Below are 209,479 nucleotides of genomic sequence, written 5' to 3'. Positions count from 1 at the left end.
TTAGAACAGTTAACATCACAGTCCATTGAAAAAGACGCTAGTCCTATGAACTTTCCAAAGTTAACGATTATTAAGCGAAGATTATAATGTAGGTTACATTACAGACGACTAATGTTGACGATGGTCATTTTTTATTTTCAAAATACCCGATTATATTTTAAAATCCCTAAGGACACATCACAAACGTAAAGTATAGACGAGAGGCTTTATGCATTTTCAAAATTCTCGAATCGCATCAGGAGGGTTAGAACAGTTAACATCACAGTCCATAGCAGAAGACGCTAGTCCTATAAACTTTCCAAAGTTAACGATTATGAAGCGAAGAATAATAATGTAGGATACATTACAGACGACATATGTTGACGTTAGTCATTTTTATTTTCAAAATACCCGATTATATTTTAAAATCCCTAAGGACACATCACAAACGTTAAGTATAGACGAGAGGCTTTATGCATTTTCAAAATTCTTGAATCGCATCAGGAGGTATAGAACAGTTAACATCACAGTCCATTTCAAAAGACGCTAGTCCTATGAACTTTCCAAAGTTACGATTATGAAGCGAAGAATATTAATGTAGGTTACATTAAAGACTACATATGTTGACGTTAGTCATATTTGATTTTTATAATCCCTAAGGACATATCACAATCGTAAAGTATAGACGAGAGGCTTAATGCATTTTCAAAATTCTCGAATCGCATCAGGAGGTATAGAACAGTTAACATCACAGTCCATAGCAGAAGACGCTAGTCCTATAAACTTTCCAAAGTTAACGAATATGAAGCGAAGAATATTAATGTAGGTTACATTACAGGCCACATATGTTGACGTTAGTCATATTTGATTTTTAAAAACCCTAAGGAAACATCACAATCGTAAAGTATAGACGAGAGGCTTAATGCATTTTCAAAATTCTCGAATCGCATCAGGAGGTATAGAACAGGTAACATCACAGTCCATAGCAGAAGACGCTAGTCCTATAAACTTTCCAAATTTAACTATTATGAAGCGAAGAATATTAATGTAGGTTACATTACAGACGACATATGTTGACGTTAGTCATTTTTTATTTTCAAAACACCCGATTATTATATAAAAACCCTAAGGACACATCACAAACGTAAAGTATAGACGAGAGGCTGTATGCATTTTCAAAATTCTTGAATCGCATCAGGAGGTATAGAACAGTTAACATCACAGTCCATAGCAAAAGACGCTAGTCCTATAAACTTACCAAAGTTAACGATTATGAAGCGAAGAATATTAATGTAGGTTACATTACAGACGACATATGTTGACGTTAGTCATTTTTTATTTCAAAACACCCGATTATAATTTAAAAATCCTAAGGAAACATCACAAACGTAAAGTATAGACGAGAGGCTTTATGCATTTTCAAAATTCTCGAATCGCATCAGGAGGTATAGAACAGTTAACATCACAGTCCATAGCAGAAGACGCTAGTCCTATAAACTTTCCAAAGTTAACGATTATGAAGTGAAGAATATTAATGTAGGTTACATTACAGACGACATATGTTGACGTTAGTCATTTTTTATTTCAAAACACCCGATTATAATTTAAAAATCCTAAGGAAACATCACAAACGTAAAGTATAGACGAGAGGCTTTATGCATTTTCAAAATTCTCGAATCGCATCAGGAGGGTTAGAACAGTTAACATCACAGTCCATAGCAGAAGACGCTAGTCATATAAACTTTCCAAAATTAACGATTATGAAGCGAAGAATATTAATGTAGGTTACATTACAGACGACATATGTTGACGTTAGTCATTTTGATTTTCAAAATAGCCGATTATATTTTAAAATCCCTAAGGACACATCACAAACGTTAAGTATAGACCAGTGGCTTAATGCATTTTCAAAATTCTTGAATCGCATCTGGAGGGTTAGAACAGTTAACATCACAGTCCATAGCAAAAGACGCTAGTCCTATAAACTTTCCAAAGTTAACGATTATGAAGCGAAGAATATTAATGTAGGTTACATTACAGACGACATATGTTGACGTTAGTCATTTTTGATTTTCATAATACCCGATTATATTTTAAAATCCCTAAGGACACATCACAAACGTAAAGTATAGACGAGAGGCTTTATGCATTTTCAAAATTCTTGAATCGCATCAGGAGGAATAGAACAGTTAACATCACAGTCCATTGCAAAAGACGCTAGTCCTATGAACTTTCCAAAGTTACGATTATGAAGCGAAGAATATTAATGTAGGTTACATTACAGACTACATATGTTGACGTTAGTCATATTTGATTTTTATTATCCCTAAGGACACATCACAATCGTAAAGTATAGACGAGAGGCTTAATGCATTTTCCAAATTCTCGAATCGCATCAGGAGGTATAGAACAGTTAACATCACAGTCCATAGCAGAAGACGCTAGTCCTATAAACTTTCCAAAGTTAACGAATATGAAGCGAAGAATATTAATGTAGGTTACATTACAGACTACATATGTTGACGTTAGTCATATTTGATTTTTAAAATCCCTAAGGACACATCACAATCGTAAAGTATAGACGAGAGGCTCAATGCATTTTCAAAATTCTCGAATCGCATCAGGAGGTATAGAACAGTTAACATCACAGTCCATAGCAGAAGACGCTAGTCCTATAAACTTTCCAAATTTAACGATTATGAAGCGAAGAATATTAATGTAGGTTACATTACAGACGACATATGTTGACGTTAGTCATTTTTTATTTTCAAAACACCCGATTATAATATAAAAACCCTAAGGACACATCACAAACGTAAAGTATAGACGAGAGGCTGTATGCATTTTCAAAATTCTCGAATCGCATCAGGAGGGTTAGAACAGTTTACATCACAGTCCATAGCAGAAGACGCTAGTCCTATAAACTTTCCAAAGTTAACGATTAGGAAGTGAAGAATATTAATGTAGGTTACATTACAGACGACATATGTTGACGTTAGTCATTTTTTATTTCAAAACACCCGATTATAATTTAAAAATCCTAAGGAAACATCACAAACGTAAAGTATAGACGAGAGGCTTTATGCATTTTCAAAATTCTCGAATCGCATCAGGAGGGTTAGAACAGTTAACATCACAGTCCATAGCAGAAGACGCTAGTCCTATAAACTTTCCAAAGTTAACGATTATGAAGCGAAGAATATTAATGTAGGTTACATTACAGACGACATATGTTGACGTTAGTCATTTTGATTTTCAAAATAGCCGATTATATTTTAAAATCCCTTAGGACACATCACAAACGTTAAGTATAGACGAGTGGCTTAAAGCATTTTCAAAATTCTTGAATCGCATCTGGAGGGTTAGAACAGTTAACATCACAGTCCATAGCAGAAGACGCTAGTCCTATAAACTTTCCAAAGTTATCGAATATGAAGCGAAGAATATTAATGTAGGTTACATTACAGACTACATATGTTGACGTTAGTCATATTTGATTTTTAAAATCCCTAAGGACACATCACAATCGTAAAGTATAGACGAGAGGCTCAATGCATTTTCAAAATTCTCGAATCGCATCAGGAGGTATAGAACAGTTAACATCACAGTCCATAGCAGAAGACGCTAGTCCTATAAACTTCCAAATTTAACGATTATGAAGCGAAGAATATTAATGTAGGTTACATTACAGACGACATATGTTGACGTTAGTCATTTTTTATTTTCAAAACACCCGATTATAATATAAAAACCCTAAGGACACATCACAAACGTAAAGTATAGACGAGAGGCTGTATGCATTTTCAAAATTCTCGAATCGCATCAGGAGGGTTAGAACAGTTAACATCACAGTCCATAGCAGAAGACGCTAGTCCTATAAACTTTCCAAAGTTAACGATTATGAAGCGAAGAATATTAATGTAGGTTACATTACAGACGACATATGTTGACGTTAGTCATTTTGATTTTCAAAATAGCCGATTATATTTTAAAATCCCTAAGGACACATCACAAACGTAAAGTATAGACGAGAGGCTTTATGCATTTTCAAAATTCTCGAATCGCATCAGGAGGTATAGAACAGTTAACATCACAGTCCATAGCAGAAGACGCTAGTCCTATAAACTTTCCAAAGTTAACGAATATGAAGCGAAGAAAATTAATGTAGGTTACATTACAGACTACATATGTTGACGTTAGTCATATTTGATTTTTAAAATCCCTAAGGACACATCACAATCGTAAAGTATAGACGAGAGGCTCAATGCATTTTCAAAATTCTCGAATCGCATCAGGAGGTATAGAACAGTTAACATCACAGTCCATAGCAGAAGACGCTAGTCCTATAAACTTTCCAAATTTAACGATTATGAAGCGAAGAATATTAATGTAGGTTACATTACAGACGACATATGTTGACGTTAGTCATTTTTATTTTCAAAACACCCGATTATAATATAAAAACCCTAAGGACACATCACAAACGTAAAGTATAGACGAGAGGCTGTATGCATTTTCAAAATTCTCGAATCGCATCAGGAGGGTTAGAACAGTTAACATCACAGTCCATAGCAGAAGACGCTAGTCCTATAAACTTTCCAAAGTTAACGATTATGAAGCGAAGAATATTAATGTAGGTTACATTACAGACGACATATGTTGACGTTAGTCATTTTGATTTTCAAAATAGCCGATTATATTTTAAAATCCCTAAGGACACATCACAAACGTAAAGTATAGACGAGAGGCTTTATGCATTTTCAAAATTCTCGAATCGCATCAGGAGGTATAGAACAGTTAACATCACAGTCCATAGCAGAAGACGCTAGTCCTATAAACTTTCCAAAGTTAACGAATATGAAGCGAAGAATATTAATGTAGGTTACATTACAGACTACATATGTTGACGTTAGTCATATTTGATTTTTAAAATCCCTAAGGACACATCACAATCGTAAAGTATAGACGAGAGGCTCAATGCATTTTCAAAATTCTCGAATCGCATCAGGAGGTATAGAACAGTTAACATCACAGTCCATAGCAGAAGACGCTAGTCCTATAAACTTTCCAAAGTTAACGAATATGAAGCGAAGAATATTAATGTAGGTTACATTACAGACTACATATGTTGACGTTAGTCATATTTGATTTTTAAAATCCCTAAGGACACATCACAATCGTAAAGTATAGACGAGAGGCTCAATGCATTTTCAAAATTCTCGAATCGCATCAGGAGGTATAGAACAGTTAACATCACAGTCCATAGCAGAAGACGCTAGTCCTATAAACTTTCCAAAGTTAACGAATATGAAGCGAAGAATATTAATGTAGGTTACATTACAGACTACATATGTTGACGTTAGTCATATTTGATTTTTAAAATCCCTAAGGACACATCACAATCGTAAAGTATAGACGAGAGGCTCAATGCATTTTCAAAATTCTCGAATCGCATCAGGAGGTATAGAACAGTTAACATCACAGTCCATAGCAGAAGACGCTACTCCTATAAACTTTCCAAAGTTAACGAATATGAAGCGAAGAATATTAATGTAGGTTACATTACAGACTACATATGTTGACGTTAGTCATATTTGATTTTTAAAATCCCTAAGGACACATCACAATCGTAAAGTATAGACGAGAGGCTCAATGCATTTTCAAAATTCTCGAATCGCATCAGGAGGTATAGAACAGTTAACATCACAGTCCATAGCAGAAGACGCTACTCCTATAAACTTTCCAAAGTTAACGATTATGAAGCGAAGAATATTAATGTAGGTTACATTACAGACGACATATGTTGACGTTAGTCATTTTGATTTTCAAAATACCCGATTATATTTTAAAATCCCTTAGGACACATCACAAACGTAAAGTATAGACGAGAGGCTTAATGTATTTTCAAAATTCTAGAATCGCATCAGGAGGGTTAGAACAGTTAACATCACAGTCCATTGAAAAAGACGCTAGTCCTATGAACTTTCCAAAGTTAACGATTATTAAGCGAAGATTATAATGTAGGTTACATTACAGACGACTAATGTTGACGATGGTCATTTTTTATTTTCAAAATACCCGATTATATTTTAAAATCCCTAAGGACACATCACAAACGTAAAGTATAGACGAGAGGCTTTATGCATTTTCAAAATTCTCGAATCGCATCAGGAGGGTTAGAACAGTTAACATTACAGTCCATAGCAGAAGACGCTAGTCCTATAAACTTTCCAAAGTTAACGATTATGAAGCGAAGAATAATAATGTAGGTTACATTACAGACGACATATGTTGACGTTAGTCATTTTTATTTTCAAAATACCCGATTATATTTTAAAATCCCTAAGGACACATCACAAACGTTAAGTATAGACGAGAGGCTTAATGCATTTTCAAAATTCTTGAATCGCATTAGGAGGGTTAGAACAGTTAACATCACAGTCCATAGCAGAAGACGCTAGTCCCATAAACTTTCCAAAGTTAACGATTATGAAGTGAAGAATATTAATGTAGGTTACATTACAGACGACATATGTTGACGTTAGTCATTTTTTATTTCAAAACACCCGATTATAATTTAAAAATCCTAAGGAAACATCACAAACGTAAAGTATAGACGAGAGGCTTTATGCATTTTCAAAATTCTCGAATCGCATCAGGAGGGTTAGAACAGTTAACATCACAGTCCATAGCAGAAGACGCTAGTCCTATAAACTTTCCAAAGTTAACGATTATGAAGCGAAGAATATTAATGTAGGTTACATTACAGACGACATATGTTGACGTTAGTCATTTTGATTTTCAAAATAGCCGATTATATTTTAAAATCCCTAAGGACACATCACAAACGTTAAGTATAGACGAGTGGCTTAAAGCATTTTCAAAATTCTTGAATCGCATCTGGAGGGTTAGAATAGTTAACATCACAGTCCATAGCAAAAGACGCTAGTCCTATAAACTTTCCAAAGTTAACGATCATGAAGTGAAGAATATTAATGTAGGTTACATTACAGACGACATATGTTGACGTTAGTCATTTTTAATTTCAAAACACCCGATTATAATTTAAAAATCCTAAGGAAACATCACAAACGTAAAGTATAGACGAGAGGCTTTATGCATTTTCAAAATTCTCGAATCGCATCAGGAGGGTTAGAACAGTTAACATCACAGTCCATAGCAGAAGACGCTAGTCCTATAAACTTTCCAAAGTTAACGATTATGAAGCGAAGAATATTAATGTAGGTTACATTACAGACGACATATGTTGACGTTAGTCATTTTGATTTTCAAAATAGCCGATTATATTTTAAAATCCCTAAGGACACATCACAAACGTTAAGTATAGACGAGTGGCTTAAAGCATTTTCAAAATTCTTGAATCGCATCTGGAGGGTTAGAATAGTTAACATCACAGTCCATAGCAAAAGACGCTAGTCCTATAAACTTTCCAAAGTTAACGATCATGAAGTGAAGAATATTAATGTAGGTTACATTACAGACGACATATGTTGACGTTAGTCATTTTTAATTTCAAAACACCCGATTATAATTTAAAAATCCTAAGGAAACATCACAAACGTAAAGTATAGACGAGAGGCTTTATGCATTTACAAAATTCTCGAATCGCATCAGGAGGTATAGAACAGTTAACATCACAGTCCATAGCAAAAGAAGCTAGTCCTATAAACTTACCAAAGTTAACGATTATGAAGCGAAGAATATTAATGTAGGTTACATTACAGACGACATATGTTGACGTTAGTCATTTTTGATTTTCATAATACCCGATTATATTTTAAAATCCCTAAGGACACATCACAAACGTAAAGTATAGACGAGAGGCTTTATGCATTTTCAAAATTCTCGAATCGCATCAGGAGGTATAGAACAGTTAACATCACAGTCCATAGCAAAAGACGCTAGTCCTATAAACTTACCAAAGTTAACGATTATGAAGCGAAGAATATTAATGTAGGTTACATTACAGACGACATATGTTGACGTTAGTCATTTTTTATTTCAAAACACCCGATTATAATTTAAAAATCCTAAGGAAACATCACAAACGTAAAGTATAGACGAGAGGCTTTATGCATTTTCAAAATTCTCGAATCGCATCAGGAGGTATAGAACAGTTAACATCACAGTCCATAGCAGAAGACGCTAGTCCTATAAACTTTCAAAAGTTAACGATCATGAAGCGAAGAATATAATGTGGGTTACATTACAGACGACTCATGTTGACGTTAGTCATATCGATAGAACTTTTTAAAGTAAAAACAAATTGGAAATGAATAAATTATGAATTATTGTGTAATATGACTGCTAATTTATGAATTTTTTTAATTTTAGTTTCCTGTTTTTAACTCAAGTTTCTCTGCTGCAAATTTTCAGATTCGACTTAAAAAAAGCATGAAATGTTTTAGGCAGAATAAATAAATAAATAAATACTTGTTTACAAATTGAACTGAACACTAAATATGATTTTGTGGAAAATTGAAACCTAACTTTCAATTCCAGGAAAATTAAAATGCATGAATTGCCTCAAAAGTCGACCTGCCGTGTGCTGGTTCTTAAGTGCCAAATATCTTATGGGAGAATTTTTGCCCTCTTCACCGCCTGTTCACCGCTTTCATTCAGGTGAATGGTTATGCAACCGGCACGACGTGCGTGCCCGACTAGTTGCATAACTACGATTTTTGTGCTTGGCATTTTTGAGACAGCCTTCATTATTAATTTAAATAGATAGGGAATCTTTTTCATTCATTTATCGTATCATTTAAAAAAAATAGAATTGGAGGAATTTTTTAACCACTACTTTTATACATTTAAAAAAAAAACGAGGTGCTTTCCCAAAAACCTGCTATTAACGTATATCCTCATTTTTGAAAATAATTGGAATCGGAGGAATTTTCCACCACCCTTGAAAAAAATGAATTGGAAGGAGTTTTCTCACGATGTAGATGAAGTGCAGAACGACCTGCAAACTGCACAATTACTCCCGCCGGAAAGACAATCTGTTCAGGGTGCATATTATGAAACTTTAATATCTAGCCTTAGGGTGAAATTATCAAATTTTTCATCCAACGTGCACTGCATGTGCCGTGAGAGATAAGGACCATAAAAGAGAAAATATTAGTCATGGTGTAATTTTTATTTGCTCCCTATATCAGAGGAGATAAAATGAACAGCAATATTGAAAACTTAAGAATAAAAAATAATTGATTATTATTATTATATTAAAAAATTATAAAATAATGTTTTTATTTTTGGCAAATTCAAGATTAAGGAGAATAAAAAAAACACATTTTAATAAGTCAATAATACTGCATACTTTTGAAAGCGGATTTTGTAAATTATAGGCTCATTTTTTAGTTGCTTTTAATAAGAAATCACTGAAAATTAATATTTATTCATCTGATTTAAAAGTGTTTTTAATCGATAGTTTGTTGTATTTATTAATAACTTACCCGTCTTTATTATTGATAAGTGTAAGCTTTAAAATCTTTATTGTGTATTGTATATGAAGGAAATGCAACCTATAAAATAAATTTAATTGTTTTTTTAAAAGGCTTGTTCACTATCAACGATTGTTTATTGAAACATGTTAATTGAATTGAAATAAGCAACTCCACAATGGGTTATAATTTTTATAACTCGATCAAATACAAAAATATAAAAAGGAGATAAGTTGTGTATCACAACTTGATGATGTCGGAAACGCCCGACATAATTCGGCAAAAAAAAATACAGTTTTGCTAAACATAAACGACACTTAAACCCACTGAAGAACTGTCGTTTATCAGTTTAAACAAAGATGAATTTATATCACTTGAACTACTTCAAAAATCCAGTCTTGTGCAAAGTTTCCCTGACGGCATCAATCAACTCATTTTTGTACCTCCACATTGACGTGTCTAACGTCAAATTTCCCTCCCTTGTCGTCATGCACTCTTCTTTATTTCTACCGGAACAGTAGTGCTGCAAATGTGCATCTTTCAGATCAAAATCGTAATAGTCGCACCAAAATGTGTCAGACGCAATGCATGCCCTGGCGAAGTGGTTGTGCAGGGACAAAATCAAGTCCGTGTTGTGGAACGCCTTGATTCCTTCGCCAGGTGGAACGTGTTTGGTGTTTCGGAGGACGTGCTGCAGCATGTGCATGTACTGAGGGATGTCCGGGAACCAGTCATTGTACTCTTTCCGGTCGTCCATGAAGTGGACGTTGCGCGCGATGAAAGATGCATAAGTAATGTTTTTCGCTGCAACAGCTTTGGGAAGCGAAACGTTGAAAATTAGCTCGTGCCACGTTTTAACACTCAAAGGTAGGATTACCTAAAAAAATTTGTAATTATTTTACAAATATTTGTAAATATGGTAAATATATAGATATTTTTTATTTTGATGAAATTGAGAATTAAGAGTTAAATTTTAAGTTTGTTGAATGAAATGGATTAAACTCTACGCTAATATATATGTTTTTTTTTATACAATCTTAATAAAAATAACAAACCTCGTCCAGGTCCAACAAGGTGATATACTTGAACTTGTGAAAATTTTGATAAAAGCAGTCGTTGTACTGGATCATTTCTTGAAATATTTGAACTTGGAGGCGTTTCTGCAAGAACGTTCCCATAAACTCTGGGATGTTGGCGTAAGGTCCAGGTAGGGTAGTTTTAATCACCTCCACATTCCTCGTTCTTGAATAATAATCCAAAACTTTGGAAATATTTGCATGAGTCTACGGAGATCAAATTATAGTAGAAATTATGGAAAACTGCGGACAAAATTTTCAAACCGCAAGTTCGTAGAAAATAATTTTGCTTGCACCGAGCATTTTTAAAAGCTCGATCCATTCGATCAGACGGACTGACGTGTGGGCACTGTGCATAAAATTCAACCCTTTCACGCACACTGCAAAGTTTTCCTTCTCTCCAGATTCGGGCAAATTGTACACGACCCGGAGGTTGTTGCTCGGATTTTGGCACGGATGCCCAACAAGAGAAACTGACTCTGGCACTCGGGATTGAAACTCGTCCGGTATTCGACAGCTCCAAAGGTATGGTTGCAGGGCTGCATTTTGATAGCCCCAGTATGTATACCACATGTATTGCGCGTGGTGGACCTATTTTATTTTTAATTAGTATAATTTTCTAATATATTCACAGGGAAAAAATAATACCTTGGATATAATTGGTTGCGGCTCATTTGTGTACCAAATTTGGCAGTAGAGCTCGCCTGGATCGAGTTTGTCGACCATGCCGACGATCCTTATCACATTGCCGTCAACTAAAACTCGGTTGTCGTAATACGCGCCGTAGAAATAATAAGTCTCGTTGATGGTTTTCTGCTTTTGCCAGTAAATGTTATTGTATTCTATGTCAAGAGCATTGATGTAATGTGCGCAGGTTGCATTTATCTGAGGTCCACCTTCGTCCAGGTGCGCTACAAATATATTCGGGTGGGATTTTTCCAACTTAAAAATGATGGCGACGGTAATCAATTACAAATTAATTAAGTTGAGATTTTCCCCATACCATAATTTTTTTGAGATCCTCCGTGAATATTGTATCATCAATGTCAAGGACTTCTTCCCGTGCAGACAAGGCAGGTTTGTCATGCTCATTTTGGATTTTGATTACTGATCCTGAGTCGTTGCTTATAATGTAATAAACTATTGCAATCACACCGAGAGACAAGCCGAGAAATATGAATTTCAAAATCAGCAGATGACTTTTGTTCCTCATTGAATGATCTGCAAGTTATTTAACTGCGCGGTTATAAGATATAAAATTAATTTCAATGTAAATTGCTTACCCTGAAAATTGATTCGTTTGTTGTGCAGGTGCGCGGTCTTGAACAGAGTACGTTCACTATACTAATTGTTCAGATTAAGCAAATCTTGAAGTGCAATTTTATATCCGCTGCACGCTTCAGAAGCAAGTGGAGGAATGTTGAATAATAGGACTGTGGCACTCTTCACTTTGACAACTGCGCCAATAGACTAAACATTAAATCAGCACGTTCCGCGTATCTTTGTTTCGTCAGCAAAAATAGATTATTTAAGCTCTGAACATATTTGACATTTCACTGAGGAAAAATGTATGAAGTTCAACTAAACCAAGTGTTTCGCAAAGTCAATTAGGCCCGGCAGGGCTGCGGGCCGCTACCGGTCTGACAGGAAATACACACAAATGATTTTACAGATATAAGAATAAGAACTTAATCCAAAATCCAAATATTCCACTTTTCAGTCGTAAATCTAATATCCACCAGTCCTTTTATTAATTAGACGTAAATTTTGAAAATAACGGATTTTGGAGATTTTTTCCTAGCAGTCCTTTTATGAATTAGACGTATTTTGGAGATTTTTTCCTAGCAGTCCTTTTATGAATTAGACGTAAATTTTGAAAATAATTGATTTTGGAGATTTTTTCCTGGCAGTCCTTTTATGAATTAGACGTAAATTTTGAAAATAATTGATTTTGGAGATTTTTTCCTGGCAGCCCTTTTATGAATTAGACGTAAATTTTGAAAATAATTGATTTTGGAGATTTTTTCCTGGCAGTCCTTTTATGAATTAGACGTAAATTTTGAAAATAATTGATTTTGGAGATTTTTTCCTGGCAGTCCTTTTATGAATTAGACGTAAATTTTGAAAATAATTGATTTTGGAGATTTTTTCCTGGCAGTCCTTTTATGAATTAGACGTAAATTTTGAAAATAATTGATTTTGGAGATTTTTTCCTGGCAGTCCTTTTGTGAATTAGACGTAAATTTTGAAAATAATTGATTTTGGAGATTTTTTCCTGGCAGTCCTTTTATGAATTAGACGTAAATTTTGAAAATAATTGATTTTGGAGATTTTTTCCTGGCAGTCCTTTTATGAATTAGACGTAAATTTTGAAAATAATTGATTTTGGAGATTTTATCCTGGCAGTCCTTTTATGAATTAGACGTAAATTTTGAAAATAATTGATTTTGGAGATTTTTTCCTGGCAGTCCTTTTATGAATTAGACGTAAATTTTGAAAATAATTGATTTTGGAGATTTTTTCCTGGCAGTCCTTTTATGAATTAGACGTAAATTTTGAAAATAATTGATTTTGGAGATTTTTTCCTGGCAGTCCTTTTATGAATTAGACGTAAATTTTGAAAATAATAGAATTCGGAGACCTCTGCGAAAAACTGGAATGTCTAGCTTGCCTGGAGAACGGACACTCTAGGTGTTGAGGTGGTCTGCACATTCTTCTAGCTGGCATGTTGCACAAGGTACTGCTTCCATCCCTCACCTTCAAACAACATAGGCTGGAATAATTAGTAGAGCTTATCAAAATCTACAATCAGTTCTGCATTATAAGAACTAAAATTTAATATTTGAAAAATTAATTGAATTTAGTGGAATTGTTGATTAGGTGTATTAAAAACACAGTAATTGATTTTCTCATTTACTATATAATAACTAACCTCTATTGTGAGCTTGATGGCTTTTCAAACTGCGTGATTCTGCGAGCGAAGATGGAGCTGGGCCTGCTCCTCGCAACCGCCTGAGGACCATTTTGTCAGGTGGCTTGAAAAACCAGGACCTGCCTGGAAAATGGCTTCCTGAGGGCAGTGAGGGCGCTTAGAACGTGGTCACCCATATGGCTTTCAGAGGGGGATGTTCCGGGGGCTCTGTGCCCATCTTTCATTCCCTCGGGGGGAGCCCTCCTGTCAGACATCATGCTCCAGATGAGCTGAAATAAAATTAAATACAGAATTAAATGTTTTTTTTTGTTTTCCGTAAAAAAGAATTAATAACAAACGTGGAAAAAACAGAGCCAAGGCGAAGAAGCAAAGGCGGGCGAGCGGCAAGCGAGAGAGTGCCGGGGTCGATGTGTTTCGAGCGAAAACAAAAACCACAAATTATAAATTTTCCTCCACCCTGGCCGGCTTTAAGACCGGTTATTCGTGCCGCTGGTCAACATCAAAACTTTCAAAAATTTTATTCATCTAGAAATCGCAGTGATAACCGGAGAGAGTGGTGAGGATTGTGAGGAAATCAAGAGGCGAAGTCGGGCGAAATGACAAGGTGTTTTTGAAGGGTGACCAGCGTTAAAATCCACCAATTGACTCACTTTTCGATCTACTTGTTGCGAAATTCGGTTCTCAACACCTTCATCACACACACATACTGCCAGATCTTCGGTAATTCGGCCGAAAACAATCCATTTCATCGACAAACGTCGTATTCACCGCGTCCTTCTCTCACTTAGCGACTAGCAACCGCACCGTCGCGATTTGCCGTCTTTCTGAGCTCTGAGCTTCCTTCGACTGAACTCTGCTATTTTTTCCGCCTGCAGCTTCGTTGATGATACCATGTGAGAACGTGTAGCACTGTCCATCGAGCGATGACAATGCCCCGCACGGCCACAAAACACGTGAAAAGACGTAAATATGTGAATCGCATCTCAAAATACATATCAATAACCAATATGGCGGCTGTTCCTCCGTGACGTCACGTAGCGCCAGCAGGCAAATCAAAAATCAAAAGACCGGAGGGAAAGACCAAGAAGTGGAAAGACCGACGCCCGGATCTGACAATGCCAATAAGAAATCGTTGATTTAAAAAAAAACGACCTTATTGAACCACGCCCACAACTGCCTTTGTTTTGTTCGCCCTTGTTGTTTTTAAACTTAATTTATTTCGATTTTTGATTTGATCTGCAGAACTGCTTGTGCAAGACTGTCATTCTGCTCCAAGGCTCTGACGAGGCTGTTGAATTCAAAGCTGAGGAGGCAAAATGGAGAACGTTGAAGAAGAAGCTCAGCAGGGCGGTGGAGGCGGAATCTGCCTCTATTTACCTGAAGGCTTTGTCCCGGAGAGCATGATCGAAAACTTCAACCCACGTCCGCTCTTCCTGGACATGCTTCGTACGCTGGATAAGAAAATCCTGACGCTCATCGTGTTGCAGGATGAAATTGAGAAGGAGAGGCTCTCATTCGAAGAGAGTGAGTACCATAATTTTGTTTTTGTATTATTTTCGAAAGATTCTTAAGGGAAAATTTAAAAGCATTTTCTTTACATGACGATTCTTTTTAAATTTTCAAAAAAGTTCTTCGCAAATTCGTGAGAATTTTTCCAATTTTCATTGCAAATATTTTGAAGTTTTTATTTAAAAATCCTCTTGAAAGATTTTTTGATTGAAATTCACAAATTAATATTGTGTTTTTTTCGAAGTAACTCCACAAAGATTTTTTTTTTCAAAATTGTTAAGATTTTTTTTTTTAAACCTTATGAAAAATTATTTTGAATGAATAAAAATCAACAATTAAGTAAATTTTTCATAAATAGTCTTATTTTTCAAATTTTTAGCGATTTTTTTAACTTTTTGTTCCTTTTTGACAACGCAACTTAACAATATTATGAAAAGTAAAACAATTTTGTTTATTTCTTCTAAAATATTATCATCAATTCTCATTTAACTGTAATTATTTATGTTAAATGATATTTTTAAATTGTTTTAATTTGTGATTTTTTTTACATTTTTATTGTTGGGTTTTTTTTCATAAGCTTTGTGCAAAGCTACATTAAATTTTGAATTTTTGTTCAAATCTTTTTCAGCTCATGAGCGCCTGCTCCAGAAGGCATCCTACTTAGCTCAAGTAGCATCAAGAGTGATGATGACTTCCTTTCGGATCAGTGCTGAGACACCTGTTGTCTCCGGAATGCCGGAGAAATTCCAGTCATTTTGCGACAGCGCCGACTTCCACCGCATACCAGGACCAGGGCTGTTTGTGTATCTCCACATTCATGGATGCCCAATCCCTACTCACTGGAGTAAATATCCAGCCTTTATATAATTAAGCGGAAATTAAAATATTTTTTTCACAGCTAAAGCCCAGATGCTTGTGCTGGCAGGGATAAATTACGCAGAGAACAAGGAAGTTCACATGGCTGGCATCACCCAAGCTCTGAAAGCCGAGCGGCTTGCCTTTGAAGACGAAAAGAAGCAGATACTGCTTGAGGTGGAGAGCTTCAAAGTCACTCTTGAAGCCGAGCGGCTTGCTTTTGAAGACGAAAAGAAGCAGAATTTGCTCGAGGTGGAGAGCTGGAAAGTCGCTCTGGAAGCCGACCGACTGGCTTTTGAAGACGAAAAGAAGCAGAAATTGCTCGAGGTGGAGAGCTTCAAAGTCGCTCTGGAAGCCGACCGACTGGCTTTTGAAGACGAAAAGAAGCAGAAATTGCTCGAGGTGGAGAGCTGGAAAGTCGCTCTGGAAGCCGACCGACTGGCTTTTGAAGACGAAAAGAAGCAGAAATTGCTCGAGGTGGAGAGCCGCAAAGTCGCTCTGGAAGCGGTCCAGGGAGCCGAACAGGAGATTTCTCCACGAGTCGATGGCCTCAATACTGATTTCCAAGTTGCCCTTGCGGAAGCCAAGGCTGAGGATAAAACTGTTAAGCAAGGGAAGAAGAGAGTGCAGAAGGGTGTAGAAGATTCAAATGAGAAGCCAGTTAAGAAACCTTACCTTATCATTTCACCTTCGCATCCAGCCACCGAGTCTGATGAAGAAGATTGATGTTTTTTCCAGCTTGTTACATAAATAAATTAAACAGATATTTCCTTTCTCATGTTATTCGCAGTGTTTCAAATTTATTCACCTTTGCCGCCTATAAATTATTGATATTCTAATTTAATTTTTATTGAAAAATGTTATTTAATGATATAAGATTTAACAAGTTCCCCCTTAATAATTACAAATTATAATTATCATAATCTAATAATTTAAAAAATTTTGATCTGTTGAAGTTCAGTGCTGTGAGAGACGTTGGTTGGAGTCTTTTTGCAGGTCCAAAAGTATTAAAAGTTGATTAGTTTTAAACAAGAAATTATGAGAAGTCAATTTAATAGAGATAGAAAATTTGATCAAAGTAAAGTATTTTATGCAGTATAAAAAGACATGAAGCGAGCTGCTGGTGCACCCCTCGGACAAGCGGGTGCTGTTCACCTCGGTGCACCGCCTGCTCCTGATCAACCTTGACCCGCTGCAAGAGTTTCTCACCACCGGCAGTTAGACTTTATTAACTCGTTAACTTTTATCTGACTCATGCACGAAACGCTAATTTGTTCTTGTTGATTTTGTTTTGACATGAATTTGATTTACACTTTTATAGAGGCTATGAATGATTATTCTCGTCACAAGACTGTTTGGCCGACATCGTGGCCGCCTTCTCGGCCTCCAACTGCCGCCTCCGCCTGTTGACTCAACACGTCGGCGTTTGACTCGATGCCCTCTAAGATCTGTCGATTAATGATTAGCGGAGCAGGCGCGTGTGCAGAGCCTTTGGAGGCAGCATTTTCACTGTTTTCGTGTAAAATGACAGCCAGATGTAAACTTATGTAATGGACTAAAAACGCTACTGAAATGATCGTAAACAATTTATGCACCGCAAAGTCATCATGTGGAAACTATATTGAGTAAAACTAACTTAAGCATGTTTCATTGTTTATGAAGAGCATCTTGTAGATAGAATATAATGAAGAGCCAAGTTTATGTAATAAGAGTTGAAAATAGCAGTTTATTTTTACCGTTACATGTGGGATAATGAAAAGCAAACAAGTGGCAATCACAGCAGAAGGTGCTCGGACTCGGTAACAAATCAATTTCTCTCTTTTGCCATTGAATTTATCATTCTTGAATGTAAAAACCAGCAGCGAGTTGGCTTTGGGAAATTTTCAACAATTGTTTTGGTCCCTAGGCATGATTCTAGTCGACAAAATTAATCAATAGTAACAAAATCTATCTCAGAGCACTTGCAGCAGCATGTTGATATAAATGTGTGTGTTTCTCGTACGCAATGTTACACCATCGTTTGTAGTAACATAATAAGTGTATGCATCATTGATCAAATAATGTAAAACTGTCCAGTGCTTTCTCAGGAGAGTGCGCGGAATGAAGAAAGGCACGAATCACAGTCTCAAACGCTCGACTCAGCCACCACCTCCGCCTCGTCCTCTGAGTGGTGGTCCTTCTCAGCTGCAGCAACAGGAGCTGGACTCTGACTGGAAGGGAGCGTTGCGTAGCCTCGCGAGTTCCGCTGGAACTGAGGCGCTTCCTCGACTGGAGTTTCAGCTGAAATTGAAAAAAAAATCATGAAATTAGGTACAAAACAAATGCCACACAAAAAGAAATTTTCTATAAATTAATCAACAATATTTCAAGCAATTGAAATTCAACTTTTTTGTTTTGCTTCATCAAAAATAGTTTTACAAATTAAATGTAGCTACTGATGAGATTTGAAAACCTAGAAAGGAATATTACGATTTACCTGGTGACTTGGCAGGTGCATCAAATGCGGGGATGCGGCAGACCCAATGATCAGAAGATGACGAGGTGGAAGCGGAGGACGAGCAAGGACTACCAGACAGACTACGGTGTTGGTAGAAGAGGATGTAGGCCGATGAGGTGACAACGTTTTCCTCCTCCAAACCCTCAACCTTGGCGTCGTCAAATGCATACCACTGGCCATCATACGGGTTTCGGCAGTAGGCTGCAAGAATTTTTTTCAATCAACAACTGGTAAACAAATTGGTGTGAATTAAAAATACCAGTGTAATGGCCTCCCTGCACGTCTTGCCCGTGATGGTTGCAGACGGCATACAAGTCGTAGACGTTGTCCTCGCGAGCACTCGACTGCCGCCTCGGCCGCTTCCAAGGGGACCAGCCAACACCATTGGGCACAGCACCCTCTGGCTTACTGGCCACGTGAGGGGACATGTCGAAACCGAAGAGAGGGAACTCCACCATCGTGCTCAGCTTTGACGGGGAGCGGCTTTTGGGTGACTGAAAACAAACGATTCAACAAAATAATTAGTCACGGAATCAAAGATATTTATAATAAATTCAAAATTAAGTTGTTCTATTTAAAATTTGGTCCAGTAAAAAAAAACTGGTAGAGCGTCTACCAGGACAAATTAGCAATGTTTTTAGTAGAATTACAATTAAAAAAATAAAAATAAACAAACAAAAAACATGGAAATTTGTTCTCGACTTCAGATTTTTTCTCGCTATTACAGGAAGTTTTCCCAGAATTCTCCAAAAATTCATGTCGATAAAGAAATAATTACCTGGCGAAATCGTTTCAAATGAATTATAAGAATGTCGGGTAATGACCAGAGGCCAAGTTTTTTAACAACTTCTTGCTTTCGGTTGCAGTAGGGGCAATGCCAGGCATCTTCGGGCCCCAGTACCTCATCTTGTGTGTAAAGCTGAAAAGCGCATTAAAATTTTTATCCAACATGTCTTAACATTTATTTCCTAATCCCACCTTAAAGCATTCTTCAAGAGTTGCCGTCCTTGACTCTTCCGTAAAGTTTTTCAACTCCCGCACACTTGCCAGCTCTTCTTCTTGCTCACTATCGTCCGCAATCACACTAGTGGCAAAAAATGGTAAAAAAACGTTGATCTCAGAGAAAATATTCCAACGCTTACCTTTCCTTTGCCTTCGCCTCCCACTCGAGGACCAGCTTGAGGTGGGCAGGGCCTCCGTCCTCTGGGCAGAGCGCCAGGGCCTGATCGACGGCCTCCATGTACAGAGGGTGGTCCAGAGAGAAGTCCAGGTAAGTGCCCGGCTGGAGTCCCGCCTCGGCGACTCGCATTCTAAAAAGCGGCACCTCCTGCGCGTTGGTGAGGATGTCGTCGTGCAGAGCGGGATGCATTTCCTTCAGGATAAGTTTCTGCAGGTCCTCGTACGACGTCTCTCGCGTCACCTGCATCGTGTACGGACTCCCGAAGCGCTTGAACTTGTTCTCCTCCTCCTGCAGCACGTTGATCCACACGAGCATAACGTAGGCGCCACTCTCCTCACTCGCATCTTTCAGCTGCGGCAACTCGATGCAATACAACGGGTCTGACTCGGAAGCTTCGGCGGTCCCTTGAACGTCTGGAAAAATTTGATTGATTGAAATTATTAATTCATTTACTAAAATCAACTCGATATACCTGACAGCGTCCGGACGAAACCCTGATTGTCAATTTCCGTGAGGAGCATGAAGGCTTCGGAAATGCCGGTGTCCGAGGCCAGCTGCTCCCTGAGCTCCTTGGTCTCGGCGTCGATGGGCAGAGAGAGGCCGATCCGCACTTGGCGCGGCTGCTGCGACAGGTAGACGACGGACACAAAGAGCGGTTTGCTCTGGTCCTGCGGCACCGGGATCGAGACACAGAGAAACGGGTCGAAGGTGTTGCTCTGCCGCTGGCACTTGGGACAGGTCAGTGACGAGCGGAACTGCGCTTGGAACAGCGAGTGCACAAAACTGTTGTTGCACCGCTTGTGGTTCGCCAACGTCTCCTCGGCCACGATTGCGTCTGGCCTTCCAAACGAATTCTGCGAATCAAAACAAGATTTTTATTTGATCAATTTCATAAAATTTAAATTTAATTAATTTAAAATTATTTAAATTCTCAATAATGAGAGCAAATTTCATTACTATCTCTATTGAAATTTTTAAAAGTTGAAGGTTGTAGGAGGTCAAGTCACTTTGCCTCCATTAAGTTCATTCGAAAGGGTCAAAAGCGCCGCTGAACTGCGCAATTCTGCATTAATCCTGGGCAAATTTCAGCAACAATTTCGCAGTGTGCGTTTCGCACTCAAACATTTGCATCTGGCTTTGAAACAAGGGCCCGTGTTTGCGTTGCGACCGAGACCAACGTAAACAATCGTCGCACAGACAAGTTCACCGACTTGAAAGAAAGGCGCCTCAGCGCGTTTTATTATTATTATTTTTCTTCTTCAAAATTTCAAACCTTCTCTCTGCCGACGAATGAAAACCAACTCGCGATCTCGGGAAGAAATTCGTCCACGTTTAAACAAAGAAACGCACTGTGAGAATTGAGCCGCCGGGTTTTCACACCGCTCAGGTTACCTCACATTGCATAAGGTCAGAAAAAAATACCACTTGAGTCGCTGCGCTAAATAAAAGAACAAGAATTCCTCTGATTTAAAATTATCACGGTGGAGGTCGACCGATTAAAATAGACCACCGATGTCTGGAGAGAGAAAGAGAAACACGATGAATACAAAAATAGCATCATCTGTTATGCGTGCAGAAGAGAACTTAATTGAGTCATAACAGAAGTAGTAAAATGCTGATTCCTTCACTCGGCACGCAGTTTCCTCGGTCGATGGAAAATTGTGTGCAACGCAGAAGGCTCAAATGCAAAAGAGACAAACACGGACGTGAGGCCTGCATTTGTTGTGAGGAAATCAAAAATAATAAAAATTTAAATAAAGCAGTCCGACAAAAATTTGTTCTTATTTATTTATTTATTAACTTTTTTTAGATTACTTTCACAAAGAAAAATGGCACGTTGAAAAATTTAACTTTCTGAAAATAACAAATTTGGTAGTCTCAAGCGACACGGTCACACCTAACAGGCTGAAAAATTCGTTTTTTTTTTCAATTAAAAAAAAAATTTAAAAAGAAACTCAAAAATCGGGTTTTTAAATTTCCAGTTTGAGACAAAATTTTGAAAATAACTTTTGCAGCTCAATTTTGCGACGTCCGAAAACTTCTCAATGGTGACCAAACGTGTAGAAACACGTTCAAGGCCACTTTTTATGAAAACTTGATTTCAAGCTAAATTTTCAAAATGAACTCCATTTTTAGTTTTTTTTAAGAATAGAAAAAAAATGAAGCCCTTCAATTTAAATTTGACATGGTGAATTTCAGAGGCACATTTTTATTTTTTTATTAATTTGAAGCAGTGTTTCAAAAACAACATGTAAAATGCAGCGCCAGCAAGCGCAACTCAATTGTTTTTTTTTTTTTTTTTTTTAAATAAAGCTTAAAAAAAGTAAAATAATGCGCCTCTGAAAATCACCATGTCGATTCTCAATTAGACGGGCTACATTTTCCCCAATTTTTTCCAACATTCAAAGATATTAAAAATAGCTTTCATTTTGAAAATTGAGCTCAAAATTTCACTGAAAGTGACCTTGTACATGTTCCTTCACGTTTGTTCACCATTGACAAGACAAGTGTTCGGACGTCGCAAAATTTGGTTGGAGAAGTGGTTTTCAAATTTTTATCTCAAACTGGAAAATTAAAAACTCGATTTTTGAATAAATTTTCAAAAAAAAATCGAAAATATTTTGGGAATTTTTAACTTCATAAACATGTCACTTTGGCCTCTCAAATATGTAATTTTCAAAAAGTTGAAATTTCCAACGTGCCATTTTTCCACATTCTTATCTTTAATTAATTTCTGGACACTTACAAGGAAAATAAAATTACAATGAAAAGTTGAGCATTTAAAGTGCTGAGCAGGTGGAAAACTTTCGAATGTGAAGCACCAAATTCGCGTGGCCTTGCGTAATGATGCAAGAGACTTTCGCGCCTCGGAATCGGTCTCGCCGCGGATGCGAAAGCAAAATGATATATATTCAAATTTGACTTTGTCGCACGCATGTGTGAATGAATTTATCTCGACGTGTTTGTTTCGTAAGCCGTCGTTGTTTATGATTTAATTAGAGGAGGAGGAGGAGGCACCGTACAAGTGCCGTTATCTGCTCCTCGCGTCACGACTCTCGCCGCGGTGGAGGGGCAAAGTGGGCCACGCCAGGGAACAACCCTTCGGCGGCGCACGTGGGGGTTGGAAATTAAGAGACACGGTCAAGTGCTCGTCGCTGGTCATTGATTCTTGTTCGCCCCGAGCGGCAGAGAGAAAAGCAAAAGCGAGGGTCGTCGGCACGAGGAAATGGAAGCGCTCATTAAAAAAAAATGTACGATGCAAATTGTCGGCGTCCGCGCCGCGAGAGCTGGAGCGACAAAGATGTCGCAAATAGACGAACAGCGTTGAATTTGTGCCGCCGCCGCCGCCGAGCGTGCTGTTGCGTGCGATTTAATTGGGTCAATGCCACCGATTTGGTGCACTTTGGTGCCAGCCCACTAGAAACACACACGCCACGGCCTTTTCTATACCTGGTGGCCTGGGTCCTAATTTTCCAACAACAGTGGGGTTTTTGTTTTCTAGGAAACGATTAAAGTGGATGGAAATATTTTTCAAATTCTTCAATTATGAATGGAAAGCAAATAAAGCCTGCTCAATTTTTGACTGAAATGATATTTTTAACTAGTCCGAAGAGATCATTTTCAGTCTTTCAAACGCTATTTAAAAATCATTAATATTTTCAAAACTGCTTGTTCAAAAATTCTGAAAATTTGAAAACTGACATGGCGCATCTCGGATTTCTAGTCAGGTTGCCTATTTGCAAGGGGTAAACAACTTTCTATTTTGACCTTTTGCCAGGGTCAATGCCCTTTGACCTACAAATTTGGTGCCCATTGAGAAAACATGCCTTGATTTATTAACTTCAACCTCCCACCAAGAAAATTAAAAAATATTCACCCAAATTAATTTGGCAGCAATTTTAGCAAACCCTTATTTATCTCCGTCGGCCGTATTGGAATTTGATAAATACAAAGATGTTTCAATAGAACCAAAATATGAATTAATTTGAAATTTGTTTGAAGAAATAAATTGATTCCAAGGGCTAAAAAATTAACTTAATTTTCTCCGCTAAAAGTAAAATGAAAAAAAAAACGTTTTCAAACCTTCAATTTAAATTTTCTCAAAAATTTATGCAGTGACCCCCACTTTTCTGGTTATCAAATGATTCTTATATCCCAAAATATCAGTTTTTGTAGATCCCTGAGGTGGTTCAATCCTCTTTAAAGTTAACAAGAGTAGCAGATGTTAAAATAAACCAATATTTTGGCCAATTTATAAAACTTTTGTTTTACAGTAAATTAATTACTAAAGGACCATTATTAATTTTTGATGGAAATCTGTGCGACTTTATATGCAAAGAGGATCGGAGTAAATAAGTATATTTTATTAAATAATCCATCAACTTAAACTGTTATAAAACCAAAGCTCTAATGTTGTAATAATTCTGCACCAAACAATGATGGAAATAACCTTTACTTCGATGAAAGCCGACGAGTGCATTCTTTTTTGCATAAGTCGATGACGAATGCATAAGTGAAATCACAAATATTGCACGCGGCGAAATTCTTCAATCGCAAGTGGTGCTGCAAATGCATAACCCAGTTAACCCTTTCCTACCCGAGAGCAAAACTACCGACAGCAGCATCTCTGCAGCGACTAATTATTTGATCTTCTTATTGCCAGCCGTGCAAATTGAAAGCAGCTGACGAGCGACCGAGAGGAATGCTAATTATTGACCCTGTCCGCCTATTTGCTCGGGGGCAGGACAGCCTTGAAAGATGAGATAAACGCTTGAGATGAAAGAAACCCTCAATCTCGGCTCGTACTTTATATGTGTCACTGCATCAAAAAAAAAAAAAAAAAAAATAAAGTCTTTAATTTAAATATAAATAAAATAATTTAAACTACATGGATATTTTTTTAGCAAACTTAAAAAAACTTCTTGTTGTCACTTTTTTATGAATAATTTTTGTCTCCGTCTGGGACTGACCTTGATGGCCTTGTACTTCTTCTTGGTGGCCGTGTTGAGGTCCTCGTGCACCTTGTCCAGCAGCCAGAGCAGGAATTCCTGGGCGTCGTGCTGGTTGGCGCCGCGGTACTGGCTGCCGTACTTGTCCACCGCAGTCTTGAAGCTGCTCGACAGCTCGGGCGCGTACTGTCCCGACCAGACGGCCCTGAGCAGGGCGGCCAGCTGCTCTGTCAGTTCGCCCTTGGACTTGCGGAGGTCCGCCTTGTAGTTGCCGAGCACGAGGTACTCGGCCAGCAGGTCGGTGTGGCTGAGGCACTGCAGCACGGCGTTGATGAAGCACGTGTTGCCCTGGTTGCGGAGGCCGGTGACCCCCGGGACGCGGTCCTTGGGCGGCGGCGCGTACACGATGCGCTCCTTGTTGAGCGGCGCCTTGAAGCCGTTGACGTGCTGCACCACCCTGGTGAAGAGGCGGCGGATCGAGGGGCGGCGGAACAGCTTGCGGGCGCCCCTCGGCAGGGTGAACGCCCGGCGCAGCCCCTCGGCCCGCGCCGAGTTGCTCATCTCCTCGGCCGAACCCAGTTTAGCAGCTCATCGAGCACTGCAATCAGACACTGACGATTATAACACATACACGAATCGCGGTTCGGACACGGAGGCCGAAAACAAGGTCGACCCCGCGCCGCCTTCCAGAAGGCACTGCTACCTGCGTGTCGGACGGCGAATCTCGCTCGACGCGACGCAACCGGGCGTCCGATCACTCTGCAACCGACCGTTCGCTCTCTTGCGCGAGAAATCGCAGCCGAATTCGGCCAAAATACGGAGAACGGCTGCGAAAGAAAGGCGTTTCCTCTTGTTATGATGGTCGTCGTTGGCTACCCCGGGTGCGAATTTCTGCCGGCAGGGGCGTCCTCGGCGCTTAAGTCACCTTCTCTCAACGGTGCTGCCATCTAAATTGGCGGAAGAACCACCGCGGGGTGCAGCAGCAAGCAGGAGTGAAGTGGGCAAAAGCAAGAAACTCGGTGATATCGGATTTTGGAAAACACCTACCGGTATTTCATTAAAATTTGTAAACAACCGGTTGTTTTCATTTTTCACCTCCCATTCAACCAACGTAAAATTTCCTTCGGTAGTTTTTCACCAAACTAAAAACCGGTTTTGGGCGGCGTTTCAATCGATACGCCAAACCGATCGTTCTTGCCCACTTTTTTTACGGGCTTTCAACTCGAGCAAGCGAGAAAGAAAGGAGCTAGAAGCAAGGAGCTGTCACAGGACCAGAAGCACGTCTTTCGAGGACAAGGGCCCCTTTCCTCAAAGGGCCGTCAACTCGGATTAACCATCAAGGTGAGCGGAAGACCCAACCGGGCCCAGTTGCCCCATTTTTTCAGTGAACCTTCACCCGAAAACCGAGACGTGAAGAGATCGAACTCGGCACTCGTCTTTCACGACGTTTCCGTCCGATCTCGCGCCCCCGCGGGCCCTTTGATCGCACGGGGGGCCCTTCGGAGGTGCGGGCCGGGGGGCCCCACCCACGGGAGCCCAAACGAGGTGGGCGCCTCGCGAGGCGCCAAGAAGTGGGAAAAGCCGCCCGCCGCGCTGGCCGGGGTGAGGAGGGTCTTGGATTATTGATCCACCCGCAACAGCGCCTCCGCACCTCCATGGGGTGGCTCTGCAAAACAAGGGGTGGGTTTGTGTGCTACAGAGAGAGAGAGAGTCGGAAAGAGCGGATTCGGCCGTCGTCGTCGGGTGTGTAAGTGTATTTTTACGTTTCAAGGGCGGCTCCATCAAATATTTAATCTCGAGCGCAGCACAAAACCGGAACATTTTTTCTTCGCCGAAACTCCGCTGGGAGCGAAATACACGAAATAATAACGCGCCTTCTGTTTTTTTCTCCATCCTCAAAGGGCCGAATCGATTTGTTAAAAAAAAAAAATGGATTTTCCCTTCGCAGCGACAAACATAATTCCGTGTTTTGTTTACTTGTTTGCATGCGCAGGTTAGTTAGTTTTTTAACTCCTTCTCTCCAGCCGGAAGGTAAATATTTATATCGGGCACCCTCGGTTGGAATTTTTTAACAGCTCTGGTGGAAATTTTTAAATGAAACGGTGCAGATGGGAAAAACCCCGAGGAGATTTTAATTTATTCGGAAAACGGCGGAGTTTAATTTCGTCTCTCGTTGCTCCGATTCGCCAATTTGCGGTTTGGTGCGATTTGGTGGTCTCGAACGCCGGTAGAATTTTTCGGATTGAGCAGTCGTGGTTTTGCAGACAGAAGGCAAAAGCTTTGTGCGGTCACCGCGATTTTCATATTTTCAGCCAAATCACTGCGTAAACGAACCAAAATGAACAAGAAAAAGATAGGTCCGTCCATTTAAAAAAATCATGTCAAAAAAGTATTGATTTTCATAATATTAAAATTATAGTTGCAATATTAAAAAAATTAAATAAAAAAAGTTAGGTTCTTTTTAATAGTTCTAAAGAAATTTTGTTGGCCCACCTGGATTTTACAATTTTTTAGGAAACTTAAAGTTTGATATCTTTTTAACACAAAATCTTCCTTAAATATATAAACCGGTTTATTTTTTTTATAATTTTTTTTTTTAAATTTAATTAAGCAACAACAAAACGTTCTCCAAAGTTTCCTAACATTTTTTCTGCATTTTCTGAGCTATTGTTTTTTCTGAAGCATTTGAGATTTCTGGCTGCACCTATTGATCACCAAAGTCGGTGCGATTATAATATTTGCGAATTCGGCAAATGTGCAGTTGACGTCACGCCACAACGGCATGGCCGATCAGGGCTTTGCTCTCGCAGCCCGATGGATTCGCCCACAATTGCGGCCGGGACGCGTTCGTATCGACCGGAAAAATATATAACATGGGAAAGGCGCGTGCAGGTGAAAATTTTCATCTGCAGCCCCGCGGAATCGAATCAGGCAAAATCTCACTCGCGGGGCAACTCGAGAGTGAGTCATCTTGGCGGAAGTTGGCGCTCCACTTACGTCAGATAACAGACTTTGCGAATTTCACGACAAATTTCTTTGTTGGGTGGAGTTTTTGTCCAGCATTGAATGAGTAAAATTGAGTTTTATTTGTAAATTTTGCATTTTTTTTTTAAAATTACTATAAAATTCTGTAACTTTTTAATAAATTTCATTCTAATAGGAGTTGAATTAAAAAGTTTTTATTTGCTTAATTCGGATTAAATATAAAAATATAACTAAATTCCACGAATTTCTCAACAAACACTGAATTAATTTAAATGAAATTATCAACAAACACGGAAGTAAAGTTCATGAAGTTGTCAACAAAAACACACTTCTGTTATTTTTTCAACCATGAGCATTTCTTATTTTTCACGTCGGTTTTGTTATCGAATAATTTATTTCGTTTATTCAAATCGGGAACTGACAAGTCACATAGAAACTTGCTCGAGATAATTAATTATTTCAAGAATAAATCACGCACCAAGGGCAAAACAAGCAATTTTTGCCGAATGCGTAATTGCTTAATGGAGCGCGCGGCGTTGGCTTTGTCCGCTTCCAAAAGCAAAAACAATCGAGGCGAGCGTCGCATGATTTACAAACGGGCAACTTTATTAGCTGTAATTTGGGGCCCCCGCTTTAAATTCGTCCGACGCTCGCTCGCATCGGCGTCTGCTCTGTGTAATAATTTCATTCTCGATGACATGCTGCACAGTCACCCCTCCCGCACATTCAATCGGTCACTCTATGGATGCGAACACCTGGGTTTATTCAGTGCAGCTTTGCAGCATCCAAACAAACCGACTCCTCTCACAATGAGCAACGTTTTGAAACGAAAACTTTGCTTGTTTCGAAAATGGAACTAAATTTTTACTCACAATTTGTCCAGTTTTGATGAAAATTTAAATTTCTGTGAAGATCAAATTAATTTTTCTTTTTTAATTTATCATTCAGCCTTGCGCAGTACTTGAGGTTTTTTTTACTCTCGTCGGCTGATTTCTTGACCCGTACTTGAAATCGATTGGCGAGCGAGGCCCATGGCCGAGTTATTATTATTTTTACGTCGTGAACTTTGGCGGGTTATGCAGCCCGCGCGGCTATCGTGCGCTCTTTTACGATCCGCGAGAATTTTGCGCGTCCATTTATGACGGCAATATTATTTAGCTGTTTTTCCCTCTTCTCTCTCTCTAATTTTGCGTTGAGAACTGACGGCGCCGAAGGTGATTTTCGAAGGAAGCAAACTTAAGAGTGTCAATTGGGTCATGGAATCGCTGAATTCTCCGCCGCTCCTTTTGCGTCGACCCTTGAATCGCGCTGCTCGATCTAGATTTGAATAATGTATGCTAATTGCGCGCCTCGGAAGAGAATAAATGATTCCAAGTCTGATTGATGCGCTCAATTAAACGGCCATTTGTGACGGACGATTATTTGCAGAGTAATTTACAGACTTTGTCAACTTTGAATGCTCTCATAATTGATTGGAAATGGTAAAAGTTAAAATTTAAATAAGAAAAAGTTGAGAATTTTGGTCTGCATCGCTTCTATTTTAAATAATTATTTTATTTATTAAATTACTATATTATTTGAATAATTCGGTAATATAAAATAATACTATAATATTATTTTAAATATATTTTTATTTTAAAAATGAATCAAATTGTAAATTAATGAACAATAAATTGTAATTTGTATATTTATTAAATAATTTTATTTTTATTTTTATCGTTCCAAATGCAAGTAAAATCATATCAAAGTAGGAACAGATGTAATTCCTACAAAATTTTCCTCCGTTACATTAAAAAAAGCAATGCAATTGAACATAAACATCATTTATAACTTTTGAATTCCAAATTAAACTGTTATTAAAATTCCTCAACTATTCTTCAAAATCATTATTGAATATTTTTTTCCACAAATTTTTATACCAATTCTTCTGTTTGTCTTTCAAGTCTGACCAACTATCAAAGCAAAACATTTTCATTTCCAATCGCCAGACCAGACATGTCGCAATTGAATCCAAGACACCACTTTTGAGACTCGATATATCTCTACGAGCGGCTAATGGTCCTCTTCAGAGCTGCTCTCTGCTCGCGAGGCTGCCTGCATGTTTCTGTTTCACGGGCCAGGCATAATCATGTTGTTGTTCATTCCCTACTCAAATACAAGCAGCTAGGCGAGTAATCACTTGGGCAAACAACAACCTAACGAGTTTCGCTCACAACTTATTCGCGCCGCGCGACACTATCAAAGTAAGTAAAGATGCGGGTGGCATCTTCTTTTCTATTTGGAAATTATGTCATGCGCGGAATATAATAATGAATAAACAAGCGCGTGTGCAGCAAAAAGGAAGCCTCCTTATCACCCGAGAGTGTTACAAGTGCCGCTAAAAGTCGCATCAAGCAACTCGCGCGCTCTATTATTCATGCACGGGCCGTTGTTTGGCTTTGCTGATGCAGCCAATTAATGCGCCCGCCCGGTTTGATGAAAGCGCCTCTTTCGCGAGCTCTCCTGGGGTTTTTCGTTCGACCGCCTTGCTTGTTTGCGAATTGAAAGCAGGTGTGGCTCATTCTGCTCGCACGGGGGTTGCTTTTTTTAAATTGTTTATTCGATCCGCGCGGGCTAATGAACTCGGGCATTAATTTGCTTTCTCTCGTCTCGAGATAGAGAGACGCACGACCGCAACTTCAAAGCGACTTTCTTGATTGCTTGGCGCAAACGTTGTCCGATTCTCAAAGCGAGGAAATGAACAAACCTTCCTTCTCAAGTTGCCTGCGGAGACTTTGCAAATATAGTGCTCCCTTCAGCAGCGCGTTATGGCACCCGCCAGTGATGACGATGCCCTTTCCGAGTGAAACGTTTTGAGATTTGACTAACAAACTCCAGCGAACAGTGTCACATATTTTTCTTAAGTGAAATGGAAACCGTGTAAGGAAAATGCAAATTTATTCCAAGACACCTTTCGAGCCAAGGTCGGTTGGAAAGAGGTCGTGGACTTCTTAACATAAAAAATCGGGTGAAAAGTTCACATAATTTGATGGATTTTCACGCAGAGAAAACTTGGAAAAGTCAAAAACCTTTCCTATTTCTATTTGAGATACAGAAATGCGGGTAGAACCAAAAAAAATATTTTTACCTCCTCTTCAACCCTCAGAGGTAAAATAATTCGGAGGTTAAAGGTCAAGATCATTTTCTAGAGGTCACTGGTACAAAAAAAAAAATACAGTAAAATTAAGCCACCTTTGATTGGGCTGAAGTTTTTTTCTAACAACATGTCAATTCTGGATGGCGAGACTTCTTTAGATTTCTTTTATGAATATAAATTCACAAAGGTAAAAAAAAACGTGAATTTTGCACATTTTGTTTTGAGAAAATTTGTCAAAAAATCTATAATTAAAATTTACTTTTTACTCTTCCTATGTTTTAAAGAAATCCAAACCTGTGCTTTGGCTTGAAAGATGTTTAAAGATGTAATGCGGATAAATCTTTTCTTTTTCTTTTGCAAATTAAGTTTTTGATTGCTTCATCAAACAAAGGATGATCCTTAATAAAATTTGAATATATTAGATGATGAATAAAGAGAGTATTTTAATCTTGGTCAGAAAATTACAAATAAAAATGATGGAAGTTTTCAATTCCCTTTCCACACAAAACCCCTTTTGGCAAATCTCGTTGCAAATTAACTCGTGCACTATAAAACCCACTCTCGTTTGCAAAAGATCGCCCTTTTCTCTTCGCACACATACGTGAACATTTGTGCATCGCCGAGCAGCTCCAAGTGGAATACGTGCCGCTTTAGTTTTTACGAGAAAGAGCCAGTCTATATGTATGAGAACTGCTTTTACCGCTCTTTTATCCGTCTCATACGATATTAAACGGAAGACTTCTTTATTTCGCCTTTCATTCTGATCAAATCGGTCGAAATTATTTCTCCAGCTCCTCTCCGACTCTACTTTTAGTCTTCCGTGTGTGCCAAAGAAAAGTTCGAGGCGCCCGGGGATCGCATCAGCGCAAATCCTTTGAGTCACTATTTATTTTCCCTCCGCATCGGATATTGAAAATTTATCTGCTGCAGAGACGACTCTGCAAATGCGGAGCAAATCCGACCCGATTCCTCTATAATTATTCGGCACGGAATGAACATCAATGAAAGGAAATCAATCCAATTTAATTTGGGCGCTGCGTGGGTATATCTCGCTCCGACAGCGACGCATTCCTCGAGAAAAGCGGTCCTCCGTGTATTGTGCGCCGAGAGACGGATTATTTGGCAGATCCTTTGTTGACACTCGAAATCCGGCCGATCGATTGCCGGCCCATTTTTATGGCGTTGGATAATGCACTGACAGACAGACATAGACACTTGCTCTTGGTATTGAACAACACGCGGGGTCGTAATCGAATGAGTTCATCGCACAAATAAAAGCAGGGCTCTCCAGCCCCGTCATTCTATGTCTGCCGGTTCTTTTTGGCCCTCGACGTGAGTTGTGCGAGCACATTATGGATTAAACCTTTCTAGCATGTGAATAAATTGTTGCTGCACTTGTGTCGATGACGCGACACCCTGCTTTTGTGTCGTTTCCAATACATATAAGGAAAGAGTGTCTGGTTTGTTTGGTGACTCACTCGGTTGATGAGCAATTCCGTTTTCTCATTTACGTGGAATTGCCTAATCCTTGGACTGAGCGAAATTGCTCGTAAATTCATTCCTCGTAAGGAAGAATTAAAACATTTGAAATTTTTATTAATTGATGTCCAAATTATTCCATGAAAAGAAAGGAGTTGTTAAACGGCACCAAAACTAGCAAGAAATTTGCCAAAACCCGAGATCGAAAAGACTCCATCCGCCGCAATGTGCCTTTTTTATTTATTGATTTGATATTTATTTATATTATTCCTTTTATTTCATTTAATTTTATTTATTATTGATTGAATTACAAACATTTTATTTTATTCAGCTTATAATTTAGTTATTTATTTCATTCATTTTATTTATTAAAACGGTCTGAATTCAAAGAATTTATATTTTGTTCATTTAAATAATCACAATTTGGTGCGAGATTGAGAGCAAACATTTTTATTTTTTCAATTTTCACTCCACGGAACCGGAAAACATGTCCGTCGTCATTCGAATCACTCTCTCGCCGTTTTGCATTTTTCATCGCGGAAAATTTTGCGCCGCCAACCAACTTTTCCGGCCAACAAAGATTTCCTTCGCCGCTTTTCTCAAGTGTTCGTCGGTTGACAGCAGTCAGACGTCGCGCATAAAAAAGCCGTCTGGAATAAATGCGGCGCGAACCCATCAAAGTTCGCAGCCGTTGTTGCATGTACAAGTTTACACGTTCATTGTTCTCGCCGGGCAAACTTTTTGATTTTCATAAACTTACTTGTTCATGCACGGCAAGAAGAAAGTTGAGGCAGATTTATATTCAAATTCTGCACAAGTGAATCGCGCGAAACTTGAAACAATTCTGCTCTAAAAAGTTTTGCACTCAAACTCTGGCTAAATTGGTGCTCGAGATGAAATATTAATTGTTCTGTTTTTTTTTTAATTTTAAAAGATGATGCCAAACAAACCTGAAAACTGAAATGAAAGAAAAAAAAATTAAATAAGAACTGAAAATGGATTTGAGGTAGTTCAGATTTTTGTTTTTGAAGTTGAAAGATTTGACTACAATTTTATATGCAAATTTGGTATATTTTTTTCCCTTTTTTTATTTCATCTTCTCCAAGTGAGAATTTTTTGTTCACAATAACATATAATTTTAATATCTGTGCTGAAATTGGCGCAGCGTTGGAACGATCAGCGTCAAATTGAGTGGAAATAAATTGGGCCCTCTTTCTTGGCCGCCATTCTTGTCCCATTCATTACATTTCGGTGGCGATTGTTGGGAGCGTGTATAATGTGGTGTGCGCTGATTGATGCTTCCTCCGTGGGTCCCGGCCGGCATTTTCTCGGATCCACCGCGAGTCCCCACAGATTCACCGCCATGTGCTCGACGAGCCCCGGCGGATGGATCGATAGAGAAGCAGCAGCGGCAGCAGCCAGTGCCGCAGCCACGCCTTGCATTTGAGTCGCTCTCTCGGGTGCAGGCTCCGTCCGTGTTGCCCGATGGATAACAACATCATATCATGACACCCTCGTAATGGAATAATTATTGGTCCGCCGCCGACGACACCCGAAAGCGGTTTTTGTCCGCTCGGGTGCGTTTGGGCCTTTTTGCGTCGCCTTCGGCGTGAGTTATGGCTTCGGTTTGACTTTTTAAAGAGCGCGACGTTGATCCTTGGAAGCTGGAATAACAACGACTTGGTGATTTATGAGCACAGAAATATTTCGCTTTTTAGAACGCAGGCTCGCAATTTTCTTATAAACACATCCGAATGATTTATTTATTTTAACGCGGCGCATCTATTTTGGTGGAATTTTTATATGGAAATGATTCAAATTGGCTCAAAACATCTTTGCTGAATGCCGAAGAGTTGAATTTTCTTTTTCATTGGCAATTATTATCATTTGCAAAGAGAGTTTTGATCCTTTTGCCATAAAAGTTGCAAAATTTGCCTGATGGGCGTACCACTTTGGCTGGAAAACAAAACCTTATTTGGAAGAGTATCCGCGCCCTCTGCTTTTTTATCCTCTCTTTTATTTCTCTCTGCCTCCACATTTGCTTGATATGTACAACTAAAAGCAAGAGCCAGTTAGGCAGAACTGCTTTAGAGAAAGAACGCGTCCATCATTCTCTCTCTCTTTTTCTCTTTCCCTGACCTGCTTTTTTATCCTCTCTTTTATTTCTCTCTGCCTCCACATTTGCTTGATATGTACAACTAAAAGCAAGAGCCAGTTAGGCAGAACTGCTTTAGAGAAAGAACGCGTCCATCATTCTCTCTCTCTTTTTCTCTTTCCCTGACGTTATAATAGTATGCTTTTGTGTTTCTAGACTCGGTTGCCAGAGGAGCGTGGAAAATCGGGTCTTTTTATTTTTTTCTAAGCACTCTCCTCGGCTTGCTTTCATGTACTGCGAGCGAGAGGAAGCGAACGGAAATATTTTATTCCCTCTGCTTTTTGTGGAGAACTCGCAGCTCGCACCATATTTGTAGGGCGGAGGAGTATCGTGGTGACAAATTCGCACCCAACTCTCACCATAAAACTAAATTCACTGGCAAAACGAAGTACATTTATTTCCAGTTAATTTTTGTACTGATAATAAATGGTGGAAAAAAATTGAATGAACCAACTTCTTTGGAAATGAAGAGATTGGGATTTTCCTCGGTGCAAAAAATGTTAAATGGCTCTACCAGTTTTGGTCACGATCTGCGAGCCTATTTCATGAGCAAGAGAAAAAAATATGCAAATTGAAAAAAAAAAACATTTTAACATAAAAGTTTTAAGATTTTTTGTTTGGTCTTTTTCAATCATGCTGATTTTTTTTAATTTTTCTTGCTCATGAAATAGGGTATAGGGTCCCAGACTGAGCTCTTTTTCTTTTAGTAATAACAATTTTTGCAACGAGGAAAAGCCTGATCTCTTCATTTCCATGATCATCCCCTTGAGTTTCAATGTCTTCAAACAAACAGTTTCTACGATTTATAATTAAGAATGAAAAAATAAACTAAGAAAGAAAGATTGACATTTATCATAATCTAAGGAAGTAGAAGCCGGAATTGAAGTCAATCTGGTTTATTTCTTTATTTATTATCAAGCCGCGAATAATCTGTTCATAGATAGACTCAACAGAATTTTATAATCTAGCATGGGAAGCAATTAAACAAAAAACAGGAAGGAAAATGTAGCTTGAAATTATTTTTGTTACAGTTATTCCAATATTTTTGACAAAAGAAGTATAAAATTAGTAAATTGTAAATTTATTTCATTATTTTTGTGTTTAAAAAATTTAAATTTAAAGACGTTAAATTATATTTTAATTTTTTATAATATGTACAAAAAAAATATTAAAAAAATGAATTTAATAACTAAACTTTAACGCTATTATTTATATGAAACAAAAATTAATAAATAATTAATCAATTATTTAGTTAAATTCAATTAAATCTGCATGCAAAAAAACAATTACGAATCGTGCCAAAATAAATCAGATTTAACCTGCGAATTTCGGTGGCAATAACTCGTGCCTCGGGCAGCTGGAATGAGTAGCACATAAAAAGGCGCTCTTTTGAAATGTAAAATCCAGGCCGCAATTCCAAATTCCCTTTGACGACCGCTATGACCATTTGCTCGGGTCAGACATTCAACCACTGCAGAGAGAGGATTTCGTTTTCAAAAATGAAAAGAGTGGCAACAAAAATAAACTGCAGAGCGACATGCTCGAACGAACTTTTTCCAGTGGCACAGTGAATTACTTTTTAATGAGGCGCGCCTTTGTCTCGAGCCGGTGTGACTGGTGCAGACGTGCACTTGCCCTCCAACGAACAAAACACACATTTATTTTGAAATGCTTCGCCATCCCTGCCCTGCACATTCCATTGTTTCGCCCTCAGCCATACAACACAAATGCAAAAGAGCGAACATTGTTATTTTCCACACATATATAAATTTGTGTTTTTTTTTTCTCAGGCGAGTCATTTATGACGGGGCGCTGATTAAGACAGCATGGAGGAGCCTCCGGCCCGCTACAGCCCCACCGCCGTGGCCGAGTTCCTGCACCGACTGCCGCACATCAACATCCTCCTGCGCAAGGTCAACTCCACCTTCAACCCTTACAACGAGGCCTACCTCGAGGTGAGTGCTTCCTTTTTATTTGCCTCGCGCGCACGTCACGCTTCGCCCACTAATAGGGTTGTAAAATTAGACGTGCCTTTCGAGAGCTTGCAAATTAGCAGCGGCAAATTGGGGCTGCTATTCGTGCGCGTAACTTTCGTGGGCCTCATTATTTTCAGTGCAGGAATATTTCACGCAAAATGTGGCGACCAAATGGTGCAGCGACCAAAGTTTAACTATAATTATCGTGGAGTCCGGTTCGTTGCTATTAAAAGTAGATTTTAAAGTAAGGTTTTTATTTATTTATTTATTCTCCATTCAGATACATGAAATACACAAAATAGAAATTAAAAATTAAAAAATTAAAATAGAAATATTTCACCTTCTAAATTTGCTGTTCAGAAAATTGACTTTGAAATTTGAGTTTTTCAAATGAAATTTCTCATATAAGCTTAATAATTTGGCCACTTTCAAAGATACTTAAGAAATGAATTTTTGGAATTGAAGAAAACGGGCTCGTTGAAAAATTGTTTTAAAAAAAGCTCCACCAGTTTTGTTGACGGTCTTTGACCATATTTCATTAGCAAGAGTAAATAAAAAATAATAATAACAGAAAAACTGCAAACTTCCATTTTATCTAAATCTATTTCAACGAGGAAAAAGCTCGTTTTCTTCCATGATCGTCTCCTGGAGTGTCAAATTTCATGAGTCAAAAATAAAATTTATTTCCAATGAAGGAATCAATTTTTGAGCAAAACTCATGATTTTGGAGGTTTTATGGAAACTAATTTCCCAAATAAAATTGTAAGACAGTTCCTTTTTTTTGTATAATCTTTGTTTTCAGCCTCTTTAAGTTGTTTCATTTTAGTCTTGTTGAAAATCCCGGGTAGAAATTTAAAAAAAAAGTTTAAAAAATTATTTCTTATACAAACCTCATTACGGAAAAATCTTAAAAATTGCTACAAGATTATTTAGAAACGGAATTTGTTACAATTATCTACTGCTTCAGGCAAGTTTTCATATTAGATTTTCATGTTGCAAATTTTTTTACAACAATATTTGAGTTTTACCTGCAATTTTGTACCCTTTTTGTAAGCAATAAAGTTAGTTCCGATGTAGCAATTTCACTGCGCCTTTTCTGCATGCAAGTCAAATTGTGTGTCGGAGCTTTTGTGGCGAGAAGAAGCGAATCGAGTGACCCCGGCGAGAGTCTTCTTCTTGCTCACAACACAAAAGCCGCCGGTTGCTTTTTGTCATTTTCAATCATCGCTGGGATGCGCGAGATCATGAGACAAAAAGCCGGTGCAGCTGACAAAGAGCCAACTCGAGATTGCACAAAAACGACCGCATCAAGTTGGATTTGTAAAAAAATAAAAAAAATAGCACAGATAGTGCAGCTCGTGCTCCCCCACGTGGCTGTCAGATGCTAATTCCACTCGTGGCTCTTGTCGCGGATCTGTTTACACTTCATGGTGTGTTTTTGCATACACAGTGTCGTGAATCGTAACACGTGTTCAGCATTTCTGCTCCTGGGGAGCAAATGATTTATTTTGAAAGCCGATTCGCACTCAAGCAATTTGCAATGCAAATTCTCTGCGCTTTTTGCTCGAATGGCCGGTCTAATCAAGTCTCCTGCCACCGAGGGGTCCCAAAAACCAATTAAATTTTATCAGTACCGCACTCGTGGACAAAAATCGTTGTTTGCAGATCTCAATATTCATAAGTTTGGTGAATCGCTCCATAATTTTAGCACCAGTTTTTTATTTACAAAAATTTTCTTGCATCACAATGACGTTGAATGTCAATATTACAAAAATAATAATAAATTCAATCTCTCTCAATGTTCTTGGAACTGACAAAAAAAATTCAATGTTTTTTTAAACCTGATATAAAAATTTTAATTTTAAAATAAATAATTTACATGTTTGTTACAAATAAATTTTTAAACCATTTTCCTCAAAATTGTTTTTTTCCTTGTACAAAACGTAAATGACAATTTCACCATTGGCGGTCATAATTATGGTCAAGTCTCTTCCTTTTTCCTTTGCCGTTACTCATGAGCAGCGGATCGACATTTTTTATGTTTACAGGAAAAAGCATCTCTCTGATGTAATTTTTTTTGGCGCTGCACAAGTCTGCGGTCCGCGCCTAAATCTATGAAATTGTTGTTGGCCCTTTTCAGGTATAACTTTTGCACCCGCGGCCGAAATCTCGTGTGATTCAGAGCAGGCATTAAATTTCCGAGATTTGGCACAAAACCCGCGCGCTATCCGTTGGTGAAATAGTGGCGGAAAACACCGTCCATAGCTCGCCGGCCGCCATAAATCGCGCCGGCTCAGCGAAGGGTTGCTTAGCCCAAGAGGGGCTGACGGAGCGCCTCGTTTTAAAAATAGAAAGTAGTGCAGCGGCTCGAATTTGATATTTGTTTCTCCAACACACTTCCTGTCCTTTTTCCCCAACTTTTAACTGCCTTTTGCGCCTTCGATTTTTATCTTCTAGGTTTTTGGTGTAAATGGAGCGCTTCTCTTTTATACTGTTTTTTCCTCTTTCATAAATAATTCACGCAACTCGAGAAGCTCTTGTACTTTTTTTCCACCAGCTCAAGATGCGCCCACTTGAAAAACTCGCACTCTCTCGCACCGGAAAGTTGCGAAAATGAAACTTTTGGCAAAGTAGTCACGCTTTTGAAAGAGTGCACAGCTGGGAATATACAGAGCGAAAAGTTTTTTTATGAATCGTGATGAGATTGTTTTCTATTATTTGAGCTTGAACAAAGTTGACAAGTTATAAATGCTTGTGTTTCTAGTCGACAAAAATCTGGTTTCCTCTTTCAGATTTTAATCAAGAGTTAGAAGAAACTGACACTCAAGGAGATGATCATGGAAATGAAGAGATCAGGCTTTTCCTTGTTGGCAAGAAAAATACAAAAAATCAGCAAAAATTGATAGAAAAAACACACCACGTTTTAACATAAAAATTAAAACTAACTATTTCAAGTACCAAAAATTTTTGCAATGAGGAAAAGCCGGATCTCTTCATTTCTACCATTAAATTAATTAATTAAAAAAAATGGAACATGACTTTCAAAGTGATATTGAGAGATGGTGATTTGAATTTAAAAAAAAATACCGTATCTTATTTTAACACAAATGTCAAAGTCCTCCGTATCAATTTTGATACATCAAAAATGGGGCGTTACCTATTTGTAGCGTGAAAAATGACCCGAGATTTTATTTTTATTTTGCACAACTTTGGAACGGTTTGGGTTAGAAAAATGATCTAAACAGTTCCTTGCGTAACTTTTTACGCTGATCAACTTTGCTGTTGACATAAAAGTCGTAGGCTTAAGGGAAATGTCACTTATTGGTTCTTTTTTTTATATAAGTCAAAATTTGACAATGATAGCCGCTTCCGATTTTTTTAGTGGTATAAAAATAATTCAAGCGGTGAAATTTTCCGTCGGCTATTATGACATTTTTAAATTGGCCATATTTGTCGTTTTTTTTTTATTTATTTTTTTTTTATTTAGAGAAAATAAAGATTAAACAATGAAAAACGTGCTTTTCCAAGGCATATTTTATGGATCAAAAATTGTAATAATCAGAATAATCAATAAATTATGGTTCTTGGAGTCAAAATAACTTGAATTGTATAGGATATATCGTAGTTTTGAATGGTAGTCAGTAACAATCCAATCTCAATTATTAATAATTTGTTGAAGTAATTGTCATTTTATCATGGGATCAAATTAAATAAAAAAATGTTGGAGAAATACTAATTGCAAGTTAACTAAATATTACTGTACAATTGTATTGTTGAAGACTGGTTTATTATCGAAATGCAAAAAAGCAGCTGCGTGCATTCTTTTGCGAAATTCCAATGCACGCGCCGACAAAGGTCAAAGGGCGAGCATTCCAATCAACAGCCGGCTATTCAGGTTATTCACCGGTCAGCCAGTGTATTTATTCCTCAAAGCGAATTCCTGTCCCACAAAACGCATTGATCGAATGAAAGAATTTTTTTTTCATTAAATTTTGTGTAAACAAGATTGGAAACGAAACAGACCACATGGCGAGTGAAAAATGGACAACGTTTTTCTGCTTGATGAAAATCAATTTGGTCGCAGGCGCCAGAAATGCTGCACTCGGCGCTTTATCTGAATAGTGCGTGGTGGTTTGACCAGTAGCCATGGTGATCTCCAAACACGCCGTAAATCACGACCGCTCTCACTGTAAACGTCTTCATCCGAAAAGGTCCTCCTCGGCTTCTATAGAGACTTAATTTTTGTGTCGCTGGCACCACATGCATGTTTAATAATCAATCCCCCGACGACACCATCTCCATTATGCTTTATTTGCTCGGCGGTCGGTGGGTCTGTCTCTCGTGGGAGCTCCTCGAGGAGGGTCCGTTTGGTGCTCACTCTTGCGTCCCATTAGCCGATCCGATTATGCCGCGCGTACAACATGCACGATATTGTCTCCGGCGTGAGAAACACCGCTCCGTAGATATGAAAAAAAAAATAAAAATGTGTCCCGGCAACGCCGCCGCCTCTCTTTCTCTCTCTTTTTACGCTCGGGCTCACCCCTCGGGTGTGCATGCATGTGTGTCGTGTTTCGTCGCCATTATCAGAAGCCACATGCCTGATCCTCACCCCTGCGCTGATGAGTTGTAAAAAGTCAAACACACGGTCCGCGCGGGTGCAAAAGGAACTTGAACTCGCCCGCATAATTAGTGCTCGAGAGTGCCCTAGCAAGGATGAGGTTCTTAATGCAAGAGAGGCTGCGTGCGGACCAAATTGCTCTCGCAGCCTTGATTGCCGTTTCATTGCTAATTTCCTCTGCAAAGGCGAGGCGAGATTCGCACCCCCTTGCGACGGACGGCCAAGGTCGCGTCAGTGTCGCGCAATCTTGGCACTGCAATCTGCGGTGACCGACCGACCGACCCGCGAGTCACGAGTTGCGGCTCGTGAGAGAGGTGATTTGTCAGCAGGCCAAAAAACGATAGGAGACGTGGCAAGTGACCAATTAGTCACAATAAAACAATTTGCGGCGTATCTTTTAGAATTTGTAAAGAATACTGATAATAAAGTAAACGTCGATATTAAAATACATGATAAAAGTTTTGTTTTTATTAAAATTAAATAATCCCAGCATTTAAAAGCTTTGAAACTATTTTTGAAAATGATTCGATAATACTATAAATGCGGAGTTGATTAATGAATTGGTAAAAAAATAAGAAAAAGAACAGAAAAATGTGACTTTGAAACGTTTTTTTTTTTATGAAAAATTAAAACCGGGTCACTTGTTGCTACAGAAAAATGAAATAATAAAAGGACAACTGACCTCAAAAGGCAACCTGCATTCTGCTGGTACTTTAAAATTTAGGGCTTTGTTAAGTCCCCTCTAAATTTAAGTGGGAGGGATTAAAAAAAAATAAAATTTGGAGAATTTAATAAAATAAATTATTAAAAAATTAAGATAATTTTATTTTTTTATTGAATAAAAAGAAATGCAGAAATTAATGAAGCAACTGAGTCAGTGCCTTTCCCAGAAATTTGCAACGACAAACCTGGTTTCAATTTTTCATAATATCCAATCCACCACTTTCTCTTTGTACTTTTGTGTTTTTCATCAGTTTTTATTTATAAAAGTGACAGGAGTTATTCGTTTTAATCAAATTCGTTTACTAATCCCATCAAATTACAAAGAATTTTTTATTTATTTAGACTAGTCAATGGTGACTATAGGAGGCATCGAAATAAATCAAATGAAATGAATACCAAAACACCCAACATCTAAAGTATCAATCGGAACTCGGGCATTTTCGTGTAAACGCCCATTAGACTTAACCCGTTCAAAATCAACTACACAATCGCCCACCGAAACCCATTACGAAAATTGTGGACCTCGCGCCGGCCCCGTGGAAACAATCGGCGTGAAACAAATGCCCATTCTCGGCACCGAACGCGCCCACGAGATATCCTTCCAAACGTTAATTATAATAAATGTGTTTGTTTGTTGCAGGCGTTGGGGCTGTACGCTGCCGTGCCCGCGCTATGGCTCATCCTGACGCTGTTCATCCTGCTCGTCTACTTGCTCACGCGGTGCTGCGATCGCAACCCCCGTCGAAAGCGCAGCATCACCCCCTGGAAATGGATATTGGGCCTGCTCGCGGTCGTCTGCTGGTGAGTTCATCGGCCATGGGAACGCGAGCAAATTGCGACAGTCATTAATCGGAATTTTTTCAACGAGAGAGTGGCCCCGCAGGCGGAGCGGAATTGGATTTGCACGCAGAATTCGCCCCCGAGGGAGAGACAAAGCATGCGGGGTGCGCGACTCGAGGGTTGTTGTGCGCCCCGCGCGGTTTCGGGCCAATTTTTATCATGCGCGGCGCACACGATTAAAATTTTAGAGGGTCGTTCTGCTCATTAGCCGCGTCCTTTGTTACGTGCGGCGCAAGAGTTTTTAATGTGTGTAATTTGCATACTTGAAAAGCTGTTGGAATTCGGTACCAAAAGAGTGAAAGCCTTTTTGTTTTGTTGAAAAAGGTGCTAATTAAGAAAAACCACAATTTAAGTAGCCGAGTTAAAATTTTTCGTTTTAATCTCATTAACAAAAATTTTATTCCACTTCATTATTATAAATTACTGAAAAAATGTGTTAAATTCGATTTCGTGATTTGAATAATGTTCATGGTTTCATTTTTATGTTCAATTCATCTTTTTTTTTTTAAATATTGGATTTTTCTTTCAGCGGTTCCGTGGCTGTGGGCCTTTATGGAAACGACGATGTCCACAATGGACTGGTGCAGGTGATGGCCTCAGTTGCCAGCATCAATGAAGTGTTCCTGTCAGCCCGCAATGAGGTGAGTTTGCAGCTTAATTCAATTCAGTTTTGTTGTAAACAAGAATTTTAACAGTTTAGTCTTTAGAACATTTAAGTTCAGGCCACTAAGACAAAGTTTTTTCGGCCTGTGCCATTCATTAGTTACCCAATTTTATTTATTTATTATTTTTAATTTTCTTTAATAATTAATTTTATTAAAAAATAATCATTTTTCTTGGCATATTTTTAATTCATGGTCCACGCAATGGTGAAAAACCAAGCAAATAACTTAAAAAGGAAAGAAAAAACGATTATGAACTATTGGTTGAGGTTGCAGAAATTGAGATTTGTTTAAAGGAGTTTAATTGCATTTTCTATGCATCTCTAAACTAGAAAATAACATTTTATTAGCATTTAAAATCCAAACAAACCACTCGAAATGGGAAATGATTGATTAAGTAACTTGAAGTCGAAAGTTACTGATTTAAATATTTTATTATTTTTTCTAAATTGAGCTGTAAGTGGATTTTTTTAAATTTATGATGAAACAATTCTAAGTTAACAAATCAATTTGGTTTTTGATTCGCAGACGGTCGTGGCGGAACAAACTCTCAACCGGCAGGTGCAGTCGATCCTGAAGAACCTGCAGAGCCGCATCGAGAGCAGCCCCGGTGGCGACGACGTCAAGAACCAACTGGTGACGGTGATCAGCGGCATGATCAGCAACACCTCGTTGGCCGTTCGCAGCACAAAGAGCCTGGTGGGCCCGCTGAAGGGCGCCATCCTCACCTCCTTCATCGACGTGCTTCACATGGCCGAAATCATCAGGTACGGTCAATCAATCTTGCGTATGGCAAGAAAGAATCGCCACTTCCTCTCCTCCGCGCCAATTAATCGGCTTCCCAGTCACGTAACCAGGCACTTTGCCGAGTAATTGATTTTGCTGCCCTTTGACTCTGCGCGCAGACAGGCGCGATTTTCTGTCCAAACACTTGGCACTTATCTCAAATATTTATGACAAGGAAAGTCGTCGCTTTAAATTTGATCAAGTGCATGGCACCAAATTAATTTTTTACTCACAAACTTGAACTTTAAGATTAAAATATAGATTGTCCATGGAAATGAAGAGACTTTCCTTTTTGTAGAAATAAAAAATAATTGAACTATTTTGTTTTTGAATAAAAACAATTTTTGCAACAAGGAAAAGCCCGATCTCTTCATCTCCTCGAGTGTCAATTTCTTCAAACAAAATAGATTGTCCAGTTTAATTAATACAATTTTCCTTATTAATTGAGCTGCCAATTAATTTTTTAAGCATTGATTTTGTTTTATAGGTGGCCTGTGACAATGGCAGTATTGAGCCTGCTGCTAGTTTTCTGCTTCATCCTCCTCTTCGGAGTTGTGCGCCACGCCAGAGGAGCTCTCATTGCGTGAGTACTTTCGTCATCGCGCATTCGTTATTAATAAATCGTTCGCGGACCTCGCGTGACCGAAAAAATAAATCAACTACGCACTAAATGCCAATTGCCCGCGTCAAATGTAATGGAGGAAGCGAGAAGTGCAAAAACTATATATCGGCCTCGTTGGGCGCATTCTCGCTGTTTGTCTTGCGCGTGACTCAGACGCGGACGGATTGTTGTACCAGTGCTTGCAAATTTTCTTATCGCACACCCACAGCTTGCTTTGCTTCCTCTCTCTCTCTCTCTCTCGAGCCATAAAACACGGAGAGAAAGAGAACATGATGCAATCGCTCTCGAGTTGCAAAAAAGAAGAGAGAGAGACAAGGAGAGGAGAGTCTCTCTTCCATCGTGCCAATCGTTGTTATATGAGGATTGATTGACGCGGGCAGACTGACTCATCAATTTCGCGGATGCTTTGCCACTCTAATTAACTTCCATCTTAATTAAAATATTAATGCTGAGCTGGAGATGCTAGCCTAATTGGCTCTCTTTATTTGCTCTAAATTTAGAATCGCACATTCTGCTAAAATTTAATTTAAAAATTAGTATTTTGGTAGAGTTTGGTGATTTGAATTTAAAATCGGCTTTTCCTCGATGGGTATTTTGTGTAAAATTGTAACTTTAAATAATTTTCCACAAAAATTGTTGAATTGAAAGATTTTTTTTTTTTTTGTAAGAATGATTTTTGTACTAATTCGTGTCAAAACTATTTCAAAGCTCATGAATTATGCCTGCAGCCAAAAAAATGTAGATCAGGATATTGTTTTCTTCTTCTTAAACAATAAACAACTCTCAAAACCCATCAAGGAAATGCCAATTTTAAATTCATATCAACTAAAACAAATAATTCTCTGAATTTCAGTCGCAATCTCAAAGTAGTTCATATCTTTCTTGCCTTGCAAATAGTTTGTGCGAAATTCCGTGCCCTCGTTGACAAAAAAATCGCGGATTTACGTGGGTCAGCGTGCTGAATGGAGACTGGGGCCCGCCTGCCGCCGAGGATCGTGTTCTCGACTGATAGGCGTGCATTAGCCCGGCTGGGTTACACAAATAATTCACTTTAATCCTCCTATAAGACCTTCTCCTCCTCCTCTTTTGAGAATTACGTCATGCTTTTGACTTTGTTTGGTTACGATCGGTGACGGTCTCTCTCAGAGTCTCCTGTTGTGTATGTATTTTTTTTGTACATGGACAGAGTCGATGCAAAGGTGGGTGATTATTATTCACTCCCGAAACTTCCTCGCTGCTTCCGGCGCTCCTTTTCCGTCGCCGCCTTTTAATAAAGATCGCGCCGCTGCTCTAGGATCGGAATTATTTTCTGTTTACAATCTGTCATCGCGTCAGTCCAATCAAGCGACCGAGAATATTAAATTGCGCCTGGTCGGCAAGCGCCGTTTCGACGCCGATAAAACGAGCCACATCGCTGCGTGCGGTTTTTGCTCCGACCGCATTGACAATTATAATCTCGTGTCCGCAATTAGCCTGGCGGCATTTTATACGATTTGCTCGTTTTGTTTCATTAAACGAGCATAGAAATTTTCAACGTTCAATAAATTTTATTTATTCGCTCTATTTTATAAAATTTGAAAAAAAAAGAAACAGCAAAAAAATTCATTTAAAATATTCTATAGAATTTTTCATAATTTATTTTTCGCTTTATTTATACACTTTGAAAATACAATAATAAAAAAATTCAATAGTATTTTATATTTTATTTTGTGCTCCATTATAAAGAATTTGAAAATTTTCAAATTTTATAAAATAGCGAATAATTAAAATATTAAGTGCTAAATTGAATTTTTATAAAAACTAACAATTCAAAAACTATTCTGTTCAAATTTTTACATTTCTAAGAAATTCACCTCGAACCCATAAATTTGCAGGTTCTCCGTATTTGGTCTCTTCGCGGTCATCACCACCTACGCCCTGTCTGCGGTGTACCTGGCCGGTTCCATTGTAAGTCGCTTGGCCCCTAATTTTCAAACCCGGCTTATCTTGTATTAAAATTTCAGGCTCTCGGCGACTTTTGTGTGGCGCCGGATCCATTTGTCGAAAAGGTGCTCTCGGGCCAAGGCCCGTCCATTCAGCGCGAAATGGCCCATTACTACATCCAGTGCGACCGCACGGCCACCAACCCTCTGTACCCTCGTCTGCAGAGCGGCCTGCGCGCCTCCGAGGCGCTCGTCTCCGGCCTGACGCAAATCAATAATCTGGTCTTGAATCTGCCATACAACGTGCGCACCGACGAACTAGTCTGGACCGTCAACCTGACCAAGCACATCTTCAACAAGTTGGAGCAGCAATTGTCGTGCCAGGGCATCAATCGGAACTACCAAGGAGCAATTCACGGGATCTGCGATTTAGGATTGTACGTTTTGATCAAAATTGGATTGAAAATTAAATGAAAATTAATTTTTTTCTCTTACAGAATGGGTTTGCTATTCATGCTGGCCTCAGCGGCCTGCGCCGGGATTCTGTTCACCCTTCTGGTGTGGATCGACTCGCACGCCTGGATATACATCCGCAAGAGGTTTGATTCCCCTGCAATTACCCCTCCGTCAGGTTGGTATTTACTCGGCCGGGTTTTGTTGCAGGCCCGACTACCTGCAAGTGGACGAGCAGGACCCCTTCTTGGCTGGTGGCCCGGGTGGCCCGCTCCACCAGCCACACCACCCGGCCGCCATGTCTTCGCTTGGGCGCCGCAGTCAAGGGTCGTATAGCAGCACTGGCTACTTCAGACCTCGCCACTCCCGCACGCACACTCCCCCACCCACGCCGCCTTACCCTGGAACGCTGTACGTTGTAATGCATGACCTCTGCCCCCGGGTTGCCTGCTTCAGCTCTGGCGCCCGGGGCCTTTAGCTTTAATTTCGATTTAGTTAAATTAATTTTCGTACGCAGACTCGGTGGGACTTTTTGAATTTTGATGATTTCGTCCACCACTTTCTGGCACTTTCATATTTTTAAATTCTGTTGTTTTTATAAATGTGAAATGAAATTTTTCTTTAATTCGTCCCACTGATTTGCGATTGGATCCTGCCTGAGCCTAGTGAAATAGACTGAAATCAAAATGCCTGACAATTAGTGAATGCTTTTGCTGATTGAAATGGAGAAATGCTGCTTCCGGCTGAATGGCAATGAATAATCTTGATTTTAGTCTGTTCCGCTTAAAGCAGGCAGAATTTTTACTTTTAATTAAAATTGAACTTTTATTTCCAACAAACGGGCCTAGCGCCTCTTTAAATTGAACATTTCAGCATGGTGAGCATGACGAGATGCCGCTTGGTAAGTGCCGAGAATGAACAGTGTGTCTCGTGATATATTGAACGTGTCAGTGTCGCATGCCTGAACATAGGTTTAGTGACATCATCGGCATGTCCCTTCCCCTGGCGAGGCCTTTTTTGTCCCGAAAAAGTCCCTTGTTGTGTCGAAACGACCGAAATAATGAGATTTCGAGAGAAACGAGCAATTATTTCCCCCGCGTGTCCCTGTCGGTTAATTTGGCCCAATTTGAATGTTGTTGCGAGGTGGTTGTTCCGATGTTAATGTTCTCTTTTCTCTACAGAAATGGGCGGCACGCACGCGAGGAAAAGTCCGGTGACTCCTCTCACCACTCTGACCGATTTACCACAATGCTTGGACCCAACAATGGGCAGTACGCGACTCTGAGCAAGCAGTGCAAGACGTTGGAGTCGGCGGACTTCTACTGAGAGCCTGAACGGCCTCAGTATATGATCAGTGAGCTGTAAAACTGGAAGAACCAATAAAACCACTTCACACGAAGAATAAGAAGAAGACGACAACACACACACAACAATGCGGCGTGCTCACAGTTTATAATTTGTATAATGTCTTTATTATATATATTCTGAGGCCGTGTTTTTATAAATTATGACAAAATGAAAAAACGGACTTGTTAGTGTGGTGTACAGACAGACTGAATCCTAATATTATGAATGAGAGATGAAACAATGTAGGTGTAAGTATGTAGATACACTGCCGCTCTTTTCTAACGTCTCGGTGTTTATATTTAGGGCCCTCTCAAAAGGGGCCGACGTAGGTTTAGGATAGCATTCCACGCTTGTATTTACCAATCATAATAAACAAACACGTTTGTTCTCTTAACCCTCTCCGCACTTTTATTCTGCTCCCCGCCTTCTTTCTCACCTCCTGCTCGCTCGTTTCCCTGGTACTTTGTTTTTGCCCTGTCGTCAACCCTCGTAAGGCTTCACCCCTTTCCTCTGTTCAGTCCATTGTGTTGCACAAGACTATCGAGCATTTAGTTGTGCCTGTGCCAGACCTCATGTTGCATTTTTTCCGTCTACATTATTTGTTATTTACAGTGTTTATTTTTTACGAATCCAAAGAAAATTATTATAATAATAATTGTTCTATACATGAGTTCATGTCTCCTTTTCTTTATTTTTCGATGTTTCGACGTGATGTTGTTAGAATTTATCGACATAAATGCGAATTTTAGCCGTTTTCAAGATAATTTAATTGTTGAAATAAACAGCAAAAAAATGTCACTCTTGTTATTCTTTGTAGAAAAAAAACCAGTTTCGGAAGTTTTGAAATTTGGTTTTGCTCTTTTATTGCAACCAAGAGTACACAATCGAGGCATCTTTGGTAAATAGGTGCTTGTGCTCGTACAGTCTTAGGTCCATGAATTCAATTTTGACATCACTACAAGTAAAATCACAACAAAATCAAGACGTTTCACAATAAATATATACGTATTGTAAAGACAAAAGGATAATTATTAAACAACTCGCGAAATCCACAATATTATTGTTCTGCTGCCTGGGGCTCCTTGTTAGAACTGTGGGACGAAGACCTAGAGTGCTGAGAAGAGGGTGGTGCGATCGGGGTTTGCACCAAGGGCGTGGGTGGGCCCTTGGTTCCTGGAGGGGAAACCCCTTGCAGCTGCATGTGGTAGCGATAAATATTTTCTGTGCTCTCGACAACACCTGAGGCAAAGAAGGTTTTAATAAGGGAAACGGAAAAAACCTCGATCCTGCTACCTGCAGTTAAGTTGAGGCTGCGGCCTTTGATTCCGGTCTCCTTGCCAAGCGGAGACCACCAGTTGACAAGAGATCCAACTACTGGCATTTGGCGCAAAATGCCTTCCTGCCAGACGCGCTCGGCGTTTTCCTTCTGGAGGTCCTGAGTTGCGGTTTCAATACCTAAATCATTTTTTTAAGCTTTAGTCAAAAGCAAGTTTGGTCAAATTTAAATTTTTACCTTTCTTGACAATCTCAGTGAGAGATTCGAGGAAGCGAGATGACTCTTCGACTTCCTTTCCCGTGGTCACAACTAAATTGAGCAGCTCTTCGACGTCAGTGTCGGCAGTGACCATGCCAAAACGAACGCAAATTAAACCATTTTCACCTTCGCCTGCAAATGAAAAAAAAAATACAAATTTTAGTTCAAATTGATCTCTTAAAAAATATTAAAACTCATTTAAATTTGAAATTTTTGTTTTTATCTGTAAAATACCTTGGTGAATGATTAAGTGACCTGCAATTCAATCAGTATGGGGTACAAATTCCCAAAAATAAAAACAGGCTTACCCATGGAAAACGCAGCATCTGTGCTACGCAGCGTGTCAACAAGTCGTTGGTTAAGATGATTGAGCTCGTTTTTGCGTTGATCGGTCATATCATCTGGCTCCTCTTCGTCGGGGACGAACCTCACTCCACCCAAACCAGCCCATTGAGGCATATTGACAAGACGGAGATGGGGACACTTCGTGGCCAACTTGACAAAGATTTCTTTATGGTGCACCGTTGCCTCCAGAATTTCCTAAAAAGCCATGTCAGAAATTTTAAAAGGTATTTATTCTGTTAAAATACCAGTTGCTGCTCCATCGAGGTTGCAAACTTATCAATTTGGGCGTGGGAAGGCAGACGTTCAGGAGACAATTCCAAAGGACAGAAACGCAAAATGATGCCACTCAGTTCTAGCTCACAGATTTCTAGAGGGACTTCTGGGACGTCCCGTTGCAAAATTTGTCCCAGCTTTTAAAATAAAAATTAGTCAACTAATGATATTGTAAAGATCGACGTACCCAAGAGTTCAATTTGTCGTAATAGTCAGGAACTCGTTCATCATTGTTATGGTTCTCAGGAACAAATTGGAAAACAACTGTAGAGGAAGTGACTTCAAAAAGCACCTAAAATTTATTTAAAAAAAATTAGCATAAATAATCAAATTCTGTAAATATTGAAACCTACAGTTGTGCTGATTGGCTTCTTGACCAGTTCCGTAATGGAAATGCTACCAGCTTCACCACCTGGTCTTTGATTCTGCAGTTGAAAAAAATTAGTTATTTCATTTCTTTACTTTGTTAATTCTATTTTTACCAAAAGACGGAGCCTGGGATATTTTGCGAGTTTGCTGTGGAGAATTTCGCTTGCCTCGAACGCACTGCGAAGTCTGTGCAGGATTCCCTCACGGCCGAGAGCCTGAAGTGAGGTCCACAAACAAAGACTCGGTAGTTTCAGCATGTTGTGCTCCGCTGAGAGGCCGGCAAGAAAGGCAAGGGTGCTCTCACGGGTTCTGACTCCCGGAGGAGCAGGTTCTTGTGCTTCAATGGTGCGGAACAAAGTCTGGTTTAATTGTCAAGGAAAAAATTTCAAGAAATTATTCAACAATTTTCATAGTAAAATGTAACAAAAATTAAAAAAAAAAGTTATTTTTGCAAATTAATTCTATCAACATTAATTCTTAAAAAAAAAAAATGCACATTAATCATAATTTGGCAAAGGATACAACAATGGGCAAAGCTGGCACTCCGAACCACACCCCGAGGGGCAGGGTCATGCTGTCAGCGATGCGAGAAGGGACCGTCGGCGAAGAGGCCATGGCCAGGGCGGCCAAACCGTGGCCTCTGAGGTGCAGCCAGACGTCGTGTTTGCGACACACCTCCTGCATTCTGGTCACGTTGTCCACGTGTCCAGCGATGGTGGTGCCCGCGTCGGCCAGCACCAGCAGAGGCACCTTGTCCACCAGTTTGTCGTCCTCGATGGCCCGTTCGAGGGCGGCCACGTCCATCTTTTGGTGCGATCCGAAGACCGTGTTGCACGGCACCGGCCGCACGCACATGAGCGGCAGACCCACCTGACGGCACAGGTGCTGCACCAGGCCCAAGGGCGAGGCCATGCTTGTGTAAATGACGGGCGGGTTCGTCTGCAGGGCGTCGTAACCCTGCTCCAGGTATTCAGGGTACTTGTAGTGCAGCAGCATGCGGGTGATGCGCACCAGACCCTCCAGCAGGTCGTCATTGTAAAATGCGTTGCACTCCAAGAACCTGCGAATGATTGTTTTTGATAAATTCCGATGTGTCAATCAGGTGTAAATTAATCTTCAGAATTTAAATTAAAATAGATTAAATCAAGATTATTCAAAATAAGGTTTATAAGGAAATTATGAAGTTAAAATAAAAAATAATGATAATAATGAACATTTTCTCAAATATAGGTGAATAAAACAAATTTTAGGGTACTATTTATATTTCCCCGTATTTTAGGTGATGATGACAAAAGAAAATTAATAAAAAATTTATTTAAATTTATATTTATATAAAGTAAATAAGTAGCGAGTTCCGTTTTTAGTTTCACCTCATTGATATTAAATATTTTTAAAAAGAAATTAATAATAATTAAATGAATTAAATATAAAACTAGCAAAAAATTGAACATACAAATTAGATTGTGGAATTTTACACTGGCATTTTCATTGCACTATCAGTTTAAAAACACAGATAACAGTTATTTTTATTTACTGTTGCCGGCACGAACTGTTTTTTAAGTTTTAAACAATCTAAGAGCAGGAATAATAAAATGGGCAAATCCCCCAGCGAAAAAGAGATTAATTATTGATTATTCCCCTTCCACTTCCTGCACTGCAGATTTAGCAGGAAAATTCGGCAAACTACCTAAACATGTGACTAAGCCATCGGGTGGAGTCGGACGCGATCCTGGTCGCGAGTCGCTGCAAGTGCGGCCTGTCCAGGCTGCTGGCGTACGCGGCGACGCTGTGCGAGGTGATGGCCACCTCCCCTGGCGCGTCCAACTGCGGCAGCCGAGCTCGCACCCCTTCACCCTCCTCATGCAGCAAGAGATCCTTTAGAAAAAAAGTGACGAGTTAGAATAGAAACATCGAGGCTTAAATAAAATAAAGTGCCAACTCGCCTCGAGCTGCGTCATGACTTCGTCTTTGGAGCGACTTGGCAAGGGCAGCAGTCCGTGGGACACTTTCCAAGAGTGGCCGCCCTCCTCCATCTGCACGGCCTCCTCGAGCCGCGAGATGACCCGCGCCGCGTTGAACTCGACCTCGGCCAGGGGCATCTTCTGCAAAGAGAGAAATGAGAAAAGGGCGCTCTCGTGGGCCTCGCAAGGGCGGACCTGCTTCGTGTTTACACCGGCCTCGGCCATCGTGGCACGCCTACGTCAGACACACACACACGTCACCTGCCTGCTGCGCACTCGGCTCGAGCGCACGGCCGCGCTCGCGTCCTTATCAGCGGGCGGCGCTTATCGCCGAGGAGAAAAGGGCCCGCCTGACCGGAAGGCGTCCGCGCGAACAAGAGCAACCAAGACACCTTTCGATTTCGTTCGATTCGAAACGGAGAACCTTCCACTCCGGGGTGTCAAGTACAGCTGGCGCCAAGGGGTGCCAACCTGACCGACACTCCCCTAGGGGTGGTTTGGCCAAATTCGTTTAAAACTTGCAACTAGATTAAAATTTGATTGAAAATATTAATTCGTAATTGAGTTTTAATTTCTGCTGCGAAATTCCAAAACTCAGGGAATTATTTTCTCAGAAAGTGTGCAAAAAAAGTTGTCTCGCAGTTTTGGTTAAAAATGTAATTTATTAATAATATGTAACGCTTTTATTATCTTGCAGTGTTTATTAATTTTTGATATTAATTATTTCTTTTAGCCAACTTGCGGAAACTGGATGAATTTTGCATTAGTTGCAGAAAATTCGCGAGGGAGGAGGGGTAAGACCAACCGAACAAGACACTGCTTGCTGAGCTGCGCACTGGACACGCCCCTAAATGGTGTTCTCCGCTGCATTCGGTGTGCTCGGCGGCGATGACTAGTCGGAAAATTGCGCTGGACCCAGAGTAAAATCGCCGCAAATCATGGCAGGGTGGGTCGAAAGCGTGAAGCGGTCGCCGCTGGTCGCCCTGCTGATGGCCATCACGTACTTCGTGTCCGGTCTGCTCATCAATTTCTGTCAACTCGTCCTCTGGATCGGGGTTCGCACCTTCGACAAAAAGCTGTACCGCCGGCTCAATTATTACTTGGCCTATTCGCTCTACAGTCGTAAGTGCTCATCCGATTTCAGATTCAAATAAATTTCGTCTTAGACTCTAAATAAAAAAAAACCTGTGGCGTTTTTCTTGTTTTTTCGCAGAGTTGGTGTTTTTGGCCGAGTGGTGGGCCGGGTGCGACCTGCTCATCTACATCGACCGCGACGATTTTGACAAATACTACGGCAAGGAGCACGGCTACCTCATCATGAACCATGCCTACGACATTGACTGGCTGATGGGCTGGGTTTTCTGCGACCGAATCCGACTTTTAGGGGTGCGTGCGCGCTTTCTTCGCGAAGCTTCCATCACGTTCTCACATCCTGCATGTGTGTCCAAAGTTCAAATTCACTCAAAGGCAGTCAATTTGATAGCCTCCTTGAGCATAAAATTATGCTTAAAAAAAAATGAAATTGCTAAATCCAATTCAAAGAATCGCTTGGCCTTAATTGAGTGCGATCTTTTTTCTCTAAAGGAGGCTTTTTTTTAAATTTTATTTAAAAAATAAAATTATATAAATTTTGTTTTAAATCTACACTGCCAATCAATGCAAATTAGTTAATTTGACAAACCTAAAGTTCACCTAATTTTAATTTGGAAGTTTTTGTAGATTTTAAATATAAAACAATTTTTAACTTTATTTTCAGAATTGCAAAACTTACGCCAAAAAAGTGCTGCAGTTCATCCCGACAATGGGCTGGGCCTGGAAGTTCGGGGAGAGCGTTTTCCTGGAGCGCAACTGGGAGAAGGACAAGCAAATCATCAGCACGCAACTGAAAGAATTAGTCGAATATCCGAGTCCGATCTGGGTAAGATGACAGTCCGTTTTGAATTGACTGCCCGATCAAAACGAATGTCTTCAACTTTTGCCTTGTTTTTTTATTAACTCGAACCCGGTCAGTGGATGTACGTGTTGCATATAAGTTACACACATGGCGCTCAAAAAAACTTTAAACAAACAACACGTGAGTCTCTAATAATTCCCTCTAATCTCTCAGTTTGCATGCTTGAACCGACTGCGGCCAATCGATATTTTGTCCATTCCCTTGCAAAGATACAAACAAGCCAGCTCTGACAGGGAGACAAGCTGATTTAGAATTGTTTTTGTACTTCATCAAGAACATAACGACACTGATCGCTTTTTGATTAATTTCGTAGACTGCCGCCAGACACAAACACGCAGTACTTCAGTTTTTATCGCAATCACCGCTCACCACCAAAATAATTTTCCTAATCTAGAATAAAAATGTAGATTAAACACGCACGCACCTTTAGTTACGCAAATCAACTTGACAATTGAAATTAAATTACAAAATAAATAGAAATTTTAGAGGAAAAAATTTATTTATCTTCATTCAGTATTGGTCAAATTTTTTTCAGATTTAATAAAAAAGCTATAAAGAAGTGGGGTTTTCTTTATCAGTGTCAGTTTCACATCTGGACGTAGAAAAATGGCACATCATAGAATTTAACTTTCTAAAAAAATTATTTGGTTGTCCCAAGTGGGGCTAAAAATTATTTTGCGAATTTTTACAAAATATTTTCATAGAAGTAAAAAATCGTGTTTTTAAATTTCCAGTTTGAGAGGAAAATGTGAAAAAAGTTTCTTATCCCCATTTTGCGACACCTCACAACTTCTTAATGATGACCAAACGTGTTGGAACACATTCAAGTCCAATTTCAGTGAAATTTTGACTTGTCGATTCTAAGTTATATGGGGTAAATTTTTGTCAAAAAAATTGATAATGGCGTTAATTTTGAAAATTGAGAGGCTCAAAGTCAAAATTTCACTGAAAGTGACCATGAACGTGTTCCTACATGTTTGGTCACCATTGTAAAGTTGTCAGGCGTCGCAAAATTGGGCTAGGAAAATTGTTTTCAAATTTTATCTTAAACTGGAAAATAAAAAAATTCGATTTTTGAGTTTTTTTGAAAATACTTTGTTGAACTTGGGAATTTTATAACCCCAAAGGCGTGACCATGTCAATTTGGACTACCAAATGCTATTTTTAGAAAGTTGAATTTTTGACATGCCATTTTTCTGCGTCCACACGTGAAACTCATCTTTAAATAGGACTAAAATGCAAGCAGATATTTTAAACCTTTTTTTATAAACAAGTTGAAACAAGTTTTCTACTTATTTTGATAATTATTATCACTTTAATTTGCATTGAACATAACCAGTCTGCCTAAGAAAGCCTAAGAGCTTTGTGGATGCTAAATAAAATTAGAAAATTAAATTGGAGACAATAAAATTTGTGAGAATCGCGCCGACCGACTTGACGTACTTAGCACACAGATTACTTGCCAGCATTTTGATTTTCCCCTGCCGTACTTGCTTCCTTCTCATTGTTTCTGCTTATTGGACATCTTTTCTGCAGCTGCTCCTGTACGCCGAAGGCACACGCTTCAGCGAACACAAACATGCAGCCAGCATGAAATTCGCCAAGGAAAGAGGCTTGCCGTTGCTCAAGCACCACTTGGTGCCGCGAACAAGAGGATTCACCAGCAGCATCCCCCATCTCAAAGAGAAGATGGGAGCCATTTACGACGTTCAGCTCGCTTTCAAAAAGTACGCGACTGCTCATTTCAATGAAATATAATACGAAATATTTAGAATTTTGAAAACAAATTTAAAATTTTCGAATTTTGTATTTTTGTTCATCATAAGTATTCAAATTATTTGTTTATAATTTTAGGGATGACAAAGTAAAGCCTAATCTGCATAATCTGCTGGTCGGCAAGGGCGTCACTGGTCACATTTGCATTCAACGTATTCCTATGGAAGAAGTCCCGGACGACGAACAAGCAGCTTCGAAATGGCTCCATGAGCTCTATCAAAGAAAGGTTCGAAGGCCGAAACTTTGAATTGCAAACGTGATGCAAATGATTCTGTCTTTTTTTAGGATAAAATGCAAGACAGTTTCTACAAGACGGGCGACTTTTTCAAAGAGAGCGGATTGAAAAGGATCGAACCGTTCAAACTGCCCCGTCGGAAAGCATCTCTAATCAATTGGTGCGTTTGGTTTGTGGTCACTTTGGTGCCAATGAGCTATTGGTTGACCTACCTCCTTACCTCTGGCTCCACTATCAAATTCAGCATCGGAGCAGCAATCATTGCCAGTTGTGAGTGCAAAATGTTAAAAAAAAAAAAAATGATCAAACAAGGGCAAGGTGGTTGAATTTCTAGGAATCTTTGATCTTTTGTGTTCTGAAATGATTATAAATCTAAAATGGACCTATATTTTTTCAGTCTTCTTCCTGTTGTACAAAATTATCGGCATGACCAAGATTAGCAAGGCCTCTTCCTACGGGAGTGATGCGAAACGCGACTGAATGCCACATAGAGAGAGAAAACTATGCGAAAACTAGTGCACTAAATACAGAGAAAAAAATAATATTATTTAACGAACTGAATGGAACGAATCGACTTGAACGAATGCACACAAACATTAAACTCACACACACAAAAAAGCAAAAAAAAAAACAATGAATGTACTTAAATTGACTGTGTTCCCGACAAAGCTACTTTTGATATGAATGTTTATTCTCATATACGTGGTGCAGGGCTAGCAGTGTTCTGTAGTTATTATACTTGTTGGTGTTGTAACATTAATACATGTTGACATATTATTTGGAGTCGAATGTGTTTTCCTTGCTTATTAAAGAAACCTTGAAAGTAAAGAAAATTGCTAGCTTAATTAGAAAATTACACGAATTCTTCGCTCTCGAGGAAGTTCCAATTTTTTGTTCTCATTCCATTATGAGAGGCTTAATTTGCTAATGATCGATTGAGAGATCTGTGAGTGGGGGACCAATTTTGCTGATTGTGCCGTCGCACCCGGCGTTTCCTGTGCTAAACGCAGCAGCCTCCCTAGTTAGCGGTGCGTTCGTCAGCAAATAAGAGGCGCTTGCCTGCTTGCTGTGCACACAGACACGGCCGAGTCGCATCCACGCAGCCGCTCGGGTCAGATTATAAAAATGATCCTTATTGCCTGGCATGCGCTCATGGAGCGAGGCCGAGTCTGAAAATTTGCGAAGAGTCAACCTTGGGCGCGAGCTTTTGGCCTTGTGTGCTGCCGGGCAAGGCCAAAGACTCATCTCCAGCGCCGGCCGTTCACCCTCGCTCGCTCTTTCGCACAAACGCACTCACTATATGGATCCGCTCTCGGCACTGCCCGGCGCTCTCTATTTTTAACTTTTAACCGATATTATCAATATATTATTTTTCCGCCTGTTTGTAAAAATATTTTAATTCATTAAGTTTCTTAATTTAAGAAAATACATTTGTTAAAAAAACTAAAATATTTTTTTAATTTAATATCCACGACTAGAAATAGGAGCAGCTAATTAAGAAAAAATTATTGAATAATAAGTTGAATCCACGTGTTTTCTCCATAAAGATTCTTTCATTTTAAATTTTCCACCTTCTTACTCTAAATATATTTAATTAACTGAACAAGAAAAATTATCTGTAATTGCTAGTAATTGTAGTGCAAATTATATAATTTAATTTTAAAATTGAATTATATTGTTTTATAATTAACCCAGAAGCTTTTCATCCAGAACTATAAAAATAGCGGAAGTTAAATAGAAATGGCGCTTTTTCTTACAAATTAATTAAATTTATCATTTTAATAAAATAATTTTGTACATTAAAAATGTTATTGTTTCACTGATTTCATTATGTTATTAATATTAATTATAATTAGATAGATCAGAAATGAGTAAAATAAAATAAAAACATCACCACTCATTCAGCCTTCCGCACTTATCGCGCTTTACTTTTTTTTTTTACTCCACGTGCTCGCTGCTCGCCTGTATTGAGAACGCATCTTCCCTTGATTCACTTTTTCCTCTCCTAGATGTGGGGCGACCTTAAACTCAAGGTGAGTGTACTGCGAGTGGCCCCGGAGTGGCCTTGGCCGCGAAACAACTAGGCCGCGGCCAAGGGCACATCGCGCCGCTGCTCAAGGCAACCCTTTTATATCTTCTCCCCGCGTATAAGCCGCCGCGGCCGCACATCCTATACTTCTTGCTACTTGCTGCACAGTAATGCGAAGAAAAGATATCGCGGTGCACTTTTTTATGAATTGACATTTTGTTGTATAATTTATTAAAAATAATTTTCATTTTCTTACAGCATTAATTTTTCTTTTTTTTAAGATTAAAAATTTTTATTGATTCATAATCGTCTTTTTTTTGTCTGCGTGTTTTCAACTCGCTGTAAAAAACGGAAATACTAGGATGATTTTTTTTCTATATATGAAAAAAAGTGATTATATGAATACAAATTAATTAATTATATGACTCGCCATTGTTTTCAATAATTTTTCTTATAAATTTTTAGCAGCTAAAAACTAGACCCAGGCCGGAGTTCGAACTCCCCTGGCGCTGCAATTTGGGCTCAACCATTGAGCCGCGCGGCCTGTTTCACTTCCGCGCGTAGGGGTGTTCGCAGCACTTTCCATTTCTATGAACGCGCTAGAGAATCTCATGTATATTAATAAATCGGGATTTTTATCCGTCAAACACTTTTCTACAAGATTCATGCTAGTTTCGTAGGGCAGAAATAGGCTCGGGTTCAAAGAAGGGCGGCGACGGGGAGGTCACTGAATTGCCCATGTTAGAGCGGCACGCGCAATGCGTACGTCCTTGGCACCGATTTGGAGGTCGGTGAGAGCAACGCAAGGCCAGGGGTGTCGCCTAGTGAAAGGGGTGCGTCTTGAAAGAGGTCACACGCAAGGCCGAAGATCGTCTAGCACGGAGATAGTGCGAAGGGGTGGCGCCGCGAAGGGCGCGCAAGTGAAAGTGAGAAAAAAGGCAAATAGGAAAATATAGCGAAAGTCTGCGGAGAGGGATAAATTTCAAGTAAAATAGGAAATAAGTTAAAATTCTTTGAATAAAAATTGATCAATAATAAGTTAAAGGTGAAAAATTGAAATCAGGCATTAATATTGATTAAAAAGTAACTTTTCCATTTGTTACTTTTTACTCGCAAATAAATCACCTTAGAGTATTTTGACTGTTTCCAATTACAGTTATCAGGAGACGTATTAAATGAAATGCAAATTTTCAATATTTTATCATTTTTATTAGTTTTTCTGTATTTTATTTTGAACATTTCAATCTGCTAACTTCATTTGAGTATATTTTTGGGGGAAACCTTCTTCGGGACGAAAACCCCCAGGGGACTGGTTGCCGACAGCCAAGCATAGTTTGCAACCAGATGAAGTAGGAATGGGAAACGTGCCGCTGGTGTGGCGCTTGTTAAATTCAAAACAAAAGCCTGTACTGGATAGGTAATAGGGGGGAAAACTGCATGCTGATTACTTTTGATTGAAAAACCGTTTAAAATCCTCCTCAACAAATGCAAAATGTCCCAATCGGTTACACGCAAGAAGTTTTAGTTGTGGTTGTAAGGTCTGTAGGGTAGATTATTGTTGCTCTGCAGCTGGCTGGCGCTGCGGGTGCCCAACTCCCTCAGCACTGCGAAAGGGTCGTCCAGAAGCGACTTGTTCAGCCCCATCGTTGGAGTTGTCGGCTGCGGTTTCTGCCTCAGCACACTGGCGTAGCTCAGCGTGGGTGGCGGCGCCTGTTCCATCATTTCAGAGTTTCCGGTCGGTTGCTCGTGGTCAGGATGAGGCGGACTTTGAGATCGGTACATCCTTTCGGCAATTCTTTCAGGTGTCGGGCTGTATGTCGTTTCCAGTCTAGAGAGGCGCGGTCCGTTCTGTTGCATCATTGCCGAGGAATTCATCCAGCTGCTGTTGGAAATTTTTTTTAATAAATTTTGTTTAAATAAATGCTTAAAGTTTAATTTGAAGACTCTTACTTTGCTCTGTTTCCTGGCATCTCCTCTTTATGTTGCAGATTAAAAAGCCTGCTTTGTGTTAAGGGATTTTCGTGCGCTTGCGGATAACCTTGCATCCTCTCATTTTCTCGTCTAATGAAATCGGCAGGCAGTGGTATCAGGTCATCGGAGAAAATGTTGATCGGCTCAAACTGGAACAAAGAAGTTGTAAGGAAAGAGATTGCTAGGTTTGATAAAATGTTACATGGTTTGATGAATGTCCGTTCATGATGTCTGGTTGCATTTTGTGTGGTGCCATTGACGGGCGGTTGACCATGTTTTGTTCGAACTGAGGCGGGAGTGGGATACGGTCAGGCATACCGAGGTACTTTGCCTTTTCCGCAATCGACGATGAAGCGAGTAACTTGTCCAAGGAGCGCACAACGTCTTCGACCACTTCGTTTTGCATCAGCTGCGTTCCTGGTGAGAGCTGTTGCTGCTGCTGCATGCTTTGATGAGGAGGAAGCAGGTTGTGGTGGTGATTCAGCGAGTGATGCATTGCAGACTGGGGAGAAACCATTTGCGGCGAGGTGGCTTGCTGCTGAGAGTAATGGGGAGGTTGTTGCATGACCGGTGGACCCATCATTTGCGACTGGACCATCTTTGGCTCCGGTTTCACTGGAGCAGTGGTTTTCTGCTTGTAGTTATTCGCAGCCACAATCATTTCCACAAATCTTTAAAATAATATATGAGTATGGAAAGCAAAAATGGAAAGTCAAATTCAATTATCGAATAATTTGCCAACAAATTTGTCAACTGCTTACTTTGCACCAGCGTCAGGTCCACAATTTTCAACCAAAGTCTTGTGCCAATCATATTGCATAGCAGTATTTTTCAACATCGTTTCCAGGGTTATATTTGGAGGCAAAAGGTTCTGAAAGGGTGAGATTCTTGAGTGTCCAGCTGAGTTTTGTGGAGGTGGTCCTACAAAAATGAAATTGTTAACAAAGTTGAATTATCTTCCAACAATTTTTCAAAAATTCTTACGAGTGCCATGTAAAGCCAAGTTCGAGGAAAAAATTAGAACTGGCACTGTCATGCCTAACAATTGAGCCTTGAAAGTTAGTGGAAAATTTTCTCATACCTTGATGGGATTGCGGTCTCATGGGAGGTTGCTGAGGTGAAGGTGGATATCCCCTCCTTGGATCCATGTTTGGTGGAATGTTTTTCTCAGCCATCTATGAAAAAAAAAAAACGAAATTTATAATCTAAAACTTCAAGGTGAAAATAATACCATCTGGTTCGTCACGTTGGAGTCCCAGTTATTTGTATTTGTGGCAGGTGATGGGTGTCTCTCCGGGAAATGCACATTGTGCAGAAACTGGATCTGCTTGGGTTGCTCACTCTCGTGGTTGAGGCTGTTCGGTCGTTCCGGGAACATTCTAGGCTGGGCCGAGGGCACAACGGGTGGAGGTGGAGGTTGCAGAGGCGGCATTGCCTGGGGCGGCATTGCTGGTGGCAGAATCTGAGGAGGTCGCATGCCCGGAACCATGGGTATTCGTGGTTGTTGGCCGGCATACGGAGGGTAGTACGGTGTGGGTTGCGGTCGAATCAGGGGCGCTTTGGGTGGAGGAGATGGAACTGCTCTTGCCTTCCAGTTTGGTGGGTACATCATTGGGTGTTGCATGACGACTGGCGGAGGCATGAAGAACATTTGGGGGTAGATGTTTTGAGGGTGCACCGGAACTTGCTGGTTGTAGTTGAGGTTGGCACCGGCAAAGGCGGCGGGAGCTTGAGAAGCTGGTGCGGAGCTTTCGGTCTGCAAGCGCCGAGGTACAAATTCAGGCGCCAAAGGATTTAGGGTGTAGGTGCTTCTCATCTCCACTCCGTCCAGTTGAGCTCTCAGAGCAGCCCATGTGATGCCAAACAGGCTCCGATTCTGGTGGCAAACATTGATGAACTTTTCCCAAACTTTCCTGCAAACAAAAAATTGTTTGTTACAAAAAAAAAAAAAAATACTTTTACAAAATTTGAGCACGGATGCTAACCTGCATCGCCCTATCGAACAAAGTGCCACTGGATCTCCCACCACTGCTACCAAACTCTGTGCTCGGGTGATGGCAGTGTTCAGCAGTTTTGAGTTTGATAGAAATCCGTAATCCATGTCTTCAGCAGAGGCTTCTTTTGCTCCAGGCTTGCAGGTACTTCTTGTTCTGACGGTGCTTAGAAAAACTGCTCTGAATTGCTTGCCTGTTGAAAATTATTTGATTAATTTCCCTGTAAATAATCAAGATTTAAATGCAAACCTTGAATGTTCAAAACTCTCTCCACAGACACTCCTCCCATTCGCCGTTTTCTGAGTTCAGCCCTAATCCGAAACACCTGATCTGCGTACGGCGTCATGACACCAATGCTATGCTCGTCCAGTCGTCCCCATTCTTTCGGCCACTTTTTCCTCAAATCAGCAACACGTTCAACCAACTCATAAACCTGCGAAAAAAGATTTAATTTCCATCGACAAAATTTTAAACAAAATTTACCTCTGCATTATTGTAAAAAGCCGTACTGTTTGTCTCTTGAATGTCCTCTCCTCTAGTTGTGTAAAATGTTAGCGGGTATAATTTTTCGTGCCTGGGCTGGTTTCCACTACTGATCAACTTTTGGTCATAAAAGAGCTCCGATGTAAATTGAATGATTGCTTCGTGGGCACGGTAGTTTTCGCATAGAAGAATTTTGCAGGGGAAGGTTGAGGGGTAATGGTCGTACAAGCGTTCCAAAAGGGAGAAATGCAGCCCCTTCTCTCTAGCAAAAGGCGAATGAACCTCCGGGCTAAGCTGTAAAGATAATATGGCGTTAATAAACTCTTTCAGCGTAAACCCGAGTCAACACTTTACCTGCATGTGGTCTCCAGCAAGCACAATTCGCGTGTTTTCATCTGCAATTGCCAAAGGCATGATGGCCTCACACTCCATTGCTTGAGCCGCTTCGTCCAACAAGATGTGGGTGAAGTGGCCTTTTTTCAGTCCCATGCTGGAGAGGTACGTCGATATGCTCAACGTAACAACAATAACCCGATGCCTCATAATATCTTCTTCTGTGGGACTCCTAAATGTTCGTTCTGTTTCGGAAACATTGATCAAACAGTACTGTAAGATGAGAATTGCGTATGTCAATAACAATAAAAGAGAAAGTTTTGGGGACTACTTTTTGCACAGTTTGGTGAACGGTCGTCACCCATCTCTGAGTGAAGTAGATTCTCAAAGGCCTTGCTTCCTCGTGACCATCCAGCACATAGGGGTGAAGGTAGTCTTTGATGTACAGATCTGCTGCACTGTTGGAGTGCGTGCAAACTAATACTCTCGTGTTGGGCTGCAGCAGAATTTGCTTGATTCCTTGTGCTAGGGTGTAAGTCTTGCCAGTGCCAAAAGGGCCTATCAGCAGGATGGGAGGCAAAGGAGTTTCCACTGGGGTTGTTATTGCAATTACGGCTTCCCTCTGCTTCGGATTCAATCTCGAGTCTAAACTGTCATTCCATTGCCTACAATTTGTAAAAAGTTAAAGACGAGAAATATGGTTGCTTAAAATCATTGCCTTTGAGGATTCCATGGGATACTCGGATGCTTTGTGGTTTCAGGAAAAACAAGACTGACGTTGGGTTTCATCTGGTCTACGGAATAGTGCCACTCGCAAAATGGAACCCTATTAAGCTGGAACTGAACATCTGCTGGGAAATCCATGTCGGCTTTCAGGTTGTAGTATTTCACTAAGTCTGACGAAAGCCGAAGATATACAACATTCTTTCCCTTGTCCTCGATGACCGCTTCATAAACGGTTCGTTTTGTATCTTTATCCTAGAGCAGGAAAAATTAATTTGTATCAATACTTTTTTTTCAAATAGACACTACCATTTTCTCTTTTTCAGATGCTGAGGAGATGAAAATTGAAGTGCAGTTGTTTAAAATGAGTCTACCAGAGCAAGTATCCTCCGAAATATCCTTGCTCAAGGCTAAGTGTGCATACAACTCTCCTGGAGGCGCATACTTTGCCGTGCCACCTCCACCACCTCCACTTCCTGGAGCTGATGTGGTGGCCAACAAATAACTCGATGCCAAGTGCAACTTGACTTCTACGTTGAAATGTGACACTAAGTCGTACCTTCATAAAATAATAGTTTTCAGTCAAGTACCTAATAAAAAGTTAATAACAAAACCCACCTAGCAAGTTCTTCAATAAAAAGAAGTTGATGTAATCTTTCGATGTAGTTTGTCATGGTGATTGCTCGTTCCATGACAGCATCAGTGAAGGGAAACTCGTTTGCTTGGGGTACAGGGTAGGTGGCCAGCAGTTTTTTATCCGAATCCGAGGGCATGTACCTCGGCTGCTGGGTCAAGGGCAAGCATTTGTAAGCGTCCGAGAAGAACGGGATAACCGAAGCGTTGATCCCGTCAACCCAGCGCCCAGCCGAACTGACCACCAAACTTCTGACCTCTGCCAGGCGTTCTTGTTCCTCCTCAGGGTCACCCTCGACCGCATCGCCCTCTTCAGATTTGTTTGGTCCAGGAACGACCTCTACACTGACGTGCTTCACCGTCACAGGAAAGGTACCGAAGTCAAAAACAATTGACTGGCGGAATGTGCCATAGATTTCCGTAGAAAATTGAACTTTTATCTTGTAGTGAACTTTGGCATCAGCCTTCAGACCTTTGTAAGCACTGTCAGGAACTTTCCAGTCTTGATTGGTGTTCGGACGCCATGTGTGCGCTGTTCCATTTCCAGAGCGAATCTGAAGAACAAAATTGGTATAGAAATATATCATAACAGAACATGGCTCATTTTAATACCATAGCCAAACAAGGGCAAACTTGCTCATATTTTATTTTAGACTTGATTTGTGAAGAATTAACAACAACAAAAATAATAAAATAGCCGACATCCCAGTAAAAACTCACAAAGAAAAAATGAAATCCATAATAAATTTTTCTGAGTCTTTAGTTATTTAATTTTTAACCTAACAATACAATTTGAATAAATAACTTAATCAAATTTTAAAATCTCTTAATTTAATTCAAGTTAAATAGTTGAAATTTAATATCATTTGCTTTAACGTTATTGAAGAAAATGTTTTAGATTATTAAAGCTCATTAACAAAGCAACTTGAAGTGTTCAAATTGTTCAAGACAATCTGCTACATCAATGTCAAATAGAAAATATTATTGAAAGTAGTCAGCCTCGATATTGTGAAAACAATAACAAAGTTAGAGGAATAATATTAAATTTTCTTGCTGCAGTATTGTCTTTAAAAACTGGAAACGCGCTGCTCTTAACTAGTTCAATACCATTTGCTTTCCCAATTCAGATAAATTTACATTTTTATTGATTTCTTTTGTATTAAAAAAAAAACATCATAACAAAGAGTCATTAATCATTCTGCTAAATAATAAAAATTCCATTTCAAGGGCCTTAAAAAATGAAAAGAAAATTTGCAGCTGACCAATTTGTTTATCTTGAATACTAAAAAATATATTTAATTTTTAAGACCTGGATCTCGGTGAGTCGAAATTGCTCTCGACAATTATCCTGCAGCAGGGCGACCACCTTGAGCCTTGTTTTGCCCAGAGACTGTGCAGAGATGGTCCACTGCGTCTTGCTGTGTTTGTTGGCAGCGACAACATTTGCTAGGTCTTCGCAGGTCAGGGACGCAACGCCCGCGGGCAGCTGCTCCGAGATGACTTCCGACTTCTCGTCGGACGAATTCCACTTTTCCAGGAGGCCTTCGGTGTACGTGCTCGTGGCGAGACGGGCCTTCCGTTCTTCGAAGCGGCACCGCCACTCGTCCAATTCGTCCTGGCCGTGCGCCTCGACGCACTGCACGCCATAGCGACACGTCCCGCCGTTTTTCCACGCGTCGCACAACGTGTACGCGTCGGCACCGACGCCGCGCGGCGGTGGCCGCCACCGCCACTTGCTCTCATCGTCACCCTGCGAATTTGATCAAATCAATGTTTGGAGAAAACAAATGGATTGGCCTTGAATTTACTGCGCCTCGGACGCTTACGTTTTCGCTCTTTTTGCTCATCGCGCGCGGCCGCGCCCGCCAGCGATCACGGTGGCGTGTTTATCGGTCGTGAACGTCGATTTTCGACGCCAACTTTGCTCGCTCGAACTCTTCGGCTGTTGGTCGATCGAGACGCGGGCGCTTTTCGACCACTACATAACGCTCTCGAGTGTGTCTTTAAATCGAAGCGCCGGCCACCTCAGCTTGGCAGCCATGACATCATCATTCTGGCAGCACCGCGAGACAGCGCCTCCCCTACTTTCCCTGCAGCATTAAAAGCTCACTTGACCTTGTAATGCTGCTTTAATGGTCAATGTCAAAGTCAAATGTTGCTATAAAATGAAGTCCATGAATATAATATCCCAATTATCCCGAGCCTCAAAGGATCTTTTCCAGATCTTTTCAGATCCCTTGTCCCTTGAATTGAAGAAAAATAAATCACGGCCTCGCCCCCTTTTTGAGCTACTCCCCTCCTCCAACCGCTCCAACGAGTCAAAGTCAAAGTAAACAATTCTCGGCTGATACAGCAGCAACACAATACATTTTTTTATTATTATTTTGTTTTGTTGCCTTTCTCATTGTTTCCTTAACGGTTTCAAATATCAAAGAAAAATTCATTCTTTCAAAATTCTCTCGTTTTACTCGGACTGAAATTTTATTAATCTCCACTTTTAAATCACCATCATGCCTGCCGCTCAGCTCTTCCATCACCATCTCCGTTATCTCCAAGTTCCCCCGGGTCCTGCAAAAAGGCAGAGACGATGATTTCCTGGACATTTTTTCCAATGGCAAGGCTTCGTGAACACCTTTTCACTGAGAGAAATGATGCTCTTGGCACTATCCATTCGCGGCCACTACAAAAATCTTTTCAGTGAGGGTAAGTCAAGTTACATATGTGCGTGAATAGTCTCGTAAGAGAATATTTTACATATTTAAATTTTTGATTTATTGACTCAAATGAGAATTTCGCTTGCTCTCAGCTTGAGAATATTTTAATTCACACTTGATTCTTGGCTGTTCATATATTTTGTTAATATGTGTGTATTTCTCTGACAGCTGGGTACACCTTGAGGAAAATAATCTTGGACTACTACTATATGAACGCAGACGAATGCCATATAGTCGACTTCCCAACATCAGTCATCCCAGTATTCCCAGTCGACCAAGATTTCTCGTCAGAAACCCGGGCCATCATCGCCGAGGGAAAGTTCGAAGAACTGAATGGAAACATTTTGGCCATACTGCTTGCAGTTTCTGGGCATGATGTTGATTTGAAGGCTGACACGCGTAATTCAAATCTTTTAATGTATGAATGTTTTTGGAAAAAAAATTTTTTTTCAGCCAAAATCACTCTCGTGAGAATTTGCTCCTCCCGCTTCGTCACCTGCTCGTCCGAAGCCCATCTCGACACTCCGGCTGAAATTGCGGTGGCCAAGCAACTACCAAAAAAAACTTCCAGCATATTGTGTCGGACCTGACACAACACTTTGATTCGACTATCAATAAACTCGAACACGACCTTATCAGAGAAGCTCGAGAAAGACGCGTCCGTGCTGAAAAGAGGGTGGCTCTCGCAAGGGAAGAGTTAGAGGAAGAAAGAGAGAACGAGGAACTGTTAGCCGAGATCTTCGAGACGAACAAAGATCAATCAAAGCGAAGTGCTGATCAAGTACAACCGTCACCTCTCTGATATCCATCTATATTTTCATCTATATATAAAAACAACTAACAACCCATGCATTTAAGTTTCTATTGCCAACTTCCCAGTTTGTATGCAGCTGCAAACATAGCAAAACCGATTTTCTTTTGTGTCACTGTTCTTTTACTTTAAAAAAACTATTCAGAAAAATAATAATAATAATCATTATTCACCTAAATCGTTCAAACTACGTGAAATGAAACAACATTTACGTTGCAAATTTAATTGGAAGATTTAAATTTTATTTGATTGAAATAAAGCTATCAAGCAGTTTTCACAAATCGCTAAAGCTTGTAAACTGTAGGTTTAAGATCATATGCAAAAATGAATACTGATAGAGGAATACAAAGAAAGCTTTATCCTCAAATAAAAAAACCCATTGCAACTTTTGATAGCCTGGCCAGCAATCAAACATGGCCGGTTTTTGCCTCCAGAACTGCACTTCGCAGGAAGGTGAGCGATGACTCGAAGGTCATCTGCTGCAATGGAGAAGAAATGAGTTCTGATTCCCTCTGATGAGCGCTGTTGCACTTTCACCAAAATCCGACTGGCCGCCGCTTCTATGCCGTAAACTTGTGCGAAGGCGTTAATGTTGTTGACATATATCCTACTGATGTCGAGGATCTTGTGATATATTTGAATATTTTCTAGATAAATTCAAAATTTTAGTACTTTTCAACCAAAATATTATCGGTAAAAGTTACGGTTATGTTCATTCCGTCAACTTCCAGCATCATCTCATCCTTGGAACTCGTGTAAATAAACGCCTTGTAGATTGACAGCACTTTGCCAAATGAATGCTTTGTGTGCAACCTCTTGCAAAAGAGTGGACATGTCTACCTTTTTGTATTTCAGTGGAACCTATAATCAGATAATTAATATAAAGCTTCTATTTTTTTGGATTTACAAACAAACCCCCAACACAGCTTCACACCACAACTCCTCCTGAGCGTCATATCTATATTGCAGGAGAAAAACGGATTTCTGCTTGACAGCCAAGGCTCGATCACTACTGCGAGTGTCGTCATTATCATGCACTGCATCAAAGAAACGCCTCTTGATCTGCAGTAGTGATCGACATATTCAGTTCGGGAACAGCCTCCCGGATCTCATCATCAACCTCGTCGTCATTTTCATTGGTTCTGGCAAATTGTACGATTAAAATTGAAAATATCAATTCAGTACTCGCGGGTGCAAACCTATTTCTTCCTCCTCTTCCTCTGGATCTTCATAATCCCTATCTTCATTGTGCATTGTGCTTTGATTTCATGCGGGAAGTGGTAGCGTCGTCGTCCTCGCCTTCCGCCTCTTCGTCAGAACTCAGATGGTTATCTGTATTTCCAACATTAAGCGGCTTAGCAACACCTTGTTTTTCATCGTCATCATCATAGTCATTTCCAACTCCCATTCTTGCTTCTCGCTCCGCTTTGGTGAGCACACTGCGATGATGAATAGGAATTTGCAATCAATGCAGAATTTTGCAAATTAGGCTTGTTTGACGTTTGAAATTGGTTTTTTACGATCAGGACTAACCAGATTTAACACTTTTCGCAATTTTAAAATTCACGATAAAGATAAATTAGGATTGTTTGACGGTACGTTTGAAATTTGATTTTTACGATCAGGACTAACTAGGACTAACACTTTTCGTAATTTCAAAATCTACGATTCAGGCAAATTAGAATTGTTTGACGTTTGAAATTGGATTTTTACGATCTGGACTAACTAGGACTAACCCTTTTCGTAATTTCAAAATCTACGATTAAGGCAAATTAGGCTTGTTTGACGTTTGAAATTGGATTTTTACGATCAGGACTAACTAGGACTAACACTTTTCGTAATTTCAAAAACTACGATTAAGGCAAATTAGGCTTGTTTTACGTTTAAAAATGGATTTTTACGATCAGGACTAACCAGGACTAACACTTTTCGCAATTTTAAAATTCACGATTAAGATAAATTAGGATTGTTTAACGTTTGAAATTGAATTTTTACGATCAGGACTAACCATGTCTAACACTTTTCGCAATTTTAAAAGTCACGATAATGATAAATTAGGATTGTTTGACGTTTGAAATTGGATTTTTACGATCAGGACTAATCAGGACTAACACTTTTCGCAATTTTAAAATTCACCATAAAGATTAATTAGGATTGTTTGACGTTTGAAATTGGATTTTTACGATCAGGACTAACTAGGACTAACTTTTTTCGTAATTTCAAAATCTACGATTAAGGCAAATTAGGATTGTTTGACGTTTGAAATTTGATTTTTACGATCAGGACTAACTAGGACTAACACTTTTCGTAATTTCAAAATCTACGATTAAGGCAAATTAGGATTGTTTGACGTTTGAAATTGGATTTTTACGATCAGGACTAACTAGGACTAGCACTTTTGGTAATTTCAAAATCTACGATTCAGGCAAATTAGGATTGTTTGACGTTTGAAATTGGATTTTTACGATCAGGACTAACTAGGACTAACTCTTTTCGTAATTTCAAAATCTACGATTAAGGCAAATTAGGATTGTTTGACGTTTGAAATTGGATTTTTACGATCAGGACTAACTATGACTAACACTTTTCGTAATTTCAAAATCTACGATTAAGGCAAATTAGGATTGTTTGACGTTTGAAATTGGATTTTTACGATCAGGACTAACCAGGACTAACACTTTTCGCAATTTTAAAATTCACGATAATGATAAATTAGGATTGTTTGACGTTTGAAATTGGATTTTCACGATCAGGACTAACTATGACTTACAATTTTCATAATTTTAAAATCTACGATTAAGGCAAATTAGGATTGTTTGACGTTTGAAATTGGATTTTTACGATCAGGACTAACTAGGACTAACACTTTTCATAATTTCAAAATCTACGATTAAGGCAAATTAGGCTTGTTTGACGTTTGAAATTGGATTTTTACGATCTGGACTAACTAGGACTAACACTTTTCGTAATTTCAAAATCTACGATTAAGGCAAATTAGGATTGTTTGACGTTTGAAATTGGATTTTTACGATCAGGACTAACCAGGACTTACACTTTTCGTAATTTCAAAATCTACGATTAAGGCAAATTAGGATTGTTTGACGTTTGAAATTGGATTTTTACGATCAGGACTAATCAGGACTAACACTTTTCGCAATTTTAAAATTCACGATAAAGATTAATTAGGATTGTTTGACGTTTGAAATTGGATTTTTACGATCAGGACTAACTAGGACTAACTTTTTTCGTAATTTCAAAATCTACGATTAAGGCAAATTAGGATTGTTTGACGTTTGAAATTGGATTTTTACGATCAGGACTAACCAGGACTTACACTTTTCGTAATTTCAAAATCTACGATTCAGGCAAATTAGAATTGTTTGACGTTTGAAATTGGATTTTTACGATCAGGACTAACACTTTTCGTAATTTCTAAATCTACGATTAAGACAAATTAGGATTGTTTGACGTTTAAATTGGATTTTTACGATCAGGACTAACTAGGACTAACACTTTTCGTAATTACAAAATCTACGATTAAGGCAAATTAGGATTGTTTGACGTTTGAAATTGGATTTTTACGATCAGGACTAACTAGGACTAACACTTTTCATAATTTCAAAATCTACGATTAAGGCAAATTAGGCTTGTTTGACGTTTGAAATTGGATTTTTACGATCTGGACTAACTAGGACTAACCCTTTTCGTAATTTCAAAATCTACGATTAAGGCAAATTAGGCTTGTTTGACGTTTGAAATTGGATTTTTACGATCAGGACTAACTAGGACTAACACTTTTCGTAATTTCAAAAACTACGATTAAGGCAAATTAGGCTTGTTTTACGTTTAAAAATGGATTTTTACGATCAGGACTAACCAGGACTAACACTTTTCGCAATTTTAAAATTCACGATTAAGATAAATTAGGATTGTTTAACGTTTGAAATTGGATTTTTACGATCAGGACTAACCAGGTCTAACACTTTTCGCAATTTTAAAAGTCACGATAATGATAAATTAGGATTGTTTGACGTTTGAAATTGGATTTTTACGATCAGGACTAATCAGGACTAACACTTTTCGCAATTTTAAAATTCACCATAAAGATTAATTAGGATTGTTTGACGTTTGAAATTGGATTTTTACGATCAGGACTAACTAGGACTAACTTTTTTCGTAATTTCAAAATCTACGATTAAGGCAAATTAGGATTGTTTGACGTTTGAAATTTGATTTTTACGATCAGGACTAACTAGGACTAACACTTTTCGTAATTTCAAAATCTACGATTAAGGCAAATTAGGATTGTTTGACGTTTGAAATTGGATTTTTACGATCAGGACTAACTAGGACTAGCACTTTTCGTAATTTCAAAATCTACGATTCAGGCAAATTAGGATTGTTTGACGTTTGAAATTGGATTTTTACGATCAGGACTAACTAGGACTAACTCTTTTCGTAATTTCAAAATCTACGATTAAGGCAAATTAGGATTGTTTGACGTTTGAAATTTGATTTTTACGATCAGGACTAACTAGGACTAACACTTTTCGTAATTTCAAAATCTACGATTAAGGCAAATTAGGATTGTTTGACGTTTGAAATTGGATTTTTACGATCAGGACTAACCAGGACTAACACTTTTCGCAATTTTAAAATTCACGATAATGATAAATTAGGATTGTTTGACGTTTGAAATTGGATTTTCACGATCAGGACTAACTATGACTTACAATTTTCATAATTTAAAAATCTACGATTAAGGCAAATTAGGATTGTTTGACGTTTGAAATTGGATTTTTACGATCAGGACTAACTAGGACTAACACTTTTCATAATTTCAAAATCTACGATTAAGGCAAATTAGGCTTGTTTGACGTTTGAAATTGGATTTTTACGATCTGGACTAACTAGGACTAACCCTTTTCGTAATTTCAAAATCTACGATTAAGGCAAATTAGGCTTGTTTGACGTTTGAAATTGGATTTTTACGATCAGGACTAACTAGGACTAACACTTTTCGTAATTTCAAAAACTACGATTAAGGCAAATTAGGCTTGTTTTACGTTTAAAAATGGATTTTTACGATCAGGACTAACCAGGACTAACACTTTTCGCAATTTTAAAATTCACGATTAAGATAAATTAGGATTGTTTAACGTTTGAAATTGGATTTTTACGATCAGGACTAACCAGGTCTAACACTTTTCGCAATTTTAAAAGTCACGATAATGATAAATTAGGATTGTTTGACGTTTGAAATTGGATTTTTACGATCAGGACTAATCAGGACTAACACTTTTCGCAATTTTAAAATTCACCATAAAGATTAATTAGGATTGTTTGACGTTTGAAATTGGATTTTTACGATCAGGACTAACTAGGACTAACTTTTTTCGTAATTTCAAAATCTACGATTAAGGCAAATTAGGATTGTTTGACGTTTGAAATTTGATTTTTACGATCAGGACTAACTAGGACTAACACTTTTCGTAATTTCAAAATCTACGATTAAGGCAAATTAGGATTGTTTGACGTTTGAAATTGGATTTTTACGATCAGGACTAACTAGGACTAGCACTTTTCGTAATTTCAAAATCTACGATTCAGGCAAATTAGGATTGTTTGACGTTTGAAATTGGATTTTTACGATCAGGACTAACTAGGACTAACTCTTTTCGTAATTTCAAAATCTACGATTAAGGCAAATTAGGATTGTTTGACGTTTGAAATTTGATTTTTACGATCAGGACTAACTAGGACTAACACTTTTCGTAATTTCAAAATCTACGATTAAGGCAAATTAGGATTGTTTGACGTTTGAAATTGGATTTTTACGATCAGGACTAACCAGGACTAACACTTTTCGCAATTTTAAAATTCACGATAATGATAAATTAGGATTGTTTGACGTTTGAAATTGGATTTTCACGATCAGGACTAACTATGACTTACAATTTTCATAATTTAAAAATCTACGATTAAGGCAAATTAGGATTGTTTGACGTTTGAAATTGGATTTTTACGATCAGGACTAACTAGGACTAACACTTTTCATAATTTCAAAATCTACGATTAAGGCAAATTAGGCTTGTTTGACGTTTGAAATTGGATATTTACGATCAGGACTAACTAGGACTAACCCTTTTCGTAATTTCAAAATCTACGATTAAGGCAAATTAGGCTTGTTTGACGTTTGAAATTGGATTTTTACGATCTGGACTAATTAGGACTAACCTTTTTCGTAATTTCAAAATCTACGATTAAGGCAAATTAGGCTTGTTTGACGTTTGAAATTGGATTTTTACGATCAGGACTAACTAGGACTAACACTTTTCGTAATTTCAAAAACTACGATTAAGGCAAATTAGGCTTGTTTTACGTTTAAAAATGGATTTTTACGATCAGGACTAACCAGGACTAACACTTTTCGCAATTTTAAAATTCACGATTAAGATAAATTAGGATTGTTTAACGTTTGAAATTGGATTTTTACGATCAGGACTAACCAGGTCTAACACTTTTCGCAATTTAAAAATTCACGATAAAGGTTAATTAGGATTGGTTGACGTTTGAAATTGGATTTTTACGATCAGGACTAACCAGGACTCACACTTTTCGCAATTTTAAAATTCACGATAATGATAAATTAGGATTGTTTGACGTTTGAAATTGGATTTTCACGATCAGGACTAACTAGGACTTACAATTTTCATAATGTAAAAATCTACGATTAAGGCAAATTAGGATTGTTTGACGTTTGAAATTGGATTTTTACGATCAGGACTAACTAGGACTAACACTTTTCATAATTTCAAAATCTACGATTAAGGCAAATTAGGCTTGTTTGACGTTTGAAATTGGATTTTTACGATCTGGACTAACTAGGACTAACCCTTTTCGTAATTTCAAAATCTACGATTAAGGCAAATTAGGCTTGTTTGACGTTTGAATTTGGATTTTTACGATCAGGACTAACTAGGACTAACACTTTTCGTAATTTCAAAAACTATGATTAAGGCAAATTAGGCTTGTTTTACGTTTAAAAATGGATTTTTACGATCAGGACTAACCAGGTCTAACACTATTCGCAATTTTAAAATTCACGATTAAGATAAGTTAGGATTGTTTAACGTTTGAAATTGGATTTTTACGATCAGGACTAACCAGGTCTAACACTTTTCGCAATTTTAAAATTCACGATAATGATAAATTAGGATTGTTTGACGTTTGAAATTGGATTTTTACGATCAGGACTAATCAGGACTAACACTTTTCGCAATTTTAAAATTCACGATAAAGATTAATTAGGATTGTTTGACGTTTGAAATTGGATTTTTACGATCAGGACTAACTAGGACTAACTCTTTTCGTAATTTCAAAATCTACGATTAAGGCAAATTAGGATTGTTTGACGTTTGAAATTGGATTTTTACGATCAGGACTAACTAGGACTAACACTTTTCGTAATTTCAAAATCTACGATTAAGGCAAATTAGGATTGTTTGACGTTTGAAATTGGATTTTTACGATCAGGACTAACTAGGACTAACACTTTTCGTAATTTCAAAAACTATGATTAAGGCAAATTAGGCTTGTTTTACGTTTAAAAATGGATTTTTACGATCAGGACTAACCAGGTCTAACACTATTCGCAATTTTAAAATTCACGATTAAGATAAGTTAGGATTGTTTAACGTTTGAAATTGGATTTTTACGATCAGGACTAACCAGGTCTAACACTTTTCGCAATTTTAAAATTCACGATAATGATAAATTAGGATTGTTTGACGTTTGAAATTGGATTTTTACGATCAGGACTAATCAGGACTAACACTTTTCGCAATTTTAAAATTCACGATAAAGATTAATTAGGATTGTTTGACGTTTGAAATTGGATTTTTACGATCAGGACTAACTAGGACTAACTCTTTTCGTAATTTCAAAATCTACGATTAAGGCAAATTAGGATTGTTTGACGTTTGAAATTTGATTTTTACGATCAGGACTAACTAGGACTAACACTTTTCGTAATTTCAAAATCTACGATTAAGGCAAATTAGGCTTGTTTTACGTTTAAAAATGGATTTTTACGATCAGGACTAACCAGGTCTAACACTATTCGCAATTTTAAAATTCACGATTAAGATAAGTTAGGATTGTTTAACGTTTGAAATTGGATTTTTACGATCAGGACTAACCAGGTCTAACACTTTTCGCAATTTTAAAATTCACGATAATGATAAATTAGGATTGTTTGACGTTTGAAATTGGATTTTTACGATCAGGACTAATCAGGACTAACACTTTTCGCAATTTTAAAATTCACGATAAAGATTAATTAGGATTGTTTGACGTTTGAAATTGGATTTTTACGATCAGGACTAACTAGGACTAACTCTTTTCGTAATTTCAAAATCTACGATTAAGGCAAATTAGGATTGTTTGACGTTTGAAATTTGATTTTTACGATCAGGACTAACTAGGACTAACACTTTTCGTAATTTCAAAATCTACGATTAAGGCAAATTAGGATTGTTTGACGTTTGAAATTGGATTTTTACGATCAGGACTAACTAGGACTAACACTTTTCGTAATTTCAAAAACTATGATTAAGGCAAATTAGGCTTGTTTTACGTTTAAAAATGGATTTTTACGATCAGGACTAACCAGGTCTAACACTATTCGCAATTTTAAAATTCACGATTAAGATAAGTTAGGATTGTTTAACGTTTGAAATTGGATTTTTACGATCAGGACTAACCAGGTCTAACACTTTTCGCAATTTTAAAATTCACGATAATGATAAATTAGGATTGTTTGACGTTTGAAATTGGATTTTTACGATCAGGACTAATCAGGACTAACACTTTTCGCAATTTTAAAATTCACGATAAAGATTAATTAGGATTGTTTGACGTTTGAAATTGGATTTTTACGATCAGGACTAACTAGGACTAACTCTTTTCGTAATTTCAAAATCTACGATTAAGGCAAATTAGGATTGTTTGACGTTTGAAATTTGATTTTTACGATCAGGACTAACTAGGACTAACACTTTTCGTAATTTCAAAATCTACGATTAAGGCAAATTAGGATTGTTTGACGTTTGAAATTGGATTTTTACGATCAGGACTAACCAGGACTAACACTTTTCGCAATTTTAAAATTCACGATAAAAATAAATTAGGATTGTTTGACGTTTGAAATTGGATTTTTACGATCAGGACTAACCAGGACTAACACTTTTCGCAATTTTAAAATTCACGATAATGATAAATTAGGATTGTTTGACGTTTGAAATTGGATTTTTACGATCAGGACTAATCAGGACTAACACTTTTCGCAATTTTAAAATTCACCATAAAGATTAATTAGGATTGTTTGACGTTTGAAATTGGATTTTTACGATCAGGACTAACTAGGACTAACTTTTTTCGTAATTTCAAAATCTACGATTAAGGCAAATTAGGATTGTTTGACGTTTGAAATTTGATTTTTACGATCAGGACTAACTAGGACTAACACTTTTCGTAATTTCAAAATCTACGATTAAGGCAAATTAGGATTGTTTGACGTTTGAAATTGGATTTTTACGATCAGGACTAACTAGGACTAGCACTTTTCGTAATTTCAAAATCTACGATTCAGGCAAATTAGGATTGTTTGACGTTTAAAATTGGATTTTTACGATCAGGACTAACTAGGACTAACTCTTTTCGTAATTTCAAAATCTACGATTAAGGCAAATTAGGATTGTTTGACGTTTGAAATTTGATTTTTACGATCAGGACTAACTAGGACTAACACTTTTCGTAATTTCAAAATCTACGATTAAGGCAAATTAGGATTGTTTGACGTTTGAAATTGGATTTTTACGATCAGGACTAACCAGGACTAACACTTTTCGCAATTTTAAAATTCACGATAATGATAAATTAGGATTGTTTGACGTTTGAAATTGGATTTTCACGATCAGGACTAACTATGACTTACAATTTTCATAATTTAAAAATCTACGATTAAGGCAAATTAGGATTGTTTGACGTTTGAAATTGGATTTTTACGATCAGGACTAACTAGGACTAACACTTTTCATAATTTCAAAATCTACGATTAAGGCAAATTAGGCTTGTTTGACGTTTGAAATTGGATATTTACGATCAGGACTAACTAGGACTAACCCTTTTCGTAATTTCAAAATCTACGATTAAGGCAAATTAGGCTTGTTTGACGTTTGAAATTGGATTTTTACGATCTGGACTAATTAGGACTAAACTTTTTCGTAATTTCAAAATCTACGATTAAGGCAAATTAGGCTTGTTTGACGTTTGAAATTGGATTTTTACGATCAGGACTAACTAGGACTAACACTTTTCGTAATTTCAAAAACTACGATTAAGGCAAATTAGGCTTGTTTTACGTTTAAAAATGGATTTTTACGATCAGGACTAACCAGGACTAACACTTTTCGCAATTTTAAAATTCACGATTAAGATAAATTAGGATTGTTTAACGTTTGAAATTGGATTTTTACGATCAGGACTAACCAGGTCTAACACTTTTCGCAATTTAAAAATTCACGATAAAGGTTAATTAGGATTGGTTGACGTTTGAAATTGGATTTTTACGATCAGGACTAACCAGGACTCACACTTTTCGCAATTTTAAAATTCACGATAATGATAAATTAGGATTGTTTGACGTTTGAAATTGGATTTTCACGATCAGGACTAACTAGGACTTACAATTTTCATAATTTAAAAATCTACGATTAAGGCAAATTAGGATTGTTTGACGTTTGAAATTGGATTTTTACGATCAGGACTAACTAGGACTAACACTTTTCATAATTTCAAAATCTACGATTAAGGCAAATTAGGCTTGTTTGACGTTTGAAATTGGATTTTTACGATCTGGACTAACTAGGACTAACCCTTTTCGTAATTTCAAAATCTACGATTAAGGCAAATTAGGCTTGTTTGACGTTTGAATTTGGATTTTTACGATCAGGACTAACTAGGACTAACACTTTTCGTAATTTCAAAAACTATGATTAAGGCAAATTAGGCTTGTTTTACGTTTAAAAATGGATTTTTACGATCAGGACTAACCAGGTCTAACACTATTCGCAATTTTAAAATTCACGATTAAGATAAGTTAGGATTGTTTAACGTTTGAAATTGGATTTTTACGATCAGGACTAACCAGGTCTAACACTTTTCGCAATTTTAAAATTCACGATAATGATAAATTAGGATTGTTTGACGTTTGAAATTGGATTTTTACGATCAGGACTAATCAGGACTAACACTTTTCGCAATTTTAAAATTCACGATAAAGATTAATTAGGATTGTTTGACGTTTGAAATTGGATTTTTACGATCAGGACTAACTAGGACTAACTCTTTTCGTAATTTCAAAATCTACGATTAAGGCAAATTAGGATTGTTTGACGTTTGAAATTTGATTTTTACGATCAGGACTAACTAGGACTAACACTTTTCGTAATTTCAAAATCTACGATTAAGGCAAATTAGGATTGTTTGACGTTTGAAATTGGATTTTTACGATCAGGACTAACCAGGACTAACACTTTTCGCAATTTTAAAATTCACGATAAAAATAAATTAGGATTGTTTGACGTTTGAAATTGGATTTTTACGATCAGGACTAACCAGGACTAACACTTTTCGCAATTTTAAAATTCACGATAAAGATAAATTAGGATTGTTTGACGTTTGAAATTGGATTTTTACGATCTGGACTAACCAGACTAACACTTTTCGTAATTTAAAAATCTACGATTATAAGGCAAATTAGGATTGTTTGACGTTTGAAATTGGATTTTTAAGATCAGGACTAACTAGGACTAACACTTTTCGTAATTTCAAAATCTACGATTAAGGCAAATTAGGATTGTTTGACGTTTGAAATTGGATTTTCACGATCAGGACTAACTAGGACTAACACTTTTCGTAATTTCAAAATCTACGATTCAGGCAAATTAGAATTGTTTGACGTTTGAAATTGGATTTTTACGATCAGGACTAACCCTTTTCGTAATTTTAAAATCTACGATTAAGGCAAATTAGGCTTGTTTGACGTTTGAAATTGGATTTTTACGATCAGGACTAACTAGGACTAACACTTTTCGTAATTTCAAAAACTACGATTAAGGCAAATTAGGCTTGTTTTACGTTTAAAAATGGATTTTTACGATCAGGACTAACACTTTTCGCAATTTTAAAATTCACGATTAAGATAAATTAGGATTGTTTAACGTTTGAAATTGGATTTTTACGATCAGGACTAACCAGGTCTAACACTTTTCGCAATTTTAAAATTCACGATAATGATAAATTAGGATTGTTTGACGTTTGAAATTGGATTTTTACGATCAGGACTAATCAGGACTAACACTTTTCGCAATTTTAAAATTCACGATAAAGATTAATTAGGATTGTTTGACGTTTGAAATTGGATTTTTACGATCAGGACTAACTAGGACTAACTCTTTTCGTAATTTCAAAATCTACGATTAAGGCAAATTAGGATTGTTTGACGTTTGAAATTTGATTTTTACGATCAGGACTAACTAGGACTAACACTTTTCGTAATTTCAAAATCTACGATTAAGGCAAATTAGGATTGTTTGACGTTTGAAATTGGATTTTTACGATCAGGACTAACCAGGACTAACACTTTTCGCAATTTTAAAATTCACGATAAAAATAAATTAGGATTGTTTGACGTTTGAAATTGGATTTTTACGATCAGGACTAACCAGGACTAACACTTTTCGCAATTTTAAAATTCACGATAATGATAAATTAGGATTGTTTGACGTTTGAAATTGGATTTTTACGATCAGGACTAATCAGGACTAACACTTTTCGCAATTTTAAAATTCACCATAAAGATTAATTAGGATTGTTTGACGTTTGAAATTGGATTTTTACGATCAGGACTAACTAGGACTAACTTTTTTCGTAATTTCAAAATCTACGATTAAGGCAAATTAGGATTGTTTGACGTTTGAAATTTGATTTTTACGATCAGGACTAACTAGGACTAACACTTTTCGTAATTTCAAAATCTACGATTAAGGCAAATTAGGATTGTTTGACGTTTGAAATTGGATTTTTACGATCAGGACTAACTAGGACTAGCACTTTTCGTAATTTCAAAATCTACGATTCAGGCAAATTAGGATTGTTTGACGTTTGAAATTGGATTTTTACGATCAGGACTAACTAGGACTAACTCTTTTCGTAATTTCAAAATCTACGATTAAGGCAAATTAGGATTGTTTGACGTTTGAAATTTGATTTTTACGATCAGGACTAACTAGGACTAACACTTTTCGTAATTTCAAAATCTACGATTAAGGCAAATTAGGATTGTTTGACGTTTGAAATTGGATTTTTACGATCAGGACTAACCAGGACTAACACTTTTCGCAATTTTAAAATTCACGATAATGATAAATTAGGATTGTTTGACGTTTGAAATTGGATTTTCACGATCAGGACTAACTATGACTTACAATTTTCATAATTTAAAAATCTACGATTAAGGCAAATTAGGATTGTTTGACGTTTGAAATTGGATTTTTACGATCAGGACTAACTAGGACTAACACTTTTCATAATTTCAAAATCTACGATTAAGGCAAATTAGGCTTGTTTGACGTTTGAAATTGGATATTTACGATCAGGACTAACTAGGACTAACCCTTTTCGTAATTTCAAAATCTACGATTAAGGCAAATTAGGCTTGTTTGACGTTTGAAATTGGATTTTTACGATCTGGACTAATTAGGACTAACCTTTTTCGTAATTTCAAAATCTACGATTAAGGCAAATTAGGCTTGTTTGACGTTTGAAATTGGATTTTTACGATCAGGACTAACTAGGACTAACACTTTTCGTAATTTCAAAAACTACGATTAAGGCAAATTAGGCTTGTTTTACGTTTAAAAATGGATTTTTACGATCAGGACTAACCAGGACTAACACTTTTCGCAATTTTAAAATTCACGATTAAGATAAATTAGGATTGTTTAACGTTTGAAATTGGATTTTTACGATCAGGACTAACCAGGTCTAACACTTTTCGCAATTTAAAAATTCACGATAAAGGTTAATTAGGATTGGTTGACGTTTGAAATTGGATTTTTACGATCAGGACTAACCAGGACTCACACTTTTCGCAATTTTAAAATTCACGATAATGATAAATTAGGATTGTTTGACGTTTGAAATTGGATTTTCACGATCAGGACTAACTAGGACTTACAATTTTCATAATTTAAAAATCTACGATTAAGGCAAATTAGGATTGTTTGACGTTTGAAATTGGATTTTTACGATCAGGACTAACTAGGACTAACACTTTTCATAATTTCAAAATCTACGATTAAGGCAAATTAGGCTTGTTTGACGTTTGAAATTGGATTTTTACGATCTGGACTAACTAGGACTAACCCTTTTCGTAATTTCAAAATCTACGATTAAGGCAAATTAGGCTTGTTTGACGTTTGAATTTGGATTTTTACGATCAGGACTAACTAGGACTAACACTTTTCGTAATTTCAAAAACTATGATTAAGGCAAATTAGGCTTGTTTTACGTTTAAAAATGGATTTTTACGATCAGGACTAACCAGGTCTAACACTATTCGCAATTTTAAAATTCACGATTAAGAAAAGTTAGGATTGTTTAACGTTTGAAATTGGATTTTTACGATCAGGACTAACCAGGTCTAACACTTTTCGCAATTTTAAAATTCACGATAATGATAAATTAGGATTGTTTGACGTTTGAAATTGGATTTTTACGATCAGGACTAATCAGGACTAACACTTTTCGCAATTTTAAAATTCACGATAAAGATTAATTAGGATTGTTTGACGTTTGAAATTGGATTTTTACGATCAGGACTAACTAGGACTAACTCTTTTCGTAATTTCAAAATCTACGATTAAGGCAAATTAGGATTGTTTGACGTTTGAAATTTGATTTTTACGATCAGGACTAACTAGGACTAACACTTTTCGTAATTTCAAAATCTACGATTAAGGCAAATTAGGATTGTTTGACGTTTGAAATTGGATTTTTACGATCAGGACTAACCAGGACTAACACTTTTCGCAATTTTAAAATTCACGATAAAAATAAATTAGGATTGTTTGACGTTTGAAATTGGATTTTTACGATCAGGACTAACCAGGACTAACACTTTTCGCAATTTTAAAATTCACGATAAAGATAAATTAGGATTGTTTGACGTTTGAAATTGGATTTTTACGATCTGGACTAACCAGACTAACACTTTTCGTAATTTAAAAATCTACGATTATAAGGCAAATTAGGATTGTTTGACGTTTGAAATTGGATTTTTAAGATCAGGACTAACTAGGACTAACACTTTTCGTAATTTCAAAATCTACGATTAAGGCAAATTAGGATTGTTTGACGTTTGAAATTGGATTTTCACGATCAGGACTAACTAGGACTAACACTTTTCGTAATTTCAAAATCTACGATTCAGGCAAATTAGAATTGTTTGACGTTTGAAATTGGATTTTTACGATCAGGACTAACCCTTTTCGTAATTTTAAAATCTACGATTAAGGCAAATTAGGCTTGTTTGACGTTTGAAATTGGATTTTTACGATCAGGACTAACTAGGACTAACACTTTTCGTAATTTCAAAAACTACGATTAAGGCAAATTAGGCTTGTTTTACGTTTAAAAATGGATTTTTACGATCAGGACTAACCAGGACTAACACTTTTCGCAATTTTAAAATTCACGATTAAGATAAATTAGGATTGTTTAACGTTTGAAATTGGATTTTTACGATCAGGACTAACCAGGTCTAACACTTTTCGCAATTTTAAAATTCACGATAAAGGTTAATTAGGATTGGTTGACGTTTGAAATTGGATTTTTACGATCAGGACTAACCAGGACTCACACTTTTCGCAATTTTAAAATTCACGATAATGATAAATTAGGATTGTTTGACGTTTGAAATTGGATTTTCACGATCAGGACTAACTATGACTTACAATTTTCATAATTTACAAATCTACGATTAAGGCAAATTAGGATTGTTTGACGTTTGAAATTGGATTTTTACGATCAGGACTAACTAGGACTAACACTTTTCATAATTTCAAAATCTACGATTAAGGCAAATTAGGCTTGTTTGACGTTTGAAATTGGATTTTAACGATCAGGACTAACCAGGTCTAACACTTTTCGTAATTTCAAAATCTACGATTAAGGCAAATTAGGATTGTTTGACGTTTGAAATTGGATTTTTACGGTCAGGACTAACCAGGACTAACACTTTTCGCAATTTTAAAATTCACGATATAGATAAATTAGGATTGTTTGACGTTTGAAATTGGATTTTTACGATCAGGACTAACTAGGACTCGAAGGTCATCTGCTGCAATGGAGAAGAAATGAGCTCTGATGAGCGCTTTTGCACTTCTTTCATGGCTTCTGGCACTCTGGCAGCACGGCGCCTCCCGCCTCGCCTCCCCCGCTTTCCCTGCAGGCTGCTGGGGCAGGGCCCACTCGGCGATCGCAGCGCTACCACACGTGTGAACGCCAGGAGGGGAAGAGACTTCTGAATCAACCGATCGGAATAAGAAAACGCGTTTTCAGAAATCAGAAAGTTGATTCGAGTTGTTTAGGAGAATAAATAAACATTCCCCTTGGTCGCGACTCACGTGTGAAAATAATTTCAAAAACATTTCTAGCAAAGATTAAATTACTTATTAGAATATATGGTTGTAGCCAATCTATTGATGTGTTCCGAAAAGGAATAAATGTTCTTTCAAAATTCATTGAATCTCTAGACATTTTCCAATGATTTGAGCTTTGAGCTGAAAAAAACAAAGGTAAGGAACTCTCCGGTGTTTTGTAAATTTTAATCGTATTTATTTCCTCGTTATCTTTGCAGACATTAATCTTAAAAAAAATGAAAGGCCAGGATAATCAAATAGTTCGTAAAAAAATCCAAAAGATCACTTTCGGACTCATGTCAAGCGATGAAATCCGCAAAGCCAGTGTTGTGCAGGTTACGACGCCGCTGTCTTTTGATAAATTTGGAGCTCCACTTCCAGGGGGTCTCTACGACGTCTTGATGGGTTCGTTTTGTTGTAATGTGGGTTTTCAAGTCATTAAACTTTATTCTTGTCAGGCCCTTCCTATGAGAGAGATTCTCACTGTGGAACATGCGGGTTGAATTCGTTTCGCTGCAATGGCCACATGGGGCACATTGAACTCCCTGTTCCTATGGTGAACCCTTTCCTCAGGAGGCAACTCAGCAATGTCCTGAACATATCATGCGTCAAGTGCCACCACGCTAGGATTCCAGGCAAGAAAATTAAAGAAAGATTTCGGAAAACATTTTTATTTCACAATATTTTTCTGCAGACTTTGCAAAATATCTCTTCATGGCACGGATCCAGCTGTTGGACATGGGCCTCAGCACGTCAGCCATGAGTGTAGAAATGGAGCTGAACAACAGGCCCGCTGACATGACAGACAACTATTTTGGCGAGTGGGCAAAGGAGCAGTTCGACAACTTCATTAAAAAGATGGCCAAAGGTAATACAATATTCAATGGCTGAAAAGTAAAATATTAATGAAAAAAATTCACAGAGGGTGAGCCAGAAAAGCCACCTCTGACCCAAACCTATGAGGCTTTGCGCCGCATGTTCACTGATGCGTGCTTCCGCTCTCTTCCCTCTGGCAAGAAGTGTGCCAAGTGCAAGCAGCCGATCAAGAGATACACTTTGTACCAGTGCAAATTTTTAGTACCGCAAAGCAAAGTCGAAGTAGCTGATAAATTCGCAGAGTATGTCTGGCTGAGTTGTGCTTTTGTGGTTTAACTAATTGTTACCAATTTTAAGCAGAGGTCAAACGTCTCAGCAGTCCACACCAAAGCCAGCTGTTCACACTAAGAGAGGAAGAGGAGCAGCGAAGGGAGCTACTGTCACCATCAGGGCTGATGAGCTTCGGTAGGAAAATTTGGACACTGATTTTGGTTGGCTTATTTACTTTAATTTTGTAGAGACAACATGCGATCGATCTGGCTCAACGAGCAGGAATTCCTCGAAACACTGTTTCCAGTCCTCAAAAGAAACGACATGCAGTTTCCAACAGACTTGTTCTTCTTGGAAGTGCTCCCTGTCATCCCACCTAATTGCAGGCCTGTACGATTTCAAATTTTTAATTAAACATGATTTTAATATGAAATCAATTCAGGTCAACAAATCAGCCAGAGGAGTTATTGAACACCCTCAATCGTTCACTCTCAAAGTTGTGATGCAAAATGTGATTGTGGTTCAGAACCTCCTGAAAAGCATGAAGGAGGGTGATTCGCAGTTGACGGAAGAAGCAAAGGTAGATCGATTTCAAACTCTAAATTGTTCAAATTTTACCTTGTTTCACAATTTTACCTACCACAGCTCCTCATCACAAAACTTAAAGGATCAACTCCTGAAGAAAAATTGGGTCTTATCTGTGACGAGATGCAGTCAGATGTCGACCACATCCTTGACAAAGACACAAACAAGCTGACCAGTGGAGACCGATGCTTTGGTGTGAAGCAGGTACTCTTAGATTATTCATTTTCTTTCTGTGCTTGAAGTAAAACTTTGATTCTTTTTAAAAGGTGGTCGAAAAGAAGGCTGGACTTTTCCGAATGCACATGATGGGAAAACGAGTCAATTTTGCCGCTCGAACTGTCATCACTCCTGATCCGAATTTGAATGTCGACGAAATCGGAATTCCAGAGGCTTTTGCCTTGAAGCTTACGTTTCCAACTCCCGTTACTCCTTGGAACGTTGATGAAATGAGGAAGCTAGTTCTCAATGGCCCATACAAGCATCCTGGGTACGCAGAGTGTTTCTTATTAGTTTGTGGAGACCCATTTTATTTTTTTTTATTTTTCAGAGCTGTTTTGATTGAAAATGAGAATGGGACGATCAGTAACTTACGTGAGGAATCACAGAGGGCTGCTTGGGCCAAGAGACTGCTGGCACCTTCAGAATTCAATTTCAAAGGGCCAAAAATTGTTCACCGGCACCTTCAAAACGGAGATGTTCTGCTTTTGAATCGTCAACCCACTCTTCACAGACCCTCCATCATGGCCCACAAAGCCAGGATTCTGAAACGAGAGAAGACTATGCGACTTCACTATGCAAACTGCAGTTCCTATAACGCTGATTTTGACGGTGACGAAATGAATGCCCACTTTCCCCAAAACCACGTTGCTAGAAGTGAAGCTGTAAACCTTGGTATTATAGTAACTGTTGCTCTTAAATTTTTTAATAATAATTTAAAATCTAGTGAATGTATGCCAGAATTACTTGGTGCCCAAGAATGGCACACCTCTCAGTGGCCTGATTCAAGATCACGTCATCTCTGGTGTTCGACTTTCGATCCGAGGGAAATTTTTGAACAGAGAAAATTACCAGCACTATGTTTACCAAGGACTCTCTGGCATACCCGGGAAAATCAAGCTGTTGCCACCTGCCATCCTGAAGCCGAAAGTTCTTTGGACGGGCAAACAGGTTATTTCAACAGTCTTGCTGAATGTCTTGCCAAAAAACAAACCTCCTTTGAGCCTCGAGTCTTCCGCTAAAATTGGTGCAAAGGTAGTAAATAGTTTGTGATGTTATGTTAGTTGTCATAATTTTTGTATTTTTAAGGCTTGGGAGAAGCTTCCTCCGAGAGAATGGATTTGTGGAGGGACCCCCTTCAAGAATCCCAATGAAATGACAGAGGCTGAGGTGATCATCAGACATGGAGAGCTTCTTTGTGGGGTTCTCGACAAAAAGCATTACGGAGCAACTCCTTTTGGTCTAGTTCATTGCGTTTTTGAAGTAATTTTTCTTCGGTAAAATTATATTTTTACTCACGCAAATATTTCAGCTTTATGGTGGCAAATACTCTGCTCTGCTTTTAAGTGCACTGGCCAAGCTCTTCACTAATTATCTACAAAACGATGGCTTCACTTTGGGTGTTGCTGACATTCTGGTTTTGAGAAAGGCTGACAAAAAGAGATCCAAAGCAATCAATGAATCAAGAATGGTATATTTTTTTCTGCTCGAATCATCATCATCAAAAATTTATTAATAAATTGCAGATTGGAGATCAGGTCGTAGCAGAGGCATTGGAGTGCCCGCTGGACACTCCGACTGAGAAGTTGCAGCAAGAAATGAAAAAGTTGTTCAGTGAAGATGTCAACAAGTACAGGACCATCATGGACAGAAAATACAAGCAGTTGCTTGACAAATACACCAACGAAATCAACAAGTATTTATTTAATTAGATCAGACTCTTCATAATGATTTGATTTTCTTTTCATTCAGAGTTTGTCTTCCAACTGGATTGATCAACAAGTTTCCTCAAAACAACCTCCAGCTAATGGTCCAGTCAGGTGCCAAAGGTTCCACTGTGAATACTATGCAGATTTCCTGCCTGTTGGGTCAAATTGAATTGGAAGGCAAGAGACCGCCACTGATGGTCTCGGGCAAGTCTCTACCGTCGTTCCTACCTTTTGACACTTCCCCGAGAGCAGGAGGATTCATCGACGGACGTTTCATGACTGGAATTCAGCCTCAAGAATTTTTCTTCCATTGCATGGCTGGTCGAGAAGTAAAAATTTAATTTTTTTCAAATGCTCCAATTTACAATTTCAAACTTGCTTCAGGGTTTGATTGATACAGCTGTGAAGACAAGTCGTAGTGGTTATCTACAAAGATGCTTGATCAAGCATTTAGAAGGCCTCTCTGTAGCCTATGATCAGACTGTCAGAGATTGTGATGGAAGTGTGATTCAGGTAAAAGTTTTGCCTACAGAAATTACGGAAAAGTTTTATGAATTTGTGTTTTAGTTTTACTATGGTGAGGATGGAATGGATGTTTGCAAAGCTCAATTCCTGGACGCCAGTCAAATTCATGTCCTTCTTAACAATTCCGACATTGTTTTGGACAGTAATATTGTGGACGTTTTGAAACATACTGAGAATTGTGAACTTGTTGCCAGTGCAAAGAAAGAGGTAGAACTTAATAGCTTATTATTTATTAATATAAATATTTTTTTGTGCAATGCAGCTGAGGAAGTGGAAAAACAAGCATCCCGAACACAAAAAAACAACTCCTTTCCTAGAGTTTTCAAAGCAGTTGTCTCTTGATGACGTTGACGTTAGAATTGTGCAGAGCCATGGGCGAACCAACACGTCTTTAGGTGCTGTTGAAGCTTGGAGAATGCTAGATGATAAAACGAAAAGAAAGTAATAATTTCCTATTAAATTTTATGCAACAGGCTTTGAATTTATTTTGTTTTTCGTAGATTTTCAAAGAGCAGCAGAAATTGTCCTGATCCGATATCTTCTAGATTCAATCTCAATCGTGACTTTGGTTCCATCACCGAAAAATTGGAGAAAAACGTGGAAAATCACATTTCAAAGCAACACCTTGATGAAGATGAAAGTGCAAAGCTCGCCACCTTAATTGCACAGAGAAGTATGACTTCGCAGGCTCCCCCAGGTGAACCGGTTGGAATTTTGGCAGCCCAGGTAATTTTGTAAATAAGTTGAAATTTTGTAATAAGTACAAAAACAATTTCTTAGTCTATTGGAGAACCATCCACTCAGATGACACTGAACACATTCCACTTTGCTGGAAGAGGTGACATGAACGTCACCCTAGGTATTCCTCGACTTCGAGAACTACTCATGATGGCGTCCAAGAATCAGAAAACACCAGCCATGGACATACCCTTCTTGCCGCACATATCAGAGAGAAAGGCGGAAAAGTTCAAGCTGCGTTTTACCAAAGTTACGGTCGCGGATGTTTTGGAAAAGATCGAAGTCCACGAAAAAATGGACCTCCGCAGTGGAGACCGAATGAACCTGTACAAGATGCACTTCAAATTCCTCCCAGAAGCGGCCTACAAAAATAGATTCCCTCTAACTCCTGAAAAGGTTTTGCAATACATGGAGGGAACCTTCTTCAAATTCCTGGAGTTCACCATGAGAAAGGCAATGAAGTGCAAGCTTGATGCGTAAGTATGCAAAATTCTGCATTGATTACAAATTCTTATTCAGCATTGCAGTGTGCTCACCAAAGCTGAGCGAGAAGCAAGAATGGGAGCTGGAAACGACGAGGATGACGATGATGAAAAGCAAGGTGTTGCAAAGCCTCTTAATGTTGGAAACACAGATGACCATTTGAGTTCGGACGAAGAGGCAGAAGGCGACGACGACGACGCCACCACGTCCCGCATGAAATCCAAGCACACTGAAGATAGGGATTATGAAGATCCAGAGGAAGAGGAGGAAGAGAAAGGTTTGCACTGAGTACTGAATTGATATTTTCAATTTTAACCATACAATTTGCCAGAGAGTGACCATGAAAATGATGACGAGGTTGATGATGAGATCCGGGAGGCTATTCCCGAACTGAATAAGTCAACCACTGCTGCAGACCAAGAGGCCAGTTTCTTTGACGCAATGCATGATGATGACGACACTCATAGTAGTGATCGAGCCTTGGCTGTCAAGCAGAAATCCGTTTTTCTCCTGCAATATAGATATGACGCTCAGGAGGAGTTGTGGTGTGAAGCTGTGCTGGGGGTTTGTTTCTAAATCCAAAAAAGTAGAGCTTTATATTAATAATCTAATCATAGGTACCACTGAAATACAAAAAGGTAGACATGTCCACTCTTTTGAAGGAGGTTGCACACAAAGCAGTCATTTGGCAAGTGCCGTCAATAAACAAGGCGTTTATTTACAAGAATTCCAAGGATGAGATGATGCTGAAAGTTGACGGAATGAACATAAAAGTAATTTTTCCCAATAATATTTTGATTCAAAGGTACTAATATCTTGAATTTATTTAGGAAATGTTCAAATATCACAAGATCCTCGACATCAGTAGGATGTACGTCAACGACATTCACGCCTTCGCACAAGTTTACGGCATCGAAGCGGCCAGTCGGATTTTAGTGAAAGAAGTGCAGAATGTGTTTGGAGTTTACGGGATCACTGTCGATCCACGCCATTTGCTTCTAATCGCAGACTACATGACCTTCGACGGCACCTACAGAGCGCTCAACAGAGGTGGAATTGGAGCTCATTCTTCTCCATTTCAGCAGATGACCTTCGAGTCATCGCTCACCTTCCTGCGAAGTGCAGTTCTGGAGGCAAAAACTGACAATGTGAGGACACCTTCTGCATGTTTGATTGCCGGCCAGGCTATCAAAGTTGGCACCGGCTGTTTTGATTTGAAGATGAAGCTTTCTTTGTAATGCTCTGAGAGTTTTTATAAATGATTTTGAATCCACAGTTAAAAAGAGCTTTCTATATTAATGCCTCACATAACCTGCTCGCTAGCTTGATAATCATATAAATTTTATCTTTTATTGAATTAACTAAATAATTATGTGCGGATTGTAAATATTTAAAAAAAAAAAATTGGGGAAAAAACATTAAAAAGATTTTCAATTTAAGGAATAATGTTGTATTTTGGATATTTAAAAATCGTCTTCTTGCTGCCAGCCATCTTCATCGGACAAAAATCTTCTTTTGGCTGAGGTGTTCATGTAGGGCCTCAAAGCCCATTCTGTGTCTGCCGCAGCCTCGTGCTCCAGAGTTCCGAGCTTGATTTCGTACAACCGTAACTGAAATCTTGGTCCGATTTCCTTCAGATCTACATTCTGCTTATCCCTAGAATACGTGTGATGTCGGAATGCAATGTAGTCATCATGGTTGGCAAAGGTGATCACCCTTTTGCTGTCCTCTTTGGGCACCTATTGTGAAATTAAAATTAGACCAATCAATCAAAAGAAAAATTTGCACATTACAGGAAACAAGTATTTGAGAATGTTGGTCACTCGATTTCCGAGTTTGCTTTTGAAATTGTGAAACACTAAGTGAGGATACTGCTCGGTCATGGTGCCAATGTCCGGGACGTCGTGCCTCATGATGACGTCGCTGAGAGTGAAAAAAGCGGTCGGCCCGTAAGGCAGGTGGCACACAACCAGGGCATCGGGGACACCCCTGTGTTCGTGTACGACGATGAAGTCCGTCACGTTGTTGGCTCGACAGGCGTGCATCAGCTGCTTGATTTCGTAATTACCTCGGTTCATCCTCTGCGAATTCGGAAACACCAAACGCAACTCTTTGACGAACATTTTCAGCCTGGACGAAGGGTCTCGAGAAGTGGTGATCATCACCTAGAAATGAAACAATAATCAAGGTTTAGGAAAACTTGGGCAAAATTTCAGTGACTCAAACCTTCGGGTCTTCAACTCCTGCCCAGCGGTATTCGTCGTCCTCGTGGGTGCCGGCTGCTCCGCCGGTTTCATCGCCCACGACTGCGGCCACCTGCGGCCCCTGGTCCTCCCAGTCCAACTTTTTCTGCAGTTGAAGTGCATCTCTTTTAAGGTCGGTGTGAATCGGCAGGTTCTGCTCCAAGCTCTTCTTCAAGCGATCCTTTTTGTCTTGAATGCTCTTCCTTTTGTCCTCAAGGGACTTCCTGTACAAATACTCTCGCCTCAAACGAGCCTGCCGGCGCAACATTATTTTTCCTGTAAAATGATCAATTCTGTTCAAGCATTTTCGGAGATATATTTACTCAAGATTTAAAAAGATTGGAGACTTAAATGTTATTTACATCTTACCTTCAAATTACAGGGTTGCAAATAGTAAAATAATTGGCGAATTGTTGATTTACCTCGTCTCGCTCGTTCCCAGCAAATTTATTTTCTTGGCAAAACGCAAAACACACGTGGGAAAATTATGTTTTAATGTTTTGGTGAGAGTGTAGCTATTTGCCACCAGAGGCGCTGCTGGAATAAAAAGCGCAGAAGCGGGAACTTGCAGAGAAAGGAACTTTTTTGCATGTGTTTGTATGGAATTGATAAATGTCATTTAAATTTAAATGATTGGAAAAATAAACAATTATTATTATTAAAAGATGCCAACCTTATGCGATCGTAGTTCGTAGTACAGTATCTGATTTCCTATCTCTATAATACAATACACGTAATATATAATTGGGAATAATATATTTTATTATAATTATATACAATTAAAAGTACTTTTGGCCACTTAAATGAAAATTTCGAAAATTTCAAGCTCTTGTTTAAGAAAATGAAAACGCGTTGAAAGAAATACAGACGGGCCTATCTTCCAATTTTCAGCCAAAATATTTGGCATTTTGGTCCTTCTGTCCTAGAAAATATATCGAGACTAACTATTTTTTGTGTCTTTAAATAATCCTAGAAGAAATTTAAAAATAATCTCGTTTAGAGATATGAATAAATGTGTTAAGACAAATGGCGAAAATTTTATAAATGAATATCAGGCAACTTGCCCTTCGTATAAAAACTGCGGGTTGCGTATTGGGTATCTATATACCTTTAAATTAATTTGAAAATAGATACAGATGTACAATTCAATTTCAATTTGTTTTATTCTCTACATAACAAGTCAAAATAACAAGAAAAAAAAGAAATATGCAAGTCATAAAATTACATTTACATTATCGGCAGCCAATCCTGGTGAACAGGTCACTAAAGCTCATGGATAATTTATGCATTCATTTTCATTCAGTTAGAGAATAAAAATTAAATTTCTTAGGTTCCATACCTGAATAATTAGAGCTCTCATTCCTTTCATAATTTGGTTATAATATTGATAAAACCGGATAAAACCTTTTATATTACAATATAAGAGATTTCCACTGGATGAGAACTTCTTGATTTTATTCTGCCGTTGAGGCTTCTATCATTTGCTCAAATTTTCTTCTAACAAAATGCGTTGCATATTTAGAATCCAATGCAATCGACGCGTGCACATCATGGGGCAATCGCACATTGAACAAGCAGACACAATAAAACAATGCAGCTTATTGAGCCACAATCAGCTTGAAGGAGGCATCAGGCGGGCGAACAGGCCACGCGCCTGATGCGGAAACCTATCAGAATTTTAAACAGGCTGATGTCACGCAAGAAGCCTTCAGTCTGTGAATAATGTGAATTTTATTTGCCATGGCCATAACTAAGTAAGTTCCGCTGGAAAGGAAAATCATTTTAATTAAAAATCGAGATTTTATCATGAGATAAAATTAACGTGGAAAGAACAAAAAACCAAATTGGCTTTTAAAAAGCAAATTGTGTGGAGCGCCTGAGGTGCGTCGAACTAAATAATTGAACGCAATCGCTTTTGCAGGTTTAGAGTGTTCTACATGATTTGGTTTTCGGCGGCTCGCTTTTGCAATAAATACACAAAGAAAACTCATTATCATACATTGCTTCGGTCACTTCTTTTTTGCACAGCACGCTCCACAATGTAAAAAGTACCTGAACCATATAAGGAGCTACTCTCGGGAGCAAACGATTTCGCGGCCGTGTGCTGGCGCTTGTAATTGTATTCGGCGCAATTGTCCTCTCGGCGGTGCAACTTTTTCCTCGTCTCTCTCGGCGCGGCACCAATTCGAGACCGGTGGATTTTTTTTTTGTCAAATTTTTCCCCACACGTTGCCATGAGCGCGCATATTGATGAGCTTTCCAACCCTTTTTGTCATACGCGCTGCGTTTTATTTGCTCAAGTGACGAACCACATTTTTATTTCAAGCACGACGCTGAAGAGATTTCCATCGAGATTAGTGATTTATCTATGTGCCTTATTTCGGTGACTGGTGAAACATACCGCGCTCGTGCTCCCAACACGCGATATACAATTTTTGTATTACTTTGAATGAAAAAAATCTTTTTCGTTGGTTCGCGGTTTGATTGTCACTATTCGATAACGTGCCGAGCTGCTTTTTTGCTTGAGCAAATCGTTTCTTTTTCTGCAGATTTGCGAGAAATTGGTTGGAAACAATAGAGAGGACCTTCAAAAACTATTCTCCTTTTCATAGATCAAACTGACTGATTGGATTGTTTAGTTTGCACGGAGAAAATTTTCTTCCGACTGCTCGGAAGGTTTTTCTGAGTTGTTCTTTTAAAACGGAACATAGTACAAATTTGGGAAGAGGCTTCTGAGTGCAATCTCGGCGTGTATTTCTGAGCTAGCTCGGAAAACCTTTCCAAACTGGCCAAGAAGGGTTTTACGATCTAGCTAGTATGCTCAGGTACTTGAAACCTTCCGAGTTGATCAGAAAGGCTTTCCTATCTCCTCTCCTCTGCTGCTGGAGAGCTATTTCGTACATTGCTTTCCACTTTAGTTTGCTACATTTTCTTTGCATATATATATCTTGTAGGTATATTAGGGGTGATATTATACATTGAAAAACAGAAAAAATATATAAGTGTAAAATAACAATTTTTATTTTTAAAACTTCGTATAATATATTACAACGAGAGCACAAAATTATTTAACACAGGCAAAATTTCACATAAAATAGACAACAAAGTCCAACTAAAACATGATTATTATAAATATTTCCATAATGTGGTGTTGTGATAGATTTGGAAACAATTCTTAGCGTGCATTAGAATACAAGAAAAATAGAAATAATAAAAAATGTAATAAATCAAAATGTACTCAACACATATCTTCAGCGCCTTTGTTTGCTCACTATATATGCTGCTTCCTCTTGATGTGTAACATTTTTCACGCGTCTTCACCGTTGACTTCTGAATAGCTCTTGATCTGCTGAATTCCCGCAGTTCCGTTTGGTTTTATATGTTTCCGCAAATAATCTAAAACAATACGAAATAATCATCAAACTTTTAGTTTCAATTTTAACACAAAATGTTGCACTAAGAAGATAAAAAAAAATAGGAAATGAATACACACCTTTTAAAAAGAATTCAGCGGCCGAAAGTCCAGCAAAAACTCAAGCGCGATTCCGATTCTCAGCTTCTTTGTTAACTGCTGTACCCCTGATGCTGCGTTTGGAAAATGTGTGTTAAAATCAATTTTAGATCCAATTTAAAATTAAAATTACCTTTTTAAATTTGAGCAAACCACGACGAGAGCGTCCTTTCTAACTCACAGTCGGAGAACAACTGCCACTGTTGGACTGTTGCTGCCCAAAAGTTCGTTGAGAGATGCTTCTTTTCAAATTTTGACGGTTTCAAGTAATATATTTCCTACTATATTGGTAATATTATCAAACCACACTCAGAAGAACTTTACAATGTGTTGGTAAGATGCACTTTCTGAGCTAAGTCAGAAAGAATACCACTTTTCTTATTTGCTATCAGAAAATATTTCCGAGCTAGATCAGAAAAAACGTTTCTCTCCGAGTTGCTTGGAAGCATCTTCCAATAGCTTTTTTCCCACTTCGGGTCGGAAACATTATTTTAGCAAATCAGAAAATGTAACAGAGACTCGTAAAAAACAAGACCTTTCCGAGTTCAGTAGGTAAAAATTTTTGTCCGTGTGGTGTTTGGTTGAATAGCTTTGAATTCTATGGTAGCTGTTTTTACTTCAAACACTCCAATAATTTTATTGCTATGAAAATGTTATTTCGCTAAAATTAAAAATTAGATGATATATAACATAAAATACAACAATAATATTTCTATTAATAGGAACAAAGTCAATTTTAAAAATAAAATGATAATTAATTAATGACAAAATTGAGGCAAATAATTATTTAAATTTATTATTTTTATCAGATGTATTTGAAATTCCTTTTGATATGCAAAGTCGCCTGATTTCAGAACAACAAAAGCAACAATAAGCACAACCATCTGTTATAGAGATCTCGGCACCAAGCAAGGCACAAGTCATGTTACACATATTTTATTTTATAATGCACAGCGAGGGGCAAATAAAAGAGAATACAAAATAATGTGCGGCGTCGTGTCCGCAGCGCTCTGAATAATAAAACGCATTCCAATACTTATTGGTCCTCGTGGCGTGATTATTATAATTTCTTTCATCCGAGAGTCGATAGACGTATAAATATATTGTTATTATCATCATCATCATCGTCTTTCGAATGGCATGGCATGAACATGTGAAAATAAAAGAAGTGTCGATGCTCTTATCGAGGTCATAACAATTTGACACCCATTTATTTTTTCCATCTTGATTTTATGCAGAGCGCACGTGTGAATTATTCTTGTCTGATGATGGAGCTGTCATTGCTCGCGCCTAACTTCGTAATTATTTGTTGCGCGACGACTTGCACATCATTTTATTTTTATTATTGACCGGCGAAGAGACTCATTTGCATATACATCCTGAAAGCACTGCCCTTCAAATGTGTAATAATAATGTTTAGTTAAAAAAATCAATTCTTTTATAGAGAGTAAAATGTAAAGTATTAAATTAAAAAATTCAATTATTTCAATTTATTTTTATATTTTTAATCACATTTTATTTTGATAAAAAAGGTTAAATTCTTTGAACATGTTTACAAGCACATTTCCAGATAAAAACTAAAATCCAGTTTCCCATGCATCGAAGACAACAAAATAAATTTGAAATCGAATATTATGGGAACGGCGCTGGACCATTCCTATAAACAGTGGCACCATCAGTAGCGCATTCCTGGCTGTCTCATTTTTTTTCCGCCGCTCCAGCAACCGAGAGACTTTGCTGCTGGAAATAATAGTTTTCGGAAACAATAAGCGTCAGTTCACGAAAATAAAAGCGCCAGTCAGATTTATGTGCCTGCGTTTTGGGGAAGATTTTGTTGGTGCCCATCAAGTTTTTTCTGTCAAATTACAAAACGTATTGAATAACCAGTTTTTGTTGCGGGGCGCCGGAGCCGCGGTGCTGCTGGGAAGAAAAGGAGCTGCAGACGCTTGTTTTTGCATCGCCGGATTTGGAGATAAAATCAGTATGTGCGTGGCGACGGCTATTTTACGTACGAATTTTAATCGTCAGTACCAAAAAGGAGCCGTCAAATTTTCGCACGGAACAAAATCCGCTTCTTATCGTTGCCTTTAAGACATGTTGTGTTTTGATTTGGGTGTTTCTTCTCCAAAATTAATATATTTTTAAGCTTTTTATTTGAAATGTCACAGCTTTAAATCAATGTAAATTAAACAAACGAAGTGAAAAAAATGAACTTTTTCCTTGTTTCATTTCTGTTTATTTTGCATTACATAAAAACGCGCAGTTCATTTATTTATTTATTTTTTTCCATTCTTTGTTGTTGTTATTTTTGATTAAAATTTCGACAACTGAAATAAGCCAAAAAATATATGTAATAAATATTAAAATATCTATGACAATTTTTCATAGATTATCATAGATATTATAAATTTTTATAATAAAGAAAATGAAGAAATAAAAAATATCTGAAAAAATAGGTTTGTAAATAGCAAAATATTTAACATTTTCTAATATCAGCGTTGGGTTTTTTCGAATGGACGATTTGGTGTGAATAATTATTTTAATGCTTAAATAGAAAATTGCAAAAATGAAGAAATAAAAATAAAAATTATCTCAACAAAATATTTTTGGTCAACAGTTTTCGTAGGGAGTAACACAATATTATTTTTATATTTCAGTTAAAAAAAGCTTAATTATTCTATAGTGTTCAATAAAACATTAAAAATCAAATCAAAACGCGGAAATTAACTAACAAACTAAATGTTAAAAATATAGTTATAAAAGTGAAGGCTTAATTATTAATTATGATTAATTTTTGCAGAATAGCAGCAATTGTGTAGTTAGTCAAAATCTGTCCTTTTTAAGTATTTTATGAATCGAATCAATCATGAAGAACAATTTTGCTTTCCCGGTGGTGATTCGTGCTCGCCTGCAGTAAAGTCCCGGTGCGCAAATCATCGAGGAAAATAACAACGCGTGCATTTATTTATACACATCTCGTTGGGCGCAAAACTCAATTTGAGCAAACGACATGACTGTACGCCCGCGGCCTCTACACGGAAAATGATGTGTGCTCCAATTTATGCGCGCGGACTCGCGTTTTCGTTCCGTTTATTTATTTGCGAGGAGCAGTTCTGATTGTTATTTCACCGCAGTTTGGCCGTAAAACAAAATGAGTCGTGCTCGCCCACGGGGAAAAGAGCCGGAAAATTCGAGTCGTGACTTCTGCATGCGGGTCCACTCTGGCTTATTGAGCCTTTGCCATGCTCGTCGAGAAGAAGAAGTTGTACTTTTAGTGCCACTCTCACGGCCGAGGTCAAACACCCAAGCAACCTTTATTCTCCAGCGGGTCACCACTTGATATTGTGCTTCATGCTCTTATACTTACTTCTCTCGCGCCGCTTTTGTGTCTTATGCCCGCATGAAAAAAAAAATGTGCCCGCGCGCTCTGTCCGCCAAAAGCTGCCGAACGGTACAATATTTTATGTTGTGCGCCATTACCTCTTGGCCATTGTCAGCCAGACTGCAATAAAAACAGTCAAGAATATGCTCAAGTTACTTGTTTAAACAATAAATATAAGAATGTTAAAATAATTATCAAATATTATTATTTTTACCAATGTTTCGACTCCGACAAAATCAAATAAAATTTGAAAAACAAAACAGTTCAATTAAATTTCTATCATATTTAAATGATAAATAAAGAAAACAAAGTTCTATGTGCAAATTTGAGTGCCTCAATATCTTCAAACATTAGTATTGTTAATTTGTTAGTGTTTTTTTGTATTTTTCTAATTTTCAAAATGAATTTTTACGTGGATTCAGACACTGAAACCAATGCTCTGAAAACGAATTAAAATATCCCATTTTCAACTTTTATTAGAAATTTTAATTCCTTTCAAAACCAATTTGAAAACCACCAAAAAAACATTAATTTTTGCCATTTTAATTGAAAAATCAAGACAAATGACGTGGGATCTTGGAGGTTTCTGAATGCAAAATTTGGTTAGCGTATAATTCATGTTACTTCGCAAAAAACTTTAATTTTCCCAGCCATTTTGCAAATACTTTAACATGCAATGTAAAAATTGAGAAATCTTGTTCATCTCTCATTCGCTGTATGTATGTTTCAAATCTGGCAAAAACCCAATAATCCAGAGTAATAAATATGTTGGGCCGAATGCGGAGCGAGATTGTGAAAAAAATTCGAGCCGTTTCGAAAAGCCAAATAGGCCCTCGCGCTCAGTTGGATTTGCTCTAGATACGATCAGCAAAGAAAAGGCATTTAGCGCTGTACTTTTAGCCACTCCATCGGCCTCTCTGGCCGAGGGAGAAAATTGATGCCAATCTCTACAAGACAGCGTATTTGCATTTTAAAAATTTATTAAGGCAGAGAAAAATAAGCAGTCCATCGTCGTAAGTTTTTGTCCAACGCAAAAGACGATTTTGTTAAGATAGGCCGAGGAGAGAAATCCGCCTCTGGTGAGATGTTATTTATGCATATTTTTATTTTGGCACGCTAAGTAGAAAAACGCTTGAACGTAGATTTAAAAAAAAAAATCCTCGGACGTTTTCGCCTAGAGACGATTCGCTTCCTATGCAAATTCTCTGGCAATTACGATATCTATTCTAAACCTCAACCTATAATTTGATCAAAGTTGGTGGCCGTAAGCAGAGGTTAAACAAAAAATTATTAATGCAAAACGGCTTCATTGCGCCGCTCTATAATAAACTTAAGAGGAGGTTAAACGTTTCTTTTATTTCTCTGCTGCTCTATAGAATCACACATGTAAATTTGTAGATTCTTAAATGCTAATGACATCAAAATATACCTTTTATTTCAGTCGATCGTTTAAACAAAATTATAATACACCAGCTATAAAATACACCTTTTGCTTCTTCTTGAAATATTAAACCTGATTTTTTTGTTTTGTTTGAAGTAAAGAAATTTTTGGAAATAAACCTACTTAATTCAATTAACCAAATTATCCATTTTTTAGCAGAATCCTTTGATTTGCTTGTCCAATTCATTCAGAGCCGAGTTATAAAATATTGAAAATTGAAGCGATTTGTGCATAATCCATAATATTTGACAGCATTTTTATTTTTATCTGGTAACATATTTTTATGAAATTGATCTTCATTTTTTTATACTGTATCCCAAATGGGCGCGACGTCTGACAAGTGAATAAATACAACAATAATAATTTAATTAAAAAAAAATGATAATAAAATAATGAAATAAAGTAAATAATACAAATAAAAATTAAGCTTAAATTAAATTGTATTAGTCAGCGAGCAGCGCGTTTGCTCATGAAATAGGGTCGCAGACCGTGACCGAAACTGGTAGAGCCATTTGTTTTTGAATAAAAACAATTTTTCTGCAACGAGGAAAAGCCCGATCGCTTCATTTCCTTAAATAAAAAAAGTCCGCCTTAGAATTAGTTTTTATATCTGCAGTTCTGCAAAAGAGAAAGTTTGCGTTTAACTGTACAACCCCTAAAAATTTCAAATTTAATTTTCCTCCTATTATCACGGGCTTGACAGCTACTCCAAAAAGAATCCTTTCGATAAAGAAAAACGTCTTGTTTACTCTTTTTCCAACTCGCTGGAGAATTTTTCTTGACCACTGCTCGTAGCAAAATTCTCCTGCTGAAAAAATAAAATAAATCCTTTTCCTTGCACCCTAAAATTCGTGGGGGTGAGGGTGTCCAGCAGCGAGTGATTAGCTGGCCATTATCATCGCATCCATCACGCGTTTTTGTCCCTGCAAAACATGCCAAAGCGACACACGCTGAGCGGATTTTCTTTATTTTTCAGCCCGTCCGCCTGATCTGCTGCAACATTCTGGCCTGGCCTTTCGTTTGACACGAAAAGGAAAATGACAGGTGAGCTGGACTGTTTTATTTTCCGAGCGGGGACAGGTTGTGCCGGTTGTGGCCGAGTGTTTGTTATTCTGAGCTATTTCGCCCCCACAAAATTCCCTTTATGAAAATTTCGAATATGTGCGGTCATGTGCAAAAGCTTCCATCGCTTCCAATCCTATCAGATTTTGAGATGTTGGCGATATCGGCAATTCTAGCGGTGCTCTTTTCAAGTCCAGTCCAGTTAAATTGGCAAAAAAATAAATAAAAACGCTGGTTTGTCAAGAAAATTTTAAATGATTTTTTCATTATTTACTGAAAGTTGATTAGATATTAATGGATTTTTTTGCTAAAGTTATGAGATCAACAATATATATTATTCTGATGTCAGTTCATTTGATAATTATAATTTCCTAATCCTTTCTTAAATAACTTTAATTTAATTGCATTTATTGTAAATTAGCAGAAAACCAATCAAAAATTTCATTTCAATATCAATACATAAGAGAAAAGTTCAAATTCATAGTTTTTAATTGAAAACAAAAATTATTAGTCAACTTCACTTTATTCTAATTTGGTTTACGACTCTGCCAGACGTGTATCTGGATGAAGACATTAACCTTAGGCGCTAACTCATTAATCAAAACAGCACCCAAGTTGTGTGTCGCGCATGCAACTGATTAAAACTGGCCCGCATCTTGTGCCAGCCGCCCAAAGCGCATTAAAATATTAAATATCCCAACTGCCGCCGCCCATAATCTTCTGGCTCTCGAGTGCAGCTTGAATTAAATACCCACGACACAATAATTATTTTAACTCGCTGGTGCTGAACTAATTTTAAGTAGAAGTAAAAGTTTCCATAAAATTTCTCTACCAGAAATAATATTAAATTTTATACTATTTCATCTATATTACAAATTTAAATTTCATCTTCATGCAATAAGTAATTTAATTAATAAAATTCTTATTTATTGATATATTCTTTTGCATCAAAATTTGTTTGATGAATTTTTGTAATTTTTGTAGGTCTGAAAACGTATGACGTGTCATGCAGGGCGATGCAGGGGTGGTTTTGAAAAGAGAAAAAGAAAATTGACGCCTTTTATGAGCGCCGCAAGTCTGTCATCTTATCACTTTTGTCAACTTCCAGGAACGTTTGGTTGGCGCGTAGGATGTGCCGCGCCATACAGATCTTTTCGGCTCCTTTGTCTAATTAGGACATTTTTCTTGGTAATCAGTGTGGTCTGCCTATCTCCATGGCAGTATTGGTTTTCCTTTTGAAACTTTTTAGGAACAAGCAGCGAGGGTCGGTTAGCAAAAAGTTAACAAGAGATGCCGCCTAGGCGTTGCAGGAAATAATTAGGGGAGGAATTATGGCGCGAAATCTTTGTTAATTTTGGTATGAAACAAGATATTTAGGCAGTTTTAAATTCTGTAAAAAACTCACTTTGATTAATTTAATTTCTTTTTATAAATTAATACAAATAACTCAACTATAAGTTTCTGAAATGGTTTATCATGTCAATTTGTTGTTATAAATTTGTTAATAATAATAATGAGTATTAATTCAATTCATATAAATTTAAACAAAAATCAATTTATGCGAGCATCTTTTTTACGTCATGAAAATAAAAATATAAAAATTAATTTAGTTTATTTTATTAAATTTTAGTATACATATATGTTGAAATTATAAATTTCTTTAAAAAGTAGCTGCAAGAACTCAAAAAATAAAACATTTTGTAAGTCATGTGTTGTCCGCATGTTGTGATGTGCATCTGAGAGGTTCCCTTATTATCTTCGATGGGCGCGGACAAGTGAAGGAGATTGTGCAAAGCCAATTACCAACAACATGTTGCCCTGGGTCAAATATTTTCTGCCGATGTTCATCCTTACAAAAAGTCAGTTAGAGACGCGCACAAAGTGTCATGTTGCGACTGCGTTGCTTATTAACGAGGGCCGCGGCGATAATTAACCTCAGCCGTTCGTCTTGTTTTCCAAGTGCGCGCCGCGCCGGCAGTCGCCCGTGGCTTCGAAAACAAAATTAAAATGCGTTCCTAAAGCGAGAAATGTTTGGATTTATATGTCATGCGTGCTCTGAGTGGCCTGATGACAACACACGTGTGCGACTGCAAACTTAAAAAAAGCTGTGGATGGAGCAGAGAATATCTGGTTTCAAAAATAATTTTTGGTGCTATTTAGTATTTTTTCATCCAAACGTATAAAAGGGCCGAATTCTATCAAAATCGGTACATCTGATATTTATCTCACAAATAAAAAAAAATCGATAATTTGAATTTTGAAAAAAAAATATGATTGGGGAGGCTTGGAAGGGAACAATGTAGATTTGTCTTATGGAGAGCTTTGACAATGAAGAAGAAAATTATTTTATTTAATTTTATGATTTTTGCTTAATTTTATTTAAAAAAATTTAATACAAAATTGGGTTTAAGTTTTTAAAATATTAATTATTTTTATGTTAAAATTTAAATAAAAAAAAATTATAAAAAAAATTAATTTTTTTTTTAATATATATTTTTAAATGGTATTTAATTTGCATTTTATTTGCATGTTTTTTAATAAATATTTCATTTAACATTCTGCTTAAGAAAATATTAAAATTGTACTTTAAATAAAGTAGATTTTGTGATTTTGAAATTATTAATTTCTTCAGTTCGCAGAAAACTTCAATAACATAATAATTCAATTTTAAATTTTTGTAAAATTCTTGCTAATTTTGAGTTTTGCTTCCAATTTTTGTATCCACAGCATTTATGATTTTGTCGGTAGGACAGGAGCTTCAGACACTATTGTCTTTATGAGTGCGTCTGCGTCTGCATTGTCAGTCATGATGTTTAAAGCGGCGGCGCGCAACTTTGTGTCGCCGACGACGCTTTTGATATTCACGATCAGACTTTCAAGCTCGAAAGGAAGTGGCAATTTTATCTCGCGGCGGCAGCGGCTGCGTTTTCATATTACTGCTTGTGACGCGCATAAATATGATAACCCTTTGCTCGGCGGCTCGGCCGACCAGTTGCTTCTCATGAGACCCCGATACCACCATGAATTGTTAATTAACATTTTTACGTTTCCATGTAATTAATCACAGCCGATGCGGCCGCGCGCCGCCTTGATTAATCCGACCCACTTGGATAAAAAAAGCGGTTCACTGTTTCGGAAAGGTCTGTACCTCCTAGGGTCGCGTGCGAACCTGCCAGGCACACATCGCTGCTCGCAAATGGGTGACGAGAAAGAGAGAGCCAGGGAAGCCAGCCAGGTGCCGCCGCCGCACTCAGGTTCCCCTACCTGCTGGCTCCATACCTGTGGCATGAGATTCTTTTCAGGTGCATAATTTGAAAACATTAATTATCAAAATAAATATGTGATTTTTTAAGCACCAAAATATTTTTTAAAGAAATTCTTCAGCTTTTAGTAAGTTTTATTCCTTTTTTGTGGGTTTTATTGTATAAGCAAGTTCCTTTTATTTATATTTTTAAGAGGATTTTACGCGTTTTTTTCTGAGACTTTGTGAGAACAACTTGGCAACTTGGCTTTAATGAATGGAATAGATACCAAAATTTTAACTTTCAGCTAAGAATTTGTTTTAAAATGACTCTCAGAAAATCAAAAACTATATTAAAACCCAGAAAATTAAGGAAAAAGAGTGAGTAGCTTTATAATTTGTGTGAATAATTTTAATCATATAAATTAAATCCACACTAGCGTGTAATTTATTAATATTCGCTATTTTATTCGCTTTCGGCAAATTGTTACAGACATGCATAGATTCAGTTATGTTATATTTAAAACTATTTGTTTCTTAAAAATGAAATTAACAAAACGACACTCCTTTTGCTGCAATTTAGCTTGATATATTTACACAATACCAATTATTTAAAAATTAATTAATATTATTAAAGATAATATTAAACATATTTTATTAAATAATTATATTATTTATAATAAAATTTATATTTTTACACTTATTTTATACTATATTGTAGAATTTTAATAACTATTTATAAAGACTGTAAAAAAAAGAGCTTAGATTTTCTTGAGATGTAAATAAATAAATTACCCTCTCTTATTTAATCATATTATATAAATTGATGAAAACAAATTGCTCTCTTTTCTGCTCTGATTCATGTAATTATTATATTCAAATCCTTATCAGGTTACTTAATTAGACTTGCTAGATGCAGATGAAAAATTATGACTAAGCCAAAGCCATTGAACCTTTTTAATTTTCCGATAAAACTTCAGAGATCCAAAAGACACAATATCCGCCTCAGTGAGTCACGATTTACTTGTTTTATTCTATGGAGGAGCTTTTTAAAATTTCCCTTTTCAACTAATGGTTTATTAATAATAACAACAAACGAAGAATAGCATAATTTCTTATTTCAATAAAAATTTAATTGCCTGAAACGAAATAGAAATTATTTTACAATTCGGTGCAACAAGAGTGGCGTGTGTGTGTTATGAACTATGCGCGGCTATGCTTTGCCTCTCCTCTCGTCGCACCTGTGGCTCGATTCACCTGACTAGGAGTGCGTGGGCCGAAAGAGGCAGCGAAACGCGACCTGAGCGTACCTGAGCGTGCCAGGCTTTCATGCGCGCGGTGCGGGTCTTTTGTAGTTCAGGTGGACCTGAACGGCGGCGAGTGACGCACCTGACTCGCGGCGGCGGCGAGGGGGCCGCTGCAGGTGAATGGGGGAAGCACTAATTCCACATACCGACGGGGGCGCACAAAACAACACAATGGCCACGAAAAAAATATTTACTGGGGGGAGTTTATAGGGTCTGCTGATAAATGGGATGCACAAATAAAAATATAAAAAGCAGTGCGCTGTTGTTATCACGCACAACGCAAACAAGATTGTGCTCCGCAGGTCCTCTCCACTTTATTCGTGAATTTTGCTACACGTCGAGCAGAAATGCCTTCTATATTTAAATTTGCAAATGTGGAATGGTAAAAGGTTTTTTATATAAATTATAAGTTTTAAATATACAAAAGAAGAACAATTTGCACACTTCATTATTTTCTTTTGAAATTAATTCCATTTTTATCAAAACTTGTGTTCTAAATTTAAAGAATTTGATGCTTCTATGATTATTGCTATTAATTTACAGTCAATACATTGGAATGCATGGCAATTTGAATTAAAAATAAATTTTTAAGATGTTTTTACGAGGATTTACTGAAACTGTGCGAGAAACATTTGGCTTTAAAGAATGGAAAATACAAACCAAAATTTTGACTTTTAATTGAGGAATTAATTTTTTAAAATGTCTCAAAAATTAATATTTTTTCTCGCACAGTTTCAGTAAATCCACGTAAAACCTCTTAAAAATTAACCCCTGAAACTGCTTTACACTTTACAACACAAACAAAACACTACTCTACACTAAAATTTGAACAGAAAAACACACGCACACTAAAAATTATCTAAAAATAAATTAGTATATTAACAAAAACCGATTTACATTTCACTAATAGTATTTAATTAAGTGCCATATCAAACCTGCAGACCAATTAAGAGTTATTAATAATATTATTAATCGCTTGGCGCTTCGACCAAAACATTTTAAAAGCATTTTAATAAGCACATTCCTCGGTAATTATTCACTTGGTCGCAAATATTATGACATCAGACGCCGTCTCGCTTGCTCGCTCGCTTGCATTAAATAATATGCACATAATTGAAAAGTCGGCGCGCAGCTGCATTTTTGCGCCGATGAATAAATAGTAGTGCCGCGGCCGCCGAGAGAGCTGAACGCCCGCAGCTTCAAGACTTGATGAGCCACGTGCAATTAGACGCCGCCGAGTATTTCAAGCGGCACGCAAGTATTTGCATCGAGGCAAAATGAGAGTAACTATTAAAATAATGAGCAGCAACGTCAGACTTGCGCTTGAATTTTAATTAAATTGGATGGTTGGAATTACTTGCAAATTCCATTACTGAATTCAATTATTTTGTGGATGATAAAATGGAATAAAAATTAACAAAATATTATGAGTTTAATGAGAAAAATTACAGTTTTACTATGTATCAAAACTTTGCTATATTTAAAATTCAATCAATAATTCCTCAATAATTTGTATTATATTTTTTAAATAATTCACCACATTAATTGTTGATATTGTACCAGTCTCTTTGAGCCAATAATTTATAGGTTTTGATCGTTTTTTTTTATATTTCTGGTTTAAAAAAAAATTAATTTCTAAGTTTAAATGAAAAAATTAATTTAATAAATTACTAATTAAAAAAATTTGTATTTAATTTGATCTGCTTTATTCTTTAAAACTAAGTTTTTCTTGAACAGGTTCAGTATAACCACTTAAAAGTTATTAAAAATAAATACATTATTAAAATAATAATAATTTGCTTTATAAATTTTTAAAATCGTCCAGCTGTTTTCTTAATTTAAGAATTTTGAAAATGAAAACACAGAATTCATTTCTGTTTTTAAAATTATAATAGAGAAGAAGATCCTATTTTTATCCCTTTGGTAAGCCTAGCAAGACATCACTGCGCATAATAAGGTTCTGTAAATGTGTGTGCAGGGTGTGCTTGCTTGCGTGTCAGAAATGCGCCTGGCCGGGCCGAGTAATATATTTTTTTGTGCTGCTCTCGGCAGGCCGTGCGTTGAAGAGGGTAAAAAGCCTCGAGGTTGAAAATGCCTCGACCAAATGTGGTGCTCCTAGTGAGTTCTTCGCTCCTGGTATAGGTGTGAGATTTTGTATCAGATTTAACAATTATCCCTATTATCTCGAGTCATCCGCAGCATCCTCTCCGCTCCGCCCAGTGGACCAGACGCACAAAAAAGTCGGGATGGTCGGCGTGCTGCGTTTTATTGTGTGCGCGGAGAGCAGCTCACTTCGGGCCTGTTATTATGAATGTGGTGCGCCTTTTCAATCACTGATGGATGTGAGTGGAAAATGTAAAGGATTGGACAGCACATGATAATTTTTATAAATATGTATAAATTATAACTTGGATTCTATTAAAATATGGTACTTAGTTAGTAAAAAAATAGTCAAGAATTATTATTATTAATTGATCAAAACTTACAACATTAGCCGAGAATTTTTAATTTTGTGGTAGAATTTCACAATCGAGGGTTGATTCATGGTGATTTGAATTTAAAATCGGCGTTTCCTCGATGGGTTTTTGTGAGTTGTTTATTGTTTCAGAAAAAACAATATCCTGCTCTACATGTTTCGGCTGCGGGCTGCAGCCATAATTCATGAGCTGCGAAAACATTTTGACAAAAATTAGTACAAAAATAAATCTTTTTTCAAAAATTATTTTTCTTTCAAATTGAAAATTATCCGTGCAAAATTATTTTAACTAACATTTCTTCACAAAATAATTTTTAACACAAAATTTGACATTTAATTCAAAATATTTTTTAAAAAACATAATTTTTGAAAAAGATTTATTTTGTACTAATTTTTGTCAAAATGTTTTCGCAGCTCATGAATTATGGCTGCAGCCCGCAACCGAAACATGTAGAGCAGGATATTGTTTTTGCTGAAACAATAAACAACTCACAAAAACCCATCAAGGAAAAGCCGATTTTAGATTCAAATCACCGAGAATTTTTAAATTTAATAGCGAAAAAAATTGACAGCCTGCGTTTTTTTAGTCCTCATGATTTTTAAAATTTACTATTTATATTGAGGATTTTCCAAAAAGCTCATACAAATTTTAATTTTATAGTAAAACGCCGCGAAGCTTATAATTTTGGACAATTTATGGGCTGTTTTTTAATTGATGCATCTGGAACGTATTAAAAAATTTGGTTTATTGCATTTATTTAATTCCTCCATATCTTCCCCATGCTGACAGCGCATCTGATCCCTGATAAATGATATTTTTATAGAAAAATTTAAGATGCTGAACTTGAGTATTAATCCTGTCCTGTAAAAATTAGACAATTATAATTTTAAAACAAAATATCACATTTTTGGATTAAATTAAAAACTTTAGTTGAACACAGAAATGTATATGAGACTAATAATTTATATTAAAATAATAATAAAATTAGATATTATAAATATTAATGTCAAATTTATAAAAATTATAAAAAATTTATATTTTAAACAAAATGTTTTTAAAATAAAATTATAAAAATTATATTACAAGTTAAATTTTTATTAATTTATATATTTATTTTTCATTTTCTTTTCTATTTTATTTAAATATATTAAATATTGATTTTTCTACAATATAATAAAATAAACTGTTGATTTTCTATCTTGCGCAATTATGTCAGTTCTAAAGATGAGACTCTTGTTGTCTGATAAAAGTGAAGTTGCATCACCTGAGCCGCGCTGAAGCAAATTTCTGCACCCGTAAGGTTGCAGCCATAGCATTGCCGACCCGAGCAGCTTCCGATTTCCCTGCCAAGCTCCTTCTCGGCGTTGCAGAAAACCCGATCTCTTTCTCAACTTTGAGATGCTGCTCCGCGAGACAGCGTCACTTTTGCGAAAAATACATAAACCGTACATATTATATTATGAACACGAGAGCTGTTGGGCGCTCAGGTTTCACGCGCTTATATTTTGTTTCCATACCTTGTGTGTTGATATTTCTGCAGCTTCAATAAAGTCAGACTTAACGGGGCACGTATATAAAACGACAACAACAACGTTCGCAGAAGTTGAAATTCCTCAACCATGATTGGTGCGGCAATTAGGTAATTTCAACCTTGGCTGCCAAATAAAGCGGCAAAGCGTTGCCTCTGGCGCATATTTTCTACTTAATTTGTTTTTAATTTTGAGAACTGTCGAAATCGCCGCGTCTCATCAGGCTGCTAGTAATTTTCAGAAAAATGTAAGAATATTACATAGAGAAACGACCAGTTTATTTTTAAGCAAGGTGAAGAGCAACTTTCAAACTTGTATTTCCCCGTCACGTTTGCTTCGCGGCTATATTGGAACTGCGCACGCGAACTTTTATTGCATACTCTGAAATAATAAACAAATCTTAACGAATTTGGCTAACTATATCTTTTTATATTATTATTATTGATCTTTATTGACGTATGAGGCGTCACCATGATGTAATTACTCATTGCGACGCGCCCCATTTGCAACATAGTACAAAACAAGTAGAAAATAGAGAGTAAAAAACAATGTATCAATTAGTTGAAAAAACTCTTCTTTGCTATAAAATTTATGTGAATGAACAAATCGCCTCAAACTAAGTTTTCAAAAATCTTGTATCGAGGCTCGAAGCGAATCGAAACAGGCAATTTGTTATACAAGGAAGCCAGACAAGTCAAAGGGTTCTGCTTCGAAATTAACAAAGTCTGAGGATGAACATAGATTAGATTAGATAATAGTTTTATTCATTTGAGCACAAATTTAGAGTCATCAACATGCAAAAAAATACCTCCAAAACAAGTTTATGTTGCCCGTAGAACACGTCAAGTCATTACATGCTAATTAAAATTATGTCCGAAAAATTCGAACGGATCGTAAAACAAATTATCATTCAACACCTTTTTAACAAGTTTCTGAAAATCTTTGCATTTAATTCTATCTTTTATTATATTCGGAAAATGATTAAATATTTTTGCAATCATTACAAGAGGGTTTTGACATGTCATAGTTAATGAGGTGCTTTCAACAAAAAGGTCACAGTCATTGAACACTGCACCTCTCGTATTATACGACTTTGCATTCGGAACATCTTTTTTTAATCTAAATTTCTCCAAATCCCTTTTTGCCCGTGTCTGATAATTATGAACTTCACTTGTTTTTGAAAATAGTGCGGATATTTACGAACAAATTTACACGATTCGAAGAGGTGAATTGAAAAAACAGGCAGAAAGTCAAATGTAGCGAAAAGCGGCCGCGCAGAACAAAGTGGCTCCGTACTGCGCCAATAGCGCTCACCCGCAAGAGCTCGCACCACTTTTTTCTGCGCCAGGAAAACCTCGTCCAGCGCTTGATTCGACCCTCCCCAAATTACAATGCCATAACTCATAATTGACTGACAATAAGCGTAGTAAATCATTTTCAAATATTTCACATCAACAGAACGCATCAAATTAATTTTACAAGACTACTATAAAAATCTGTTATTTATAGTAATAAAAAAAATGTTAAAATCACCATCCGCAGCAAACTATTTATGCAAAATAAAACAGCTTTTAAGTAGGCATCGTTTAATTGTCTTCAGATAAAATATTTTAATAAAATTTCTGTTAAATTGAAAGGAAAATAAATAAAATAAATTTAATTATTTATTTTAAAGCAAATATAAAATTTTTATAAAAACAATTTAAAATTTGTATAATTATGCAATAATAATATATTATTTATAAAGTAAGAATCTTTTTCTTAATTTTTTTATTATGTGTAATTTTTGAAATGCCTGCGCAATCATAAAATTGAATATTATGAGTATATTAAGAGTATGTTAAATATTTAACTTGAAAAAAACTAAAAATTCACCTCCCCTCTAATTATGAGCCATAATTTTATGCATAACTTATGCACATTTGAAGTCTCTCGCACTCCCTTAAGCGCGGATCTTTTTATGTTAAATAAATACTAAAGTAAATATTAATTTTAATTAAATCTCTGCAACATTTGAAAATAATAGTTTTCCACGCTGTAAACGTTGCTATAATTTAACGGAGTTTAACAGGCAATTATGAAAACATAAAAGTTTTAACAAAGCTGGATAGGTGTGGTCCATCCGTCGTCCAATTATGAACCCAAGAAATAATTGGTTCACAATAGTTGTACTCGCGTTCTTTAGCGGCGGCGCATCTTCAAGTGGCTGCGAACGTGTTTCTGCTCCTCGGCCCAATTAACAATTTGATTGAAAATCCATTTTCACCACACACGGCAGCCACCCAATTTTTATTCCATCTTCACGCAAACGGACGCATCAGAATTTATTTTCCTTATTTGAATAAGACCATAAATTATTCCCGCGGAGGGATATTAAAATCCTGGTGATGGACTGAAGAGGCCTGATTTGAATATTATGTGCCAGGGCAGAACAACCATAATAATAATAAGGCTTCCAGGTAGGGCGTTTAGAAGCAGACAAGCGATGCCGTCGGCCGAGAATTTTCATTTCATTTCTGCTCTCATGAGTTAGTCGGCTTCGTCTTTACATGTATAAAATTGAATAATCAAGGGCAAAATGATGCCTGCTTGGTCCAATGGCTTTTCAACAATCTTAATCTGAAAATGCTCTAGCATAGAGCTCCCGTTTTTCTGCTTTTTTCATTCAGTCCAAATGAAGTGACATTCCTAACAAGCGCATTTACATTTCTTTCAAAGGGACCGCCCTGTTGAGTGATTTTTTTTATGTTTCTTAAATTCAAGCAACAGCTGTGCGCTGGAAAATTTCGTAAATTGATAAACAAAATTTTAGGGCAAAGCGACCTCATTTAATTCCATTATTGTTATTAAACATAAATTTTGAATGTATATGAATATAATTAAAAAGGAGAATTTTTATTTCATATTCTACATTTAGAGAAAAAAACTTCATTTAATAATCTAATTATTTTTATAATTTTAAAGTATTTTTTTAGTTAACAGAAAAGACGTAAACAATTATTTAATAATGTATGTTTATGATTTAATAAAAAACTTATTTAATATTACCATTAAATTATTTAATTAATTCTTATTAAATTAATAAATAAAATTATTTCTTAAATCTTTCATTGTTCGTCTGTTTTCAATTTTTTTTTTATTATTAAATCATTTGTTTTAAACTAATTATGGCTGCGTAGCATTAATTTTTAAGAAGGTTATTTTTAAGAAAATTTGGAAAATCTTTTAATTGAATGGCATTTATTATTATGTGCATTTTACAAGCATTTTGATAGTCATTTTTCATTAATCAAATTTATCACAGATGGCACACAAGAAACAATTAGATCGTACTTTTACACATTCATTCCACTTTGACAAAAGGTTTTTATTTAGCAACAACTTTCGCACGATGCGTTTTATACAAAACAAGCGACACAAAATCACATTTTGAAGAACAAACATTTCCGACGAGTGTGGCGCAATAAATTCAGCCGCGTGCAATCTTCTTGTGCAAGTTGTTAAATTGCACACATGTCCGCAGAAGCTCCTCTGCCTTTTTTTTCTCGTTGCGCAAAAGGCATGAATGATTCATGAAAGTAGCGACAGGCGCAATAACAAACAAAGTGTGTTTGAAAAACGTCCAACGCTCAATTTGTCATACAGCAAATTTCAACTCACGAAGAGCAATTTTCAGTTTCGCCCGTGGCAAATCAAGAGTCAAATTTATTTCGCATTGTGCTTTGGAAAAGAGGTGAGGGGCAATTTGAGCTCTCGGAGATGAAAAATAATGGCTTGTGGGAATCTAAAGTAACGGAGCAACCTTTCACTTTGCTTTGTGTGCAATAAATTTATTATAACGCCACAAGGCGTGCTTGCTGGGTCAATATTTATTGTATCTGTCCAACTTTCTTTTCAAAAGTGTAATTACGAGAGCAGCAGTGAATTATTCGCACCACACTTGATTGCACTTGGATGGAGATCAGAGTCTCGAGAAATCAACTCTATTTTTTCACAACATTTTCCCAGTTCAGTGCGTTCTTTTTACAATTAAACCTAATTATTATTGCATTGAAACTTACATTAATAGTTCATTTACGAGGGGCAAAGAATTCAAAATTAAAAAGTTTTGGCACCGGAATTCACGAATGCTCCTTACCGGAAAATGACACGAAATTTTGAATGGAATGATACTGATGGAAAATCAAATGTACAGCAGGAATGGTTTGAAGGTTAAAAAAAGATTAAAAGTTAATTAAAAAACTTAATTAATAAAGGTTTAGGCAATTTCTCCCCTTAGTGCTCAAAATAATTTTAAAATTTGGATGATCGCATCCTACTTTTGAAATCAAAATATCTGATTCGAACTTAAAAATATAAAAGGCAATCGATTCCCTGGCGAGATTAACTATAATTCTAAATTAAAAATTAAAATGCTGGCACGTCTTTCGTCGTATCAAAGCCGAAGGACCGAAGAAGAGTTTTTCGTGTCTGAATAAATTTTGATTTGCACCAAGATGCTAAAACTCCTTCTCAAGGAAAACCGTAAACTTTCTGTTTGTTTTTCTAGAATAACTCTTTGGGGCCGAGGGCGGCAATGAACTTTCCGAGACGTGCAGCACATTGCGAGGACGAGCGAGTTCCCAGCTCTCTGCGGTGTTTTACACGGGAATATAAAATTTTACACTCTTTCACACATGTTGGCACTTCTTTCGTATACAAACACAACATTCATAAAAAAAAAACTCTCTCACACGTGTGCCGCAGACGAAATTCGCGCGTTACAGAAACAAAATTATACTGATTGCACTTTTGGGCCTTTTCGTACTCAAATCTGAGCTTGCTTGACTTGCATAATTATTAATTAATATGTACAAAGTAAAAAAAAGAACGCACTGATCTGTGAAATGGGCAAAGTATGACGAGATCACTAAAAACAAATCGTTCGAATGACTAAATATATCGAAATCAAGATCCTTTTTCAATAAGTCGCAATAATTAAACGCTTTTCACACAAACACGCAAGATCTAATTGTGGATTCTTATGTCGATAAACAATTAAACAACAAACAATAATTAAAATCATGATCGCTTCAACTGATAGGAAGATGAATGTATAAAAATTCAGTTCAATTCATTATATTTGTACACAAGTCCTGTTCTTTTTCTTCACCAAATTGTTTATTTTTGCACTTCTACGCGGTCAGGATGCACTCGGAGGCGCCTACCCTGTTCAGCCGTCGCGACAACCTGACCCAATCCTCCAACCTGGGCGCGCAGGTCAGCGTCAGGTCGCCGAGTTTTCGTCTCGCCATGAAGACGAACTCGCCGTCGCCCTGCCGAGCGTCGCAGTGTTGCCCGACGACCACGTGGAAGGTTTTGTCGTCGACGGGCGCTTGAATTGAGTTTTCCAACTCGTCGTCACCTTGCAGGGTGCGCAGGGTCTTGGTCGCGCGCACCGACAGCGTCGTTTGCTTCAGCACGAAGTTCTCGGCCGTTTTCACAATGCGACCTCTGGCGACTGAAACACATGACATCAAAGACGTTAAAATTTTGACAATTTGAGAAGATTTATTTTGTTGTAAAATTTTATATTTTTATAAATTCAATAAATTCTATTGATTCAATTTTGTTGAACGTAATATAAACTTAACATTTTTGTGCCCAGACACTAAAGTTTAAGTTATTTTTTAAAAGATTTTACTGTAATTGTGCAAGATATGTTAAAAAAAATTGATTAAAATTCACAATAAATTGAAAAGAAATTTAATTTTTATTGTTTTTAAAATATAATTTATTTAAAAAAAATTAAGTTTAAAAATTATAATATAATAATTCAAAATAATGCAACAAAGAAATTTATAAATTTGATTTGTTATAACTTTAATAATATTATTATTGTTTTTTTAGGTTTTTAGGTTTTTAGGTTAGGTTTTTTTAGGTTATAAACTATCTAGTTTTTTTATTAACTTTCATGCCTTTGCTACTGTTTAAGTTAAATCGTATTGAATTTATATCTTAATCAGCCAATTTATATTCTCAGCACTTGCACCTCAACATTCGTTTTTATATTTTTATTGCTTTCATTATGTCTTAAGCCTCTTTTTTTTATATTCAAATTCTCATTTCGAGGCGCCGACAAAAGGAATTATTGTTGTTCGTCTCGCCAAAATATCTCCGTCCCTTGTAAGTACACCACTTTTTTATATCGATTCTTAATAAATATTCCGAGAACGAGAACCGGTTTCTCGTGGGCAAAATGTTTTATATGGTGGCGCCTGTGCTTGTAAACGTGAAATTCGGCTCAGGCCCGCCTGCCGAGAGCAAAAAATACTAAAAAGGCCTGATTGGAAATTTTCTCCGGCGAACGCGGTAGGCAATTCCTGAAATAATTGCGCTACTAGTTTCAGTTTTATCTGCGTTGTAAGACCGCTTTATTATGTATTTTTCTGTTGCCTCCACGGTAAAGAATAATAAATTTCTAGAACGGCTCTCACGCTCTCTAACTTGGCGGCGCACAAAGATTAATTTCTCATTGGCGTTGCAAACTAACGTAACACTTTTCATATTCGGCATTTCAAGCGTACTTAATTTGATTTACAGCTTCAATTATATTGCGAAGGCAAATAAATTTCGTGCAGCATTTTTAAATCTTTCAAATCCCCACGAGTTTAACTAGTAATCCTGCCGGCGAATTTGCTATTCATGTTCGCCAAATGCCCGAGGATTAAACTGTCGTGTTGCAAAAAAAGCCTAAGCAGCTTTTTTCCAAAGAGGAAACGCATAAAAAGCATCAGAGTCTTGAGAATTAGAATTAAAAGTATCACTCGGAGGCAGCTGGTGACAATGACGATGGAGCAGCATTTGATGTTTTTTACCCGGCCCGGATGCTGTAGGTGTGCTCGCAACGCCAAATGACGTCACCGAAAGTGTCTCATCTTAAATTATCATAATGGCCCGTCGCATGAATAATTTCGGCCAAAGTAGTGCGGCGGCGAGACTGTCCGTCTAAATAAAAACGAATGAAAGCTGAGGTCTCAAATTGATGAACGCCGCAGTATGAACATATAATGTGCACGCACACACCATGTATATAAAAGACGGTACTGTTCGCTCATTGGCTGAATTAGCGATATATTAACACTTCTCTCGCGGCCGGAGAGGCAAACACGGCGCGCGGTCCCACGGTTCGCCAACTATTAAATAGAAACTCACCTAGGTCGCTTGTGCAGAAAGCTGTTGCCAGTTCCTCCTCTGAACACGGTTTGCACTCTGCAAATTCAAAACAAAAAATATGCTTGAGATCGTTCAAATTTTTAAAGTAAATTAAATGTCTAAATTTCAATCACGACTTAAAGACAGTTAATTTATTTTACGAAATTTTGATTTAAAATTCTTCTTTATGAAGCTGAGCGTCAAAATTTAGTGGAAATGCTACAAGATCTAAAAAATAATTTATCTTTGACTGATTCTTACCTTTTTCAGGGTCGAACCTGCCGCTGGAAGGCAGTTGCTCGAGGTGGTACTGAAAGCTGAGATCAGTGTCGGGCGCGCCGGCCTCCGTCTCGACGAACAGCGCCACCTGCCCGTTTTCGGAGAGGGCGCACTCCAGGGGTGGCGCCACGCCCCTTTTGACCCTGACCTCCGGGAACATTTTCTTCAGACTAGCCCTCTTCTGCAGCCAAATGGTGGTGCCGCCGCTGCCCTTGAGCGGCCGCACGCACGCCCTGAACTGGGCGGCCGCGGACACGGGGTTGGGGAGGCGCAGGAGCACAAGCAGGGCGCCTCGGGGGTGTTTCCAAGTCACCCTGCCCTCAGTGCAGCGCAGATAAACGGAGGTCACGCCAGACTCCGATGGACCACTGAAACATAGGAAATTCAACTCGTTTTAATTCAAGAATCAATTAAATTTTAATAAAAAAAAATTAAAATTTTGCATTTTTATTTAAAAATAAATGATAAATCGATTTGCGGGGAGGATTCGCCTGTTAACATGCAGAATGTTCTGCTGCATAAATTTATGATTGATAATTGAGCCCGGCGATGAAATTGCTTTTCCTTTGTGCTGGACCCTGATGACGGGCCATCAATTTCTCTCGACTTCGCCCCTTCTCTGTGCACTCGGAATTAACTCTTGAGGAGCAAACCATTAGACGGGGGAATTTGATTTACCCATTAAATTTTTTTCCACCCCCTGCCGAGCGGCCCAAGTTGTTGCAGGTCGCAAAACCGATCGATCTCGTTTTGAGGGGAAATCAGGTGTGCAGGCAGCCCACTTTTCTGGAAGGTTTCAGGTGCGGTCCATTGTGTTGTTCACGAGTTTGCTATGGGGTTATATACGGAATGCGTCCTTTGTGTGTGCCACAGACTAACAAAGGCAGGGTTCGCTCGCTCGTATGTTTCTTCTCGACCCAACCACCTACGGGGTGGAAATCAAAATGATGACTGCGCACATTTAAATCGAATTGCCACGCCGCTCACTTTATACATGCGTTGACGGCTTAGAAATTAATGAACGAGAGAGAAAGAAAGAAACAGAGAAGCCATTTTCGGAGAAGCCGCGAGGTGTTTTTTTTATTTATTCCGTTTAATTTTTGACTGAGCAAATTAAAATGAAAGCAACAGCGGGCGGTTTTTCGCGACGCCGATTTCCAATTGATTTGATGTGCAAATAATGGAGTCTTTTCTTCTGACTCATGCGGCGTTCTGGTGAAAAATCGTCGGCGCCATTCGACTGTTTTTGCTTGTGTCACATTAAAAATGTGTTCTTCTGCAAGTCACAGTGAAAACAAAATGAACTTCAAGAAAGGTTGAGCACCACTCCCCGTTTGATATTAATATATACGCGGCTGGGTTTACATTATTTATTTTTTTTCTTATTCAAGAGAGGAGAGGAATCACTTTGCTCGTGGTAAGTGACACTCTCTTTTTGTATTATTACAAGACGGATCTCTCGTCTCTCTTGTTGGACGTAACAACCTTTCAAAACAAAACGCGAGAGGTGAAATAACAAAATTATTATTTTCCACCAGTATAAGAATGCATTCCGAAGACTGAAAAAGAACCGGTTGGTCTCGATATATGTTGAATCATCATCTCTGAATATGTATTCATCAAAATATTCAAATCAAGGCGCAAAAGGTCAGAACAGAAAGATTGGTCTGATCGAAAACAGCGAATAATTTGTTCTTGAGAAAAAAAAATCAGATTGCATAAATTAATAATCACTGTCAGGGATGTTTCAAATTAGAATTTATGAAACGCACGAAAGTTTACATCAATTTTTCATGAGGCTCTTTCTAGTTTTATTTACAAGAATTAAGAATTTATAAATGTGACTGTTAAAAATAAGCATTCTGGCGACGCCAGGCTCATCCATAAGCCGCACGACCGAGCACACTAATGTTGTTGTTCTTTATATTTTGTAGGAGGGGTCACGGCGCATCCGACCTTTGCCTTTTCCTTTTTATATGCTCGGCTCACCAAGGTGCTGTATTATTTCAGTGCACGTACAATTTCTGATAGAAAAGAGATCCGTATCAAAATTTTCTATTTTAATTCGCCAGATCATCTCGGAGAGCAATTATGCGCTGTTCAGGAAGATCCTTGTTTGCCTTTCGCAGCACGCTCCGTATTTCAATCGAAAAACATTCAGAGCACGCGGTGATTAATGGAGTCGATCGCGTGATGCTGGCGGTGCACTTTTTCCGTTTCTGCTCGCACAACATAAAACAATGCCAATCATTTAACAAACTGAAAATATCACGTATCATCATTTTTAAATGGTGATAAATCACTTTTCATTTATATACCGAACAATTTTCTAATTACACATCATCATGGGAGGCCGATGCAGTAGAATGGGGGTCTTTGTCTATTTCAGCTCATAATGATTTATATCGCCAAACACACGCTCTAATTGATTCCAATTGAAACATGAAAAAGGAAAGAGCCGCGCCGTCTGTGTCGCATTATTTTATCCGCACATGCGCCCGTTCGGCTGTGAAAAAATCGCTTGCGTGAAACTGGAGACCGGCGCAGGATCGAATTAATAATTTCCGCGAAGTTGCTCTTTCGCATTAACATTTTTATTTGCAGCGTGTGACGATATCAAAAGCGACCTCAGAATTAAAAATTTTTTGCGCCGGACCGCAAACCTGCTTGATGAGTCGGGCCGCGGCCTTTTAGGTCTCTCGACACGCATTAATTCTGCATTTCGGAAAACAAAACGGCTCCAATTACATACAATTCGCGAGAGAGCACGTGCACGAATTAAAAAATAAAAATTTTTCAATATGAAATTATTAAAGAGGATGGAGGTTTGGAAAGAGAGCTGCTGGTGTCGTGGCGGCAAATAATAATCCATTGTTCTTCCTGCTGTGCAACAACAGGTCCCCTTTGCTGCCGGATTAAACGATGATGACATTATATGAGGGTCGCGCGCATCAACCGAAAATTACACGTGCACTCTCTGCGGTCGCCTGCCTCGACAGAGATAAGGAGAAAGAAAGCAGGATTTGACAAATTATCTCACTCGGACGGAGACAAATATTTATGCGTGCCTCAAGAGCAGAAACCGTGGCCAGATATCTGCTTAAAATTGAATAAATAAACCGGCAGCGGCGGCGGCTGAGAGAGGGGAATCTTGTTTCACCACCCTAATTGGGGCCCATCCGCGCCTTTTAAGAGGCACTTAGGCAAATGCGACAGAGATTTCGCCATGCGCTAGGAATATTTTATTCCATTATGAATGTCGCAGGTATACGGAAATCCGATAGGAGATGGACGCGTTGGTAATAAAAGAAACACCTTATTTTTATTGATAACTGGAACTAACTCTTTTTATATTCGGCGCCGCAGACACTTTTATTAGAAATATAAAATTCGTGTTTTATTTATACGCATCCGGCGCGGTATATTCGAAAAAATATTTTACATTCATGCCTGCACGGTGGAGGAATGCGCGCATTCAATTGCGTTTGATGATCACTTTAACCGACCGATTATCACGCACGCCCGAATAATATTTTTATTATCGCGTCGCACCTGCCCTTCTTCTTTTCGTCTGCGCCTTTCACAGATCACACAGCGAAAATAAAGCCTCGAGGGTCCGCACACGTGTTCCGACAGAGAACACCCTCAAGCTCTTGGATTTCTTTCCTTACCCCCCTAGCTGCATGTGGGTGTTGCTGGGGTCGGTTTTTTCAACCAACGCCTCCACCTAGCATTGAAATCCCTGCCGCACATTAGGGGGAAGGTTAGAGCAGGTCATCTGGAGTTTGGGGAGGAAGAAAAAAGTATATATGCGCTCTATTGACTCCAGAAGCAGTGCAGGTTGTCACCAGACTGTTGTTATTTCCCTCCAAAAGTGAGCGGCGAAAAAAGCCAGACGCGTGATTTGGTGCGGACGTGTTGCTTTGAAAACGCGGGGTGGTTTATTATTTTTCAAACTTTTAGAGAAATTTTTTGGAGAATAAAAGCCCTCCTTGTGTCAAATTTTACGGACGAATTTTTACAACATTTTTATGAATTTTTTATTGGTTTAGCAAAGTAAATAATCCAGCCTGGAGATTATTTATTCGAATATCAAAAGCCGCGCTCTGTTAAAACTGCCTCTCAATTGGGGCCTTTTATTGCCGGTGCGTATTGATATCAGGCAGACAGCAAAAAATTCGTTGTCTGTTATTTGAAAAGTTTCCACTCTTCTCTGAAAGGTAATGTACCGTGGGGGAGGCTTATTTTTTTTTTCGGGGAACGAAATATCCACTGGTGTTTGTTCTCTAAATGTGTCCGACCTGTAGGTGGTCGGCGGCACAGGATCAGCAGCCTCGAGGAAAACTGTGCGTGATATTTTGCTTTGTCCTGGCCGAGGAGGATTTTCTTCATCACCGACGGCGCTTTGTATTTTATCTCCAGTCTGTTGGTTTTTTTCCACTCCCGCTGGTCCATTTTTGTCCCGTGCCATCGGGAGAAATTTCCGAGCAGATTGAAAATTAAATTGAAACCGAAAAGCAGGATCTGCGACGGACAGATGAACAACCGCGCATTAATTTGTCATGCCTTGCACGCTGTCTTTGTGTGATGAGGCACTTTTGGATTTTTTTCTTCGTCTCTCGGCCGTTCCTTTTAAAACACTCTTTTGATAATTAGTGGGTTGCTTCATCTTTCATTTTGTTATACTACTGAGAAGCGAGAAGAATGAAACGAGAGACAGCCGCGGCTGAGAACGGCCGCGCAACGCTAATTATTCTTTCATTTCCAATTCAAAGAGAGGCTCCATTTAATTGTGATTTGAAAGACACGTACGTACGTGCGAGTGACCTTCGAAATTGCCCAAGTAACGACAAAGAAAAGGACGCAAAAACAAAGAGGCATCATTTGTGCGCTGGCAAAAAGCCAAGATCTTGCAAGGCAGTGTAAAAATATATAAATAAAATGCCTTTCTCGTGTCAGTCATATTCTTACAAAAGTGCATTACTTCACCGCATCCTTCGACACGCCCCTCTGTGGAAAAGGTTCTTGTCATCCTGGCCGGCGCCTCCATAAAATAAACGTCTGCGCGGTGTCAACATTTGTGTGCAGAAAATAGCCGGAGATTTCAACGAGCGCGCGTTTTCCTCTTTCGATCAGCCGCAGAAATTGCTTTTCTGGAATAGGAATTCAACGCGGCCCCCTTTATGTGGCTTATGCGGCAAACAACCTTTTTCAATCCGTGCACGACGGATTTCCTCCTCGAAAAATGCCCGATCTATTATTATAAACGCAGGCCATATTCCGAGTAAATCGTCTTTGTGATAAATACCTGGCAGCCTTTCCAGAAGGAGCAAGAAAATTGCTCATAATTTCGAAACTTTTTTGTCCGGTCGAAGGTAAAAGGCAGGTACTTTATGAAATTAATGCTGCTCGGGGAGGTTAAACGCGCGTTATTATAGAGCTCACGCCACGTATATATAATAATATTCTACCTACCCGTGGCGATATGGCGCTCGGCGGCAATTAGACTACATAGTATAAAAAAATCCACCGGCGGAAAATTAATGCGGCCGCCCGTGGGGGGCTGATAAAAGGAGCACGTCACGCCAGAAATAGAGAATATTGCAGAGAGGCCGGGGCCAAAACCAATTACGCCCAGTGATAGATGAGTCGCGTTTTAATTGACTCGCGAGCGCGGACCAAATAGAATTATTATCATCGCCGATCTTGACGAGTGGTTTGATTGAAATCGGGGGACGAACGATTAAAATAGCGTCCGTTAATAATAAATCTAGACGGGTGGAATAATTTAAAAATCTCATTTTGAAATAAAAATTTTAGCAAAACTTATTGTTAGCTGAAATTTCATTTGCATAAATACATGAAGGTGATTCAAATTAAAACTGGATAAAAAAAAATGAACAAAATTGATATAATTTCCAACGTTTCTCGACACCTCAAACCGCAAAACGCAACACGTGCGACGCGCGGTTTTCTCTCTTTTTATTCTCGGTGACAAACAACGAGAGCGTTCTTCCTATTCTAAGTAAAGACGAACGTTTCCTTATATTTGCTTTAACATTTCACGTCCTTTTGCTTTGGGAGAGACTTATCAGTTTGTTTAATTTTGGTAAAATAAGGCGTGCGGCAGGTAATAGAAAAGTGTGCGCCGAGCTTTTCGCGTTGTGTATGTGTTATCGCGAGCACAGAGCTTGCTTCTTTTATAATATTTACAGAGTAGGAGGTGGTGTCACTCACTCTCTTTCTCAGGTGAAAAGGTGCCTCGACCACAGAGGAGATAAGAGGGCGGGCGGGTGGGTGCCTTTTCGAATTTATCAGCACAGCACCCACAGAAAAAGCGTCCGAGGAATGGGCGCGGCGCCCGCAGACAGACAGCCCAAGTGCACTCTCCGCCAAGTGGAATGGAAAACACAAAATCGAGCAGGATGCGCGGCGCACACAGGTATTATACAATGGGTGGTGCTCACTTTGGCTTAAGATAGAGAGATGCACTTGTAGTCCAAAGTGCTTTCAAAGTAAAGCATAAAACAAAACTAGAATGCATAAGTAAGAAAATTTAAGAGTAAATTTCAAATATTTATTTGAAAAGATACTTTAATTTCAAATTTCACAATAAATCAATAATTATTGAATATTTTTATTACATTTTAAGATGAGAATGATTATTTTTTTTACTACTCAATAGACCAACATCACTGATTTATGTTTAATGTCCTTTATCATTCCAACATCACCATATAATCACTAATCGGAATGCCCTGTTCTGAGAGCCGAGCGACTCGAGCGAGCGAGCAATCATCACAAAACATCAAAAAATGGCTACGACCGCTTATTACAATATCAAAACCCGCGCATCTTTCTCCGTTTCTCGAACCGGGAGGCGTTCACAGAAAAGGAATTTATTCTCGCTCCATCACCAGGTAAATTCCCGCAGGGTGGTTGCCGCTTTTTACATTTGTGATGAGACTCTGCCCTGCCCGCTCGCTTCACCCACAAACCCGCGCGCCGTGTATCATTATTCCGAGGGCCGCGGGCAATTTTCAGCCCAGCCACTCACACACACACACCAATCCATAATGATAATGCTCGTAAAACAAGAGACCAGTGGAAGAAGAATAAAAGTTTACCTGGCCCCGAGCGCAATTGGCAGCAGCAGGACTACTTTTGCTGTAACCCTTGATTCGTCTCCGCGGTTTGTGTGTTTATTTTTATTGGATGTAAAATAAATTTTTATTGTTGCAGAGCGAGTGGGAGTCGCTTTGGTAGTGAACATGATAAGGACAAATGGACCAGGCAGTTAGAACAAGGGAATACTTTTATCTCTGATTGTCTCTCTGAATTCTTTATTGCATTAAAAGCAATAAACGCAGAGAGTTCGGCCCACAATATTTTTATCGGCGAGATGCAAATTTTCCGCCTCTGTGGTTTTGTATTTAATATTTTTTTTTGTTTTGAGGATTAATCAGTGAGCAGCGGATATTCGCGGGGTGAAGGAAGATAAGCTTGTGAGAAATTAATAGATCGACGTTTCTCATGATGCGTGGCGAAACCCTTTGCTTTATCAACCACTTCCTTCAAAGTTTTCGATTCAAGCGCGCAGAGCTGAATCGCTTTCCTCGTATTTCATTCACATTTGACTCTCGAAAGTGTGAGAATTCTTTAGTTTGATATATCGGATGAATTTAATCCACCTGGGGCAAACCAATAATATTTTGATCCGAGACCGAAAAGCCGCTCATTGAATATAAAATCTCTCCCGAACTCCTCTCTCGATTTTATGGGGAGTAAAAATTTATTATGTATTTCGAGAGATGCATTAAAAATAAAATCTTTTCTCTCGCGGCGCTTATCAAAATGTTTTCCTCGGCACCCACTTGGAAAGGAAATATATAGATGTGTGAGAGCGCCGCGCCGGTCCATTACTGCAGAGCGGCTCCAATAAACGTAAAAAGCTTGGATGCTTTTAGTGCTATCAGATATAAGTCAAAAACGATGACGCGCGCACCGCGGACTTTATGGGATGCTGCCTGAGCCTGACAAGGGTCCCACTAAATCACAGGCCTGTTTTCAAAAGGGACCTAAATGTAAATTCGCGAGACAATGAGCGGTTTTGTTGCCATGCAAGAGAGGCATTAAGTTTGGTATATAAATTTTCGATAAAAAATAACATCAACAGAGAGAGAAAAAAAACATTAACGAGAGAGATGCGTGTTTGGTATTGTGTATTTTTTATTCCCAAAAACGGCACACAAAGTTGATGGCATTGTAATATGCGCTTTTGGGGATCGACCGCGCTCGGCCATATCCTGCAATTTCAAAAACTCCTTTTCGCATATTAATCATTCGCCCTGAAGGCATTATTTATAATTCAAAAGTTGAGCTTTTCTGCTGCCTCTTTTTTATGCCACCCTTCGGAGATTTTTGTGCGCCGTCGGCAGTAACAGGTGGATTTTCGGAGGAAAAGCGCAACCCTCAAATTTAATTTGCTCCCGGGTTGAATAATTTATTGGTTTTATATACCAGGTTTTCGAGTTAATTTTTTCCACCGCAAACATTCCTGTGGGCATTCTTGCAGGCAATTTTTATTGCCACCTTTTTTCATCGTAAAATTAGGAGCATCGCGTGATCTAATTAATTCAGTTCAAAACGCGTATTATACAGGCACACACACGTGTTTTATTGGAATTTATATTATTAACACAAGATATATATACGCACGCGTTCGTGTTCTGATTGTGTTTTTGTTTCTCTAATGCTTGGAATTATTAAAAAGACATAAATACTTGAATAAATTATTCGAATTACAGGAATTGTAAAATTCCAACGCATCGATGGAATAATTTTACAAATTTATTGATTTATTTACTCATTTTATGAAATAAAAATTAGCGCATTAAAACAGATTTAAATTGTGAAATATTTTAAAATGCAGACGATTTCAAGAGGAAATAGTAAATTTTCCAACATTGCATAGCGCACGTTTTATTTATTTTTAATTTTTAGAGTGGAAATCTTTGAGGCAGCCATACAATTTTCGAATTCAATCTCGTGCAGCATTACGAGCAAGACCGGTAATTTTGTCATTTTCCCAAAAGTCATGCGGAACCAGCAAATTATACCCGCCGCCTGGCATTTTACATGCTTCCATTACTCTCCGGTGTTCCAAGGTTGTCGGGAATATTATCATCCGCAATATATATGGCGGAGGGAGAAAAAGAGAAGAGAAAATGCTAGACGCCCATTAGAAGGCATAAAGAACAAAAGGACACAGAGAGTGACATATCAAGCGCCGTGAAATAAAGGAGAGAAACAATATAATATATAAATACAAACAAAGTCTCTGTAAAAGGGCACGAGAGGGCCATTGTTTTGCAACCCCGTAAAAAATCTCTCTCTCTCGGCGACGCATATTTCTTTTATTATTTTATTATTATTAGCGTCTGCGTGTCTTTTACTTTTTGCGAGCAAAACGCGCGGCTGTGAATATTAATCAGCACGCGGCATTGTGATTGTGCGTATGAAAATTCAGAGAATTCTTATTTATGCGTATTAACGTCGCTCGTTTAGTTATGCAATTGTTTGTTGGTTATTTTATTTTTTTGTCTTAACGCAAACAATACCATCATTAGGGAGCCGAAGAGCGCAGGGCAGTTCTCTCTCATTTGGTATTCATCAGCGCTGAGCCATCTCGCCGCAACTTTTTAATTACGTCTGCGGCCAAACTGGCTCGACTTTTTTTGATTCCAATCACCCGTGGCGTCGCCCCGAGACTTTTTGCTCGGATTCAAGAGATTAATTAACGTGAAAAGCAACAGCAACGGATGAAAGAAGAAGAAGAAGAGTTTCTCGCAATGCCAATTAGACAAATGGAACTCATCATATTTTATTCATGCAAATGTAATTTCGCTCCTACAGCCGCAAACAATTTACAAACTGGCTTCGGTTGTGTAAATCAAATTCTAATTTTGACAGATGCTTTAATGAGAAACTGGTGCGAAATAATTCATAGAATATTGGCTGACCATTAAATATTTTATTCGACACACACGGATAATAAATTTTAATACATTTTTCTCTATATGATTTCCAAGTTAAGAACCATCTGGTCTTTTTTTATATTTTATTTTGCATTCTTTCGGATAATTTTTAGCAAAAAGGAAGGTGCGTTTTTTTTAGGCTTATCATAATTTCAGAATAATATGGAACACAATGACGTGTGTGTTTGAATAATAACGACGTTTTGTTACAAAATAAAGCGCGGCAGACACACTATTTAATACACAACACGCGCTTTGGATTTTGTGGCGAGTTTTTCCGAACGCCGTAGGAGATCTTTGGGTATTATAAGTTTAGAAAGCAGGCGTTTCACGGCGACGCCCTTTCGCAGTCGTCTCTTTTTTTACTCTCCGAAGAGGAGATGAATGCACGTACAGAGTCAGGTGCCAACGAATTATGAAGCCCTCTTATATGCAAAAGAAACAATATCGTGTGTAATTTTTTGTTTCAAATGCCAAAGGCTTTTGCTCTCTTGGCTCGGCGGGACAATGGATGTGGTACTTTGTAAAGAGAGGTGGCCCGTCTTTGATCCACTCCATTGCATGACGTCAAATTTAATACAATAACGCTTTTTTCCTTCTTACTTAGCACATCGAACCACACAATGCTTTTTCCACCATCATCATCATCAGAGCGTATTTATTTTCACAGCATCGGAGATTCTTGATTGTCTCGCTATTATTTTAAAGTCTGTACCTTCGGGCACGAGAGTTCGTTAATTTTTTTCCAATATTTACTGCAGAATTCAATTTTTTGCGCTGCCAAAGTAAACAACAGTTTTTTTTCGCCTCGTGAAAATTATAGCAATTTATGGCTGAAGATTTAATCGAGACTTTTCAACAAAATTCGCGTTTTTTGTTTTATCTTTCATATTCAGGACAACAGGTTTTCGCTCCCAAAGAACTTAATCCGACGGAGAATGTTTTATTTAAAGTAAGAGGCAAATCAAAGGGATTTTGACCTTGCCTTGTTATATACAAGTACGGTTGTTTTGGGCGAACCGAAAAAGTAATAAAAGTTGTTGCCAGAAATGATTTCTGTGTCCGACCGAGCAATGAATAATTCACGAGCCAATATATAATCAAAAATTGATGGCGCGCACCTCTCTCCAGATTAAAAAAATAAAATCATATACAAATGTACGGATGCGGGGTCTGAGCAGGCGCGCGAGGATAAATCTCCTCTAATGTGCATACATTACCGAGCATTACATTACTTATTACCTTTGGCTGGAACAAAACAATCTGCTCGTTTCATCTATTCATTTCGAATTATATTTATAAAAAGAGCTCAGTGTAGGTTTGTGCGTCTCTGCTTATATGGAGGGGCGTTTTCTGCCTGCGCACCGAACATTATTTCCGTCTGTCTCTTTTCGCTCCGAGCTCTGACTTTGTATATATTTACTCATTATTTTATTGCTCTCCACCCAGCAGCAGCAGCACCGAGAGAGAGAGAGAGATTTGCATCGTCTACGTGCTCTTGATTTAAAATTCCTCTCTGGGTGGTTTTCTTGTTAATGACCGAGAGAGACAGAAGTTCGCAGGTTGAAACACGACGGCGTGACTGCCCTGCTTGCTTGAGATCCAATTCAATTTGCACGTCACGCGTGAATTTTGAATTTTCCGATGAATGCAAATTTATTCGACGGTAATTGGCCGACTTAATTAAATCAAAATGGCCACAACGAAATCGACACCAGATTTTTTGTTCAAAAAATGTACCGTAACAAACAAGCGCACTTTTGTGTTTGGGTACTTTTACAATGCTCGACAAGATCTGGAAATTTGAATCTCCTCCATTGAGCCGAGTGCAGGTGCAAATAATGCACGTCGGGTTCCAAGTGGAGAGGCTGAGATCAACAATGGAATGATGGAAAGGTTGTTATTTCTTCTTCTTTTTTGTCAGCAGGAGGCCCTGAGCCCTGATCGAAAAAGGGCGCTTTGTATCTCATATATATATATTTGGGTGGAAAAGCTGTCGATTCGAAAAGTGCAAAACATGAGAAGGGTTTCTCTGCTCATGCGTGAGTGTCTCTCTGAAACCTGATGACCTCTGTGCTGCTCGGGGTTAGGTAACCTTCCATTATTACTGCAGCGAGGAAAACGTGCAGAACAATGGGCTTATTGCAGAAAAGACATCTCTCTATCTTATTATTGCCTCTCGGTGTATATTTATGGTCTGCAGGGGAAAGAATACAACAATGCAGATAAATCCTGCGCGCTTAAATACAATGGCGATTCTATTATTTAATTGTGGCGAATTTCAATAAAATCTATCGCTCGAGAACGAGATTTATCGCATTAATATATTACACAAAATAAAGAAATATATTGTTTCCTTTCTTCCACCGGAGAAGTGTCACGCTCGTTTGTACCGATGAATTATATGTGCGCACGGCAAAAGTGTAAAATAACACCGCGCCCAACTCATATATTGGAGGCGAACAAAAACTTTCGTATGCAAAAATTACAGCTCGATAATTTATCGAGACGGCCGCGGGGACGGACGATATTGACCTGCTTCGCAATCACGATTCTCGCATTTTATATTACATTCGTTGTATCAAAGAGAAAGGGTCGCGACCACTCCCTCTATTATTCATGCAGCACCATTATCCGCACAGTTGTTATTTTACTTTCGCAGGCACGTCCGGGTTGGTGTTGAATATAAAAAAAATGATAAAAGGCATTTTAAATTCTTCAGATTAACTTAAATTTGGCATAAAAACCTCCATAAATTTGCATACCAGAGTGTAATAAATTCATTTACAGCACTTTTATGGTGCGCAATTTACATCATCACAATTTGGACCAGCATCTTTCTGTGAATTTTCATTTAGTCCGCAGAGAACAAAAAGCAGCACCGAAATTTAAATTAGACGAGCAAGCCGCGGGCGCTTTTCTTTATTTTTTTATTTTTCCACGGGGCCAAAATAAACATGCCGGGTTTTCTTTTTGAATCGACTAGAGAGAGGAGAGTCACAATTGTGTTGGTTATAATAAGAGAAGCCATCCAACGACGGACGATGGAATAAAAAAAAAATGATAAAGTCCATTATGGCGCGGGGCCTCCATCTCAGCATTTAAGCCGCGGCGTCTATGTATGTATTTAACCTGCGGCTACCAGTGGAAAAGGATGCTGCGGAGGGACCAACAACCTTCGGAGGAATTATCATCTATCGACGGTACGACACTCCCTATAAATGGACTGGTAATGCCTTCGGTAATAAACCAAATCAATCTCTCTCTCGCGAGAGTGTCACCCTTTCATTCTCAATCAAAAAGAGACACGCAGGATTTTTCTTTTTTTAATTCTTGATGGATTGAGAAAATATTAAAAAGGGTTTAAGTGAGTCGGCGAAAATTTCCAGCAACCGCCCTGCATATTATTTCTGTCCGAATGAATAAAAATTGAACATGTGGGATTTAAGACAATTATTTTCCTTGTCTCGCCGTTCGGCGGATTTGTTACTCTCTGGCGCAGAGATGCAAATTCGCGCCTCTCTCTCATTGTAATTTATTCATAAGACGCGAGAGCGCTGCCTACGCGGTTGATTCGCAACAATTGCTCATTGTAAAGGGCATGACATCATCCGCGCGCAGCTCTCAAGATCTGGAGCAGCGAGGATAAATCACACTTAAAATAATGCAGACCGGCGCGCTCTTTTCTTTTTGCTCCATAATCACACCCACATTATTTTAAATGTGCCCGCCTGGAAACACGCATTGTCCGTAATGGGGTCGCTGCAGGCGAAGGACCGGCGTCGGTTTTAAATTTTTATTTTCATCGCCGTAAAGGCGCAAATGGCACGGGCAAAATTCTCCATGCTTCGCGAAAACCACGCCCTGCATAATTTATTCAAGAGTCCATTGTGTTTCAGATGAAAATTTGTATCAAAACTTTAAAATTATATAGCCCTGGTGCCGATTTTATATTTATTTTAGTGCCATAATAAATTTAAGGGCAAAATCTTAAACAGAAAGAAATTGTTAAAATAGTTTTAATTAAACACGAATAATTGAATTTTCTTGACAATGAATTTGTCTGGAAATAGACCAATCTATTATATAAATTGACACATTGAGACTGGCCACTTCCTCTGCCTCTGGAGAGCATCTTCTCATCTCTTAATCCAACTGCTGCGCCACAAAGCGTCTGGAGCATTCCACAAATTGAAACGCGATATTTCCTTTCGCCAATCGAGCGCACAAAAGCGCGGCCGCTTTTTGCCAACTGTCTGCCTGTTGCATCTCTCTCAAGAAGCGCCTCCCAAATGTATATAAAACTCTGTAATCCGCGCCGTGCCCCCATGGCGAGTCGCGAAAATTTTCTTGATTAAATATAAATTCACTCTCAGCTTTTCTTGAAGGGCCACTTCAGATGACATCACAGACACGTCCACCAAGCACTTTGAAACTTTGTGTATATGAAATTGTCCTGCACGGACATGCTTTATCTCACTGGCACGAAAGAGTAGCGCGTGCTCTTTCATGCACTTCCCACGGCTCTACAAAAGAAAGCAATGCGCTTTTTGTGCTTCCGAAAACATTGGTTTTACTAAAAGTACACAACGAAAATTACGTGTGACAAAATGTTGAATTTTTTACAGCAGTTCCGTTTAGTCAAATATTTTTATAAAGATTTATATTTTTAATGAATAGGGCATAGATTGAAAGCTCTGATTTTCTCTCTCAAGCTGATCGGATTAACAAGTTGGGGCGCGACACCTTTTACGGATCAGAATCTTTTATATATGGAGCTCTCTGACATTGAAAAAGGCGCATATTTATATTTGAAAGGCGTCGCCAGGGCAGCTGGAAAATTATTAGGCGTACACGATGGATTGTTAATCCCATAAATATTTAAACATATTTTAGCACTCACGCCGCGCTACCGCGCACACACATCACGGCTTTTAACCCTTTGCTCTCCTCGGAAAATAAGCTTCCATTAAGAGCCGTTAAAGGAATGTCACGTTATATATATTCAATCAAAAGTCTCGACGGAGATAATAAGTTTCGGGCTTTTAGAAAAAACTTAAGGAACAGGTATTTGTAGAGAGGCACATGCTTGAAAGTGAAATGCCAACGCCTGCGCGAGAGGAAGTTGTAATATTTCAATTCGAGCTCAAAGAGGCTAATTCACAAAAAGTGAAACCTGTTGCTTAAACGAAATTATTTCAGCCACGGAAAAAATGAATACAGAGAGAGAAGTGGTTACGCAGAGCCAGATTTTATTGCTTGTTGCTTTTTTCAAGCTGTAATGAATAATTCGCAAGTAAATGGAGCGGCCCGACCGGCAGCGAGAGAAAAGGTGTGTAATCCGGGCACCATTAAATTATATGAGAGAGCGAAAATAATTCACTTTTACTGGAGAATGCTTTTACTTTCTGGCATGACTTCGACTCGGAAGTTAATTAATTAATTAATGAGCACATAGCCTTGCATAACTTTCACTCGTAAATCGAGAAGTTAAGTCTAAAAAGTAAAATCAATGAGGAAATAAATTGAAATAAATATAATGAAAAATGCTTCAGTTCGCTCTTCTTATATAATAAAATATAAAAAATTAAATCAATAAATTAAACGATAAAAAGTTATCAAATTAGTACTGCGACTAATCGCCTTGACGTGGAATTACGTTCCGAGACAACGAGATATTTTGAGACAAAGCCGGTGTAAAAAAGTTAGAAAAATTCCTGTTGTGACAATAAACAATTTTAATTGAGGGCGAAAATTTCCCAAAATTAAAATTCTTTAAAACCACCCCAATAATCTGTCCGTATTGTTTTGTGCTGTACTAATTTAATTATTTCCCGTTTCGAGTGGTTTCTTTGGGTTTTAAATTCTTGATAAAAAGTTAATTTACTTTGAAATAAAAATTTAATTGAATTTTTAATTAAATATTAAAAATAGATAATCCGAATATCTAATTAATTAGCGCTACTAGAGGCGATCGACGCCAGATGTTCGCAATCTTGGCTCATCATGCAGCATTACAAGTGTTCCAAAAATGGCCAACAGCGTGGCACGTACCAAGTTAGAAACGGCTTTTATTCCTCCCTCCCGAGCCCGTTTCTCAAAGTGGACACAAGAGCGGCCGCTCGCTCGCTACCTTACATTATTATATTCCTCATCGGCACAATCGGCAATTACCACAAGCAAGACCGGCCTCTCCAGCCACAATGTGTAATTTCAGCCAGCCGGCCTCAGTTTCTTGCGAGCTGCAATATTATATTATTTATATATTTCAGCAGCTTTATGATCCAATAGTGATTAAGAAGAAGCCGCAAACCGCATTTGCGCGCAAATATAATTTAATGCCGCCGCTGATAAATATCTTCTCTCGGCTAAATCATCATAATAAACAATTTTTTTCGTTATTATTGCCGAGCGTGTGCTGCAGATTCGATCATTGTGATTACAAAGAGTGCAAGTTTTGCGATTCTCTTCACATTCTATGCTCAACTTGTTTTTCGAGCGATAAAATCGAGCTTTTGAGAGATAAGGAAATTTATTTCTCATCATCTATAACTTGTTGGCGGAACAAATTGCAAAACGAGTCGAAAAAATTAACCAAAAGTGGAATCCAATGAGGCATCAAACCAGTTTCTAACTGAATTATTTTTCATATCGCCGTCGGTTAGTCTGCGAAAGAGGATTTTTCTCAAATCCGCAGCTTTTCCCACATTTCCTCTGCGCTAGTTTAGAAATCTCGGCACGTATATTTTTTTTTTAATCAGTGCGTGATGTTTTGCGCACATGCACCACACGCTGAAGAGAGACAGGTTTTAAGTGTATTATATGCACTCGAACATTAGAGCAGAGCAGTGTTTATTACACTTTGCAGCAGAAGAAGCCAAAGATGTGCTTCTGCTCAGCATCTTGAGCAGGATTTTAGCCTTTTAAGCCCGCGTGCATCTCACAAAAACAGCACGGAGCGCACGTTTACTTGCGAAACAACTACTTGTTGCTACAAAATGTTCAACTTGCTTTAAATTTTTAATTATATTTTATTAATTCACTAACAATAAGACTTCCGAGAGCATTTCTACCCAAATATTTATCAACAATTTACTTCATTTGCAATGCTTAGTCTTCATAATGAGTTTTATAATGTCTATATTTGAAATAAATATTTTAAAATATCCTACAGACTATTTAAATTGGATGAAAATTAAATTGATTACAAACAATTAAAAAAAATATTAATTCAAATAAAAATAACTTAAATTAAAAATATTGATCTAAAAGAATTTTATAATTTTAAAAAATTTGACAATAAATTAACTTTCATAAAAGTAGACTCCTTTTTTTGAAGGTTATATAAATTAAAAAAGTGTCAGACAACAATGCATACGGAAATATATGTGTTTGTACTTTTTCATCCGTTTTTGGATCAAGGAATATAGAAAGTGGACAACGGCTACTTCAAACGGGCCGACGTTGTACTTTATTTTGCCTTCATTTCCCTGCATGACCTGAATAAATTAAAACGTTTGCGCCTATATATTGAAATGCACTCGACGTCGCCGGCGACAATTAACTCCGAACATGGGCATGTCCTTCCAACACGAGCCACTGTCCAGCTCGATCTATATTTGATTAATCGAAAACGTCAAACCTTAGAAGGCCTGCAAAAACAATGTGTACAGGTTTCCAGCGAAACAATCAGATCACATTGTGTATGTATCCGTCCTGCACGTCAAGTGCATTTTGTAATTACACGAAACCGCTTTTTGCGTTCGCTGCGTCGCCAGCTCGTCTGATGCATTTTTATTCCTAATACGGCGCATTTCGAACAAGTGCACTTCTATAAAGAGAAACTTGGCGAGCGCCGATTTGGATTTCAAATGAGATTTGAATTTGAAATCGCGCAAGGCCAATGATCCGTACAATAAAAACGTTTTTTTTTATAAAAAAAGAAGTTTATTTGCCGAGGTAGAAAAGCTGCACGTGCTTTTGCTCGATTGAAAAAGAAGCGGTCGTAAATAATTCCGGTCGATTGGACGCGGCCTGTCGTCGAGAATCGGGGCGGAAAATCACGGACAAAAGTCAGAGGGTTGTTTTATTTATTTCTGAGAAATTTTTGTACAAAAAGAGCCAAGGTCGCGAAACGTCTCACTTTCGATTCTGGAAAATAATTTTAGTTTCCCTTTCGAATGAATAAATAAAGAGGTCTGCTGTTGTTTGTGAAAATATTATGGACGCGAAAAAGAAGAAACACGAATTCCCTCTTGGACGAAATTGACAACAAATTGATCGCGCGGCTCTTCTTTTTTATAAATTCAGGGCGTGCCGCGCTCGATCACAAATAAATTACAACTTTATATCCAGGCAGATTTCAAAGGTGATGTATGCAAATGGCATGGGTTGTGCCTCCTTTAGATTTTATCTCGGAATAATTCAAATTTCATTCGCACTCGGATTCATGAATTATTAAAAGCTAAATTTTAAATTATATGGAAATAAATTATACAAATTCTCACCTTCCCGTCCAGTCGCACTCGTCGGCGGTCACGGTTTCGGACGCGGTCCGCGCGACCAGGCACGCGAAAATCACGAGGACGGCGACTCGCGCCGTCCGCAGTGTCCGAAGGTTGTGCAGAAAAGAGCACCGCAGGGCCATGGCTGTTGGTCACTCGCGCCAAGCGCCGTCGATCATCGCACGACACGAAAACTGGCGCTGCGTCCAACGAGACAATCCATATTCAGCGAGGGCCGCGCACACTCGGTGGTCGGACGTGTTCACTGAATCGAAGCCAGAGACTCTCTGATCTCCGAAAATGAAGTGAGCGCGAGCGCGAGCTCAGCACGAGTCTCCCCTTGTCGAGCCGAGCGCTGCGACGGACTGCACGAGAACTACAATAATAAATTAGTTCTTTTTATTTATAACTTGATTAAATTTAAAGATTTTTTTAATACTTTTAAATTATAATGTCTTTATAATTATTTATTTAATGATATAAATATTTTCATTAAAAACGTTCATAATTATTAATTGTGGATCATTAATATTAATGATTTATATTAAAAAATGATTTTTTTTTATAAATAAATATATTAGCGCCGATTACAAATCGTGGTTCTGAAATAGTAAACATTATCTTTTATCTTTCTAGTTTCCAACAGATGGCTGTGCAAAAGAGCCAAAATATTTGTAATTCATGCTGATTAAGATAATTTACAACCATTTTATATTATATTTTACTTGCAACAGGAAATCGACGTTTCAAATCAAGATAACGAGGAGCTCTATCTACAAATGCAATCAAAACTTCTCACACTTTTCACATAAGATCAATATAAATTTTTGATTTTGACTAACATTGATTTTATTTTTCCGTCTTAATTCAAGTGATTTGGTGAAATTTTTGCCAATTACGTGCAAAAATGAATTTTCTTTTTAAAATCCCTGTTAAATTTCAAAAATTCAGTTATCTCAATGACATCAATTTTCTTACTTTATGTCTCCTTTGGAACTGATATCTTAATTAACAAACTAATGCTAATGTAGAGAAAAATTATTTTCACAATTAATCGGGCCGATTATTTTGCAAAAGCCTCTCCTTAATTTAACCAATTTATAAGTAAAAAAAAGAAATACTATTATACAAATTTAAAAAACTATAAATTTATTATTATTGCAATTGATACAATGCATTTGCAAAAACAGTTCATGTGCGAGGGATTGCCACAGAAAGTATAACATAAGAACATGGCTATAAGCAATTAATTGAGTTACGGTTTGGTAATTTGGGTTGCTCCGAGCAGGAGAGTCGGTTTTTGTCGCGCAAAAAAGGCTAATTCGTGCTATGGCTGGGGAAAGATATTGGTCTGGACTCACTCCAGTTTGCTCGGCGCGGCCACTTTTTGCCAAATTTGATTTGTTGCCGCTGTTCTCAATTTACCTCTTAGAAAGTTGTAAATTTGTTAGGAAATTTCCACATTACTTTGTACAGACTGCAGCGGTTCATGCATATCACACTAGACACAGAACTGATTTATATGTAGCGGTGCAGACAACTTCTATTTTGAGGCAAAATCCTCTAATTTGTATATGTCTCGCCTGTAATCAATTGCCCGGTTGCGATCCGGGTAGAGCCGAGGTACAATCGTTTTGTTCGTTTGCTTAAAACTTTTGTGTCCATGCATAAATTTTATACGGAACAAGAGTTCCTTGATTTCATGACACACTTGTAAATTTCTGTAAATTTGTTTAAATTTCTTTAACTCTTTCTCCTATCTTCCTTTGACCCAATTGTAAATCGGTGAATTATGTCTGAGTGCACTATTTGTAATATCACACCATAAGACAATAAAAGAGATGCAATAATAATAATAAAATATTAGTTTATATTTAATTGCACTGTAAAAACATTATTTAACTCCAAATCCGCAGGTGGGGAACTTTTCACTTGCAGGGCTTCATTTTAATTAAATGGCAGTGATTGGTTTTTATTGACTGTTCAAAAAGCAGAACAAAAGGAGAAAAATAAAATGTTGTTCCTCTCCTTGACGTCTTCTATTATATACAGATTGTGGTTGGAGGAAAAGGGTTGTATGGCGTCTGCTTTGGACGTCAGCACACAATTGACGACGAGGTTAATAGACACAATTAAAATGTGTTCTCTTGCCGAGTGCCGAGAGTGATGCAGCACTGTTTTCCAAGCTTTATTGTTTCACATTCCGTTGCGGCAAAGGAAAATCTTATAATGGACTAAACGTTTTGTATTAAGTATTTTCTGTTAATACAATTGATAAATTTAAATCAGGATACAATAAAATGGTTTCATCAATTTCTGTTATTTTTTTTCTCTGTTTAAGAGTAATTTGTTTCTAGTGTGTCAGAAATTTTTCCAAAACACATGACGGAGTTTTATTTTCAAGCATGACCACTGAGCAAACAAATCTTGCCCTTCACTCTCAGCACAAGTCCGTTTGCGGGTGTCGTAAAATTATAGAAAACAGGAAGTTTCCTATTGCACCACGGCCATTTATTCTCCTCTGGACCTTTTTTGAGTGTTAAATTGTGTACATTTGTAAAGAGCGAGCGGCGAAACCTTCTTTTTTTTTTGTTATTCTTGCGCTGCAGCGGACACATGTGTGCTTTTATTCTTTGCGTGCTTTTCAACTCAAAAGTGGTCAGCCAGCGACAGGATGAATAAAATAGTATAGAGGGAAATGAGCTACGAGTTTAGCCAAAGCACCGCTTTTTTATACATAAATCTTGATTTTTTTTTATTCACGGCGCCGAATGAAAATATTACTCATAGACACGCCAGTGTATTTATCACACGAAATGTGACAGGTGCTTTTGGAATTTTCTAATGTGTTTGTTGTATATTATAATGCCTAACCCACCATACATCGCGACCGACAGACCGGAATAAAGAATAACTCATCGCGATCGACTCTTGATGTGCAGTGTTTGTTTTCTGAGAAGCAACTCGAGCGTGATATGAAAAGAAATCATTGCAGGGAATTTGATTCATTCCAAAAGAGAACATGCTAGTAAAAGAATCTCTATAAATATCTATTATTTTGTGATCAACTGACGTTAAAACCGCAAAGCACAAAGGAGGCTTATTACTGATTTTTTTAAAAAAATTATTTGCTTCATCGTAAAAAAAAAAAATCTCAAATGAACGCATTTGAGCATTTAATAAAAAAAATGCATTCATTTGGAAGTATAATAACATTTATTAATTATAAAACCATTATAAATATCTGTTATGATGGTTAAATTGTAAATGTATGTTTTTTTAATGAAAAATTATAATTGCAGATCGAAATTGTTAGGAATTATTCACGGAGAACAAAGGGGGACTATATATTATTTCTATATAAAATATGTTGCAATAAGGCCTCCTGTGAGCGGTATACTTATATATTTAATTTGTTTTTGTAATATTTTTACTCATTGGGTGTAAATCAAGTAAATGAAGAGAAAAACAATTATTTAGAATATAAAATTAATTAATGTAAAATTATCAATAATTAAAATAATCTAAATATTAAATAAAACCAGTAAATAAATAACTAAAAAATAAAAATAAAAACTATTATGAAATTATTTTTGTTCTTTTCTATAGTTTCAATTTAATTTAAATTTTTTTACTCCAAATAAGTCAGATCAATTGTAAAAAAATTGGTTGGGAGAAAAATAGGCACGCAGTGCTAGTGAACAACTCACTGAAACTCATAACCGAGTATTTACCAAGTGGCGATAAATACCAGACTACTCGCCGCACTGCAGGGAAAAAATTTCAAATTTGTTTTACATGCTCTTTGCACAATTTTGGGAAATTATTTGACACACACGATTTTAAGACAGAAGGGAGGGAATTCCATTGTGGGACGCAAGGCAAAAGGGAAATGAGTAGAGGCCGAGATCGGTGCTCCTCATCACTGTTTCTGTTAATTATTTTAAATTTACTTACAATTTCCACAACAACTGTGTATTATTCTGTCTATTAATTAATTTGGTCACCGTTATTAATAGGTTTATTAGTCAGGAACCAAATAATATTATCCAGGCGTGAACAGGAGCTGCGGCTTAAGGCAGGTCACTCGTGGGTCATGGGAAGCATTTCAGGTAGCTGTCCGCGTCAGGTCAAAATCGGCCCTCCCACCCATCAGCCAAAGTGCCCGATCCACTTAGCGCCACGGTGATAATTATAGATCTGCACCCGCCATATCTTTCTCTCGATCAAAGAAAGAGAGAAAGAAAGACGAGGGCAGTGAAATAGAAAAAAGAGATTTGTCAGCATGAGAAGATTTGGCTGCTGTGGGAAATTGAAATTGAATTTCGCCAAGACAAAAATACCCTATTCAGCTTCCAAAAGGTGATTAGTCATAATTTATCATTTCACATCTGACGTTTTTATTTCACAAATTCGTATTTAGGAATGCGATCACGGATTTTCGTCTTGCTTTGACAGAAGGTGATTGGGCTAAAGTGACATTCTAAAGATAACACAAGATATCTCATATATAGGATTTATTTTTAAAGATCCACTCCGGTCATTTGTGTTGCTCTTTATTCTGAAAGATTGCTTAATTTCGAGTATATCTTGTGAAAAAACCATGTGAAAATTCAAAAACGTTGCGTCTCAATCAAAAGAAAACCTAAATACGAGTGATTCGCGAGAAAAACGTGTGAGAATTGAGTAGCCAATCAGATCCATCAGTTTGTTCCAAAAACTACAGAATTTGGTCACATTGGCGCTGCGATCGCTGATTTTGCTACTAATGCCCCACGGCGCTGCAGAAAACTTGGAAAAATCAGCGATCGCAGCGCCAATGTGACCAAATTCTGTAGTTTTTGAACAAAACTGATGGATCTGATTGGCTACTCAATTCTCACACATTTTTCGCGCGAATCACTCGTATTTAGGTTTTCTTTTGATTTGGAATTTTCAAATAGTGTTTTCACAAGATATGCTCGAAATTTAGCAATCTTTCAGAATAGAGAGCAACACATTTGACCGGAGAGGATCTTTAAACAAGTATTATAAAAATGTTCTTTTTTCTTTTTATGGTTTGTTTTGAACGTGTATTTGGGACTCTTTGCGTTTTGTTGTTGAACCTTGACGCCTCTTTCTCTCGTTCCTAAATGAAACCGTAAACCTGATCCATGCGTACACAAAATAGGCCTTTTCATTCAAAAATTACAAAAAAAGGAGCATGCCGTGTTTACAAAATAGGGAGCGAGAGCGGACAAAACAAAACGCGTGATGCATGCTTCCTCTCATCTGCAGAAGCACAACTAATCCTGCGCGTCTAGTTTTCTCCCCTATTGTCACAATTATCCATGGTGCGGGGGAGAGAGACCAGCCGTGAAAACAAATCCACCCCAATTTCAACCCTGGCAATTGTTGCTTCAAAAAAATTGCCGCTGAATAAAAAGAAAAAAAACACGTCGCTGCGTCAATAATGGCTTTTGATTGAGTTATTAAAGTGGAGCAGGAAAATTATAACATTTTTCATCGCTGCAGATACATATTTGTGCGCGATCGTTGCAAGCGCGATGTGAATTTTAAGCGAGCCGCGGTAAAATGGATAATTTATAGCCTCTGCTTTTTTGCATGTCGGCTGCGCGCTGATCTTTTGTTATGGCGAGTCATGTGCCCTTTTTTGATATTATAAACGTCTCGCCGGCGGAAAGAATGTCGCTCTCAAAAACCACTCATAAAAACGTGCAACAGAACAATAAAATGCTAAACAATAGAGCGTCCACAAATATATAAAATTCGGCCGCAAAAAAACACAGAAACACTCGCGCTTGTCTCTAGAAATTATTTATTAGATCCTGCGTTGGGAGCTGCGAGCTCAATTAGACTATTTTTCAACTGGCAGGAGTAATTCCTGAAACATAAAAAACCAATATAATTTTATAATTTCTCCCTTAATATTATAAGATTTCCAAGATCGTACAAGTTTATTTTAATGTTGTGATTGTTGTTAACTAAAATTGTAACAAATATAATAAAAAATAAAAATATAATTAAATCTAGAAAAATATTAAAAAGTAATAAATAAATATGGATAAATTAATGAGTAGTAAAACAAATAAATTGATTAAATAATAAATATAAATATTTAAATTGCTCAAATCAAATAATAAATTAGTTAATTACAAATTTTTATTGTTTAATAAAAAATTTTTTGCTTTTCTTATATAAAATCTATAATGCGAGATTGAACAAGAAATTTAAAGCAAACTTTTACAAATCACGTTTTTTCCTTTGAAAAATCTAAACAACAAAATCTTATTAATATGGATGTTTTATAGAACCAATCTAAAATTAAATCGCCAAAAATTATTTTTCTTTCCAATTGATAAGCGTTTTTAAAAATGGGAAAAAATGGTGTTAAATATGAAAGCAATTTTTGGATTTGCTCCCTTTGAGCGCTTTTAATCTAATAAATTAACTCTATACAATAACAATAATAATAATAATAATAATAATAATTTATGTATTCTTATTAATATTAATAATATAATAATATTTATTTAAAAAAATCTGGATCTGGAACAAATTTCAAGTACTCTGAATACACCAGCATTAAAAATTCATTTGATTTGCTCCTTGAATGTGCCAAGATGGAACACAAGCGACACCCACGCAAAAAGATAATGTCCTCCGTGTTGTCCACGTCAAGCCGTCTCTGCGAGAGGTCAGCGTCCTGGCCTGTTTTGCTCTCTCTCTGTGGCACATGTAGTATAATCGAGAGCTCTTTAGCCGATCAATTGAGACGAGGTTAAAACCGGCCAGGGTCACATCATGCATTATGTATTGGCTCTGGCTTTTTGCTGTTTGTCCCTCTCGTTGAGATGCTTGATGTTGTTTTGCCGGCTGCGCTGCGGCTGACGTGAACCTTTTCTTCTTCTAATTAAAGAGTGACGCTCGCCCCGACCGCGAACGGCTTGCAGTCGTTTTTAATTAATCAAAATTAGCATAATTAGGCGCGGGGAGCACAGAGACTCGGGCACAATTCATGACTTGATGAATTTTAATTTTGTCTTTGCAGATCGTCACTTGCTCTTTGCTGGAAGTTGTTGAAGTTAAAAATTAATTTTATATAAAATTTGATCCGGAAAAGATTAGTAAAAATTATCGTCAATTTATTTGAAAATTATCTTATAAAATGCTTTATTTTGTGTGTGTTTATTATTTCATTCTAATTAAGAAAAACGACGAGCAACAGAAATAATAAATTTAACAAATTATAAATACTGCATACAAATTTTTATTAATAATTAAACTTATAATTTAATTTTCAAATACCAAAACATAAGAACTCATTTTTATGAGTTTTTAACTTTATAATGCATTAAAAATAATTAATTAATTGAAAATCTTATTTGGAAATTAAAATAAAAAAACAAGATAATGAATTTAGTTCTATTTAAATATTTTCCCTTGTTGATATTAAAGCTTTTTGAAGGATAACAGAAATTAAAATAGAACAATCTCTACTTTATAAAAAATGTTAATATAAAATTATTATTTTTTTTTAATATCTTAACTTTTTAATTAGTACTGAGACTAATCGCCTTGAAAACAATATGGACAGATTGGGGTGGTTTTAAAGAAATTTTCGCCCTCAATTAAAATTGTTTATTATCACAACAGGAATTTTCTAACATTTTTACACCGGCTTTGTCTCAAAATATCTCGTTGTCTCGGAACGTAATTCCACGTTAAGGCGATTAGTCTCAGTACTAATTAATTATTTCCCGTTTCGAGTGGTTTCTTTGGGTTTTAAATTCTCAAATATCTTAACTTTTCCTTTATAAAGACTTGAAAAGTTAAGTTATTCTAACTGCATTTAATTGTTTCTAATAATGCGCAATCACCAGCCTAGAGGCGTCAACAGCCTTGATAAATCTAAAAGTGTTTTATTTTAATAGCCCTCTCCGTTTTTTATTGTTCCCGTAATAAAAATTTGATAGTGAAGCCAATTACGTATGGAAATTAAAAAGAGACGCCGAACATCAGATGGATATATAGAAAAAAAACGAGAGGAAGAGCGTTTCGATTATGCACGGAATGAAAACGCGCGGCCAGCATCTCTCCCCGCGTTCTTCTAATACATGTGATTCGATTCCCACCTAGGGCATTAATTATGCACGCGCTCTCCAGCTCATTTTATACGAGCGACGACTAATTTTAGTGGCGATCGAGCGCTGCATCCGTCCGCGTCCATTATTCGCCGAGCACGTAACGTGGCGTGCGCAATTTAATTTATACGCGCGTCCCAAATGACCACAGGCGCTCTCCGACTTCGGACAGACGGATTTTATAATATTTTATCTCTTTCAAGAAGTGCTGCTTTGGCTGCGAGGCAAAACGATTTATCCGCATGCCCAACGAGCTTCGTAGCGGAAAATTGCTCTCCGAAAGACAAAAGAATTCGAAAGGGATTTGAGCGACGTGCATGCAAAAAGCTGCAGCTCGTGTCTCTCTTTCTCTCCGTCCGTCTGTCTCTGTTATTAAGAAAGAGATAAAAAACCGTTCGAGTGATGCGGGCACTTCCAGGAAAATCGCGGACCCTCTGCGTTTTTATGTATAGGAGCGGCAACGAATTTCATTCAGCATACTTTTGATGACAAATTGCTCAAAATGATAATTTAATTGCAATGGGAGCAAAAAATCAAAATATTTCGGTGAGTCTACTATGGTTTTTTTTAATGCTGCTTGTCCTGTCCTCTGCACAAGCTAAGTCGAATAACTTTATTTCATGTCAAAACGAGTCCATCTTGATTGAAAATTGTTTGTGTGATATCAAAAGAAAGGGTTTTTGGTTATTTTATTGTGCAAGCTCACGATTTTTTTTTATCCAAAATTGAATTTGATTAGAAACATTTTTCATTTATTAATTACACATAATATTAATTATTGCTTAATTATAATATAATTATTTAAGAACTTTTTTTATAGTTTATGGTTGTTTGTTTAAATTTTTGATTTAGTTTATAAATTACTGTAAATTTTGTGTTTAAATATACTGTTGTTAGTTTTAATTCTTTAAACTAGCCATTTTTTTTTAACACTCTATGAAAAATTCATGCATAAAATCATATAAATGCAATGCTTGCAAGATGTACTTCAATAGTTTTGAATAAGTAAATCATTTTAGTAAAGGAGTAACTTTTGTGGTATCATAAATATATTTATTATACTGCAGATGAAAAGAATAGACATATTGTCACTTTTATATAAACAATTCCTACATTGTTAGAAGCCCTTTATTATAAAATCTCCTTAAAAAAATGGATAAATTTATCATCAAAAATGAAAACTTTGAAAATTATTAATAGTTCAATTATAATTCAGTCAAAAATTCACAATTAAAATTATTTTTGGCTGGTAGAAGGTAGAAATATATAAAAGACAATAATATAATTGTTTTCCTTATATGAAAATAAGCAACTCAAAAACACAAAAAAATTGTAAATTTTATTACCATTTTTGTATGTTGTACACACATGTGTTTAATAAATATTTTGATGATGAAAAACACAAAAAAAAAATCTATAAAATTTCAATTGAAAGTATTCTCGGTATTTTCATGCACAAACAACAAACGATATAAAATTTAAATTTGAACGCGCTCATATTCAAAATTCTATTTTTTTAAAGACTTAGATTATTTATAAATAATTAATAATAAACAGTATACAAACTTTCAATGCGCGCATCGTTTAGAAACAGAAATTACTAACTTTATATTGCTTTAATACCGTTATAACCATAATCAGACCCTAAAAACTTTTGAACATCCAAAACATCTCAATTTTCCTTCCCTGCTCTTTTTATTTCGTCCTGCTGGCAAAACTACTTTATTGCGACCTTGTAAGTCTGAAGGAATATTACTTACCCGTGTATATTGTGCATAGGGGGTGTGCAGGGGGACCGAAAGAAAAACCGGAGCGAGAGGTAAACGGTCTAATGACATGGACGGGCAGCAAGCGCAACATCAAGAGCAATCAGGGGCAAAATTGATGTTGGCAGCAGCGAGGCCTTTTTGTATTTTTTTTCCTACCCAAAAGGCGCAGGAGCCATTTTTTTGCTGCACCGTTTATTTTCATCAAAAGAGCCCGACGCGCGCCGAGATTCGGACAAAAAAAATATATACACCGCACGTCATTAAACCGATATAGGTACCTAAAGTTCGGAACGGCGAGCATAATAGAAAATATAATACCTGAGCTGAGGAAATTATTGATTATGAAGTTTCAGGTACAATTTTTGTTCATTTCCGCTTCGAAAGTGAAAAATCAGCGATATCCTGCTCGAAATGAAAGCAACACCTGCAATTAGTTGTCATTTCTCAAAAGTCATGCCGACTGTGTCGTAAAAAGCGGCAGAAAGTTTTTTTTTATTTCAGGGCAATTGAAATAATAAGTTATTTTGCTGTGGGCGCAGCGAGCATTCTGCAGGTACAGTCGGTGGATAATAACCTGAGTTTGCACCTTTGTGTTGTGCGCGCATGTTAGTTTTTTTATGCTCGGAACACAGACAAAGAATTGTAAAAACAGCAGAGACGAGGCAGGTGCAAACACGCCTTGCATTTTGCAACAAAAGGACGCAGCAGCAAGAAAAAGAGGAGAGAGTGCAGCGGCCAAGAGATGACCAGGGACCACCACGGAGACAAGTGGAGAGATTTGCTCTGCATTGAGCAGAAGAAAAAGGGATTTGAACGAATGCAACTAGCTTGGAAGAAAGGCAGAGGAAACCTTTTATTTTATTTACCCAGCTTAGGATTAAACACCTGCAGACTTGAAAGTCTGAGAAGATTTTTTTTCTATTGTAAACTTAAAAAAAAAAAACTGAACATTCCAAATTGCTTGAAATAAAAAGTATCAAAATGAAAACAAAAGATTTAGATCAAAAATTTAAAATTTACAGTAAGTGATTCAAAAGCTTCTTTTTTCTTTTTTAATATGAAATTAAATTACTTTTTTTAATTATGGAGGAATATGAAAAATTTTGCACTTCGCTTTAAAATTCATCCTAAGTAAACTATGAGTTATCTTTAGCAATTGAAAATTGGTTTGTAAAAATTATCTGATTTCTTATGAATGATTTCTGATTTGTGTCAATTTGCTATTGTGAGTGAGGATTTTTTTCTGATTTTTTTCGTGTCCAGTTGTGTGCGAATCCACGTTAAATTTCTTCTTGGAAGATTTCTGATAAATTTTACAAAACATTTTGTCTTGCGTTGTTCAGAAAAAGGAGATATTTTCTGTCTTTCAATTTGGCCAATGAAACTGAAACTCCATTGTAATTTAACTTCTTTTGATGTCATCAAAATCTCTTCACGTTTGCTTCTTATATCATCATTTTGCCAAATATTATTTAATTTCTAATTAAACATCCCCTGTTAATTCAGGAAAATTTTAAACTGTTAAAGAAGAACCATAAATAAAGTTACAAATTTTCATACAAATTACATCTCCAAAACTGCATTTTGAGAAAAATGCTTTTTAAAATTGATATAACCTTCAACAAAAGAATAAAGGTTTTAAAATAATTATATTATTGAATTTCTAATTTATTAGATAAATTATGAACCAAACTAAAAGTCATTTGGAAAATTGCACCGAAGAAACGCTTAGAAAATCTTCATGACCCTGATTTTTTTTTTTTTTTTATTAAGTTACAGAGTTTGAGCATTTTCCTAAAATCCCACATTTCTATTTGCGAACATTCGTGGTCTCTGATCGTAAGCATGGTAATTTTATTCGATTGCAAACAACACTGGCGAATTCTTAAGTCGCATATTGCAAATGTTCCGTGACCTGGTGTGTTGCCAAGGCCGTAATTCGTCACGAGTCCATACAATCCGCCTCATTGCTTAATCCCGCGACAATGCTGATGACAATTACTAATGAGCGCAGATTTATTTGCCGTTCAAGTGAGCAGGCGGATTTATCAACGGCTGAAAAAAATCCAGAGGGCTTCCTCGTGTCATAACTTAATTTCTGCAGTGATGCGCAAACATGAGGAATGGCCCGCGAGAAATGTACGTACATTATGTAAATTAGGCTCTCTGCTGGCTCTGCTTCAAAGTCACACGCGCGCCGTGCTTATCCTTTTATTCGCGAGCATTATTTATCATTGCGTAATTTTGCGTCAAAAATTGAGGTTTAAAAATTATATTTATATCTAATTTTTAATAATTCGTATTAAAATGCTAAATTTTTTGATAAAATTTCAATTTATCAATATTTTATTGTTTTAAATTTAATATAAATATTTTTTTTTTACAAATTTATTCTGTACTTGTATGGTAAAAATTATTTAAAAGACATAAATATATTTTGTTTTTACTTTTTTTACTTAACTTTTTGACCAATACAATTGAACTTAAAAAATTTAAAAATAAGTATGTATTTTCTCAAATTTTCTTTTGTTTGACAAACCTTTGATATCAGATAAGACATTAAATAAGAAATTTCAAAAAATAAAAGTTGAAAATAAAATCAAATATCAAATATATATAAAACAAATAATGCTTTTCTCATTTTAATTGGATTAAATGGAAAATAAAAAACTAACGAAATTGGAATTAAAATCCACCATTGAGACTGCCGCCCCTATATTATACAGCTGATGTAAAATTTTCTATATGCAAATGCAACCAGCATAGCATCCGAGAGCTACTCTCGGAGAGACACAACTGCTGGTTGCGATGGGCCAGTGAAATATGACTCGTAATTTTGCACGTGTGTGCGCGACGTCGTCGACGACGGATGATAATAGTCGACGGCGCTCAGTCGGGGCAAATCATTTTAAAGAGCGGCGGCGGCGAAACCCGAGCCACTTAGCGATTCAAGCGGCGTCCGCAGGATTAAAACCTGTCCGACCGACGCGGGGAGCTTTTTTGGCCAGTCGACTTTATATGCAGAAGAAAATGTAGAAGCCTTGATTGCGAGACCAGCCGCAGATGTATAATTATTTCCATTCGCGCGAGAGCCGAAATTATTCATTAAACGCCTCATTTGCATTTTGGCCCCTCTGCGACGAGGTCGCCCCGGTCTGTGTGAAAAAAAAGTGCTGGGCGCACATTTCACGGTGTTGTACACATTTGGCTATGGGTGGTTTGCGGAGGTAATTTCGCTGACAAGATACGCGTGAACCTAATTTATTTTTCGGGCTACCTATTAATGAGATGGAAATAGCGCTCTTGTAAAAGGTTGCGTGTTTTTAAATGATTTTCTTTTTTAAAGAAGATCACTTTTTCATTAAAACTTTTAATTTTGTGATTTATTATAATTGAAGCGTAATTAATAATTATTGACAAATCATATAATTGACTGCAATTTAATTATTCTGGGTCAGATAATGACATGCAGCAAAATAAAAAAATATCAGAAAATTAAAGGAAGAAAACGGCATTAATTATTTTATATTGAGGGTCAAGCTTTGACAAAATCTTATCGACTATCGACTTGTGCAGAACCTATTTTTTTTTATCAATTTTACCTTAAGGACTCCTTATTGACATAATCAAATCAAGTCTTTACAACAATGGTTTGTTAAATTTCTAATAATTGCCAAAAACGGCTTCTATTGTTGTAAAGACTTGATTTGACTATGTCAATAAGAAGTCCTTAATGTGCCTTAACGGTTCTATTTTTTTATTATTATTGTTGTTTACTTGTCCACATTGTTACAAATAATACAAATATACATTGTTTAGATTCAATTTTTGAAAATAATTATTAAGAAAGAGAGATTGTTGGACAAAAAGGCATCACCACTATAACAAAAATTTTGCTAAAACTTCCCAGATCCGCAGCTGTGAGCCTCGGTTGACTTTAATAAAAAATCGCCATTCAATTGAATTGAGCACTCGGCATTATTTATTAGAAATTGTTTGGAAATTTAGCGATTTTTCAAAATTATTTAAAAGTTCTGTTTTGCTCAGCAAACCACTCACAGTTCACACACACTATAAATCCACGAAAAACATTGTGTTTATAATGTAGTTTGTTTTTAATTAAATTTAATTATTAAATTTATTCTGTATTAATATTTAATATTTTATATCTGCAATAATTAAATTAATTTACATTAATTTATAATTAATATAAATTTTTTATTGGTTTTCCAGCAGTAAATTAAGATCATGTAGCTTTAAATGGAATTAAAGTAGTGAAAATGTTTTGAAATATATAAAAATAAATCACACACACATCTACAGATAGGATGAAATGTAGAAATATTGTTGGTCACGGCAGGCTGTTTTGGATTAAATGATAATTGTTAATTTATATATATAATCAACAAATAAAATAAATCTCTTTTGATTCTTCGGCAAAATATTATAATGAAGTCTAGATTTTAGCAGAAATTGTCATTCCAAGTTTAAAAATTAATGGGCTAATACTTAAATTGACCAGAATAAAAACTTAATTAAAACCCAGTGTGCTAAAAATTTTAATTTTTAAATGGAATTTTTTTATGAAAAGAGCACATTTTCAAACTATCAACTCTTATATACAAAATATAATAAAAAGTGTCTTATAAAATTTCGCCAGAATTTTATTATTGGGTGGATAGTCTGAAAAATCTGCTTCGTCCGCAGGTGTTTTTAATTGAATTATTCATCCTCGTGCTCAGTGACGTTGAAACTGTTGCCCAAGTGAGCGAATTAGCGAGAAAAAGTGATCGCATGTCAAGCCGAAGGATTCGAACGGACCACAGTTGACAACCGGGTTTTTATCATCTCTTGGCTCGTGAAACCCGAGCCGAGCCAAAGGACGACTATCAAACAGAGATTGCGATCTCTCCGCGTTTTATTAGATGTGACTGAACCCTCGCCCGCTCGTTTTTTATGGTCCACGAACAGATTTTGTACACCTCAAAATTTTCATATTAACAAAAGGGGGAGCAGACGTGTCGTATATATTCTGTTGTAATTTGGCAGAAGATATTTTTTTCGCGACTTTGCGGACAGCAGATGGCGGAGAAAAGCTTCGCTAATTGAATCTCGAATGAAAAAATTGCAGGCAGAAGGGAATAAAACGTCTTAAAATTTCCAGAAATGTGGAGCTTTTTAATTAATTTTGCTGGTAACATATGTCTTGGGAAAGTTTCCACTCACGTGTAATGAACTCTCGTGCAAGTTTATCTCGGCGCGTTTAATTGCTTTTTATACACACAAGCCAAACGCTTAAAGTTCATTTACAACTCGTCACGTGCTGGGGAATCTTTCCTCTGCAGCTCGAGAAAATCAATAAGCACCTCAATAGCCTCGGCCGCTCGTTTTGAAGAAAAATAAAATAGCATGAGGATGATGAATGTATAAATTGCAGACATTTTGAGGATTCATTAATTTAAATTTTAATCAAATGTATCAGGTACGATAAAATAATCTCGTGCAGAATATTTTCTTTTATAGATCAAGAAAATCAATAAGCTCCTCAATGGCCTCAGTCATTCTCGTCTTCATCGTCGGCGAACTTCCGAACGATCGGATAATTAAGTCGGAGCTGTCTCGAATATATTCCTGAGGTATTCCATCTTTTTCGGCGGCACTCAATTGCTGCTCCGCTGGCGTAAATTCAGTTTTCAGCGCTGTTGGCATGTACCTTGAAATATAATTTTATGAAATTAAATTTTGGCAAGATTATATATTACAGTCTCTGCAGGTGACTAAAATTATCTCTAGCAATGATTTTTAATTTTAATTATTATTTGCGTTCGGAAGATTGCAGTGAATAAGTTCACTCACAATGACCTGATAACTTATAATATTTCAAATTTAATAAGCAAAAAAGACACAAAAAAGAAACAAAATTTTATTAGTTTTTTGGTTATATATACATATCAATGTTTATATTTTTTTTCAAAATAAGCGCTCATCATTTCATCAAATTAATAGCAGCAGAAATAGATTATTTTTATCTAAATCTGTTGTGAACAAAATAATTCTTTATCATTTCAGATTGGAAGATATTTAATAAAACACGAGGGGTATTTAAGTGGGAGTTTAATTACGTTGAAAAATTATTTTTTTTTCAAATTGATTTTTAAAAACGAAGTAAATTGCAGGAATTTCCCTATAAATTTTGATATATTTAACTTGTGCTGGATTGACTTCAATCTTTAGATACTTTTCCCATTAGAAATCATGAATTTTTATTGCTCTCATGTAGACTTAATTATTGGAGGTGGTGTTGAAAGTGATTTAATTTCAAATTTAATTCAAATAATTTATTTTATTTCATTGATGTTAATTATGTATTTTAATTATTACCTCACTGCAATGACAATCCCAAAGAGACGCAAGCTAAACGCAGACTTTTCCAATTCCTCTAGAGAAGGCGCCAAATCGGGATTAACATTCGCCTTGAGCAGAATTTTCACCAAAGTCGAGTGGTAGAATTTTAGCAATTCCGACTGATGGTTCTGCCGGAACTTGCGACTTGTAGTCAAATGTAGGAAACTCAAAATGTCCAAAACTGGAGGAGCGTATCTGTAGTTCTGAAAGTCGACCAATGTGGCCTTGACCTGTCCGCTCGGTTCGTTCTTGAAAAGCATGTTATTCAGCCAGAGGTCTCCGTGCGACAAAACGTTTGTAAATTTTGCCGAAAATCCCGAGGCCATTTCGGCGCTGTCGTCCCAAGCTTTGCTCAATTTTTGTGAAAGTTTTTCTTTTGGCACCTGAGCCACTTTGTCTTTGAACTCGTCCATTTTTAAAATAAGTCCCAGGGTGGAAGCCAGGCTGACCGCGTGCCAAGAGGCTGCGATGTCCAGGTCAGCCCTTTTTTCCTTAACGAACAGCACCTCGTGGTGGTTTTTCATGTGGAAGGCCATGATTTTGCCGGTTTTTGCCTCAATGGCGACGCTGCCGGCGTGCAGTTGGGCGACGGCCTCGATCAGGGCCTTGCAATCGGCCAATTTCAGGTACTCGTTTTTGTCCCTCATTTTATACCCTGCCCTCAGCAAGTCCTCAAAAACCAGGTATTGGTCATCGCAGATAATCAAACAATCCGGGGCCGGTAATTTCATTATTTTCAGCGCATCGCACATCATCGGCAACAGTTTTTCGTAAATTTCGCGCTCCTTGGCGAAAATACCAAATTTTGAAATAAAGGAGCGGAAAGAATTTGCTTCGGGAACGCGTTTGACAAAGAAACTGGTCTGATGGGAAATGCGGCTCTCCTGGTATTGCACCTGGACGATCAAGTGCTCTCCAAAGTACCCAACCCTTTCGCCTCCGTTGATGGGCTTCAGGGTGTAGCCCTTCAGGGTCGCATTCGGTCCGACTGCCTTTTGAAGGGCAGTTTGCACCTCACTTGCACTCAAGAACGCTTGTTTCGGGCTTTCCATCGCGACTGCCGAGCTATTTCTCATTGTTTGAAAGTTATTATCTTGCGGTTGCACTTTGATATATTTGTTTGGGTTTGTTCATTTCATAATTTACTCGGCCAACTTGAGTTTGTTTGATATTTTACATCTGATCATTGGCTGCGAATTGCTCAAATTATTTTCTCCCTTTAACAGCTCAAACGAATCAAATGAATGAATTAAATTAAAAAAAGCTATTTGAACATAAATAACATAATATATTTGCTAATTCAATTTTTATTTCTCATTTTATTATCATTTTATTCATTATTGATATTTAACAGAATCGTAAATAGTAACTAAATAATCACAAAATTTGTGGTTTATTGCAGATTAGGCTAATTATATTTTAAGGGCGAAATTTATAGTTATTTTACATTTTTAATTGAGAAAATTTAATTAGAGTTCATAAAACATGCAGAATCGGAGATAAACGACGAAAACAGAATAAACTCTTATCATTTATCAACCTCTTTATAAAGTATAGACCATCAGGAAATAATACGTTTTGAAGAAAAATAAAATAGCACGAGGATGATGAATATAATAATTTGCAGAAATTTTGACGATAATCACGAATTTTAATTTTAATCAAATGTATCAGGTACGATAAAATAATCTCGTGCAGAATATTTTCTTTTATAGATCAAGAAAATCAATAAGCTCCTCAATGGCCTCAGTCATTCTCGTCTTCATCGTTGGCGAACTTCCGAACGATTGGATAATTAAGTCGGAGCTGTCTCGAATATATTCCTGAGGTATTCCATCTCTTTCGGCGGCACTCAAATGCTGCTCCGCTGGCGTAACTTCGGTTTTCAGCGCTGTTGGCATGTACCTTGAAACATATTCATGAAATAAAATTCTATACAAAAATGCGAGGAAATATGAAATTTAATGCCAGATTTTGAAATATTAAAATTAAAAATCCGCACCCCTAATCTAATAATTTTTCAATATAAAAAACCTGTGAAAGTGGTAAATAAACTTGATGGAAACTAGAATACTGAGAAGTTGCAAAAGGAGCTTTTCGCAACACAAGTATGTGATTTAAGCTTGGACAAGGAAAAATATAAAAAAAGTTAATAATACATTTATGTTTAATTAAAATTTTTTTATAATAAAATTTAAATTAAATTGTTTTGATTCATAAAAAAATTCTATTATTTATGTTTATAAATTAGGTAATTATTTTAATTATTAAAATTTTATAAAATTTTAAATGAATTTTGTAAAACTTCAGTGTATTTGATTGCATACTGGCTTTTAAAAAAATAAATATAAATAAAATATTTAATATACTACAGATTCAGACAAATATGAGTCATCGTCAATTAAAACTATTATTACTTCACACAAATTAGTTAGCCGCCCTTTGACAGACGGTCTTGTTATTTAACATTTTGTTAATTAGTTAGTTCTATAAATTACTGTTAAATTTCACAACTAATCCAGCGAGGGACAGGAAAGAGCAACTTTGAATATTCTCTCCAATTCAATTGAGTTCCGAACAAACCCCATTTTTAAGCATTAGGCTCTGGATAGGCAATTTAGCTTGAAATTCATTTGACATCAGAAATAAAACTTAATCTGCTTTTAAAATTCCTTGCTCATGGCTGGCGTTAATAATTTAAATTTTATAATATATTTTCAGTTTTATTTATATTTTTTATATTTTTTATTATATGAGTTATTTTTTATTATACTTCACTGCAATGAAGATCCCTGCTAGACGCAGATCAAACGCAGACTTTTCCAATTCCTCGAGAGAAGGCGCCAAATCGGGATTAACATTCGCCTTGAGCAGAATTTTCACCAAAGTCGAGTGGTAGAATTTGAGCAATTCCGACTGATGGTTCTGCCGGAATTTGCGACTCGCATTCAAATGGAGGAAACTCAAAATGTCCAAAACCGGAGGCGCGTATTTGTAAGTTTGAAAGTCGATCAATGTGGCCTTGACCTGTCCGCTCGGGTCATCCTTGAAAAGCATGTTATTCAGCCAGAGGTCACCGTGCGACAAAACGTTTGCAAATTTTGACGAAAATCCAGAAGCCATTTCAGCGCCGTCGTCCCACGCTTTGCTCAATTTCAGCAGGAGTTTTTCTTTTGGCACCTGAGCCACCCTGTTTTTGAACTCGTCCATTTTTAAAATAAGTCCCAGGGTGGAAGCCAGGCTGGCCGCGTGCCAAGAGGCTGCGATGTCCAGATCGTCGCTTTTTTCATTTGCTTTGCCCACTTTGTCATAGTTTCTCATATGGAAGGCCATCATTTTGCCAGTTTTGGCCTCAATTGCGACGCTTCCGGCGTGCAGTTGGGCAACGGCCTCGATCAGGGCCTTGCAGTCGGCCATTTCCAGATACTGGTTCTTGTCCCTCAGTTTGTACCCTGCCCGAAGCAAGTCCTCAAAAAGTAAATAATTTTCATCGCTGATTATAAAACAGTCCGGAACTGGAAGTTTTGACACTTTGAGCGCTTTGCACATCATTGGCAATAGTTTTTCGTACATTTCGCGTTCCTTGGCAAAAAGCCCGAATTTTGAAATAAAGTCACGAAGCAATTTTGCGTCCGGAACGCGTTTGACGAAGAAACTGGTCTGATAGGAAATGCGGCTCTCCTGATATTCCACGAGCACGTTGAAATGTTCACCCATGAATCCGACCTTTTGTGAAACGGGCTTCAGGGTGTAGCCCTTCAGGGTCGCATTCGGTCCGACGGCCTTTTGAAGGGCAGTTTGCACCTCACTCGCACTCAAAAATGCCTGTTTCGGGCTCTCCATATTATCAACTGCTTGTAGACCAAGTTGAGATATGAGTGTGCAAAAAGTTGTTATCACAGTTTCGCACTAGAGATTGTGCTTTTCATTATTTGTTTATCGTCCTGAAATAATTTATGAGCTCTCATTTGCAATCGCTTGTTAATAAAATAAAGACTCCAGTGGAACGCTTGTTTGTATTAATTTTGTATTTAGAAAATTTAATTTACTTTAAACTTTTTACACATCAGCTACATTAACTTATCCTTTACTGGAGTCTAAAAATAGCTAAATATAATTATTAATTATTTCAAGTTTACATAACGCCATATAGTGGAAAACTTAAATTTTTTATTTTTAAATGTCTACAAATAAAAAATTGAAACTCGAGAAAAGCTCAAAATAAAGTTATAAGAATTAATCTCATTTCTTTTAAAAAACAATCTAAATAGAACTCATTTAAAATTTTTAATTTGTCTTATTTAAAATTGAAATAAAAATTTAATTTTTATATTTTTTTTTTTACTTTAAAACATTGTTTATTATTTAAATTTAAAATTTTAGCTTATTCTATTAATCTGTGTTCTCTGCGGCGGCTGTATCTCTTTAGATGGCAAGCATTTAGCTACATTTACATATATTTGCTTGTTTTCATGCCCTTTATATTCCTCATCCTTCTTTGTCATTTTATTCATTATTGATATTTAATAGAATATTGATAAATAATAATTAAATCATGAAATTGCTGCTTTAATCTAGTTAAGTATAATCAATTTGCATTAGACTAGGTTTTGTTTAACCTTTGTAATTATGAAAATTAGAGTAGCCAATAATAATTTGCCGACAATATGTGTTCATATGACATAAGAAGTGTGCTGGCGATAAATTATCAATCACTATTATTTATATTTCTCAGTTGATACATAAATTTGTAAAACAGAAGAGAGAATTTAAAACTAGCAAATGTTGGCTAAAACGCCCGATATCAAAAGAGACTTGGGCCGCCGCGGTTAATCTACAAACGACAAGAAAAGTGCCAACTCTATATTAACCTGTAGCCATTTTATAGAGGACCCACCGGCAACAATACGTTTTGAAGGTAAAATATAAATATATATTTATAATTGCAGCAATTTTGAATTTTTTCACGATATGATAATTAAAAATATTGGTCTACAATAAAAGCCTTATCAGAAATATTCCCTGCTTTTTACTTATTTAAGTCTAATCAGGTTGATAATCTTTTCTTTTAGAGCTCAAGAAAATCAATAAGCTCTTCAATAGCCTCGGCCACTCTGGTTTTCATCGTCGGCGATCTTCCGAACGAATGGATAATTAAGTCGGAGCTGTCTCGAATATATTCCTGAGGTATCCCATCTTTTTCAGCGGCACTCAATTGCTGCTCCGCTGGCGTAAATTCAGTTTTCAGTGCTGTTGGCATGTACCTTGAAACATATTTATGAAATTGAATTCTAGTCTTAAATCTCAACAAAATATTAAAATTAGTGCCGGATTTTGTAATATTTAAATCAAGAAATCCGCACCCCTAATCTGAGCGCTAATCTAATCATTTAGCAAAATACTTCATGCTAAAGTGAAAAATAAACGATTATGGAAACTCATGGAAACTAGAATGAAAAAAAAAGTTTTTCGCCATACAAGAATGTGATTTTAATTTTGATGAAGTTAAATTAAATAAAATAAGTTAGTTTCTTTATTTTCTTACTGCAAAATTTTATAAAATTGGGTTTTAATTAGGAGTTTTCATATAAAAATGAAGTTTTTTTTTGCCATTAAGTAATATTTTTAGTGAAACTTAAGTGTATTTGATTACAGTAGATTTATAGTCAATTAAAAGATATATAAACTTTTTTATTTTATAGAAAAGGAAATCAAATTGATTTGATGGTTTTTATGACAGTAGAACTAACCTTAATTGACACAAATGTGCAAAAAAACCCCTGTAATAGAAGGATTTTATAATTTACAACAATTATAACATGGCATAATTAGTTTATCCGACTACCGTTTAGTGCAATATTATATATAAAGTAAGATCTAAGATCGCATTGGATTTTAATTTTAGAAACCTTTTTGCAAGTCTAATTACTCTTAACATATTAATAAATAAAAAATAAAAATTTAATATCACCTCGCTGCAATGGCAATCCCGAAGAGACGCAAGCTAAACGCAGATTTCTCCAATTCCTCGAGTGAAGGCGCCAAATCTGGATTGACATTCGCCTTGAGCAGAATTTTCACCAGAGTCGAGTGGTAGAATTTGAGCAATTCCGACTGATGGTTCCACCGGAACTTGCGACTCGTGGTCAAATGGAGGAAACTCAAAATGTCCAAAACTGGAGGCGCGTATCTGTATGTTTGAAAGTCGATCAATGTTGCCTTGACCTGTCCGTTCGGGTCATCCTTGAAAAGCATATTGTTCAGCCAGAGGTCACCGTGCGACAAAACGTTTGCAAATTTCGACGAAAAACCCGAGGCCATTTCGGCGCTGTCGTCCCACGCTTTGCTCAATTTCTGTACCAGTTTTTCTTTTGGCACCTGAGCCACTTTGCCTTTGAACTCGTCCATTTTTAAAATAAGTCCCAGGGTGGAAGCCAGGCTGGCCGCGTGCCAAGAGCCTGCGATGTCCACAGCAGCCGTATTTTCTTTTTTTATCACCACCTCTTGGTGGTTTTTCATGTGGAAGGCCATCATTTTGCCGGTTTTCGCTTCGATGGCGACGCTGCCGGCGTGCAGCAGGGCGACGGCCTCGATCAGGGCCTTGCATTCGGCCATTTCCAGATACTGGTTCTTGTCCCTTAGCTTGTACCCTGCCCTAAGCATGTCCTCAAAAACAAAATAATTTTCATCGCAGATGATCAAACAGTCCGGAACTGGTAGTTTTGGCACTTTGAGCGCTTTGCACATCATTGGCAATAGTTTTTCGTACATTTCGCGTTCCTTGGCATAAAGCCCGGTTTCGAAAATGAAGTCGCAATTTGTTTTTGCGTCCGGAATGCGCTTGACGAAGAAACTGGTCCTGCTGGTGGCCTGGTAGGAAATGCGGCTCTCCTGGTATTCCACCTGAACGATGAAGTGCTCGCCCGTGAATCCGACCTTTACGGTGCCGCTGACAGGCTTCAGGGTGTAGCCCTTCAGGGTCACGTTTGGTCCGACGGCCTTTTTAAGGGCACTTTGCACTTCACTCGCACTCAAGAACGCTTGTTTTTGGCTCTCCATCGCAACTGCTTGTGGACCAAAAGTATCTCAATGTTTAAAAAGCTGTTATCAGCAGTTTTGCAGTCGTGATTGTGCTTTTATTTGTTTGTTCACGATATAATTTATGGGCCCATTCCCCATTTTTGGCTAATAGAAAAAGGCTGTTGTGCATTGCTGGTTTGTGTTGTTGGAATGTGGCAAATTAATTTTTCTTATCATAATAATCTTTCATTTTTCTCATTAATTCTCATCATTATACATAATACAAACAAATATAATATTTAAATCCGTTACGAGCATTAACGATTAGTATTTTGCTAATTTAATTAGTGCTCAACTGGGTTTGGTATGTTTATATTAATTTTAATTGCATTTAAACTAAGATAATAAAATATAATAAATTACTAAGTAAATGTAATAAATCTGTTTTATTTTAATTAAAAATATTTATTAAATAAAATTTTATTAACAATAAAATAATAAATTTTATAAATGTAGCTAAAAGTTTGTTAAATAATGATTAAAAAAATTTTTATACCTGTTTTTATGAAAAGTATGTTTTTTTAAAATTTTATGAATAAGCAAAATTTTTGTAAATTGATAACTGGAAACTTAAATCAAACTTACTGACAAGCAGAATTAAAATCTAACTTATGTACCAAATTTTTATTTAAAAAACAATCACACATAAAAAAGTGAATTGAAGCAAAGACATGTTTATTTATTTATTTTTTTTTTTTTAAATATTCCGCCTTTCATTTAATTTAATTTTGAGAGCATCAACAAGACAATTTAATGTGTCCAACACGCGCTCTTCAAAGACCCTTCCAATGGGGCCGCGGCCGAAAGCGGCGATCAGTGCGTCAGATTGGTCCACGGCAAACTCTTTGGTTGCATATTTTTCATTTGAGGTGAAGCTCGGCGCTTGCGACGGATCAATCAACCCTTGCTTCAAACAAATCGGTATATATCTAAAATAAGAAAAAAATTGAAAAAATAATAGAGATTTGATATTAAAGTGCACCTTGCTGCCATCACGGCTCCAAAAATTTCAAACTCTTCGAAGCTTTGGTGCGTCTGTGCAGCGAAATCTGGCAGAAGAGTTTTTCTATCCAGTCCGGCCGCCTTTAAAAAATCATCAACTTGACGAATGTAAAATTCGATCAAATCATCCTGGTGTTGTGCTCGGAAGTCCCTGGAAGTTGTGAGGTGCAGCAACGTGAGCAAATCAAGTGCGGGCGGCGCGTATCGATAAACTTGAAAATCGACCAGAACTGCGTCGACGCCGTCAGCGTGGTCGTTGAAGAGGACGTTGTTGACCCAGAGGTCACCGTGCGACAGCACATTTCGGTACTTGGCGGAGAAGCCGGCGGCGACGCAGGCTGCTTCCTCCCACGCGACGTGCATTTTCTCTTCGTCCACTTTCAAGTTGTGCATTTTGCCGAGCAGCGAGCAGCACGTTTTCCAGGTTGAGAAGTGCCACTGCCGCGAGACGACGTTATCGGACGTGTTATCGGCAATTAGGGCCTCTTTGAGGCAATGGTCGGCGATGCGGGGCATCAGTTTGCCGCTGGTGGCTTCGGCGGCCAGCGAGCCGGCGTGCAGCGCGGCGACCGCCCTCACGGCCGCCTCCACCTGTCGCCGGCCCAGCAACGCGTACTTGTCCCACAATTTATAGCCCATTCTCTGCAAGTCCTGCAGAATCACGTAGCCGCTGTCGTCTCGCACCAGGTAACAATCGGCCACCGGCATCTTCCGCCGCAGACTCCTCTCCATCAGCGGCACCAGTTTCTCGTACATTTCCTTTTCCTTGGCGAAAAGTCCGTGCTCGAGGACGAACGTCCGGAAACGCTCGCCCGCCGGAAGTCGTTTCAGGAAAAACGAAATTTCTGAATTTTCGCTTTCCTGCTCCGAGTAGTGCACGGTGAGGGTGTTGTGCTCCCCCATGAAGCCCACATTGGCGCCGACGCCCTCTTCTTTGAAGTCCAACACGCGGACGGCGTCTTTTTTCAGCGCCGTCCGCAGCACCAGCTGCACCTCGGCCCGACTCAACCCGCGCTCGGTCATGCTCTTTGTGCGTCTTTCGAGATAAAAGGCCGCCGAGATACTCGTGCTTCTCTCTTGTGGCATTGTCTGGTTTTATTTCAGTTTCCCTCTCGGTGTGGCAAAAACAAATATGTTTGTTTATTGTTCACTTGCGATGAGATTGATATTCTATTTGCTCGACCTAGAAAATTGAATCGTTTGCGCTGTAAACAAAAACAACGATTTTTTAAGATATATCGGAAAAAATTGGCACACGAGGAGAAATTCTTGATATAAACAGACTTTTCCCGTGCCCTCTTTTATATAATTGTGGTTTTTGTGGGCAAAAGGATAAACAATTAGCTTTGTCATGTTACCAAAATTTAATAAATTTAAAAAAATAAATAATAAATAAATCCTAATAGTTCATATTTTTTATACCTATGCAATTTTGAGATGTTGCTTAAAACTAAGTCCTAAATAATTTTTCCTTATCCACTCTAATGTGATTAAGCTCCCGTTTTTTATTCTTTTTCATATTTTCTTTAATTTTTAATTCAAAATTTAATTATTTAATAATATTAATTAACGATTTAATTATTTTAATTCGTAAAAAGTTTTCAGCAAATTTTTACAACATGAAATTCATTAATTAAAATTAAAAAGGACTCTTCAGCGTCTCTCATCATCAGAAAGTAGTTGAGCAAATTATCTCGAGGTAATTATCTCTCCGAAGCTGATTTGTGGCTTTTTGTTCGCGTTTTTTTTCTGTCTCCGGCGTGACAGTGGCAATTTTTCATCCATATATAAGTTGCTACTGTGTAATTACATTCGTCTGATGCTATGCAAATAACACCTTCTGCGTCTCGGCATTAAAATACTCGTCTTGGCACTCGGCGCAAGATTTTATCCAAACCTCAACCGCTCTCTGTCTCTCTCTTGTCTGCGGACAGAAATAAATGTTAAATAATGTAACATAATTTAAGATGCATGCATAGAGTCCTATAAGTCCTATTGATATGGTAAACTAAAAAAGGGATAAAAATTTATTAATTTAAGCAGGATGCCTTAATTTTTTTAGAATAATTATAACAGTTTCGAGATCTGCGTTCATTATTCAGTAATTTTTTGGCTATACAATAGCAGCACGCGAAAATCATACATTAGCTTGAATATATTTTAAAAAGATGTTTGCATATTTAAAAAAGTCTCAAACGCGAAACGTATCCAGCACGTAAAGGCGATTAGTCAAAAGTTACTAATTTAACAATATACGAGAGGAAAGAAAATATGTTGGTATTTCCGCAGCAGCTATTTAGGCCAAATAAGCTTTTAACACTCTATTCTTCACTTTTGAAATGATTTAAATGTATTTTTCTACATAATTTTATTTCTAATTTGCCACAACAGGTTGAATTTGCTCAAATTTTTCAGTTCACTTCAAAATCAGAACTGTTCTTAGCTATTGAGTAATTTTTGTCGAGTCAATTTTATTAGTGTGTAGATATTTCATATTAAGTTTAATTATTAATTCCGATCCAACTATAAATTAAATTCCATAGTTGTAAACCCTTTCTTCTCTTTTTTCCAATTTAAAATTTTTGTATTGACCGAGAAGAATAAATAATAATAATAACATAAATATAATGTCGAGAGTAAAAAAATAATGCGGAGGGTGTTGAACAACTACATTTTCATGAAAAGATGATAAGTCTATTGTGCATCAGTGAATTTTTATAACTTAATTGATTTATCTCTTTACTGCATTTTTAAAATTAAACGGTACCAATGTTGCAACTTTATTAATACATATAATATGATAAATTTGGCTATAAAATTTAATATTAAAATAAACTATAAAAAATAAAATTTTTTATTTAAAGTTTAAATTCTTTACATGTTTTATATTAAAAATATAAACTAATATTTATTATAATAAAATTGTCATTTTTAAAATCTTTTATTTTGGTCAAATGATTTCTCAAAGTTCAAATATTTTTTCCTATTAATTTGCAGTTTAATTTTCAGAGGTTAATAAACCGTCAAAATTATTTTCTTTCTGCGTCCCTTGGCGAAAACTGCAAGCACGCGTGTGGCGGCGACACACGTATGTATATTTTTGTGTCCGGCGTCGAGGTTGCGGGCGACAAGGCGGATCGGTGTTCTGCGGACGCCGCCGCACGACCCGCCGTACGTAATTAATTGGTGCTACATGATCCGCGCAGGGCGTTGCTCGTGCATCCCGCAAACTGCCCCGACACACAATACTGCGCTGCAGCTTTTGATATAAGTAGTGTAAACCCGATATACACACACACTTTCGAGAGCGAGCGCAAATAATAATTTCGCGTGTATATCGCCGCGGCCACGGCGAGTAATTTATTTCAATCTGGTGTATAGTGTGGGTGTGTCGCGCCTTCGCGTACAATGCTTTATTTTAATGCTTCTTATGTATCATTCGCGCGGCCTCCACTCCGGCAACACGACACTCGCCCTGGCCCTGTAAAGCAGCTTTGCTCGGACCTTATACAAGTTCTTTTTTGCAGCCAAGGCGTAATACCGATTTACGATGGCTGCCCCTGGACAAGAAACGGTCAATACATATAATTTCATTTTATCTCGTTTCAAGTTTTATAAAACTTACTGCTATAATTTTCATAGAAATATATATCAAAAATGTAAATATTAATGTGATAAAGTTAAATATTATTGGAATAAGATAAAAGACAAAGAAAAGAGAATTGCGGAGACCAAGTCCTAAACAAATGATTGTCTTTATTAGGTGCTCTTAAAGAAAAAGCGTCAAAGAACTTGATAAAGATTAAAATCAAGCATGCTTGGGGCACTAGTGTCAGTCAAAAGGTGGTCTCCAGTCATACCTCATCCTATATAATTCCTTTCCTTCAAAACTCCCTTTATTCTCATTGTTAAATATGCAATTGATGTAATATTTTTTTGATTGATGTGATTTTTTAAGATAATATTCCCCTCTTTATTATGTAAATTGATAAATTATTCTTTGAATGTATGTATTGATGTACCTGGGCAGTAATTGCCTTATGATACAATCAATAAAGACACTTTGGAACTAAAGTTCTCTAAAAATGAACACAAAATGAGACGATATTTGATTTTAAACATTTGTTAACGCTGAAAATAGATGATTTTTTTTTTTAATTTTTTCACAATAAATAAGAAAAATTTTAACAAATTTAATTTGCGTTATTATTGCAGCTGCAAATTCTGTTCCAAAACATAATGTCTTAAAAAATTTGATTTTAACTTCAATTTAACCCAAAAAGATGTTTTTTGGTTCCTGCAGGGTGAAAAAGGTCAATTATCAAATTGAATAGGACAAAGAAGTGATTGTGATTTTTAAAACAGTTTTATCTTTCCACTTTTGGAGTTAATAATATTTCCATCATGCACTTAATAATAAAATAGGTTTTTTATTTCAATCTTTTAAAACTTGTGCGTTTTACATTGAATAAAATAAATCCTTTTGTTCTCTTTTGAGAAAATTAATTCATTAAATCAATTCTTTTCCCATTTGTTAAATGCACTTAAACACATTCCCATTATGTAAGTGCGTTCAGCAAATTGTAGTTGGCAAAAAAAAAAAAATCAGAATGCATTCCCCTTTGACTCTCATTGTGCTGCGAGTGCGCATACCAATTGGCATTGCAAACCATTACCGTCTCTCACATTAATTTTATTTCCATTCGGTCCATACATTACGAGATCTAAAGAAGTTATTAGCATGTCGCGTGGTGACCTTGTCTCTCTCTCTGCTTCTTATTTTGCTCGATGCTTTTATATTATCACATTATATTCTGCTGCAATCGTTTTACTTGCACGCAGCTTCACGGTCCAAGTTCGTCCGACGCTAATGGAATAACAAAGGTGGAGCCATAAAACGAGATTGCTCCACGCAGACGCTCATTTCCTTTTGCAGAAGATGCAAAAATAATTTTTTTTCTATCAATTTATTTGGGAACCAATTGAATTTTTCCTAGTTTGCTTCCGGAAAATCAAATAAATAAGGATTAAAAATATATGTCGAGACACAGTTTTTTTTTATGAAAAATTCTTTTAAACACATGATTTTTATTAAATTTATCTTAATGAATTACCAAATTGAAGAAAATGAATAAGTAAATTGCAACTTATTTATATTATTATCATTTTAAAATAACAAATAGAAGGGTAATGTTATAGTACGCGCGACGTGTTTTTTCATAAGTTGGCAGCACTTATGCTCCCATGTAAAAGTATCACGTCGCGCGTTCGATAGTGGTTTTACGTCGCGCATACAATAATGGTTTTACGTCGCGCGTACAATACTGGTGGCGGTGTAATTTTTAAGTAAACCGATTTTATTTCCCGATTACCACGGAAACCTCTATAGCATGCGCGACGCAATTCTTTTAATACAATCTCAATTTAGGGGACTGCTAGGAAGAATAGGGGCCCTTGGGATGGGTTCAGAATGTGGCAAGATGACCTCCGGAGGGCCGTGCGCACCCTTATAGCAGGCGCGACGTATGTTTATAGCACGCGCGACGCATGCTTATAGTACGCGCGACGCATGCTTATAGGAGGCGCGACGCATGCTTATAGGAGGCGCGACGCATGCTTATAGGAGGCGCGACGCACGAAAAATTAATTATTTCAAAAGGTGTTGCACGCAGCCGGAGTTGTGGGCACCCCACGAACCGGCAACTCGGAGTTGGGCAACCCCCAAGATTAATTTTTGCAGAAGCCGCGAGCGAGGGGTGGAGGCGCAGCGAGGTCGAGGACGTGGGGAAGGCCGTGCGGAGGGCGAGGACAAAAGGGCGGCTGTGTTCATGAAGGGGCTCCGCAGGAGCCCCCTCACGATCCCCGCCCTTTTGTCCCGCCCGGAGCCGGCCTTCACCACGTTCTCGGGCGAGCGCGCCTCCAGCCCGAAGCTCGCAAACCCACAACGGAGTTGCCCACAAAAGGTGTTGTCTGCAAGGGGAGTTGTGGGCACCACACTTTTTGCTTTCTAGGCCCTTTTTGCAGACGATTCCTTTTTTAAGCAACTCCGTTGTGGGTTTGCGAGCTTCGGGCTGGAGGCGCGCTCGCCCGAGAACGTGGTGAAGGCCGGCTCCGGGCGGGACAAAAGGGCGGGGATCGTGAGGGGGCTCCTGCGGAGCCCCCTCATGAACACAGCCGCCCTTTTGTCCTCGCCCTCCGCACGGCCTTCCCCACGTCCTCGACCTCGCTGCGCCTCCACCCCTCGCTCGCGGCTTCTGCAAAAATTAATCTTGGGGGTTGCCCACCTCCGAGTTGCCGGCTCGTGGGGTGCCCACAACTCCGGCCGCGTGCAACACCTTTTATTTAATTTGCCGTGCGTCACGCGTACTATAAGTATGCGTCGCGCGTACTATAAGCATGCGTCGCGCGTACTATAAGCATGCGTCGCGCGTCCTATAACCATGCGTCGCGCCTCTGACGATGGTGAAAAGCGCCCTCCGGAGTTCGCTTTTTCGACCGTCGCACGTCCCATAGTGATACGTCGCGCCTGCTATAAGGGTGCACACGGCCCTCCAGAGGTCGTCTTGCCCCATTCTGAACCCATCCCAAGGGCCCCTATTCTTCCTAGCAGTCCCCTTAATTAAGATTGTAGGAAAAGAATTGCGTCGCGCGTGCTATACATGTTGCCGAGGTATCGATGGAATAATCGGTTTTCTGAACAATTTCACCGCCACCAGTATTGAGCGCGCGACGTAAAACCATTATTGTATGCGCGACGTAAAACCACTATTAAACGCGCGACGTAATGCAAGTGATGCCAACTGAAATCAAGGATTTTGGGAAACACGTCGCGCGTACTATAACATTACCAATAGAAGTATGTAAATTTATACTAAAGAATAACTTTTTTGCGCGGCTGCACTAATTAGCAGATGCAATTAACTTTTTGTAAAATTTATAATTATTTCAAAATCTGTTATTAATGAAGAACTGCTCATTGAAAATCTACAGTTTTCGCTCTGCAATTTAAATATTTAAACAAATATAGTCGAACAGATATTGCTATTCAATAAATGAAACAAGCAAGTTTTGTTTAGTTAAATAAACTAAAAATATTAAATGCAAATTACATACATTGATATATAAAAACAAAATAAAAATATATTTATGTATTTAAAAAATATATAATTAATTTTTATATATTTTTTTTTATTTGCATTTTAACATAATAATAACTGATATTTTAAAAACTTATTTAAAAACGCGATTTTGCATTAAATTAAAAAAAAATTAAATTAATAGATGTTCAACAAAACTAAGTTTAATAGGTATAACTGGGTTAAAAGTTGGATGATTGTGGGAGTGTTAGACTTTAAGAAGTTAAATAAATAATGATTAATACTTTAATGAGCAAATAGAATTCTGGTAATATTATTGAAGAAAATAAAGTACTTGCAACAAATAAATATTCCTTCTACATTAAAATAAATGCAAAATAACAAACAAAAGTAATAAAATCCAAAAAGCACTTCTGAGCGTAGCTGGGAAAAATAAAAAATTTACAGAAATGCACTTTTCGTTTTTATAATTTACATAATGCAATAATCAGTGATCGAAAAATTCTTTTAAACAATTTTTATTAAATATATTTTGCTGCTGGGACGATGTCGCCGAGCCAACCCCGTGGAGATGTATGAGCTCCTGGTAGCAGTGCCTCGCTCTCTGCGCACATCTGACGTCAGATTCCCACACTTCTCTCTGCTCTTTGCACTCTCGCACTCGTGCTTCGTGATATATAAATGGCTCCTTCCTATCAGGAACTGTCCATCAACCCACGGCTGGCTTTTGCAGGATCTTAAATAATCTGTTAAACTAGCTGGCCCGACTGAGATCGATCTCACAAATTTCAATTATACCAACTGTGGAATTAAAATTTTATCTCAGGAAGTAAATATAATTGAATTATTTCAGAATTTTCAATGCTTTAATTGAAAATTTATTGCACTCCAATAAATGCTGTCGTCTCGATGTAAAAGTTGGATGCATCTGCGAAAGATCTCAGCTGTTGGCCACAAAATATTAGGCACATAAATAAAGGGTTGCGAGCCGAGTTAATAGAGATATGAGGAAGGACGGATGCCGCACGCATAGCAGCCGCGCACACACAGCGTGGGAATGGCTCCTGTAGGATGGATGACGACGATGATGATGGAGTCAATGAGCAGAGCAGCGCGGCGAAATTGATATGCCACTGTTTATGAACGGGTGGTGAGCACACACTTGTTTCATGTTAGATGTGCCAGGCCCTGTGTGTGCCAAAAATACACTTCCTATCTGTGATCCGCAGCGGTGCAAAGTGACTTTCGGCAAAGTCCGTCTCAAGCACTTTTCAATTGGGCCGTTCAAGTGCGTAAAAGGGTTTGATAGAAATGAGAAGAAAAAAAATTATATTTTTATTGCAAGTTTTTTAAAAGAAAATATATAGAAATTTAATTTCTTTCATTGGTACTGATTGTCAATTAAATATTAAACAAGACTTATTATGGTGATTTGAATTTAAAATCGGCTTTTCCTCGATGGGTTTTTGTGAGTTGTTTATTGTTTCAGAAAACAATGTCTCGGCTGCCGGCTGCAGCCATAATTTTGTCAAAATGTTTTCGCAGCTCATGAATTATGGCTGCAGCCGAAACATGTAGAGCAGGATATTGTTTTTTTCTGAAACAATAAACAACTCACAAAAACCCATCGAGGAAAAGCCGATTTTAAATTCAAATCACCATGAATCAACCCTCGATTGTGAAATTCTACCAAACAAGACTTATTAATTCAAGTTTGCAGACTATTTTTTTATTATTTATGTCTTTTAGTGACGGTTTCTAATTATAATTTAACTCTTGAATAATTTGAATTTTAATTAATTCCCGATCCGTTATTTATTTCTCAAGTTTGATTATAAATTCCAAAGTTTTCGCTTTAAAATTTAAAAATTGTTTAAATTATTATAATAATTATATCTGGGCAGATGTTGCAAATAAAAAGCAAAACAAGCAATTTTTGCTTTTCTTCAGCGGTTTATATAAAAACAAAAATAAATGAAAAATAATATACATTATTATTAAAAAAATTTAACCATTAATTACTCTTTCTTTAAATATTTGTAATAAAATAATTTTAATAATTTTTTACGCTTTAATTTTTAATCTTGCTTTTTTACTGCATTATTACACGCAATCAGTATTTTCAAAACAAAATTTTACAAGTCTACATTTTTATAAAATAAAAATAAATTTGATCTTAATTCTCTCTTAACAAGTGTTAAAACGGCATCAATTGAAAAAAATTTCATGAATTGTGGAACAATTTGTATGTAAACAATGTGATGTAACAATTTGGACAAATAAACAACAATAATAACAATTTTAAAACAAGTAATAAATAATTAAAATGTTTATATTTATTTTTATCATTTTTTAAAAGGAAATTTAAATGCTGGGAATGTGTTAAAGTTGCGTGTGAACTAGTGATTATTCGAAGCGTATAAAATCTCAATTATGACCTATAAATCCACCCCCGTCGTCGACCGCAGTGAAAATTAGCGCCGCGTGGGAAAGTGTTGTGTCGACTTTTCTCTCTCTCGATGCATTTCACTTTCGTCCTGCACACGCAAGCAGGGTTGGTTTCCGACTCCCGGGGGATTTTCGTATTAACTGCATATAATTGTCTAACAATGCTTTTTATATACAACACGTTAACTTCCTCATTGTGCACACATGAAACGGCGCCGCCCCTGACAGAGAAGTGTCCACCTGTTGTGCGGGGGAGGCTTCAAAGGGGAGCGAGCGAGACTGAGAGAGTCGCACGTCAAAAGCCTGGGAATCGCTCTCGCGATGACGACACGCGGAATGGCTAAAAAACGCGCCGGCCACCAACTCAAAGGGGAAGAGCAGCGAACGCGCCGAACACAAAACACACTCTCGAGCCCCCCTTTTATTCATATATCATATCATTTCACTCTCGTCTCATAAATAAATGCATGTACTTCCTATTCCTATAATTGTACTGACGCTGAAGTGGTTTTTCTGTTTTTTTTTTCACTCAAGGCTTGCTTTTTTTATATTTTATTTATTTAAACTATTTTTTGGTACTTGAATTTCTAGTTTTTAAAAATGTTTATGTTAAAACGTGGTTTTTTTTCAATTTTGCTGATTTTTTTTATTTTTCTTGCTCATGAAATAGGGTCGCAGACCGTGACCAAAACTGGTAGAGCGATTTGTTTTTGCATAAAAAAACAATTTTTCCTGCAACACGGAAAAGCCCAATCTCTTCATTTCCAACTATATTTTAGTTGTTAAAATTTTTCACTTAATATTTAAAATAAACATTATTTGTTTTTATATAAGATCTATTTAATAAATTTTTTTTTACTTATTCAAGAATTTTTTTTTCTTTATTATTGTTTTCTATGATTTTTTTTTAATTCAAACCTTTTTTTACTTTAAATATTTTATTAACTAAAAATTATATTAAAACACTAATGATGCATAATGGGAATTTTAAAATGACTGAAATTTCAATAATTTCTTTTCTGTTTCCCCTCTATGTAATGAATATTCTATACTTTTTTTTTATATTCGATATATTCTAATATTGTTTGCAAAAATTTTTGAGCTTCAATTGGGAAAGCTATGATTTTGCTTTCCAGTCATTTGAAGCTAATTAATAATAAATAATAACTTAATTAATAATGTGGAATTGTTTATTTATTTTCTTTCCTCACAAATAAAAATACGTTATTAATTAATTTCAGATGAAACGTATCGCTTTAGAAAAATGCAATAAATTTCCCCATCACGCTATGTACATATTGCGCAGATGATACAGTTATAGTGGTGCGGAGGGCACAACACATAGCGATGAATGTATGGGAGAGTTTATAATAACGCGCTCCCGGTCACACGCTTACGCTCTCCTCGCACTCTGATGAGTGCATGAGAATAAAATGTATCGGGGGCTAATCTTGCGCCGAGCTGGCCAGATTGCCGCGCACGCCGCGCTTTTTCCATGGGATACAAACATTCTCACTTGACTAAAATTAGCCACACGCGTGACGTATAATTATGACAAAGTGAGCACTTAGAGTTTTAAAAATAAATTTCCACTTTTTAATCAAACGTTAATAAAATTTTTAATGCTTACAAATCGGTTATATTAGAAAAGATAATGACCTTTTATATCTATTTTTCAAATCTTTACAATTAAAAATGATGCAATAAAAATATAAAGTTTTTGTTTGTTATTTTTCAGCACGTATTTATGCCAACAAAATCAAACCAAAAAAATTATGCAGTTAAACTCATTTAAACAGCAAAAATATCAAATTCTCAAATTCAATGAACCCCAAATTAATCCAACCATCCCTTTTAATATTATTATTCTTCTTTTTAGTTATTTGAGCTTTGTTCACCAAAACCAATGGTTTTAAAATCAAGTTGAATCAAGAAAAAGTAGAAATAATGCATAATTTTAAGTATAATTATTACAAATATTTACAAATTGAATTTAAAATAACACAAAAAATGTTTGTTAATAGTTATTTTAACAGTTTTTTTTTAACTAATTACAATTATTATGGCTTAATTATTAATTGTTTTCTTAATTTCTTTTTTAGCAATTGGACATGACGTTTGCCGAAAGAATAGTCGATCAAGCAAAAATTTTGCTTTTCAGATCAGATATTGACGAGATGGGCAAATTGTGAACAGACCGTGCTCATAAAAAATGATCAGCCTCCGGGGGAAACTGGGCAAAAGCAGTCAAAATCGAATAATAATCCGACAGCTGCGCATCTGACCGATTTGCATGCGTGCATACGCAAATAAATAACTGAAAGAAACGCGTGCACCACACGTGGCCGATCACGTGCGAGTGCGAATGCATAACAATGGCCCTCGATCGCAGCCCCTATGCGCGTGGGAATCGCAAACGAGAGATTCTCTCCCTTTATAGAATTAAGAGTCGATGACTCACGTCGCTCGTTATGCATGTGGCTGCGTCAAAGGGATGATGAGCGCACTTTTGCTTTTTGTCCAGTGTTTGGCGACAAATGCATACTTAATTTACATGCACAGCCGTTTTGATATGATGCAAGAGCACTTGTGCAGTCAATTTTCGAATTTATTAACATACTCTTCACAAAAACATCAAGTGTCTCTGCAGTGCGTGCAGCTGATACCAATAATAAATAAGGATTTTGTTATGAGATTTGATCCCCCAAGGGCACGTAAATATCTGTGGTCTTTTCTTCAAAGAAATATATTTTTTTCCAATCTAAGCTCGCTTTTTTATTAAAGGTTTGGGAAGAAAACGAAAGTTTGACAACGCTGGGAAAATTTTTATTTAATAAAGTTTTTGTTTGTGCTGCGCAGGAAAAGCAAAAAGTTCCTTCTGCAAAGCCTCTTGACGCAAATTCGACCCTCCGAACTGACGTAAGTAAAAAGCGAAAGAAAGAAAAGCTCGGGGCTGTTTTTGTCCCGTTCGTAATCTACTCTTATTTATATTGCTAAAAATAATACGCGCGGAGCGGCAACGAGCAAAAAATCGTCTGTGCATGACAAGTGGCTGTGAAAGGGCACGCCAAATTTATATAATGTCGCAAGCACGAATTTTCTGTATTGTGTTTCACGCGCCAACAAAAGCGCGCGCGCGGTCGTTAAAATCGCAAAAAGTCAACAACACTCCATCTTTGTGTGGACAAAAGCACAGTTAAATTAAAATATTAAATTAAAGAAAAAAGACTGGGTTCTGATTTTTATTGCTTTTTCTTTGGCCGACCCAACCAAGTAATCTGAAGAAAGGAATTATGTAAAATGAAGATAAAAATTCAACTTGGGATAGTAAAATTTTAAACATTTAATTGAAAGTCGGGATCGATCACAAATAATTGACCCCTAATTGTTGATTACGAGCTTTCGTGTTGCCGCAGTTTTCACATATGTTATTGGGGTCAATAAGACTAAAATTAAATTTTGAAATAAAAATTTTGAGAACGTTTTGAAATATCCGGGAATATGGAAAACCCAAAATTTTGCGTTTATCTTTGCTCCTATTGATTTTAATTAAGCAATGCGGGTTTCATCTTTGCAGGCAACTTTTTATTCCGAGCAACTTTTCTATTGGCCAAAATGTTCTAGGTCAAAGGTCAAGGTCACTAAAATGCATTTAAATTTTTTAAAGCAATTTTTCTCAAAGAAGCATACCTTGGATTTTTTTGGTGGTATAGGAAAAATGTAGCCCATAAAATTTTGCATCTGGTCTGTGAAATTCAGAATGGCCCCAGTCCATAATTATACAGGATAAATAAATATAAATAAATATTTCAGAAAATTAATCCTTCATAGGAAATTGTTGTATTTTAGTGACAAACTTTTTTTATGTGTTTTTTCTTTCACAATCCTGAAGATTTCAATATTTTCTTATGCAAAATAAGCAAAATTTGATATCTTATGATCAAAATTTATTGAATTTGGTAACATCGAGAAAATCCTAATTTTATTATAAAAATTATAATACATACGTGTTTGATTCATTAAAAAAAAAAAAAAAAAGGATTTCGTATTAAACGCTTTTGCGTACAACTATATAGGGTGCAATGCAAACACCCTTCTCAACACGAAATCCTGCGGCCCCCGGCCGACTTTCAACCCTTCACTCGCAGTCCCAGCATTAGAAATCACTCAGGAGAAAAATCCGCCTGGAGTGGGAATCGAACCCACAATCTCCGGGATGGAGGACAAGAGCATACTCCACTTAGCCACTGGAGACGACTATTTGATTCATTTGATACTTAATAGCGATAGCGCCAATTAATACAGCAGTAAAATTATCATATAATGAAAATGACTAGAAAAATATATCCACTTTTTAAAGTATATTACAAAAAAAATTTAGAGACAATTTTCTTTATTATAAATTTACAAAAAAAAGGAAACCTTGAAATAATTCAATAAATTACAAATTAAATTCTAACATTTCAATACAACAACATTATGAAATAAACTTTGTTAAATTCCAAGAAAATATTAATTTATTATACAATATTTTTAAAAGTATACAATACTTTTATGTTTCTTCTGTAGAACAGACTAATCTCTTTCTAAATAAATGCATTTTATATCTTTTATGCACGGCTCCGATCTAATGGCCTGTCACCTCTGCCGAGATATATTGCGGTGCGGAGCCAGTTAAAGCTTGGAACGAGTGCAAGAAATTTCTTTGAACTTTTATACTGCCCAGCAGCAAGTTCAATACCGAGAGAGACGGTCAAGCTAATGAACTCTAGTTATGCAAATTAATCTTGCCTTTTACAGAGAAAGAAAGGGCAGTCGTCGTGCGCCACTCACAATTATTTATTGTTTTTTTTATTCACGGTGAAAAAAAAATTATTTAGAAATCTTGCACAAAATATTTAAAAGAAATTTGCTTACTCTCTTGTTTGATTTAAAAATGTAAACGGTTTCAAGTGAGAATAATTTAATCGATTTTCCCACAGCGCAGTGTAGCTGGTGAGAAAGAATCTTACTTAATTATGACATAACTGATAATAAGCCACTTGAGCCACAACACACTCGTTTTCCCACGTATTTAACAAATTATTTGTACCATTCACAAAAAATGCATTTTTTTTAAGCACGCATGGAAATCAAACACGCGCTCTCTCTTTCTCTCTCTTCCCGAAAATTCCCCTCGGGTTGTGAGCAACGCGTCCCTTTCCGACTAAAAATATCATTCGCGCTCCCCCAGCGCTTGCTTTGTGTTGATTTTTTACATCCACGGAAACGCCGCGCGTTCATCCTGCGCGTTCATGAGCTCCTGATACGCGCTGACAAATAACACATTTTTACGAGAAAAACGCAGTAAATTTCCGACTTTGGTACAGAAAATTGTCACAGACGTTTCCCTCGCGGTGCCACAATTTTACGCGTTTGTCACAGAAATTTCCTCATATTGTGGCCTAGTGCCAGGCGCACAGAAACGTGCAGTAGGTTCGCCCCACCTGCATTCCCTCGATGCACTTTTTCCTCGAAAACAGTAAATTGACTGTTGCAGAAAAACTCAAGTATTTCCAATTTTCAGAATAATGTTAAGAAAAATAGTAAACATGATTTTTAGAACCCTTTTTGCTCGGTTCATTGATCAGTTTATATCAAAATGGCATTCTTTTTATTAATATCTCAAGTGATCTTCAGCAATAAAAAGTAAAATGCACTTAGTAATAAATTATTTGGCTTATTTAAAACTTTAAAACAAATTTAATTTTATGGTTCAATAAAAAATGTACCAAATAATATTTAATTTTTATTTGTTTATAATACTAAAAATATATATTTATTTTTACTAAAATGATTAAATGAGCTTTTATCATTAATTAATTACATATTTTATTTTCATTTTTTTTAAATATAATTAAATTTGTTGCCAAGGAAGCATTTATTGTGTAAAAAGAAAAATTAATTAAATAATTATTCCGTCTCTTGTTTTTTGTGATTTCAATCTTATTTCATTCTTATGTGGCAAGAAAATGTTATAAATGAATAAGGCGTTGATTTATTAATTTTCTTAAATGTACAGAACTAGTTTTCGAACTAATAAATCTATATGAAGTAAAAAAAAAATTACATAAGGGAGTGGTTATGGATGAAAATACCCAAATTTAAGATTTTTTTAGACACTCGACTGAACTTCGACCTTAAACTGCCCTTTAAATGACTAATCTGCAGCACTTGCTGCTGTCAAAAGTGTATTATTGGTTCGGATAATCCAGCACGTCTGTTACTTTTTCACCGCAGACTTTGTGCGTGAACGTTACTCGCAACCGCTGCCATCAATTAGCGGCGAACACAAAACTCGATTTGTTTCCAGCAGACGCCAGTTTGGAACGAATTAGCGGCGGCACATTTTGACACGGCCTTTTTCCTTAAGCTGTCTAGACAGTGCGGAAAAATTACGCATTTGATTTTACAACCAGAGATTTAGTTTCCTATTCACGCTTTATTATAATTTCATTATTTAAAAAACAAAAATAATATTTGACTGAAAGAAAACTAATATTATTATTTGTTCCAGTTTGTTACGTAAAAAATCTGAAATAAAACACAAAAGAGAGGAAAAATAAGAAATAAGCACTGTAATTTTTTTATTTTTGTTTTAAATTAATGCTATTATTATTGGCCTTTGAACCATTGACATTGATATAACATTTATTTTACGTAGAGTTTAATTTTGTTAAAATACCAGAATGAAAACATACGCAAATTAATAATTGAGCAAATAATAACACTTCACATAAAGTAGAAAATATGCAATAAAATCTCAAACAATCATTGAGAAAAAAAACTGAATGAAAATTCAACCAAAATGAATTCCATTATCTCAAATTGCTAATTTTGCTTCTTTTCAAATTATTTATTTTATTTCCAAATGATTTAATTAAATGAAGAGCTTGAAAATTTTACACTTTAATTTTAAATTTGTTTGAAGAAGTTGACACTGGAGGAGATGATCATGGAAATGAGATCGGGCTTTTCCTCGTTTTGCAGAAAAATTGTTTTTATTAAAAAAACACAAATGGCTCTACCAGTTTCAGTCACGACCCTATTTCATGAGCAAGAAAAAAAAATCAGCAAAATTGAAAAAAAAAAACAAAAAACATTTGAACATGAAAATTAAAAACTTAAAACTAACAAATTCAAGTACCAACCTATTTCATGAGCAAACGCGCTTAATTTTTACGTTTGTGTTTTTATTTGCATTTCGGCACTTCATTTGTAGAGCGAAGGCGGTGAAATTCCTAAGTGAAAAAGGGTCTCTTTTTTGAGTAGCACTTGGCGAGGCGGTGATGAGGTCGCTCGTTGACGCCCATTTGGTCAATATACAGTCCCATCAGCTTCGGTGTGTTGGTCAGACGAGCACTATTTGCTTTACGCTTGGCATATTCCAAGTCCGAAATGAAAGGGAAAAGGGTCGAGCTGCCTAACAACAACACACAAAAAGCGACCCTCGGTTTTCACCGAAACTCTTTGAGGCGAAAAAGAAGCATTGCAAACGACAGAAGGAGACGCGCACTTAATTTATACAACGTTTGCGTTCATGTTCTTCTAAAATAAAAAAGAAAAAAAATATTAAAATATGAAATAGAGATAATTGCTTAATTTCAAAATTCCTTACATATTTTTGTTTATCTATTTTTTTTTTAAATTATTAAATGCTTATGTTAGAAATCTGAATTAATCAATCCAAAAATACATAATACTTGGAAATGTTATTGTTATTTATTTGTCCACATTGTTACAAATACATTGTTTACATTCAATTTTTGAAAAACAATCATTTAGTAAAAAGAGATTGTTGTAAAAGAGATTGCATGACCAGTTTTCCTCCCGGTCCGGGGCATTCGATGTTTCTCCGGAAGAGTGCAGCACCAAGCAGAATTGTGTTTATTCCGGCAGGGATGCCTGAAAGCGAGTGCGTCTCGCTTCAGTAGATTATTTTTGTACTCAACAATTGATACATTTTAATGTTATATTTTTTCAAGTATGTTAAATAAAAAAATAATTAAAAATAAAAGGAAATTCCTATCACTACTTATCAATCAATGAATGCTTTAAAAAAAAAAAACTATAACCTTTTATAAGTTTTCAAAATACAGCTCTGACTTTTTCAAATTATTTATCTAAATTATTTGCTTCGTATGATCTAATATCATTAATGAAAAAATTAAATATTTACTCTGCACATTTTGATCTCTATTTCACTGGGAAGATAAATAATTTTGGCATAAAATTATATTTTTTAAACTTTTTATTCAAAATTTAGCTTTTTTCATTTTTGATAAAAGCGGATTGCCGGAAAACACCGATTTGATAAAAAATACTTAAGCCGCATCTCCTGAGGTTGCATGCGATCCTGGCAGTCGAGCTTGAAAACAGTTGAACGCTGGCAAGGGCGAGAGCGAGGCGAGCGAGGTTGATGTTCACTTTTCTAAACAAATGAAATCCAATATTGGCGACGCCAGCTTTTCAAACTCGCAGCGAGACAAAGCGGGCGCGAGAGAAGAGCGGCTGCCAAGAGACACACAAGACCACCTGTGCTCGGAAAATGCAAAGTGAAAATCCAACCACCCGCCAGCGTGCGAGCGAGCGAGCGACGACCTAATTGGATTTGTGCGAATCCGACTCTGCGGCCTTTGCCGAATTCGGCTGTGAAAAAAAAATCGTATAGGATGTCTGAGTGCTAATGGAAAAGTCAGATTTTTATAAATAGGTATACAAATTTCGGGAAGAAAAGAAGAGAAATATTCGGAAAAGCTCCATTTTTTTTTTTGGTTTTTCATTAAAATGGGAAAAAGGGAGAACTTCATAAAAAACATTTTTGATTCATTTAAAAAAAGGCGGAAAATAAAAAAGCAGCATTATTTTTACTGTTTTGGCATCGAAATGGTTTTCCACTGTTTTATTTTAATTCAATTTAAATAACCATATTCCCTTTTATTCATTAAACAAAAGCCATATAAGCCGATTGTGAAAAAGCTGCACGGGTTTAGACTGTGCCGCGCAGCACGAGTGACGCGCATGTTGCATAGTTCGCAGGTTCTTCGCAGCGAAACAAAAGTTCCCTTTCAAGCGATTTCAAGCACGATAATCCGCAGCTTAGTAGTGTGAAAGACTAGAAGTTTAAGATTACGTATAAAATCTAATTTCAAGTTTGCCACTTTATTGAAGCAAAGTGTTCTCTATATTTCAACACACTCTCCTGAAAATGACAGCTGGACAAAACAGTTCTTCTTTTAATTCGCAATGCATTGTCCGCACATGCAGCTGCTCGACCGTTGCATCACTAAAGTGGCGGTGCAGTGGCAATTATGATGACCCCGTATTGACGCCATTTGCGGTGCGGAGCTAACAACCTTGTTATGGCATCAAATTTATTAGTGCGCGCGATTCGCAACGAAACCGACAATCAGCGATCAATTAAATCAACAGGGTTACGATAATATACACCAGTCTTGCCTCCTAATGCTCTCTCACGTCTGAAACAACGTGTTTGCTCTTGCAATTGAGTGCGATCGATGCAATGACACCATTCTCAATTAGAACATAAATTATGCAAATGACATTGATTATCGTGCGAGCGAAATAATTTCAAGTCGTGGAATTTTTTTAAATGCTTGGATTTGAGAAATTAAATAATTATAGGCCACGAAAGTCATTAAAAAAATTAATCAAAATCGAAAAAATATGCAAATTAATATAAGTTTGATCAAATAAATAAATTGACAAAAATGGAAATGTAATAAATTTTTACAAACACATCAAAAAAATTACAAATTTCCCAAATTTTTCAATTCACAACGAGTATGGATACGTTTTCTACTTCAAAACTATTAATTATAAATTCGTCATTTTATCCATTTCAAGATTATTTTATGCAAACACAATTCCTGCGTAATTAGCTGTAACCACTATTCTTGCAAATATTAAAACCAAATGCACATAACTGGCGGTGACAGCGGATAATTTAATTGTCTGACGACGCAGGATATTATTTCTGCGCGGAAGTTATTAATGCAAATTTAATTACGCAGTTTCGTTGAATAACGACTGTTAAGTAGGAGAAATGTGAGCCGACAGGCGACGCACGCATGTATGGGCCTCGAAAACTTTCTACAAAAGGCACATCTCGAGTGCGAGTCTGCTTTGAAGTTTTCCACACCAGACAAGGCTGAATTTGGCCCGGAAATTGTTACTCAAAGAAGAAATAATAGTGTGATTTTAGTAGGTTTAAAATTTAATGAAGATTTTGTTTGAAGAAATTGACACTCGAGAAAATGATCGTCGGGCTTTTCATCGTTGCAAAAATTGTTTTTATTCAACCACGGTCTGCGATCCTTTTTCATGAGCGAGTAAAATAAAAAAAAATCAGCAAATTGAAAACCACATATTTTAACCAAGAAATTTAATCTTAAAACTAACAAATTTAAGTACCAAAACCTATTTGAATTAGTTGGTTTTAAGATTTTTATAAACTGGTAAGGCTGTCTTGTTTTTCTAATTAAAAACAAAATTTTTACAGCGAGGAAAAAGCTCTATCTCTTCAATTAAACTGTTTTTTTTTGTTTTTTTTTTTAAATTCCTAAACTAATAAAATTTTAAATAATTATTGAAATAATTTCAAATTTTAATCAAATTTTCCACTGGTGATTTGGACTGATTGTTAGTAAAAAAGAATGTTAGATAGGATTCGGTCTCAATGTTCATTCGATTGGTGCACACAAAACGAGACTCTCTCTATTTCGAGCGCATGTCTTTTGTGACATGAAACTTTTAGGGTTTATTTGTCACAGAACATATTTCACAAAGTTCGCAAAAGAGCTTTCAGTTTGATACACCAGCAGCAGCTTTTTCATCAATTGCCAATCGATAGCAGCGCAGAATCTTGATAAAGCGCGCGACCCCCAAACTTTCCAATCATTGTCTGACTTTTATCTTTCTGCTCTGTCAATTTTATAAAAAAGCGTAGCGCATTTTCACGATTACAAAAACAAAAAATTATGGATTAAAAAAAAACTGTATAATATTCTCTAATGGCCTCTGTCAATCGCAGTTTAATTTGAGAGTGCTTTTTCGTGTTTGCTGACGTGCCTGTGGAGAAATAAACAATCAGTGTGAATTGTTTCATTCTGTATTATAAAAACTCCTTTGAATTACTGAGGGTTGAATTTTGTCCGCGTGATAAAAATAAAAAAAAAAAACAACAACAACCGTAGCTCTCGTTTTTTCATTAGCTGAAATTGCCGGCAATAAAATCAAAGTGGTTGGCGAATTACTTGTTGTCATAACGACGGCCAAGAGAGAGAAAGAGAGAGACACACCAAAAGTTTAATTACACAGTGCCATGGCTCCATTTAATTTACAACAGGCAAAGGCTTAAATTTACTGTCATGCACGTCTTGCAAAAAGCAAGTAACACCGGCATTATTATTATTTCTCTTTTTTACTTTACAGAATCGCTTTTGACAATTTTATTTTGGGCCGTTTTTGTTCTTTTCAGAGACAATTTCCTGCTACCTTAACCTAAAATTTGCATAATTTGGAACTTTTTTTTTATCTTTGATGATATTTTTAACACTCCTTTCCCTAAAGTCAGGGCAAAAGATCATTAAATAAAAAATTTGCTTAAAATATTTACATATTTTGTTCTAAAAAATTGTCTAAAACGTTAAAATCCCTAAATTATAATAATAATAATTAAAAGTTTGATAATGGCTTTGCTTACATTAATCAGTCAATGAAAAAGTATTCAGCAAAATCAGATTCGACTTTATGTATTATAATAAGAAAAAGCGATTATAGTTTTTAATTATGTCCTTTTTCGGTTCCATCCATTTTTTAGAAAAACAATTATTTTCATTTGTTTATTGTTAATTTTTACCAATTTTTACATATAATCATGTACTGCACCAACTTTTTTTTAAAATTTTTTTGATGCGGCCCGTTTCCTAAATTGTCACCCGCTTGTGTTTATAATTAATTTGCGATTATCTCCTTATTAGCGCGTCTGCCTCTGGCGTGTTATTCAAAACTGCAGAATGCATCAGGCCCTGGGTATGCTTTTATGTTATTCTGCGAGGCTCCGCTTAATTATCACGTATCCTTTGAGGCAGATGGTTCTCGTCGTGTTTATGCTTCAAAGTGGCTCAACTAACCTGTTTATTTGCGCTCGCAGCATCACGTGGCACGGTGAACGCCAAACATATTTGACATCGCCGACTTCACACAGAGGAACTTCGCCGACACTCCCGCTTTGCACCGCGCTTGAGAGGGCGAATAGAAAACATATCCATGCGAGAGGGATCATCTTGCCTTGACAATTTAATTAATTAACATTGAAATATTGTCCCATGTAAAACATTCGGTAAAATGCTACAGGCAACTTACTCGAAAATTTGTTATAATATTTTTCATTTTTTTACTTTAGGGTCAGGCCGAGACAAGTTAGAGTGACCCTTGCCTTTTATTAGTGGTGCAGAGTGGATGTTTATTTATTTATTTTGGGGCTCAACTTTATTAAAAAATCATCATTTTTTACTGAGATATCCTGCGCGATGATGACGCACAAAGCTGAAAACTAAAAGGAAAGAAAAAAGATGAATTTAAAAAAAAAAATGGATTAATGGTTGGGGTGGCTAAGATTTTTCTCATATTTTTGGTTTAAAAAGAGTTTACTTGCATAATTTAAGTATTTTTGATATGTTTTAAATTTTTTTATGCTAAATTATATGTTATTTATTAAATTTGAGTAAAAAATTTAATCTTCGCGAGCCCCAAATGGCAGTATTATTGAATGAAAAGCAGATTTATTTCCCTGATCAATTAAGGGCCTTGTTGCTTGTTGGGCTTGTTGAGACAGCAGCGCAAAATATGAAAGCATCCTTGGAATTGAGGTCTGACGAGTTCAATGAAGATAATTCGCGAAATTTTGAAAATATAGTCTACAACAGTGGGGTCTACAACTGGCATTTTCAAAAGAAAAACATCATCTTTCAACATAATTTTTTTAACGACTGATTGTTTTTTATGTTTGGCTAAAACATAATCTTTCCTTTAAATTAGTACTTTTGACTAAACGCCTTTTACGTGGAATTAATGTTCCGAGACGCAAGTGAGACAAAACCAGTGTAAAAATAGTTAGAAAAATTCCTGTTGTGACAATAAAAAATATTAATTGAGGCTGAAAATTTCATTCCACGTCAAAAGTACTAATTTAAATTATTTCCTGTTCCGAGTGGTTTCTTTGGGTTTTATATTCTCAAAAAATAATCTTTCCTGTTGCACAATTGTAATTTTGTTTTATTATGGGACAAATGAAATTCTCTATATTTTGATTGTCCTTCCCTTCCGTTCCAAATAAATCAGTTTGCAAAGTGCAATAATTACGTGCTAAATAATAAGAAGCGTCCGAAAGTCAATTTATAAACATATTCATCAACACGCACATTAGTTGTAATTAATTGAGAAGAGGAAAAATATGATATCCCTTATTTCAAAAATATTTCGACCACTTTTATTGAATTTATTTTGAATTTCTGAGAAACCATTTAGAAGCTTCCACGTTTTTCAGCTGCAGTATAAATTTGGCAAAGCACCCTTTCAGGGTGACAAAATTATTTATGGCACACTTACGTGCCGTTTGGGTTTATCGTCGGCTTTTCGGGCGCCTCAACCCGTCTTTCGAAACCATTAGCTCAAGATTGGACGGAAAATTGCTGATTACTCGAGTCTAGTCACGAAGCCTGAGAGGGTTGTGGTGCAAACCGCGCCGCCAATCATAAATTGACGCAGTGGCAAAATAACACGCGCGCGCGTCACAGCACCGCTGCATTTTTAATCGGCCGCCCCAAAATTGCCGTAAAAAAGCGTGCACTAGTAACAAGATATAGCGGCTAATAAATATTAATGTGCGTCTTGTTGAATAAAGTATTATTTTACATTCGCGTGCACGGAAGAAAGTGAACGCGTGAAGCAGGTGAAATGTTATTATTGCGAAATTGAATCTTATGATAAACGTAACATAATCAAAAGCTGCACGCATAAGCAGAAACAAATTAAATTTTATCAATGTTTCAGCTCATAAATTGTATTATTTAGAATATCAGTGATTTTTTTACAAATTCCAATGAACTCTCAACCTTCAATATTCAATTATTACACTATAATGATTCATGATTTTTAAGAAAAATAAATGTTTTGGAAAAATTACTAGCTCAATGCGCTTTTAATTCAGATCTAAATAACAATTATGCTAGTAGTTATGTAAAATGCCTAATTATACTGCTGAATTTAGGAGGAAAGGGTAACCCTTTGAAAAATTCAGCTTCAAGAGCAGATTGTGATTTCCGCATGCATTGAAAATTAGTTGCTGTAATGGAATCTCCAGAATTTTCGTCAAAATATGAGTTTGAAGTGTTTGTGATTTTATTTAGACTTGATTAGAGAAAAATTAATTAAATATAATGTATTTAACTTTTACTGGTAATTTTATTTATTTATTTAGATACGGTGGCACAAAAAAATTTTATAAAAATAAAATAATATATAATATTATTTAATAATTTTTTAATTTTTGAGGTTTTATAAATACAATAATTATTTTTTATTTTATGTATAAATTATTAATTTTATAAATTAATTTTATATATTTTATGATTTAAAAAATACACTGTTTTAAAAAAATTGTTCCTTAAAAATACATTTATTTGATTTTTTTTAAAGATTTTATAAATAAATATGTTGTATTTTGTATTTTATTGATATATCAGAATGAAATCATAATTTGTTCTACCTTTTTACGCTTGCTGTTCCACTAATTAATATATCGTAAATAATTATCAAAAAATCTTATAAATTCAATGGAGAGAGAAACAATTACTTCTATTTAATTCATGAATAGCTCTGGAAATAAAATTAAAAAGAAAAAGAAACCTTTAATAATTATTCGCAATCAGTCTTATAAATTTTAATGGAAAAGAGTGACTTGATTTTTAGTTACTTTTGTTTTTAGTAGGAAGGCATTTTATATCGATCTAGTTTGAACCTCGCCACAAAGGAAAGCGACACAAAAGTTGTATATTTTCCTCTCGGCCACATTTCCACAGAAGCGGCTCGCTCAAATTTCTTCTTTTCTCGGCGCTCACGTATAAAAAGAATGGTTACCTGAGGAGTTGTCTGGAAGCACGATAAAATGCGAGGAGTGAATCCTCAAAGAAAGTTTAATTAAAGTGGCAGGCACATGCAAATTGCATTTTTTTCTAAGAGAATTCCGCTCCGAGCTTTTGAAGGAGAAACATTTTTATGAGAGAAAAACCATACAATCTCGCGCGGTTGGAAACATCGATTCGTTTCCTTGGCCCTGCCGAAAAAAAATGCCAGGAGAAATCTAGACGATTTCATTCCGGTCACGTTTATTCTCGTCGATATTGAATTCGGTATAATTCTGTGCCAATAAAATCTCTGCCCTGCATTCAGTGCTCATTCAAACTGATTGAATTACTATAACCTCTTTTTTTCTGCAGAAAAAATTAATAGATTTCTCTAGTCGTAGAAATCGAGCGACGTGGAAAAATTATTATGATCAGCATCTGAGAGTGACTGCCATGAAATGAGATTTGCTTCAAACTCCCGGCTGAATAGTTGGAATCAAATATTTTTTTTAGATCGCACATGAATGTATTTTATAGGCGCGACACGATTGCTGCATTGACAGAAATTTGATCTGCCCCAGAATTGCCTCACTTCCGTCGACTGCGACGTTTTGACGACAGCATCCAAGGAGATGCCAGTCGTGTTTCTACAAAAAAATATTTCGTCTCTGATACTGCAGAAAATAGAAATGTATCAATTTATGTACGCAGCGCTTTTTTAAGTTTAATCTAATTTTTTTACAACGAAACTGAGTTTTCGTTGAAAATCTCTAAATCTAATTTATTTTTGTAATTATTGTTGTAAATTAGTTCATTTGTTACACAATTAATTTATTTACGTTAAATTTCACAAAAATTTTTTGATGATGAAAAGCATAAAAACAACAGCAAACAAATTTTTGTTGATTTTGATGAAACTTCCAAGATCGGAAAGATTGAATTCACTACAGTGAGCTTTCAAACTTTGTAGGAAGAGAAATTAATCTTCTTTTTGTGTGTTTATGATTTAAGTATTATTATTCTCCACCCAAAACCATACATATTTATATTTATAACATTTCATTGATGGATCATTTTAGAGGCTAAAGAATTTATTTAACTTACATTTTATTTACTTTTTAAACTAATTAAAATTAAAAACTATCTGAATTCTTTTTAAACGTTAAATACATATAAAATCAATTATAATACAATAAAATAGTTTAATTTATTAAAAAAATAAAAAAATTTTTAACTTATAAATTTTTGAATAAAAATATAGAATTTTATAATCACTTAATAAAAATTTTACTTTAAATAAGTATGCAAAATAGTTTTTTGCTGTATTATTTATTTGCAAAAAGCAGTGCAAACCGGAAAGTGTGCACCCAACCCTTTTTCGAAGTCTGAATTCGCGTCCTTTCATGCCGCTCGAATTGGTGCGAACAAGTGTCACAACAATGTGAGCTCGAACAAGTTTTATTTTTTGTCTTTACTGCGCATTTGCATCTCTGAAGTCTGCACGCGGCCATAAATCGAGTGTACATTTCTCGCATCTGCACAACCCTTTTTTGTGCCGCCGTCAACAAAGCACAAACCAGAGCAGTTTTCCGCCCTAATTCTCACAATTTCCTGCTCAAAATCGATAAGTGGTGGTCACCGAAAGGCTTTTGCATGGGAACCAACAATAAGTAGGAGGGTCCGTGCGCAAAACCGTCCGGATTTGCATTAAATTTGCCGCCCCAGTTGGCTTCAGGGCCTCTAATTATGATCCGTATAATTAACTAGGGTCACTCTTTGCTTTCGTGATAACAAACGAGATCCGCGTCACCAACCGGCAAGGGGCTTATTTCAAGTGGGCCGCCTTTCCTCGGGCTTAATTCGTCAAATATATGTTTAAAGTGCAGACAATGGAGAGGAGGAATTGTTACAACGCCAGCAGAGAGTGCTCGTTACAACCCCTATGAGCTCCGAGCTGAGGGCCAAGGTAAATTTTTGCGGTCACCGATCCGAGTGTGACGTGAATGGAAATCAGCCGCCCTTGCTGCTCGCAACTTGCTCTCCGTCTGTATTCCAAACCACGCGTCGATTTGTTTTCCGCAAAGAGCATTTCTGTCGGTTTAAAGGTGGTGAAATATCGTCCGCAGTATATTGAGCGCTCGACAGAGGAGCTTTTATGCAATGGTGCGGAATGGTGGTCTAAGCTCTCCTTCATGGGGGTTGAACGGGAAGCTTTGATAATTTTTTTAACTGTTGAACTTTGAGGTGGTGAAAATAACTAATTTGCCATAAACTGAACTGAAAAAAGATTCTTAAATATTTATTGTTGTTTATTCTTGTCCGACAAATATTACATACATGTTATATGCACAGATCACAAAGAAAAATTGAGATAACAATTTTTGGGAGGGAAATGTAAATATTTAGCTACAAAATTTGGAATCAACAGTTTTGTGGAAAGACATTGTGAATTAATCAATTTATTTGCATTTTGATTAATTGATTATGAATAAAACTGAAGTGCTAGAGCAAAAAACTCTAAAACGAGTTAAAAAAATTTATATTCTTTGTGAAATTTTACGATTTTGTGATAAGTCGCCCTCTCCAGCTTTTAATTTTGCAAGAATTAATTTCCAGTATGTGCTGTCTGTAGCCTCAGAAAGACAATTATTTAACATGAAAAAATTTTAATTAAATATAGAAGATTTTGTGAAAACGCGAGATGTGCATACCTATGAGACGCGCGAGAAGTTTGAGTTGTACGTGCCGGGCTATTTCGAGGCAAAATTCGCTCCTTTGCTTGTCACGTTTGTATAATAATTTGCTGTATCTATTCGATTGGAGTTGAGATTCCCTCAGTTTGTGGGCTTGTTAAAAAGTTTGCTAGTTTTCACAACTTCTACACTGAGGAGGAATATGTAAATTACAAAAATAGCTTGTAAATATGTTAATTTCTTTTTTCCCTGCTGTGTATTTCATTTGACAAAATTGTAAATGGGTGAGTCGCACGGGAGATGTGATTAGATTACATTCCATAATAAAATGAAGAAACAATAATAATAATAATAATTCTGTCATTACCTTTGCTGACAAAAAATATTCCACATTTCAAACTTACAATTAGTAATTTCTGATATTCCATTTTAGGGCATAATGTGGGCCCCGAAAAAAAAAAATTATTAAACTTTTTTCTAGAAATTTTTATCGTGAAATTATCAATATCTGTACTCATTTGAAGGTTTTAACTTTAAGTTATTATTGTTTATTCTTTACATAAACAATTTTGAAAATTGGTAATCAAATAAGGAGGTTTTAGTTAAAGTTTTCATGTGAAAGAAAAGAAACCTTATAATTCTTTTCCATTCCCACGCAACAAATTATGTATTACCATAACGTGACCTTATATTACGTCTTCCTGCTTTTACACAACAAAACAACTCGAGCAGAAGCATCGTGCGAAATTTGCATTGCACGTCAGCCATGAGCATCAAAAGGGCCAAGGGTGCTCTGCTGCTGATTGTCTTCTCATGTATGTCCACCGCAAGAGCAGAAAGTTGGTATTTAAGCCATTTTGCATATTCACAGACCACACACGCATCCCCTGCCCACTTTCGGTGCGCTCGACTTACAATTATCATTATATTGTCAAAGGTCGACTGAATGACGTTTAATAACACGGGAATTAACTTTGACTAATGAATTGAAAGCGACCCTTCTCATTGTCTTATTGAAACGTACAAAATAATGTAATTTCCGCGACAAGTGAGCTGAAAATCAAAATACTCGGAAGACGGGCGTCGTTCTGGATTGCTCAATCAGATGGACATATTATAACGAGATGTTTGGAATTGATGAAAACTTTTCCAATCAGGAAACCAAACTTTGATTCCTTCTGATACAATGTCCTCTTCTCATAACTTAAGGATAGTCTCGGGTCGTCAGACGGAGTTTTGATGGCTTTAAAGAGGATTTGGTGCGCTGTGTATTGTAAGGAAGTCGACTTTTTATCCCTCCATTAGAGATTTGATCTTGCGAGGTACAAAGAAACGCGCGGATCAAGGTCTTGAACTGCAAATGGATATGCAATCTGCATTGCAAAGCAGAATATTCACCCACCCACTCGCAAGCACACAATATCCGCACCTCATCTAAATGCATGTGGTTCTGAACGAACAATTCCTCAAGCCTCACCCCTAGTGGTACTTGGTGGGTTGCAATGCTTGAAATCTTTCATATTAAATAATTTATTCAAGCACATCGCATTCAATTTTCAATTAGTCAATCAAAATATGCATATTATATTAAAAATCGATAATACAAAAACAAAAAAGTATTAAATATTTTTAATAAAACCTATTTATTTATTGCATGCAAAATTTAATTATTGAGACTTAAATTTGAGAAGCAAAAAGTCTCAGGTACAGATTTTAAAAAAAAAAACACAATGTTAAAATAAAGTTTTTTTTATTCATAACATAATAATTAATATAACTTTTTTTAGCTTTTTAACTTTATGCAATTCTAGAAATATAAATTTTAGTCATATTTTGAATTTATCTTTGTTGCAACAAATTTTATATCTATAGCACTGACTTTTAAGGAAAAGAAAAACAGTAATAATAATAATAAGAAAATTTATTGTTGTAAGTTTAAAGAGTTCAAAAATATTAAAATATGTATTGAAATATTAATATTGAATATCATACACAACTATTAAATTAACAAAAAAAAAAAATTTCATAATATTCATGACTCATAACTGTATCGAATGAAAGATAAATAAATAAATAAACTTATATTTCCAAAAATTAACTATCAGATAATTTGACATAATATTAAACTTGCCTTTTTTTTATAAAATGAGGCGCTTGCAAATATACTAAATTTTTAAGGAAGACAGAGTCATCTTTTTCTATGTATTTCATTTTATTTATTTTTACATTGTCATGAATAAGACGAACAAGATGCTTGCAAATTGATGGAGATTTTCTGTATCCTAGCACCGAAATTAACGTTGCATTGGCTCCATTCTGTCATATTTGCTATTGACATTTCGCCGTCAGCTTTTTCGCATAATTGAAACGTCACTATGGGAAATGATAAGTGATCAAATAACGCCAATTGAAGGCACCCCTTGGCGAACCAATGACGTCAGAACAGAACATCAATGGACTGTAAATCAAATGGAAATGATGAATTACGCGCTTGAAATTCCGCGCTGAATGGGAAGTGGATGCGAGACCAAACTGAGGAAGGACCCCGTTTTATTTTGGTCCAGGAAACGTGATATATATGGCTGAGAAAATTAAATTTCGAAGACGGGCCGGGAAGCCATATGGTTTTTAATTAAAGTGAAAGTCTCTGGTTTCAACGTAAATGTCATCTCGAAGAGGTCTCTTTGCTCTCGTTTATCAATTTTGCACATTAAACGATCGTTCTAAATATATTTCAAGATTTAATCTGGGAATCTGACCTTTTGTTGTAAAAAAATAAAAAAAAATTCTGGGAGCCCATTTAAAAAACTCAAGAGCCAAAAATTAATTTAATAAAAATTTACAATAGTCTAATTTATATTTCATTAAATTAAAATCGGGTTAAAATAATTGAAACTCCCTCCTGGAAAAAATTTAAGTGAATTAAATTGGAAAAGAGATTTATCTTGAAAAATAAAAGGAAATTGTAAATAAAACAATAACGTCTAGAAAAGGAAGCAAATATCAGTTTGAATTCACTTTGCTATGTTAATACTTATCAATTCAATTGCATCTGAATTGAGGCTTCCGCGCAGTCAAGTGTGCCACGGTCGATCTGCGAATGGTGCAATATAAACTAAATTAAAATTACTCTCGGCAAATCCCATCGCAACTCATACGTGATGTCATTTTCCGTCCAGCTATTTCACTCAAACGCAAAGAGCCATGCAGAGCGAGCGTTGCAATGAGAATAATTCAGTCTCAATGCAACTCACCGAGGTGCAAAGTACCCGATTTATCGCGCTACAATTTGCTCGAAATTTCCCTCGGCGCTCGTAAACTGAATTCACGGCGTATTAAAATAGCGCTGAAGTGACAAAAGTGATGTCCCTGCGGGGCCTAAAACAATAACCCTTTTCACATTTTCCGCCCCCAATTTTCCCCGCTCCGTTTTCGTCATTGAAATTAGGCGCGACGAAAATGCTTCAGCTCTGGTGTTATTAAATCCGCCCCACTGGAAGGAATTTCCGCAAGCTGGTCCACTTTTGAAATTAATATTGACTAACGAGAATGAACTTGGTCCGCCCGTTCGCCCAATAAGTCAGGATTAAGTAGCCTGGCCCTTAATCTGTTGACTCAGCACGCGACTTTTGCCAGAATGCAATTATTATTTTCCACCGGCTGCTGACGATTGCTCTTTTTTTCAGGGGCGACTCGAGGGCGCAACAAACTTTTTCCCCCGCTATACGAAATCTAATCTCTGAAAGAGGATACGCAATATTTCTTTTCAATCAATTTATAAGGTGGTGGAATTCTATCCTTTTTTGATAAACAAGACACAAGAGGAAGCAGAGGGTGCGGAAATATAAAAATTTAGTGTTTATTTGGAGCTGAAATATAATTAAATTGCCAGATTCACACAAAAATATTTATAAAATCTTAATATCCTGAATAAAATATGGCATGAGACAAAAAAAATGAACGTCCAAAACAATTACATAAATAAAAAAATCAATAAACTGATCTTTAAATAAAAATTATTGGTAAAATTTTAATATTTAAATAATGTCGTGTTTTAATTTTTTTATAATCTTACTAGTTAAAAAGAAAAATTACGTTTTGGTCATTAATACAAAAATAAATTAAAATGTAGCACAACTTTTATGATTTCAAGAAAAAGTTTTGGATGATTTACGAGCATTTTTGTGACGATTTCATTTGGGCAGAAATAATATAACTTTTTTAGTGTTGGTGCTGGAAAAAAGAAGCCTGTCAAGTTTTTCTTCCATTTCTCTGACGCGGACGACGGGGCAGCTTAGCAATTTTGGATTAATTGAAATAAGCCCCTTCGAAGCGTCCAACAAACTCTTTAGTCGCAATTTGTATTCGTTGAGTCGCATTCGCACGTCACTTTGTTTCGGGGCGGAATGAAAACAAACGAACCCGAAAAACTCGCCGGTGCGTGGCTGAGAATCGGTCGTCCTCGTTTTCTGCGTCGCCATCGCCAAATCTAGCTGCGGCCCCATGTCTCACTCGGCTCCCTTGCGACCCATTCAAGGCATTTTGGCCACTAATAAATTAGAGAGCGCAGAGCGCGAAACGTGGCGGAGGAGCTTTGATTGCACACGAAAATTGAAAGCTTGGGGAATTCGTGACGACAAAATCCGCTTTTAACTGAGAGAAGTCGAGATGGATAGCGCGTAAAATAAAACAACGTGATGAAAGTTAAGCGATCCTTCCTCGGTAAAACTTTTCTCTTCTAAAGTAAATGTAATAAATTTCCTGATTTAACTAAAATTAAGAAATGTTGTAATTTTCTCTAATTTAAGCACTATACAAATTCAAATAATTAACTCACGCAAATCAAGTAACTAGAAATATAGAATGTGCCTAATTTTGTAAATTGATTTAATTTTCTATTCAGCCTCGATTCAAAGTGGTTCATTAACTAGATATTATTGCGATGCCCCAGTTTGTGTGTGGCGCCGAGTTGACTAAACATGCCGACTCTGCTGCTGCGGTTAAAGCAAATGCTTGCGGTCTGGACTAAATAAATTCACTTTTGCATATTTACGTTTGTTCATATCACGATAAAATGCACGCATGACGATGCACTCGCGGCGAACTGCAAACGCTCAGCAAACTAATTATATGCGCTCGCCACGTGAAATCAGCTCACCTGCGCGTAGAATTCCCCAGTTAGTAAAATGCTTTTTTAGTTCCTCTGGCTGATGTACAACTTTTAATTGTGGATTTTTTCATTACAACCAAGCACACGGTTTTCTCTAAAAAAAAAAAAAAACGTGAGGCACAGATAAAAAATAACACCGAAAGAAGAACCAAAATTTTTAATATCATTTAATTTTAGCTAAAAAATCTAACTCATTTTAAAATTTTTCTTGTAAACAACCTAAATCAAAATCGTTCCCCTTAATATGCTTGTTTTGACCATCACAAAATACTATTTTATGTTTGCATTGCATTAATTTTTGACCTAGTTATGAGAGTAGCTTCGCCTCCATTAACTTTCTTGAATCAATTTGGCTGCAGTAAATTTTGAAAATTGCATTTTTCCACGCGTAATGAGCATCATTGCAGAAGCAAATAGTATAAGGACTTGAAATTGCATCAGATGGCTCATTGTCGATTTAGTGATTCAGAGCATGAAAATTAAATTAACCCGATTTTGCTCACGTACCGGGAAGGCTCGGGTGTAATTTATTAATTTAATCCGCTCTCCCTGTGAACAAGTACTTTATGAAATCGAACAGCTGTTGCTGCTGTGTGCACCATAAATTGCTCCGATATTGCACAACACCGAGGCTACTTTTCCGCCGATTTGCTTCACAAATGACTCGCGGACGAGGGACACGCGTGTTGGTTTGGAAGGAATGCGGCATTTAATTAACGCAACGGTGGTTAGGCAATTCGCTGGACGCGCGAGTCCACCCGGTTGCATAGTTTACAACGCTTTGCAAGCCGTTGACAGGCAGCACAAAAGGGAAATCGGGGAGTAGATAAAATTTCCAGTCGTTGGTTGTGCCCGTTTTCCGCTTTTGTGTTGGCTTCATTTCACGGCCAATTTATTTTCCGTCGCCAGTCGCGCCCTCAATTAAAGGCAAATCAGAGCAGAATTGCATGAGCTTGGCGAAGGTCGATTTAAAAGTGGATCTCAATTAAATAATGAAACCTTGACACAATTACCTGCATTTTTTTTATGGAAATATCAAGTTATTTTGAAGATAAATAATACATTTTTCAATTTATCAAATTAAATGAGTAAAGTTTATTGATTTAAATAAGAAAATTAATATAAAATTAAAAGTTTTTTAAAATATCAATCAAAAAAATTTCAGTGCGTGAAATTTATTGATATAAATTCAAATATTTACAAAAAAAAAAAATCAAAAAAATGTAAAACGTAAACCATAATCACGAAAAAATGGTAATATAGAGCTTACAAAATTAGATTCTCCCCACAAACATATTGGAAAAGCTCCGGGAAATTGAGCAGATATTGTGTGCATATCTGGAGTTTCATCCACATCCGAAAGCAAACGGAGCGAGAGACCTCATAAAAAAGGCAGTCTCGTCTTCTTGCGCACACTAGATAAAAAAAAGCGCACATGACTAAAGAAAGGGGATCGAGTTTCAAGTTTGTGTTCGGTGGGGCCCCTGCGCGTTTTCGTCCACAAAAACCAGCAAATCCTTTATTAATGAGGTGTACCCGACTCTCTGTCGGATCGTTGACTATAAAGGGCTGCACTTTTGACGGCGAACGAAACCAACTTTGCTTCAAGACGGTCGCAAACTGTGCTGCCGCTTTCCCAACGGATTGTCACTTTGGCTCTCGGCCACAGCAATGCGCCCGCCGCTGTCGAATAAAGAAAAGTGAACAACGCTGCCGGCGATAATTGAAAGCTGGAAATCTGGAAAATCCGCTCTTTTGACACTCCACTTTTATCTTTCATTGGTGTCACTTTCTTCGGATCGCGCCAAGACTGCAGAATTGATTTGAGTTTCGTATATATCATGGTATTTTTAGCACGGAGAGTGAAAATATATTATAAGCTTAGTTTTTAATAGGAAATATGAATAACGAAAAATGGCTCAGTCATAGCCAAACAATAATATTTTGCTTTATTTTGACATTTTCCTATGTATTTTTTGTAAAATATTATTTTCAACAGAAACTGAATCTAAGATGCAGCAAACTAGTTTAATTTAATAACATCTAAAATTTGAATTACTAATGTAAAGCTCAATAATAAAATTTCTTTATAATAAAATGCATTTTTACGTTTTTTTTTTAATATTAATTACTAACTTTTATTGTATTAATATTATTATACGATATAACACAATTATGTTAATAATTATGAAATACTTTACCAATTTGTTTGTTATCACAACTATTTTTTTTTAATACTTCAAATTCTACGCAATCAGTCAATAAATGAAGATGAAATGAAATATAGCAAAATTACAATCACAGTCTCACAATATGCTTTGTTTGTTTAATATAAAATATGTATTTAATTAAATATTATCTTTGCGTGAAGTTAATAGTGACTGAAATACTTCAATGGCCATACCCGGTCAATTGAATAAATACAAAAAACAAAATTAAAACGACGTGAAAATTTTTTATGTTCACCGTGATCTCCGTCTAATTGAAAAAATTATTGCATGATAATAATCAAATTGTGATTTATAATTTATGATTTTCACATAAATGTGCAAATTTAACAATTATTGATTTTTTCCCGTGAAGTTTTTTAAGAAAAACATATATGTATTTTTTTTTTCATCTCAAATATTACATAGTTTTTCTTTATAATTTTGAATATTTGGATGATGTTTCTCATAATAGGCAGAGATTTCCTGTTTTAATTAACTTAATTTGCAACTAAGTTGGAATTATCTAGAAAAATATTTTCAAACATATAAAAATTATTATTAGAAAAAAGATTGGGGTTAAATTTTTACTTTTTCCGTAAACAGCAAAAGAAAATGATCACCCCTTGGGCTGAATCCACAACACGAATCCGATCCAGACACGAGTGTTTGTGATTTTCCCACAGAACACACACGCGAGGGTGATATCCGTGCAGGCCAATCACAAAGAAAGCCTCTCGACCCTGTTCTCTCTTTGCGTTGAAAGGTGTTCCGACGAGAACACAATAAATTCACGCAAGAGCGCTTTTTCTTCCGACTCTCTGGTTGCGCCATTCGAAACCATTTTCGCGCCAGCAAGTAGTGACCTTTCTCCATTAACTCTTTCTCTGTAACTATACGGAAGGGTTAGCAACGAATGGCTGCACACGCGTGCTGATAGATAGTGTTGGCGGACGCCAGGATTAGCTGTTTAATTAGCATATAGTGATGATTAATGACTGCAGATTGCGACTCGATGGATATAAATTACTGGGTTATGCGGTGCCGATTGAAATCCTACTCTTGATGCATCGCAATGTTTAATCAAAGCAAACATTGACCAATGCCGGTTTTACTTTTACGTCAGCATTTCACTGAAGTTTATTTACTTTTAACCCACATTTCTTGCAATTAGTTGCAAGTTTTCATGTTGATTGATTAACTCGATCAATTGAATAACAAATAAAAGTAATAAAAACAAGGATCGTTTTCTTCTTATTCTAAATTCTAACAAATGAAACTATCCTCGAGTGCCCATTTCCTTAAGAGTTTTATTTGTATTGTTAACTCTGCTAATTAGTCATGAAGGAATTGGAAAATTTGGAGAACAAAAAAGCAAATCACATAATTTTTTTTATACAATTTCAAAAATCTGTACTCTTTGTTAATGAGATTTCTTTTTACGTATGTATTGATTTAAGACTGAGTGAAGCGCACACAAAACAAATCAGAAAATAATTAGTCACTCTATTTACTTATTATATAATTAATTATTTTAAGATTTGCTTTTTTTATTTTACTATTTAATTGTGACAAAACTATTGATATCAAAGAGAATAAAGCAAGTTGAAAGGGGAAAAAATAATTTTCAATCATTACCAAAGCTGAAAGGCAGCAAAAACCAGAGAGGATTTTCAGCATTTATAATCAAGAGCAGCTTCAGCAGAGCCGTTTTCTATGTGCTCGGACTGGAAATTACAAACGACTGCGGCCCTTTCAGAGTTTTGGGGCCAAAGACAAATGATGTCGATATACCAGTCGCTGCGGTTGTCGTAATTCACGGACCAGAGTGGACGCAAAAGTCCTTTCACGGTTTGGGATATTTGGCAACGCTTTTTGGCTGCTTTTATGACACGGTCAATGGCAAATCGGACGCAACGGAAGCGTTTTTTTTTTTAACAAGCCAGTGCTTTTGATTTACCACAAAAGTCATCGTGGACAAAACAAGCTTTGTTTGCGTAATAAAAATTGATATTTTCACGGTAAATTGATGTTTTGAAACGTTAAAAACACACAAAAGAATCCAAACATCACGGCCTGATGTTTTGAAATTTGCTGTTCTATAGCTTGGAAAATTTCTATTGCACTGCATATCAAGAGCTTAATTTTTAAATAATAATTAATTTAATAAAGTAAATTGAAGTAATAAATATTTAATATAATAATAACAATTTAATATATTTTAATAAATTGAAACTTTAGTTTCTTTGTGTTATTAAATGATTTTTAACTTTATTAAATCTAACTTTATTTATATAATTTTTATATAATTTATTAACTTGGAATTATCATTAAAAAATCGAGTTGAAATCAAAATTTTAATTTAATTTAATAATTAAACATTCATTAATTTATAAATGTCTTATCACAGTTAAATGCAGCACTAAAATATAGTTATTATTATTTAGATGATTAAAAAGCAAACGAGCTTAATAAAATAAATTCTTTTGATTATTTTAATTTCTTTTCATAAATTCTGAGACTCTTTTGCATTTCATGACTAATAAAGTGCAGAACGCTCTGGTCCATTCAGCGAACAAACCACCCTCCTACGCAGCAGCATCTCTCAGTCAATCAAGTGCAACAATGAGACGAGAGTTTGATTCCCCGGGGCAACAGTCGAACACACACTTCTTGCTTCTGCAGTTGAGAGTCCCATGGCAAAAACAAGCTGCAAATGTCAGTGATTAGTAAAGTGTGTCAATCCCAGACGTCCCCGCACCCTTTGTCAAGGCAGGGTATAAAAATCACGAGTCGTCTCCACTTGTCCTCAGTATCTCGTCAAGATGAAACCGATTCCCACACTCGGACTGCTGCTCCTTGTTTGCTCAACAGCTTTGGCGAGCGGCGGCGACAAGGATGGATTCAATCTTTTCAAAGGTTTTAAAATTCTTATTTTTCTATTTAAAACTCTAATGATTTCGGTTTCAACACATTTATATATATTTTTTTAATTAAATTTCAACATATCTGGTAGAATAAAGTTTTTAGGACTTTTTTTATTTGTAAATCACGTATTTTTTATTTTTAGATTTGACACTTGACTGCTCCGCGAGTATAGAGATTTATTTTTTACAATCCAAAAGCCATTTATTTTTCTATTTAAAACTCAAATGATTTCTGTTTCAACACAGTTATATTTCTAAGATGAATATTTTTACTTACAAAATATCTGGTAGAATAAATTTTTATATAAACCTTTAGATTTGGAAATAACGTATTTTTTAGACTTGACTGCAAACATGGAGATTTATTTTTTACTATCCAAAAGCCATTTATTTTTTTCTATTTCCAGACTACTTGAGAAATGGAAAAGAATACGACTCGCTGCTCTCCGGCGAAGTCTCTCCCAAGTTTTTGTGTGAGCGAAAACATTGTTCTTATGCCGCAAGACTTAACTCATTTTTTGATCTGTGCATGAGGATCTTACAAACCGAGTTCTTTCCAGACTTCTACAGGGCGCCTCCTTCGCTCCTGCTCCCAGGTAAGAAGAACAAAATCGTCTCAATCAACCAACCATCCAAACTCAATAAAACTCTGACCAAGCTGATTGAATAAATTTGTGTGCTGAAGCCAAATCTCTTCCGATCCTTGCCCTAAGTGCGGCTATCCAATCATGTGAAATATTGCGTCCCACGCAAAACAGAAAATTGATTTTGTTTATTTCCTGAATTTCATTTTTTTCACTTGAAAGGATCGCTATAAGCTCTCGTTTATAAATATTATTATTAACAGCTTTCAGAACAGGTAACTCTTATGGGCGAAAAAAGTAGAAAATTTAATTTTGAAATGATTAGCAAGTAGGTGATTTTACTTAAGTTTGTTGAAAGTGGTATTCTTACATCAAAATTACTTAATTTTAAGTTATTTTAAGGTGTATTTGGGTGCAATTTTTTATGGATATAAACGACTCCTTATTGATAAATTTCGGCCCGAAATTTTTCAACCACGATTCTTTTATGGATGCAACGATGCAAGGCCACACTAGGAGATGATTCCATGAAAGAAAATATAGGGTCCATTCCATGGGATTAATCTTAAGATTTGATTGTTTGAAATTTAACATTGCTTCTTATGGGAATTTTTACTTTTTCCCAATTTAAAAAAAATCGGCCCGAAATTTTTTGCTCAAAATTTTACAATTTACATTTTAAATACTGCTGAACAAAACTGCAAGATAAAATTTGGGTGTTCATGGACATAAAATTTAATCATATCCTAACATTACTCTTATGGAAAAATTTGCTACAGCCTCCTTGTGTATCAATAAGGAGCCCTTAACCATTTTAGTAAAAATATGTGAATTAATTTTATAACTTGGTTAGTCAAAATTGGATGAAATTTACTCAAATTGGTGTAAAAGTGCGAAAATACTTTAAAATGTCTTCATCAAATTAGTCCTAAAGTAAAAATTTGTCAGTCTTTGCTTAAAAATAATATTTAAATTTTTTCTATATCGATCTTTAATATTACTTTTTAGTTTATTAATAATAAAAAGCAATTGTTCACCTATTCAGAATTTCTCCTGGATTAAGATACACAATCTGGGATAGAAATTGAAACAAATATATATAGTTTCAAATCAATTTCCTGCGTGTTGCAAGAAGCAGTGCGAAAGTAATAAAATTTCTCTGGCTTCTTCAGAGGGTGGCGGCAGCTCGAAGAGGAACCAATTTTGGCGCAGTGAGCTCCCGAGCAGGTGGTCCAAATTGGCACGGGCGTTGAATGATTGTTTGCTTGCAGGTGTGGGGCGCAAGGACTTGGAGGAGGAAGGGCCGCAGGAGTCCCAAGGCGCCGCTCGAGGTTTGTATTTACCCGTCAAGCCTTTCAATTAACCGTGGCTGAAGCGTGTCGATAATAATTACCGCTTGGCGCGCACCGTGTAGAAGTGGTCCTTTCACCATAAGCTAACTTAATTAGGTTTTGTTCTAATCACTTAAAGATGACAGCATTTAATTAATGGGCCTGCCAAAGTCATTCACCTCAAATTTGCTCATTAAACTAAAAGCCTCGTTTTTTACTGCAAACCATTATTCGCCAAGTTTTCATGAATTTTTTTTGTAAAAGCAGGGGTTTTAATTATTCACGTCCTACAATTATTTAAAGTAAAGTTTAGCGCTTGTTGCTAAAAAGCCTTCCCAGATGAAAGCGCGTTTCAGTTTCGCTCGGTGGTTAAAAGGCAGCCCTTTCCTTTAATACGCCCGCAGAGAAAGGGAGTAATAAATTTAGCAAGCGTTCATTGGGGCGAAATGAAATCCTAAAATACACCCCTCATAAATTTGTGAAGTGTAAACTTGTTTCTTTATATAGCGCTCGCCAGCAAGAACCCACTATCTTTATATAATCTAGAAATCTTCATTTTATCGGGCGTTGATTGAATTGCACACAGCGAAAAAAATTTGCTTTACAATATGAAGGGAATTCCAGTCGAAATTCTTAATAAGATAAAAGCATTTCAATTTCGTTGAGCATTAAAATGAATTCTTTATGTTTAGTCTGTTATTAATAAAAAAAAAAAAAAACGCATGAAATGAACACATTATTTACGTTTCCGTTATTAATTGTTAAGTTTGCTGAAAATTAATTAATTAATTTACAATAACGATTGAAAGTAAAATGTCATCTTTATTTATAAATCCAAAAACTAACAGTCACGTTTTGTTTAATTATAATATATTAAATTAAATTATTTTTTTAATTGTGATAAAACATTTAAATAAAAATTAACAAAAGGTAAATTATAAAGTGTAATAAATATACTCTTAAAAATAATTTTTATAAAATTTTTAATAATATTAAATATTTATTAGCATAACAATATGTTATATTTGTTTTGTAAAAAAATTATATAATTTTTTTAAATCAATATTTAAGTAACACCTAAATTATTTATTGTAAAAACATAAATTTAATATTTATAAATTTTATAATTATTATGTGTCATTTGACTGCTTAACAATTAATTGAGCTCTGTTAAAAGCTTTACAAGCACCAGTCGATATGTCTACGGACTCGGCTGGACTTGTATTAATAATTAGAAAAAAATGAATATCAATTCTTTTTTAAGGAAGTCAAGCAAAACTTTTTCTATAATTTGTCAATTAAGAAACATTAATTTGTTTCATTAAGTCAATAAAAGTAAAAATGTTGGTTTAGTTCTGGCGGTGTCTCGGCCCATCGCAGCTCGGACCTTCCTCGCCAAAAGAGACGTGGGCAGCATCGAGGAGCAGAGGTCGAGGGATTTGGTCAAGAGGGCGTTATTTTCGTGGCCAGCTGAGCCCCGCAGACCCGAAGAGATAAGGTACCGCAAGTTCTTCGCTCCGGATACAGTTTGTAAGTTTTGGTCGTGAATAATTGCAGAATCAAGACGGCGGCCACGGACGGATATTGATTAACAATAAAGAAGGCTCTTTCTCACCCAGCAGGTGATGCATTGTTGTGAAGCAACCCGAGCTCTGTGTGCGTTTTATTATTTGCCACACCTCTCAACCCGCCCGCCGCTTTAGAAAGCTTACCGGGGCTCAATTCCCTCGAGAGAGAGAGACCCGCTGTGCAAACTTTCCTCTAGCATGGGTCTATTTTTGGAACCACAAATAACAATAATAGTAAAAACTGTCCACACCCAAGATGTATATTTTTAAAGATCCTCTCCGGTCAAGTGTATTGCTCTCTATTCTGAAAGATTGCTAAATTTTTGGTATATCTTGTGAAAAACACTATTTCAAAATTCCAAACCGGTGCGTCTCAATCAAAAGAAAACCTAAATACGAGTGATTCGCGCGAAAAACATGTGAAAATTGAGTAGCCAATCAGATCCATCAGTTTGTTCCAAAAACTACCAAATTTGGCCACATTGGCGCTGCGATCGCTGATTTTGCCCCTAATACCCCACGGTGCTGCAGAAAACTTGGAAAAATCAGCGATCGCAGCGCCAATGTGACCAAATTCTGTAGTTTTTGGAACAAACTGATGGATCTGATTGGCTACTCAATTTTCACATGTTTTTCGCGCGAATCACTCGAATTTAGGTTTTCTTTTGATTGAGACGCAACGGTTCGGAATTTTCAAATAGTTTTTTCACAAGATATACTCGAAATTTAGCAATCTTTCAGAATAAAGAGCAATAAAATTGACCGGAGTGGATCTTTAACAAATTAGCGGGGAGTTTTTTTTTCAACTATAAACGGAGCAAATAAAATAATCATGAACATTTTTGGTTTCTTCTGTGGCACTTCAAGGTAGGCAACCAGCCTTACAAAGATCTGGATTAAGGAGGTAAAAAAACTGTCATTCACCCAGCGAGACCCTTTCGGCGTTTTCTATTCTCGAGTATACACAAAAACATTGGCTCACGCGCAGATTAAAACTCGATTACTGCAACAAGTGCAAACAAAGAAGGAGCAGGCGCGAGATTGGCATCGTCGAAAAGCGCGTGTAGCCCTTGAGGCGCCGCTCGTGCCGAGAATTGAAATTTAAATTTCATTAGCAAACACCACCAGCCAATGCCGAGCAGGCCAATGCGATCTGCTCTCGCGTGCCAGCGAATAAATTTTTGCTCATATCTGGGAAGCTCTCCAGAAAACGCGTTGAAACAAAAAGAGACAAAAATAGCACTCGTTCGATCGATATATAGAGTTCCAAGTCTTTTAGCTCAGGGGGAAAATTAGCATTGTGGACTCTTCCGAATTTGTTAGCGAATTGCTGGAAAAGTGCCAAAAAAGTTCCAGGTTAAGTGATAAATTAACATGATTAGGGTTATTTGGGTTTTCAAGTTTTGATTTAAATCAAAGGGGACAGAAAAGAAATTGGTGAAAAATTTAAATTTTTTGAAATAAAAATTTTGGGGGTGCCTCACAATGTCCTAAAGACAATGTCCTAACAGAAAATGTCCTAACGGATAATATCCTAAAGAAAATGTCCTACAGAAAATATCCTAAAGAAAATGCCCTAAAATTAAGAATTGAAAATGTCCTAACATACAATATCCTAACGCCTGAAAATTATGAAAAGTCATGTGTCATGTGAAAAAAAATTTAATTTCATCCTTTCAAGTAATTTTGTTTCAAAATTTATCCAGATTCAACATATTTTACGCTTCATACGACTAGAGTCTTTATCGGAAAATATACATATTTAGACCTTTGACTAATTTTAGTAATTTTAGGCTTTTGTAATGACTCGAAAATTTTTTTCAATATTATTTTCTTCGCTTTTGCTACGGGTAGTTGAGAAATGTAGCTATTAATCTTTCTTCTAGACAATAGTTTCAAAGAATTTCGTACAAATCTTCAGGCAATTGTATTTTTGTTTCCTACGAAAAAGTTTACTTAAAAATATCATTCGATTTTTTTTCAAGACAAAAAATATGAAAAATTCTAATTGAAAATATTCGTTAAATTTATTTTCAATGTAAGTTGTAGTAGGCACTTTTTTTTTTAATCGGCCACACTTTTGGCAAGGGTCAACCGATTTGAATGAAATTTGGCAGGTCGGTTGCTCTTAGGGCGTAAACAAATAGTTTAGAAGGATTTTTGAAAATTCTCAAAATTGCCTATTTTACAGGGGCTCAAAGTTGCTGATTTTGAAAAATGGCGTTTTCAAAAATCGAAAATATCTCAGCTCCTGTTGCAGATAGCGCATAAGTTTATATAAGCAAAATTGTAGGTAATTAGACGCCCTACAACTTTTCTATAGTGACCAAGGTCGTAGGTCAAACCTGAAGGTCATTTATTTTTAGCTCATTTTTTTCAGGCTCTACCAAAGTACCAAGACAATAAATTTTTTTGATTCCAAAATAGCCAAAAGTTGCTCCAGTTAGTAGTAAACAACATATCAAAATTTGGTGATACTTATTTTTTTCGTTTTTGAGATATTCCGGATCAAAGGGCAAAAAACGTGGTTTTCCGAGCGTTTTTTGTGCACAATTTATTTTAAACCTCCATAAGTTTTTTCCTGTTAGAGTTAGGATTAAATGTATTATGACAAAAAATAATTGCCTTTAATTTTTCTTGCAGATCATGTATCACACATGGTGATCAGGTCACAAAAGGGCATTGACCCCATGGTGACCTGTGACCTTTTTGAATTTTTTTACGTGTGTGACACATGGATGGAAAGAGGATGTCAGCAGGAACATTTTGGTACCCGGATTTTTGTTCTAGCATCAATAGATGTGAAGTTACATCTTGTTTTAAATAATTTATTCGTCGGATTCCAACTTTTGCTTCACAAAATCTATGATAACTTCACTTGTAATGATGCTAGAACAAAAATCCGGGTACCAAAATGTTCCTGCTGACATTCTCTTTCCATCCATGTGTCACACACGTAAAATAATTCAAAAAGGTCACAGGTCACCATGGGGTCAATGCCCTTTTGTGACCTGATCACCATGTGTGATACATGATCTGCAAGAAAAATTAAAGGCAATTATTTTTTGTCATAATACATTTAATCCTAACTCTAACAGGAAAAAACTTATGGAGGTTTAAAATAAATTGTGCACAAAAAACGCTCGGAAAACCACGTTTTTTGCCCTTTGATCCGGAATATCTCAAAAACGAAAAAAATAAGTATCACCAAATTTTGATATGATGTTTATTACTAACTGGAGCAACTTTTGGCTATTTTGGAATCAAAAAAATTTATTGCCTTGGTACTTTGGTAGAGCCTGAAAAAAATGAGCTAAAAATAAATGACCTTCAGGTTTGACCTACGACCTTGGTCACTATAGAAAAGTTGTAGGGCGTCTAATTACCTACAATTTTGCTTATATAAACTTATGCGCTATCTGCAACAGGAGCTGAGATATTTTCGATTTTTGAAAACGCCATTTTTCAAAATCAGCAACTTTGAGCCCCTGTAAAATAGGCAATTTTGAGAATTTTCAAAAATCCTTCTAAACTATTTGTTTACGCCCTAAGAGCAACCGACCTGCCAAATTTCATTCAAATCGGTTGACCCTTGCCAAAAGTGTGGCCGATTAAAAAAAAAGTGCCAAGTAATAATATTATTATTAACAATAATTTGTATTTGTGGAAAATAATATGATTGTTTCAAACTTTTATACACTTTTATTTTTTGAATTATTTGATCAACTATCTTTTGAAATGTGACAGAGAAGCTCAACAATTAGCATCATTCTTTCTGCTTTTAAGTGAATTCATTTTGGATGTTAGTCACTGTTGAAAAAACTAAATTTTTTAGAATAAATCAACCACTTTTCCGAAATTTAGGACATTTTCTTGAAATTCAATTAGGACAAAGTTTTTAGGACAATGTGCGACCATAGCTTTTAGGACATTATCTTTAGGATATTTTCTTTAGGACATTCTCTGTTAGGACATTATGATGGTACCCAAATTTTGAGATGAATATAGAAAAAAACAATTTTTTAATTTATCTCGGGCTGTGATTTGATTCCCTCTTAAGTAAAAATAATTTTTGCGAGTACTTAAATTATTAAATTTATAATAATCAAATTATTTCATTTCGTTTGAATTGTATCAGGATTTATTAATCGTAGCTGAACGCATTGTTTTGTTTTTTTATGCAGGAAAAAATAAATTTGGTCATCTACGCCATAGACGCGGGATTTTTTTTATATTTTAATTGAAATCAAACAAAATTAATATATTGAATTAATATTGAATTAAATTAATTATCGTAACAATTCATATCACACCATGAAAAAATGGTATCAAATGACATTTGCACGTGGATTAAAAAATACTTGCAATTTCCAGAAATTGATTAATTTGAGATTACGTTTTACTCTGTGAATCGATGCAAAATTGCAAAATTGTTTTCTAAATTAAAACACTGCTGATTTTATTTTTTGGTGTTTCCACGAAGCTGAAATATTAAATTCGTCCCGAAACGACCGATAAATTATTCACACTATCGCACTTCTGCTTTCTCTTGAGCGGCGAAAGAATAAGAAAAGAGGTTTATCCTGGAAAAGCCTCTCCCCGAGGTGAAATATTTACAGCCGGCGCCGCTCGCTACAAAATCAAACTGCTGCAGCTGCCACTTTTTTTTAGCGCGCGCACGTGTGACGCAAACTCTTATTTTGCAGCAGATTTTCCAGGCAAAATTTTTACTTTGCAAATATTTCCGTGACCCAGTTGCCATTAGCGGTGGCAATTCACATTTAATTTATGTTTATCTTGTGCGCAATTGTGGGAAAAACGCTCCTGCAAGCAGTTCTGCTCGTTTTCTCGGTGCGAGTATCAAGATTTATGTTTCCTCTGCGCGGCTCTCGAGCACCACAAGCTTCTCCAGAGCAAACCTGGGGGCTATGCAGCTTCAGATGACATGGCCCTGCTTTTGTGTCTCCACTCAAGAGAGGATTTTTTCCTTTCTTCATTATTCCTTATTCTCATAATTAGAGATAAAAGTGGAATTGTATTATGTTACCGCAAAAATGGAATGAAAAGAATTATGAAAAAAATATGAATTAAATAAAATAGTCTCCAGTAGATTTTCATTATGAAGAAAAATCTTGCTTTTTTCATTCATGTTCCACTTTCCGTTTCCTTTCAAACTTCTTTAATTACGTGTTTGAATAATAAAATAAATTTACAGGAAACTGGCAGCATAAATAAAACCCAATAGAAATGAAAGTTTTCGTTACGAGTTAAAAAAGATTATCTTTGTTTCAAAAGACTTAAAAATAAGAACAGATAGCATTAATTTACTATTCATAATTTCATATTGTGTAATTCGTGAATTAAATTTAGAACGAAATTTGAAGAAATAATTTTGTTACAAATTTATTTTATGGACACTTGGCCGCCACTTTAAGCCCATAACGCAAGCTATATGCATCATAAAGGCACAATCCATTCCTCTTCTGATGAAAAATTACCGATTTTGCCATAATTTAATTTGTGTTTTGCATTTCTCAAGTCCAAAGTAATTTTAGGGCTACTTTATTTTTACAAAGGCGTGGGAGCCAAATTCGGTTTTGAGCAAACAATGGGTATTTTTGTTTCGAATTTGACACAAAAAGGAACCTTTCACATGTAAAACTGGGGTTTTTCGGATCTCAATTTTCACCCCTGGATTATATTTGGTTGATGGAACTTGGTACTCTATAAAAGACCTCTCTCCTCCATATCCACACACATAATTTGCAATTCTATCCTTTGTGTAAAATAAAAGAGGAGGATTTTTAAAACCTGCGAAAGTGAACAATAGCCAAGTAAAGAGTTTCTACAAAGCAGCAATTTTGCTCCGTTACACATCCACATTTTTTTTTTTTCAAACTTCCGCAATCTGGAAACAATTTTTCTTTTACTTTTTCATACCGGCCGCGCTTTCCTTTTTCTACCTCTGTGATAAATTGTTTCCAGTCGAGTATAATTGCAACGAACCCTTTCATCCCGCCTGTGTGTTGTGCGAAAAATGCACGCCCCAAATAGCAAACACACATTCTTTGGAGCGAAAACGCATTCCCCTCTCTCCGTTTTTTCCAACAAAAAAGCGTGCACAGCGAAAATCGTGTTGTTTGCTTTTCGAGATAAAAGTAATCGTTCACCAGCTACGTTGACAGCGGCACTGAAACGTTATTTCCAAGCTGATCGAGTTCCAACTTTGAAATGCATTCGATGCACTTTGTGTAGAGCTGCAAAAGTTTTGTAAATTGGAAACGCTCCACTTTGATGCTCTGGATTATTTCCGTGATTCATCCCCAGTACAAATGCGTCCATATGGGTCTCTTTAAATTTTTCTTTAATTATTTACTTCTATTTTTATACAAAACATTATATTTTTGTATTGGTTCAAACAATAAAATTAATTTTATATGCACATAATTTGACTGCACAATGAAAAAAATGAATAATTTTGCAGTAAAATTTATTTATGAGATTTTGGGGTAGTGTTGATTAAATTATTTTTGTGCGATGACAATGGGGGTCAAATGAGAGCAAAGAAATAACTCTAAAAAGAAAAAAAAATCTGCTTAAGGCCTCCTTATGGCACATACAACTTCTGTTTGCGGAAAATCGGCCCGAAATTTTTGAACCCAGATTTTTTTATAGATTCCTGCCCACACGTGGAGTTGATTGCACAAAGAAAAATGGGGGGTCCCGCGGGTTAATCTTGAAATATGATTTTTTTTAAATTTAACATGGCGTTTTATGGAGATTTTCGTTTTTGGCTATTAAAAAAATCTGCCCGAAATTTTTTGCTCAAAATTGCACAAAATGATAATTGAATGACCCTAAACAGATAAGCAGAAAAAAATTGGGAGTTCATGGGGCAAAAATTTTACATTGAGAGATAAAAAAAACTTCTTTGGTACTCTTAGCATTGCAATAAGGAGTCCTTAAGTTACGAATTAAAAATTATGAAATTGTTGACTTGTTTTAATTTCAAATTTAAGTAGCATAATTTAAGAAAATAATTGTGTGATGCTTTTTTGGCATTTCCAACAACATTTCCGCATCATTAGCTTCAAAAAAGTGATTTTAATAACTATCCCTCCCCTAGCCCGATGAAAAAGCTTTTGAAATGAGACATGAATAATTAATAATAAACAAGCAATTGCTGAATTCAAATAGGTTATAAAATAAACATACAATCGTGTTCATTAGAGCTTAATTGTATATAAACCCGAAATTATCCAAAGCCTCGG

At 36.7% G+C, this 209,479-nt stretch overlaps 15 protein-coding genes across 22 annotated transcripts; 6 read left to right on the top strand and 9 right to left on the bottom strand.

The window, feature by feature from the left end:
* Window positions 1–9,534: 9,534 nt before the first annotated feature.
* LOC132194899 (uncharacterized) lies at window positions 9,535–11,972 on the bottom strand. Of its 2 annotated transcripts, none has more exons than XM_059616492.1 (6): window positions 11,800–11,972; window positions 11,520–11,752; window positions 11,165–11,458; window positions 10,781–11,107; window positions 10,496–10,723; window positions 9,535–10,317 (listed from the first exon to the last, which is right to left on the bottom strand). In XM_059616492.1, the coding sequence occupies exons 2-6, from the start codon at window positions 11,727–11,729 to the stop codon at window positions 9,820–9,822; spliced, it is 1,557 nt and encodes a 518-aa protein (XP_059472475.1). In that variant the 5' UTR covers window positions 11,730–11,752; window positions 11,800–11,972; the 3' UTR covers window positions 9,535–9,819. The 2 variants fall into 2 exon arrangements, with proteins under 2 accessions (XP_059472475.1, XP_059472474.1); XM_059616491.1 differs by having other exon boundaries at window positions 11,520–11,737; window positions 11,800–11,971.
* Window positions 11,973–14,494: 2,522 nt separating this feature from the next.
* LOC132194925 (uncharacterized) lies at window positions 14,495–16,538 on the top strand. Its single transcript, XM_059616523.1, has 4 exons — window positions 14,495–14,579; window positions 14,691–14,972; window positions 15,586–15,801; window positions 15,856–16,538. Exons 2-4 carry the CDS (start codon window positions 14,765–14,767, stop codon window positions 16,536–16,538), a joined length of 1,107 nt encoding a protein of 368 aa, XP_059472506.1. The 5' UTR covers window positions 14,495–14,579; window positions 14,691–14,764.
* Window positions 16,539–17,500: 962 nt separating this feature from the next.
* On the bottom strand, window positions 17,501–25,324 carry LOC132194897 (ubiquitin carboxyl-terminal hydrolase 43). The gene is made up of 9 exons (XM_059616487.1): window positions 25,142–25,324; window positions 24,460–25,036; window positions 19,962–20,343; window positions 19,452–19,902; window positions 19,288–19,393; window positions 19,088–19,228; window positions 18,569–18,803; window positions 18,289–18,510; window positions 17,501–18,092 (listed from the first exon to the last, which is right to left on the bottom strand). Exons 2-9 carry the CDS (start codon window positions 24,997–24,999, stop codon window positions 17,938–17,940), a joined length of 2,232 nt encoding a protein of 743 aa, XP_059472470.1. The 5' UTR covers window positions 25,000–25,036; window positions 25,142–25,324; the 3' UTR covers window positions 17,501–17,937.
* Window positions 25,325–25,629: 305 nt separating this feature from the next.
* Window positions 25,630–48,940, top strand: LOC132194898 (protein tweety). Of its 3 annotated transcripts, none has more exons than XM_059616489.1 (11): window positions 25,630–25,779; window positions 35,984–36,148; window positions 42,151–42,311; window positions 42,880–42,991; window positions 43,541–43,779; window positions 44,286–44,381; window positions 46,295–46,367; window positions 46,424–46,779; window positions 46,840–46,941; window positions 47,006–47,122; window positions 47,977–48,940. In XM_059616489.1, the coding sequence occupies exons 2-11, from the start codon at window positions 36,020–36,022 to the stop codon at window positions 48,119–48,121; spliced, it is 1,530 nt and encodes a 509-aa protein (XP_059472472.1). In that variant the 5' UTR covers window positions 25,630–25,779; window positions 35,984–36,019; the 3' UTR covers window positions 48,122–48,940. The 3 variants fall into 3 exon arrangements, with proteins under 3 accessions (XP_059472472.1, XP_059472471.1, XP_059472473.1); XM_059616488.1 differs by having other exon boundaries at window positions 47,006–47,206; XM_059616490.1 differs by lacking the exon at window positions 47,006–47,122 and having other exon boundaries at window positions 46,840–46,973.
* Window positions 48,941–48,976: 36 nt separating this feature from the next.
* Window positions 48,977–53,087, bottom strand: LOC132194896 (pyridoxal-dependent decarboxylase domain-containing protein 1). Its single transcript, XM_059616486.1, has 12 exons — window positions 52,820–53,087; window positions 52,607–52,765; window positions 52,351–52,538; window positions 51,186–51,723; window positions 50,777–51,022; window positions 50,648–50,719; window positions 50,482–50,586; window positions 50,267–50,431; window positions 49,985–50,216; window positions 49,656–49,808; window positions 49,436–49,597; window positions 48,977–49,381 (listed from the first exon to the last, which is right to left on the bottom strand). Exons 1-12 carry the CDS (start codon window positions 52,847–52,849, stop codon window positions 49,200–49,202), a joined length of 2,232 nt encoding a protein of 743 aa, XP_059472469.1. The 5' UTR covers window positions 52,850–53,087; the 3' UTR covers window positions 48,977–49,199.
* Window positions 53,088–53,357: 270 nt separating this feature from the next.
* On the top strand, window positions 53,358–57,372 carry LOC132194901 (1-acyl-sn-glycerol-3-phosphate acyltransferase gamma-like). Its single transcript, XM_059616493.1, has 7 exons — window positions 53,358–53,746; window positions 53,838–54,010; window positions 54,381–54,542; window positions 56,115–56,305; window positions 56,433–56,580; window positions 56,640–56,859; window positions 56,987–57,372. Exons 1-7 carry the CDS (start codon window positions 53,563–53,565, stop codon window positions 57,067–57,069), a joined length of 1,161 nt encoding a protein of 386 aa, XP_059472476.1. The 5' UTR covers window positions 53,358–53,562; the 3' UTR covers window positions 57,070–57,372.
* A 2,440-nt stretch (window positions 57,373–59,812) lies between these two features.
* LOC132194598 (probable helicase with zinc finger domain) lies at window positions 59,813–66,851 on the bottom strand. 3 transcript variants are annotated; one of them, XM_059615974.1, is made up of 16 exons: window positions 66,564–66,851; window positions 66,065–66,505; window positions 64,741–65,309; window positions 64,432–64,681; window positions 64,118–64,377; window positions 63,731–64,064; window positions 63,421–63,672; window positions 63,067–63,360; window positions 62,833–63,016; window positions 62,575–62,776; window positions 61,821–62,502; window positions 61,671–61,764; window positions 61,351–61,510; window positions 60,792–61,260; window positions 60,569–60,738; window positions 59,813–60,497 (listed from the first exon to the last, which is right to left on the bottom strand). In XM_059615974.1, exons 1-16 carry the CDS (start codon window positions 66,600–66,602, stop codon window positions 60,140–60,142), a joined length of 4,758 nt encoding a protein of 1,585 aa, XP_059471957.1. In that variant the 5' UTR covers window positions 66,603–66,851; the 3' UTR covers window positions 59,813–60,139. The 3 variants fall into 3 exon arrangements, with proteins under 3 accessions (XP_059471957.1, XP_059471956.1, XP_059471958.1); XM_059615973.1 differs by having other exon boundaries at window positions 59,813–60,500; window positions 66,564–66,849; XM_059615975.1 differs by having other exon boundaries at window positions 59,813–60,500; window positions 66,582–66,848.
* On the top strand, window positions 66,565–68,496 carry LOC132194599 (uncharacterized). Of its 2 annotated transcripts, XM_059615978.1 has the most exons (4): window positions 66,565–66,873; window positions 67,281–67,458; window positions 67,638–67,868; window positions 67,923–68,496. In XM_059615978.1, exons 2-4 carry the CDS (start codon window positions 67,404–67,406, stop codon window positions 68,057–68,059), a joined length of 423 nt encoding a protein of 140 aa, XP_059471961.1. In that variant the 5' UTR covers window positions 66,565–66,873; window positions 67,281–67,403; the 3' UTR covers window positions 68,060–68,496. The 2 variants fall into 2 exon arrangements, with proteins under 2 accessions (XP_059471961.1, XP_059471959.1); XM_059615976.1 differs by lacking the exon at window positions 66,565–66,873 and having other exon boundaries at window positions 66,965–67,458.
* A 16,500-nt stretch (window positions 68,497–84,996) lies between these two features.
* On the top strand, window positions 84,997–91,696 carry LOC132194704 (DNA-directed RNA polymerase I subunit RPA1). Its single transcript, XM_059616157.1, has 25 exons — window positions 84,997–85,202; window positions 85,265–85,451; window positions 85,505–85,681; window positions 85,741–85,914; window positions 85,969–86,164; window positions 86,223–86,327; window positions 86,381–86,522; window positions 86,575–86,712; window positions 86,778–86,921; window positions 86,984–87,204; window positions 87,265–87,608; window positions 87,661–87,968; window positions 88,023–88,196; window positions 88,246–88,404; window positions 88,460–88,629; window positions 88,686–88,971; window positions 89,027–89,155; window positions 89,210–89,374; window positions 89,430–89,608; window positions 89,668–89,893; window positions 89,948–90,381; window positions 90,433–90,665; window positions 90,720–90,952; window positions 91,006–91,161; window positions 91,219–91,696. The coding sequence occupies exons 2-25, from the start codon at window positions 85,283–85,285 to the stop codon at window positions 91,624–91,626; spliced, it is 5,070 nt and encodes a 1,689-aa protein (XP_059472140.1). The 5' UTR covers window positions 84,997–85,202; window positions 85,265–85,282; the 3' UTR covers window positions 91,627–91,696.
* A 112-nt stretch (window positions 91,697–91,808) lies between these two features.
* LOC132194705 (U3 small nucleolar ribonucleoprotein protein IMP4) lies at window positions 91,809–93,182 on the bottom strand. Of its 2 annotated transcripts, none has more exons than XM_059616159.1 (4): window positions 93,054–93,182; window positions 92,615–92,907; window positions 92,182–92,553; window positions 91,809–92,127 (listed from the first exon to the last, which is right to left on the bottom strand). In XM_059616159.1, the coding sequence occupies exons 2-4, from the start codon at window positions 92,897–92,899 to the stop codon at window positions 91,852–91,854; spliced, it is 933 nt and encodes a 310-aa protein (XP_059472142.1). In that variant the 5' UTR covers window positions 92,900–92,907; window positions 93,054–93,182; the 3' UTR covers window positions 91,809–91,851. The 2 variants fall into 2 exon arrangements, with proteins under 2 accessions (XP_059472142.1, XP_059472141.1); XM_059616158.1 differs by having other exon boundaries at window positions 91,810–92,127; window positions 93,001–93,159.
* A 20,626-nt stretch (window positions 93,183–113,808) lies between these two features.
* Window positions 113,809–136,886, bottom strand: LOC132194768 (meteorin-like protein). Its single transcript, XM_059616257.1, has 4 exons — window positions 136,599–136,886; window positions 118,037–118,422; window positions 117,776–117,832; window positions 113,809–116,081 (listed from the first exon to the last, which is right to left on the bottom strand). The coding sequence occupies exons 1-4, from the start codon at window positions 136,736–136,738 to the stop codon at window positions 115,756–115,758; spliced, it is 909 nt and encodes a 302-aa protein (XP_059472240.1). The 5' UTR covers window positions 136,739–136,886; the 3' UTR covers window positions 113,809–115,755.
* Window positions 136,887–151,705: 14,819 nt separating this feature from the next.
* On the bottom strand, window positions 151,706–157,235 carry LOC132194924 (uncharacterized). The gene is made up of 4 exons (XM_059616522.1): window positions 155,687–157,235; window positions 154,648–154,818; window positions 152,890–154,041; window positions 151,706–152,221 (listed from the first exon to the last, which is right to left on the bottom strand). Exons 1-4 carry the CDS (start codon window positions 156,754–156,756, stop codon window positions 152,026–152,028), a joined length of 2,589 nt encoding a protein of 862 aa, XP_059472505.1. The 5' UTR covers window positions 156,757–157,235; the 3' UTR covers window positions 151,706–152,025.
* Window positions 157,236–157,245: 10 nt separating this feature from the next.
* LOC132194922 (uncharacterized) lies at window positions 157,246–159,972 on the bottom strand. Its single transcript, XM_059616521.1, has 2 exons — window positions 158,885–159,972; window positions 157,246–158,177 (listed from the first exon to the last, which is right to left on the bottom strand). Exons 1-2 carry the CDS (start codon window positions 159,970–159,972, stop codon window positions 157,982–157,984), a joined length of 1,284 nt encoding a protein of 427 aa, XP_059472504.1. The 3' UTR covers window positions 157,246–157,981.
* A 644-nt stretch (window positions 159,973–160,616) lies between these two features.
* Window positions 160,617–162,026, bottom strand: LOC132194715 (uncharacterized). The gene is made up of 2 exons (XM_059616172.1): window positions 160,976–162,026; window positions 160,617–160,922 (listed from the first exon to the last, which is right to left on the bottom strand). The coding sequence occupies exons 1-2, from the start codon at window positions 162,016–162,018 to the stop codon at window positions 160,691–160,693; spliced, it is 1,275 nt and encodes a 424-aa protein (XP_059472155.1). The 5' UTR covers window positions 162,019–162,026; the 3' UTR covers window positions 160,617–160,690.
* Window positions 162,027–198,600: 36,574 nt separating this feature from the next.
* Window positions 198,601–202,339, top strand: LOC132194804 (uncharacterized). Its single transcript, XM_059616308.1, has 7 exons — window positions 198,601–198,717; window positions 199,133–199,198; window positions 199,286–199,321; window positions 200,482–200,520; window positions 200,581–200,640; window positions 201,994–202,138; window positions 202,198–202,339. The coding sequence occupies exons 1-7, from the start codon at window positions 198,624–198,626 to the stop codon at window positions 202,226–202,228; spliced, it is 471 nt and encodes a 156-aa protein (XP_059472291.1). The 5' UTR covers window positions 198,601–198,623; the 3' UTR covers window positions 202,229–202,339.
* Window positions 202,340–209,479: the final 7,140 nt, after the last annotated feature.

Source organism: Neocloeon triangulifer, unplaced genomic scaffold (assembly GCF_031216515.1).
Source record: "Neocloeon triangulifer isolate White Clay Creek 2 clone unplaced genomic scaffold, ASM3121651v1 ptg000008l, whole genome shotgun sequence".
In the NCBI taxonomy this organism is placed as follows: domain Eukaryota; kingdom Metazoa; phylum Arthropoda; class Insecta; order Ephemeroptera; family Baetidae; genus Neocloeon; species Neocloeon triangulifer.
The sequence above is the reverse complement of the archived record's forward strand: the minus strand, read 5'-3'. Positions and strand labels throughout refer to the sequence as shown.

What these genes read in the sequence shown, in the direction of transcription:
- LOC132194899 (XM_059616492.1), bottom strand. Translation starts at nt 11,729, where the DNA reads ATGAGGAACAAAAGTCATCTGCTGATTTTGAAATTCATATTTCTCGGC. An exon ending in AGGATCTCAAAAAAATTATG is followed by an intron (nt 11,459 to 11,519) that starts GTATGGGGAAAA and finishes ATCATTTTTAAG; the next exon opens with TTGGAAAAATCCCACCCGAA. An exon ending in CCTTGTTGGACCTGGACGAG is followed by an intron (nt 10,318 to 10,495) that starts GTTTGTTATTTT and finishes AAATTTTTTTAG; the next exon opens with GTAATCCTACCTTTGAGTGT.
- LOC132194925 (XM_059616523.1), top strand. Translation starts at nt 14,765, where the DNA reads ATGGAGAACGTTGAAGAAGAAGCTCAGCAGGGCGGTGGAGGCGGAATC. An exon ending in GAGGCTCTCATTCGAAGAGA is followed by an intron (nt 14,973 to 15,585) that starts GTGAGTACCATA and finishes AATCTTTTTCAG; the next exon opens with CTCATGAGCGCCTGCTCCAG. An exon ending in CCCAATCCCTACTCACTGGA is followed by an intron (nt 15,802 to 15,855) that starts GTAAATATCCAG and finishes TTTTTTTCACAG; the next exon opens with CTAAAGCCCAGATGCTTGTG.
- LOC132194897 (XM_059616487.1), bottom strand. Translation starts at nt 24,999, where the DNA reads ATGAGCAACTCGGCGCGGGCCGAGGGGCTGCGCCGGGCGTTCACCCTG. An exon ending in CTCTTGAAGAATGCTTTAAG is followed by an intron (nt 19,229 to 19,287) that starts GTGGGATTAGGA and finishes TGCGCTTTTCAG; the next exon opens with CTTTACACACAAGATGAGGT. An exon ending in ATTTGAAACGATTTCGCCAG is followed by an intron (nt 18,804 to 19,087) that starts GTAATTATTTCT and finishes GTTTGTTTTCAG; the next exon opens with TCACCCAAAAGCCGCTCCCC.
- LOC132194898 (XM_059616488.1), top strand. Translation starts at nt 36,020, where the DNA reads ATGGAGGAGCCTCCGGCCCGCTACAGCCCCACCGCCGTGGCCGAGTTC. An exon ending in ACAACGAGGCCTACCTCGAG is followed by an intron (nt 36,149 to 42,150) that starts GTGAGTGCTTCC and finishes TGTTTGTTGCAG; the next exon opens with GCGTTGGGGCTGTACGCTGC. An exon ending in TCCTGTCAGCCCGCAATGAG is followed by an intron (nt 42,992 to 43,540) that starts GTGAGTTTGCAG and finishes TTTGATTCGCAG; the next exon opens with ACGGTCGTGGCGGAACAAAC.
- LOC132194896 (XM_059616486.1), bottom strand. Translation starts at nt 52,849, where the DNA reads ATGGCCGAGGCCGGTGTAAACACGAAGCAG. An exon ending in TGCCAGCTTTGCCCATTGTT is followed by an intron (nt 51,023 to 51,185) that starts GTATCCTTTGCC and finishes CAATTAAACCAG; the next exon opens with ACTTTGTTCCGCACCATTGA. An exon ending in ATCCCAGGCTCCGTCTTTTG is followed by an intron (nt 50,720 to 50,776) that starts GTAAAAATAGAA and finishes TTTCAACTGCAG; the next exon opens with AATCAAAGACCAGGTGGTGA.
- LOC132194901 (XM_059616493.1), top strand. Translation starts at nt 53,563, where the DNA reads ATGGCAGGGTGGGTCGAAAGCGTGAAGCGGTCGCCGCTGGTCGCCCTG. An exon ending in ACCGAATCCGACTTTTAGGG is followed by an intron (nt 54,011 to 54,380) that starts GTGCGTGCGCGC and finishes CTTTATTTTCAG; the next exon opens with AATTGCAAAACTTACGCCAA. An exon ending in ATGAGCTCTATCAAAGAAAG is followed by an intron (nt 56,581 to 56,639) that starts GTTCGAAGGCCG and finishes GTCTTTTTTTAG; the next exon opens with GATAAAATGCAAGACAGTTT.
- LOC132194598 (XM_059615973.1), bottom strand. Translation starts at nt 66,602, where the DNA reads ATGAGCAAAAAGAGCGAAAACGTAAGCGTCCGAGGCGCA. An exon ending in CTTTTTACAATAATGCAGAG is followed by an intron (nt 63,017 to 63,066) that starts GTAAATTTTGTT and finishes CTTTTTTCGCAG; the next exon opens with GTTTATGAGTTGGTTGAACG. An exon ending in TGTTCGATAGGGCGATGCAG is followed by an intron (nt 62,503 to 62,574) that starts GTTAGCATCCGT and finishes TTTTGTTTGCAG; the next exon opens with GAAAGTTTGGGAAAAGTTCA.
- LOC132194599 (XM_059615978.1), top strand. Translation starts at nt 67,404, where the DNA reads ATGATGCTCTTGGCACTATCCATTCGCGGCCACTACAAAAATCTTTTC. An exon ending in CAAAAATCTTTTCAGTGAGG is followed by an intron (nt 67,459 to 67,637) that starts GTAAGTCAAGTT and finishes TTTCTCTGACAG; the next exon opens with CTGGGTACACCTTGAGGAAA. An exon ending in TGATTTGAAGGCTGACACGC is followed by an intron (nt 67,869 to 67,922) that starts GTAATTCAAATC and finishes ATTTTTTTTCAG; the next exon opens with CCAAAATCACTCTCGTGAGA.
- LOC132194704 (XM_059616157.1), top strand. Translation starts at nt 85,283, where the DNA reads ATGAAAGGCCAGGATAATCAAATAGTTCGTAAAAAAATCCAAAAGATC. An exon ending in TAGTTCATTGCGTTTTTGAA is followed by an intron (nt 88,197 to 88,245) that starts GTAATTTTTCTT and finishes CAAATATTTCAG; the next exon opens with CTTTATGGTGGCAAATACTC. An exon ending in GGAAGAGGAGGAAGAGAAAG is followed by an intron (nt 90,666 to 90,719) that starts GTTTGCACTGAG and finishes ACAATTTGCCAG; the next exon opens with AGAGTGACCATGAAAATGAT.
- LOC132194705 (XM_059616159.1), bottom strand. Translation starts at nt 92,899, where the DNA reads ATGTTGCGCCGGCAGGCTCGTTTGAGGCGAGAGTATTTGTACAGGAAG. An exon ending in CAGGAGTTGAAGACCCGAAG is followed by an intron (nt 92,554 to 92,614) that starts GTTTGAGTCACT and finishes TTTCATTTCTAG; the next exon opens with GTGATGATCACCACTTCTCG. An exon ending in TTCTCAAATACTTGTTTCCT is followed by an intron (nt 92,128 to 92,181) that starts GTAATGTGCAAA and finishes ATTTCACAATAG; the next exon opens with GTGCCCAAAGAGGACAGCAA.
- LOC132194768 (XM_059616257.1), bottom strand. Translation starts at nt 136,738, where the DNA reads ATGGCCCTGCGGTGCTCTTTTCTGCACAACCTTCGGACACTGCGGACG. An exon ending in CAGGTTCGACCCTGAAAAAG is followed by an intron (nt 117,833 to 118,036) that starts GTAAGAATCAGT and finishes TTGAATTTGCAG; the next exon opens with AGTGCAAACCGTGTTCAGAG. An exon ending in TTTCTGCACAAGCGACCTAG is followed by an intron (nt 116,082 to 117,775) that starts GTGAGTTTCTAT and finishes CATGTGTTTCAG; the next exon opens with TCGCCAGAGGTCGCATTGTG.
- LOC132194924 (XM_059616522.1), bottom strand. Translation starts at nt 156,756, where the DNA reads ATGGAGAGCCCGAAACAGGCATTTTTGAGTGCGAGTGAGGTGCAAACT. An exon ending in GGGATCTTCATTGCAGTGAA is followed by an intron (nt 154,819 to 155,686) that starts GTATAATAAAAA and finishes ATATGTTTCAAG; the next exon opens with GTACATGCCAACAGCGCTGA. An exon ending in ATGACTGAGGCCATTGAGGA is followed by an intron (nt 154,042 to 154,647) that starts GCTTATTGATTT and finishes TATGAAATGAAC; the next exon opens with AAACCCAAACAAATATATCA.
- LOC132194922 (XM_059616521.1), bottom strand. Translation starts at nt 159,972, where the DNA reads ATGGAGAGCCAAAAACAAGCGTTCTTGAGTGCGAGTGAAGTGCAAAGT. An exon ending in GGGATTGCCATTGCAGCGAG is followed by an intron (nt 158,178 to 158,884) that starts GTGATATTAAAT and finishes ATATGTTTCAAG; the next exon opens with GTACATGCCAACAGCACTGA.
- LOC132194715 (XM_059616172.1), bottom strand. Translation starts at nt 162,018, where the DNA reads ATGACCGAGCGCGGGTTGAGTCGGGCCGAGGTGCAGCTGGTGCTGCGG. An exon ending in GGAGCCGTGATGGCAGCAAG is followed by an intron (nt 160,923 to 160,975) that starts GTGCACTTTAAT and finishes TTCTTATTTTAG; the next exon opens with ATATATACCGATTTGTTTGA.
- LOC132194804 (XM_059616308.1), top strand. Translation starts at nt 198,624, where the DNA reads ATGAAACCGATTCCCACACTCGGACTGCTGCTCCTTGTTTGCTCAACA. An exon ending in AGTCTCTCCCAAGTTTTTGT is followed by an intron (nt 199,199 to 199,285) that starts GTGAGCGAAAAC and finishes AGTTCTTTCCAG; the next exon opens with ACTTCTACAGGGCGCCTCCT. An exon ending in GAGGAACCAATTTTGGCGCA is followed by an intron (nt 200,521 to 200,580) that starts GTGAGCTCCCGA and finishes GTTTGCTTGCAG; the next exon opens with GTGTGGGGCGCAAGGACTTG.